Source organism: Prionailurus viverrinus, chromosome B3 (genome assembly GCF_022837055.1).
Source record: "Prionailurus viverrinus isolate Anna chromosome B3, UM_Priviv_1.0, whole genome shotgun sequence".
NCBI lineage: Eukaryota > Metazoa > Chordata > Mammalia > Carnivora > Felidae > Prionailurus > Prionailurus viverrinus.
The window spans coordinates 5,493,668-5,782,025 of record NC_062566.1 but is presented as its reverse complement, the minus strand read 5'-3'; the positions used below and the strand labels follow the sequence as shown (position 1 = coordinate 5,782,025).

The 288,358-nt window shown below is 43.4% G+C and overlaps 1 protein-coding gene and 1 pseudogene across 4 annotated transcripts; both read right to left on the bottom strand.

The window, feature by feature from the left end:
* Nucleotides 1-6,967: 6,967 nt before the first annotated feature.
* Nucleotides 6,968-57,518, bottom strand: LOC125167489 (S-formylglutathione hydrolase-like; annotated as a pseudogene).
* A 15,448-nt stretch (nucleotides 57,519-72,966) lies between these two features.
* Nucleotides 72,967-288,143, bottom strand: SV2B (synaptic vesicle glycoprotein 2B). Of its 4 annotated transcripts, none has more exons than XM_047864207.1 (13): nucleotides 287,986-288,143; nucleotides 153,213-154,055; nucleotides 123,033-123,213; nucleotides 122,543-122,694; nucleotides 116,519-116,652; nucleotides 114,117-114,206; nucleotides 108,545-108,655; nucleotides 107,643-107,731; nucleotides 105,157-105,321; nucleotides 87,143-87,276; nucleotides 83,165-83,365; nucleotides 78,581-78,740; nucleotides 72,967-75,958 (listed from the first exon to the last, which is right to left on the bottom strand). In XM_047864207.1, exons 2-13 carry the CDS (start codon nucleotides 153,661-153,663, stop codon nucleotides 75,775-75,777), a joined length of 2,052 nt encoding a protein of 683 aa, XP_047720163.1. In that variant the 5' UTR covers nucleotides 153,664-154,055; nucleotides 287,986-288,143; the 3' UTR covers nucleotides 72,967-75,774. The 4 variants fall into 4 exon arrangements, with proteins under 4 accessions (XP_047720163.1, XP_047720161.1, XP_047720162.1 ...); XM_047864205.1 differs by lacking the exon at nucleotides 287,986-288,143 and adding an exon at nucleotides 263,080-263,609; XM_047864206.1 differs by lacking the exon at nucleotides 287,986-288,143 and adding an exon at nucleotides 262,341-262,531.
* Between the last annotated feature and the right edge of the window lie 215 nt (nucleotides 288,144-288,358).

Below are 288,358 nucleotides of genomic sequence, written 5' to 3'. Positions count from 1 at the left end.
TTTGGTGCGCTTTAAGGTAACTAGAGGAGAAATAACCAACAGGGAGAGCTTAAGGATGACTTAGCTACATAGAAAACCGAAACAACTCAGAAAGCAATCATTAACTTCGGAGAAAGCAAGTATTACGCCAGAAAGGAAAATGCATCATAGTGTATATATGCTGTGAATAGCCTTTATTTCAAGTCATAAAAATGTAAATGCTGAATATCAATATCACCAAGATGATACAACTATTTGGGAGGATGGGGTGAAGGGGAGGAAAAGAAATGTGCCCATAGAAAGAAAAGTGAAAAGAGAAATTACAGCAGGCTCAAATCCCGCAGAATGGAAGAGTAACAGGATACACATATTATTTAGAGATATGAAAGCTACCAAAACAAGTAACTATAAGAATTGAAAGCGACTATCTCTGAAGAGCACAGAACAGCGGAGGCAGGAGGATGCGAGGATTTAGCATAAGCCTTATAGAACCACTTGACCCTTTAAACAATATCCATGTGAAAAGTTCTAAGTTCAAGTCAATATTTTAAAATCTCCAGATTTAGGATACATCCAACCCAGAAATAGCAAACTTCTACGTAAAGAAAAAGGAAGTAGTTTTTGTTGGAACCAAAAAGGATGAGAAGGCGTCAGGGGACAATGAGAGAGATCAACATCACAAATCAGAAGGAGACATCAAAGCATAATTTTCATCCTTCTAACACTGCCCAGGGCTCTCTTCTTCGGAAGAGCATATGAGGACTCTGTGTCACCTGCTCTTCCCTAGCCCCCACCATTAGCCACCAGACTAGCCTTTGCCAATCATTTGCATTACAAGTCATTTCAACACGTGTTGACACTAGATAGTTGATTAAGGATAGGGAGCAAGAAGCACAGTCTTGGCAATGGAAGGGAAAGGAAGAGACAGCTATTTACATGTCGCACAATTCATACCCGTGAGGAAATCCACAAAGACCAAGTGGCTGACTAGTGGTTGACAGGTGCGGATGTAATAACTGGGACTGAGCGACTGCTAGGGATAAAGAGATTGCCACCACCCAACCCCTCTCCCCCTCATCACATCAGCAGAGGGATGGCTTTGGAAGGGATGCGATACCCTTCTCGCATGCCCTTGTCTGGCAGAGAAGTATGTCCAGTAGAGATCTATTGGAGAATGTCCCCAGAGTTCCCTCAGAAGCTCCAGAAATGCCTTCTCTCAAAAAGAACTCCATACACTGTTTCTTTCTCACCTGAAGCAATCCTGTTACAAGAAGACAATCTTAATTCTTCTCAGGACACCTGGGTGGCTCAGTAAATTAGGCGACCAACTCTTGGTTTTGGCTCAAGTCATGATCTCATAGTTTGTAAGCTTGAGCCCCTGCACTGACAGCAGAGAGTCTACTTGGGATTCTCTGTCTCCCTCTCTCTCTGCCCCTCTCCCACTCGTGCTCAAGTTCTCTCTCTCTCTTTCTTTCTCTCTCTTTCTCTCAAAAGTAAATAAACATTTTTAAAAAAATCAGTTCTTCTCAGGGCACCTGGGTGGCTCAGTCAGTTAAAGCATCTGACTTCAGCTCAGGTCATGATCTGGCAGTTCGTGGATTTGAGCCCCGCATCAGGCTCTGTGCTGACAGCTCGGAGCCTGGAGCCTGCTTCAGATTCTGTCTCTGTCTCTCTCTGTCCCTGTGCTCTCACTCTCTGTCTCTCTCTGTCTCTCACTCTCTCAAAAATAAAAAAAAAACATTAGGGGCTCCTGGGTGTCTCAGTCTGTTAAGCATCCAACTTCGGCTCAGGTCATGATCTCACGGTCTGTGAGTTCAAGCCCCACGTCAGGTTCTGTGCTGACAGCTCTGAGCCTGGAGCCTGCTTCAGATTCTATGTCTCCTTCTCTCTCTGCCCCTCCCCTGTTCATGCTCTGTCTCTCTCTGTCTCAAAAATAAATAAACATTTAAAAAATTTTTAAATAATAAATAAACATTTAAAAAATGTATTAAAAAAAAAGAAAAAAATCAATCCTCACCAAAATTTAAAGTTTTGACACTGATATCTCTAACAAGATGTAGTGGCCTTCCCTGTGGCAGAGTGGTATAAACCAACAGACTAGGTTTTGTATTCATACTTTTTTCCAGAAAAAGAGATGTATTTATTTTCATTGTTCTGGGCTTGCCTGATAATATTTTTTAACTGAGATATAACTGACATAAAACATTGTGGAAGTTTAAGGCATACCACTTGTTCATTTGAGTATTTATATATTGCAAGATGATTACCACTGTAGCGTTAATTAACCATTCTACCGCATCATATAATTATCATTTATTTTTTGGGGTGAGAACACATAAGATCTAGTGGCTTAGCAACTTTGAAGTATAGAATATTGTTGACTACAATCACTATGCTGTACATTAGATCTCCAGAAAGTATTCAACTTCGAGTTGTAAGTTTGTGCCCTTTGACCAACATCTCTCTGACTCCCCGACCCCAATGCCAGGGTTGGGGTGCACCAGGAGAATTCTTCAATACCCTCTGAGTCTAATTCCTCTCTTTCCCACATTCCCATGTTCCGTTGCTGCCTGTGAATTCTCATCACATATTCCTTTGACAGAGGCATTTATATCACTGATTAGCTATAGTCAAGTGGCTCTTCCTGGGGTTACAGGAGGCAATCCATTGCTTTCCATTAAATGTCAATTTGATTACTTTAATATGAGATCAATGCTATAGTTTTTGTCTCTGGATTCCTGTGGGGAGTTCTCATGAATTCCTTAAAAGACTTGACCCCTCGGGGCGCCTGGGTGGCGCAGTCGGTTAAGCGTCCGACTTCAGCCAGGTCACGATCTCGCGGTCTGTGAGTTCGAGCCCCGCGTCGGGCTCTGGGCTGATGGCTCGGAGCCTGGAGCCTGCTTCCGATTCTGTGTCTCCCTCTCTCTCTGCCCCTCCCCCGTTCATGCTCTGTCTCTCTCTGTCCCAAAAATAAATAAACATTGAAAAAAAAAATTTTTTAAAAAAAAAAAGACTTGACCCCTCTACCTCTGACTTGTGTGACTCTTGGATAAGTACTTAACTCCTTTCTCATCTGTGAAAGGGAAATAGAGTTCCAAGGCTCTCATGAGTCTGAAGTGAAATCATGACCTGAAAATTCCTAGCCTAGAGTCCACACACAAGGAGTGCTGGAGAGAATAATCTAGTTTCTTTCCCTCTGAGGCCACACTAGACGGAGGACCCTAAGACAACCACAGCCCTGGTGAGCAAGATTAACACAAGGTTCAGACCAAAGCATTAAGGCCTTTGCTTAAATCGCTACTCGGCCTTCAGTCACTCCCTTACCACCTGACTCCACCAGCTCCCACCCCTGGAGAGCAAGTACCAGTTCTGCCCTGCCCTCCGGAAGAAAGGCCAGGAGCAAAGGGGCCCATCCTAAAATACAGACAATAAAAAGCATTCCAACATAGAAGGGAGGCACAGAGTTCATGGTCAGCCACAAACAGAGTTATTCAAAAGATAATCAGAGAAATTCCAAGGCTCCACTCCTCTACTTTATCTTCGGTCCTAGTTCAGAGCCCCAGGTCTCCTTTCAGCTGACTCACAAAGCCAAAAGACGCCCTTCGGGCCAGTTGTCTTTTCTAGGGGCAACAGCTTGAGCGATGCATAGTGCAGAGGGTTTCAGGTGGCCTGGGGGTCCCGCCAGGGCCGTTAGAGACGGTACTGTGCTCTCAGCCACTCACAGCCAAAGATGTGGAGCAGTGGAGCCCAGGCTCAGAAATGGGAAGAAAATTGCTGCCTTTAATTCTTATCTCCCTGGCAGAGGGAAACTATGAAAGCCGATTTCTGAGCAGTGAACCAGAAATTAGTTAATCTCTCCTGTTACCTAGTTGTGTTTCCCCAGGCAAAGCTTGATATCTCTGAGTTTCTTCTGTGAGGAAAAGAGGTGGGATTAGTTCTGTGAGACTCCTTTCCGCATTAGGGTCCTTTCCTGCAAACATCTGTACCTCATAAATATTCTCCTACACAGGAGACAGCGAAGGGAAACAGATGAGCTGTTGTTACAGGATAATGGAAACTTTCTATCTTCCCCAAGTTTTGCATTGGAGCCAAAGCTTAAGTACCAAACAACAGTTGTCAAGAACCCTCTGGTTTAAAGTCAGGTACTAGACCTTCTAGGCAAAACTTGCAAAGGGTAAAGTCAAGAGGCAGTTTTACAAGTGTAGACTATTATTCACTCCCAAGCTTTATTTAAAAAGACTAAAATGTCCCTGGGGGGCTAGATGGAGGACTTCTCTAAAAGGGGTATATGCTGTATGTGCCTTCTCCTCACACCGCTCCCATAGGCTGGGAAACGCTCTCCCCTCATTTTAAGGCAAGTGAGCTTGTGAAAAGGAACCTCACACACCCACTCAGAGACCGACAAGTGCTCCTGAAGTTGGAAGAACTCAGGGATTGCCATTCACATCTGAATCAAGTCCAAGGGCAAGAAGGTTGGACTGGAGGAAGGGGACAGAAAGAAGAAATAACTGAATTGGGAGGGGCCCATACTTCAAGTTAGGCTGGACAAAGGTGCGCGTGTGTTTTCCCAAGGCCAAATATGGACTCCACAATAGAGAACCAGCCAGAGAGATTAAAAGAGACTGCCCCCAAAACCTTCCTCCCGGGGGTGAGGCAATCTCTGTGGGAAGAGGCCACCAGAGATCGTAGATCGTAGGGGCGTTCGAAGTGGCCATCCAGACGATATTGCCTAAGTTAGCAAACTGCAGCCAGAGATTCCTACTAGAGAAATCTCTGTGGAACCCACAAACAGGTCCCCTGAGAAGAGGATGACAAGTGCAACTGACCTATTCAGTACGACCCTCTTGTTTCTCCTGTCTCCTCTCCTCTTAGTCAACCCTAGAAAAGCCTGAAGCCATTACTAAGAGGCTATATGAGGTGGACAGACAGACAGACACCAAACGCACTGCCTTCCTCCCCTTTCCCCACTGCAGATTTCTCAGGCTGAGGCTGTCACAAAGAGGGGGAGGGATGAAGAGGTTTGGGGCCTTTATTTTTTTATGAAAGTGTTCAGACACACAGCAAAGGTTGAAAAAAATGTTAGAGAACACCTGTATGCCCACCACCTAGATCCTTGCTGTATCACATATCTATCCATCTTTCTAGCCGTTCATTACTCCATATTGGTTTTTATGCATTTCAAAGTCAGTTGCAGACATCAATATACATGGCCTAAACAGCTCAGCATGCATTAACTGGAATTCAGTACAGTTTTTGATAAAAAGTTTACATATGATGAAATTACAAATCTTAAGTATGTATTCGCTGAGTTTTGACAAAGTATAATATGTATAACCTAAAATTCTTATCAAATACAGAACATTACCATAACCCCTAAAGTCCCTTTATGTCCTTCCTCAGGCAATTGCCACCCATATACTCTTAGATTTTTTTCAAGCCAAGGATAGATTGGGTTTGCCAAATTTTAGAAGTCCATGTAAATTAAATCATTTAGTTAAAAAATTATATAGTAATGACTCTTCATTTCAGCAAAATGTTTTTGATATTCAACCCTATTGCTGTACATGTCAAGAGTTCTTTTGCTTGTATTACTGGGTACTATTCCACAAATGAATTAATATATTTGCTTATGCATTCTCATGTTTATAGACATCAGAACTGTGTCCAGTCTTTGGCTGTATAAATAAAGCTATTATGTTCTCCTACCAGGTTTGTTTTTAAAAATTTTTTTAACATTTATTTATTTTTGAAAGGGACAGAGCATAAGCAGGAGATGAACAGAGAGAGAGAGAGAGAGAGAGAGAGAGAGAGAAAGAGAGAGACAGAATCTGAAGCAGTCTCCAGGCTCTGAGCTGTCAGTACAGAGCCTAATGTGGGGCTTGAACCCACGAGCCGTGAGATCATGACCTCGGCTGAAGTCGGACGCCCAACCGACTGAGCCGCCCAGGCACCCCTACCAAGTTTGTTTTTTTAAATATACATTTTCCTTAACCTTGAGTAAATACTTACCAGTGAAGTTACTGGATGTATAGAGTAAGTGTGTGTTTACTTTTATAAGGAAACTCCAGAAATTTTCCAAAGTCATTGTACTTTGTATTCCTACCAGCAATATGGGAGAGTTTTGGTCACTCCACATTCTTACCAACACTACTGCTTAATCTTCCCAAACACCCATTTTGGGTACCTTGTTGTGGTTTAATTTGTGTTTCCTTGATGAGTAATCATGCCGGGTACTTTTTCCCATCTGTGTATCATCCTTGTGAAGTGTATCCTGAAATCTTTCCTTCTCCCGGATGTTTGTTTTTGTTGCTGCTGTTCTTTAATCTTTTTATGGTCAGGTTGTAAAAAAATCTTTATATACCTTCAAATCTTGTCTTTGGTCAGAAAATGCATTTAGTTTTTATTTTTTTTTATTTTTTTTTAACATTTATTTATTTTTGAGACAGAGAGAGACAGAGCATGAACGGGGGAGGGTCAGAGAAAGAGGGAGACACAGAATCCGAAACAGGCTCCAGGCTCTGAGCCATCAGCACAGAGCCCGACGCGGGGCTTGAACCCACGGACCGAGAGATCATGACCTGAGCCAAAGTCGGCCGCCCAACCGACTGAGCCACCCAGGCGCCCCACAAAATGCATTTATAAATCTCCCAGTCTGTGGCTTGCATATTCACTGACTTAATGTATCTTTAGATTAGCAGAAGCTTTTACCAATTTTTCTGCTAGATCCTGTGTCACTTGTTATAAGCTGTATTTTCAAAAAAAAAAAAAGTGTTCATTTCATCCACACTGTTGAATTTGTCCCCTTAAAGTTGTTCATAATAGTCTCTTTTTTTTTCTCCTGGTTTTATATATTTACTCAGAAAGTGATTCAACTATGGAATGATGTATTTTTAGCACTCTGAAATCCAATGTCTTGAAATCCTCTTTCCCTGCAGTACTGTTTATTACAATTTTATAATCCTGAACAAATTCTCTTATCTGAAGTTTTTCATGCATTCAGGTATTTTGCATGATGTCTGATGTGATCAGTAATGAAGGTTGCAATGAAGTAGTAGCTGTAATCTACTCTACATAACCCTCTTGTAATCTAAAAACAGGGGAAATTCTTTTCTGTACTGGCAGCTATAAAGTTGCCAGGTAGTAACTGTCCACCTGAAAGGAACTGGTCATCTTTTCCTTGATCAATTAGTATGTCCAGCTGAGAACCCAGATAGGATTTCACAAGATGGGTAGCATCATAAACTTTCCATTTACTTTGATCTGTTCCCAAATATCCACTAAAGGGGTTTTGTTTTTTTTTTTTTTGCCCCAAGGACAGAGCACTGGGTTACAAATTGGAGCAAATGCTGATACAGATTTGTATTTTCCAGGATTCTTCAAAGCACAAATCAAAGCTCTGTGGCCTCCCATGGAGTGGCCAAAAATAGGCATCCTTTGGAGGTCCACCGGAAAATGGGCATTTATGAGTTGGAGAAGCTCTTCAGTTACATAAGAGTACATTCTGTAGTTAGTTTTCCAAGGATCTTTATGGCATCCACATAAAACCCTGCACCTGTGCCAAAGTCCCAGTTCTCATCTCCTCCTTTAATATTGCAGCCATGAGGGCTGGTATCTGGAGTGATTACAAGGCTATATTCTGAGGCAGCTTGATGAGAACCAGAGTTTGATATAACATTTTGTTCTGTGCCAGTGAAACCAGACAGCCAATACAGTGCAAGGCATTTTCCAGTTTCTGCCTTTGGTGGTAAGTAGATAGCAAATTTCATTTTGCAGTTCAGTTCAACACTGTCATGTTCAAAAACTTTCTGCAATCCTCCAAAGCACCTGTTGCTGGAAATCGGTTTATGAGCAGCAGCCAGAGTGGAAAGGCAGGGCCTCAACTTCTAAAGTTGTTCCTGATATTTTCTAATCTTCCTCATGTCTATAGGATCTGTAGTGATAATCCCTCTTTCGCTTCTGATATTGAGAACTAGTGTTTTCTCCTCTTTTTTTCATGATCAGAGTAGCTAGTGGTTTATTAATTACAATCTTCTCAAAGAGCCAGCTTTTGTTTTGTTAGTTTTCTCTCTTTTCTGTTTTCATTTATCCAATCTCTGCACTTTTATCTTTATAATTTCCTTTATACTATTTCCTTTGGGTTTTCTTTGCCTTTTTTTGTTTCCCCTATATTCTTCAGGCCATTGAGTTGAGATCCTTCCCTTTTCCTGATATTAGCATATAGAGCTATAACTTTCCCTCTAAGCACTCCTACAGCTGTATTCTACAAATATTGATATGTTTTATTTTTATTGCTATTCATATACAATGTTTTCTATTTTCTCCTGTGATTTTTCTCTTTGCTCTGTGGATTATGTCTAATCTCCAAATAGTCGAAACTTTCCTACATATCTTATTGCTGATTTCTATTTTAATTTTATTGTGGTCAGGGAACATACTGTGTGTGGTTTCAATTTGATTTAAACTGTTGAATTTTTTTTAATGACCCAGACTGTGATTTACCATATGCTGGTGAATACAATATACACTTGAAAAATATGTGTATTCTGTGGTTGTTGGGTATAGTCTTCTATAAATTAGCTTGGCTAAATTTTGTCTAGTTGATCTATCAATTGCTTGAGAGATGGGTATTCAAATTACCAATAAAAATTGTGGATTATCTATTACTACTTATTTTGCTTCATGTAGATTAAAGCTCTGTTATTAGGTACTTACATATTTTTTTAATGTTTGTGCTTCCTGGTGAATTGATTCTTTTATTATCAGGAAAGATCCTTCTTTTTCTTTTTGACTTATAACACATATTATCCAATATTAATATAGCTACTCCAGCTACTTCTATCATTTTGTTTACATAGTATATTTTTAAAGTATATTTATTTAAATCTATCTATAGTTTTATATTTGAAGTGAATCTCTTATAGACAGCCTATAATTGGGTCTTTGAGCTTTGTTGTTTTTTTTTAACCAAGTAGCAATCTTTACATATTAATTGGAGTATGTAGCTTATTAACATTTAATGTTATTAAATATTGACTTACTGGTGACTGAATGATGTGATTGGATTTAGGTCCATCATTTCATTATTTGCTTTGCAATTTTGTTGGTTTTCTGTTTGTCCTCTCAGCTTTTTGTCCCTGTTCCTTTTTTCTGACTTCTTTTGGAATATTTACATAGTTTTTATGATGCCACTTAAAATTATCCATTGAATTTTAGCATTTCTCATTGATTTTTCTAAACATTAAAATATGCAAGGAAGAATAGGTTTTAAATTGGATGAGATTTTAAAATTTTGAAATTAAATGGGATAGGATTCCTTAAACCCTAAAGTTCTTTAAAAAAATACATAGGATGCCAAATTCTTTATCTAAAGGATGGATAAGAATGAACCCCAGAGCAACTTTGAAGGATAAAGGGAAAAATTAACCATCTGTTTCCTCCTTACTAGAGTCAATGCATTCCAGAAATTCTGGAATTCTGGAATAACTGTTTTTGTTATTTTTTATAATTGTTACAATCATTACAATTATTCCCAGACAAGAGAATAAAAGCAGTGGGAAACTGATGGCAAGAAAGCAAGAATTATCAAGAGCTGCCTTTCTGCCTCACTTTACCATTTGAGAAATACAGTCCACATGATGGCTTTTCACAAAGATGACTGAAGAATTTTTCCCTCTATTACCCTTCTTTTTACATTCTGAATGGACAATATATCTTTCTTTCCATAGGAATCTGTTAGAGATATTGGAGAACAATTCCAGCTCTAGACCAAAATCTGATATGAGTGGAAATGTGTTTCATTTCCGTTTTTGATACTTCCTTTTTGCTGAGAACGAGGTGAAAAACAGACATTGATTGAACCTCTACTATGGTCCAAACTCTGTGTACAAACTTTATATACATTATCTCATTCAGTCCTCAAAACTACCTTATCATTGGGGCTCCTGGGTGGCTCAGTTGGTTAAGTGGGCAATTCTTGATTTTGGCTCAGGTCATGATTTCACTGTTTATGGCATCAAGCCCCAAGTTGGGCTCTGTGATGACAGTACACAGCCTGCTTGGGATTCTCTCTATCCCTTTCTCTCTCTCACTGCCTCTCCCCTGGTTGCATGTGCACATTCTCACTCTCTCTCTCTCTCTCAAAATAAATAAGTAAACTTAAAAAAAAAAAAAACAACTACCCTATCAGGCAGTTACTATTACTTCCACCATTTTACACAAAACATAAAGTTCACAGAATCGACGTACTACGTCCAAAACCTACCGAGAAGTCACCAATTTATCAGGAACTCAAAAAATTGGTATGTAAATAGCACTTCTAGAAATTTTCTCCTGAGGCAAATGTCCAAAGATGTCCAAAGACATTTGCAGGAATGTTTTCCCCAACATTGTTTACAAATGGAAAACTGGAAGCAGCCTAAATTTAGCCCATAATTAGCAGAATTTGGTTAGTTATGGTGCTTCCATACTATAGAATACTGCACAGATGGAGACAGATCATATTAAGTTAAAAAATTTTTATGAACCCAAGAGACATGTTCAATAACATTCATTGTATTGGTGCATAAACACAAATAGGAAGGAAAAAGCACAGGTTATCTACAAGTGGTTATTTATTGGATAAGGGGGACAAGATTGTAAGAGGATATGCACTTTCCATATGCTCTGGTATTGCATGTATATGCTCTGGTTTCATGTATAACATGTATAATTAATTTAAGTATATTTTATGGTCAGCATGATTAGTAGGTAAGAAGATGATGAGAGTTGCTTTAATAGAATCCTTCCTGTTACTGCAGCTGATTTCTATAGCCAGAACCTTCCCAGAGAGGAGAAGGGGAAGAAGGAGAACTCTAGAACCAGAAGACAGCAATACTGATGGCGGTGGAGGGCTGGAGAAGGTAGATCCGAGTGGCCAGGCTTGGCAGCAGCCCTGCTTAGCAACCTCAGAAAATCCTGAACTTGATGAGTACTCAATAAATGAGTTGAACTGAAAAGCAAATCCACACCAGTTGTGACTTACAAATAAAAGTCACATGTATCACCAATAATAAGGTATAGGCAACATACAATGAAAAAGAAGCCATTTTACGCTCTTAAGATTAGCAAACACTTTAAAGCTTAGCAATACCAAGTGAAGCCAAAAACAAAACGAGCTGTCCAACGTCGCTTATGGGAATACAAATTATTACGACCACTTTAAACAATTTGTCAATGTCTGGTAAAGTTGGACACAAGCCTGCCCCACATATTAGCAATGCCACACATGTTAAGAGATGCTTTTCAAGAGACCTACATGGGAACGCATATGGCAATAGTGTAGATATGTCCATTTGGTAGAATCTTAGTCAGCAGTGAAATTAAATAGACTAGAGTTTCACATTTCAATATGGATAAATCTTGAAAAGATAAAAATGAGCACAGGGAGCATCAGCTGTATCTGTAATGTTCCATTTTGCCAAAAAAAAGGGGGGGGGGGAAGAAGAGGGACACTGGATAACAAAAAATAAATAAATAAAAGAATCTGAACAATATGTAGAAAAATATTCATATTTTTGATACTTTGATGTTGGATACATGGGTGTCGGTTATCTTAGTCTCTGTCTTTTCTGTATTTTTGAAGAATTTAATGGGAAGAAAAAAGAGAAAAGGCCTAGAAAAGAATATTCTGAGAAAATACACCAAAATTTTAATGGTGATTATCTGGGAAGATTCTAAGTGACCTTAGTTTTCCTTTTTATGTTTTTTTATGTGTTCTATTTGTACATATGAAACATGTATTTCATTTATAATAATCAAATGTGTTATTTTAATGTAATATAGGGACACCTGGGTGGCTCAGTCAGTTAAGCATCTGACTTTGGCTTAGGTCATGATCTCATGGTTCATGCCATGATATGGCATCAGGCTCTCTGCTGTCAGCTCAGAGCCTGGAGCCAGCTTCCGACTCTGTGTCTCCCTCTCTCTCTGCCCTCCACAGCTTGCACTCTGTGTGTGTCTCTCTCTCTCAAAAATAAATGAACATTAAAAAAATTTTTTTATGTAATATATATACAATTTTTGTGACATGTGATGAAACTATATGAAATACAGGTGCAGCAAAAAGGACCAGAATTAGACTAAGAGATTAACAGTATTGTTTAATCTTTGGAGTTGGGGTAACAGATGGCTTTTTGTTCATACTTTGCTCTAAACACCAATTTTTCTAGAGTGGGAAAGTACAATATTTATGAACATTGGCTTATATAAAAGGCTACAGGTTTTAAATGAAAAGAAATTCAAATAGGTTTTTCCAGCACTGTAAAATGTTCACGGTCCTAATGATAAACTTAGTTATAAAAAAAAATTCTGTTCTTAAAGAAAAATTGAATTAGAGCAGATAATTGTTAAATGAAGTCTGGTATGATAGTGCAATTTATATTGATATTCCATGAATGCTAGCCCTGCTAATCAAAATATTGAGTTAAATAGCATGAGCTACTCCCTAAATAAATTCTATGAGTGGGGGTTATTGGCAAAGGGGAACATGAGGTCCTAAGTAGCCTACTGACCTGAGTTGTCTCCATGGAGAAGGACGCATCAGAGTCATTTAATCAATGCTGTTTCTTTTATAAATCGTCAGGGACTCTCCTAGGAAACCTTTAAGAGATTGATTCCTTATTACCACTGATATATGTTCCAATTAAATTTTTCACATTGCCCTCCTGGGACTGCCCAGCCTGAAGGGAAAGAAGATGTGATCCCAGTCTTCCATGCCCCGTCATTGACAAGATTCTTGCATGTTAGGGATGCCATGACCAGCCTGTTGCCTAAAATCTGTAATGGAAAACCATGGCACTGCCCAAAATCTTAAAGCGCTACTCTAGAATAAGCACAAAGCTCTGACAACCTTAGGATTTCCATATGCCTGTCCAGAGAGGTGTCTTCAAATACAAGTGCAATGTTTTCTTTCTGGAGAAAAAAAAAGAATCTATGAAAATCCTAACATCCCCTCCTCTGACACTGCTCTCCAGTCCACCCTGTTGGTACCAGGCAAACCCCAAGAAACAGTTGCCCTCAGCCATGGTGGGTGGTGAGTTTTCCAAAGCCCGTATGTAACCAATGATCTTAGATCTGAACAATATTATCTCAGATATGAAAATCCAGGATTATTTCCCCAAAGTGTATAAACTCAAAATATAGAGAATTGAAGCAACTTGCCCAGGTCACCCTTGTAGCTCATAAGCCAGGTGGCCATAGACAGGAAGAAGGAAAATGTAACTGTGATGACAAGAAAGCATCAGAAGCAGATAAGCAAATCAAACACTGAATTTTAAAAATTTACATTGTTTTTAGTCCTTTCTGTTTTGCACTTTTCTTGGGTTAATGAGACCCTATAAACATATTTCCATCCACAGTTTTAGAGACTTCTATCTGGCTATCCATAGGAGATACGGCTGACCACATCCCTAGGTGTTTAATGGCCTCAAGCTCTCCCTTTTTTCACTTTGCTGTCTCCACACCCATAGAAGACATACAAGGATTTTGCTGCCCCCGAGATTTTGCATCTTTCTGCTCAGCTAATTATCTCCAGCTGAAAAAATGACTGTCCCTCATACTTGGAGAAATATGGTAATCAAGCAACTAAATGCTCCTTTTGCTAATGACATGTTTTTTCAATATGTTCAAATGAGAGGCTCATTGGAAATTATTCACTTTCTTCTAAGTTGCAAAGGAAAATGAAAGGCAAATTATGGCTGTCTAAGCACGTGTTTGCATGGATCCTATCTCCCTGAATTAATTTGCCATCCGCAGAGCTATTGACAGCTAGTGCTTCCCTTCAGCCTTTGCACTTACCCGGTGGAAATGATTAAAGATTTCATTTCCGTGAGGGGTCATTTAGGTGGGCGATGACACCAAAAGACAACACAGAAGTCATAATGTCCGAAGGAGAGAGTGAGAGAACAATGGTTTCCTTAAGTATTTCAACAGTAGGAAGACAGAGAATGGAGTGTCCGATTTGAAAGGAACTCAGGCCTGCTTATTCACTCTGGTTTTTCAGATGAGGAAACTGAGGCCCAGAGAGGTTATAAGGGGATTGATCAAATTCCATTTGCTCATTTGTAGCAGAACTGAAACCAGGAGCTAAGTGTTGGCTCCTCTCTCCCTCTCCTCCATCCCGTAGCCATCAGTACCAGTAAATAAAAGTAAGTTCAAGATGATGTGGTTTCTGGGGCAGGGGGGTGGTGCTTAAGACAAAGTATGATGGCATACTTGGAAATTTTCTACCAATTCCTCAATTGCGCAACTTCATTGATTCAAAGAAACTGCTTCACTCATACATAAGCCAACACACACAATCCAACAGAGATCATTCATCATTATCTCACTGCACTCAGGGTAGGGAGCTCCACGTAGGATGCAGAAAAGGCAAGGGTCAAGGGCACTATAGAAGGAGCCACTCTCCTTCACCCTCCAGCCCCCACCCCCTCCCATCAGCCCAGGTTGATCCATTTTCATTACATTTCTCTTTGATGCAAAATCCCCAAACCTTGGGCAGGCAGCTCAGCTTATCAAATCTGTTCTTAATAATCCATTTTTATCAAACTTTATCTGATGGAACCAAAATATGTTTGATCTTAGTATAAAGTATACTTATCAGTCCTACTGCTAGAATGACACTGCCCTAAAGTGAATGGTATTAAGTGCAAAGTCTTTAGAGTCAGAAAGAAATGAGTTTAAATCCCCAGTCTGTCACTTCCTAGCTGCGATGCCTTGACCAAGTCACCCACAAACTCAGCAATATCTCCCTTAGCATGCTAGGCTCTAGGAACTCAGATACCAGCCCTGCCTTCCTGGCTTTACACTTTGGAGGCAGAGACAGACACCAGCATACCTGTTACCCAAGTTATAGCAACTGTTATAAGTGTTGGGAAGGAAGGTTCCCTGGAACTGTGAGGGCGTCCACCAGGAGGATGTGTCTTTCTTGCAAAGGTCAGAGAAAGCTTGCCTTAGGGGGAATGCTGGAGCAGAGATGAGAAGGATAAGAGGGCAAAATGAGGAAGAGCCAGCATCCCAGGCAAGGGCACAGTGCTGGGATGGACCATGTCCAGCCTGGGAGAGTGAGTGTGCACAGTACGAAGCAGAGAAGAGGGGCCCATGGAGAGGTCTGAACAATGGAGAGGCACCTGTGACCACGGTTAAGAGGTTTGCCCTCCTTCTGAGTGGCATGGGGCTGTAGGACATGATCAGTCCCAAGCGTGAACACATCAGAGGACAGCAAGGACACTGGTACCCAGGTAGAAGGCCAGTGCCGTGATTCATACAAGAGCTAGTGATGACATGAATAGAAAGAGTGAACAGAATCTAGGGGATACTTAAGAACTAAAATCATTTAGGTTGTCATGATACATTGGATCAGGGAAGTAAGAGAAAGGAGTACATCAATGCCAACTCAGAGCACTTTGGCTTGTGAAACCAGTTAAGTGGTGGTCCATATTCTGAGAACTAAGATTCAAAGGAGGCAGACGGATGACCTAAACATCTGAGCCTCAGTTTCCTCATCCATAAAACAAGAATGGTAATGCCGTCTTTTAGGTTTTCTTACCCAATCCAACATGGTGGAAAGGGAGGTGGGAGTTCCCACACATATAACCCCAAGCAATTCTCGGACACCAGCAGGGTATCCAAGGATTCACCTGAATTCTAACACCATCTACCCAGAGATAGCATCAGATCCCACAGGTCAAGGGTTCAGTCCTACAAGACTCCCCCCAACCCCACTTCAGACTCCCGTTGCAAGCCCCAGGTTTTACCTGGGCTTCTGACCTACCAGCTGCAGATTGGAGGTTCCAACAATCTCTTCCCCAGGTTCGACTCATATGCTAGAGTGGCTCACAGAACTCAGGGAAACACCATTTACCTAGGTTTGCAGTTTATTAAAGGATATGATAAAGAATATGAATCAACAGCCACATGAAAAGATGCACAGGGTGAGGTGTGAGGAAAGAGGGCGGAGCTCCCATGCCCTCTCCAGGACACCACTCTCTCCAAACCCCCCTCCTTCCATGTTCACCAACCTGGAAGCTCTCCTAACCTGGTCCTTCGGGTTTTCATGCGGGCTTCATTACATAGTCACGACTAAGTCATTGGTCATTGGCTGATTCAATCTCCAGTCCCTTTCCCATTCCCCACCCTCACCGCCCCATCTGGGGGTAAAACTGAAAGTTCCACCCCTCCAGTCACATCCTTGGTTCTCCTGGCAACCAGCCCCAACCCCCAACCTTTCCAAAAGTCACCTCATTAACATAAAAAAGGTAACTTTGTTGCCCTTATCACAGGAAATTTCAAGGGGTTTAGGAGCTATAAGCTAGAAACCCTGGACAAGAACCAAATACATAAGGAATATTATATTTTGATCATTTGAATGACCAAAAATATATTTCTTATAAATCACAATATTGCATACATAAATCACAACGTTGTCAGAAGGCTTAGAGAAGGTTCCTAGAAAGTGACTGGTATATGGCACACCCTGAAATAAATGGTAGCTCTTCTCAGAGGTTATTCTTTCTCGATCTGATTGCAAATTCAGGATCTCAGGCACTCATTTCTCTTCACTCTCCTCTCTGACCATTCCTTCAAACTGTCAGTTTGCAGATCTAATCATCCTAAATCGTCTCTATTATGCAATACTAGCAAAATAGGCAAGGTAGCAATTGCTCTTATAAACTTATTATTGTAAATGTCACAGCTACAGTTTAGCTCACAATGGCCCACTTTGCTGTTGAAGGGAAAACATGTATTGCAAAGGTAGTTCCCATTATTAGCCAAATGCTCGTGCACAAATGTGTTTATTAACCAAGGGCAAAGTGTTGGGTCATTTAAGGGGAGCTGAAAAGCACTGCTCTCAGATGGAAGGGAGGGGAAAAAAAATAACACCTACACAGCACTTAGAGTTCATAAAGCACCGTCACAATCACTGTATCAGCCAAACCTCACACTGTAGGTAGGGGGTGGGGAGGAAGGGCAGGTGTTTTCATGGTTATTTTTACATGTAAGATTAATTTAGAAAAAGTAACTTGCTCAAGCTTACAAAACAAGTGAGTAACAGAAATGATTTAAATACAAGTCTCTGGCTTCCCGTTCTGTATGTGTATCAGAATCCCCCCTTCGACCTCTGCCAATGTCAAACCACTCAATAGGGACCATAAAAATCGCACAGCCACCAAACAGAGGAGCGGGGGCAAAATCAAAACTCAGAGGAACTCTCATGCTGATACGTTATCAATTCATTACTACTTCACCATGATTGTGGTTGCCATTAACAGACAACATGAGCTGAATGATTAGTATATGCCAAGCTACGTGTTAAACATTCCGCAGGCATGATCTCATTGAACCTTTACAGCAACCTATAACATGGATGCTTTTATAAATTAGAATTATAAAAAATACAGATGAAAACGGAGGCTTAGAAAGTTTAAGTTGCTTGGCCAGTTCCTAAATCCTGGTCTCTTTCCACAGCCACCATACTAGACGGGCGTGCTTCTACGGGACGTATTAGATACATGGCAGCAACGTGACTTACCAATAAAGCTAGTAAAGTGAGTAATTTCAAGTTATCCTGATTTTTTTGGAAAATCACACCATACCTCCCATTATCCTACAAGAAAAGTATGTAATCTAGTTCCCCCATTCAGTGAGCAAATGGGTATGAGCCCTTGTCTGGGCCAGGTGCCACCACAGATTCTTGTAATGGTCCCTTTGGAGTACTGAGGTTCCTGTCTCAAATTTCAATCTTGGCTCTGCTCCTTACCTGCTAGAAAACCTTGGACAAGTTACTTAGCAGCTCAGACACTTAATTTAGTAATCTGTGAGACGGGGGTGATAATAGTTCCAACATCATAAGATAAGTGGGACCACATGCCTAAAACATTCAGCATGGTGCCTGGGACACGGTCGGTGCTCCACACATATTTGCTATGATGATTTTATATTTTGATGATCCTCCAGATAGCAGAACAGATGTTAGTTTCATTCTACAGAAAGGAAACTTGTTTCAAGACATAAAGTATTTTGCATAATCTCACACAGTTTGTAAATGGATAAGACAAAGATAAGAAATCTGGTCTTCTAAACACAACATAACAAATTTTTGTCATTAAAATCCCGCACAGCTCTCTACGGAGAATGGATCCCTGCATCTGGAAGATCTTGGAAGTAAAAGCAGGATGGAGACATATGGCTTGTCACACAGGGTTGAGAGGTTAAAAGACCTGGAAGATGATTCAGAAGTGGGAAGGAAGGACCAAGGATTAGAGGCACGGAGGGGAGCATCGGAGAAAGTAGGGGGAGGAGGTGACAAGAGAGAAGGGCTGGAAAAAGAGAGTATGTCCACAGGGATCTGAGAAATTGGCCCCAGGGTACATAATATACCTCCATCCTCCTTCTGTCTTCAGAATTGCCATGAAAATCTAGACTACTTATAAATATAGATGACCCCCACCTGAAACTGGATAAGGAGTGGCAAGAGATAGCATACAGGACAACACCCTGCGAGGCACTGTCACGGGAAAGCAGTGGGGCCCGTGCTTCATGTTTCATAAGGAGGATAAAAGGTGTGGAATTGGACTGTATGGACCAGGTGTGGCTGAAGACAGAAAGAGGGAGGTAGGGAGGAAATCACCCAATTCTGCACGTTCTGAGAAAACACAGCAAGCAGCTTTGGCTTCTAGGATACCATTCTTAGTCTAGCCATCTTATAGGGGGAGACCCAGGCCATTTGTTCAGAAAGCTATCCATCCTGTCACAAAGCCTAGAAGAGGATTCTTCATTGAAATGCTCGCTGACAGTCTTGGAAAGGACATGCCTGATTTAGATAGAAGCGTAAAACTGGATATTTTTCATGATTGCTCCTCATTTATTATTTCACCATGCTAGATAAAGGCCAACCAGGGAGTTCCGATAGCACACACTGAAATAAACGTGTTGTCCCCTTAGTTCTGTCCTTCCCTCTTTGATGAAAATATAATTGATGAAAAACAGAATCTGCATTGGCCACATGTGACTGAAGTTCAAATACTTAGGTTGTTGGGTTTTAAAATCAGATATGCTAAGATATCATTTGCTTTTATGTCCCTTAGCCTGGACGTAGTAATAATTGCTGGCAACTGCTGGCGGTGGGTAGCAAGAGGGATGGGGAAGAGAGACAAGGGTGGGGAGCAGGGTACTCAGGGAGGAAAAAATAGACCAAGAAAGCTGATCACTCTCCTTAGGAAACTGAACAAGTACATCCCTGCTATGTTTTGTTCAGAAGTCAGACTCGGGGCACCTAGGTGGCTCAGCCAGGTAAGCATCTGATTCTTGATTCAGCTCAGGTCATGATCCTAGGGTCATGGGACTGAGCCCCACCTCAGGCTCCATGCTGACAATGCCGAGCCTGCTTGGGATTCTCTCTCTCTCTCCCTCTCTCTCTGTCCCTCCTCTGGGCTCACTCTCTCTTTCTCTCTCTCAAAATAAATAAATAAATATTTAAAAAAGGAGAAGAAGGCAGAGTTGGGTGTTCCATTAGCCCTCCCTTCTCTCCTCATGCCCCCTTCAACTCCTTTCAAAACGTACCATATAAAGGATCAGGTAGGGTGGGTGAAAGATAATAGCATTTGGAGTCAAATGATCCGGGGGCGGGTCCCAACATCTACCATTGATTAGTTGAGCAATTCGAAATGGAACGTTGTATCCCTTTTGGTTTTGCTTCTTCTCACAGGAAACATGATTATGAGTATGATCAATGAGATAATGCAAGTACTATGTATATTTCCATGAATACTTATTAACATTAATGGACAAAAATATATCGGATCATGGATCTGAACATAAGACCCAAGAGTATAAAACTCCTAGAGGAACACATGGAGGAGAAGCTCCATGACCTTGGACTTGGCAATGGTTTCTCAGATTTGACACAGGAAATAAATGCACAAGAAATAAATCCCAAATTAGACAAGCAGGACTCCATAAAACTAAAAAGCTTCGACACAGCAGAAAGCAATCTATAGAGTGAAAAGGCAAACTACAGAAGGGAGAAAATATTTTCAAACATGAGAAGGAATTAGTATCCAAAATACATAAGGACATCCTACAACTCCATAGCATCAAAACAAATAAGCTGATTTAAAAGTGAGGCAAAGAGGGTGTCTGGGTGGTTCAGTGGGTTGAGCGTGCGACTCTTGATTTCAGCTCAGGTCATGATCCCAGAGTTGTGGGGTCAAGCCCTGTCTCAGGCTCTACACTGAGCTTGGAGCCTACTTAGATTCTGTCTCCCTTTGCCCCTCTCCTCCACTCACATGCTCTCTTTCTCTCTTAAAAAAAAAAAAAATAGGGCAAAGGACTTGAGTAGACATTTTCCAAAGCAAGACTGGACCTTACATTGCCGCACTAAATGTGCCAGATTGACATGTCTTCCCTTCACCCAGCTCTCCCATCACCGCCTAATTTGCAGGCATGTTTTTCTGTCTTCTGAGCCCAGCTATTCCATCCATTGGCCTGACTGCAGTCACCAGACCCCAGCCTGGGACAACCAGTGCAGAGGCACATGAAGAAAGTCTGAGTTAGAAATTCAAGGATTCCCCCAACCTGCCCACAGAATCTCAGCAACCTGTGGGGAAGATGGCCCCAACAGACATGCATCCTCCGCTCTCTTGTGCTTCAGTTCTACTATCTATGGGTGTGTTTCAACTCCAAATGTGACCTGGAGACGGAGGTTGCCCTGTGAAGTTTGCATTTACTATGACTGGCACGCCTGCATGTTCCAAGACCACACAGGTAAATATGGCAATGGAATTGCAATAGGCTACCATGAGTGGGCAAACTATGGCCTGTGGGTGAAATGCATTCCATTGCCCGCTTTTGGAAGGCCCAGGAACCAAGAATGGGTTCCACATTTTTACATAGTTGAAAAAATTCAAGAGAAGAATAATATGTCATGGCATGTGAAAATTCTATGAAATTATGGAAAATTATATAAAATTCAAATTTATCATCCATAAATAAAGTTTTATTGGACCACAGCCAAATGCAATCATTTACATATTGTCTATGGCTGCTTTCCCACAATTGCAGAGTCGAGTATTTGCCACAGAGACCGTATGGCCAGGAAAGTCTAAAATATTGGCCATCTAGCCCTTTATGTAAAAGGCTTCTTGACCCCTTTGAGCTACTGCTCAAAGGCTACAGATTCATTTATCCTTAAGTACAGATCAAGACAAAACTCTCTTTCATTCCAGTCTGACCCACTTCATCAACTATGAGCTTACTGCTTTCATTCTTGCCCTTTTTATAACACATTTTTCATAACTCTCTTCACGCCATCACCCTGTCCAAAAGCCTTCTCTGTACTTTTATAATCAAGAAAAGATCTTTTTTTAAATTTTATTTATTTATTGAGAGAGAGAGAGAGAGAGAGAGAGAGAGAGAGAGAGAGAGAGAGGACAAGCAGGGGAAGGGCAGAGAGAGAGGGAGGGAAGGAGGGAGAATCCCAAGCAGGTTCCAGGCTGTCAGTACAGAGCCTGACATGGGGCTGGATCTCACGAACTGTGAGATCATGACCTGAGCGGAAATCAAGAGTCGGACACTCAACTGACTCAGCCACCAAGGTGCCCCTGAGGAAAACATCTTTTAATATGCCAGTAGTTCTCCACCATGTATAGAACTAAACCCAAAATAGCTGTGATATGCCTTCAGGGCCATTCAAATCTAGCCCCAGTCCCCCCTCTCTTTTGAAACAAGCTGCTGCCAAGCTCCCCACTTTGCCACAATGCCTTTCACCTTCACTGACCTAGAAGCTCCCTCACTGCACTCAAAGTCCAGCCCAAAGCACCACTCCCCTTCTCTTCATATCCTTGAGCAGAAGACTATTTTGTCCACCAATGTTTCCACCAAGGCACATACTTTTAATGAACTTCTGCAAAGAGATGTATCCTACTACCTTGAAATGACTCACATGTACATCTAACCTGACTGTATCTGCCATGTCCACCAGGAAGTGAGCCGCAAACCATGGTTTCTTCCTCTTTATGACTCCAGCACTTGTCATGAAGAAAGACCATACTATGTGTTTATAAAATTTAATAATAATAGTTATGATTCCTTTTATTGCCTTTTTTCATCTCAGTAGTCGAGAAGAGGATTTTTTTTTTAAGAGAGAGAGTGGGGAGCCTGGATGGCTCAGTCAGTTAAACATCTAAATCTTGATTATAGCTCAGGTCATGATCTCACAGTTCGTGAGATTGACCCCTGTGCCGGGCTCCATGCCGACAATGAGGACCCTGCTTAGGATTCTCTCTCCTTCTCTCTCTGCCCCTGACCTACTTGCACATTTTCTCTCCCATTTTTCTCTCTCTCCCTCTCAAAATAAATAAATAAACATTTAAAGAGAGACAGAGAGAGAGCACAAGTAGGGGAGGGGCAAAGAGAGAGGGAGAGAGAGAATCTTAAGCAGGCTCTGTGCTCAGTATGGAGCCCAACACAGGGCTCAATCCCACAATCCTGAGATTATGACCTGAGCCAAAATCAAGAGTCTGACACTCAACTGATTGAGCCACACAAGCATTCTACGAACAGCATTCTTAAAAATAAAAGATAACCACAGATATAAGACATATCTCCACAGATTCATCCTAAGTAGCTCTGTGACCTTAGATAATCCACTTAGTTTTTCTGAGATGCACATTTCTCATGTGATAGAAAATAATGATGGGACCTAAGTGGCTGGCTTTGCCTATTTAAAGGGAGAGGATGATAATCAATCATAAAAGTAACAGCCAGCATGAATAGTAGACATTCACATGTCTAAATATTACTAGTTTCAAAAGAACTTTCATAAACAACTTATTTTACGTTGGCAACAACAACAACAACAACAACAACAACAACAACAACGAATGCCCAAATAACATACTGTCAGTAAAAGCTATTTATAAATTGTAAAATACACATATGAAATGATATGGCTTTTAGTTTGTATTATAATAACCACCTGACATAGTTCAAAAGCTTCCACCCTAGGCTGGCAGATAGAAGAGGCTGTTTGGAGGCTCATAATGCATTGCAGAGTAGTGTAATTTTATTCTGTATGGTAATGAAACTGCCGTCTGGCTTCCTATACTTCAGCTTGCCCATGAGGAAATAAAACACTACCTCACAAGTTCATAGACCTTAGATTTACAGGATATGTCCACATCCATTATCTGTTATAACCCTCAGGACTGTCCTCACTTGAGATCAGAAATCCATTCTTCAGAGCTGTAAGTGGCTTGCTTTAGACCTTCCAGCAAGGGAGAATGGACTGCAATTTGAACTGAGGTCCTCACTCTGTAAGTCCCTGGTTTTCCATCATTTCAAGAGCCTATAGCATCTTTAGAAATTAAGAAATTGAGACTAAGACATTACAAATCATCTAAGATCATATAATTCATGAGAAAGTTAGGAATCCAGGGAGAACACTTCCCCCTTGGTCCCTAAATAGTTATATTTTCTCTTCGGTGGTAACCAGCCTCAAAGATGGCCTCCAGTGATCCCTAGCTACTAGTATTTACACTATAGTATCATCTCCTCCCACACCGAAGAGGGAGGACTTGTAGAACTAATAGGATATTGAGGAAATAACAATGTGTATTTCTGATGCTAGGTCATAAAAGACATGGTGATTTGCATCTTGCTTCCATGAATCATTTTCTCTGAGGGAAGCCAGTCACCATGCTGTGAGGACACTCAGGAGCCCTTTGGAGAAGTCCACATGGCAAGGAGCAGAAACATTCTGCCAAGAGGCAGCACCAACTTCCCAGTCGTGTGACTAGACCTTTTTAGAAATGGATACTCCAGCCTCATTCAAGTCTTTAAATGACTGCAGCCCCTGCCAATATCTTAACTGTGATCTCATAAGAGACCCTGAGACAGAACCACCCAGCCCAATCGCTCCTGAATTCCTGACACACAGAGGTTGTGTGAGAAAATAAATGTTTGTTGCCATCTAAATCACTGAGCTTTGGGGGTGCCTGGGTGGCTCAGTTGGTTAAGCATCCGACTTCAGGTCATGATCTCACAGATTGTGAGTTCGAGCCCTGCATCGGACTCGGAGCCTGGAGCCTGCTTTGGACTCTATGTCTCCTTCTCTCTCTGCCCCTCCCCATCTTGTGCTCCGTCTCTCAAAAATAAATAAATGTAAGAAAAAACCTTTTAAATCACTTAGCTTTGAAGTAATTTGCTATGAAGCAATAAATAACTAACATACTTTTCATTGTGGGCAGTAGTTTCTCTGAGGTATGTGCACATTCTTCTTTCCTCTCCTGGATTCCAGGGTTTTCTTCCTAAAATGTAGTCACAAATCCATTTTTCAGCTGTTTCCCAAAGTCCTTCTCAGAGACATTAATCAAATGAAAGGTGTTGCTTCAGTAATCTGATTCTCCATGGCCTTCACCCAGCTAGATGCCCTAGAAGCTTTCCATCTTGTCCCCAAGCAATTTCCTCATGGTATACTCATGTCTAAAGCCCGAGATAAGGTTGAATAGAAAGTGTGGATGTCACATGCTCTATATCTGATGTGTCCTCTGAGGAACACATAATAAGATCTCAGTTACATCTGTTGGAAAATTGGATCCCGAAATGATAGGATCATGGTACTTAAATATATTCTTGTTTATTCAGTCCCAATCCTATGTTTCTCTCTTCTTTAAATACTTCTACCCTGCTCCTGTCCTTTATGATTTATCATCCTTATTACTGAGAAACCAAAACCATAGAAACTGGTTGTTAGCAGTAAATATGCTCATCCTTTTAAAAAATGTATTTATGAATCAGAGCCCCTTCTTTTTCCAAAGCAAATAAATTGTGAAGCTTCTAGTCCTCTAGAGACTGGATCATTTATACAACTCTCTTGAGAAATGGAAATAAAGGGTGAAAATCCCGAATTCATCCCCTCTATGCCCTATGAAAATCTAAGATGCTTGTCAAGAGAAAGGAAACAGGATGCTGGCCTATCAGCGTGTTGCCCCGTGGCCTAGCTACACTACCAGGAACAAATGTCACCAAGTCTTTGCAGTGGGGGTGAGAAAGAAGCAGAGCTGGCCACACCTTCCCGAAATACCCAGGATTATAATGAGAACCGAATGAGCTGATTACAAGCGCTTCTCAAACTTTCATGAGTGAGCAAATGATGTAGAGATTTTAGTAAAATGCAGACTCTGGAATATGGCCTGAGATTCTGTATTTCTAGCAAAGCTGCCAGGAGATGCTGGTCTGAGGACCGCATTCTGAGTAATGAGGATGTAAAAGAATCATAGCTGTTAGCAACGAGTCTTGCGTTGTTAACACGATCTCCATGGCAAGACACGCAATGCTGGCAAGTGGCAGCAGGAGGACTTAAATCCAAGATGACCTACCCTGGCCTTGCAGCCCCCATGCTGCCTCTGAAAAGGAGCAGGATGTGCTTGGAGCAGGTTTAGGCAACACTTCCAAAGAGTCATCCTGCCAATGGTTTACCACCAGCCCAGTGCCTTCCCTTGTGACAGTGCAGCCCTGATCTCTCAAAGGCTCCAGAAAATAATTCCAGCAGAGGAGTTATGGATTCATTATAGCTTCCATCACATTATCACATGCTGAGGACTTTCCGGGTTGCCCAGAAAACATCTGTCAGCAAAGACAGATTCAATCAAAAATAAAAATTGAGGCTTAATTCAGCCTGGGGAGGAAACCCATTAACCAGGACATGGGAGGTTAACCCCCTGGGCCACATCTCAGGGAGGAGCCGGGGCTGACGGTTCTGTGTTCATTAGAATCAATTAAGAACTGTCTGCCCCCAGGGATCACAGCGGGGTGAGGGGGGGGGTGGTTTCTCTTCCGGGACTGAATGGGCCCAGAGATGTGGGCTCAGGGCTTAACTCTATTGCTTCTCAGTGGAGGGCTGGGCCTGAATAAGCAGATATTTGGCTTTGCAGAGTATCTGATGAGGTTGCAAAGACAAGCCTGGCATTATTATTTTACACTTACAGCACTTTTGAAGCAAGAGTGCTTTGCCCTGTTTTATGAGTTTGTCTTAAATATGCCAGTAGTCATGGGGAAAAAGCAAAGACAAATTCTGAGAAAGAGAAAGGAGTGGGCAGTGCTTACATTCCAAAACCCTGGCGTCAGACCCTTTAGGAATCATGTTCGTGGAACCTGGGAGTTAGGGCAGGTGCATCAGCAGCTAGCCACAGAAAGTTGAGACCTAGCGAAGTACTTGAAATCACAACTAATTTAAAATTGGACTAGGAATAGCCTATACAGCCTTCAGCCAGACACTCTATTACATATTAGTACTCCAACGAGTTCTTTCCAAATATATGTGTATGTGCAATCTACATCTGTATCTGTAGATATATAATAAATATATAGAAATTACTTCTAACCTAAAAAAAAATAAAATAAAATTGGACTAGGAAGAGTTATAATTAATAATAGTTACTATCTCTTCTCTGGTGCTCTGTTGAGCACGATAAATGCATTTTCAGAGTAAATCTTTCCCTTAGTCTCACAGAGGATGAGACCCCTACTTTACCAAGAAGTGGAGTGATATTACTTGCCTATTTCCATAGGCAGAATCAATGCTATAAATGAATCTACCGTTTCATTTCAATTAAATCTTTGGTAGAAACAAGAGACACAGCACCAGTCAGAACACAGAATTTGAGAGAGCACACAAGAGAGAAGAAAATGGAAGGGTCTTATTGTTACTGACCAAAATATAATCACTATCACCTAGGGTTTGTTTTTTGGTTTTTGTTTTTCTTTGTTTGTTTGTTTTGTTGGTTTTTTTTTTTCAGTTACACATAAGCATTCAGTAGAATATTTGTAAGCTTTATTTGAGGGCAGCATGCTGGAGGTTCAGATTAATTCTAAATGTGGCTATAGTTTCTTACTAATGCTTCTTTCTTGCCTCCATTTAGAGCCACACCCATTGGAGGAGGGTGGGACTGATCTGATGGAATTCTCACTTGGCATCACGAAGCGTGAGTCTGCACCCAGGTCACTGATGGGCTCTGGCAACTCCAAGAAGACAAGTAACCTTTCTGATCCTGTGTCCTTATTTGTACAATGGAGCTAATCCTACTCACTCTAAAGGATTATTGAGACGCGCAGACATATACTTGTGAAAATCCTTGAGTGTGCTATACAAGTGTTAGGTACCATCCTTAGGGACAACTGGCTCTCCTCTCTTCCCCAGGGAACACACCCTGCCCCAAGTGTCTTTAGTTACTACTTCCCACAAAGGGGACTACAAGAGATACATAAATCATCAGAGCACACAGCACATCTTTGCTTTCTTCAGGGTCATCTTCCCTCTGTCATCTCTTTCTATTGGTCACATGGCCTTTGAGGACTGACAGTGACCTCAGTCGGGTGGCTTACTCCTTCATGCCCGACCAGAAGTCTCTTTAGGAAACTGAAACACGTCTCCAGCCAGCACCCACCCTGTAAGGGGCAAGTTGACATGAAGATAATCTAAAATCACGGGCAAACCAACCAAAGCAGTTATATCTGCACTGTCCTCAAAAATCTCAGAAGCAAACACAAGTACACACGCCTGCACACGTTCACGTAAGACATGCAACCTCAGTGTGACGAGAAACTCTCGCCCTATGGCATGCTCCCTGCCAGAGCAGGGGCTCCACCAACTGGCAGTAACATCCTAGAAGGACAAAAGCTCTCCACTGAAGTCAAGGTGGGGCCGTTTACTGATCGTCTTGGGTCAAAGCCTCGATGCCAAAGCAAGAACAAGGTTAGGAATGGGCTGAAGTTCTTCCCAGTCTGAGAGGGGATCTCCTCATCTCTGTGGCCATCCCCTAGTGCCAAAGTGGTCTAGCTTCTGGGAGTATTGACCTCGGCTTGTCGTGTTGACTGCCCCCAACCCCTCTTCCAGGCTACTACTGTGCACTGGCCGAGCCACCTCCAGCTGTCTAGAAGAATGCCCTATAGTGGGAAGTGGAAAGAGGCTTGGTGCACTTCAGCTGGGATGCAGTAGCCGCCCATACAAGCAGATGCACGCCTTTCTAATTCAGCCGCAGCAACGATTAGAGGTAGACCCACCAGGATGTGACAAGCAACAGCAAAAGGGTCTGCTACACACAGATACATATCATAACCCCTGTCTGCTCCTTTCACCATATGACTCTTGGGCAACTTCTATGGAGAGCAATTTAGCAATGTCTCCAAATGAAAAATGCACGTGCCGCTTGATCAGGAAGTTCAGATTCTAGAGATTTGCCGTATGAATGCTCTTGCTCATGTGTGAAATGTCCTATGTCCAGTATTTATTGAAGCAACATTTGTAATGGCAAGCAAATTGGGAGGAAAATAAGCGTCAATCAATATGGAACCCATCAAATAAGTAATGACATGTCCATGGAACAGAGGAATCATGGTGATAATTAACCGTGTTTAGCAAGCTACATGAATTGGTAGCTAACAAATAAGAATGGACACTCAGTAGATAAGAACAGAAGCCAGCTGGCACGCCCATGACTATGCACATGAGTCGAATGTCAGTCACTAATGGCAAACCACGTGGCAGTTAAGCCATGTGACCTCCCTGTGGTCACAGTTCTTGCTCTTGCTTTTAAAGTTGGGTTTAGATCATTGTTCAGTTAAGAAGTTCAGGCTGCAAGTTCAACCATCTTGCCCTCAATTCCCCTGGCTGAATTCTTCTGCCCTGGGAACAGCCCAGCCTTCCTACAAGCATGGAATGTCCATGCTTATTTAAAGGGTGAATGGAAGAACATATTCATTACACTAGGCTTATTATGTAGTTATTAGTAGAGGGTTTTTTTTTCCTGCTCTGCTCTTCATTTTATTCTAGATGTTTAGGCAGCTGATTGAATCATAAAGCCAAGAGTCCTGCATTTGAATGGCCAGACCTCACAGAGTTAAACTAATTTCACAGCAGGATCACTACATCAAGCAAACCGATAAATCATGCTCAGCAGGGTTTTTTCTTCTTCCTGATAGCTTTCCTCTCAGTTTTAATACGCAAACAAAATTGTACTAGCCGGAAAGAAAAGGAGTCCAGAACCTAGAATCCTCCTTGGTCTCCCCAGTGGGAGGTAAGAGGCTAGAGAGCTATGTCCAGCCCCATCTGACACAGATCCCCCCATCTGGCCTCCTGTATTCTCTCTTTAAAGGCAAAGAAAATTCACCAAATCACACCGTGCTTTTTAAATCTCAAAAGAGTCTCAGCCAGGATCCCATGCCTAGAATCATGCCTTATTTTCCAGGTGAAAAAGAAATTTCTGGTCCTGGGCTGGACCCTCCTGGAGAGTTAGTTAACCCCTGCAGGGTCCCTCCTGCACCCATTTATGCGGCCATCCCTCTTTCTGCTTCAACATGTGCTCAGCCATGGGCAGCATGTCAACAGAGTGGGATGCACCCAAAGCAAACATTAGCGTTTAGACTATCAGGGAAGCAAAAGCAGTCCCTATCTGGTGTCCTGTTTGGTATTCTGTCCCTTTTCCCAGTGGGAAGAAATCCCTGAAGAGAAGAGGAAAACTTCCCATAGCAGGGCTAATTCCAGGAGTGGTGCATATTCTGCAGTGTAGGAGAAAGTCTCTGTTCATTAAAAACAACTTTCTTTGACATTTCATGAAGGGCTGTGAACAATCCCATAAAGCATTTCCCCACCTCATCTCCCAACCACGGAGATAAGAGTTGGGATCCACAGCAGCTTATAACAAAGCACATGGTGAGAAGGCTCATTCATCACACTGACAAGGACTGCTGTAAAATTTCAAAGAATTGGACACCACTCAGCAATGTTCACGGGGACTGAATATGGTGATAAAACTTGTTGATTCCCTAGTCTTCAGGAGGGATCCTGGAGCCCAAGAAGCCATGGGGAGATTGGGGGCTGCAGAGGGGGACAAAGGGGCTGGTGGGGAAATGAGTGGGCAGAGCAGAGAGGAGAGGTGCGAGTGCTGGCATCTGGTTGGAGCCTCCGTCTCCAGACAGGCTTGTCCTATTTCCCTGTCTTGCCTCTGAATCCTGCTCAGGACTGAAACAGACACAGAGATGCTAAGCTCACATCATGAACTCGGAAAAGCCCAAAGTGTAGAAATGCAAGGTTAGGCATCTCTCCTCTAGATCTTGTAGCTAATGGAAGGTAAACAGGACACAAGGTTTTTTATTATTATTTTAAAATACTGTTTAAATTAGTGGAGGCAATGTCCCTTCCACTAGGACCTTTATTTTCCATTTGTCATTTGAAATATTTCAGATACATGAAACAGCCCTGTCCCTGCCCATTAGATTCTCTTCTCTCTCCACATCCCCCATGACACTTCAAGTTTAGTGCGTATTTTTCCCATAGGTTCATCTGTACTTTATTTATATACGTATATACAGTTGGCCCTTGAACTGAATGGATCCACTTATAGGTGGATTTTTTTTCTTTTTTAAGAAATGACAGCAAAAGGCACAAGGCATTTATTCACAGCTGCTCACCCAGTCTCCAAGGGACAGAATGGAAGGCTGTGTCTTTAAGCAGAGATTGTGCCTGCTGCCCTCTGAGCACCCTGGGGGGTGGGGTGGAGGGAGCCCCCCCGAACCCCCCTTCAAGGCCATCAGCAGCCCCGGGGCTGATACCAGAAAGAGTTACAGCCCCCCCCCCCCCACCATGTGCAGACAGGCTGGTGGGGTCAAGCATGGGGACTGGTGGGCAGGACGCTGGGCTGAAGCAGAGTATCCAGAGGGCAGGGGTGATGCTGTGCAGGGAGCCTCGAAGCCCCAGCGCTCCTGCCCTCCCTCCCCGTAGTGCTCCAGGCCAGGCTCAGGGGCACAGACCCTTCCTGGATCAGGCTTGTAACCCTCCTCCCTGCTACTGCACCCCAACCCCTCCATCTCCTGGAGCCCAGCACACTCACGATTGACCACAGCTGTCCATGGCCACAGGTAGATGGTGCACCTCTGGGTCCTGTTGCCGCTTGCCTGCGCACCCCTCCCCCTCCACCCAGGCTTCCTACTGGACCAGGGTCTCCACGCTCAGGAAACTCTCCATCCTGGGCCCCCTGCCATCCACCACCCCACTTTGTCCAGTGCATCCAGCTTGGCCTGCCCACAGGCAGATAATTTTTCAGTAAATATACACACAGTACTATAAATGTACTTTTCTCTTCCTTATGATGTTCTTAGTATTTTTTCTCTAGCTTAATTGTAATAATCCAATATATAAGACATGTAACACACAAAAATATATGCTACCATTAACATGTTCATGTTACCATTAGGGCTTCCAGTCAACAAGGGGCTACTAATTATGTTTTTAAGGGAGTCTTAAGTTATTCATGGGTTTTTGACTCTGGGGGCATCAATGCCCCTAACCCATGCATTGGGCAAGGGTCAACTGTACTACTAAATAATACGTAGTGTAATTTTGCATGCATTTAACTTCTAAAAGATACACATACTTCCTTCTGCATTTGCTATTCACCCATATCGATACAACCCCTCTAGTTTAATCTAGCTGCCATGTAATCATCCATTTTATGAATCCACCACAATTAGTTACCACGTCCCCTGCGGATGGGTATTTAACTTGTTTTCAACTTGTCACTAGTGTAGTAGTAAACACCAACACACATCCTCGTCCTTGTCTCCATGTGCACATGTGAAATGGTTGTGGTACATTTTTAACGATGTGGTACATCTTGGAGATATTTTCATGCCCGTATGTATGTTTAACTCATTTTAACAAGCTTAGGAAAACACTAAAATATATCTGATCCAGATTTATTGCCGGACCGTTCGATTGCCCCTTCCTTCCTTTGTGCGGTTAACAACCATGCTCACACATCTCCACGGACACGTGTGACAACTGCTCCTGAGTACTCACCTACAAAGGCAATCACTTGGTCAAAGGCTGCGTGTACTTTCAACATGACTACATATTGTCGAATCACTCTCCAAAGTCGTTTTACTCATTTGCAAAGCCACTAGCAGTGTGTGAGGATCTCCATTGTTTTGCCACCTCACCGTCTCTTAGTACTGATGATCTTACACTTTTTGGCAGGTGGATGGATCTGAATTGATGTTTTGTAATATTTATTTTCACTTACATGATTAAGATTGAGGATCTTCTTATGTGTTTATTGACCACTAGGTTTTAATCTTCCATTAATTTCATGCTCATATTCCTGGTTCCTTTTCCTTCTGGGTGAATCTTATAAAAGTCTGTTCTGAATAAGCTCTATATTCTATTTACTTTAGAGGAGGATAGTCCATGGAAATCTTGACTGAGAAAAATCTAATAAGTGAATGATAAATAAAATAAACCTAATTAGGTAAAGTAATTTAAAAATCCAATAAGTAAATAAAATTAATTCATGGCTGCTTCTCAGGGCTCTGGAAATTCAACAATGATGTCTGTACTATAGGTGAAAGATATCCTCCTTGAGGAATGTGGGTCTCTGCTTACAGTGTGAGCCAGACACTGCTTCCTGCTCCTTTGACTAAGGAAATAGGGAAGGAACAAACATCATTGAATATTGACTCTTCACTCAGTTTAACAGATATCACATCATCTAATCTTTGCAAAAGAAAGCTGTGAAAGAAGTATTATTTCTCTCCCTCAAGGATGAGGAAATGGAGTCTCAGAAAGAATAAATGTTTATCCTGAGGTCACAGACTTTGTATTCAGCAGAGCCAGAATTTGGACCCAGCTGTTTCTGCCTCTAAAGTACACGCACTTTCCATTATACAAAAGAATAATAATCTTTATGGATAATGTAGTTTGAAGAGACGGTTAGTATGTAGAGTGGTAGCCATTCTTTCAAAAATAACCATTTGAGGGGCGCCTGGGTGGCGCAGTCGGTTGAGCGTCCGACTTCAGCCAGGTCTCGATCTTGCGGTCCGTGAGTTCGAGCCCCGCGTCAGGCTCTGGGCTGATGGCTCAGAGCCCGGAGCCTGTTTCCGATTCTGAGTCTCCCTCTCTCTCTGCCCCTCCCCCATTCATGCTCTGTCTCTCTCTGTCCCAAAAATAAATAAACATTAAAAAAAAAAATTAAAAAAAAATAATAATAACCATTTGAGGAAGTGAATATTATGCCCAACCTTCTCTGAATCTAACCATTAGAGATTGTCAGAGTCACACTCTCCCCACCCCCAACACATCCCCAAGAGGAAACTGTGGCCATTGCATTATTTTTCAAATACTATGCATGCTGTGGGGAATTGATATGCATTCTCTTCTTCTCCTTCACTTAGACTACGTGTCCTCCTGCTAAGAAAAGAATGGTTAGTTTTTCAGGAAGCAATATCAGCTGCTTCCTCAGGGGGTTGATGATTTGACAAGGCATGCTAAGAGATGAGTCAGGCTTTGAGAGAATATGAAACAAGTTTTAGTTTCAAAAAATGCTAGAATTTATTCTGAAAAAAAATTAAATCACACACACACACTCAGTGAATATATTACACATTTTTTAAAACTAGTGGTTTGTTTCTCAACTATGATTGTTGGGTAGTTGCAGAAGGAAGCCAACTGAACCCTGATGGTGTGTAACTGTGGGAAAATTCAGGAATTTCTGAAGTGGTTTTCATAGCTCTTAAGATGTCTTGAATGCTGGCAAATTTCCCATGAGGTTTAGGGCAAAGCATTTTTTTTTTATCCCAATGGGTAGATAGATGGTCAAGGCCCTCTACATTGTACATAGTCACCTTGGATGTGATTTCAGCTGAAGCTCTGCTGGACAGTTCCCCCTGCACCCTCCCACCTCCCACAAACCTTTCTCCACTTTCTGCCTTAAGATTCTTCGGATGTCAAAGAAGTTGGCTCAGCCTCTTCTAAGTATAAAAAGTATAGCTGAACTTCCCTTTTTAACACAATATGTGTTACTTTACTCTTTATCCATATTCCTCACGAGCCTGTGAGCTTTCTGAAGATAGGGACTGCATACCATTGCATGCCTAGCCCCTAGCACATCTGGCACTCAATAAGTACCTGATGAATAAACAGAGACAGGTACTTGGCAGTATGTGCAGGTACTGGCCTCAATACTCGTTAGTCATGTACCAAGATTAACAATATTCATAGCACGCCTTTTGGTCAAAAGGATCCAGTGGACTGGAAGTGACAGATTTAAAAAAAAAAAAGATAAATTACCAACAACGTGTTTTGAACTTCAACTGAGACATGAAATAACCATTGCCTAAGCTCTACCTTGAAAAGCCATGAAAAAAAAGCTCTCAGAAAAGATACTTGAGCAAATACTTTAAGAAATCTAATGTATCTTAATAAAATGAGTAGGTAAAAACAATTAAAATAACTCACATTTGTTGGGCTCTTATTTCATGCCTGTGACTTGCACAAGGGGCTCTCCAGGCATTATCTCATCCAGCCTCTGTAGGTAGATATTGATCAATTCCATTTTCCAATTGAAGGTTGAGGCTCATGAGGTTAAGAATTTGTCTCTCTTTGCCCAGGCAGCAAAGATAAAACTAGGATTCTAGGTTATTTAATGCCCAGACTCTTAACCTAGAATTTATTATAACAAAACTTGCTAATGGAAAAAAAAAAGAGTCAGATCACGGGTTATTCCTCATATGCCATGAATTCGCACATGAAACAGGCTTCGCTTAGCAATGACAAAGAAAGCCTCAGGCAAAGAGATATGGTGTCATCTTTGAGGAATGACAAACATTACCGTGCATGCCCACATATGCCCAGCCACATGCTCACCCCACACCAAAGCTCACATTCATCCTTCTGTAACTGGAGAGTTTTAGGGTCTGCCCCCCTCTCTAATCTGAATGGGGTGCACTAGTCTCTTTCCAAAATCTCCCTAAAATGTGATTCTAATCAGAATCAGCTTGTAGTTCTTCAAGCACTTCTCAGTCATTTTAAATCAGTCTTCAGAACCTCCCCAGAGGTGCATCTTTCCACTCTTTCCACCCTACACACACACACACACACACACACACACACACACACACACGTACACATGCACACACATGCACAGAAAGATGCAACAAAGAAAGATCTCCAACAACCATCTGGGTTATCCATAGAAAGGATAATTCACTATTCACTAGTTAGGAGCTGATGCAAAATATTTTATTTTTTTAAAAAATTTTTTTTCAACGTTTATTTATTTTTGGGACAGAGAGAGACAGAGCATGAACGGGGGAGGGGCAGAGAGAGAGGGAGACACAGAATCGGAAACAGGCTCCAGGCTCTGAGCCATCAGCCCAGAGCCTGACGCGGGGCTCGAACTCACGGACCGCAAGATCATGACCTGGCTGAAGTTGGACGCTTAACCGACTGCGCCACCCAGGCGCCCCTTAAAGTGAAATTCTCAAATCCAGACTTCAAATTTCCTCTCAAAATCTGATCAACTCGACTGTAGAAACAGATTATTTTGGTTGTTTTCACTCTCAGGAGATTCAGAGCACTATTTTGGCAATTCCTCAGAGGTGAAATTATGCAGAACATAATCTATTATAGAAGTCACTGTATAAAAGTGAGAAAAAAGAGAGAGAGAAGGCAGGAGGAAAGGAAGGAGGGAGGAAGAGAGGGAAAAGAAGAAAAGAGGAAGATGCTTCTCTAAGAGGAATAAGTGTGGCTGGTGAATAAAAAATAAATAAATGGTAGGGAAACAAAATCCTTTTCCTAGGTTTCTTTTCCATGAAAACAAGAGAGGAAGCTTCTTACATTGCCTCTGTTCTGCAGGACACCAGACAGGAAGGAAAACTCCAGAGGAGGAAAAATATCTCTGCCCTTAATCGAAATGCAGTGTGGAGAGTTGAAGAAATTGTAGACCTTCTAATGGCCCAGAAACGGCAGAATTGATTAAGCAAGATCAGGATGAAATGAGTGACTTTCTTTTATATTCTTTAAAGGAGCTGGTCCAGGCTCCAAAGAAGGAGGAGAGGCCAGTCACGCAGGGGCAAGCTGTTATCAGCACCATATCGAAGGTTTGTTAATAGGATCTTGGAAAGAGAACAGGGTTGGGCGGGGAAGGGCTTCAAGCTGGTTTAGCTGAAGACAGTAAGAACCTCTTCCGGTAAGACTCTAATCCCCACAGGATCCTAGAGAGTGGCTGCACTGTGTAAAACATGACCACAATTTATGGCATGCTTTCTGGCGAAGATCTCAGGCAGCCCCTGAGGAATCTACAAAGCTGTGACTCCATGTTAATTGATGCAAAGGGTGCTGTTTTCCAGATGATGTCATGCCTAATTGAATGAGGCAGACACACTTAGCACACGTGATCATCTTTATTTCATGCATTATCATTATTTGGCATTTAGCATCATTTACCAGTAGCACATAATGGTTAACAGGAGTGGCTCTGTACCCTGACAGATCCAAGCCCTGTCAAAAAAAAAAAAAAGCTCTGGGCCATCTGTGCTGCTCAGTCAGTTGAGCATCTGACTCTTGATTTCAGCTCAGGTCATGATCCCAAGGTTGCGAGATCAAGCCTCGCGTCAGGATCTTCACTGAGGGTGGAGGTTTCTTAAGATTATTTCTCTCTCCCTCTGACCTTATCCCCTGCTTGCATGCCCTTTCTCTCTAAAAACAATAAAAATAAAATAAAATGATGGCAAAGCACAGCATCTACCTCAAAAGGTTGTTGTGAGTGAAGGAGCCTGATGATTGAAAAATATAATATTAGATATACACTAAACATTTGTAAGTAGTCCTATCATTTGCATTTTCTGAAAGCATTATGGATGGGTTTGTTAGCTATGCTTTGTTCCTTGGGCAAATTCAACCGGTATCTTTCAAGCATCTATTTTGTACACAATGCTAAATTCATTCATATTAGAGTTTTCCTCCTCATAATACTCCAGTGAGGTAGGCATGATGATTCCTACTTAAAAGCTAGGAAAATCAAAGCCCAGGTAGGACAAAATAATTTTCCCTTCATCACTTGGCTATAAGGTTGTAAACTGTTTGACTTGAGCTCCCATTTCTGACTCCATAGCATGGACACTTGCACTGCGTCATACAGCATTGAGCCTTTTATATACATGAAGTTTCATAACTCATGCAAATTGCATCCACCGGCATTCTGGTCAACCAACTCTCTAAAAAACAAGCCCTGATTTGTCACATTTGCCCCTTTCTGTGGTATAAATACTCTCACTGTGGCTAATTTAACCTACCACCAATCAGCTTGGAAAATTCTTCCGTACTTAACAATCTGCTCCCACTCACCATCATAAGGGGATGGTTAGGAGGCTGGCGAGGGAGACGCTGGTAAAAAGGTACAAGCTTTCAGTCAAAAAATGATTCAGGCCTGAGGATCTAATGAATAACATTAGGCTATAGTTGATAACACTGTATTGTATCATTGAAATTTACTAAAATTCCAACATTCTTACCAAAAAAAGAAAAGGGGGAGGGGTAAATATGTGAGGTAATGGAAGTATTAATTAACTCAGTGGGAGGAATCCTTTGACAATGTGTACATATATCAAATCATCACATTGTGCACTTAAATATCTTATAGTTTGTGGGCACCTGGGCGGTTCAGTCTGTTAAGTGTCTGACTTCGGCTCAGCTCATGATCTCACAGTGAGTGAGTCTGAACCCTGCATCGGGCTCTCTGCTGTCAGCACAGAGCCTGCTTCAGATCCTCTGTTCCCCCCATCTCTCTGCCCCTCCCCAGGCTCTCTTTTTCTGTCTCTCTCAAAAATAAATAAACATTTAAAAATCATAAACATTTAAATATAAATTATCAATTAAAAAAAATAAAAAGTATCCATTTAGCACTAAAATTCAAACTTCCAACCAGTAATTCTCAACCTTGACTGTATACTGCAGTCACCTGGCAAGCTTTCTGAAAATGTTTGTTGCCAAGATTGCACCCCCCACTAGTTATATCAGAATCTCTGAAGATGGAACTTGGTCACCCATATTTCAAAGTGCCCACAATCACAGCCGAAAGAGTTAAATAAAGCCTGATCCTATGCTTCTTTCTGCCTACTGCTGCCTGTGTTCTTTCTCTCTGCCTCCAGCACCCTGACCTTGGGGATGCAATGCTGGAGGCACCCTGGTGAGGTGCAAGTGTGTTGGTGAACCAGGAGAGAGCCAGCCTGCACATCAGGGCCAGACAGTAGCATCAGAGAGCAAGGCAGGTGACGGGAGACCAGTGACTCGGAAAGAAGACAAACACCTGAGAGAAAGGAAGGAATCCAACTCTAGACATGAGGAAAGGGCCGAAGAAGCTGAAGAGACACAGATGCTAAGTTATGGATGATCCAATGGGAACTGCCAAGGCTCAGGGTGGGAATCACACTGACTGGAGTTCAACCCCCTGCCCACCACTACTCATGGTGTATCTATGGACAGCTTACTTAAATTCTCTTTGCCTCAGTTTCCTCTCATCTAAATGAGAGCAATGTTGCCTTCATGTAGAAGATTTAATGATGTAAGACAACCTCTCATATAGTAGAATTCAATAATATTAGGTTTTTAAAATTGGTGTTATCCCTGCTAAGAAAGCCCACTCTGCCTCAACCAGGAGAGACTATCTTTTTATTTTACTTTATTCCATTTTTTAAGTTCAGGTACAGATTTGAAATGATCACCTTCTCAAACACATGGCACACTATGATCACCCATCCATGCATGGCTCTCTTTTTAGATTGTTTTTCACCTTATTTCCTGCCCCAATACCATTCTCTTTCCCTCACAGACACCTCCACTCCGGAATGTAATACACGTACTCCTGATCTGCACACGTGTTTAGTCAACTCCCTTTGTATCTGTGGAAAACACAATCATGGCTTGCGGGTGAACCCTTTACATTTAGATGAATACCACCATATGAGTTAGCTCGGGCTGCCATGACAAAACACCACAGATGGGGTAGCTTGACCAACAGAAGTTTTTCACAGTTTTAGAGGCTAGAGTCTAAGATCAAGATGTCAGCAGGGTTGATTTCTTCTCAGGCCTCCGCCTTTGGCTTACCAATGGCTGTCTCTCACTGCAGCCTCACGTTGTCTCTCCTCTGTGTGAGCACGAATGTGGTATCTCAATTTCCTCTTCTTGTAAGGACATCAGTCAGATAGTACTGGGGCCCAGGCTGAAAACTTCATTTTAACTTAATTACCTTTTTTAAGACTTTGTCTCTAAATATGGTTACATCCCAAGGTCCTGGTGTTAAGTCTTCAACATATGAATTTGTGGGGGAACACCATTCGGCCTACAACAATTAGTATTCTATTGTGGCAGATTGTTGCTGCTCTGGCATCCAGTGAACCACCCACCTCCTTGGATCCATGCTGTCATGTACCCTCTTCATTTGTGACCCCAGGTGTGGCACATAACTTGCACATGATCAAGCAAAGGCTTAATAACAGCTTGTCCTTTGGGGCCTGACCTCTCTTGCTCTGGCAACTCTCCTGCTACTATGTGAGAAAGCCCAGGCTAGCCCACAAGTTGTTGCAAACATGAGGCCCTCTGAGACAGAAGAAGCCAACATCAGTGCCAAGATGGGCAGGTAAAGCCATCTAAGACAACCTTGTAACAATTGTTCCAATTGCCAACCAACTACAGGAGAATGATGAGCCCAGAAGAGACCAGCAGAAATGCCCTGCACATCCCAACCCCAAATGTGGACGCATAGCCTCATGAGCTAATAAACAGTTGTTATAAGCCAATAAATTCGGGGTGGTTTGTTAGTAGCAACAGACCTCATTCTACGATCTCATTCTATTTCCTTTTTTTTTCATTTAACATTATGTGTTTGAGACATTGCTATTTGTAGATCCGTTTCATCCTTCTGGCTGCTATATGGCATTGTGTCATATACACACGTTGTATTTTACATACCCCTTCTTTTAGGGATAAACAGTGCCGCTGCCTCCAATTTTTCATTCTACGCATATTCTCATAGATTCTCATCATCCACCCATGGGCGAGGTTCTCTGGATACACTACTCACAAATGAAATTGTTGAGTTACGAGGCAAACAATTACTTAACTGCACTGAATATTGTTGGATTGGTCTTCAGAATAGCTGTAGCAATTTACACTCCTTCCAGAAGTACAGGAGGGTCAGCCAGGGGGCTTTTATGCTTCTTATTAGAGCAGGAATCATTCCTGGACAATGGCCAGCTTTCAGCATGCAAGAAAAAGTAAGTAGTGGTCCCTAGCTGGAGGAACAAGGAGTGGTCCAGGGATCAAAGCTCAGCTACGGTCACGGGCAGATCTTAACACTCTTTCCCTCTAACTCTCTTCTTCACTAGCCTTACCTGGAATTGACATATTATTGAGGTTTTCATTATTATTGTTATGCACCTGATATATTATCAAATTCAGTTCTCTGTTCTCTAGTGTTAGATCGAAATTTTATGATCTTCAATATTTTTATTTCTCCAGTATAAAAGATCTAAAAGGTAGTCAGAATTTACTGGTAATAAATTTCGCTGGAAAAATTTGTTTAAGTTCTTAATATGGTGGAAATCCTGTGAAGATTTTTTTTTAAGCAGTTTTTGGGACACCCAGGTGGCTCAGTCAGTTAAGCACCTAACTCTTGGTTTCAGCTTAGGTCTTGATCTCACAGGTCATGGGTTAGAGCTCCACATCAGGCTCTGCACTGACAGTGTGGAGTATGCTTAGGATTCTCTCTCTTTTCCCCTCTCTCTGCCCCTCCCAAGCTCTTTCTCCCTCTCTCAGAATAAACTTTTTTTTAAAGCAGCTTTTGATAACTCTAAAAAAGAATTACATTATTTTGTTAAAAGATAAATATCAGGTTGGATTATATGGAAAACATAATGTTAAGAGAAAAAATCAGGATGCAGAATATCACACAATGAATAATCACAAATATAATGAATGTAGCACTTGCTCTAAGGTTGTCAGTACCAACTTCTTACCCTCTGGTCCTAAGGCTTCGCAGAGCATGAGGGCAGAAGTTCAGGCCCAAGACCTGCCTGAGTTTGGGATTATTACAGGAGTTCTTTCCTTCTATAAACATGACCCTTAAGGGTAGGGGCAAACCAGATCAAAACCCATCTGCTAACCTCCCGTCCACAGACATGTATAGCCTAATGCAGGCCAGGAAACCTCAAGCTTCTAAGGCACTCTGGAGTAAGGCCCATTTATCTCTGACCTCAAGGAATCTGAACAAATATTTTTACAGTGCAATGACCAGGAGGCTGGCAAAGATAACCAGCTATACAAGGAAGCAAGGCAACATGAAAGAAAATGAACAAAAGGAATAGAATTGCACACTGATTATAAAATAACCATGACGTCTACAGAAATAAAAAGCAAGCTTGAAAATATTCAGTGGTAACAGAAAACTGTAAGAAATGATACAGTAGATTTGAAAAAAAAACCCAGAACTTCTGGATATAAAATATACAGTAGAAGGAACTAAGAGCTCCACAGTTGTATTGGACAGCAGATTAGACATAACTAAAAGGAGACCAGGAAAGAAGATGATGTTTTCCAGTGTCTAAGTCACTGGGGCTGTTTTAACAGAATACCACAGACTGGGCAGCTCATAAACAACTGGAATTTATTTCTCACAGTTCTGGAAGCTCGAAAGTCTAAGGTCACAGTACCAGCAGGTCCAGTACCTACTTCCTGGTTCATACACAGCATCTTTTTGTTGCGCCCTCACACACAGAAAGAGTGAGATAACTCTCTGGATTCTCATTAATAAGTGCACTGATCCCAATCATAAAGGTTTACCCTTATGACCCAATCACCTCTCAAAGACCCCACCTCCTCGTACCATCATTATGGGGTTAGGATTTCAGCATATGAATTTGGGGAGAACATAAGCATTCAGACAATAGCATCCACATACAGCCCAGAGACAGAAATACTGGTGACTATAAGTTTCAGAAGGAGAAGAAAGAAAATGGAACAGAGGCAATATTTGAAGAGATAATATGTGATAATTTTCCAGAATTGATGAATGAAATGAACCCACAAACTCAGGTTCAGAAAACCCAAGCAGGATAAATAAAAAAAGAAAATAATATCTATATGCATTATTGCCAAACTGTGACAAATGACAAAGTGACAGAAAGAAAGAAAGAAAGAAAGAAAGAAAGAGGGAGGGAGGAAGGAAGGAAGGAAAGAGAGAAAGAAGGAGGGAGGGAGGGGAGAAAGAAAGAAAGAAGAGAAAGAAAGAAAAGAAAGAATAAAAGGGAAATAAAGTAGATTACTCTCAAAGTTTAGCAATGGATAGATATATGACTTCAACATCAACCATGAAATCCCAATGTACTGAAAGAAAATTCATGTAAATTTAAAATCCTACACTGGGCAAAATTATCTTTTGAGAATGAGGGTGAAACAGTCTTCAAACACCAAAACCAAATTCATGATCAAACATCTCACTGACAAAGAATATAGTTCAAACAAAAGGAAAGTGACCCCAGATGGAAAGCTGAGATGTTGGAGCGAATGAAGAGCAAAGAAAGTGATAAGTATGTAGGTAAGTGGACACTTACCTTAATGTCTAGTCACATATACACACATAAATAATGTCACACATATATGCATATGCACAGCACAGAAAAGCACATCCCTAGAGAGTAAAATACCATATAACAATAAGATAAAGGGAGGGGTAACTGAAATTGAAGTATTCTAAGGTCTCTCAAGGAAGAGGGTAAAGAGTTTTATTAAACTTTAATTTTTAATAAGTTAGGTGTACATGTTGTAATTTCTGTGGTGACTACTAACACAGCCATGGAAAAATAATAGAAGGAAAATATAATATCTAGAGCAACAATTCTCATATTTCTATGCATATAAACAGAAATTGAACAATTAAGTAAGCGGGTGGTGGATACTAGAAACTGGTTTTCTCACTGTTGGAGTCCAACTTTACAGATAAGCAAGGGAAGAAGCTGGAATGATCCATGAGGTAACGAATGAAAGTTGGAGACATCGGTAAAAACTCATGCTCAGCTTAATACAGATACATTTGTTTACATAACAGCAATATTTATAAATATGTGTACACCAGCTAATGTATACGCACATATCTCTTTGCTCTGTCAGTGAAGCGGAAATAAAAGAAATGATACCCCATTAGCAACAAGCACATCCAGAGCCCAGATTTTCATTCTTAAAATCATTCTCCAATGAAAGGAACCAAGGCTCTTTGGAAATGTGATTGATTCTAAGATCAGCAAAGGAAATATATAAGATGAACCCAGAATATCTTGTACTGGCCAGAAGTAAGGAAGTGTTCACACACACACACACACACACACACACACACACACACACTGAAAAGAGTATGGCAGGAAGACACAGGACACAACTGACAGAGCTCCCAATGGCCAAAGATGCCATAATTTGAACAATAAAGTATGGATTATAGCCCAAAATGCAAAATAAATATCCATGAGTCAATACTGACATAAATACATAATTGAGTAAATTAATACATGGAAAATAAGAGACAATTCTGTGCAGAAGAATTCCAAATAATGTATGTAGCTACTCAGCTCTCCACTGCTTAGGTGTGAACCGCTCATAGTAAATTCCTTCCAAAGAGGACAGTATGGAAAGAAGGGGGAAAGAGTAACCTTGCAGTGGGACAATGAATACTGCCTTAGTTAGCCAGGTGACCAAGGTCAACATCAATAGTCACAAATCACCTTTTAGATGATTTGTATATATACCTTTTAGATGATGTGATGACTGTGCCACTGTGTCTCTGCAATCTTCCCTCCCAAAGCCCAAAACTCCAGTCTAATCATGAGAAAAAAATTTTTTTTTTAAATTCCAGGAGAGGATGCCCTACAAAATACCTGGCCAGTACTCCTCAAAACTGTTAAGGTCACCAAAAACAAGGAAGTCTAAACAACTGTCACAGCCAAGAGAAGCTTGAGGAAGCATGACAACGAAATGTATTGGGGTGTCACAGATGGGATCCTGGAACAGAAGAAGGGCAGTAGATGAAAACTAAGGAAATCTGAATAAACTATAGACTTTAGGGGTGCGTGGTGAGTGTCTTGACTCTTGATTTCAGCTCAGGTCATGATCCCAGAGTCATGGAATCGACCTCCGTGTCAGTGTGGAGCCTGCTTAAGATTTTCTCTCTTTCTGTCTCTCTTCCCCTCTCCTGCTCATGCTCTCTCTCTCTTTCTCCAATAAAAAACAAACAACAACAGCTATAGACTTTAGTTAATAATAATGGATTGATATTGGTTCATTCTTTGCAACAAGTGTTACAATTAATGTGTAGTGTAGGGACACCTGTATAGGTACTAAAACTATACAGAGAAGCTACAGAAATATAGTGATTATACAAAAAGAAGGTTGCAATCGCAAGAGCCATACATATTTTCTGGGGTGCTTAAAATGTATTTCCTGACCCGAATGACAGATAATAGGTGTTAAAATAAATTTTCAATTTAGTAATACTCATTAAATTTTATAACTATATGTCAAGGCATACACATATGTTTTATATACTTTTATCACCATAAAAATTTTTTAAAAAGGGAAAGAGTATGAAATGCATTGAAATAACAAAGGAGATTTTTTCTGAATGGTGAAATCATGGGTATTTTTTTTCTTTTTACTACATTTTAAAATATTTTCCAATTTTTCTGCAGTGATCCTGAATGCCATTTATTAGCTGAGAAGAAAAAATTGTACTTGTAAAGGAGACAAAATCAAACCATCAAGGAGTATCTGGCTAGGAATTGTCTTTTTCTTTCTATTTACAGCTTTTTGTTGTGCTAAGAGTTGACTGGAATATACCAGTTATGGTCATTTAATTGCATACCAAATGGAAATGTAAGGTAGAGTACAATGCCTGAAAAATCTAGAAATGCTGTATTATAGTTTGCCATAAGTCATTCTAATGCCTTAAGAGATCGTTTTCATAATTCCCAGTTTGGAAATAAGCTAACAAACAACAAAAATACAATGACTTTGGAGAAGACACAATGACCCACAGAAAAGATGGCAAAAAGTTGCTTATCATTTCACAGCCTCCATTTAGAAGCAGTTAAGCATCTGGCCTTGTGCTTTCGTGTGTAATGTCAAATACCAGAGGGGAAATTATATGTGAAATAGACAACAGCCTCAGCTTGATTTTGCGCAGGCATTTCAAGGGAGCTGCTCCACAAGATGTTTATCCTTAGAGAAGTCCAATATTGAAGATTTTTTTTTTGATTATATGTGACCTTCTTCAAGCCACAGAGGCCTCCCTGGGCTCTGTGTCCTCATCTGTAAAATGAGAGGCTTGAAGAAATGACCTCTAAGGACTCTCCTAGCATTAAAATCTCTGGCTGAAGCCACATACAAGAGGATAGATCTTATGCTAAAATCAATGATGAAGATAATAGCATTGAATATTCTGTAACATTTTAATCTATAACAATGCTTTTCAATTTGTGTTCACTTTATCCACAACAACTTCTATTTTGGGTAGGAAGAGAAATATCATTACACCTACCTTGAAATGAGAGAGCTGGAATGAAGTGGATATTGACATAATGCAATGGAAAGTAATACAATGCAACATTCCAGTGTATTCTGAAAACTAGGACCTGGCACTAAATAACTGTGGGCTCTTGAGGATTCTGGTTGTCAAGGTGTTGTGGGGTTTTTTTCAATTTTTTTCCCATCTGTAAAGTGAGCAGGTTGAACAAGGCTAGATGATCTCTATGATTATTCACATTCTAGTAAGTACATAGTAAGCATATGCAAAGTAAGCATAGTAAGCACCATACAAATATAGTTATGAATACAGTCTTCCCTAAAAAATGGTCACCTTATGGATAGCTCAGAAAACATTGATGTTCATGGAGGGGCGCCTGGGTGGCTCAGTCGGTTAAGTGTCTGACTCTTGGTTTCAGCTTAGGTCATGATCTCATGGTTCACGAGTGCGAGCCCCACAGGCGGCTCTGTGCTGACAGTGTGGAGCCTGCTTGGGATTCTCTCTCTCCCTTTCTCCTCTGCGCCCCTCCCACTCTCTCTTTCTCTCTCTCAAAATAAATAAATAAACTTAAAATAAAACAGATTTGCATGGCAATAAAAGCAAAGTAATGATACTGGTTCATGCCGTTCTTAAATCTCTCCAAATTCTAAGATATTTGCTTTAAAAACAGTCGTTATATCCTATCTGTGCTGCATTATTCTTTATTAATTTGAATATGTCCTCTCTCTCCAGTTTGAATACATAGGTTTCATTCCAAGCTCTACATTGAGAATAGATATATTTAAATAAATATAGAGGCATATACCTCATAGAGTTAAAAATCCACAACTGCTCACTTCCTAGGAAAATGGATTGACTTGACTTCGCAGAACTAATGAATTCAGTGTTTGCTCACAAATACATTGACAGGTTGCTGGTTTTCATGCTTATTTTTCATTTTCCCAACACCTTCGCCCTTCTTCTGACACCCACCTACCGCATCTGACAACTCCATCCAGATGGTTACCAGGAGACCCCTGTGAGTCAGGCACCTCTCCCGAGTTAAGCCAACCAGAGGGCTGGCGTGGGCGTCTTGGAACTAGAACCAAGGAAAAAGAAAGTCAGTCAGTCCTTGAATGGTTTACTGTAGGATAGGACGTGCATGCTGGGTTTATATTCTAGCTTCCTGTGATGGAAGTAAATAGAAGGACCACTTATACATAAAAAAGGGGAAGAATGAAAGGGATATGTAGAGAGAATCAGAGATAAAAGAAACAGAAATTGAATCCTGAGAGCATCTCTGTTTCTGATGGAAATAGAAATTGAACCCTGAGAGCATCTCTGTTTCTGATCCCAGGAACTGGTCATATTTGTGTTCCCAGATTCTGTGGGACATCCCAGTGTCCTTAAAATAAATCCCTCTTTTGTCTAATTCAGCTAGAGTGATTGTCTTCCACTTATACTTAAATGATCCTGATTAATGGTATGTCCGCCCAAGGCGACCAGTCTGAAGGTCACCATTAATTTAGTTATAATTGAAGCCATCCCCAGAATTCTCTAGTAACTTAGGTTTTAAAATGATACGTAAAAAAATATATGGCCATAAAAGTATTCATCTGAGATATAATATAATATATATATAATATTTATTTTGGGTAAAATTGAGGAAGGTCAAAGTCTAAATCTTACATGAGGTCTACAGTCAGTAAGAAGAATTAATGAAACAGGTGAGCCCAGGCACAACCAGTTTCATTCTCTGGTTCAGCTCTGAGATTTTGGCTTCAGGATAAAATGGTATCTCAGCCTTCAGTGAATGTAGCACATTCAAGGCCCACCCTCTCATGTGAGGGAGCCAGACCGTAATAGACAACCTTGATCTCAAAAAAAAAAAAAAAGAAAGTCTAAGACAAAGGAAAAAAAGATGAATAAAAAAGACCACGCTTTTTTTTGGCTCTTCTTGAGAAGTCTAAGCTACATTTCTGCAGTCCCAACCAACCAATCAGAAGACAAGCCTCCAGGGGGCTAAGTGGTAATGGAGGAGAAAGATCCATGGGCCAGGCTTGGAGATGCACCCAAAAGAGGCCATGGGCCATCGCTTTGCATACCTAAAGTGCTATTTTCTCCATTGTCCAGAATAGTGTTAGATGCTGCTTTAACAGGCACTTCCTAGAACAGACAAACTATAATCTGGCTTTAAGGGTTTCCTCATTATCTCCAAAGTAAATTTACAAAAAAAAAAAAAAAATCAGGGAGACTTGCCATGCAAGCCATGGCTACAGTGAATACTATGGCTGTTGGTAATACGGCTTTAGATTCCAATCCAAAGGGAAAACCCGCATCCCACCTCCTCTGGCTGATTTGTTCTATCTTGTTGTTCCATCCGATTGAAGACCTTAAAGTTAAACCAGCCTGCAGAGGGAATATTTCAAGAAAACACAGGAGGGGGTGCCTGGGTGGCTCAGTTGGTTGAGTGTCCCACACTTGGTTTCAACTTAGGTCATGATCCCAGAGCCATGTGATTGAGCCCCGTGTTGGGCTCCACACTCAGTGTGGAGCCTGCTTGAGATTCTCTCTCTTTCTCTCTCTACCCCCCTCCTCAACTTGCTACAAATAAATAAACCTCAAAAACAAAAAGCAAGAAAGAATGAATGCCTGCCTGAGAGAGCTGCTACATCCTAACCCATTCATTCTGTCAACCAGGATCTATGATTCAATCTGATAACTGCAATAAATGGGTTTCAATAAAATCCTATGGCACAAAGAAAGCAGCTTGGTTGATTCTGCCTGGAGGACTTGGGCAAGGTGCTCAGGGAAGGCAGACTGGAGCTTGGAAGGTCCATCAAGTCAGCCGCGACCAGGAATCATTGTGAGAAGAGGCAGGAAGTCACAAGAACCATGTGAGTTGAGAGATGACACGTGGGCTCCGTGGATGGAGCCTCCCGCAGGCAGCACTGTGCATATGGAGGCTGGAAAGGGAGGTTGGGCCCCGATCGGGCATGCTTGGAATCCAATGGGAAACTGCGTTGGGGAACATTTTCTAAACTGTAGAAGGAACGTGAACATCTGCTGTTATGATTATTTCTTTTCCTCTTTCCTTCCCTAGTCTTCCTTAAGTGCTGCTGGAAATGCCAAATTCTATCAGGGTTTCACAAAGAGAAGCTATGAAGCCTTCAAACCTGTACTTGAACCTTAGCTCCACATACTTGCCCTGGGAACCTCCATCTCCCCATCTTTAAGCTGGGGATGATACCACCTACTCTTCAAAAAACGTTAAGGGTAGTAAAGATCGCTTATACGAAATGCCTGGCACATTCTAGGTGGTCAATAAATGGTAGCTATTAGTATACTTTTATTAGTAATACTGTATCTGAAGTGCCAGGATCAATGCCTGGCACAGAGGAGATGTTAATAAATCCCCTGCATTTTCCTTGGAGGCGACAAGGACAGCTTCTGAATTAGCATTGTTTGAGAAGAGATCAGAATTCTAATTCCCCCGATGATTCTCCCCATCTGAAATTTTCACTCTCCTTCCATAGGTTGTGAGAAAATATTTCCAAAGTGTGTTTTTCAGGCACATGAGCTCTATGGTCTGAATGTGTATTAGAAATACACACACACACACACACACACACACACACACACAAAACCATGCAGCATTTCTCAAACTTATGTGACCTCAGGACACTTGCCTCTGTAGAGCCAAACTCAAATGGAGAAAAAGGCAGATTCAGTCTCTATCTGCAGGAGGCCCCTGTTAACATTGAGACATCTTACCTACAAGGAGATAAAACTCAAACATCTTGTAGTAATAGTGATAGTATCTACAATTCAATGCCTTTATATGCTTAGAACGTTAACTGGCTCTATCTCATTTAATTATCTCACTTAATTCATTAAGGTCTCAATAATGGCCACATTTAGGTAACACTTGATATAGTTATATAAACATCAGGTCATTTATCCATTAACTCGGGGATCCATTGCTGGGCATGTAAATTGAGGCACAAAAACAGAAGAAATGCTCCACAGGGAAATCGAAAGATGCTTACGGGAAATAGGATGAATACTCAGAGTACCCTGTGAAGTTCCTCGATGTAATCACCTCTAGAGAGCTGCTGCTTATGACATGGTGGGGTTCGGGACCCTCAGGGAGCCAGTCTCACCTCCACAAGGCAATTCACAAGAAAATGTTTATCAGACAACCCCAAACAAAATCCCTTTTCCTACATAAACGGAATCCCTAATTTGACATGGAGCCTCTGGAAGCTGGTAATGGACAAGCCCTAGCAACAGTGGCTTGTCACATGAGTCCCCTCAAAAGAGCAGTGACTTGCTGCCCAAACCTTCCCCAATTGTACTGAACCTGCCCAGGGAATGGGGTTCACCTGCCACTCGCCACACCTGTTTAGCCACTTGCTTATTAAACCAATTCTAGGTCCACTTCACTTACCGCTTTCAAATTTAACAAATGAGCCAATATGGCTCCTTCATTGGATTTACAAAACCACAGATCTAGCCCTACATCCGGCTAAAATATCTTAGACCACAAAATCAGCTCTGTGGGGCTGGAGCTGGGTGCTATGTGTCATTGTCATTGACAGCACCTGCAGATGGCTTTGTTTTTCCTCCCTCGGGCACAGTCACACTAATATAACATTGAGGACTTTATTACTTTTCCTGCATGCTTGCTTGTCTTCTCAGGGAAGAGAGGATTTATAGGAGCTCAAGAACCCCCATGCCCCAAGACCTTCCCTTCCATCACTCAGCAGGTACCAACACTCTGAAACCAAAAGGACACCAGCCCAGGTAATTGATGCTCAGGCTAGAGGCCTCAAAACCTCTCCATGAAATAGTTTGCCTCATATGGTCCAGCCAAATGATAAACTATCACAAAGCCTCAGAAAGAGATTATGAGGGAAAACAGTGTAAGAAGTATAAAACAATGTTTTGTTTTGTTTTGTTTAATGTTTATTTATTTCTGGGAGAGAGAGAGAGAGAAAGAGAGAGAGAGAGCATGCACACGTGAAAGTTGAGGAAGGGCAGAGAGAGAGGGAGATACAGAATCCAAAGCAGGCTCCAGGCTCCAAGCTGTCATCACAGAGCCTGATGCGGGGCTCAAACCCACAAACTGTGAGATCATGACCTGAGCCGAAGTCAGACACTTAACCAACTGAGCCCCTGTAACACAGTGTTTTGATGTGAGAAGATTTTAAATAGCAAAATTCAGAATGGCCCATATACTCAGGATGCAAATATGCAAAAGTATGTGTGCACAAGTATGTGTGCACGTGGTATTTAACACATAATGTGGAAGTCATTATTGTACTAGTGTGTGAGAAAAGCATTTTTTTAACTTATGGCCTGTGCTTTTCAAATTTTTTCAATTTGATCAACATGGTTTAAGATTTTGAACATAAAACCGTCATATATTCCAATGTAGCTGTTATAAAGCAAGGAAGTTAATAGCCATTGATTATGTACTACATGCCAAGGGATGTACCTACAATATTGCAACTAACGCTCAAAACAAAATTACAAAGGTGCATACTATTATCTCCTTCTTTCAGATAACACAAAGTAACTTGCTCACAAATGACTATAATAGACCGAGCGATGGTTCCAAATCTTTACTTCATCCCCAATAACAGGATCATGCGTCCCTTTGCGTCACCATGTACGTAAGCTTGCAGTGCTCTGGTGACTCTGGGTTCAGCTACGTGACTTGTTTGGCTGATGGGAGGTTAGCAGACAGGATGTAAGCAGAGGCTGCAAAAGTGCAGAAAGATTACCATAGTTGCGGGTATTCTCTTGCACCTCTGCCATCATCAGCCTAGTTTTCTTGCCAGACACATGAAGCAAGGCACCCCAACTGAGCCAAGGCTTGATCAGTCTATCCCCCGCACCCCCAACCTTCATTAGTCCTCACTGTTGTGCACTACTGGGATTTTGCAATTGGTCATTATCTAACATTATCATGGCCGTTGTCAACTGAAATGGTGACTAACTTGAATTCAAACTCAGCCACTCACTCCAAATCCGTAGCCTTTTTTTTCTGTGCCATACTAACACACAGTCTAAACTTCTACTAAAATCACACTTGATACATGGGAAATTGGGCTGAACCAAATGGAATACTGATCAAGTTCATCTTTGTCATCTTTTTCTTTTCCCACTGTGACCTCCCATGCGTAAGTATTCATAGGACAATGAATTCTACTGCAACTATTCTAGCACAGGTATTTCCCTGAACTTCTAAAATTGGGCTAGATGTGGTTGGGAATAAATTTTACATGGAGATGACTGCTATTAGATAAACAGAATCACAGTTTTTAAAGATCTAACAAGGCAATGGTTGAATAGGGAAATAGCTACATAAATCGTGATGCATCAAACAATGGAATATTATCCCTCTATATTATATATTAAAAAGCTAAATACGTAGGTTTGCTTATTTTTGCATGAGCATGTAAAAAAGTCTAGAAGGATACACACCAAGCAGTTGTACTGCCTGCCTGGGGGGGAGGGTCAGGAACACAGTTGTGAGTGAAAGATTGTCAGCATTTACTTTATACATCTTCATATTGCTTCACTTGCTACAGCAATCTTAAATAACTTGTAAGCCACTATTTCTTTGAATGTTTTCTCCTCTCTCTCTCTTTCCTCTCCTGTTCGCCCATTATGCATAAATTGGTACGATTGATGGTCTCCCACGTTTCTCTGAGATACTGTTCATTTTCATTCACTTTTTTTCTATTTCTCATCTTGCACATTCTTTTTTAATCTACAGGTTTGGGAATTCTTGGGTTTGCTGTTTCAAATCAACTGGTGAGCCCCTGTAGCAAATTTTTATGTCAGCTATGTATTTTTTCAACTCCGGAATTTCCACTCGGCTGTATGTTATAATTTTTATTTCTTTGTGAATATTCTCTATTTGATGTGACACTGCCTTCTGTTTCTTCTTTAATCATGGCTTCCTTCAATTCTGTGAACATATTTACAAAGACTACTTTGAAGCCTCTGGTTGTTAAATCTGACATCTGGTCATTCCCACAAGCAGTTTCTATTGTCTTCTTTGTTTCCCTCATGTGTAGGTTACACTTTCCCATTTCTTTATAGGCCTCATAATTTTTTGTTGGTAACCGAACATTGGAGATTAAATATTGTAGCAACTTTGGGTACTGGTATTTTGTCACTGGTATTTTGGGGTGCCTGACCAGATTTTAGTGAAGTCTATTCCAATCCACACCTCCCTCCCCGCCCCCAACACACACACACACACACACACACACACACACACACACACACACTCACGCACGCACGCACGCACACGCACACAGTGTTAAGCTTCTGGTGTTGCTCTTCAGAAGGTGCAGATTTGGGGATAATGAAGGTATTGGTTGGGTTCTCTTTGTCTCTTCCTCTGACTTAACCAGAGCTGTTAAACTCTACTCCTTGTCTACTGTTTTCAACAATTCTCCCGGGGACATAAATTGCTCTATACCGTAATCCAGATTGTGGCTCCTTTGAGGAACGGTTGCTGTGAATCTGTGTCTGATATTTGTTCTGAGCCCAGAAGAGCTCCTACCAGCTCCTACCAACTCCTTCCCCAGTTCTCTCCTGAAAACTAGCCTGCCTATAGCCTGGGCCGTATCTTCATTAAATTTATGAGTCCCTACCCAATTAATTACCTTTTACCACAACCTTCACTCTCCCTGAGATTTGAACTTCTCCACGCTGAATTGACGAGATTAGAAGCTCTCTGTCTTATGGTCTGCTAATCTCCTAGGCAAAATCTCTGAGTGATATCTCCGGAGCTGGAGGCTAGGGCAAGCTTTGCTGTGAGGAACACTCTGGTCTACTTCCTGAGCACTTTGTTGAGGGTTGAGAAGGAAATACAACCTAAAGTACTCTTGCTTTGCCTTTGCTGGTATGGAACCACCACCTCACAAGCCCTGCCAAAGGCAACAAGACCCCAACATTGACTGCACACGATGCCTAAGGTAGAACATTGTCCCTCACGTGGGGGCTGGGCAGAAGAAGGGAGTCCCCACCTCCCACGCCCACTAACCTGCATCTTTGCCTCAGCAGCAGATAATTTGGGGCAAGATAAGAGGGCTTTCCTGGGAAGAAATTCCTCCAACTGGAAGGAGGGACAAGGGAGCCCGGTGTTCTTGGCCACAGCAGCCTGGAGTGGAGTCTCCTCTTTGCTGAGCAGGAGTGGGTGATAAAGGAAGTGTCTTGATTCAGATTCTACAAGCTCCACCCTTTACCTAATTTGCATAGATTTTTTTGAATCCATGTTTTTTCACTTGTCATTTGCAAATGGGACCATTTCCAGAGGTTCTTTTTTTTAAATTTTTTTTAATGTTTATTTATCTTTGACAGAGAGAAAGAGAGAGAGACAGAGACAGAGCATGAGTGGGGGAGAGGCAGAGAGAGAGGGAGACACAGAATGCGAAGCAGGCTCCAGGCTCTGAGCTGTCAGCACAGAGCCCGATGCGGGGCTCGAACTCACAGACCGCAAGATCATGACCTGAGCCAAAGTCGGACGCTAACCGACTGAGCCACCCAGGCGCCCCATCCAGAGGTTCTTAATGGTTGGGTTTTTAAAGCATTTTCTCCAGTCTCACTGGTGAGTGGATCAAGAGAGGACCTCATGCTATCATTCCAGAACAGAAGTCTCTGTTCCACCCACTGACCTTACATTACATGTGTAAGCAATGAAAATGTAAAGTGAAAAGTAAAACATCTGGAAGACTTTTTACTCCAAACCTGATTATTTGTGGATGTAGAACCTGAGGCCCAAAGTCAGTGGTTCATCCTTACCCTCCTTCCTTATGTTCTCTCTCCCCAGTGCCATGGTGTGCTTGGGAGCCCAGGCAGCCCCACTAGAGATGTGGCAGGTGTAGATTAAGACAGGATGGTGAGAGGGATGCCCATGTGGCTCAGTTGGTTAAGCATCTGACTTCAGCTCAGGTCATGATCTCACGGTTTGTGGGTTCAAGTCCCATGTCGGGCTCTGTGCTGACAGCTCAGAGCCTAGAACCTGCTTTGGATTCTATGTCTCCCTCTTTCTCTGCTCACACTCTGTCTCTCTCTCAAAAATAAATTTAAAAAAATACTTAAAAATTTTTGAAGAAAAGATGACAAGAATTGTCATGTTGTCCACTTCACCCTCCCTAGTTCAACAAGGGTGCTTCCCTTGAGGGGATAGTTTATTTATGCGGCACAGAGACCCCCGACAATGCCGGTGAAATCAAGCAGCACTGTGGAGTCGATTCCCAGATTTCCTTAGAATTGTTACATTCAGTCACTGCTCCTTCAATGTTCTATTACTAAAGATAACTCTGCTTTGTTTGACAAAAATGCATCTGGAGTACAGAATCTTAAAAGAGAATGTGCCCAGATGGTAGTGATATTTAAGGAAATATAGTTTTCCAATTTGGGAATTTGTAACCCCCTCTGATTTCATTTGTATGATTTTTCAGACCCTCCTTTTGCCCATACACTGTTCAAGTTGCCAGGGGAGTTTCATGGTGTAGTCATGGTAACCACGAAGCCTCACTAGGATACCCACCCCCTACACACACGCACGCACGCACACACACACACACTTCACATGCTTTACCCACCAACCACAACTCCAACTCCAAAAGTCATTTATACCCTGAAAATGAGTTTAAAATAACAAATTCCAAAAGTTGTATGAGCCACATGTTGTGTTTTTGTCACTATGTCTAATTACTATTCACACTGAAGGTACAAAATATAAATGGAATTCAGTAGCAGATTGCTTGCTGTTGAGGATTTCCTTTTTAATAGGAGGAGGATGGGGAATGGTGCTCCCTCCTCTGCTAAGGAGGAAAGCTGAAATTGAAGGTGTCTTTATTGAAAGTGGCCTTCCTGATTGTTTTCACTTTCCTTGGAGTAATAATTATTCTTGGCTAATAATGTTGGTTTTTAAAGCAGGTAATTAGTGCTTCCAACACTGTAATTGAATTCTCTGAAAGCCAAGATCTGCATTCTACTATCTGGGTCCCAATTATGTGACCAAGAACTAAGTCTCAGTGACAAGAAGCAAGAATCCCCCTGCAATTGCTTTGGTCAGGTCACAGCTGGAGGGATGTCCAGGGTTCAGGAGACCAATTTGGGGGGAACGTTGATGACTAGGTCTGCATGCATGGGCCAGAGACCAAATCCGTGAGCAGATCTGGAAATCCTATCTTAAAACTAAGCTTTGTGGAAACTGAGAATCTTTGGTCTGGAGAAGTGTATGGGATTTTAAGTCTGAAACTATGTGTTTTCTGTGACATGATCTCTGAAGAGCAGAGGAACTGAAACAGGAGTGTCCTTAACCAGGGAGAAACCCGGCCCAAGCTGTACCCTCCAAAGCAAAGGAGTGGGAAGGTGTCCTCACTGTTTGCTCTGAAGCCCCTCCTACCCCTGCCCTGCAAGGTGATAGGTTATGTACAAGAAGCCTTCCCAGGGAGGCTTAGCTCCTTCTCACTCAGTCTATTATTTTCCTAGCCTGTGTCAGCCTGGAGTGGAGCCGGAAATAAAGGTTGATGTCAGAGGAGTTTATCTGGGAGGATGATTCCAGTGAGCAGGACAGAGGGACAGGGAAGGGAAAGGAGACTAAGGAAACCTATACAAAGAAGCATTTGCAGGCTCTAACTGGCCCTCATTCCTGGGCCACTTACTCACACACGATCACCTGAGAAGTCATGAAATGGGTCTCTGAACCATCTTCCCGGGCTTTTGGAAAGCATTTATCCTAGGGTCCTTTCCCATGATAGTCTAGGGCTATCTCCTACAGGGCATGGACTCCCCTCCATTTTCAGAGCTGAGCATTGGTGCGTACTGAGCAGTTCTTCAGCTGTGCCATGCTGTGGTGTCAGAAATGGAGGAAACTGTACGGATGGATTGCCACAGTAGCATCAGTTGAAAGAAGGGGCAAAGCCAAGGGGCACCATTCAAAATGGTGCCCCAGAGGCATCCACAACCAGGACAGAGAATAGGCAGACACTGTTCTGGAATCCTTGGGCACTCCTTGGGCATGTGCTACTAAAGACCTGACTGTCCATTTCTGACCCAGGGATGCAGCTTCCCAGTGCCTTCTTTAGAATCTTCTCCAACTACTGTACTGTGCTACATGTACATCCCGCTGAAACTGTCTGCATCCTTAAACATGAATCCCATCTCCCTCTGACCTATTGGAATGCACAGTGCTGACCGGAGCCTATAATCTTTGCTTCTCACCTTTTCAGGTTCCCCCCTGTTGGAGGAATCAGAATTTCCGAACACATTCTCCTTCTGTCTTCTTAGAATTTTTCAGATGACCTCTTTCTTGCTTCTGTGTGCACCACCTGCTGTCCCTTCTGACCTGGCCTCTTTCCATGTCCTGGCCTCCTCCTCGCCTTCTGTGCTCTTTCTGTGTCCATCACCTAATTCATTCTGTCTCTCTTCTTGATCCTCTTTCCTTTAGACTAGGTTTCTCCAGGGAAAATCCTATATGTAGTGTAAATTACATTGGAGAACTTCATGCAGAAGCAATATTGATTTTTTTTAAAGCAAGATTATGTAAATTGCAGAGAGTCTATTATTTTGCTTGCCAAAATTCCTTTAGCAAAATTATGAAGTCAAAGTTCTTTAATATGAGGCAGGCCAAAAAAGAAAAATATGTACGATCAAATCACGAAAACATGCAATTCAGATGCATTCCTGTTGGTGTCTCAGGCATTGCATTTGGACTCCATGAAACCCTAACACCAGAGTGTTTCTGCTAAACTCCACTCCATCTTCTTATACTTCTTTTCTATGTGAGAAACCTGAACTTCTCTCAGTCATTCTTCACAGGGTGCATGGCCTACGTGTCTAAGTTTCCCGTAAAGTGGGTCATGTTTACAGTAATCAGCTAGGTCTCTTAAGATTTCCTCTGGGCTGGTAACAAAGGATTTCCAATCCCATTTAAAAGTTTCACCTGGTTCTTTCTGGAAGTCCACAAGAGGTGCCACGCATTTGCATATAAGCGCTTTCCTCAAGTTCCTCTGCCAGCTTGGCTTCCCCACTTTGATATACGGTGCCCTCCACAAAGCCTTTCCCACTGGTACCATTGCTAGTATTGCTATTCATAGCCCCACAGCAGGCTCCCCGACAGGGCTCCCATTCAGGTTGGGGGAGTGGCTGGTGACTGATCTCTGAGATGACATTGTCTTCCCCACCCTTCTTTAACAGGCCTGATGCACATGACCATCTCTGTTCTTCTCCAGCTGAAAAGGATTCTGCTCTGCAAGCTTATGCCAGGAAGGTCCGTTTCATGATACACACCAGGACTCACACACACTCAGACACATTTCCAGATCCTTCCCCATCTGTCTTTTCTGGTCTCTTTTCTCTGTGTGCTCATCTTTAGCGGTGGAATGTTCTACAAACGGCATGGTTTCTTCAGGACAGATTTAGTGTACTGTGACTTTTCTATACATTTCCTGGTACTTTTTCTACCCATTTGGTTTCAGAGAGAATTATTTGTATTAAATAGATGAAACAGAAAGCGCTTTTTTTCCTCCTTAGAACTACAGATTCAAAGAAAAGCAAAAGGGAGAGGCAGCTCACATTTACAGACATTGGAGGAGAAAAAGAAGGCTCAGAGAGGTCTCTCACTTGCCCAAGCTTACCCATCTAGTAAATGACAGAACCAGGATATGAACCCTGGCACTTTCTAGCTGCAAATCTCTCTCTGTTTCTCTCTCTCTCCCTCCCTCCCTCTCCCTCTTTCTCTTTCTCTCTCAAGTTCTGGCCTCTTTGATTGCCTTCTTTTATAGCTTCTGTTGATGTGGCCAAATGAAGTTTCCTGTCGCTATTTTGTAAACATCTCAGTTAACATCTGAACATAAAACTAAGCTCCGTTTTCTTCATAGAATCTTCATTTTCCTTTTCTCTTTAAGTGAGTCCTAAGTCCAGATTTCAGATTTCCCTCCACATGACACTTACAGGTCACCTGCTGCTTCTTCCTTCAGCAGAAGCCACCGTGAGGAGCAAGCAAAGCACATCCCACGAAGTGTCTCAAAATGAAACATATCTAACAGTACATGCATTTTCTTCCTCACATCCTACCAAGAGTTACCCTCAGAAAATTCTATTTCTGTGCTTTGCTTTGTAAGCATTCCCTAGAGGACATTGTTCTCACTGTAAAGAGTCAAAACTTGGAAGGACGTTACAGTCATTTCGCCACCTCTTCCATTTTTTTTAAATTTTTAATGTTTATTTTTAAGAGAGAGAAAGAGAGCGGGGGGGGGGGGGTGGACAGAGGATCCGATGTGGGCTCTGGGCCGACAGCAGAGAGCCCAGTGTGGGGCTCCAACTCATGAACCTTGGGATCATGACCTGAGCCGAAGTCGGACGCTCAATTGACTGAGCCACCCAGGGGCCTCTCCACCTCTTCTATTTTAAAGATGAGGAGATTGGGATTAAGCACCCAGCCCAGAACCTCACAGCCTTTCCCTCCATCACATAAGTTAGGACTAGAACCAAGAACCTCTGGGCTCCCAAACTGAACTTCTCCTAGTGTATCTGACCACCTTTCCATGGATCAGTTGTGCTGGAAAGATGTGCTCCCACGAGCTCAGTTGGGGCAATGCCTATATGTGTTTAAATATGGGTTAATGTCGGGGCCACCTCCCATACACGGAAGAGTTCAATTTTTGAGTAGATACATTATGAATAGAGAAAGCACCACTCACTTCTGCATTCTCATTTATAACATTTACCTTCACAAATTCCCAGGCACACCCAGAGGTTTTGCCCATATAAAACCCCAGCAGCTGCAAATGGGGAAGGACCCCTGAAATAAGCACGGGTTAAATGCCAGCCATCTGCTAGGATGGTTCTAGGGGTTTCCACAGGAGCATTTAATAAATGTTAGCGGAATCTGATCTAGATAATTCCCCCACCAAGATTAAGAAAGTCCTTCTGTGTGAGGCTGGAGTATATTATACATGGTTGAAAAACACCCTGGGCTCTCGAGAAAATGTGTTCTGAAATCATGTCTACATTTGCATGCATCCTAAAGAACAGAGGGGAAATAAGCAATGTTTTGCAAAGGCTGTCTCATTCCACTTGACGGAGACTGGGAGGAAAGGCTAACCAACCCTGGAGTATAATGCATCTTCAAGGTAGTTACTGCCCTCTAGTGTTACAGGAATAGAGCAAAAAGTGTACCTGGCAGAACCTAAATCCAACTCCATAGTTTTTGAATTCATGGTAAGTCTCAGCAGCCTTAGGAGGTCCTTGGAAAACACCACTGGAAACGGATGCCTCACTGGGGTTGGCCAGTTGTGGCTCCCAGGGTGTGCACACAGCCAGTTCACACTAGTATTTCCATATTCCTGAAATACTAAAATGCATCTATACTAGTTGGCAAAAAGCCACTACCCTATGCCCCCTGGCCCCCCACCACCAGCCCAGAACCAGGACCCTCCCTTGTACCCCTCCCCTCAGAGCTCCCCACCACCCAACAACTGAAGCTTTAATGTTTGCCAAAGCAAGGGACCTCCAAGACCCTGATCCAGTGCTATGGGTGCAGTGTTAGGTCAGTGTTTGAATCGACCCAGTGATTAAATATTACAAATGTGACATTTAATTGCCTCTCACCATTCAACTATCATGTTTCTTCATCTGTCCATCCATAATTAAGTGAGGAGGGTCCTATTAAAAAATCACCATCCTGTGGAATTCTCAGAACTGAAGATGGCATTCAATTTGGTTACTATTGTCCTGGTGGCTTGGAAACACCTGTAGCCAATGACTAATCTACACCCCGGCTTCTTTGGGAGGAACTCAGGGGAATGATTACACTGTTCTATATGCCTGGTGACGAGGGGCCAGACCTTAGCCTCACCTCTGAATCACTCTTTGGACTTTGCTGAGTTACTTTGTCTTTCTACATTTCAGGCCCCCCATCTCTAAGGTGGGGGGGCGGGGACAATACCTATATCATTAGGTGATTATGATAATTAAAGGAGATAATCTGTATCACAGCCCTTGTCACACAGTAAGTTTTTAATTAGTGTTTGCTAATATGTGGATTGCAAAGTATTAAACGTTAAAATTTTAGTCACCAGTCACCAAACCAACTATTTCTACTACTTCAATATTTTAAAGAACCAAAAGACTTAGGTCATCAGGGCAATTCCACTTTCCAGGGACAGTCAGATGGAAAACAAGGAAGGACAGACGGGAAATTAAGGGGTGGAAAATAGGGAAACAACAATTGGTTCTGGTTAGTCCACACTCTCGGTGTGAGCTCGGTCACCAAGTGGGTGTGCTCACTGCACGTGACATTATTGACAGACGTAGCCAAACAGCTCTAGATGGACATATGGCAAGGGGTTGTTCAGCCATTTGTCAAGTTGTTGCAACCCAGGTAATGGGTCCCTCTGCACCTGCAGACTTCCTTTTCACAGTTCACAGCATGTGGGTCTGTCCACCTCGTGGCCATGGAACTGAGGAATGGTCAGTATGACACAGGACTATGAAACATAACTGACTTCTGGTCATCTCAACTTGCAGATGCTTGACAGAAAGATGGCGGGCTTCCAGAGAAACATCTCCTTCCTCCACTGGCTGTGTGTCAGCATACTTCATCAACAGTGATGGTATTACCAATACCTTCTATCCTACAAAGTATTCTTTACAAACCTGAGAGCACGCCACAGGACCCCATGAATACCTGGCGAGATGGCCTTTAGCTTTTTCCCAAACACCACTGTTCTAGGAGCAAGACTCTACACCTGACAGGCTAGAAAACATGTCCCATCCAGTCAAAGAACTGAGATAGCCACGTTTGTAACAGTGGCTATAAAACAATTCAACACTGCTGGCCAAACATTCAGGGACGACCAGGCCCGGTCACCCATATCTGGATACTTTTAACCTCTCCCCCAAAATGGCATGTCTCTTGACTCTCTTCCCAAAAGAGAATAAAAATTCTTAATCCCCCAGCATTGCTCTTGGGAACCTACAGTTTGGACTTCCCAAATTTTGAAATAGAAAAGAAAAATGATACATAGGCATAAATCGGTACGGAAAGATGGACCGGTAACTTTAAGAAGAGCTCTTCCTAACACCTCACATCTCACCTGTTGTATCTCCCTAACCTATCACATCAAGAACAGAGAAGGGAGAACAAAAGATACAGACACTCCCTTAATCTCTTAGGTTTGAGGACCTCCAGGATTCAAATGGACCAAAACGCTGAGGCCAAATCTCATGCAGAAAAGCAACCTTAAATTCTCCTCCATTTCTGAAACCGGAAATGCACAGATCAGCTCTTTTAACATCTGACCCCATTTGAAATGTAGCCTAATTGAGAAATCTGTGTTTAACTACTTAATGTTTCACATTTATAAATTTTGAAATATCTCTTAGATTTTAACCCTTATGTGAAAATAGCCCAAATCAAAACTGGCCAATCCGTGGCAGGTAGATTAATCAGTAAGAGTTTTCACATCTAGATGCTATGGGAGGTATTTTGTTTTGTTTTGTCTTCATATACCACAAATTCCTCCATCTTCCCCCAAATATAATTTTTTAAATGTTGAGCTCTTAAGGTGCCTGGGTGGCTCACTCAGTTGAACCTCTCACTCTTGATTTCAGCTCAGGCCATGATCTCACAGTTTGTGAGTTCAAGCCCTGCATCGGGCTCTGTGCTAAGACCATGGAACCGGCTTGGCCTTCTGTCCCCCCTTCTCTCTGCCCCTCCCCACTTGTGTTTCTCCTCCCATTCTCTCTCTCTTTCTCTCTGTCTCTCGTACAAAGACTGGCAAATCAGCTAACAGCAATCCACTCCAAACATCTGTTAAACGTGGGTTTCTTTGCCTCCAACTGGCCAATTCCAAATTGAAAAGAAACACATTTTACAAAACACATTTTAAAGTCTAATTTTATCTCTTTCAAATATTTTTGAGGTCGATAGTATTTGCTTTGTAATTTTCTGGGAGAAACATGTTAATAAACAAGAGTCACTTATAATATGTTCGTCTATTGATTACGTCTATTGCTTACTTGTTTTTCTAAGCATTTTTGAAACATTCTTTTGTGATATAGTCCAAAGTCTAATTTTCCTGCAAAGACATTGCTATGGGTCTTTTGTTCATGCCCTAATGAAATCACATAGGCTGACTTTGACAAATTGGAATCACTGAGATTATTTAATGTATATAAGAAGAGGAGGACAGGACAGTGGGTTTGAGTGACACTTACTGATTAAACAGACCTCCCTTCCCAGCAAAATTATCCAATGTGGTGACCACATTAACTTGGGTAGAGGATAGTCCCTTTCTGAAGGAATACATATTTATGGTCTCTGAAATTTTAAAATCATCTAAGCCAGCAGGCCCAGAGGTGTTTGGACAGAAAAGTATGTGTTTTAGGTGAAGTGACAAGGACTCTCTGTCCCCCGGCTCATGGCTCAAAGCTTCCAAACCTTCCAGAGGATGTATTATAGTCCCTGTAAGCAGAGTTCCTCTTCATTCTGTAATCAGCAATAATGCAACTTTTATTTCTCCACTTCACCTTTGTGGACAGCTCTAGCCTGTTTCATTTCATTCTTAATCTTCCTAGAATCTTTGTTTTTTTGTGTGTCTTGCATCCATGAATATAGCCAGACCAACCCTAGACCATCCTACACACCTAGAAAACTGATCGGAGGATTAATACAACAATCTACACAACCTGAACCACAGAATTCAGCAGGTTCGCGGCGCAAGAGGTGAACTTGGGGAGAGAGAAGCCGGTGGTGGGCAGGGAGCCGCTTTGGCAGGCGGAGAGAGAGGACGGAGACCGGGGTGGAGGGGCAGGGAATGCGGGAAAAGCACCCCCTCCCCAAAACCAGCTGGAGAGAAAGTGGAAAACTGGAAACATCAGCAGGCACTAAACTAAAAAGGGAGAAAGGAGAGGGTTTAAATTCCATTAAGACTGTAAACAAGGGGAACACAAAGGCTGCAACCCCGCAGCTAGGTACCTGGTGTTGCTCTGGTGGGAAGAGCGAATCCCCAGGAGCAGAGTGGGGTCCGGGAGGTTCTCGGGCCACACGGGGAAAAGCGGTTCCACTGCTGGAAGGACACTCAGTAGAGACTGTTGAAGCCACCCGGTCCCAGCAGACCCCAGAAAACGGCCACATTCGCTGCTGCTGGAACAAGGTCATTAAGGGGGGAGCCTGGTGCCAGATGTGTGTTGTGATTTTCCATAATCCCTGACACGGTGCTGCTACACTATCTCGAGAACTTTTTCTGGGGCAGCTGGCACCTGGCCGCAGTCTCGGGGCACCGGCAGCAGCAGGGTCCGGCAGGCGTTCCTGGGTGCAGCCGACATTCAGCCATTGCTCGGTGAGACCCTCCCGCAGAGGGGCTGAACGGCTCAAAGCCGCAGTCCTTCGGAAGTAAGGGGCCGGGGAAAACAGCCGTGTCTGAGACAAAACTCCAGAGAGAGGTACGGCCTGGGGCCTGGTCACGGAGAGGGAAAAAGCGGAGAGTGGACGAAAGGTGAAGACAGAGGACCAGTGCGTGATTGCTGACCTGGGAGAACAGACTGGTTAGCTGGGTGGAGGCATTTTCACCGCTCCAACGCATGCACGTAGGCACACGCACGCACGCGCACCTAAGGGCGCAGCAACAATCCACCCCAGTAGGCTAGCAGCGCCATCTAGTGGAGAGCGGAGCTGTTACACTGAGCCCCGCCCAACTGGGCGGACTTCGCTCTTGAAGAACACAAGTCTCACCGCCGGCTTAGTTTATGGACCATAAAGCACTACATACACTGACTTCTAGGGGAAAATGAAGCAATTTCAGTCCTACTTCAATCTGTTAGCAAGTTCATCTACTCAATTTTCTTTCTTTTTTTTTACTATTTTCTTTTTCTCTTTTACAATTCTTTTTCTTGAATACAGAAAGAGAAAAAATTCATTTCTATTTTTATTAAAAATATTTTTCTTTAATTTTTATTACTATATTTTTTAACTTTTGTGTAAATTTTTTCAAATTCTATTTTACTTCCATCATTTTATTTTAGTCTACTTCAGTGAATTCACCTTTTCAAATTTTCAATTTCCTTTTTTCTTTTTTTTCTCTTTTTCATTTCTTTTCTTTTTCTTGAATGCAGAAAGAGAAAAACTTCATTTTTACTTTCAATTTCTATTAAAAATATTTTTATTTAATTTTTATTACTATATTTTTTGCTTTTATGTAAATTTTTTCAAATTCTATTTTACTTCCATCATTTTATTTTAGTCTACTACAGTGTATTCACTTTTTTCAAATTTTCAAACAATTTCTTTTTTCTTTTTTCTTTTTTTATCTTTTTTCTCATTTTCATTTCTTTTCTTTTTTCTTAAATGCAGAAAAATAAAAAATTCATGTTTATTTTTAATTTTTATTAAAAATAGTTTTAATTTTTTTCTACTATAGTCTTTACTTTTGTGTAAATTTTTTCAAATTCTATTTTACCCTCATCATCTCATTTTAGTCTACTTCAGTGAATTCATTTTTTCAAATTCTCAAACGGTTTCCTTTTTTTTTCCTTCCCCCCTTTTTTTTCTCTACTCTGTCAAACAACTTTCAATACCCAGAACAAAACACACCTAGGATCTAGCATCATCTATTCGATTTGTGTGTGTGTGTGTGTGTGTGTGTTTAATTTTTAATTTTACTATTTTTTAAATTATAACTTTTTTTAGTTTCAATTTTTCTACCTCATTAATTCCTTTTCTCCCTTCAAAATGACAAAACAAAGGAACTAACCCCAAAAGAAAGAGCGCGAAGAAACGACAGCCAGGGACTTAACCAACACAGATACAGGCAAGATGTCTGAACCAGAATTTAGAATCACGGTAATAAGAATACTACCTGGAGTCAAAAATAGACTAGAATCCCTTTCTGTGGAGTTAAAAGAAGTCAAAACTAGTCCGGATGAAGTAAAAAAAAGCTATAATGTAGCTGCACTCACGATGGATGCCGCAGCGGCAAGGAAGGTTGAGGCAGAACAGAGAATCAGCAACACAGAGGACAAACTTATGGAGAATAACAAAGCAGAAAAAAGAGGGAGATGAAGGCAAAAGAGCACGATTTAAGAATTCAGGGACTCAGAGTCCCAGAGAAATCAGGGACTCATTAAAAAGGAACAACATCAGAATCATAGGGGTCCCAGAAGAGGAAGAGAGAGAGAAATAGGGGTAGAAGGGTTATGTGAGCAAATCATAGCAGAAAACTTTCCTAACCTGGGGAAAGACACAGACATCAAAATCCAGGAGGCACAGAGGACCCCCATTAGATTCAACAAAAACCAGCCATCAACAAGAAATATCATAGTCAAATTCACAAAATACTCAGGCAAGGAGAGAATCATGAAAGCAGCAAGGGGAAAAAAGTCCCTAACCTACAAGGGAAGACAGGTCAGGTTTGCAGCAGACCTATCCACAGAAACATGTCAGGCCAGAAAAGAGTGGTGGGATATATTCAGTGTGCTGAATCAGAAAAATATGTAGCCAAGAATTCTTTATCCAGCAAGGCTGTCATTCAAAATAGAAGGAGAGATAAAAAGTTTCCCAGACAAACAAAAATTAAAGGAGTTTGTGACCACTAAACCAGCCCTGCAAGAAATTTTAAGGAGGACTCTCTGAGGGGAGAAAAGATGAAAAAAAATTATATATATATTTATATATATATATACACACACACACACACACACACACACACACACACACACACATATATAGAAAGGACCAGAGAATACCACCTGAAACTCCAACACTACAAGCATCATGATGGCAATAAATTCATATCTTTCAGCACTCACTCTAAACATCAATGGACTCAATGCTCCAATAAAAAGACATAGGGTAACAGAGTGGATAAGAAAACAAGATCCATCTATATGCTGTTTACAAGAGACCCACTTGAGACCTAAAGACACCTTCAGATTGAAAATAAGGGGACGGAGAACCATCTATCATGCTAATGGTCAACAAAAGAAAGCCAGAGTAGCCATACTTATATCAGACAATCGAGACTTTAAAATAAAGACTTATCAAGAGATGCAGAAGGGCATTGTATCATAATCAAGGGGTATATTCACCAAGAAAACCTAACAGTTGTAAACATTTATGCAACAAATATGAGAGCACCCAAATATATAAACCAATTAATCACAAACATAAAGAAACTCATTGATAGTAATAACATAATAGTAAGAGACTTCAACACCCCACTGACAACAATGGACAGATCATCTAATCAAAAAATCAACAAGGAAACAAAGGCTTTGAATGACACACTGGACCAGATGGACTTAACAGATATATTCAGAACACTTCATCCTAAAGCAGCAGAATATACATTCTTCTCCAGTGCACATGGAACGTTCTCCAGAATAGACCATATACTGGGACACAAATCAGCCCTAAGTAAGTACAAAAAGATCAAGATCATACTGTGCATAGTTTCAGACCACAACGCTATGAAATTCTAAATCAACCACAATAAAAAATGTGGAAAGGTAACAAATACTTGGAGACTGAAGAACATCCTACTAAAGAATGAATGGGCTAACCAAGAAGTTAAAGAGGAAATTAAAAAGTATATGGAAGCCGATGAAAATGATAACACCACAACCCAAAACCTCTGGGACACAGCAAAGGCGGTCATAAGAGGAAAGTATATAGCAATCCAGGCCTTCCTAAAGAAGGAAGAAAGATCTCAGATACACAACCTAACCTTATGCCTTAAGGAACTGGAAAAGGTACAGCAAATAAAACCCAAAACCAGCAGAAGACAGGAAATAATAAAGATTAGAGCAGAAATTAATGCTATAGAAACAAACAAACAAAAAAAAAAACAAAACAGTAGAACAGATCAATAAAACCAGGAGTTGGTTCTTTGAAAGAATTAAACAAAATTGATAAACCACTGGCCAGTTTGATCAAAAAGAAAAAGGAAAGGACCCAAATAAATAAAATCAAGAATGAAAAAGGAGAGATCACAACCAACACAACAGAAATAAAAACAATAATAGGATAGTATGAGCAAGTATATGCCAATAAAATGGGTACCATCTGGAAGAAATGGACAAATTCCTAGAAACATATACACTATCAAAACTGAAACAGGAAGAAATAGAAAATTTGAACAGACCCATAACCATTAAGGAAATCAAATTAGTAATCAAAAATCTGCCAAAAAACAAGAGTCCAGGGCCAGATGGGTTTCCAGAGGAATTCTACCAAACATTTAAGGAAGAGTTAACACCTATTCTCTTGAAACTGTTCCAAAAAATAGAAATGGAAGGAAAACTTCCAAACTCCTTCTATGAAGCCAGCATTACCTTGATTCCAAAACCAGACAGAGACCCCACTAAAAAGGAGAACTATAGACCAATTTCCCTGATGAACATGGATGCAAAAATCCTTAACAAGATATTAGCCAACCGGATCCAATAATACATTTCAAAACTTATTCATCATAACCAAGTTGGATTTACACCTGGGATGCAGGGCTGGTTCAATATCCGCAAAACGATGAACGTGATTCATCATATCAATACAAGAAAGGACAAGAACTATATGATCCTCTCAATAGATTCAGAGAAAACATTTGACAAAATACAGCATCGTTTCTTGATAAAAACCCTCAAGAAAGTAGGGATAGAAGAAGCATACCTTGAGATCATAAAAGCCATATATGAATGACCCAATGCTAATATCATCCTCAATGGGGAAAAACTGAGAGCTTTCCCCCTAAGGTCAGGAACAAGACAGGGATGTCCACTCTCACCACTGTTATTCAACATATTATTGGAAGTCTTAGCCTCTGCAATCAGACAACACAAAGAAATAAAAGGCATCCAAATCGGCCAGGAGGAGGTCAAACTTTCACTCTTCGCAGATGACATGATAATCTATATGGAAACCCAAAAGATTCCACCAAAAAACTGCTAGAATTGATTCATGAATTCAGCAAAGTTGCAGGATATAAAATCTACACACAGAAATCGGTTGCATTCCTATACACCAACAATGCAGCGATAGAAAAAGGAATCAAGGAATCGATCCCATTTACAGTTGCACAAAAAAACTATAAAATACCTACGAATAATCTAACCAAAGAGGTGAAAAATCTATACACTGAAAACTATAGAAAACTTATGAAAGAAATTGAAGAAGTCACAAAAAATTGGAAAAATATTCCATGCTCCTGGATAGGAAGAACAAATATTGTTAAAATGTCAATACTACCCAAAGCAGTCTACATATTCAATGCAATCCCTATCAAAGTAACACCAGCATTCTTCACAGAACTAGAACAAATAATCCTAAAATTTGTATGGAACCAGAAGAGACCCCGAATAGCTAAAGCAATCTTGAAAAAGAAAACCAAAGCAGGAGGCATCACAATCCCAGACTTCAAGCTAAACTAAAAAGCTATAATCATCAAGACAGTATGGTACTGACACAAGAACACACACTCATATCAATGGAACAGAATAGAGAACCCAGAAATGGACCCACAAACGTATGGCCAACTAATCTTTGACAAAGCAGGAAAGAATATTCAGTGGAATAAAGACAGTCTTTTCAGCAAGTGCTGGGAAAACTGGACAGCGACATACAGAAGAATGAACCTGGACCACTTTCTTACACCATACACAAAAACAAACTCAAAATGGATGAAACACCTCAATGTAGGATGGGAAGCCATCAAAATCCTCCAGGAGAAAGCAGGCAAAAACCTCTTTGATCTTGGCCACAGCAACTTCTACTGAACACATCTCCGGAGGGACGGGGGAAGCAAAAATCAACTACTGGGACCTCTTCCAAATAAAAATTTCTGCACAGTGAAGTAAACAATAAGCAAAACTAAAAGGCAACCGACAGAATGGGAGAAGATATTTGCAAATGACATATCAGATAAAGGGTTAGTATCCAAAATCTATACAGAACTTACACCCAAAAAAACAAATAATCCAGTGAAGAAATCGGCAAAAGACATGAATAGACACTTCTCCAAGGAAGACATCCAGATGGCCAACCGACACATGAAAAAATGTTCAACATCATTCATCATCAGGGAAATACAAATCAAAACCACAATGAGATACCACCTTACACCTGTCAGAATGGCTCACATTAACAACTCAGGCAACAACAGATGTTGGCGAGGATGTGGAGAAAGAGGATCCCTTTTGCATTGTTGGTGGGAATGCAAGCTGGTGCAGCCACTCTGGAAAACAGTATGGAGGTTCCTCAAAAAACTAAAAAGAGAACTACCCTACGATCCAGCAATTGCACTACTAGGTATTTATCCAAGGGATATGGGCGTGCTGTTTCGAAGGGACACATGCACCCCCATGTTTACAGCAGCACTATCCACAATAGCCAAAGTATGGAAAGAGCCCAAATGTCCGTTGATGGATGAATGCATAAAGAAAATGTGATACACACACACACACACACACACACACACACACACACACAATGGAGTATTACTCGTCAACCAAAAAGAATGAAATCTTGCCATTTGCAACTATGTTGGTGGAACTGGAGGGTATTATGCTAAGTGAAATTAGGGAAAGACAAAAATCATATGACTTCACTCATATGAGGACTTTAAGAGACAAACAGATGAACATAAGGGAAGGGAAACAAAAATAATACAAAAACAGGGAGGAAAACAAAACAGAAGAGACTCTTAAATATGGAGAACAAACAAAGGGTTGCTGGAGGGTTGTGGAAGGGGGGATGGGCTAAATGGGTCAGGGGCATTAAGGAATCTACTCCTGAAATCATTGTTGCACTATATGCTGATTTGGATGTAAATTTTAAAAAATAAAATTAAAAAAAATCTTCTTAGAATCCGCATTGCTGCCACCAAAACCATGCATACAAATTTCCTCCCCACAAAAAATAAAAAAATAAAAATAAAAAATTCTCCGCCTTCCCCCATACTCTGCTAATTACTCAATATGTGCTATAAGCTTGCCTCATATGCAAAAGCTCTGTGGGATTTATTTCCAAACTGTTCCTATGGCTGCACCTGAACACAACATAGCTACCCACAAAAGCACAAAGCTTGGGATGGGGATGAGGGGTTGGGGGGACCACCTAAAGGTCGGGACCTGGTACACCACGGGACACACAAGAGCCATTCTGTAAATACATGTTGAATGAGCTCTAAGTGAAGGACTTTATCCCACTCTGCCTTTTTCTTATCTAAAGGAACAATCGCTTCACTTTTTCAAGAGACATTTCCAAACCAAGTTCAGGTTAGCTGTCAGCAGGTCAGGTTCACACCTAGGTACGTCTTTATTACTGCCTGTTCACCCCTACAGAGAAAAAAGCTTTTAGTATAGTAGAGTACCAATAGAAGGCCTAATGGATTAGAATGTGCTGCAAAATTTTTAAAAAGTTGTTTAAAAAGGGGGGCGCCTGGGTAGCTCAGTTGGTTAAGCATCTGACTTTCGCTCAGGTCATGATCTGAGGGTTTGTGGGTTCGAGCCCCGCGTCGGGCTCTGTGCTGACAGCTAGGAGCCTGGAGCCTGCTTCAGATTCTGTGTTTCCCTCTCTCTCTCTCTCTCTCTGCCCCTCCACCACTTGTTGTCTGTCTGTCTGTCTCTCTCTCTCTCTCTCTCAAAAATAAATAAACATTAAAAAAATTTAGAATGTGCCACAAATATATTTGTGTCTGTAAAAATCATTACCTTATGGAAAGAGTCCAAACAGAGCTCATCAACCCCAGGTGAAATGGTGTCCACCCTCTCCTGAGCCTAGAAAATAGAGGCCTACAAACAGACATGGGCTCACAAGTTCAAGGCCTGAGTGAAACCAAGCAGTTTCCAGGGAAGGGAATATTTTCACTGATGCTCTTCAATTACTGATACACTGCCACTTATGGACTGTCTCTGAACTTTAAGAAAGATGATGATCATTTTTCATGAGCTGCTAGTTTTTGTGAGTTTCTGGTTGGGCTGGATTTAAATTACCAGGGTAATAGAGCTTCCCCAACAAATGTAATGGGCAGGTTTTCAGCACTGCTCAAAATATGGCCAAGGGTGACACCATCCACATCACCTGGGAGCTGTTAAAAATGTATAGTCTCCGTTCCCACCCCAGCTGAGGGTGGAGCCCAGCAGTGTGAGGTTGAATGCCCCTCCAGGTGATTCTGATACACAGAAAAGTTCAAGAAGCATGAGCCACCCATCCTTTCTCCCCTCCTCCTTTAGTTTGGACAAAGTGTGGCAATGTTCCCAGGTAAATGGTAGATTTCCCAGCCTCCCCTACAATATTAAGGGAGGCCGATGAATATATATGTGGAAGCAACTGGAAGAAGCATCTAAGAGAATAGTTTCAAGGGACGCTGGCTTAGCTGGCAGGTGAGGTCCCTTTGCCCCTTGCCCTTTTGTCTGCTTCCTGCCTGAACTGTGGACATGAGCACCAGCCCTTCGACTGCCATCTTGGTCCCTGAGGCAGCCTCATGGAAAACTGCACTAAAAACTCAGAAGCCTAAAGGCAGGAGTCTTTTCCCAGTAACAAGATCACAAAGCAGCCATACCAGCCATGGCTTTCTTTCCTCCAGAATTCCGCAATCCAAGAGAGAAATAAAACTTTAACTTTTATAAATGTTTTCTACACCTGCTTGTGGTTTTTCACTTGTGTGTCATCAAAGGACCAACCATGGAAATGGAAACATGTTTCCAGGGACTACTGGGAGACTTGCCCATGAACCAATGTCCAGCTTGCATTCCTGGCCCCCATCCCTTCTTCCATGTACAACTATTTGTAAAGTCAATTAAGTAAAAACTGATTAAGCTCTGTAGAAAATGAGCAAGGGTGTTTGTTGTCTTTTCCCTTACCGGGTTTATAAAGATGAGAAAATAGCACACTCCTTGAAGAAAAGAGAAACAGGAAAAAACAAACAAACAATGGCATTCTGAAATCCACGGTTGACCGGTAAAAAAGTAAGAATCCTCTTACAAACAAAAGGTGTATTTTACCGATGATAAGATCATCGTGCTTTTTTTTTTATGGCCAACTGAATAACCATCTTGCCCACTTGTAAGCAGTAGGAGGCAGGAGGCAGGAACTATGACCAGAGTTTTCACGACTGGATTCCCAGGTGCCTGGCACAAGGTTTGGGCTCAGTAAGGATTTGTCGAATAAATGAAGAATGAGTGACTAGATGGATTAATAATACCAATCATTTCATACGTATACTGATCCTTCCACTTATCACATGAGTTTTCGGTGAATGGCCTCCAGGAATGGAGGGTAAATGTTTGTCACACTGTCCCATTCCTCAAAGATTCAATGACTGAGAGATAACTCCAGAACTATAGACAGAACATCGCCATAGGCCTGGTAGCCCACTCCCAGCACTACGTGTCACCTTGGTCACATCATTTGACCTTTGCGTTATACAAATTAAGAAAGCTGAAGGAAATGAGTCTCAGCATGCCAACCCCAGCTGATCCCATCAATTTAGGAATCCAGAAGAAACCTTAGTGTCTGGAAATAACCTCTAGTCTCACTTCTTAAAGGTTTGTTTACAATGATTTTTATTATTATTTTTAATGAGCTAATACAAGGTCACGGGGAATCCTGGGGATGTGGTTATTTATGACCTCGGGTGCATGTGCTACTTCACAAATAGGCACACCCCTTTCACTAATTATTTCCAATAAAACAGAAGGTCAAAAATCAGCATCAGGAGATAACACAACACAGTGGAGGCTGTTAAAAGTAACTACTCCCAAAATGAGCATCATAAAATACATCATGAACTGGGAACAGTTTCGCTCAACGAAGGAGAGCTTCATCCTTCTACTCTCCAAGGATGCCATCGGTAGTTTCTCCAGGTGGAATGCAAAATGCAAAAGAAGTGCCTGGCCAGATATGCTGTGCATGATCCCCGCCCCCCACCCCCAATGACCTGCCACAGAGACTATTTTTAAAGACCCATTTATCTCAGCAGTAATGACTGCACTTGAGAAGTGGCCGGGTACCAGTGCCAGGCAATTCTTCAAGAGGAAAGGCTGCAGGGCATGGCTGCACCCTTTACAAAGGCTTACGTGATGGATGAGACGGGAATTGCCCTTGGTTGGTTAGGTGGTCAGTTGAAGGAGCCATAAAGGTAATACAGAAGTGACCCCCAAATAATGGCAGCCACCTCAACACTCAAAAACGAATCAGATGTTAAATGTGCAAGATCCATTTTCACTAGAAATGCAGACGCTAACTGCTTTGTAAATTTCTTAACCGGCAGCTGCTCATTAAATTGTATCCCATTGAAGAATAATGTTACAAGGGATGTGACCACCTCCAGTTTACAGTGGAAAGTATATTACAGCTATGTTACATGGGGCTTCTCATTATCAACGTAGCATTTACGTTAGGTAGCTCTTGTAAAACACAGAGAAACGTTAATCCACAATAGTATGTTTATATATTTGGGGGAATCAGGGTATCAAATCAGCGTTAAGATGTCTTCCTTCCCTGGGCAGGAAAAAAAGAATAGTGAAGAAAGAGGTAGGGGACAAGAGAAGCAGAGTAAACATTTTAACCATTAAAACTGATCTCAGTTCCAGGGTAGAAAGGTTTCATAATATTTACTCTTTCCTTCAGTTGACCTGTTTGTTACTCCAGAGAATAACAGAAAGATGGCCTGAAGCTATCGTGGGGCCCAAGCGTTTCTCTAAATCTGACAAAACACTCCATGCGGTCATCATTATCCTGTTTAAATTTTTGGAGATTTCTGGTAGGGAACATATGACATTCGCAGCACTGAGAACACTGGAAATCAACTTAAACAACAAGTTCTTGCAAACTGATACTCTCCTGGCCTCGGCCAGTTCACCCCCAGGGGCATGAGCTCATAGCTCACCGTCCTTCCATGCTAGACAGTTCTGGTGTCCGAAACGTTCCTTTCCTGTGTTGTCAAGACTTCAGTCTATTGCTGATCTTTGTCCAAAGCAGTATTTTCCTAGGTTCCCCACCCCGGTTCATGCTCCAAACGGGTCTCAGGAAAGAGTTCTGTTGGAACACGGAAGGGAAACATCTTTGACATCCACTACATTCCCTAATTCCCATGCCAGTGACATCTGTTTCAAAAGTCCTGAACCGGGACACGTAGCACAGATTTCTCCTGCCATGATAACAAACACGGATCGTGTTTTACAGTTGAAAGAAACAGAAAGAATTTACGCTTTGGAGAACTGTGGCTACACTTCCCTCCCTCAATCGCCCCTGTTGTCCGCTGCATTTTATTCTCATCTCCAAAGGGAGGGCCAGAAACCCCTTCTCACACTGTTTCCGGGTGAGCAGCCACGTCAAATGCCGGGGCCCACGTTGGCGAACTTGAGTTTCACAAGTGATCTGTGTAAGAGAGAAAAGTATCTACTCCACCTACACGAAGACAGCGCCTGGGTTAAATGAACCGTACAACGTGAGTTTGCCGAGAGCATCCTCCTGACAGCGAGTTAAATGGCTATAAGATATTGTGCTTGCATTTCATTCAATCAGACCCAATTTCCTGGGACCTCAAACGCCAACTCCCCCCAAAATATGGCTAAAATTCTGGCAAATATCTGCAGATACCACTTCCACAAATTAAATCCGAATATAGTTATGTACAAAGTTAGTTTACAGGATACCTAAGTCTCTTTGAATAGATCGAAGCAGGAATAAATAGCATCCTTAAATTTACCATTTGATCATCATGGGAAACTTAGGACACCTGGTGGGAGGTGAGTAGATTTCTATAGATATTGCTCAAATATTTGGTTTTCTATATTAGAGTATCTTCAATGCTATTGTGCCAATTTTCAAATGGAACATATGACCGGTGACACTTTTCAGTGCAAAAATATAAGTATCCTGTTTTTCAAGCCCACTATTTATATGACTCTAATTTCCTGGCAAGTCAGTTTGCTAGGTCATTGGGCTCCAAGGAACTTTACGGAGGAGGAGCTTAAATGTTTCTCACCCTCAAATTCATTCTGAAATGCAAATAAGTCCTCGCACCTCCCCATTGGGGAACACACACTCCTTGGTCAGCGTGTGCACCCTCTGGAAGGTGTTATCCCTCTTCCCCTGCTCTGGGCTGGGGAGACCTGAAGCCAAGAACACAGCTCTGGGATTATAAAGGTGATTCAGGACACCCCCAAATCAGTCACCTGAGTTACAAGCATATTGACAGCTGAAATGGATCCTAAACTAGGAGTCCCAAAATCGACTTCTCCTCCTGAGTTCGCCAGACAGTGTCCTCTGGACAGTGACAGACAGGAAGCGTGGGCGCATCGAAGGTTCCTGGATAAGATTCTTCGAACATTTTCTTTCCCCAGAGGGTGTTCACATCAGGACCTGTTCTCGGGTCTCTGGCAGTCGAAGAGCGATCAGGCCACCCCCGACAAGAGAGGCAGCAGCCAGAAGGATGGGGACCACTATGGTTATCCCAACAAAAGAAGCAAAGATGGTGTTTCCCAGGATGGCTCCAAATTTGCATAATCCATTGAGGATGCCAAAGGCCGTGGCCCTGTAAAAGAAGAAGAAAGTAAGTCATCGTGAAAGTCAAACCAGACTTCCTTAGATGAGCGGGACCATGGGTCCTTTCTTTTCCTTGTTGTGAGAGAAGGTATAGTGAAGGTGTGGAAGGGAACTTTTTTCCTAAACAGGAAGCATTCTCATTTAAATCAAATGTGGAAATACAGAACAACATAAAGATGCAAACTTATATAACTCCACCACTAAAAGGCGATCACCACTATTCACATCCTGCAGTGTTTCCTTAAAACTTCTTTCTCTTTTCTAACGTTATCTCTTTTTGAAATTGTCACAGGTAGTACATGCAAACCGTGAAACACTGAAACAAATGGAGAGAATGAGGCGGAAAGGATCAGCGTTCCTCCTTAATAACACCCGGACCCTCTTGTGGCAGACACTGCTGGGTGTCCCTAAATAGCATTTCTCCAAATATAGACTACATTTCCCAGACTCCCTTGCTGCAGAGTCTGGCCATGTGACTAAGTTTTAGCCAATGGGATGTAGGTGCAAGTGGCAGCTCCCGAGAAATTTCCTTAAGAGGTGTCGTGAGTGGTACTTTTTGCTCTCTTCCCTTCCATTTCTCTTCCTTCCTCCCTTCCCACTTCCTGGAATGGAGATGGTCTTCTCTTGGACCCTGGCAGAGCTCATGAAAGGGATTAAGAGAGCCTGCAGTGCCTGTTCTGGACTTCTACAGGAGAGAAAAAGGAAATGTCTGTCTTCCTAAGGCTGCATTTTTTTGAGATTTCTGTCACCCATGGCAAAGCCTAATCCTAATTATTATCCCTCAGTCACACTTCTGAGGGGTAACTATTATATATTTAAGTTCATTTATTTATTCATTTATTTAGTAATCTCTACCCTCAACGTGGGGCTCAAACTCAAGACCCCATGATCAAGAGCTGTGGGTTCCACTGACAGAGTGGTAACTCTTAGGAACCATCTACCCTTTCTTGACTCCGTCTGTACACAGAGACTATATTTCCAGCACCGTCTTCCTTCACCTGAAGTAAAATAGTTCTTTTATTAATATATTTCATACCACAGGTTTATCAAGAAGGTGCCTACATTTTTGTACCTTAAATTCTTTTTATAATTTTTAATCATTTTGTGGATAACTAGCCCCTCAGTCCCAATCTTCTGGTTTTCAGAAGTTTCTTGGGTATTTTCACATGCATATTTTTCCAAATGAAATTTCCAAAGTTGTCCCAAGTTTCCAGAGGGAGGGGGAAAATAGCTCATTGAATTTTGAATGGACTCTTTGAAGTTAGAAGAAAACTAAAGAAGATTTGAAAGATTTGTAAGATTAAATCTACTTAGAATTTCATAAGGTATATCTTAACATATATGTAAGTCTCCTGTTCTATCTCTCAGTAAAGCTGTATGGTTTTTTCCACATACAGCCCAGGGAAGAACTGACCTCTGGTTGGTAGTGAAACCTAAGTGTTTCACTTTTCTTAACAAATTGATTCCTAGATATTTTATGATTTCTTCTATTATTAAATGGAATTCAATTTTGTTTTTGAATTTGGTGATATATTTGTAAATTCCATATGCAGCTAAGTTACTTTTATTATTGACCACTTTATCAAATTATTTTAGTTTTTAGCAGTCTCTTTAGTTAATTGTCTTGAGTTTCCTAGATGTAAAATCATATATTGTTGATATAATGATAATTTTTCCTCCTCTTATTTTTTGTAAAGCTTAGAAAGCTTTTTGGTTCAGGGGAGGGGGGCTCCAAATATGGGATGCTATCCATATTCCAACACTTCTGTCACCCATTTGGAGAATATCATTAAGACATTTTGCAGAATTTCATTCACCTGCCTTCCATATCACTTCACACTCCTTTTTTTTTTAATATGAAATTTATTGTCACATTGGTTTCTATCCAACACCCAGTGCTCATCCCCACAGGTGGCCTCCTCAATGCCCATCACCTACCCTCCCCTCCCTCCCACCCCCCATCAACCCTCAGTTTATTCTCAGTTTTTAAGAGTCTCTTATGGTTTGGCTCCCCCTCTTCACACTCCTTTGTGACCACAGGACCACTTACCTGCTACCCTTCAAACTCACAACTCCTTCTCCATAACGAGAAATAACTACTACGTAATGGCCTTGACCCTACGCCTTTAAACTAGGACTCTTCTCATATGGCTTGCACAAAATAAAAGTAAATGCTGGGCTTCCCTACCACGTTCTCTGCACATGCCCTAGACCATCATGCCTCATCCCTACCTTTATCTTCCCTTACTTCTCATCCACCTTTTGTTTATCTAGTTCCTCAACTTTGTCCCATATCTCCCAACAGAGGCCTATTCTCACCTCTCTTTGGATTGCATGACACATACGGTGTCACCCTCATTCCTCTCTCCTGAACATGGTTCGCACCTGTCCTTTGTATCTAGCCACCCACCCCACCCTATCAGGCTTTAGCCTGCTCATCTCCATGCCTCTGCTGGCCCCCCTACAGGAGAAACTCAACAGCTTAAGAGATGCTTTGCTCACAAAACACCCGGAAGACCAAGATGGCAGCAACGGAGGACCTTGGAACGGGTAGACCTCTGGCCACAGAAGTCCAAACAGCTCCCAGAGGGAAGCCCAGGGAAGAACTGACCTCTGGTTGGTAGGATATAGTTCCACCGTGATCACATCCAGAGCATTCCAGGCGGCAATGCTGGTCCCACAGAACAGGCACTGCCAGCCAATCATCTCAGACTCACTGTTGCCGAAAAACAGGAAGAAGCAGCAGACCGCGGAGATCAGCATGGAGCCACCTACAGGGGGAGGTCAAGGGCAGAAGAAAAAAATGAAGACAAGACTGTCACCCACCAGTCTTTCCCCTTCTCCCACCTTCACAGGTGCAGCCTGTGCAACAGGTCTATCTCTACACGGAGAAAGCACAGCTTGAGGCCCCAAACATGGTGCTCCGCTCATGGTTGCAGAGCCTTCTGCTTGGGTCATGTCACCAGAGTTAGCCCCCGAGAAGGATTTTGAAATCCTCATGCTGTGGTGCTGCCCAGCCCAGAATTACTGGGGATGAGCCAGAGGGGGCCCTAGTTGAAAATCTATGTCCCAGACATTGTTCTGGGTGCCTGAGATACATGAGTATCAAAACCACCTCATGTAGCTTACCTGCTATTGAGAGCATAACCATCAATGGGCTGCCGAAGAAAACCTGAAAGGCCGGCTGTTAATTCTTCATTTATTCCCATCTCCAGCCCAGATATCTGACCTGCCCTTCTCAGCCCTGCCCTGTGCCCTGAGAAGCTACCCCCAGAGACTGCATACCTTGTCAGCTGGGAGCGGAGAGGGGTTGGAGTATTTCTTCCCAATTCCCATCCCATTTATAAGCCCCATTTTGGTGATGGCTGCAGCCCCCACAGGACTATGGTTCCTTCCAGGAGCCTCCACCTCCATGGTTCCAGTTCTCACTGGGCTATTTTTTTCCCTGTAACCCTAGAGGCGGAAACTGCTGCCACTTCTGCTAGCATCCGGGTGCCTCATCTCCCTTATTTGTTCCCATAGCCCTGCCCACCCCTCTAAAAGTCACATCCCATCAATAAAGTCTCTTCACTAGAACTCTCTGGGATGGCTTCTTTTTCCCACCAGCACTCTGGCTGATCCAGCTAATGATAAAAGGTCCCACTGAAAGAAGGCTGTGTCAAACCATGCCCAAATCCAACCTGCCCAGCCCAGCCCAGAAGAGCTTGGGAAGTGTGGAGTAGACGCACAGCATAGACCAGGGGTCTGGCTGGAAATGCAGTGAGAATGGTTAGCAGAAAGAAAGAAAGCCGCTTGCAAATTACCAGCTGGGAAACAGGCCAAGGCGCCCCACCAGGCAACCGGGGGTGGGGGGGAGGTGGGGGTGGGGAAGACAGGTCCTCCAGTTGCCAAGAAGCCATGTTGGGGGCCTGGTCTCACCAACAAGTGCCTCCTGGGGGGCCTCTGCCTGGAATCTCACACTCAGACCTGGAGCTGCGAAGATTGAGGCCAAACCCTGCTGATGAGCGGGGACATGGTAAGCATCGCCTGGGTTCTGCTGATTCTGGGAAGGGGTAGGGCTGTGAGCAGGTCACCTTGTAATCTCTTTCCAAACAGCGAGGAAGGAGACAAACATCTACTTGAGAACCCTATCATCTAAACGCATGCCTCCCTCAAAGTGGCCAGCCATGGCACCTGGCTTACAATAAATGTTGACAGCTGTTTGTTGAATACAAAATATGACCGTCAAATGAATCAAGTGATAGTTGAGGAACTGGCCTCTCATCTATGTTAGGTAATCCTACCGTAGATCCCTGTGGCCCGCTATAGATCCTTGGTTAATTCTCATTTCACTTGTGATTGAGAGGCCTGGGTTCAAATCCCTGCTTCCCCTGCGTGACACTGAGCAAGTCTCATAACCTCTCTGTGCTGCCTCACTTTCCCCATCTGTAAAGTGTGGGCAAAAACAGTACCTACCTCACAGGTTTATTTCGAGTGTTAAATATGTTAATATTAACAAAATGCTTGGCACAAAGCCTGACCTATAATACGTGCTTCGTAAGTGTTCGTTAAATGAACTTTCTAGTTTCTGTCTCTCTCTCCCAATAGATCATTTGCTCTGTGAGCATAAGGACAGTGTCTGTCTCAATTACCGCCGTGTTCTCATTGTCTACTGCACAGCCTGGGAGAGAGTATGCGCCGCATAAATTATTGCTTATTGAATGAATACACGAGGACTAACGGTCTCATCAGGAAAACTTCTACCCTTGTTAACAAGACGCTAGTTCAGCCCAGGAAACAGCACAGCATCACAAACAGGACAAACTCTGCCCTCGCAGATTCTGCAGGGATTTTGAGGAAATAGCCATTTCCTTTCATGGAAAGGCTATTTCAAAACAGGTCACCCACACGCCATTGAGACATTTATTGAGCATCTACTGCTGTGCACTGATAATATCACAGTTGGTCCACGGCATGCCAGGCTTTCTACTAAAGATCAAAGAAAGAACGGTCTGAGCTCTCAACAGAACCAGAGAAACAAAATACAGATGCTAATAAGAGAGTAGAACATAGGGGAGCCTGGGTGGCTCGGTTGGTGAAGCACCTGACTTCCACCCAGGTCATGATCTCATGGTTCATGGGTTCAAGCCCTGCACCGGGCTCAGTGTTGACAGCTCAGAGCCTGGAGTCTGACTGGAATTCTGAGTCTCCCTTTTTCTCTCTGCCCCTCCCCTGTTTGCACCCTCTCTCTCTATCTCTCAAAAATAAATAAACTTTTAATAAAATTTTTTTTAAAATAAATAAATTTTTTTAAAAAAACGTGTAGAACATAAAGAATGAGAAATATTAGTTCCAGTTATCCAATTTGGGGAGCATGCCAGAAATCAGTTTTGATCTGGGGTACATTCACAGTGCTAAGGAGAGCTTCAGTAGCGGTGAAGGGGATGTCTGCTCTCTCGCTGTCCTGCCTTCTCCCCGGGGCCCAACCTTCCCGCTGTCTCCATTGGGGAACATGTGCCTGCTCTGGGCAGTAAGCCGCGCCCCTGCACATGGGCACCCACCCCATTCCTCACAGGCCCTGCCTTCCCGAAGACGTCCCGGGCTACCCCAGGCATCAACCTCAGGATTCACTATTCAGCCTGGGACTCAAGAGGCCAGCGGCAGAAGGGCAGAAATGTCACATGCCTATGCTCACGTGCCTTATCTCATTGGAGCAAACAGAGGTAGTACTTTAACAACTGTGTAATATAAGCTCGCAGAAGGAAAGGAAGGTGTGCAGACTCATAAAGAGAATGTTGGCCAAGATGGTCACCTGACTCCCAGCCACTGGTCTTATGCATGGTGTAGCCCCTTCCTCAGAAAAGCTTGGGCATTGTCAGAGTTAGCAAACATTGTCCTTCCCTCAGGGGACTCGGGTCTAACCAGTACACAGCAGACAGCTCAATCTTCCAGGCCTAGAGATGACCCTATCCTCACCACACACTTAAAAAGCTGAACTCATGCTGGGGCGCCTGGGGGGGCTCAGTCGGTCAAGCGTCTAACTCTCAGTTTCGGCTCAGGCCATGATCTCATGGTTCATGAGTTCAACTGACATCGGGCTCTGAGCTGACAGTGCAGAGCCTGCTTGGGATTCTCTCTCTCTCTCTGTCTCTCTCTGTCCCTCCCCAACTCCTGCTGTCTTTGTCTCTCTCAAAATAGATAAACTTAAAAAAGAAAAAGCTGAAATCACAGCCATGTCTTGTGCTTACCCTTCCAAATATCTATGCTCCTCTATAACAACAATATTCAATATGAGCCCAATGTCAGGAAAAGATTCCCTTGCCAAGATCTACCTGATTGATTTGTTCTTCTCTGACAAAACAACGTGACTTATTTTCTTTGCCTTTGAACTCCACTGCTAGGGAGCTGGTATTAATTTTCCTGATCAGCTGCAACCCTAGAGCAGACCCTTCACGACATGTGAATCCGTGTGTTGTTCTGGTCCCCACCCTGGGCTGACAATATATATATTCTAATGTATGTTTTTCTGGCCCTGGGTGTGTACTTTTTGGTTCTTGTTTCTGTAGCAAACTTCTGGGGATCCTGGTGCAGTGAAGCAAAGCACGTGAATGCTGCCACCATTTTTAAGGACCATCTGTGCACCAAGCACTGTGAGATCCTCTGGCTACACGATGTGCCAGCCTGGTACAGTTACCGATAAGGAAACTGAGGCCTGGAGAAATAAAGGAGCATTTCCAAAGTCAAATAAGCCTCAGGAGGACTCCAACACAATTCTGTCCATCTCCAAAGCCCAAGTGTTAACACTACTAAATAATAATAAGTAATGCAATTTATTTTAAAGCCTGCAAATGAATCGATGTTCATCTAAAAGCAATTTATATATTTTTCTGACAATAATCATACACAGTGGGTAGAGCGGATATATTTAATATCCTTACTGAAGTGCTAATACCATGACTGTCAAAGAATCGCTCAGTCAGGAAATTAAAGAGGACTCCCTGACCTGGACCGTGGGTCTCAAACTATCTCTGTGGAGTCCTGGGGTTTTGGAAACATGCCTGCCCCCTTGGCTCCTACACCAGCAGATGCCGTCTCATCTGTTTGGTTTCCGGTGGGAGATTTCTTCAAGAAAAAGAAAAAAACTCTGCTTCTTTATTACGCCTGAAAGCCACCGTCCTTACCTACTGGAGGAGAGGCGGCATGCCCGACTACTCACCGATCATCTTGAGTCTTCCAACTTTGTCCATGAGCAGAGCAGAAATGATGTTCCCAGGCAACACAGACAGACTGCCAAGGAAGCTGACGAGGTAAATCAGGAAGTCATTATCTTGCTCAAAGTCCATGTGGCAGCCTTCTTTCTGCTTCAGAAAGGTGCTGTTGATAAACCGGCAGTTGATGAACTTATGCTCGTAGAGGTCTGGGGAGAGAAGGAAACCTTTGGTTCGTGGCAAGTGGACGGGGGGCTGGGGAGAGATGGGGCAGAGGAAGGGATGAAGTCACGCCCCTTCCATGGGCAGACTGCCACAAGCCTCTGGCAATCAGACAGTCTCAAAGTCAAGGCGACATGTGGCCAGGTATGAATGAAGAGAGGAAACTCTAAAAATGTAAGGACGGCTTCAACTTCCTATAAGGAAAATGTAAGGAACACTCACTGAGAGACATGCCTGAATATGTCATCTCTCAGGCTACAGAACAGCCTGTTTCTATCAATGAGATGACACCAAGGTCCAAGGCTACCAGCTTATCGGAAGCAGAAGACAAGAGTATTCCGTCCAGGGACACCTGGGTGGCTCAGTTGGTTAAGTATCCGACTTTGGCTCAGGTCATGATCTCGTGGTCCGTGAGTTCAAGCCCCATGTCGGGCTCTGTGCTGACAGCTCAGAGCCTGGAGGCTCCTTCGGATTCTGTGCCTCCTTCTCTCTCTGCCCCTCCCCAGCTCGTCTTCTCTCTCTCAAAAATAAATAAACATTAAAAAAATTTTAAAAAAGAGAGAGAATTAGGTCCAGAGCCCACGCAGAAACCTGAACATTCTTCAAAAGAAAAACCATCTGCTCAGTGGTGTCCAGGATGGGAAGCAGGGGGTGGTGATTAAGGAGAGCACAGAGGATTTTTAGGGCAGTAAAAATACTCTATATGGCATGGTAATGATGAATATATGCCATCATCCATTTGTCCAAGCCCATAAAATGCTCAACACCAAGAGTGATCCCTACTGTCAACTCTGGACTTGAGATGATCCTGATATACCAGTACAGGTTCATCAATGGTAACAAATGCACCCCTCTCGTAGGGGGATGTTGATAATCTGGGAGGGGGGTGGGGCAGGAGTTACATGGAAATCTCTGTACCTTCTTTCCAATTTCATTGTAAACCTAAATCATGTCCAAAAACATAAAGTCTTTAAAAAGTATAAACCATTTGCTTTAAAACTAGTTCCCAAGTCTTCCGGCAGCTTCTACCACCAACTGTTCTTGCAGAAAGATCGCCTACGTGGGCTCTCAGGAAACCTGCCTTTCGGGAACCAGCTCTGCTGTTGACCCTCTTTAACCTTCCCAAACTCCCTCCTACAAAATTAGAAAATTACGGGGCGCCTGGGTGGCACAGTCGGTTAAGCGTCCGACTTCAGCCAGGTCACGATCTCGCGGTCCGTGAGTTCGAGCCCTGCGTCAGGCTCTGGGCTGATGGCTCGGAGCCTGGAGCCTGTTTCCGATTCTGTGTCTCCCTCTCTCTCTGCCCCTCCCCCATTCATGCTCTGTCTCTCTCTGTCCCAAAAATAAATTTAAAAAAAAAACGTGGAAAAAAAAATTAGAAAATTACACCTGATTATCTCCATCACTTCCCAGCCCACCAACATTTCATGACTACAGGTGTTCTCAGAAATCCCCATGTAAGAGGATGCAAACAAGGAGGCAACATTAAAGCTTGAAAGAAGAGGGGCGCATTGTGGTTCAGTTGATTAAGTGTCCAACTCTTGGTTTCAACTCAGGTCATGATCTCATGGTTCGTGAGCTTGAGCCCCGCATTGGGCGCTGTGCTGACAGGGCGGAGCCTGCTTGGGATTCTCTCTCTTTCCCTCTCTCTCTCTGCTGCTCCCCTGATTGTGCTCATGCTCTCTCTCTCTCCCTCTCTCTCTCTCTCTCTGTCTTTCTCTCAAAACAAATAAATAAACTTAAAAAAGTTTCTTCTTGAAAGAAGAAACTAAAAGATTCGTCAGGTTTTAATGACAATAGGAAATGTATAGCTCTCATTTTTTTTTAACTTCAGGCTAAAAAAAAAATAATTTAGGAAGGTAAATCTCATAATGGATTATTTAGAGACTGAGGGATATTTGGAGGCCAGACATTGAACCTTTTGAGGCTGACCTGATAGAAGAAAAAGATGTTCTTGCATAAACCCTGGTGCTGATGCCAGGGAGAACACACTGATATGGCATGATGCATGGAGTTCCGTGACAAGATGACAGACTTCAGAGCCAAACAACTAAGGAATAAATCCAAGCTCCCTGTGGCCTTGGGCAAGATGCGTAATCCTGGGTTTCCTCGGCTATAAGATGGGAATAATCGTGCATTTCTCACTGGAGACCATGTAGGTGGAGTCCCTGGTAAAACTCAGGTAGTTTACCTACATCCCAACTTGACCTGGTATGTTAACGTATGATGTAGTAAAAGTAACAAGGAGAGGTGGCCTGGTGGGATTTTATGAACTTTTTTGAATCACGGAAATCTGAAATGGTGCGATTTTAAAATATTCTTATCATCTCACTTCATGCACAAACCTTGAAAACATACAATTTTTCCTTTTCCTTCATTATTGTGAGAACATGACTCTTGAATTTTGCAAGATTCAAATTCTGCGAGGTCTTCAAGAGCACCCCGTGTACATAAAATGCAGCCTTCCTGGAACCCTGGGTTTTCATCTGTGCCTTATTTTTTAATGTTGTTTATTTATTTTTTTTAATTATTGTTTTGATGTATCTTGTTTTATTTAACAAAGCCTCTGTCAGTTAATATTAAAGACAATTCCAGATGTCCTTTACACATGTATAATTTCTCATATACGTAATTACAACTGTATTTGCTAGCACGGTTCAATAGTAATATGATGTGAACAACTTACATAAATTTAAATGTTCTAGTAGCCACATTAAAAAAAGTAAAAGAATCGAGTAAAATTACATTTTTTAAAATACTTCATTGTCAAGTTAGCTAACATAGGATATATATGGTATAGTCTTGGCTTTGGGAGTAGGTTCCTGTGATTCATCACTTACATACAACACCAATGCTCATCCTAACAAGTGCCCTCCTTAATGCCCAACACCCATTTTCCCCACCCCCCCCAAGCCTCCCGCCCCCATGAACCCTCAGTTTGTTCTCTGTATTTAAGAATTTCTTGTGGTTTGCCTCCCTCTCTGTTTTTATCTTATTTTTCCTTCCCTTTCCCTATGATCACCTGTTAAGTTTCTCAAATTCCACAAATGAGTGAAAATATACGATATCTGTCTTTTTCTGACTGACTTATTTCACTTAGCATAATACCTTCCAGTTCCATCCATGTTGTTGCAAATGGCAAGATTTCATTCTTTTTCATCACCGGGTAATATTCCATTGTGTGTGTGTGTGTGTGTGTGTGTGTGTGTGTGTGTGTGTGTGTCTGTACATATCACATCTTCTTTATCCATTCATTTTGAGAGAGAGAGAGAGAGAGAGCATGTGTGAGCAGGGGGAGGGGGCAGAGAGAGAGGGAGAGAGAGAATCCCAAGCAGGCTGTCAGAATGTAAAGGGCTTAATTTCATGACTGTGAGATCATGACCTGAGGCAAAATCAAGAGCAGGACACTCAACCGACTGAGCCATCCACGCACCCCTCATCTGTGTTATATTTTGTTCCTGCTGAGGACCTGTAGCACATATCATCAGTCTCCTCGAGACTAGAGCGCTCACCCAAACTTTTGTTTCTTGCTTCACGTGCAATAAAACATGCAGACAAAATAAATGCATCGGCAAAGACTGTGCAACTAATCCATGCCATACCTAGGGTGAGAACCCATTTTTCCAACCTGAGTGAGACTCAGTAGTCACATCTGTAAATACCTTGCTACCGACCCCTAAAGCTTATGACTGAGACTATCGTGTCTTAGATAAGACTAGTCCAAGACCCTTGACCCAGCGCGCCCACACCACCCATGTCCTTACCTGTGTTGTAGAAGGTGGTTGATTCAATGGTGCAGTTTTTGAAATAGGTATCAGTAGATGTAACATCTTGAAAATAGCACTCATCAAAGAATGTGTCCTCAAAGAGTACGTGTTTAAAGTACATCTTTGTGAACCTGTGGGAAAGACATTAGCCCCTGAGCGATTCAACCAGGCAGAAAGAAGACTTGAGACCAAAATCAAAAGCACAGAAAGGCAGAAAATGGAGAACTTCAAACCAAAGGTGCTGAAACATGGAGTGTTTTTCCATTTCTTTGTGTCTTCTTCAATTTATTTCATAAGCTTTCTGTACTTTTCAGCATTCGGATCTTATATGTAGGAGAATCACTGAGTTCTACTCCTGAAACCAAGACTACATTGTATGTTAACTAACTTGAATTTAAATAATAATAATTTTTTTTAAAGATCATTTGGGGCACCTGGGTGGCTCAGTAGGTTGAGTGTCAGTTAAGTGACCGACTTCAGCTCAGGTCATGATCCCACCATTCCTGAATTTGAGCCCCACATCGGGCTCTGTGCTGACAGCTAGGAGCCTGGAGCCTGCTTTAGATTCTGTGTCTCCCTCTGCCATTCCCCTGCTCGCATCTGTCTCTCTCAAAAATAAACATTAAATTTTTTTTTAATTTTTTTTTCAACGTTTATTTATTTTTGGGACAGAGAGAGACAGAGCATGAACGGGGGAGGGGCAGAGAGAGAGGGAGACACAGAATCGGAAACAGGCTCCAGGCTCTGAGCCATCAGCCCAGAGCCCGACGCGGGGCTCGAACTCCCGGACCGTGAGATCGTGACCTGGCTGAAGTCGGATGCTTAACCGACTGCGCCACTCAGGCGCCCCAACATTAAAATTTTTTTAATTAAATAAAATTAAAATTAAAAAAAAAAAAAAAGATCACTTGCTTCAGTGACTCTCAATCCTGCCCGTATATCAGAATCATTGGAAGGCTTGTTAACAATGGCTGGTTACATAATTTGTGGGGTCCAGAGTAAAATGAAAATGCTGGCCCTATGTTCAGAAAGTAAGAAAAAAATGCCTTTAAATGTACTAAAATAATATAAAGCTTTTCCTTTTTACTACGGTCTCTCCCTCTCCCTTCTCCTGATTTGTTCTGGTAGGTTTTTTTTTTACTTGACTAATGTTATTCTAAATAAAGAAACATTTAGAACTTTTTTAAAAAAGGACTAAAACATTATTTTTGACCTAGACTAGTCCCTGTTCCTTAGCTGGTGTTTATAAAGGCGGGAGGGCAGCAGGAGTGAGGAAGCTGGCGCCTACACCCGGTAGATACAGGATCTTCTACAGCTCCTGGTGATTCCCAATATGGTCACGGACCTTATGCATCAGACTCATTGACATGTGGGATGGTGTGAAATGAAAATATTGATAAAATGTCACTCTAAGCGGAGCTTTAAGAACATGCAGTTCCCTCAGCTGGTCTTGGTAGGTTTGGAAGCAATAGATTTGGGAGGAACTGAGCGTCTTCATTTTAAAGATTTCCCCAACCAAGATCTGGAGGGACAGGCACTCTCATTCACACGGTTGGTAGAATATAATTGGTGTAGCCTCCTTGGGGAGCAGTTTTGCAAAATTTTAAGTGTGTAATCGCTTTGACCTAGAAATCCCGCCTTGAAGAATTTATCCTATGCTTTGCCTCCCTCTCCGTTTGAAACTAGTTTTTCCCCTTCCCTTCCCTCAATGGTCCTCCATTAAGTTTCTCAAGTTCCACATATGGGTGAAAACATATGATATCTGTCTTTCCCTGACTGACTTATTTCACTTGGCATAATACCATAAGAGACTCTTGAATGCAGAGAACAAACTGAGGGTTGATGGGGGGGTGGGCAGGGGTGAGGGGAAAATGGGTGATGGGCATTGAGGAGGGCACTTGTTGGGATGAGCACTGGGTGTTGTATTTAGGTGATGAATCACTGGAATCTACCCCCAAAACCAAGAGCACACTGTATACACTATACGTTAACTAACTTGACAATAAATTAAAATGAGAGAAAGAAAGAAAGAAAGAGAAATAATTTATCCTACCTATACCTGCACATACATTCAAAGAGAAGCATTCACTGATGCTCATTGTAACATCTCTTTTTTTTTTCTTTTTGAGAGAGAGAGAGAGAGAGAGAGAGAGAAAACATGAGCATGAGTCGGGGGAGGGGCAGAGGGAGAGAGAAACTCTTAACCAGGCTGCATGCTCATTGTGGAGCCCAACTTGGGGCTCAATCTCACAACCATGAGATCATGACCTCAGCCAAAACCAACAGTCAGACGCTTAAGCGACTGAGCCACCCAGCCACCCTGCAACATTTCTTTTTTTAAAAAAAATTGTTTTTAACATTTATTTACTTTTGAGACACGGAGCATGAGCAGGGAAGGGGCAGAGAGGGAGACACAGAATCTGAAGCAGGCTCCAGGCTCTGAGCTGTCAGCACAGAGCTCAATGCGGGGCTCAAACCCACAAACTGTGAGATCATGACCTGAGCTGCAGTCAGACGCTTAACGGACTGAGCCACCCAGGAGCCCCATAACATTTCTTATAAGAATTGATTACTAGAAGGATGATGGGTACGTAGGTAGGTAGGTAGACAGATAAACAGATAGATACCACACAGTGGAATCACATGTGGCTGTTACAGTTATTAGGTAGATCTGTATGTCTTAATATGGAATAATCTTCAAGGTATATTGTTAACTGAAAAAAAAAATCAAGTGCAATATAGTGTCTCTAGCATGTGAGCGTTCCCGTAAGAAAAGATATGGTACACATCACCTCTGACGCATAGAATATATCCAAAAAGTTGCACAAGAAACTGGTAGGTGTGGTTGGCCCTAGGGAGGTGCAATGGGGGTCAGGAATGAGATAATGTCAATCCTTCCTTTATACCACACATATACACACTTGTCACTTAAAAACGAAACAACTAATAAGGGGGAAGCATCTACGTGACTCTGAGATGCAGCCACATTTGGAAGTATTGCTCTAGTCCAACTCCTTACTAGGAAAAAACAATCTTACATTCAAAAACGTGGACTGACATACATGAACTAACTTCTTCCTCTGCTGGGCCTTTCCCAAGCTCAGTCAAACATGTAAGCTAGAAGCCTTGGATGTGATTTGTGGAGAATTACAACCCATTCATTCATTTGTCTATTCATGTATTTATACACTCAGTCTCCAGCAAAACTTAACTTAGCATGGTATTAGGTGCTACGAATACAGAGAGGAAAGACATGGTCCCTGCCTTCAAGTCCAATTGGAGAACAAGCCAAGCAAACAGACAACACACAATACAGTGGGAATCACAGTGACAGAGGTAGCACAGGCTGCTGAGACTCATTGTTCCCCTTCAGGGCCCCCACATAATTCAGTCCATGACCACGTATGATGACCAGTTCCCCTTTTCCTTCACGCTATATTGTATTTTGCTAACAGCCCTAATCTCGATTCACCTGTCGCTAGCTTCTGCAAAACGACCCCCACCCAGTAAGAAGGCCTGAGCGTGTGCTTCTCAAAGAGAGGTCCCCGGACCTCTTGCAACAGAACACAACAGAAGACTGCTGTGAAAGATGCTGTCTCCTATATGCCTAGACCACTTGAACCAGAATCACCAGAGGCAGAGGCCAAATTACTTTGTACAATGTTTCATAGGGTCAGATGTGCTACAGACTTTTAAACAGGGGCCTCCAAAGGCTATCACTGAACTCTTCAGGTTTCCACGGAGAAATGAATCCATAAGCCTTTTGTTACAGGAAGATGCCTTTGATTTCAAAATTAATGTGATTCGTATGCTGGATATGTTTACTCAGGAAAGCTATTCCTGGAGCCTGTCTCAGGTCTTTGCCTTTCTTAATATATCCTTCTCTTTAATATAGTAATAAGCTGCTGATGTGGCCTTCAGATATATTTTAATGTTCTGGCGAGGGTGGGTGAGGGAGCAGAGCCATAATTCATAATGGGCCTGACGCAAGCAGACCTTAAAATGTATCTCCAAGTGAGTTATAAAAAGCCAAAGTTATAAAGAAAGAGATAAAAGGAGAAAGGGCCATGGCATATTTTATGAGTCTTTATATAAATCATCCCCTATCTCTAATTTATATACTGAACTGGTCCAAGATTCTTCATACAGGAGAGTTAAAAGGCTGAAAGTTTGCCCAAGTATCTTATGGAACTTGTCCTGTAAGAAAACAGGATCCGTTGGCAATCCAGAGTCCATGGCAGAATTATTACTACAAACACTTTATGTCAATGGTTAGTCTACCAAAGGATCTAAACTGTGCCCAAAACTGTATCAATTTAGTCACGTGTTTTACCTGATGGCATCCTCAAGAAACTCAGTCTAATTAAAGAGATAAACAAGGAAACTGATCATTAAAATTTAGTGTGATAATGATCAAGATAGAGGTATGTCATAAGATATTTCAAAGGGAGCACTTTTCAGGGAGAATATTTCAGGGAGAATATAAACAATGGGCACAGTTCTCCAAAGCTTCTGCACATATACCCTATTATATCATAAGCCTTCCAGGTACAGTAAAATGAAACAGAATGGTCAAGAAAGGAACTGGAATTCTAGTCTCTCACACATTGTCTCATGTCAGGTCCTAATCTGATGTAAAGCAGAGTGTAAACAAGGGAATCGTTGGCTTCAGAAAATATATGCTTGGACCTAGTTTGCTTAAAGAATGGAGGAAACTGAAAATGTTGCCTGAACTCCCTATGTAATTTCCCAAATTCCCCAAATGTAGTCATCAGGCTTTTTCCCCACCTCTGATACCATTCTCCAGAAAATGAAGAGTAGGGTCCCAACTTTCAGAGCTTAATCACCAAGAGGTCTCGGGCAAGTCTTTTCTCCTCTCTAAGCTTGCATTTAAAAATCTTTAAAACAGGGGTATGGAGGTGTTTCTTCCCAGCTCCATATGGTTCTATAAATGAGAAGGGCCTTAACTGTGTGTTGCCTGAGAGGAAATGAAAGATATGGCCTAGGATATGGTCATCTTACTTCTCCACATTATGAAAATATGCTTTCACGGAGAATAGGAAGATATTTATGGAAGGAAATACTGGTGCCAATGTCAACCAAATAGTCTCTAAAAACACATACTTATGCCTCAGTGAATCTGCCAGTAAACCCAATCTCCTTGCTTCCACTTCTTTCTACACTCAAGGCCAACCAAGTGCTGAAATCGCAAGAACTCATCCTGTCTCTTTTACAAAGATCCTAGCATGTGTATAGCATTTGGGAATAAAATCTTAAACGGAATGACAAAAGTAGAATATAGGGGGGCACCTGGGTGACTCCGTCGGTTCAGCTCCCAACTCTTGATCGTGGCTCAGGTCATGAGCTCACAGTTCATAAGACTGAGCCCCACGCTGGACTCTGTGCTGACAGCTGGAGCTTGCTTAGGATTCTCTCTCCCCCTCTCTCTCTGCCCCTCCCCCAATCACATGGTCTCTCTCTCTCTCTCTCTCTCTCTCTCTCCCCCCCCCCAAAATAAATAAATAAACTGTTAAAAAGTAGAATATAGGAGTGTTGCCTGGGTGGCTCAGTCAGTTATGTGTCTGACTCTTGATTTCAGCTCAGGTCATGATCTCACAGTTTGTGAGTTTGAGCCCCACATTGGGCTCTTCACTGACAGTGTGGAACCTGCTTGGGATTCTCTGTCTACGTATGTCTTGCCCCTCCCCTCCCTCTCAAAAGTAAATAAATAAACATTTTTTTTAAGTAGACTATAGAGTCACCTGGGTGGCTCAGTCAGTTAAGCAACTGACTTTGGCTCAGGTCATGATCTCACGGCTCATGAGTTCAAGCCCCATGTCAGACTCTGTTCTTACAGCTTGGAGCCTGGAGCCTGCTTTGGATTCTGTGTCCCCCTCTCTCTCTGCTCTTCCCCTACTCATTCTCTGTTTCTCAAAGATATTTTTTAAGTAAAAAGTAGAATATAGGGGAAAAAAAGAAATAACAAAGATAAAAGCAATTATTAATTTGCAAGAGACAAAAGTAGAACAACTTCATACACAAATAAAGTTATAAACATCCTAAATAAAATATTAATTTAAACACACTAAAATATGGAAAGGACTAAAATTCCTTCAACTGGTAAATGGATGAAAATGTAGTAACACATTCATACCATGGACTAGTACTCTGCCATAAAATAAACTGCTAAATGTGCAATGACATGGATAGAGCTCAAGTACATAATGCTAAGTGCAAAAAATAAATGAATTAAAAGCTTCGTATTACAAAATTCCATTTATGTGACAAAGAGATCATTGGCTGCCAGGGACTGGAGGTGGAGTAAGGATTGACTGCAAAGTGGCATGAGGAAATCTGGGGAGTAACGAATCTATTCTGTATTTGGATTGACTGTATGCACTTGGCAAGCTCACAGAACTGTACTGTAAAAAGGGCAAATTTTACTGTATATAAATTATACCCCAATAAAAAGGAAGTCAAAACAAATTTCTAAGGTAATAATAGCTACCCAAAAAACTGAAACCAAGCACAAATATTAGATCAACTCAACACTCCCATATCCCGTAAATGCTAGCAAAAGAGGAGATGTACCCATTTCTTTAAAAAGTCTCTACTGTCCTACATAAGATATCTGACTTTCAACCAAAAATTACAAGATACACAAAGAGGCAAGAACAAAACATTATGTCAAAACAAAGTAATATTACAAAAACAGAAATAAAGTGGTGCCTTAGGTGTTTGAGTTGGTTAAGTGACTCTTGATTTTGGCTCAGGTCATGGTATCACAGTGGGGAGAGGGAGCCCCACGTTGGGCTTCATTCTGGGCATGAAGCCTGCTTAAGATTCTCTTTCAGGGTGCCTGGATGGCTCAGTCAGTTAAGCATCCAACTCTTGGTTTCAGCTCAGGTCATGATCTCATGGTTCATGAGTTCGAGCCCCACATCAGCTCTGTGCTGACAGTGTGGAGCCTGCTTGGGATTCTCTCTCTCTCCCTCTCTCTCTGCCCCTCCCTACCCCCCTCTCTCTCTCTCAAAAAAAAATAAATAAACTTAAAAAAGAAGATTCTCTCCTCTCCTTCTGCCCCTCCGCCCTGCCCCCACTGTTTGCACATTCTCTGTCTGTCTCAAAATAAATAAACAAATAAAAACAAATATATTTTATATATATATATATATATATATATATATGTAATATCATTGCTGGAATTATCATTTAATTTAAAATAACCAGAATTAACATATTAAAGCCCTAACAGAAAAGGTGGATAACATGCATACATGATGGAGAATTCTATCACAAAGAGGTAAACTATTAGAAAGAATCAAATAGAAATGCTAGAAATTTTTTTAAAACAGTACAACAGATTAAGAGTACCCTTAATGGACTCATCAGGGACTCATCATATTCAAGGAAGGAATTACATAGCTTGTATATAACTCAAGGGAAATTACCAAAACTAAAACATAAAGAGAAAAATAAAGGGGAAACCCCAGAAAAGAGAATTCAGAGACTTGGGGAAACTATCAAACAATCTAACGTAAGTGCAATTGGAATTTCAGAAAGAAAAGAGAGAAAAAATTTGGCATAGGACCTATTTGAAGAGATAATGGCTAAAAATTTTCCTAAATTAATGAAACAGGCCAAACCACAACTCCAAGAAACTCATAGAACCTCAAGCAGAAACTCATAGAACCTCAAATATTATCAACTTACATTTGAAACTTGGATCTTCATAAAGAAATGAAGACCTCTAGAAATGGCTAAATTATAGGGATATATAAAAAACATCTTTTTTTCTTTTTTAAGTCACTATAAATGATAATTGAGTGTCTAATGTAAAAATAGGGGGTGCCTGGGTGGCTCTGTTGGTTAAGCATCTGACTCCTGATTTCAGCTCAGGTCATGATCTCACAGTTCGTGTTTTTGAGCCCTGCATCAGGCTTTGTGCTGAAAGCATGGAGCCTGCTTGGGATTCTCTCTCTCTCTCTCTCTCTCTCTCTCTCTCTCTCTCTGTCTCTCTCTCTCTCCCTCTCTCTCTCCCTCTCTCTCTCTCTCTCTCTCTCCCTCTCCCTGTATGCTCCCCAGTTCACATGTTCTCATTCTCTCCCTCCGTCTCTCTCTCCCTCTCTCTCACAAAATATTGTGCGCCCTAGCATATGTAAAAGTAAACTGCATGACAGTAGCATAAAACATGACAGAAAATGACAGTGTTCTATTGAAAAGCTCTCACATGACGTGTGAAGTTAATATATTATTTGAAGATAGTGATTAATGAAAGATATATATTGTAAGCTCAAGGCAACCACTCAATTTTTTTAAAAGAGGAATAAATAATAAGCTGGTAGTGAAGGTAAAACAGAATTATGAAAATAATATAAAACAGAGCAGGAAACAGTAAAAAAAAAGAGAATAGAGAAAACAGTAACAATATGATAGAAAAAGTGGGACTATATGCTATCTATAAGGAACCTACTTAACTCTAAAAACATAATGAAAGAAAAAAATGGAAACAGTAAATACCAATCAGAAGAATCCTGGAGATTCAGATAAAGTAAACTTAGAGCAAGGAATATTAACAGGGAATAAGGGGTATATTACATAATGATAAAGGCATCAATTCACCAATAAGACAAAACCAATACAAATGTGTATGCACCTCACAACAGAACTTTAAGAAAAGAAAGCCCTATAGTATACAGATTGCATTATCTGGCCAAAACATAAATATATATAAATTATATTTTGACACTTCTAAATAATTTTGAGATGAAGAGTAAATATTACGGGAAAATATAAAATAGATATAAGAAGTTGATGCTGCTGAAGCAAAATTGGAGTGAAATGTTCCTAATTAAATTCACTCACTTTTTAAAAAATATCAAGAAATACGAAAAAGAAACTAAGACATAAAGAAAGAAATATGAGAAAAAATATTATTATTTAAATACAAAATATGCAAAATTCCAGTAAGACTGATTGTAAAAAATGACTAAAAGTGCAAATGGGTAGTATTAGTAGTAAAAAGGAAGAATTTATTGTTACAAATCTAATAAAAACATATATATCATAAGACAATGTTGTGAAGAACTTTGTGACAATATAATTAAAGCTTAAAAGAAATAATTTTCCAAAAGAAAAATGAGCATATCTGAATATATTAATGCCATTTAAAAATGAATTGTTAATCAAAATCTGTTACCTCAATTAATGGCAAGCTGATATGGTTAGAGAGGCTATCTTTACCAAACCCTCAAGGAATCGACTACCACTACCTTACACAATTTGTTTTAGAAGAAAAAGTGTGTGTGGGGGGGGGGGGGGTGGGTAATAAACTTGATACCAAAGGCAAATGGAAAAGTATAAGGAAAATACATACCATCTTAGGAACAGGTGTAAAAATCCTAAATAGTACTTTAGCAAATCAAATTTGTCAATCTATTGCCATGAAACAAATTAACAATGAATCAGTAATACACATCCCAGGAATCAAGTATGGTTGAAAACCAGAAAAACTATTATTTTAACGTATCATATGAGTAGGTCCAAGGAGAAAACCTTATAATTATCATAGTAGATGCAGAAAAACATTTGACAGACTCAATATACTTTTTTGACAAAAAAGAAGCTCGGCATAATCAAAACAGCAGAGATTTTTCTTAACTTTCTAAAGGCTAAGATTCAAAACATACAGCAGATATCATATTTAAGGATGAGATACCAAAAGCACCCACTGATGTCAAGATACCCATTAGTCCTGCTCCTATCCATCACTGAGCACAACACAACGAAAAGAGAACATAATTATAGGGAGAAGAAAGGAAGAGATAAAATTATCATTAATTTTTGTCAATGTGTTTGCCACATACAAGAACCAAGCAAATCTACTAAGAAGTTATCAAAATGAATAGAGTTGTGTCAATGTGTTAGATCAAAAAAAAATCATGTATAAAGGAAAAAGGTGAAGAAGGGGCAAGAGAAGAGAAGGAGGAGAGAAGAGGGAGGAGGAGGAGAAAAAGAGAGGGTAAAGGTCCCACTCACAACAGCAGCAGGAACAATAAAGCACCAGTAATAAGCCTCACAAAATACATACGAGATTTTTTGTAATGTTTATTTATTTTTGAGAGCGAGACAGAGAGAGAGAGAGCAGGAGGAGCACAGAGAAAGGGAGACAGAGGATGCAAAGCAGGCTCTGCACTGACAGCAGAGAGCTCGATGCGGACTCGAATTCACAAACCACGAGATCATGACCTGAGCTGAAGTCCGCACTTAACCGACTGAGCCACCCACATGCCCCGTGAGATCTTTATAGAGAATATTTTAAACCAATATTGAAGGGCATAAAACAATGACTAAGTAAACAGAAATGCAGTATTCAATGATTGGAAGATTCTACTTTGTAAAGATGTCCCCCGATGAAATCTAGACCTTCTATGTCACTCCAATCAAAATCCCAACCAGCTGTTGTTAATGGAATTTTAGAACTTGATCCTAAAACTCATCTGGAACAGCACAGGGGCAAAATCAGCCAAGAAAAATGTTAAGAACGAGGTGGAAGAACCTGGAAACACAACAAAACAATGAAGTTCCGGCAATAACGTCAGCGTGGTAAAGAAGAGATAAATTAGAACCATGGACCCAAACGGAAAGTTGAGAAATACAGTTACATATATACGGAAAAGTCACTTAGGATAAAAGTGTTACTACATAGCAACAGGTGAGAGATGGGCAATTTCATAAATGTAGAAACAACTGGTTATTCCTATGGGAGAAAAATCAAATGATTTCTCTGATAGATGGAGACCACCTCCAGGCAAATTAAGGGCTGGAGTGTGAAAAGAAGCTTCCAAACTTAGAGAAACAAACAGAAAATGACTTTAGGACTTCCAACAGGAAGGATTTATTAAATTAGAGCCAAAAGGCACAAATCTTAAAGGTAAGTGGCAAGCCTGGTGTTAGAATACAAAATCTCTGCCCAAGAAAGGACTGTTTACGCAAAAGTTAAAAAGCAAATCGCAAAATGTCACAGCCAAGAGAAACCCAAGGAGGCATGACTGACCACTAACTGTGTAGTGTCCTGGATGGATCCTGGAGCAGACAGAGAACAGTGGGTAAAAGGAAATCCCAGGAAAGCATGGACTTTACTGATAACATACTGATATTGGTTTATTAATCGTAACCCGTGTGCCATGGTAATATATTATAACAGAACATACAAGGGGTTGGGTATATGGAAACTCTGCACTATCTTTGCAATTTTTCTGTGAAACTAAAACTGTTCGATAATAAATAAAATAGACTTATTTTTTTTAAAAACACAGAAAAATTTCAAACATATGGTTGACAATTGGTTTTTACAAATAAATGTAAAGAACTCATGAGCTGTAGACTGAGTGTGTGGGTCCCCCCAAAATCCGTATGTTGAAACCTAATCCTCAATGTGATGGTATTAAGAGGTAGGGCCTCTGGGAGGAATTAGGTCATGAGAGTCGTGAAGGGGATTAGTGCCTTTGTAAAAGGGGCCCCAGGAAGCTCCCTCCTGCGTTTCTCCTTATGAGCACACAGCAAGCAGACAGCCATCTAGGAACCAGGAAGAGGACCCTCACCAGACACAGAATCTGCCTGTGCCTTCCCCTTGAACTTCCAGCCTCCAGAACTGGAAGAAATAAATTTCTGTTGTTTATAAGCCACCCAGTCTGTGGTATTTTGCTATGGCAGCTTGAAGGGACTCAGATATCATGCAAATTAATATGAAAATGATTATCCAATGAATGAAATAAACGGAGCCCATGAACAGGTGCAGAAGAAGAAACCTGAAGAGCCAAGAAATACAGGAAAAGATACTCAAACTCATCAGGACTAGAAAATGCCAATTAAATGACAGAGAGAGACCACATCACCCTCCTCAATCCCACAAACTGAGAGTGAGCCCAGTTGTAGTGAAACAGGTGCACTCATCCTGCTCAGTGGGAAGTGTATTTTGTACAAGCCTCGTGGAGACCGGTGTGGCACTGAGGCTGAAGGTGTTCACATCCTTCCATCCAGCGATTCCACCTCTAGGTATATAAGCTAGAAACGTCTTCCACAAGAACACATATAGTCAAAAACTGCGAATGATTTAAATGTCCATCAAAAGAAGAAGAGACAAAGGGGTGCCTGGGTGGCTCAGTCAGTTGAGTGTCTGACTCTTGATTTTGGCTCAGGTCCTGATCCCAGGGTCATAGGATTGAGCCCTGTGTCCATGCTGGCTGTGGAACCTGCTTAAGATTCTCTCTCTCCGTCTGCTCCTCCCCTGCTCACATGTGCACATGTGTGAGTGCTCTTTCTCAAAAAAAGTAAATAAATAAGCAAATAAATAAAACACAACTACATTATGGAACGCTCACATAATGGGATTTAAATTAATGAAACTGAATTATGTAGCTATACTAACCAATTCAAAGAATCTTCAAAACCCTAATTTATACAAAAAAACAAGTTGTGAAATTTATAGTATAATTATACATTTACATTTATAACATAGTATGATATTTATCTAAACTTTAAACCACACAAAAGAATACTGTACAATGTTTGTAGATATATAAACACATGGGAAAAATATAAAAACACTCATGAATATAAAACACCAAATTTATTAACAATGGTGATCGTGGGGCACCTGGGTGGCTTAGTCAGTTGAGCATCCAACTTCAGGTCAGGTCATGATCTCGCAGTTTGTGGGTTTAAGCCTCTCATCGGGCTCTGTGCTGACAGCTCAGAGCCTGGAGCCTGCTTTGGATTCTGTGTCTCCCTCTCTCCCTGCCCCTCCCCTGCTTGTGCTCTCTCTCTCTCAGAAATAAATAAACATTTAAAAAATTTTTTTAAAAAGCAATGGTGATCATCATGTTTTGGGAGAGGGAAGGATTGCACCAAGTGACACAGAGTGAGTAATATTTAATCTATTTTAAAATCTGGAGTAAATATAGCCTAGTTTATGATTTTATAATGTTAGGTGCTCTGAATAGGGTTGTTGGCATTATTCTCCATTCTCCACATATTTGATGTATTTCACAATGGAATTAAAAAGAAAGGAGACAGAACAATTGTTATTTGCAAATGATGAGATCATATAACAATAGCAAAGGGAAACTGTTAGGACTAATAAAAGAGCTTAGTTAGATACCAGATAAACACCCCAGAATCAATAGGATCTCTATTTATTTGCAATAACCTGTGTAAATGTTTGACGGGGAGAAAGCAAACCCATTTTCAGAAGCCAATTAAGTTATAAAATATCCTGGAAGGGTCTCCACAAAGAACTAGGCAGGGCCTACATTAAATTACAAAATTTTACTGAGCAATTTTATCAACTCTGAACCATGATGTATGTTTTATATCTCAACATTACAGTGCTCAGATACGGAATTGGAGGCTTACACAGGTCAGAGAGGGTTTGGCTAGTCTCTGATGCGTATAGACTTGGAACCTAGTCCCTTAAGCTACTTCCTCAGACCCAGAAGCCAGAAGGTGCATTTACACATTTCCCAGCCTTTGGAGGTTCACGGACCTTCACTGCCCTGAAACAGACCCCTGCAGCTGAAGAAATTTCTTATGCATGCCTCACTACAAGGAGCTTTGAACAGTGTGGGTTACACCTCAGTGTGATGCATGAAACCAACCTTCTCTTTTCTGCTACACTAGCTGCCTTATTTCAGAGATCAACCCCCTGACCTTCCATTAGAATTCATTAGATGGTATCTCATTGTGGCTTTGATTTGTATTTCTCTGATGATGAGTGATGTTGAGCATCTTTTCATGTGTCTGTTAGCCATCTGGATGTCTTCTTTGGAAAAATGTCTGTTCGTGTCTTCCACCCATTTCTTCACTGGATTATTTGCTTTTTGGGTGTTGAGTCTGATAGCTTTTCTCCTATTTTTTCCCCTGGCTGATTGTCTTGTATAATCTCCTTCCCCGGTCCTAACCCTCCCAGAAAGGAGACCCGCCAAGCAGAAATTCCTTCCCAAGTGGAAAGGATAAGTTAATTAATTAATTACTTTACACATGCTCTGGGGCAAAACGCTATCCTCCTTTCAATTAACAGTACGAGAAGCCTGGCCTGACATTTTGGCTCAGGGTTTAGAATACAAACTTTTTCTCTTGCCTTTCTTGCACTTTCCAAAAACTCATGAGTTCTACAACAAAAGCGGTGTGAGAACTCAGAGCCCCCTGATCCCATTAGATGCACCAGGAGGCTGCAGATGGTGCTTGGGGGACCGGCCAAAACTGATCTGTGTATACTTTGGTTTCTTCTTGGTGCCAAAGATGGTCTTTCAGGAGGATGAAGTTCAGGTTTCAAGAGGTTCTCTTTTATTGACAAAGCCTGTGGGTTTCCCCCATGTGTGGCAGTCAATAAGATAAATAATTTCTATCTAAATTTTAAATTAGCAAAATGTGGATAAAATCAGCAAAGTGCGGATTGGAGAAGTGTCCCACCCAAGCTAAAGAGCAGCAGTTAACTCTCGGAAGAGGCTTGGGGTTTTCAAAGATGAGGGGTCTTCTACTGTATGACCGGCAGGTGGCAGCAAAATCCAAGAAAAGAAACCAGGTTCCTTCATTTCTTAGATCAGTTTCAACGTTCCTAATCTTCCAAGTTAAAAAAAACCCTTTATATTCAAACAATTTGCTGGGAGTAAAAAATATGGGCTTCACGTGATAGCGGGCTACTTTTAGGATCCACTGGTTAAAAAACATATAAATGTCAAGTTAAAATGAACTCACCACTACTTTTGAAGGAATTTATATTTTACTAATTACACAAAAATAGCCACGTGCTCTTGAAATGTAGAAATATGGCAGCATATCTGTGCATGTGGAATGTTTACATTCATTCTCAGACAATGCTTGGCATGCCTATGCATTCTCAGACCCTTGGCAATAACTGTATGGTACCCTAGGGTCCTGAGTCCATTGGAGATCACTGCTTTCATGAACCCTGGCTTCCTCCTCACTCCCACCCGGAAGCTTGACACAAGTTTCCAGAGGCTGAGAAAGTTTAAAAGAACTGAGTGGATCAGAAGTTCCCATTTTCTATGTACCTAAGTCTAAGAACTCTAAAACCAGCCTGTTGCAAACCATGAGGCTTCTGGCATTGCAATGAACTTTTCAATGCAGAAGATACCATGTGACACAGGGCCTCTGTGGGAATGGAGAGTTTCCCAGTGAGACACTATCTGAGTTAACCAAGGGTTTGGGATTGGAGTCCGACTGTTCTATTTACGTTGGATGCGTGATTTGGGCAAGCCAGTCAGCCTCTCTGAGCTTCTGTACCCCCAAGCATATTCCTTGCCTCCTGAAGGGTTCCATCATTTTTGTGAGGATTAAATGTAATAGTCTAGGGGCACCTGGGTGGCTCAGTCGGTTAAGTGTCTGACTTGGGCTCAGGTCATGATCTTGCGGTCCATGGGTTCAAGTCCTGCATCAGGCTCTGTGCTGACAGCTTAGAGCCTGGAGCCTGCTTGGGATTCTTTGTGTCTCCCTCTCTCTCTGCCCCTCCCCCGCTCATGCTCTCTCTCTCTCTCTCTCAAAAATAAACATTAAAAAATAATAATAAATAAACTATTAAATGCAATAGTCTATATAAAGCGCTTAAGGCAGCTGCCAGCACACAGAAATGCTTCATAATGTCAGCAGTCATGGTTATGCTTATAAGCCTCATTAGCCATGTCATAGTATGGTCACTACTACTAACATCACAATAGAATATCAATGAACATTGGAAACTTCATAAACGAGGTCTTTTTTACTGACTCAGTCTGTGCAGGGAATGGTGTCACATCATGGGTGACATCTGGCCATCCGTAATGTCCCTTAGTTTCCAACACTTACAAAGAGTTCTTATAAAGCAAGGGCAACATTTCTTCCTTGGCAACGTCAGCACAAAGTCGCCTGACTTAACAGCAAAGAGCCCTGAGAGTGAGAAATCCCGGGGTAACTGCCGTCCATCCCCACTAGCTGCCATCGCTGGAGTGACCACTCTCAGCAGATTTCAGTGGCTGAAGTGTCTGCACAGAGGCCGTGTGCATGTGTGGGCAGTAAGTGTGTAGATGTTTGTGACTGGACTTCTACATTTAAACAAACATCATCTATGGGGTGCCTGGGTGGCCATCAGGCTGAACAACCACCTCCTGATTTGGGCTCAGGCCACGATCCCAAGGTCATGAGATCAAGCCCCGTGGCGGGCTCTGAGCAGAGCATGGAGCCCGTTTGAGCTTTTCTTTTTTTTAAGGTTTTTTTTTTCTTTTTTAAGTTTATTTATTTTGAGAGAGACAGAGACAGAGTGGGGGAGGGACAGAGAGAAAGGCAGAGAGAGAACCCCAAGCAGGCTCCGCATTGCAGCACAGAGCCGGACGTGGGGTTCAAACTCACGAAACTGTGAGATTGTGACCTGAGCTGAAACCAAGAGTCGGACACCTAACCGACTGAGCCACCCAGGCGCACCAAGATTTTCTCTCTCTCTACCCCTCCCCTCTCTCTCCTTCTCTCTCTCTCTCGAAAAAAAATTAATAATTTTTTTTTTAAACACATCATCTGAAAGTCTGAATTCCTTGTCCACTCATGCTTGGTCCTAACATTCTTCCCCAAAGGTCTCATATTTGTAGAAATAATATTCCCCTTTTCATCTGACACTCTCTGTCTCATCCTAAAGAGCAGCGAATGTTTGCTAAGGGGCAGCCTATCAGAGCAATCCGGGCTAGCCTGCAGCAGACATCCTCCTACCCTCCCTGGACTGCACCCAGACACAGGCTCCTCTCCCAATGTGGCTGACTGACGGCCAGGGCCACTTCTCTCAGATGCTTAGCTGGGCACAGGGACCGTGGGACCCCATGCACCGCAGGGCAGAATTCTTGGTGTCAAACCTTGTACAGAGGTGGTAAATTATGGAGTTTACATCACTGACACTGAACTACCTCGGTATTTCTGGTGCCGCCATGCAGCTTGGCTTGATGAGCCTGCAAAGTGCAATTCAGGAAGGGAAACAGGAGTAAACGTTCAGCTGAGTAAATCATGTGGTCTGGGGTCAGCTTTAATGTACTGTCCTGACCCATCTGGGGGCCTGCAGAGACCGGCCTCAAAGAGGCATTCTTTTTTTTTTTTAATTTTTTTTTCCAACGTTTATTTATTTTTGGGACAGAGAGAGACAGAGCATGAACGGGGGAAGGGCAGAGAGAGAGGGAGACACAGAATCGGAAACAGGCTCCAGGCTCTGAGCCATCAGCCCAGAGCCTGACGCGGGGCTCGAACTCACGGACCGCAAGATCGTGACCTGGCTGAAGTCGGACGCTTAACCGACTGTGCCACCCAGGCGCCCCAAAGAGGCATTCTTAAAGCCCAGTGCGGGGGACGGTCCATGTCACTGGTCCCAGGAATGGGAAGAGAAGTAAAAGGGATTGATGAGACAGCCCCACAAAGATGTGGATTCTTGCAAGACAGCACTGCTTTTGCCCCTCTTTATGGCAGTGAGCCATGCAGACCCACCCTCGGAGGTAATATTAGATGAAAGAATCATATAAGATAGCATCATATCAGCGTCTGGAGTCGCTTCTAGAGAACTTCCAAACTCAAAGAAAAACCTCAAAAACCAGACATTGGTTTGGCATAGGGATCTCAACCCTCTGGGCGGCCCCCGTCTCTAGGCAGGCATGGGTCAGAGGCCACAGCCCTGTGGGCATCTCCATTAAAGGTGTGAGGTCTCAGGAAAAGTGGTCTGATTGCCTCTCCTCAGTCCAACGTCCCCATCCTTGGATGAATCAGCCTCTAGCCAGGAGATTAGGGATGACTGGAGGCCAGCACCACACAGAGCCCCAGGATGCCTCATTATATCTCTGGCAACAGAGTAAAGCCATGGTACTACAATAGCCTCGGAGCTCATCCTCCTGCCATATTGAATTCTCTTTCCAATGCCCCCCCCTGCCAAGAACAGTCCCCACAGACTATCACCTTGATCCGGGGAGAGTCTGTGGTCTCTCACTTACTTGTCGTTCACAAGTTTCCCGCGTCGGTGAATCTGATTCTCCATTGTGAAGTTGATGGTGGCATCGTATACGTGCTCACCAACAAACACCTTCATTTTGGACTTGTATTCTACGTCTTGAAAATACCGAATCATATCAGGGAACCAAACCGTCAGTCCATAGTAGCTGTAATAGAGAAGACAGCACATTCGAGCAGCAACATGCTTTGTGCTTTCATGATCAGAGTCCACATTCCTAGGCTGGGGTAAATCAAGCTCATTTTAAATGTATGAATATGGTTCATGATTAGAAACTTCAGTATTATCACTCATCACATGAACAGATCTAAGGAAAAAATCATAACCATCTCCATAGATGCTGAAAAGCCACGAGACTTTTTAAAAAATGTCATTCCTGATTTAAAGAAACACCAATAGATTGGGAACCGGCGGGCACTTCCTTAACACATAAGAAGATACACATCTCAGTTCAAAAAGGAAATGGTAAAGGCACTCTCACTAACATCAGAAACAAGACCAGGACACCTATTATCCCCACCACTGTTTAACACCACATCTTAGGTCTTGGCCAACTCCGTTAGGCAGGAGCAAAAACAGGAATCTAAAATTGTGAAGCAAGAGGTAAGACTATCTCCATTTACTGGGATGACAAATGTATCGAATATACTGTTGAATGCGAAAAGCAGATGTGGAATGTGTGTTCCTTTAAATAAGGAAATGAAGAAGAAATAAGAATGAGAAACTATGTCTATACCTCTCTGTTGTTTCAACATTTGAAATGCATTGCCTACTCAACAAAATTAAATCAGATGTAAGTAAATATAAATAAGACCTATTTTAGAACTATCAGAGAATTGAATCCTTGTGTTTACTATCTTTAGCTTCTGAAATGTTTCCTTCTCATTTAGACAGAGGAAGTGGGGGGGGGAATAGGGTCTGGTTTCCTTTCTAGCTTTACCTATTCGGGTCTCCATGAATAGATATGGAGAGAAAGTAGGTCTCGCCATGTTCCTCCATGAGTCAAAGAGCTAATAGACCCCCTTTAATTTCCTTTGGGTACAAGTGACGGTGAACAAAACAATTTCACAAACGGAAGTTTAAAATCTCATTGAAAGTTTCTCGCTGATAACAGCAATTTATTGAGCACTTATTAAGTGCCAGAAACTACTGCAAGCACTTTCTACCTACAGTAAATAGCCTCACAATGTGGTAAATGGCTGAAGTGGCATAAAGAGGGTCATTGTATTTGGAGGGGCATGAAATGACAGGGATGAGAACCTACCAGTTAAGAGAGGAGCCAGCTAATCACCAATCCTGTTACATTCGATTTTCCTTATTGGGGGGGACATTATTGCAACGTTTCACTGTTTTATCTATTTAAAATCACAGTGCAACTGATGGCCGCCTACTCAGGCCTTGTTCCCTGCTTGTTCCCCAAGAACAGAAGCTAGATTTTGTTTCAGCAGCAATGGTATCTTTAGCTCAGAGGCCAATCCTGACTAGTCTGAAATCCCTGGTAAATCACATCCCCTTTGCCAGTGATTAGTTAGGCGGTAGGTGTGTGACACATCTAGCTAATAAAACGGAGAGAAAGGCTGCTGGGGAGGGGGGGTGTGCTACTGAGAAAGCATTCCTTGCTGTTAAAAAGAGAAGCTCGGGGGGCGCGTGGGTGGCTCAGTCGGTTAAGCGACCGACTTCAGCTCAGGTCATGGTCTCACGGTTCGTGAGTTCAAGCCCCACGTTGGGCTCTGTGCTGACAGCTCGGAGCCTGGAGCCCGCTTCAGATTCTGTGTCTCTTTCTCTCTCTGCCCCTCCCCTGCTCACACTCTGTCTCTCTCTCTCTCTCTCTCTCTCTCTCTCTCTCTCTCTCTCTCAAAAATAAACAAACACTTAAAAAAATTGAAAATAAAAAGGAGGAGCTCAGAGAGAGGCAGCCTCTTCCTCCTTGGAACATTTTCCCATTGGTGTTTTTGTTTGTTTGCTTTGTTTTGTTTTAATTTTGTTAATGTTTATTTATTTTTGAGACAGAGAGATACAAAGCATGAGCAGGGGAGGGGTAGAGAGAATGGGAGACACAGAATCCAGAGCCGGCTCCAGGCTGAGCAGTCAGCACAGAGCCCGACGCAGGGCTCGGACTCACAAACCCCGAGGTCACAACCTGAGCCGAAGTTGGACGCTTAACCGACTGAGCCACCCAGGCGCCCCACCCCCATTGTTGATGGGATGCCAAGAAGAGGTCAGGCATCTGGCCATCACCAGGAGAACTATAGCCTGAGGCTGAAATGCCACCTAGAGTCTGCCTCTCTATGGAATTCTTGTTACAGAGGAGAAGACATGCCCTTGTTGTAGAAGCTACTAGAATGGGTTGCCTGTTACTTGCAGCCAAAAGCATCCAGACTCTATGTGTTAGAACTAATTGTAATCTTTGGTTTATAGATGAGGCACTTGCACAGGGAAATTAAGGAGGTTAAGTAAGACAGAATTTACCTTAAAGCCATGGTGAACCAGACCACGGCCAGAATCAGTGTGTTCATCCTGTAGGGTCCCATCACGCAGTACATAGCATTATCCCAGACCTGTAACCCAGAGAAAAGTTATTAAAGCAAGGGACTTGTGACCTGGAAGATCTCATTTCTAAGATGTTCTGATAAATTCACAAGGAACCCACGAGAGAATGGGGAAACACAGTCTCCTGGAGGCAGCAACGCAGTTCAAATAACAAAGAAAGCCTCTTCTCTTCTCACTGCCTAGCCTCAGCCTCCAACATAACAGTCTTAGAGCATCTTCCCTGGGAACATGATATTATTCCACACATGTCATCAAAAGCACGCTGAGTTGGGATTCTGAGACACTGAATAACCTTGAGTAGTAAGTTCTGCTCCCTGCCTGTGGGAATGGGTGATATTCCCAACATTTAACAGCCATTCAAAACGAAGGTCATTGGCTGCCTCAGTGCTCGACAGCGACTTGACTGAAGAAGTCACTTCTCCAGAGAAATGGCCTTGCTCTACACAAGAGACTTTCTCAGAAATCTCCAACACACTTCAAGGAATCTTCTACTTCATACACTCCTTTCTTCCTCTGAATTATGTAAAAAGAAGATGCTAGAGAGAAGGATGTTTACTAAGAGTAGACGTTGCATCTGCATTCAAAATCTCTTCTTTGGGGAGGAAGAGCAAAGAAAAGCACTAAGGTTTAGAGAGTTTGTGGTTCAAGTCACCCAGGGAGTGAGAAGCTGGCATGAGCTATGTCCCAAACATGCCCGTCCAAGGTACTTCCTCCCATCACACTGCCTTGGGTTGATGGGGGCATTCAGGGTCTTTATCCTTCATCCACCGAAGTTACAGCTTGCCTACTCCCTCTCATCTCCTGCATTTTCCCAGGCATACCTGCTTGAAAGTGGTCTTGAACCTGACCAGCCAGCGCTGGTACCAAGTTCCTGTTGAACTTTGGATCTCAATGAATTCATCCATTTGCTTGGGAGTTTTGATGTGGGACACCTGCAAAACAAAGATGATGGAGACAATCTTAACCCCACTTTGTGTCACACTTTTCAATGTTTCATTTAGTGTAACTGACTTTACATAAGTTATCAAGGGCTACGGGGAGCCTTTGATGACCCTCTAGTTCAGTGATCTTAACCAAAGATGGACATGGCCTCTCTTAGGGCTCTTTCCCAGACAGGTACGTCTTACCGCAGACAAGATGAACCCATCTTTTCATTAGATCATGCTTTTGAGAAATTTATATTCGTCAGACATACTATACTGAATTCCCATCTGTATCTGATTTGCCTACACTAGAGTTGACTCCACCTTGAAATCCGCAAATCAATCCTTAATAGGTATTAACTATTAACATCACAGAAGTCTAGGGCCCATGTAAGCAATGGTGTGTGTGTGTTGGGGAAGGTGTTGCTACTTAAGATATTTGTTTAATGTTTATTTATTTATTTTGAGACCGAGAGAGAGAGGAGAGGCAGAGAGAGAGAGAATCCTAGGCACTGTTAGTGCAGAGCCTAATACAGGGCTCAATCTCACGAACTGTGAGATCATGATCTGAGCCAAAATAAATAGTCAGATGCTTGGGGTACCTGGGTGGCCCAGGTCACAATCTCATGGTTTTGAGTTTGAGCCCGACATCAGGCTCTCTGCTGTCAGCACAGAGCCCCTTCAGATCCTCTCTTCCCCCCGCTCTCTGCCCCTTCCCTTCTAATGTGCTGTCTTTCTCAAAAATAAATTAAACAAGTTTTTTAATAAATAAAAAAATTTTTTAATTAAAAAAAAAAAGAGTCAGAGGCTTAACTGATTGAGCCATCCAGGTTCCCCACTACTGAAGATATTTTTTAAAACACAGCAGAATGGAAGAAATCATGTCCTCCTTGCTGTCTCTGGTTTTCCTGGTAGAAACCCAATAAATGCGGAGTAGGGATAAGGTTATATATCTCAGCGCTCCCCCTCAAGCACCCTGCAAAGTGTTGACTTGTCCAATGTCACCAGGTAGCCCCTGTGAGCAATCCTGACTCACCAACACAGTGTCTGTCTAGTTAACCCATGTTTAAAGCAACCACTGAATTCTACAACCAACCATCATGTCGGGGAGATTCCGAACCACACAAACTCTTTTTAGCCAAGGTTCATGCTTGCAGACATATTCAGGGGGAAAACAGAAGAACATTCAAAAAAAAAAATTTAGAGTTTCCATCACCCTCTCCAACAAACTTTTGTCTAGGGATAAAGGTTTTAGTCACAAGAGTGTCTCCATCGCTTTCTTCGGCCATCTGAGAACGTGAGGACACGTGAGGAGACAGGGCTGGAAGTCCACAGGGAAAAATCAGACCCTGGATATGGACAATGGACTCATTAACTCTGAGCACTAGGTCGAGGACAGCACAGCTATACTTTTCTAAACCCTAAAAGCAGTAATTCTTAAACTTGGGGGAGGGCCGGGCACCTCTCTGAGAATCTGGTAAAAGCATCTTCCTGAAATTGGAGGGACATGAGCACACTGAGAGCCTCCTGGGTGTGTCCAACCATCCACAGGTGCACGTCCATTGCAAATCTCTCTGCCTGGGGACACAGGAGGGTGAACGCACAGGTCCTGCAACAGAACTCTCGGCTGGAGCTGGGCTTCATGTTATCAGACACCTGCAGGGAAACCATGAGCCCTTGCTGCAGCCAAAAGAGGTCAGAGCGGAAGGCTGACACCAAAATCAGGAAGCAATCAAAAATCGGACTCCAAAGCATTAAGATGGACACTCAAATGCAATCTTTTCCCTTCGTTGCTCCTGGGGGAAAAAAAAAAATAACACCCTATTCCCCAGGGATTTAGGGATTGAGTGCATTGACAACTTCAAGCAAAATTACTCTAATTTACAATTAACTAGGATACTTGTCTTTGATTGGGTCTAAATCAGGACATGGCCTGTGTTCACCCCAGCCGTGCAGAACATTTCACTGGGGACACCTGCCAGGGGGCAGCTCCGAAACTTGGGAGGCAGTCAGTAAATGGGGTGGCTGAAATCTAGGGCTTTGTAGGGAAGCAGAAAGTTCTCCTCACCCCTCTTAGCATCCCAGGCTGGGTGTGAAAATTAAACTGACAAAGATAAATTAACAGGAGAAAAACCTACACATTCGATTGAATTTTAACATGTACAGGGAGCCTTCCAAAGAGAACCAAGAAGTGAGCAGAGCAGAAAGCTTTTATTCCTTTTAGATCAGGAACCAAGGAATTTGTAAAGAATTGACAAGACAAAGGGGTTTGGGCTAAGAGTAGTAGGTGAAGAAGTAACTGGGACCAAAGCGTTGATTTACAAACAAATGTTTGTTTACACAGCCTTCTCGTGATCCCTCCCCCCCCCCCCCATCTCTGGTGATAAGAATGTCTTCTTTCCTCCTGGTACAGGGACAGTAACTTCACACAGCAGATTAACGACCTGTTCCAGGGAAGAAGGGTGAGTGGGGAGAGGTCAGAGTGACCTTCCTGCCTCTGCCATTTTCCCAAACTCCTTCAGTTTAAGACACTCAATATGCCAAGGTGCCATGTTTTAGGGTAGCGTGTCCTGAATCCCGGCAGCTCAAAGGCGAAAGCGAGGACCCGAGGACCCGGCATCTGTCGCTCTCCTGCTCATGCCTTCATTAGCTGCGGGGAGCACTTGGGACCAAAGCAGTTAACCCCATCCGGCTGGAGTTCACTCCAGACTGCCACTGCTCTCTGACCTGTCAGCACTTTCTGCTTGTTCTTTCTTTTCTTTCCCTCTGGCCCATCCACTCACTCACTTCTACATAATTAAGAGGATTACAAAGTCAGCAGGGAATGCTGAGGCCACAACCTTTTTAATTCTCTTTCCTGTTAGAAGAAAACTGCTAAAAGCAGGGGTGATGCCTAAAGACTCGTGGACCAGCATGTGGGCTAGAGTAACAAAATGCCCACGGGTCACAGTACCCACCTCCCCACTCAGGGATCCCCGCCTGAACTCTTCCTCGAGATACACGTCCATCCCCAAGGTGAGGGGCTCTAGGGCGCGAGGGAAAGGCTGAGTTTTTGCCTTTGGAAACCAGAGGCTTCCGGTTTATTGATTTCCAGGCTGAGACCTCCTTCCTCAAAATTAGGCTGCTTAAGGTTGAACACGTTAAGAGAGAATGTGGGATTGCTTCCCTAAAAACCACTCCTGGTCTGGCAAGCCCACGCGGTTGATTTAGAAGCAGTCCTTCCAGAAGCAGCAGTCAGGGAAGCCACCGTGTGTCAGATACCGCAGGGCCACCTGGGTGAGACAGAGGCCAGGAAGAGTTTACAGCTACAGGGAAAGGCAGGGACAGGTGCACAAACGAGGCAGAGAGCAATCATCCATCAAGACACCTCTCAGGAGGGTTCTGGGTTTGCTTGGAGTAAATACACCAACAGACTGCTTGAGGGCCCAGGGAATGACAGAGACCAGTGACCTGTGGCGCATGCGCCAGAGGGAGGGCAGGGGAAAGAGAGAGAAGGCTAAAAGGCAGGAGGAAAAGTGGGGGAAGGGGAAGAAGGCTGTGTGCTCTGTGAGGAAGTTCCTCAAATTGTCAGGAAGGCTATTAAACTCACAAATGCCTGGTACAAACGACGTGTGTCTGTGTCTGTGTGTGTGTGCATGTGTCTTTGTGTCTGTGTGTGTGTTTGTACACATGTGTCTGTGTGTCTGAATGTGTGTGTGTGTCTATACATGTATGTCTTTGTGTCTGTCTCTAAGGAATAAGCAGGAGCTTGGAGAACAGTCTGTGGAATGGGGTGGGGGGGGGGGATGGGAGGGGGCAGGACGGAGCCAAGCACGCCCAGTGGGCAGGGAGTCCCACTAACATCTGGTGTCCACACCTGCAGGATTACAACCCATCGCAGACAGCGGTAGGGGTGGGGGTCCTGGGAGAACCATGTACGCCCTTAACATCTTTCATTTTGAGTGTTTCTGTTAGTCAGTCGTGCTTCTTAATAAATGTGTGTCATAAAAGCACTGGTCTCATATTTTAGATATTTTTAGGAGCATTGGAATCGACAGAAACAGGCCATTGAACAGCAGCCATTTATTGCTTGGTTTAGTTTATGAAAAATAACAGGTCATAACATTTTTGAATAATAATTAACACTTATGTAGCCCCTACTCCAAGGCAGATAGATACTGGCTTAGGTCATTTATTCAATCCTTACCATAACCATATTTACAGATATTATTATCGGGTTTTTTTCACAAGAAGGAAACTGAGGCAGAGAGAGTGCCTTGCCTAAGCCCACACAGCCAGAAAGTATCAAAACTGGGATTTGGACCCAGACTGTCTTGCTCTGGGTTGTGGATTCTTAGCCACCACATGGTCCTGCCTGAGCCTTGGGGCTTGCAAGCAACAGTTAACAAGGACAAGTGTTCTGTCCAGAATCGATGGCAGAGGCCAAAGAAGCGAAAGCAGGGAATCGGAGCTGGAGGCGGCTCCCCCGGGAAGGGCTTCCTTGTGGAAATGGATTTGAAGTCAGCCTGAAAGGAAGTTATGCAAACAGGTGCTCAGAAACCCTGAGAGAGCCATTCCTCCCTCACCGGCCACAGACCTTGGCCAGGGGAGCAGAGACCGTGGTAACTAACACGACATCTTCATCTTGGAAACTGACGCTCACAAGTTCTTCACTTATTAAACCAGCAAGAAACAAAATTCAGCCTAAGAGAAACGGCTCTGGCTCTCCTGTTGCTTCAACACTTAGATTGGCACAATCTGACTGAAATGTAATTTGGCAAGATAACTCAAGAGCTATAAAAATCCTAGTGCTTTTTGAGCCAGTCATTTTGTTTCTAGGAGTCTAGTTGGAAAACCAACCCCAGAACTGGAAGGGGAAGCAACCACAAGGGTGAGAAGGTTCACTGCAACAATGTTAACAGGAACAAAGTAACAAAACAGGGTAAATAAATTCCTAGTATTCCCGGACATGTCCAGAGAAACTGTGTTAATGTTCCCAACATTAATGTTTATTAAAAGGATAATTCTGTGGGGTGCCTGGGTGGCTCAGTAGGTTAAGCATCTGACTTCAGCTCAGGTCATGATCTCGTGGTTCGTGGGTTCGAGCCGCATGTTGAACTTTGTGCTGACAGCTCAGAGCCTGGAGTCTGCTTTGGATTCTGTGTCTCCCTCTCTCTCTGCCCCTCCCCTGCTCATGCTCGCTCTCTCTCTCTCTCTCTCTCTCTCTCTCTCTCTATCTGTCTCTCAAAAACAAACATGTTTTAAAAAGGATAATTCTGAGACAACAGACAGAATGCTTATGAGTACTCTTAAAAATATGTCGATGTAAATATATGTACATATGCTTATCCCCATAGAAGGTCAGGGGTTTTATTGTATACTTCCTTTGTCCAATTAATATAATAATAGAATAAAATTAATTTTTAGCAAGACAAAATAGTGAAAAAGGACAGTCCCCCCCCCTTTGTGGGCATAGATGCCACACACTCACCGTGAACACCTTCTCGGGGGCCCCCTTCGCCCTCATGTTGGTGTCATGCACTTGCTTGAGGATCATCCAGGCTTCGTCGTGTTTGCCCATCTGGTTAAAGCAAGCATAGAGGAATGAGAAACCTGTGGCTGAGTAGGGGTGGAAACCCTATGCATCTGAGTGTGTGGTGATTAGGGACTCGCGGCCATCCAGGGCTCGTGAAGGACTACGACTAATGTCCGCCCCCAGCCCATCTTGGAAGGATAACAGGGTAGCGCCTTCCAGGTGCAAATGGGAGGCACTACTCGGGGCGCCTGGGTGGCTCAGTTGGTTAAGTGTCCAAGTTCGGCTCAGGTCATGATCTCACGGTAGTTCGTGGGTTCGAAGCCCGTGTCGGGCTCTGTGCTGACAGCTCAAGCCTGGAGCCTGCTTCATATTCTGTGTCTCCCTCTCTCTCTCTCTCTGCCCCTCCCTCGCTCATGCTCCGTCTCTCTCAAAAATAAATAAACACTTTTTTAAAATTGTAAAAAATGTGAGACATTACTCCATTATACACTATTCCCATCACACAGTACAACACTCCTAGTTGTAAAGTTGAATGGACTGCTGGGGCGTCCAGGTGGCTCAGTCGGTTGTGTGTCCAAGTTCAGTTTAGGTCATGATCTCATGGTTTGTGAGTTTGAGCCCTGAGTTGGGGTTGCTGCTGACAGTGTGGAGCTCACTTCAAATCCTCTGTCTCCCTCTCTCTCTGCTCCTCCCCCTCTGGTGCTCTCGATCTCAAAAATAAACATTTAAAAAAAATTTTTTTTTTAACGTTTATTTATTTTTGAGACAGAGAGAGACAGAGCATGAACAGGGGAGGGGCAGAGAGAGAGGGAGACACAGAATCTGAAACAGGCTCCAGGCTCTGAGCTGTCAGCACAGAGCCCGACGCGGGGCTTGAACTCACGGACCGTGAGATCATGACCTGAGCCGAAGTCGGACGCTTAACTGACCAAGCCTCCCAGGCGCCCCAACAAACATTTTTTAAAAATTGCACGGACCACTAAGTGGGAGCCACGTTCCTCTCTGACTAGGGAGAGCAAAGCAGCAATATGTTACAATTGAATTGTGTTCCTCCCACCCCAGGACCTTGGAACATGACCCTATTTGGAAAGGGGGTTGCTGTAGATGTAATTAAGACGAGGTCCTGGGGCGCCTGGGTGGCGCAGTCGGTTAAGCGTCCGACTTCAGCCAGGTCACGATCTCACGGTCCGTGACTTCGAGCCCCACGTCAGGCTCTGGGCTGATGGCTCAGAGCCTGGACCCTGTTTCCGATTCTGTGTCTCCCTCTCTCTCTGCCCCTCCCCCGTTCATGCTCTGTTTCTCTCTGTCCCAAAAATAAATAAACATTGAAAAAAAAAATTAAAAAAAAAAAAGACGAGGTCCTACTGGAGCAGCGTGGGCCCCTGATCTGGTTCGACTGGAGTCTTTATAAAAAGCCAGCCATAGGAATATAGACACACACCCGGAGACGACCTGGGATGACTCAGGCAGGAAGTGGAGTGAGGCAGCCGTGAGCCAAGCGACTGCCAGCAAAGCACCAGAAGCTGGAAGACGCAAGGAAGGACTCCCCTACAGACTTCAGAGGGAACGTGGCCCAGCTGACACCTTGATGTTGGACTTCCAGCCTCCAGAACTGTGAGACAATTTCTGTTACTTTAAGCCACTCAGTTTGTAACAGAGTCCTTTGAAACTACTACACAACAAAGGGAGTATTTTGAGATATCCCTGGTTAAAACAAAACGAAAACAAACAACAACAACAACAAAAAAACGCTTGCTGTGTCTGCCCCTGATCAATGGGACAAAAGGGAATTTGACAAGGTGATCACTCTGTAGAAAGATCTAGAAGGAGACACATTAAGTGGACTCAGAATTGGGGGTGGAAGAGATTTCTCCTCTGCCAGCCCCACCCTGTCTGACCACCACAAGCCCAAGTGCCCCGCCCCACCCCAGCTGGAAGGATTCTTCTCTCAAGACACCAGCAGAAACTCTCAGATGGTCCGGATGGTCAAGAGTCCTCATGGACTTGGGAACCACACAAGTATTGCCACAGATCTTGCTGCAGCAACTTGAAACAACACCCCACCGCTTTCAAGAGCCTCTGGAGAGAGTGGGGGCTGGAGGCAGCGTCGGGAAGCCCCCTCCACCACCCAGCCTGGGGGAGCCCTGTCCCACTCTGCACTCGGGGAGCCCCTGCGCCCCTCCGCCCCTGACAGTCTGCGATCCAGGGTGCGCGGCCACCGCGGATGGCAGTGAAGCCAGACATAATGATGGGCCAGGTCGGCCAACAGAGGGGGTGGTTTGCAACCTGCAGGCAGGAGGGGACGCGGGGCTAAAGGGCTCTCACATGGGGTGGGGGGGGTGGGGGTGCTGACTCACCTCCAGCAGGAACCGTGGGCTCTCTGGCATGAACCTCAGGGCCACCATGGACACGGTGCAGGGCAGAGCGCAGATGATGACAAACACCCGCCAGCTGTGGAAGTGGTAATTGGTGCCCATGCTGAAGCCCCAGCCTGTGAAGAAGCAGCCAGAGCACTTTGGACATGATCTCAGAGTCACCTTCCAGCCCTGGCTCTCAGCTTAGGGCATGAGAGCATCGCCTGGGGAGCAGGTTAAAGTGCAGGCCCCCGCCTGTCTCCCCAGCTTCTGACGCAGAAGTCTGGAATGGGCTCTGGGAATGTGCATCCCAACAGCCCCCCAGGGTGGGCCAGGCCCGTTCTCTCGTTCTCTCGGCCAAGAGTACAAAGGAAGGCAGCATCCCATATTTCGATATAGTCATTAAAATTTAACGCCACTGACAGCGCGGACCCTGCTGGGGATCCTCTCTTTCCACCCCGCCTCTCTCCCTGCCCCTCCCCCGCTCATTTTTTCTCTCTCTTTCTCAAAATAAATCAATGAACTTCTAAAAAACTTAAGTTAAACAAACTGTTAAATAACAGATGTTCTATTCCCTGGCCTTGACAAATAAGGTGCCCTGACCTACCCTTGCAGGATTCCTTTCCTTTCCTTCTCCTAGCCCCTCCCACAGAGTGAGGGGCCTTGCGTTGACCCATGTGAACAAATCTCGCTCCGCCACAATGAGAATGAGTGCCCTTGTCATGATTCCTTGAGTTTAGTGGGAATTCCTGGGTTCTGAGCACCAGAGCATGATCTGGTAGGAGGACGATCACTCTTCAGGGACCCCTTGCCTTATAGGAAGGGGTATGGCTGAAGGAGAGCCAGATCAGGGCCTTACATGACCCTGGGGATCCCTCTTACCCAGGTCAAAGGGCAATATCAGCTCCGGGTGATTCTAATGCAAAGGGTTTCAGGACCCACACTTTGAAAAACACCGTCAGTCATAATACGGGCACACCCTGTTGTATCGTGCTCCACAGATACTGCGGTTTTTGCAAATTGCAGGTTTGTGGCAACCCCGTGTTGAGCAAATCTACTGACACCATTTTCCCATCAGCATCCACTCGCTTTGTGTGTCTGTGTCAGGCCTTGGTAATTCTAGAAATATTTCAAACGTTCCATTATTACCATATTTGTAACGGGGATCTGTGATCTGTGATGATTTGCCATAAGCTCGGGAGATGGTGAGCATGTTTTCAGCAGTAAAGTATTTTTTTAATTAGGATGTGTACGTTTTTTAGACATAATGCTACTGTACCCTTAATAGAGTATAATTTGGTATAAACATGACTGCCGTATGCACTGGAAGCCAAATAATTCACTTGACTCACTTTACTGTGATATTTGCTTTATTGCAGCAGTCTGAAACTGAACTCCTAATATCTCCAAGGTATGCCTATATCACATTTTTTTTTAATTTTAAAGAGATGGGGCTTCTAAATTCAAATGAATTCTATCATCACTGAAATGGAGAGACTAGCTCCTACTCAGCATTGGTTATTGAAAGCACTCTAAAATTCATTTTTAGAAATTGCTTCGGGATCTACGAAACATTATTTCAAATATGCCCATGGGTCGCAAAAGTCCCTCTTTTGAGGAATGGTAGCACAGAGGAAAGAGCCTAGACATTTGTAGTCACATAGATCAGAGTATAAATCCTGGCTTTCTCACATCATTACTGTGTTGGTGGGTTTTCATAGCTGCAGAATGCAGGTAACACTATCACCACAGATTTGCTGGGTACAAAAGCTTCTGACAACCAATAATCATTCATCTGCTTTGAGGGTAGATTTGATTTGTTTGGAAATAGCTACATGATACTTAGTGCCGAAGTTGTTGACTGAAATAGATGAATATCAGCAAAAGAATTGCTTAAAAAAAAAAAAATCCAAGGTTAGGGGCACCTGGGTGGCTCAGTCAGTTAGGCATCCGACTTCGTCTCAGGTCATGATCTTGCTGCCTGTCGGTTTGAGCCCCGTGTCGGGCTCTGTGCTGACAGCTTGGAGCCTGGAGCCTGCTTGGGATTCAGTTTCTCTCCCCGCACTCCCCCCCCCCCCACCTCATGCTCTGTCTCTCTCTCAAAAATAAACATTAAAAAAAATTTTTTTTAATCCAACGTTATAAAATAGATTGGTTTTCTCATGCCACTCAGAGCAGCTTTGAAGACACTCCAACAGCATATTTTTAAGACAGAACTGTATAAATGAATATATTGATTTCTCAAGTTCGGAGGGTAATCATTACTGGGACACAAAGTATCTACTCCATTTACTATCTGTGAAGCACAATAAAATGCAGTGCAATAAAATGAGGTATGTTTATACTTCAAAATACACCATATGGCCAACTCCGTGGTGGGCAGTGAATGTCTTCAATGCTCTATTCCTCTCACTGTGCTTCAACTCGGTCTACGCACTGCTGTTTCTGCTGATTCTTCCTACTTGGAGCAATTAAAGGACGAGCCAGAGGGAATCCCAGGTTGGGGGGAAAGAGGGACTGAAACCACCGTGACACATTTGGTCACACAATACACACTTCATCCAACTTTCTCAACGGGAACCAAATCTCTGTTTTGCACAGCATGCTGTCCCTGGGGTTTGTTTGCTTTAATTTTAATTAAAAAGCCTTTCCTTCCTCCTGAGAGCAACACTAGAAAGGGGAAGATAAAACCACAGTCATATTTACACATTTGCAGCTCATGTCCAAAAGCTACTCTGGAGTAATTAGAAGTCAAGTTGATCAAAACTACACAGCGGTGAAACTCAGGTGGACAGTGAGGGAAAGAGAGCAGAAGCAGGTGTGTTTCTAAAGCATTCTGCCCAAGACAAACTCTTTTCTTTATGATAATATGTGTAAATTATCTAAAATCCATGATTCCCTTGTGCCTCTATGGTTTTTATGGCGGCTTTACTAATCTGCATTTATCACGTTCATTAGGCAGATCTTTGGGACCTTAAATTAAATAAAATTAAACAGTGAACTGCTTCCAAATATATGTAGCAACTATTAATTTGGAGACAGGGATTGTTCTGGTTACTGATCTTTTAGCTTGCCCTCCGTCATGATTTCACAAACAGCTGGTGGTGCTGACTACAATGGGAATTCATCTTCCATAATATATTCTTTTTTTTTTTTTCTGGGCTGTGCCCATGAATTCCCAGGAAAACATTCTGAGTTTTGTAATTTTCTTTCTCAATGACTCAGTCGCCCGAATTCCTGGTGCCAAGACCTCCCATCACTTCATTCCTGCAAAAGCAATTAAGTGGGTTGCACCAGCCGAGCACAAACATGAGTCTCCTTTCTTTAGTTCCCCTGGCGTGTGTCCCTGCTCAGGGGAGGGGTGTGAGAGGATTAATGTCTTAGGCGCATTGAGAAATATCATCAAATGTCTGGTTCACTGTGGACAGGACATCTGGTCCCGGTAAAATGAGGCTTAAGGTAAATAATCACTCCTGTGATAAGGTCATTCTAGTCTCCCGTGTTCCTAGGGTGGGCTCCCCGCCCCAGCTAATGCTTGTTTCAATGAAGCATAATCATCCCAGAGGCTTGTATGTTAAAAAGGGACTATAAAAGTCACAGATTTCATACCAGCCTGCAAATAGGAAACACATCCTGTCCGTTTGGGGTAAAATATTTCACCAGGAGCCCTGATGTCAGCCAGCAGCTATGTGGCCCCTCCGCCATGGGCATCCCATTCAGACTTGGTCAACACGCTCCCAACTCGAATCCTAGTACTGCTTCCTTAGCAGCCAGACCCCCAGACATCAGTGTGTGCTTGTACGCGTAAAGCAAAGTGAAAAAGTGATGCACCGTGCAGGGACCATTGTGGGTAGTCCCTCTCACAACACCCCACAAGCTGTGGGCTCGGTCATAATAATGCAGACACGTGGTCTGGGGGACACTGACTCCGCCCCCCATGCCGGAGAGGAGGGAAAAGTATCCGGAAACCAATCAGGACCCAGCATCCCTGGGGTGTCGTGATTGGCTGAGGTGGGCTCATGACCTAAGCTGAACCAATCAGAAGCTCCCTGGTCAGGTGTGCGGGGGAACTTCCTTGGTGGAACAAGCAGTGTGCAAATGGGAGGGTGACCTTGTTGGTGCTGCTGGGATGGAAGCTAGCTCGAGGACGAGAAGCATTTTAAACATATTCTCAGCACTGCCCTTTGCATCCTAGTTATTACTGAATGAGAGGCACGGATCTCTATGGCTCTTACTTCCTTCCCTCTCCGCCTTCTAGGTGAAGGAACCACGGCTGGACGAGATGAAGTGACTTGGCTGCAACCACACAGCATCACTACCTTGGCTCAGCTTTTATGCAGGTTTTATTTGTCCCTACATGCCTCTCCTCCATTAAAAAAAAAAAAAAGATTGTTTACTTAATTTAAATGTGACAATAGTTTCTTAGAGCTCACACATGGGGATGAGTTAACAGTGCTAATGATACTATAGCAAGAATTGGTGGGGAGGGGAGGCAATTCCTCTGACCCATGTAACCAACACTATAGTATATGGGTCATTAAAGTATGTGTTTGCGTGAAAGGCAGAGTGCAGAAATGCTATTAGGAGTAATATGATTTTGTATCTGAAATGATGGAGAACTGCTTCTGGTGACAGAATTCTCTGGAAAACCCTTCATCCCTTGGTTTCATTATTCCTGTTTCTATTTCTTTTCTGTTTCTTATACGAAAATCCAGTGGGTTCTCAAAGACGAGACATGGCAAAGATTCCACGTTCACAAACCCATTTCTTCTACTTGCTGGGCACACGGCACGATTGCATCGCCAAGTGTCCTTTGCAGTATTGGTGATCACGTTACAGATTTGGGGCCAATGGGATGGAAGCAGAGAGGGCTGTTGGCCCTTCAAAACCACGCACGTACAATTGCCCATACTCTTTCCCCAAGCAGACTTTAAGCCACGTGTTACAGACGGTGCAGTCACACGCTGGGAAGAGTCTGAGCCCCAATATTGCTGATGGAACAGAGCCACCTGCACATCAGGAATATCAGCCCTATTTTACAAGAGGGAGAAACTTCTGTTATGTTAAAACAATGAGATTTTAGGATTTATCAGATTACCAGGGTAATGAATCCAGCATCATCCAGGGTAGGCAGTGTCTATACCAGAACTTCTTAAAAAGATATACAAGAGCTTCCATCACCTCAGAACACACAAAGAGGATGAGATTTCAAGGAGGTGAATGGCTAGGGAAGTGTTGGTTAGCTTCGGGCAGTTCTCTGCTACCCCTATAGTTCTGCAGGATTCTAAATGATAGCACAGTCTCACCCATCATCAGGGGTTTACCGAAAACAATTTTAAGGACGCTGATGGTATTTATTGCCCAGGATGCTTAAAAGACATAATCGAAATCAAAACTGCTGCGTTCTTCCTACTTTACTCTTAACAAAACCAATTGTGAAAGTAATCACTGCCAGGTCTCTGTCCAGATAATCTGGTTTTTGCAATTATCCAGGATAATAAAATTGTCCCAGCTGAATCGAAGACCTTGTCTGTAAGGGCTGCCCCACTTCTGCAGCCAAACAAGAGTGACAGCAGGCACTAGAATGGAGAGTATACAAGAGTACCGCATGGGAGCAGGGGGCAGGCAGAGCACCAGGATTCAAGGTCATGCCAGGACGTGACCTTGGCTAAGTCACCAACTTCTCTTGCTTTTGTTATGGAATCTATAAAATGGGGTTATCAAAGCCTAACTTGCTAGGGGGAGGAGGGCTGGGGAGATAAAGGTTGAAATTCTTTCAAATAGAACGAAGAAAAGAAGGAAAGAGAGGGAGGGAGGCAGGAAGGACAGATTGTATTCTATCCAGAAAGCTGTGTGTACTGAAATTAGTGATGTGTCTTCCAGTGTTGGAAGTTCTATAGAGAGATCAAGGTCACACACAGGAACTGTGTGTGAGCTTGGGGAATAAGGTTGAGGACGGCAAATGTTGTTGGATGCAGGTGCCATAGTGACAAGGATCCCTGGGCTTTTTGAAGGCAGTGCACTCACCATAGTGTGGAATGATGCTCCAGGCCATGGCAGATGCATAAATGCCCCCCGTCATCCAGAAGATGCCCAGCCAACTGAGGTGTTCTCCTCGCTTCTCCCGAGACAAGAATTCAGAAAAATAGGCAAAAACAATGGGCAGAGCACCCCCAATCCTGCAAAAAGAAAATGCCAAAAAGAAAGAATCGAGTCATACACTAAAAATGGGCTTAGCAGAAACCTAGTCACCTTACACCCCACCCGTAGTTCTGTGGTAAAGTAACCCAGTGAATTTGAAAGACTGGCTAAGGTGAAGCCAGTATCGGGTTATTTTGACCTTATACACTGACTTTACAACCTAACCCCTTTCTATGGTTCAGCTTTAATGTACTATCTTGGAAGTCAAACACAAAACCCAGTCCAAGGTTTTCCAGAAGTACCACTCGGAGCTATAGTGCCAGGATGGATGGAACACTGGTCTATGAGGGTCCAGCAAAGCCCTGCGTTTGCGTACCCTATGCCTGAGAGGAGTCGGCAGAAGAGGAAGGCTCCATATCCCTGCACGAAGGAGGAGAGAGAGGCGAAGGAGGCGTTGAGGGCCAGAGACATGCTGAGGACTCTCTTCCTCCCCAGCTTATCGGCCAGGCCCCCCAGCACGAAGGCCCCCGCCATCATTCCTAGGTAGACTATCACCCCTGCAAGGTGGGGGGAAAGAGAAGACAGGGTGGAGAGAAAAGACAAGACATTAGAAACCATGCAATGTTCTAGAAAATCCAATGCCCCTTTTTATGTGTTCTAGACAGTCTGCGTCACAGACATAAAAGGTGGACTATAACAGATGTTCATGGCAAATTAGAAGTGCTGTATGAATTCAAATTCTTAGGAATGCCATTCGAAAACTAGCCTCACAGGTTGCCACATATGTGCACATACTAAAATAGATCAACCATAGCTGGGTCTGATGTACCCTTCTTGAAGATGACTCTTTTAGAGGCATAATCCGCAGAAGGTAGTGCTGTCATTTTATTTTTAAGCAAGCAAGCAAGCAAGAAAGAAAGAAAGAGAAAGAAAGAAGGAAAGAAAGAAAGAAAGAAAAAAGAAAAAGAAAGAAAGAGAAAGGAAGGAAGGAAGGAAGGAAGGAAGGAAGGAAGGAAGAAGGGACTGTGTGATAAAAATCCTTACCTGCAGGGTTATGTTTAAAGAGAGAATTTCAAGGGGAAAGTGTGACCAAAAGGTTATAAGGAACATGGGAAGGAAGAAAAGGGTGTGAGTGAAAAATGCCAACTACCCATAAGACTGGCTATGTTATTATTCCCCCCAAAAAAGACCATCTCCAAGCTACAACCAATGTTCAGATTTCTTAGGGTAATAAGAGCCCAGCAATGAGCATCCTTTCTTTATCACATGTAACTTTACTTCCCTTCTAATAATAAGATCGGTTAATTTAAGATATCCTATAAATATATTGCTATTGACATGTTTATGGTATTGCAATGAAAGTCAGCATCTTCACGGTCATGGCACATCCCCAGAAGCATGTGGACAATGTCTTCCTACTAAATATTGAGGGCTTACTAATTATCAATGCCTGTGCTAAGTCCTGATGTGATTTACCACACCTGTGAAGGAAACTTTGCAGACCATCCTTCACAAAGTCAAAAATATGGAATACAGATTACATAAGTATCCTTTCACCCGGCCTTGACTGGAAACCAAATGGTGAACACAAACTGTCTTTCACAGAAAGGAAGCTTCTGGATCTGCAGATGCTTTATTTCTGCAGGTGTGTGCCAGGAAGGGCCGACAGAAAGCAAAGAGCTTCAATTAGCTGATTAACTTGAAGGCTGGTCCCCAAAAGGAGAGATTTAACTACGCTCTGTCTTATCTTCCCCATGACAGAGTTCTTTCTTTTATCATTTTATTCCATGAGATGAAAAGAAATGATAGCTTTGGTGTTGTCAATGGTGTTCATTAAGATTTTTTTCACTCACCTGTATTGTCACTTTCAGCCTTTACACACCTCAAAGCCATGGAAGATGCTATTTCCTTTTACGTTTCTGTATATGCTGTTACTTCGTGAAATATGCCTATGAGTCTACAGTATATATTAAATGCCTATTATTAGGTAAGCATTCTTTTAGTTACTGGGCATACAGTGAGGTACAAACACCTGAAAATCTTGGCCTTCATAGAGCTTACGTTCCAATTGGGGAAAAGAAATAATAAATGAGTAAAATATACAGTTGGTAGGTGGCTGATAAGAGTCATAGAGAAAAATAATGGGAAGGAAGGGAACCAGGAGAGCCAGGGTGGGAGGTGGAGATTTTAAATAAGATGGTTCAGGAAGCTCTCACTGAGACGGGACATTTAGGCAAAGACCTAAAGGAAATCAACCATGGGGATGTCTAGGGTAAATTGCCAAGCCTGTGTTCAAATCTTCCATTTCTCTGTACACTCGGAGGATCCACAGACAAGTAATAGAATCAGGATAACTCCTCCTCCCTATTTCACCAGTTCCCAGCCCAAAGCCCAGAAAATGTAGCGAGCAATTTCCCACTAATATTAAGTCACCCACACTTGTGTTTCAGAAAATGAGTCAAGACTGCAAACCCAACTCACAGTATATGTCATGCCGTATGGAAATGATGTGTCGGTCAGTATGCTCTGCTAGACTATGAGTGTATCTGTTCCCCAGACCTGAGCAACTAAGGATCTCCATCATCTGGTTCCCTGTAGACTTAATCTTGCTCAGTTCTTAGCCATTGTGAGCTATGTCCAACAGAACTGCCTTACTCACCATGAGGGTATCTTAAAACCATCTTCTGTGGCTATGACCCCAGAATCCCACTACACAAGCCCAAGTGAGGGTCAGCCTGCAGCCTCCCTGATACTTTCATCTGGTCTTTCCAGTCCACATAACTTCCTTGTGCCTGGTCCTGAGATCCTGGCCCCCATGCTAATTTCCAATTAGCATCCAATACCTTAACCAATTGGAAAAGACCCAAACTCCATCCATGCCCAACCAGGTTCTCGCCAGGAAAGAACTGGGTTTTACTTCCTCTGACTTAGGTAACCCACCTAACATAATTGCCACGTTCAGGAGCCCCACACCTGAGATGCCCCGCCCTTCCCCCCACCTTCCAGGTAGACTGCTGGGCTATCACCACCGGCCCAACTTAGAGTGGGGTTTTACACAAGCCCTTGTACTTGGTAATTTAGGACTTCCAGATAAGAGCAGAGAGGGAACATCTGTTTCCAAGTTAGGTCTGTTCAGCTTCCAAACTGTGTTGGCCTCAGCACAACTTCTTGTCAAGAATTTCCAATATCTCATTCAGCCAACAAATGCCTTGTGGTTCTCTCATGATACCTGGTCAATAAATGTTTTGGAATAAAGAGCAGATGTTGTTAAGGAAGGAAGGAAGGGAGGGAGGGAGGAGGAGAGTCCTGCCCAAATTGCAAAGGAAATGCTATGGGTGCTTTAAGCCCGCGGGTTATAGAGCAATAGGTCATAAGAGCTTAACATATCACATCATAGTACCCAGCTGGCAAACACAAGAGTGAGCGCTCACCACCAGCCAGGCTTCATGCAAAGCATTTTACTGGCATAGTTGATCCCCTTTAATGTTCACAACAACCCCACAGATACCATTACTGTTTTATAGGGAAGAAAACTGATTTACAGAGAGCTAAAGTAGTTCCGGAAGGTCAGACAACTAGCAGAAGTACCAAGATTTTGATCTGGGAATCCCAACCTCAGAGTCGATGTTTAACCACTACGCTTTATTGTTCTTTACAGATAAGCATCGGTCAGACTTACTAGCTCTGTATTAGTTTCTTCCTTCCTTGTTTGCTCCTCCTCAGAACTGCTTGCTAAGTGGGGCAAGGTTCCTTCCTTTCAAGGAGATAAACCATAAATTATACGATTATCTCCTAGTGAGAAAGAATGTTCCATGAAAGGTGTGTGTTGGGTACTATACAAACGCACAGAATGAGCACAGCCTGAATACACCTTACTCAACGTGGGAAGGCTTCTAAGAGCCAGACATTGAGCTGATGGTCAGGTTTCCATCTTGGTCGTTGGGCGTGTGAATCACAGGCAGTGGCAGGCAGCATGCGCACAAGACTGAGGAGGCGAAGGGGGCACCTGATATGTTCGGGCAACTGTGTCCAAGTAGATCAGTGTGAGTAGAGCACAGTGCACAGCGGGGAACGAGGTGAGGGATTCGGGCCGGGCGGGGGAGAACAGAGGCCACATGATAATGGCTCATGAGTGAGTGTGTGTGTGTGGGAGAGAGAGAGAGAGAGAGAGGAGAGAGGGAGAGAGAAGGCATATCATGTAGGCATGCATGCACATGTGGTTATATGTGTGCATGTAGCTGTTTGCATCGTGTGTGGGGGCCTGTAAATCGGGAGGAAGGGAGGAGGGAAATCAGAATAATTGTCAGGAGACTTGCTGAGAACCAACCTGTACACTTCATACTCTGGCCCTACCCCAAAGGAAAACAGTAACATCCAATTAATGTTTGCTTCTCTTTGTTCTATAAAGCTATCTTCGGCATGTCTCAGATGCTACTGTGCACACGGAAAGCATGACGGGATCGCAGTAAAATCAGTTACTGACCCAGGGGCACCTGGGCAGCTCAGTGAGTTAAGCATCTGACCTCAGCTCAGGTCATGATTTCACAGTTCATGGGTTCAAGCCCCGCATAGGGCTCTGTGCTGACAGCTCAGAGCCTGGAGCCTGCTTTGGATTCTGTGTCTCCCTCTGTCTCTGCCCCTCCCCTGCTCACACTCTGTCTCTGTCTCTCTCTGTCTCTGTCTTTCCCTCTCTCTCTCTCAAAAATAAACATTAAAAAAAATTTTTTTAATTAAAAAAAATCAGGTATGATTCAGTAAGTCTGGGGCAGGGCCTGACATTGTGCATTTCTGACAAGACTAGTGTTGCTGATCCAAGGACCACACTTTGAGGAAGTAGCAGACCAGAGCTCACCCATCCTCCTGGGAGCACACTGACGGGCAGGGATGAGAATCCTGGCCTTAGAACCACAAAATCTCATTCACTGGTTGTGAGATTTGGGAGAATATTCTCACACCCTCTAAGGGCCCTACCACCACATGTGTAAACTGATCACTGGTTTCCAAACTGCCTTCCTATTCATTTTTTTTTTTAATATAAATCATGAACAATGAAAGTGTGTGGATTTCCCAGGAAGAACATATTCAGATTTAAAAAATAAACCCAGATAGGGGTGCCTGGGTGGCTCAATCGGTTAAGTGTCCAACTCTTGATTTCAGCTCAGGCCGTGATCTCACGGTTCGTGAGTTCAAGCCCCACATCGGGCTTTGTATTGACAGTGAAGAGCCTCCTTGGGATTCTCTCTCCTTGTTTCTCTGCCCCTCACCTGCTCTGCCCCTCCCCTGCTCATCCTCTCTCTCTCTCTCTCTCTCTCTCAAAATAAATAAGTAAACATTAAAAAAATTTTTTTAAATAAGCCCAGACACAAATGTTTAGGTCAACTATTGTGAATGCCACACAAAACATGTCTACAGACCAGACTTTGGCCAGTGGTCAAAAGTAGCTTCTAGACTAGCAGTGCGCAATCTCAGCGATGAACATTGTGCCACTTATTAAGCTATTGTCACTCAGCCCCGAAGCCACCCTTCCAGCTCCTACTTTGTCCACAAACACCTATGCTCTGCCAGACAGTCCCTGCTGGGCCTCTGCCAATAGGGGGCACTAGAGAGAGAGGCTGAAAGGCTGGAGCAAGAAGAAGGGACCCGAGGTTTCTGCTCCTGTAAATTCCACCCCTGCATCCATCAGCAGGAAGCAGCAATGCCTTTCCACAGGAGCCACTGAATGCAATTAGCAGAACCAGCCACATCCTGCCCTTTCCTCCCCTCCCACACCAACACCGGCCAGGCAGGGTCCCGTCTCCAGAGATCTGAGGTATGGCTCCTCGGGTTTCCTCCTCTGAGCTCTGCAGTTACAACAATGCGGATCTCTTTACTTTACTCCCCCAGTCCCACGGTGGTACCTGCTCCCTGCATTCACTATCTCGGTACATTTTATAAACACATTTCACTCACCCAGCTAATAATTCTTTATATTAAATTCTCCCTGTTCCAATAACTGCTACGATGTCTGTCTGCTGACCACGCCCTGACCGATCCAGACACATCGGCAAATTGATGCATCTCAGAGATTGGATATTGACTCCAGCAACTCAGCTTTAGTAGATGAGGACTCCAAGCCCCAGATAAGGTCAGTGACTCTTCTGGAAGTCCCCTGCTGGCCCAGAACCTGCTGGCACCACACCTCTGGTCTCCTGGCTCCGAGCCTGGTGCTTTTGCTACCCACTGTCCGCGGCAAAAGGAGGAACTAGAAAGAATAAGAAACGCTTCTCAAAATGCTGTGGTAGCGGTCAAGATATGCTGCCCCCAAAATATGCCACTTTGGTTGAAGGGTTATTTTGAGCTGAAGACAGCTGAGAAACAGCAGACTCCAAAAGAGAGCTCTGTGCCCTCCCTCACATTTGCCTAAAAAACGGGCTTGGGATGGTAATCACCACAGACTCTTACCAGCTCAGGGACAGCACCAAGAGGCATCAACATAACAAACCTTACTGCAACAACCTTATCTTCCCTTAGTTTGCACCATTTGCCAGCCCTGGAAGGCTTTCTTGCCTTCCCCTGGGACTTGTTCCTTCTCTACAAATGTATTGTCCTTTGGGAAAATGCTAAGGCGAAGTCCTAACCATCCCTTTGGGGTGCTTCTGTGTGTGTGCATGTATTGCACATGCTAATAAGCTGCTTTCCTCTTGTTAATCTGTCTTTTGTCACTTGAATTCACAGGGCTTCCAGCCAGGGAGGGCAGAGGGAAGATTTTCCTCCCCTGCACTTTTTTGGGAGGCTATGACGGGGAAGAAATGGACGGAAGAAGGGCTGATCCACAGAGAAGAGAAATAGAAAATTAACGATGCCTCTGAAATGGCTGTGCTATTAAACCCATTTAAAATCTGTCTTTAGCAGAGGAAATTAAGACAATAAATTTGGAAAATTGAAATGCAATGGAGTTATCAAAAATTACTTTAGCACGCAGCAGATAAGGGACTAGCTAGAAGGCTAGAGAGTATCGCCCTCCAGTTCCACTCAACAAGCTCAGTGGCATATTAAGAAAATCTGCCGCCCAATACACTGAGGTTTTAAGGAAATTAAAAACCACGATGGCTACTTGCAGAGTCGGGGGAATGGGGGCAAAAGGAGGGGAATGTGGTAGAGCGAGAAGGGCTCTTAATAGTGAGAACACCACACAGGAAACGAATTAGGCCTCCATGGAAGAAGGAGGGGCCCGCACCGACAGGTGCCATAAGAGAAAGAGCCCCGTCTTGAAAGTGAGGTGAGCCAGCTCTTAGCCCTGGCTTCATGAATTACCCGCAGCATGACCACGGGCGACCCATTCGGCTTCTCTGATCGTTGCTCCTTCTTTGTAAAAGTCAGATAATGTGCTCATCCTGTGGAGTTGTTAGGATTGCATGGCACAGCAGATGGAGAGTACCTAGCAGGACGCCTAGCACAGAAAAGTAAATGCACAATTAATACAAGTTGCGATTGTCGTTCGGAGTGGTGCAGTGTGGAACTGGCTGTGACCTAAGAAAGCCACGGGATTAGAAACATGAAAATAAGTTGGCGGTATTTTAAAGTCAAACCCACCATATACTGAAGGCATCTGAGGTAAAAGGACATAGACTGGCAGAAGAAACTTATTTATAGTAGCATGCCCTTTAAATGTACCTCCCTCCTTACCTGCAGAAGGAGCCAGATTCCCAATAAAAAAGCTTTTTTTAACTAAAACATTTTCCGAGTTTCCTCTAATTAAGACTTTGTTGGGAATTTTTTTTTCCTTTTTGCTAACTCGTGGGTAAGTGCCCAGATTTATTGCCATCTCCTTAGAAAGGCCTCCTGATGTTCCAAAGTAGGACTCAGCAAACTTTTTCTGTCAAGGGGCAGAGAAAAAAACATTTCTCTTGTAAAAATAGTTTACTTTGCAGATGTCCTATAGCTCTTTAACATCTTCTTCTTCTTCCTATTTTTCTTTACAGTCCTTTAAAAACGTAAAAACAGGGGCACCTGGGTGGCTCAGTTGGTTGAGCGTTGGGCTCTTGATCTTGGCTAAGGTCATGATTTCTCGGTTCCTGAGTTCGAGCCCTGTGTCGGGCTCTGTGCTGACAGTACAGAGCCTGCTTGGGATTCTCTCTCTCCCTCTGTCTCTGCCACTCCCCTGCTCATGCTCTCTTGCTCTCTCTCTCTCTCTCTCAAAATAAATAAAACGTTTTAAAAAATATGTAAAAACAAAAACAGGTTATAGTTCCCTAGCCCCTGCTCCAAATGCAATTCTGTCCTCTCTGCTGGTATTTCTGCAATATATTCTTCCTTCTTCCCTATCACATATGTCTGTTTGCTCTCACACATGTATTTGTTCAACATCTGTCAACTCCTGGAGGAAGGGATTGTGTCGGTTTTGTTTGAGTGAAATTCTCTACGTCTCTAGCACCCAGCTCAGAGTTTGGCACATAGGAAGCACTCCATTAATATTTGTTCCAGAAATAAATAATTCATAATCACAATAGAAAAATATGAAAAATACAAATACACACACACACACACACACACACACACACACACCCAAAACTGTATAAAAGTGGAGGCAAAAACCCTCCATCACGCCACCCACCCAAACCTGTTGTTAGCATGTTTCTGTCTTTGTATTTCTATTTGTACACATACAACTACACACTGCATTTATATGGTTGAGATCATTCTGTATTGGAAGTCTCATAACCTACTTTTCCATTTGATAAATATCCCTACAGAGAACATGTTTGTACATATGTCTCTGTCTGTGTTGCTGGTCATTTGCTCAGAATTGATTCCAAGAAACGAAACTATGAGGTCAAACAGACTCGATGAGTTTGTGGCCAAATCTCCTTCCAGAGAGCTGGTACATATCACACTTTTGCCATCTCTAGAGATGCTTTTCATGTAAACAGAATATACTCTCTGAGCATCCGAGGCAGCAGGGTGAAGTGTACAATGAACCAAGGACTAAGAAGCCATTTTGAACTCTTTTTTTTTTTGCTTGAATACATAGAAATTAAATGCATTAATTATCCTGGGAGGCTTCTGAGCTCCCTTTCTGTACAACTTATTTGTTGGACTGTACACGTATACTTTGCAGTGATCAAAAGGAGCACCTCCCAAATGAACGATTTCCTTTCCATTTCTTTATTATTCAACCAAATATACCTCCTTGAAGGCAATATTGTCTTAGACTAGGGTCTGGGAGGTAAATTTGATAAAGATTTAACATATGCAGGAACCCCCTAGTGAAGTCTCACTTTGGTATTAAGTCACAGAAGGACATCAGGGTATCTGTTTGCACACCTCCATGAAATCAGATGTGTTAGGTTAAGTCAGCCAAGCACTGTGTGTATATGACATCTGGATGCTTGGAAACTTCTGGGATGAGTAAATGCTTTCTTTTGGATCCAGGTACTTGGCACCAAAAAGGTTTGGCTTGAACAACTTGTCAAGTGGAAAACAATCTGGCAATTACTGTGTTGGACTTTTCTAGTACTTTATGTGTCCAATAAACTCAAGTGAATGAATCTTTGGAGGTAGGTTCACTTTCCTAATCTATTGGAAGCTGGGACTCTTTCCTAACTGTCACACAAGAAATAATTTAGAAATAAATGGGCAGAGGAAAAAGGAAGGGGCAAAGGAACTGGTATCTGTTTAGCTCCTACTGTGTCCTAAGTACTATACAAGGTGACATATGTAATAATTTCAGTTTGTCATTCCAACCGTGTGAGGGAATTATTAATATCTTTACTTAACAGATGAAGAGGGGCACCTGGGTGGCTCAGCCGGTTAAGCATCCAACTCTTGATTTTGGCTCAGTTCTTGGGTTCAAGCCCCACATCTGGCTCTGTGCTGACAGTGCAGGGCCTGTTTGGGATTCTCTCTCTCCCTCTCTCTCTGCCCCCCTCTCTCTCTCTCTCTTTCTCTCTCTCTCTCAAACATAAATAAACATTAAAAAAAATTAACAGATGAACAGATGAAGAAACTGAAGTTAAGAGTTTTCCTCTCTGACCACAATTTAAAAATAGCTAATAAAGTTTTCTGATATCTGATGGAAGAAATCCGGGCTTACAGTTGAGTGACCGGCTCATCAATGTATGGAGAAATCCCCAAGAAAAGACACACCAGTACCATTCAAGGACACCTGGGTTGGATAAGGCCTTTGTCACTCTGCCTGAGGATTCAACACACCCCCTCAGGTCTGGCCCCTCAGCTCAGGAGAAGCCCCAACCCTATGGAAGAGTAGAATTACCACTTCTGGAAGTTCTAGGTTCTGTGTGTGCCTAACAGGTCCAGAGATGGAAGTCTGCAGACAGACTGGGGGGTCTGAGGGACAGAAGTCCCTTGCTTCAGCAACATAGCATAAGGGTAGCACCTTAAATCAGGGAAGGGTTCTCTCTCCAACCATACTTATGGGAAATAAAGATGCTGCAAGGCAGCCTGGAGACTTCACCCTCCCAGCAGTGTGTGATCAAGCTTAAGCTACACGCAATATTCTGGGTCAAGCCATGAACTTGTGAGCAGACGAGGCCATGTCTTTGGTGAGTAGAAGACAGGCCCACAGCCATGGTGGGAGCAACTGTAACAGAAAGGAATCAGGTCACTGGTGAGGTTTCTGTCCACTAGCCCTGGGGCAGTGGTACTTGTCACTTCCCTTAATCTTCTCTCACACTGGACACAAGAGGCCTCAAAAAGTATTTCCTGCGAGGGGTGCCCAGGTGGCTCAGTTGGGTAGGCATCTGACTCTTGGTTCTGGCTCACGTTATGGTCTCACAGTTCAGGAGTTTGAGCCCCAAGTCAGGCTCTGCACTGGCAGCGCAGAGCCTGCTTGGGATTCTCTCTCTCTCCCTCTCTCTCTCTGCCCCTCCTCTGCTTGCTCTCTATCTCTCTCTCAAAAAAAAAGAAAAAATTCCTGAGAATACTGTGAGAATCTTGAAATTGCCTTGTTCACATATGACCACACTAGAAATCTCTTAGAAAAGCAAAGCTTCCCTCTGGACACCTCCCACAGCAGGTGAGAGGAGGTGAGGCAGGTGACAGAGGGTGTCACCTGGGCCAAAGCCAGTGAAGGGAGGTATGTACTGTGGGCATCTCAGATGTGTTCATTACCCAGTGAGACTGGGTGATTTCTCGGCCATTCCACTAAAGAAAAAGTTGGGACTGCCATTGTGGTGGTTTCTAGAGGGTGGACCCGTTCAGGGGAACCACAATAAGGCCAGTCATGGACAGTACAGCCAAGAGCCAGAGTCTGAGATGGGAATGGTTGATAAAAGAGCAGGAGAGGAAACCAAAGTCTTCACAAGGAAATTTGCTAAGCCCCATTCTCCGCATGTCAGTGAACCCGGAAGAGCTGCATAAAGATAAGTAAGTCCTTGCCCTGTGCTTTCAAAAAACTCAGTCTATCAGAAATAAAGAGGTAGAAATAAAGGAGAAGGGGTGGATCAGGGCAAGGGCCAGAGAGGAGACACGGCAAGAACTCTGGCAAGCCGGTAAGTGGAAAGAGGCTGATAGCTGTACTTGGCTGTCTTACAACAAGCAGATGGCCAGTGGGGCGGGAGCGGGGCTGAGCTTCACCCCAAGGGACCAGAAGGTGATGCAGCTGGTTACTGGCAGAAGTCAAACCCATGATCTTCCAGAACTCAGCTGCCTTTTTGGTACAATGTCTCTATACCAAAGTGGGCTACCTTGTCTTCAAAGCACATTATCTTCTTTATTAGGATAGACTTGATTTGCAGCCAGACTGGAAAAGATCTATGTTTATCTTTAGAGACACCTGGATATTGGCTCTGACTTCTGGGCAAGATAAGGGCAATGGTATTTATGAGGTGCTGTTTAAAGTCTGAAACTCCCCTGGCAACCCTGGGGCCAGTTTGTTTACTAATGATTTTCGGTGGTATCACTGGTCGGTCAGGGCTTGATCGTAAGACCAAAGGGACATGAAAGTCCCTGTGGGAACGTCTATCTTGAGCTCTCCCAGAATGAAGATTTCTTGCACAGACCTTGGTGGTTCAATCTAGAGATAGGTCTATATGGGAATAAGAAGGACCCTGGAGAGACTGTGCCTGGATGTCTCTTGAATCCCCAATGCTTACCTGTATGATCTTCCATTGCTCCACCGTGGCCTTTGCCTTTAAATAAAAGCCTTATTTGACCATACTCAGTGGAGTCTTATGAATCCTTCTCAATATCCAAAATGATAAAATCTTTTCACCTCCTGGCCTCAGGGTTGCACCTACAAGGGCCAGGCAGGGAAAGGAGTGAAGCTACCCAGACATACCTTGTAAGGAATGGCAGAGACTCGGAAATACATGCCCACCTAAAGGGAGCAGCCATACCCAACTTTAGCCAATTCCTGTGTTGTAGAATATAGATGCTATTTCTATAATTTCGAAAAGCATCAGAAATCTGGATTTCTAAATAAAATTCTTTGCTTTTTAAAACACATTACTGGCAAAGCAATTATTTTCATCCACTGTTTGAGAACTCCATGTGACAGAGAGCAGTGCAGGTTTTAGTAGTATATTAGGAATGCGAGTATTCACATCTTTATTAAAATGTTTCCCATGGTTCAGATCTCTTAATTTTTCTATTCCTTTGACAATCTGTCCTTAGTTGCTATTTGCCTTTTTATCACGCATCCATTACCCCCTGGGTAGTGATGATCTGTGTTCTTTCTCACCCCAGAATCTTCACACTGTTTGCTTTTTGTCCTACTTAGTATATTCTTTGTTCATATCTTTGCATGGGTGGCTCCTTCTTATACTCCAGCCCTAGGCTCTGAGAGCCCTTCCCTGACCACCCAGTCACAGTGACTCTCCTTCCAAAGGTGGAATCATTTAGGCCAGTTAGAAGACCATTACATATATTCCAAGTGAGTGATGCCAATGGGGTGGGCCAGGGTGGTGGGGAGCAGTGGAAATGGTAGGGAGTGGCTGGATTCTGGATATGTTTTCAAGGTAGGGTCAAGCGAATAGATGGCATTTAAAGCAGAGACAAAGAGATCCCCAAAGGAAGGGCAAGAGAGAAGAGATTCCAGGACTGAGCACTGAAATGTTCCAATGGTTAAGGGTCAAAAACATGATAAGAAGCCAGCAATGGAGACTGGGAAGGACCAGCAGGGGACAGACAGCAGGAAAGTTAGAAGACTGTGGTAGCTACAGGTCCAATAAAGAAAGTGTATCAAGGGGCACCTGGGTGGCGCAGTCGGTTAAGCGTCCGACTTCAGCCAGGTCACGATCTCGCGGTCCGGGAGTTCGAGCCCCGCGTCAGGCTCTGGGCTGATGGCTCAGAGCCTGGAGCCTGTTTCCGATTCTGTGTCTCCCTCTCTCTCTGCCCCTCCCCTGTTCATGCTCTGTCTCGCTCTGTCCCAAAAATAAATAAAAAACGTTGAAAAAAAAATTAAAAAAAAAAAAGTGTATCAAGAAGGAGGAAGGGGTAGACTGTTACAGGTTCTGCTGACAAGTCAAGAAAGCTGAGGACCGAGATTGGGCCACTGGATTGGCCAAGTGGGCCACTAGTGATCTAGACAAGCACAGTTTTATGAAATGGCAGGGACTGAATCTCACTCCCAGATGTTCCAGTGAGAATGAGAAATGAGGAATTGGATTCAGCGAATTTTACCAAAAAGGGAATAGAAAAGATACACATAGGGTCAAGATGAGAGAAATTATATGTTTGTGCGCTGATGGGAGGGTTCCATACAGGTAGAAAAAGAGATCAGGAGGAGAAGGTGATAATTATGAAAGAAGTGTCCTGGGGAGGTGAGGAGGGATGGGCATCTGGTGTGAGAAGGGACAGGTCACACTAAGGCTCCTCCACGGCAACTGGAATAAGATAAAAACAGAGGCAATTAGCAGGGTAGGCGTGGTGGTCAGAGCCGTGGGACTTCTTTTCTGGTTTCTGTTTCCGCGGCGAAAGAGGAATGAGTTCTTTGCACTAAGGGTGAGGATGGGGAGGAGATTCTGGGAATTGGAAGCAATGGATAAGGAACAGAATAGTCATCAAGGGGCAGGGGAAAGTAAGCAGTTCACGGAAATGGAGGATGACAGCTGGCAGCACAAATGGCCCCTCGAGGTTGCTGATCATGAATTTAAAGTGAGATCAGTGGACAGCACTGTGTCCATCTCATCAGCCATGTTCAGTTCCAGGGTCTGGGGACTGGCTGATGATGAGTTTGAGGTGACCAGATTTGGGTAACACAGCAAAGTAAAAGATGTACATGGAAGTTGATGGTGTACACAGGGAATGGGGATGATTCTGGTCCACAGAGTTTAAGCTCAGTCAAAAATGTGGTGAGGACGAGAGGGTGGTGACAGACAGACCAATGGCTGAAGGTGTCCCTGAGGCTGAACAGCTGGGAGGAGTGGGGAGGGAGAACTAGGCAGAGTGAGCTGAAGACAGAAGAAGGGGTGCTTGACATTAGGGGTTGTGAAGGGGTTGGAGTTACCAGTCATGATAAGACCTGGGTAAGACCGGGAGGGTAAGTACTTGAGGTGGGGGGGTGTCGCTGGAGAGGGTCTCGACAAATGACAAACCGGGATATTGGAAAGCACTTACTGAAATTACCAAGAATTATAACGGAAATAGTTTTGGAGTGTGACAGTGGACCTCGGACTAAGATCCTCCAGGAATGAGGGGATGAAATAGAGATCACTAGATGACTATGAGAATAAGCAGGAGGCAATGCACCCCAATGACAGATTAAACATGGGATGTGTAGGGAGGAGGAAGGGAGAATGGTCTGGAAATTTCAGGGAGAAGTATGGAAGAGCAATGGTACGAGGGGTCTGGAGTGTGAGAGAGAAAACAGCTGCCATCTAAGACTTCAGGAGGATGCATTTCAGCTACAGCAAGAAGGTGGATGACATTGAGAGAAGAGGGGAGGAAAGGGATGGGCAATGTTGTATGGGGCTGCAAATCCAGGTGATAAGAAAGGCTTGGGAGATATGGACCGCCTCATAGTGACCAACACATAGAGTGATAAAAGGGCATAACAGAATTAGTTCTGATGGTTTTGAGACCAATTTTGTTGGCAAGGCTGGTAGTGTCGGGAGAGAAAGAAGTATCAGAGGGCGTACCAAGAGCACAATGAGCTCTGGAGCCCCCTTTGTTCCTGCCAGTGGAGGAGTGGAGATCAGCAGAACCACCTTATTTATTGTCTCCTTCCCCTAAAATGTTAGCTCCATGAGAAAAAGACCTGTATGTCATTCAGCGATGAGTCAGCCAACAAACAATTGATTCCTTAGAGTTATTAAATAAAATAAAGAATATACAAAGCAAGTTCATATTTATTGGGTCCTTGTGGGGCACTGTGATAAGTCTTTACTTATTGCATTATCTTATTTAATCCTCACAGTGGTTCTGTAAGGTAAGTACTAATAATATTGTAATCTTATAGATAAAGAAGCCAAGGTTCAGGGAGGTTAAGTGACTTGTCTGCAGTGATAGAGGCAGTTAATGGTGTAGCCAAGATGTATAACCGCACCATCTGCCTTTAAAGCACTTACGCACACGGTAGAGTCTGTTGGCCACATTCCCCACAAAACTTTTTCCTTCTCCTTCCCTATTAAGGAAACCTTGGTTTTTGTTTCGGTATTAAAATAGTCTCAGAGCAATTGTCCCTCTACATACATACTCAACCCTAGAGGGTGGATCATAGCTAACTTAAGATGGTCATCTCCAGGGGCGCCTGGGTGGCGCAGTCGGTTAAGCGTCCGACTTCAGCCAGGTCACGATCTTGCGGTCGGGGAGTTCGAGCCCCGCGTCGGGCTCTGGGCTGATGGCTCAGAGCCTGGAGCCTGTTTCCGATTCTGTGTCTCCCTCTCTCTCTGCCCCTCCCCCGTTCATGCTCTGTCTCTCTCTGTCCCAAAAATAAATAAAAACGTTGAAAAGAAAAAAAAAATAAAAAAAAAAAAGATGGTCATCTCCATCCAATTCCTCTTGCCAGGGATTTATTCAAGGAGTTATCAGAGGTTTCTGGGCAATATTTTTGCGCCGAATAAAAGCAGAAGAAGCACTTCCTTGCCACCATCCTTCTTACTTTCTGCTGGGAAAGCCATTACGGGAGGATATAGAGCTTAGAGCTACAGTGATCACCTTGTGACCATGAGGAAAAGGAAAGGAGGATGACAGAGATGCCCGACCTTACGCCCTGACATCAGTGAAGCACTAACCCATGCTGGGACCACCTAGTCAGGGAATTCTTGATAAGTAAACAATAAACATCTCTATGACTCAAAGTCATTGCTATCGGCAACTGAGTGTATCCTAAACATATACTGTCTCCTAAAAAAGAAGTCATACAGAGAAAAGATCATCTGATTGATTTGTATAGTCTTCCTTAAGACCAAAAGGCTAGATTACTTGGTGCAGAGGCAAGAGCTCTGTGCCAGTAGGCAGGGGTCCCAGGTCCCAATCTCAGAGTATATGACCTCGACCAACTCACTTCCTCTTGGGGCTTGGTTTCCTCCAGTTGGAAACCAAGGGCATACTAGGAGCCATCCTTCATCCCTTTCCCTTCTAGTATTAGATGACTCTACACTGTTGTAATTAATGGCTCATGCCTTATAATTTGTTATCACATCTCCTTTCAAGGACAACACTTCCCTTCCGGGGGCCCAAGAGAGGTGAGGCAGAGAGGCCAAGGAAAGGATGAAACTTCACTGGGTCATTTCCTGCACATCCATAGCAGAGATTGATGCCCATCTCTGAGTCAGCAAAAATTCCAGCAGTGAAACAAAAAAATGTTCACTCTGCACATGTGAGCAGCCCCAGCTGGCCCCCACTGGAGGGGAAGGTGTTCACATTCAGTCTGTTCAGTGGGTCCCGTGGGGCATGTCAACGGCTGTTACATTCCCGGGACTATCTATCTGACCCTCCCTTCCCTCCTCCCTGCCCTGCTACTATCTGAGACTTTTTCTGGAAACAAAACTGATCTTTTGCAAAGTGAAAATCAGTTCAGCTGGGCTTGGCTGCACGAGACTTATAAAGAGGGAATTTTACATCCCCTGGCCTACCAAGGACCATTTTAGCTGAGCAGTTATGAGCTCCACCTCTGACATGATTCTTGGCCGTGGGGATGTGCGGAGTCCTTTTAGCTTCTGCTGCTCTGGTCCATATAGGGTGATGGATCATTCCTTGGGACCCCTTACATGGCCTGATACAGGAGGAGGGCGGTATTGCTCTTCAATCTCTGGACAGCCTATTCTCGGCCAACAGTCTCTGCCTCCGGAACTGCTGTGGATCCCAGTAAAATCATCACCCCTGCCTTTCTGGTCCAGCTGCCTGGGACATGGACTACATCCTTCTCTCACCCACAGAGATGGGCTGCACCCTACCCGGCACTCCAGTGAGGGCCCAGTTGCCTTGCAACTGCCTCTTATTGGAGCGATACGTTTCACATAAAAGGTTGTTTGAGGTTAATGGGCACCTAGGGGCGCCTGGGTGGCTCAGTCAGTTAAGTGTCTGACTCTCGATTTCAGCTCAGGTCATGATCTCATGATCAGATCATGATCTCATGATCTCTGACCAGCTCAGGTCAGGTTTCGTGGGTTTGAACCCCACACCGGGCTCTACACTGAAAGTGTGGAGCTTGCTCGGGATTCTCTCTCTCTCTCTCTCCCTCTCTCTACCCTTCCCCCACTCACTCTGTCTCTCTCAAAATAAATAAATAAACTTTAAAAAAAAAAAGGTTAATGGGCACCTAGAAACAACTTTCATGGATGCGGCAGCCAAGTGAGAGGAGAAACCTTTGAAGTTAAGCCTTTGGAGTCAGACGTAATTGGTTTCAAATCCTAGATGTATCTCTAACTACTTTTGACAAGTTACTTTAACCTCTGTGAGCCTAACTTTTCCCATCTGTAAAATGGGAGAAAATAAAGCTTCCCTTGCAGGCTGTTACAATATTGAGGAAGATCAAATAAAAAAATGCCTAATACAGAATGGTTGCAAGGGAAGAGCTTATCAGATTATAGCCCTTGGTGGTGATAGTGGAATTATTGTAATTGACTTTTAAATGAGAAGGAAGGTAACAGAGGTTGTAGCAGGCACTGGGAAATCACGATTCTCCTTTGGGTTTCTATGAATAAATCTGTCCATGAGAAAATAACCTCTCAGCCTCATCACTATAAAGTAGCCCACGGTGAGCACCGGTGGCAGTGAGTGTCGACACGGGACAAGAGAACAACATTAGGAACTAAACCGCAGGCCAGCATGCAATCACTTAAGGTCTCTGACAACATCTCCCTCATCGTGCAAACTGGGGATTATCACTCTGACCATCTCACAGGGTCATTTAAAATTCAGAGTATCCATGAAAACCACTGAAAATCTGTAAAGCACTGTGCAAAAGTAAATCTGATTTTTGGACACAACCCCGTTTTTTTCATGCTGGTCAAGGTGTGTGCAAATGTCCCAGCCATCGTCACCAACATGAGAAGGAAGCCTTTGGGGGACAGTTCCTACACTGCATAGTAAGCAAAACCCCTGACATCTCAGCAGCTCTTACTGGGTCTCTGTAGAATACCTAGTTCTCGAACCCGGCTACACCACAGAATCACAAGGGAGCCGTGAACAAATGCCTATGCCCACACCACACCCAGAGATACTCTGACTTAGTTATTCTAGAGCAGGGCCTATTTTTTTTGTTTTTGTTTTTGGTTTCGTTTTTTTAACAGCTCCTTGGATGATGTCATGGGCAGCCAGGGCTGAGAATGCTCATCTAGAAGTGGTTCTCCACTAAGGCTGATTTCCACCCTCCCCCTCCACCCCAGGGAACATCTGGCACCATCTGGAGACATTTTTGGTGGTCATAACTGGGAGCTGGGTGCTTCTGGCATCTGGTGGGGTGGAGGCCTGGGATGCTGCTCAATAGCTTTGAATGCCCAGGACAGAGCCCCAGAGCAAAGAATTATCTAGAGCAAAATGGCAATAATGCATGCCATTAAGAAGGGCCACCCAGAGGACCAGTTCCAAATAAGATCGGTCGCTGATTGTATTGCACAAAATGGCTAAAGCAATATTTCTGGTCCCATTGCACCCCTCTGTTCAGAACCCTGTCACTTCTGAATCAGGAGATAGAGACTATTTCCCCTCCCTGTTGAAATGGGAAAGGTCTTTATGATGGCCTCAACAAATAGAATGTAGAGAAAGTAAGACTGCCTGCCTTCTCAGACTTTGTCACAAAAAACAATATGGCTTTGTATATGTGTATCTATGTATTTCCTTTATCCATTCATCCATCAATGGACACTTGGGCTGTGTCCATAATTAGGCTCTTGGAGACAGTGCTGCAATATACATTGGGGTACATATATCCCTTTGAATCAGTGGTATATACATACAATGGAATACAACTACTCAGCCATAAAAAGAGTGAAATCTCGTCATTTGCAATGATGCGGATGGAGCTAGAGAGTATCATGCTAAGCGAAATGAGTCAGTCAGAGAAAGACATATACCACACGATTTCACCCATATGTGGAATTTAAGAAACAAATGAGGAAGCAGGGGCGGGGAGGGGGCGGGGAGAGAAGAGAGAAGCAAACCAAGATACAGATTCTTAACTACAGAGAACAAACTGCTGGTTACCAGCATGCAGGTGGGTGGGGAGGTGGGTGAAATAGGTGACGGGGTACTAAGGAGTGCACTTGTCCTGAGGAGCCACCAGCGGATGTATGAAGTATTGAATCACCATATTGTATGCCTGAAGCTAGTATTACATTGTATGTTAATCGACTGAAATTTAAATAAAAATTTAGGAAGAAAAAAAAACAATATGGCTTTTGCTTATCTTTCTCTTCCAGGAAATGCATGTTGGCCACCCTGAGCCAGCAAGTATGAAATCTAGCTGCTTTGAAGGTTGCCTTGTTGGCACAGAGAGATCGTATAACATAAGCAGCCCCCAGATGTTTGTGTCTTCCCAGCCTTGGCACCAGAAGTGTGTGAGTGAACCTTCGGATGATTCTAGTTCCACCCTCCAGTTGCCCCAGGTAATGCCAAGTGGAGCAGAGGCCAGATGTCTGCCAAGACTGCAGGTTCATTAGCAAAGAAAATGGTGTGAAGGTTTTGGTGTGTTTGTTTGGTATTCAGCAATACAGAGCCAGAACAAAGCCCATTAAGATGCTGTGAGAGATCCATTCCAGGCTCCCCTTGATTGGGCCACTCATATCAAAGGCTTCATATCCTTTTACAGGGAATGGACTACTTACCTATGTAGCCTATGCCCAACCCTGAAACTTCTCCTCCATTCCCAGTAAATACACCAGTCTACTTAGAAATTGCCCTCATTCATTCCTGTTGTATTTTCCATGGTCTGGGGATCATATTTTCAAATATGTGGATTAACAGCCTTATGAGCTTTTTTAAATTTGCTTAAGTTTTCCATGATGGGGGCAAATATAAACATAAATACAGGTAGGTCAATATAAATAAATAACCACAACATTTTTATTCTGATAATCAATAAGGCGATAGTTACCAAACATCTTTTATTTACAAGGTCTCAAGGAGTGTGCATATAACTGTAGTGGCAAAAAAAAATCCTTCAAGTCTTTGAAGGTCTCATTGCCGAAGGAGATGTTCTGCAAGGACAGTAGAAAGAATTGGCTGAGATATCCTTGCCCTAACCAAGGTTAAAACAAGTCAGAAGCTAAAACATCGGTTTTGCAGATGGATCCGAGGAGCAAGGTGAATACTGACCAAGCACCTACTGTGTGCCTCTCCTGAGTTGCATGGTTAGCATGAGTGATTCCATTTAATTCCCCCAGCAACCCCAGGGGGTAAATGCCATCCTCTGTTGCCCTCTCCTTCCTCTGTCTCTGTCTCTCTTTCTATCTCCCTCTCTCCAGACAATGCCATTTATTCCAAGTAAAACTAAAAACTACACAAGCGTAAACCCCAAATACCTTTGATTCAATCTAGATTAAAATCAGAATAAAGCCCAGGATCCATAAGTTTGAATCAGCAGTTAATAATTTGAAGTCATTGACACAAGTGCTTTGAGATCGAGGTAGGTACTATCCTCTGATGTAGGAGTAAGTGGAAAAACACAAAAACGGACACAGCTGTAGACAAGTGGAAAAGCGTCCCACTCAAAGCTAAATCCATACTTAATCTGGATCCCACATCATGAAAGTGAGGGTTTTCTTTGCAAGAAGTTCTCCTTGTAAGATTTTTTTTTCTTAACCCCAGTGGTTAATTGTGGGGAAAAAAAACACCTTAATCTTGAGAACATGATGCCGGTTTTTTGGATGGTTGTTTGGCTGGTGGGTTGGTTGGTTATATAGGAAATTCTTTTTATTCATTGTATATTTATTACCAAAAAATTGCATTTACTTGTCAGCTTTGTAATAGCCAACACTTTGCTATGAATTCAATTATCTTACAATAAATACAACCAGCTGTGGAAAGGTGTAAATCTCTTAAAGAGGGGTTGTCTTCTTTGCCTGGGCCCTCTGTTTCCTTCCTTGCATAAATTACACAAAAAAATGGTGCTTATAGCAGAAATACTTTAAAGCTCTATATAAAAATCTCAATTTTTCAAAACACTCAAATGCTATCTACTATTTCCTTCCCATACTAGCCCAGGGACCACACACTTCTCCCGTGGGCTATTCCGGGACCTTCTGTCGGCTCTCCTACATCTAGTCTCCCTGACAATCCATTCTTCATCAATGTAGGGGTTTTGCCAGTTGCTGAGTAGGTCTACCCCAATTGCGCATTCCAGAACTGGGGTAATAACCAAAGGAGGGTTTGGGGACCCACTGAGCCTACTGTGAGAGGGGCCTGAGCTAAATCTCCACAGATCGCCTGACCTCCATGAGCCCCCACTCTTTCTGGTGAACCACAGGAATGTTTGGGTCTCCTGGGATTAGAGCCATTTCAGAGCCATTTCAACCCTCAAGAGGTCGTATTTCCTTTTTCCCAGTGCACAATTACTCTGGTAAAAAGACCATAGGTCCCTTGGGAAGACTGGGGGGAAGTATGTTTTCAGTATATACTGGTACCCTTCCTCACGGGGACTCAGCCTCCCTCTTCATGAAAGGAGTTCTGGATCTGTAAACTGGATCAAGTCTGGAAATTGACGTGATGCTATTTTTATGACACAAGTTGGAGCTTTGTTCACTTTACCTAGAATTTTTCTGCTTATACAGAACAAGTGACAATTTAGCAGGCTTCCTACCTATTTCGCTTTTGGAAACACTACAGTCTTCCAGAATCAGACTATTCAGATTGCTGCTCTGACTCCACCAAGCTCATTATACTCGTTAGTTAGACAAAAAATTCCAAGGGATTATGCACATGGTCACCTTGCCTCTTCAAAATGTTTAATCAGGAGTATCCAAGGATGATATTTTCTGTGTCTCTGTTGCCACATCACACCATTGGCGAAGTCCATCGTGTCTAAACCTAATCAGACTAGAAAGCCAATTCCAGAAGCTCCAGAACCAATTCAGAATCCCATCCTTAAAATCATAAGATCATTAATTCATCCTTAAGAATGACTCCCGGTACCAAAGCCACTCTGGCAGAGTGATCCTCCTAAACCCCAGGTCCCACCTCGTCACTCCCTTTCTCAAAGGCAATCAATAGCTCCTCGTTAAATAGCTCTCCAATGCCTGTGGAATCAAGCCCACACTCCTAAATATGGCGGTCAGTGTGAACTCTATTAAGGGAACCCTTATCTTTTCTTCTAAAGAATCCCATGATCTAAAGAAATAAATAAGAACAGCTCATATAAATCACACACACACACACACACACAAAACATATGTATATATGGAAATTCCTACTGGTGGATTTTGCCATAAAGAGTATTTATTTTCATGGTGGTAAGTACTCAACTGAACGCCTATTTTGTGCCAGGCCCTGGGACATAGAGTGGCCCTTCTTTTCAGGAACCGACACTCTGAATTCAGGGCTAAAGGAAAAGTGGTTCAGAAATCAAATGCTCTTCTCTGATGTTCACCAGGAATTCACACACAAAACAATTAAACGATAATTTTTCATGACACCCAAGTAATACATCCATATCAGAGCAGCTGTGGAAATGCAGCTCAAAATGTATTCTTGTGAATCCACCCCATGTGACATCACTCCATGCCCTCACGGGGTCCTCTCTTAGGCTCTAAATTACTGTCTAAAGGTAATTTGGGTCTCCCTGAGCTGTCCCACAGCAGATGGCAAGAAAAAACTAAGAGCCAATAAAATACATACCGAGCGAGCATCTAGACCCTTCCAGGAAATCAAAATTCTGAAGGCAAAAATGGAACTCTTGCCTGAAAATGGGACACTCTTGCTTTTGGTCAGCATGAAGGTGGGAAGAGACCACAATTGGGGTGTTTTTGCAATTATGGGGAGACTTTGGTATCAATTTACCCACTGCAGGCAGAGGAGGATGCCATTGGTATGTCCTCTGTGTCACCAATATTAAACGCCATCCCAGCTGCAAGGAAACAAGGCATTGAGATGCAAACAACTCCGTTGAAAACACCAAACACAGGAGCCCCTGGGTGGCTCAGGCAGTTAAGCCTTGGACATCGGCTCAGGACATGATCTCACGGTTTGTGAGTTCGAGCCCCCACGTCGGGCTCTGTGCTCACAGCTCAGAGCCTGGAGCCTGTTTCGGATTCTGTGCCTTCCTCTCTCTCTGCCCCTCCCCTGCTCACGTTCTGTCTCTCTCTTTCAAAAATAAAATAAACATTAAAAAAAATGTTAAAAAGAAAGCACCAAACACAGTCCCATCTCTTTGCGTGGAAAATACATCAATATTACATGAAAAGGGATTAAAAAGAAATGTGGATTCTTCCGCCAACCACCTAAGATCACAGGATCCCAGAGGAAGACTTCTGGACGGCCCGAGCTCGGACTCCATCCCTTAAACGGCCTTTCTTCCCTTCATATCTGGGCAACAGGGGTAACATTAAATGCGGCACTGCGAGTCTTGTCACGCTATTTCATATTTTCTATTTCTTGTGTGAGCTCTAGTTCTGCCTTTAGAATGAAACTCGTTGATTTGTGTCAACTACACTCACACTAAAAAAAAAAAGCAAAACATAAAACTGCAAAAAAATAAATGTAATTAAACCCATAGTACAGATGGACATTAGGTATTGGATATCCACCCCCCCCACCCATTTTTAACTTTTTGAAAGTGACCTTTAAATAAATAAAAGCATTTTTCTCTGTTTTGCAGTGTGCAGACAGGCCCTGCCAGAGTCCTCTATTCTTGAGATGTTCTGAACCACACTCTGGAAGCAAGCAGTTACTGAAAGCAGTAGACCTGCCTTGATTTCCTTTGATGCACTGCGTGCAAGGAAGTCATGGTTTTGAAAACAAAGTAGTATTATTGCACAAAAAAATTGTTCTTAGGTCAGAAAAGTAGTATGCAGAGTGCTCCTTCTTGTTTTGTGATAAACTACCAAAAAACTGTTCTAGGAATAATGTTACTAAGTTAGCACACGCACACATATATGGAGAAAAATAAAACCCACCGAGTGCCTTGACTTGCCCTCTTGGTGTTGCCACCGAATAGAGGACATATCAGGCATGTGGTAATATCCAGCAGTTTTGTTTGTTATTTTTTTTAATGTTTATTTTTGAGAGAGAGACAAAGACAGAGTGGGAGTGGGGGGAGGGGCAGAGAGAGAGGGAGACACAGAATCAGAAGCAGGCTCCAGGCTCTGAGCTGTCAGCACAGAGCCCGATGTGGGGCTCGAACTCACGAACCGTGAGATCATGACCTGAGCTGAAATTGGACACTTAACCAACTGAGCCACCCAGGTGCCCCAGTAGTTTTAAAAGTAATAATGAATGAACATTTAAAAAAATTTTTTAGATGTTTATTTAATGTTAATTTAGATGTTTAGATGTTATTTTGGGGAGAGAAAGAGAGCGTGAGTGGGGGAGGGGCACAGAGAGAGGGAGACACAGAATCTGAAACAGGCTCCAGGCTCTGAGCTGTGAGCACAGAGCCCGACGCGGGGCTCAAACTCACGGACCGTGAGATCGTGACCTGAGCCAAAGTCAGATGCTTAACAGACTGAGCCACCTAGGGGCAACTGAATGAACATTTTAATTAATAGGAGACCATCTGCTTGAGAGTTAGCAGGATAGGGCCTTCGTCACTGACAATGTTCTCCTAGACTTTTTCTTCCTGAAGAAAGACAGTTCTGGATAAGTGACCCCCTAAACCTCCACACTTGAATAAGCTCACCTTTCTTCTTTCTAAAAGCTCAGGAAAGAGGCACAGGGACACCCAGATATTTTTGTTACCTGGCCTAAGGATACTTCTCTTATTTTCTGAACTGATTCATTTGATTCCAGGAAGAAAATAACAAAATACTCTACGACTTGAGGTCTGAATTTTGGGGTAAAGAATGTTCTCTTACTGAATTCTCTTCCTGGAACATCAAGGAGGAGTCAAGTCTAGGGGCATCACTTTCTTTCTGTTTCTTTATAAAAGAAGCAGAGTCCAAAGGAGAAGATAGGTCACAGACTAGGAGAAAATATTTGCAAAACACACATCCTGAAAAAGGACCGTTAGCCAAAATGTACAAAGAACTCTTCAAACTCAACAATCAGGAAGCACCTCATTTAAAAATGGCCAAACAAGGGGCGCCTGGGTGGTGCAGTCGGTTAAGCGTCCGACTTCAGCCAGGTCACGATCTCGCGGTCCGGGAGTTCGAGCCCCGCGTCAGGCTCTGGGCTGATGGCTCAGAGCCTGGAGCCTGTTTCCGATTCTGTGTCTCCCTCTCTCTCTGCCCCTCCCCCGTTCATGCTCTGTCTCTCTCTGTCCCAAAAATAAATAAACGTTGAAAAAAAAAATTAAAAATATATATATATATATAAATGGCCAAACACCTTTACAGACACTCACAAAAGAAGATATATATTTGCTAAATAAACATAGGAAAAGATGCTCTGCATGGTACGTCATCAGGGAAATGCTGGTGAAAACATCAAGGAGATACACGTGTAAGAGCGGTCAAAACCCAAGACACCAACGACACCAAACCCAGGTGAGGACGCAGAGTGGCAGGACCTCTCATTCACTGCTGATGGGAATGCAAACTGGTACCGCCTCTTTGGACGACTGGCAATTTCTTACGAAACCAAACGTATTCTTACTATGTGATCCAGCAATCACACTCCTTGGTGTTTATCCACAGGAGCTGAAACCTTATGTCCACATAAAAATCTGCACGCAGATGTTTATAGCAGCTTTATCGTAGCTGCCAAAACTTGGAATCAACCAGGATGTCCTTCAGTAGGTGAACGGATAAACTGTGGTGCATCCAGACAATGGAATATTATTCAGCACTAAAAAGACATGAGCCATCAATCCATGAAAAGACTTGCAAGAAACGTAAATGCAAATTACTAAGTGAAAGGAGGCAGTGTGAAAAGGCTACATAAATACTGTATGACCCAACTATTATAACATTCTGGAAAAGGCAAAACCTTACAAAAACAGAAAAAAAAAATCAGTGGTTTCCAGGGGTCAGAGTCAGGGAAAGGCTGAATGCGCAGAGCACAGAGGATTTTTTAGGGTAGTGAAACTACCTGTGTATGATACTATTATAATAGATACATGTCATTGCATTGAATGTGTAACACCAAGAGTCAGCCCAATTAAAAGTAAAGTACAATTTTAATTTACCAATCAAAAGTAAAGTACAAATTTTGGGTAACAGCAATGTGTCAATGTAGGTTATACAATTATAAAAAATGTATCAGTCTGGTGGGGTGATATTGGTAATGGAAGGAGACCAGGCACATGTAGGGGCAGAGACATGCTGGAAATCTCTGTACCTTCCTCTCTGTTTGGCTGTGAAGCCAAAACTGCTTTTAAAAAATTAAGTGTTAAACACATACAAACACACGTGTGTATGCACGCACACACACGCACACACACGCACACACATGCACACACACACATACACACACAGACGAAAGAGAAAGAGAGCTAGAACTGGGTTAGCATTGAACGAGGAGGCATTGTCACCAGCCAAGGGAGGGCAGCTTGATCTTAAAAGCCTGCAATAAATAATTTAGGCTGAAAAAAAAATATGCAATGTCATCACCTGAGAAGATGTAGCCCTGAATTTGGGTGGTTCATCATTATCAAGCCATCAGTTTAGTAAGAATAACAACTGTATAACAACAACAACAACAACAACTGAGATATCTTGAGCACCTATTATGTGCAAGCACTGTTTCAGGCAAGTTAAATACATCGAACTCACTGAATCGCCACAAAACCCTATAAAGTAGATCCTATTGTCAATCTCCACTTTGCAGACAAGGAAACCAAGGCTCGGAGAAGTGAGGCAACTTTCCCCAAATCATCCTACCAAGACTCAAACCCAGGCCACCTGACTCCAGAGTGCATGCTGCTCCTGTATCACTGCGACTGTCATTTGCGGCCAGTGCTGGGAAGGAGAATGTCAGGATACACAGTAACGACAACGAACAGTGGTTCAGGACTTACGGAGAGCTGGTTGCTTTACCAGCTTTATGTCACTTAGTCCTCACATACACACACACCAAGTATTATCACCCTCATCCACATACGGGAAACTCGGAGAATTTACGACCTGCCCAAGGTCACTAGCTGATAAATGACATACCAGTGGCCAAACCCTCGTGGCCAGACGCCAGCGCCCACCCCATCATTTCTCACACCATGCTGCCTCTCTGTGGGAAGCAGTCTATGGTACTCTAAGCAACCTACCAGGTGCCTGAAGACATGGAAAGCAGACCCACCCCATGGCGTAACCTCTTTTCCCAAGACCGTGTATGAGAGAAAGGCAGTATGGTGTAGCAGAACGAGTGTAGACTTTGAAACCAGACAGACCTGGGTTGGAATCCCAGCTCCAGCAATGATTACTGTGTAACCTAGGATATGGCTCTCCAAGCCTGTTTCCTGATGCGTACGAACAGGATGAAACTGCTCTCTAACCACCATGGTGACCACGAAGGTCAGAAGAAACAGCATGTGGAAATGCTGGTCCCTGGAGACCTTCCCATCATTCACCTCCCCGGATCCATTTCCTTGCCCGCAAAGGGGGCCCCCTGAGTGCATGGGAAGTCTTTCCTGCCCTTCTTGGGCTGAGTCATAGCACCTTCTTGGCAAACACTGAAAGCAAAATTGCACAAACACGAACTCTCCAGATTAGGACCACGTTCCCTCGACTCCCAGCATTTTCCCAGGGAGCTGTCAGGAGCCGTGACAGCTCTGTTACGAGACTGCCAGGCACCAAGGTGGCAGAGAGACCAAGGGGACATGAAATTATTACTGACATTGCCAATTTGGCCTGACAGGGACCCAGGTTTTCTGTTGAGAATACCACAAAACAAATCAATGCCGTGGGTATGTTTACATCAACTGGGGACTGTATGGTTTGGTTGGAGGCTTGGGGTCTGTTTTGGTTTTTGCCCTTATTAAAAAAAAAGAAAGAAATTTTAAAAAGCAACTAAACTGGGGCGCCTGGGTGGCTCCGTCAGTGAAGCGTCTGACTTCAGCTCAGGTCATGATCTCACAGTCCGTGGGTTCGAGCCCCACCTCGGGCTCTGTGCTGATAGCTCCGAGCCTGGAGCCTGCTTCAGATTCTGTGTCTCCCTCTCTCTCTGCCCCTCCCCCACTCACACTCTGTCTCATTCAAAAATAAATACAACATTAAAAAAAAAATTTTTTTTAATAAAAAATTAAAAAAAGCAACTAAACTTCTGTTGGTGTTTAAAAACTTTGGGTAGGGGCGCCTGGGTGGTTCAGTCGGTTGAGCGTCCAACTTCAGCTCAGGTCATGATCTTGCAGTCTGTGAGTTCGAGCCCTGCATTGGGATCTGTGCTGACAGCTCAGAGCCTGGAGCCTGTTTCAGATTCTGTGTCTCCCTCTCTCTCTGACCCTCCCCCATTCATGCTGTCTCTCTCTGTCTCAAGAATAAATAAAACGTTAAAAAAAAAATTTTTTTAAATACATAAAAATAAAAACTTTGGGAAATATTCTTGTTCCTCAAGTTACTCTTTCTGCTTGTACATACACAGCCTCTTTGGGTTCCCTAACAATCACACCTGACGCAATTTAATTATTTTCAGTGTCCCCTTAGTTACGCAGAAATGGAGAAAACAAACTTGAAAAGCTTCCAGAAATGAGTCTTTATTGCAGATATTTTCTTTATTTTAATGTCCCAATCTTATTAATAGTGGCTTTGAATCAGGGCCGGCAAACCACACAGCCCAGAGGCTACATCTGGCCCTTTGCCTTTTTTTGCAAATAAAGTTTTATTGGGACACAGTTATGTCCATGTGTTTGTGTGTTGTCTATGGCTGCTTTTGTGCTGCCAAGGCAGGGTTGAGTAGTGGTCACAGAGACTATCTGTACCTGCAAAGTTTAAAATATTTGCTCTCTGGATCTTTATAGAACATGTCTGCCAACCCTTACTTTAAAGCTAGTACCGGGGAAGAGAACCACACGAGGCATTTCATAGCACTCGTCTCTACAGTAATTACATAACCCTCTGTGTTTGTCTGTCAACGCATCATTAACACAATGCCTGTTTGTCCTGCTGTGTGTAAGTTCTTTGAGAGGCAGAGACTATGTCTGTCTGGTTCAATATTTTCTCCCCAAGGGCTGAGCACAGAGAGTGGCACACAGTATATGCAAAATAAATATTTGTTCAATGAATGAGCTAAGTTGCTAGATAGATTTTTAGTTCTTGAGGGTTAAGAACATGACTCAGAGCAAGTTCACAATAACTGTATGTTCGTTAAATAATCAATCATACGGACTTCAAGTTTAGAGAATGGATATGTTTTGCAAGACATTTAATGATCGAGGCAAATCCTTGTCTGTATTATGATCAGTCTCTTCTACGCCACGCCATTCGTGCCAACCTCTCTCTACACAAAATCCTCTGTCTCAGGCTCTGACATCTGATGCTTGGTTCTGATGTTGCTAGTCTCATTACTGATTTGCAAGGCTGGTCTTGCCTCCTGTACAATTCATCTGTGCTTCACAGTGTGATTCCCAGTGGCCTGCAGGGGCTCTGGGGGGTGTGCTCAGCCCAGCGTACATCCCCAAGGCACACGGGCAGTCAGCCCACTAACACTTACATACAAGAGAAACCAGGAGCAGGTGCCATTGGATTCTAGAAGGACACAGAGAGGACAGAGAGGAAGAGGCCTCTGGCCTACCACTCGCAAAATGTATTTGTCATTTGAATGTAGAAGATGGTGGTTTTAATACGAAGATGAGAGAAATGTGACTCTCAAAAAGGCAATGAGATTTGGAAAAAGAACCAAGAAGTTGAGATTCAGGAAGACCTAAGCAGGGATCCAAGCTCCAATACTTACTAGCTGGGTAAACTTGAGCCAATTAATTTTCTCTGAGACAAAAATATCTTAAAGGCAAAATGGATGTAAAGTGATAGCATCACAAGGGAATTGTCATAGATTTAAGGTGTCTAATAGTAACAGGTGCTATACAAGTTTTACTGCTCTTTCCCCTTCATAATTTAATGCCACAGAGAGAATGATCTTTGGAAATTTTACTTACCGAGCATTCCTTTTTTGGAACTGGACAGACACATGTCCTTCTCTGCACTGGGCAGGACAAAACTCACCACGAACACCTCCACTCCATCGGCCATCAGAGCCAAACCCAAGACGAAAAAGAGGATCCACTGGAAACGCCCGTGGCCACACTCCTCGATGATGTTCTCGTACTGGTGGGCCAACTGCTCCTCGTCTTCCAACCTCTCAGCCATCAGGTCAGCTTGGCCCCGAAGGCCATCGGCTCTGGAGGGTGCCATCTTGGCCTGCTTGGCCTTGACATCATCTGGGTGAGGGATGCCCTGGTACTCCCCCTCATAGATCTCATCCTCTTCATCGTGGCCCTCTGTAACATCACTCTGTGCATCCTCCTCTGGGTTGGACTCGTTGCCACGGTAATAGCCATCACTGGGGGCATGGCCTTCATAGTTGTCCTGGTACTTGTAGTCATCCATTGCTTAGTCCTGGGACTGCCTGGTCACCTCTCAAGCTATATCTCTCACTCCTTGGTAGAGGTTTGGACTGTTTCAATAACCATCACCCATTATATATGTAGAGGTCTAAATGTAGAATCTGTTCGTGTGACTCCTTGGGTGATTCTCCTTCTCGTCTCCCAAATAGAGCAGATGCGGGCAAAGACAAAGTAAGTATCCTTTTGCACTCAATGTCTATTGCGAGTCTTTGGAAAGTTTCAAATTCTAGTCTAGTCTCCTTCAGTGACCCAGCAGTGTTTTTGTGGGGGAGATGTTGATTAGAAATGGGGCCAGCTGTTTTCCTTGACAAGGAGCCCACAGGACTTGGCAGCGTGCTGGCTGGCCTGATTTGTTCTGCTACTGAAGGTTATGCCCTGGGAGTGCAGAGAAGGGAGAGAGCAGTGTTACAAAATGCAGAAATTCTCACAAAATACTCTCAGAATTAAACAAATATATTTACTAATGCCAGTGCTTCAGGGGTTAGGTGGAGGAAATCTTGATTAGACGTTCAGATTGGTATCGAATGAATAAGGACTGAATCAGTGAGACAAAGAGTAAGGGGAGAAAAAGCAGAGGGTCAGAGAGGCCCTTTGAAGGGTTGATGAACCTGTGAAGGGCGTCAACTCAACACAAGGGCTAAATAGAAAGCAGGCAAGGGATTCTCAATACAAGGCGATTTTGTACTACAGATTTTCTGTTAGAATTTACCAAGCCTTTGGCAACAGGGTAGGTTTCTTACATACCAGCTTCTGTTAGGAAAATGCCAGCTTTTCTAACTTTGCTATGAAGCGGCCGTATGATTTTACATCTAGAAAGGTGAGGCAAATATCCAGGACCATTTCTCCAAAGACTCAGCACTGTGGTTTGAAGGCCACTCTGACCTTGGACTTGACTTAACTAGGCAGGAAAAGCTGCTGAAGACCCAGAGCCAGAGGGCTTGAGTCTGCCACGTAAGGACTGTGTGACCATGCTCACGTCCTTCTGAGCCTCAGGTTTCTCATCTGTAAATGGGGATAATGAGAGTACCTAACTCATAAGGTTGTTCATAAAATGCTTAGCACAGTATCAGACCTGCATGGTAAACATTATTGAGGCCCTGACATTATTGTTGCTCTTTTTTTTTTTTGGTAGCCCCAATTCTAGAAACCGGGACACTGTATTGTCAGAGCCGAGTCAAATCCCTGGGGCCACCTGTTGATTCTTATGCCCCATGACTACCACACCCTGCACCAATTAAATTCTTGAATCTCAGTTCTCACAAGGTTTGGAGTCACCACTTAATGAAGCCTACTGTGTGCCAGAAACTGTGCTTAAATGTGTCACATCCCTGGGGCACCTGGGTGGCTCAGTCGGTTAAACGGCCGACTTCAGCTCAAGTCATGATCTCGCAGTTGATGAGTTCGAGCCCCGTGTCAGGCTCTGTGTTGACAGCTCAGAGCCTGGAGCCTGCTACCGATTCTGTGTCTCCCTCTCTCTCTCTCTCTGCCTGTCCCCCGCTCATGCCGTGTCTCTCTCCATCTCAAAAATAAAGATAAACATTAAAAAAAATTTTTTTTAATGTGTCACATCCCTTAGCCCTAACTCTCACAACAATCAAAACAAGAAGAAAGTATTTGTACTTTCGTTTTACAGATAAAGAAACTATGGCTCAGATGGAGTCAGGTCAAGGTCAAATAGCTAGGACCCAACGCCAGGCCCACTGACTCCCAAGGTCAGTTCTTTCCATGGTCCCTGTGCCTTCCAAATGCTATTCAGAGGGAGTGTCACATTAGATCACCCGGAGGGCTTTAGAATGCAGATTCCCAGAGCACACAGAGGGGCTGGTTCAAGTTCAGGAATCTTAATCTGCACACAGCTCCCCGGGGTGGGGGGGGCTCCCCAGCTTCTCATTGAGCAGCCCCCAGGGGTGGAGGCAAGGCCCCTCCCGCACACAGGACCCCACTTCAACTCTCCCTGGCTGCCAGACTCCTTCACTGGGGCCACCAGAAACCCACTCCCCAGCTCAACCCACCTGCTGTCATGTATATGTGCCTTCAACCTTTACAACCTTCCCTGTCCCATCTGAAATCCACATGGACCTTTCTCACCAAGCTCAGCAGATGCTACCCCACCACGGACTGCACACACTCATCCTCACCATGCTGACGGCACATCCCTGGGTGCCCCGCCCCACACCTGCCTGCCCAGCTCTTCTCACCTTCAGCCCTGGACAGACTCCAGTTCTGGAACTCATCTGACTCAAAAACAAAACATATGTCTTCTGGACGAAGCCGGAGACCAGGGGTTCTCAAACAAAGGGTGAGCCAGAATGACAGGGGCTTGAGGGACTTACTAGAAATGCAAATCCCAGGACCCCTCCTCCAAAGACTCTGAACCTGCGAAGTGGGGGGTGGTACCTGAAAATCTGCATTTTCCACAAACACCCCAAGGACTCCACCAGTGGACTGCCTTCTCAGAAAGGATCATGAGAGTTAGCAAGAAAGATTTACTAAGGACTGATTCTCACTTTATCTTTCCAGATTTTTCACCCACCCCAGTAAATAAATTTGTATTAGACCATGCTGGCCTGAACCATGTCAGAATAATATTCTAAATCTGTTTTTATTATATCCATTTAGGAACCACAGAAGGACTATAAATCGCATGTTTACAGCATGAGAGTTTTGCAAAGTGCTATAAAAAAAAAAACAGAGAAAGGATGCCAACTGCCTGAGATCTTGTGTGTTATTTCCATCCTGGGGGCTCTGCAAAAATGTCATGAACCAGAAACGATAGATTTGCAATTCTAAAAGTACACGTGGGAACTGTCTCGAGGGGCACAGGTCCTGGACTCGTGTTTTGCAGAAAGACGCAGATCTTCCTCAAAGCTGATTCCACTCATCTGATCCAGGGAAATGAGCTGCTGTGAGTGACTAGTGCAGAAGAGTAGGGAGGAATCCCTGTCAGGTGTTGTGGGTTGTTTTCTCTTCCATTGAGAAATGCCAAGTTATTTTTCCAGCAAAGCATTTTCTAGAGAATACAACCATCAATCACTTTCAGTGCGATGGGCGGAAACGTGATCCCCCAAGAAGGTGCACCAAAGCCATAAACCCCAGTACTTCAGAATGTGACCTTATTTGGAAATATGGTCTTTATAGAAGTAATTGGGTCAAGATGAGGTCATTAGGGTGGGCTCTAATCCAGTATGACTGGTGTGACCTTATAAAGAAGGGAAATGTGGACTCAGAGACCCATCTGAAGAGAGAGATGAGGTCAAGACACAGGGAGCGTGCCATCCATAAGCCAAGGAATGCCTGAGGCTAACAGAGAAGCCTGGAACAGTCTCCCTCACTGGCTTTGGAAGGAACCAACCCTGATTGTGGATTTCTAGCCTTCAGACCCATGAGACAGTGAATTTCTTTAAGCCACCCAAGTTGTTGAACTTGGTTATGGCAGCTCCAGTAAACTAAGACATTCAACACCATTGACAAGCCAAGCGTTTATCAACTGAAGAACAATAATAAAATAACCACAAGAGCAACCATTCACTGAAAAGCAATACCTCATTTATTCTCACAGCCAACAGTGAAGCAAGATTATTCTCTCCATTTCATGTAGGATGAAAGCCAAGTCTTCAAGGAAATTAAAGAATGTGTCCAAATAAACACAGAGAACCAGCATCAAGAATTGGATTTGAAGTTCACAAAGAGCCTTAAGGATGATGTACAAGGTGGAAGACACTGGACTCCAAAGATACAAGTTCAAGGTCACACGCTGAGTTGCCTGCAGAGCTAAGAGTGACATCAAGCTTCTGACTCACAGGTTGGGCTTCAGGTGCCTATCCCCCACAAACATCCCCAGGATCTTTGGTGCTTGAGGCATTGTGATAGATACCGACCTGACCTGAGCCCCATTCTCAAGAGGTCTGCTCCTCATGAAAGAGTCAGATAAAACAACACAAAGCATCATACAGTAATAAAAATGACAATCTTAATTATTAACAATATTATCTTTTATTTATTGAATACTTGCCTCGTGGCTTTGTGCCCAGGTGCTATGCTAAGTGTATCATGTGCTTTAGGACTTTTAACCAGGACAACAACCCAATGAGGCAAGGATTATTATTATACTCATTTCAAGACTGATGCTAAAAACATCATGATTGTAGGCTCTCCCAAGGAGTTCAGAAGAGGGACGGGTCCTCGTGGGCTGGAAGTGCTGAAATAGCATCCTGGGGACTTCCAAGGGCAGGAAAGGGCTCAAAGAAGCCAGCAATTGAGAGGAAGGCACTTCAGGCTGGGAAATAAGGATCAGCAAAGTCATGGAGAACAACTTGGCTTAGCTTGTCTGGGCAGCAAAGAAGCATGTGCCCACAGCAGATGATGCATGAAGGAAAACTTACAGGAGACACAGTGGGGAAGAAAAGAGCTGTCGATCTGAATGCCCTGCTCAGGGACTGGGAATTTTCCATTGAGCGAAGGGAGCCATGACAGTTGCTGAAGTGACCACAGCAGCATATCACACAAAGCAGGGATCTAGAATGATCTCCCTGGTGGGGATATGCGGCCTAGTTTTTAAGATAAAACCTAGGGATGACAAAACTAAGTAGAAGTGTGTGTGTGTGTGTGTGTGTGTGTGTGTGTGTGTGTGTGTATGGTTGGTAATAATCCAAAGGTGAGATTAAGCCCAGAAAAAGATGGTAGCCATGGGACTGGAAGAGAAGGAAGGACACAAGGAGACTCCCACAGGAGAACACGTGTACATTTCCTGTCAGCTGAGAAGGAGAAAGCGAGGTGACCAGGACAGTGGTGACTCCAGGGGGGCAAACTCTGGACTGGAAATCTTTCCAGAATCCTCCGGTTGCTGTATAATTAAAACAACAACAACAAAAATCTTTTGACTTCTTTCAAACTGCCTTTGCCGGGGGGAGGTGAAAGGGGGGTATATGCAACAGGGTGGTTCAAGAGCACAAACTCGGAGTCATAAGGCGCCAGGTTCAAGTCCTGACTCCGCCATTTCCTCTGACCTGAGCGCAAGCTATTAACCATCTGTGTCTCAATTTTTTTATCTGTAAAATGGTTGTGATAAAAAATACCCACATGAGAAAATCCATGAAGAAGGCTTAGCATGCTGCCTGGCACAGATGTGACTGATACAAATCTGATCTGATTTTCATTGTCGTTGTTGTCATTATGATCATTATCTGACTGCGCCTTGACAATTAACATGGAGCCAGGATCTCAGCTTGAGCCCAGCCTAGCTCTGCTTGAGATGTGGGGTCCATCTGGGCCAGGCTGGGGAATCAAGTGCAGATAAAAACAAAGTGACATTTAGTTTCTCAAGAAAACCACTGCCTCTCAAGAACATGCCAACTCCAACATTGTCAGCCTCTCCCCTCACCTCTCACATTCTACAAACCTCTGAGTCTGTGCTGTTTGATTCAGCATCACTGTGTGGTAAACACTTGTTCATAATTAAATATCACAGAGAACAAAGCTAAAAATAATATTATAATAAAGTGATGTAATGCTTCCCAAAATGTGTGCTGTAGAAAGTTAGGCATTTAATACACTCATTTCAGAGGGGAAAAAAAAGAGAATTCTAAGAGCAAATAAGTTTAGGAAACATGGCATTCTGTTCTGGAGATTCAAACTGCATATTTCTATATTAAGTGCTGTGAAAGACCTGAATAAAAACCTATCTAACACCGCAATGAGATTTACCACACACCCAACAGAACAGCTCCCATCAACAGATAGACAATAGCAAGGGTTGGCAGGGATGTGGTGAACTGGAACCCTCATATGTTGCTGCAAGGAATGAAAAATGGTTCAGCTCCTTTGGAAAACAGTTTAGCAGTTTCTTAAAATGTTAAGCATGCTCTTACAAAATAACCCAGTGATTCCACCCTAAGAATCTACCCGAGAGAAAAACAACAACAACAACATATGCCCACCCCTGGAAAGCTGGGAACACTTATTGGCCCCCTTGGCAGGAATCAGCAGCAGCTGTATCTTCTGTTACAAATGGCCTTGATGGGAAATTCTCCCCAGTGAGTCAGGACTGAAGAAAATGGCGGATAATCTGGACCAGAAGGACCAGTACCCCAATACATGAGCTAGACTAGGGTACTCCTGAAACTATTTGGCTTAAATGTAAGGGGAAATGAGGCACATAAATGTATAACTTGAGTAAATGTTATTTGAGAACCTTACTGTAATTCTATTTTACATGAACAAGACATAGGGAAGTCAACAGACTCAGATGGATACTAATGAGATGTCCAATGTGTTAGTTAGCTTTGCAAACACCTCTTCCTTAAATTCCTATCCTAACTGTGTAGGTCATGCCAATAATGAGTACTAAGAGAGGGCAGGGGGACTCAGCACAAAATACTATCAGCTGTGTAAGAGAAAGACCACTGGACCACTAGACATCGGACCTGAATTATAGTCCTATCTCTACCATCAAGTCATTGTGGGACTTTGGATGAGTCATTCACTCTCTGAGGTCCCTAAAATGAGGGGCTGTGCTAGGTGACTTGTTAAAGTCCTTTCCAGTCTCAGACTCAACATTTTCTTCTGTATCTGTGACAGTGCTTTGAACTATCAACATAATATTTAAAACATGATTGTTATTATTTTAATATCTAGGATAGTGTCTGTTTTAAGAGCAACAATCTTTAGCAGCCAAAATATAAACCATTTTTTGGCAATTGGATGGCTCTTTATTCTTAAACATTTAGAATTATTCCAAGAGGTCCCATGGCATCATGCACATATCTCTCTTATCCTATTTTATCATAATTGTTTATATGTCTCCCTGCCAAGGGATTGTAAGCAATTCTAGGATAGATAACACCCTGGGTTTTACTGATTTTTGCACCTACAACACCAAACACAGAGCCTCTAACCACAGAAGGTCTTTGAAAATATTTGCTCATGAAAGAAGGTTAATAGCTATTTAGTGCTGGGCTGGAAGCAAGTCTAAAATGGCCCATGGGCCAGAGTGCCCTTGCACTTGCTGTAACTAGACCAAATGGTTTACCTTTGTTAAAAAAAAAAAAAAAAAGTCAGATCAACTGACATCCTGAAGATGCCACCTTTCACAAGAAGTCATTCATTCACTCTTTCACCTCCCTCGCGAGCTTTCTATTAACGCCATGTTCCCAGCTGAGATGGCTGGGGTGCTTGGGGTTCCAAGGACTGCCTGAGTTATTATCAACTTCCTGACCATACGATAGGTTTGAGCCACCTGCAATGCTTTTTGAAATACACTGCTTGATGTTGCTGGGGTAGCTGACACCAACCAGTGGGCTGAAAAGACCAAAGCTTATCTGGCTGGTTTGGGGAGACGGTGTTCTCTGAGGCACCCCGCAATCACTGTCCTTGTCCCACTTACAACACCGTTGGCTCATTAGCGTGACACGAAAGCACTTCTCTCCTTTCTTAGCTGAATCACCCAGCTATTTCTACTGTGTTAAAACAGGAAGCTAGTCTCCAAGGAGTGAGAAACGATTGATTATTAAACAAGAACCAAACCACCTGATTTTTCGGTGGGAGGAAAACAGCAAGTATTTCAAAGCCACACTAAATCCTTGAGAGTAATAGGAATGTTCAGAATGCTTCTTCATTTTATACATTTTTTAATTTTATTTTATGGAGGGGGAGAGGGGGAGAGGGGGAGAGGCACAGGGAGAAAGAGAATCTCAAGCAGGCTCAGTGCGGAGCCCGATGCAGGTCTCAATCCCACAACCCTGCGATCATGACCTGAGCTGAAACCAGGAGTTGGACACTCAACCGACTGAGCCACCCGGGCACCCCAGAATGCTTCTTCATTTTAAAATACAGAAGCAAGATGGGGCGCCTGGGTGGCGCAGTCGGTTAAGCGTCCGACTTCAGCCAGGTCACGATCTCGTGGTCCGTGGGTTCGAGCCCCGCGTCGGGCTCTGGGCTGATGGCTCGGAGCCTGGAGCCTGTTTCCGATGCTGTGTCTCCCTCTCTCTCTGCCCCTCCCCCATTCATGCTCTGTCTCTCTCTGTCCCAAAAATAAGTAAAAATGTTGAAAAAAAAATTAAAATAAATAAATAAATAAAATAAAATACAGAAGCAAGATGGGGCGCCTGGGTGGCTCAGTCGGTTGAGTGTCCGACTTCGGCTCAGGTCATGATCTCACGGTTCATGGGTTTGAGCCCTGTGTCAGGGCTGAACCCTCTCTGTGCTGAGAGCCTTGAGGCTGCTTCAGATTCTGTGTCTCCTTCTCTCTCTGCCCCTCCCCTGCTCGTGCTCTGTCTCACTCTGTCTCTCAAAAATAAATAAATGTAAAAGAAAAATTTTATATACAAAAACAAGAGCACAATTTATGGAGAAGTATGCTAATCAACATATTTTTTACAACATCAAACTTGGAAAACAAACGTATTACACAACAGGAAACAGGTAAATAAAGGTGAGTATATTTATACAGCTAAATATTATGGTGTTATAAAATTTTGTCTTTTGAAGGACTTATTAAGAAAGAAGAGGGGCGCCTGGGTGGCTCAGTCGGTTAAGCGGCCGACTTCAGCTCGGGTCATGAGCTCGCGGTCCGTGAGTTCGAGCCCCGCGTCGGGCTCTGGGCTGATGGCTCAGAGCCTGGAGCCTGTTTCCGATTCTGTGTCTCCCTCTCTCTCTGCCCCTCCCCCGTTCATGTTCTGTCTCTGTCCCAAAAATAAAAATAAACGTTGAAAAAAAAATTAAAAAAAAAAAAGAAAGAAGAAAATGATCACACTATAAAGTAGGTGGAAATGCTAGGTAAATAGTATATTTATATCATTATACCAATAGTTTCCATAATATTATATATTGCTAATATGTATTTACATTATGTAAATAGGCAGGATGACTTATTAAGAATGTTAATGTTTGCCTAGTATTCCCTGAAGTGCTCATTTTCTCTCTCTGCTCCTCGGTGTGCTAAAGATGGGTCAGTGTTTTCCATGGTGTGGTTCTCAAACCACCTGCAAGAGAGAGGAGAATCATTTCGTGCCAGTTAAAAACAGAATCCTAGACCCCATTCCTAATCTTATGAAACAGAAAGGGGACAGAAGTCTGTTTTATTAGCAAGGTCTCCAGGTAATTTTGTGCTTGCTCAAGGTCAAGAACCTCTGGCTTAGGTTTTTCTTTCTGCAGGAAGCAGGTTACATTTCTGTGTGTGTGTGTGTGTGTGTGTGTGTGTGTGTGTGTGCGTGTGCGCGCGCGCGCGCGCGCGCGCGCGCGCGCGCGCTGATTCCAGGGCGAAGCCAAAGAAGGCTTCAACCAAGTCTTCAGACAATTAGACCCTTCAGGCACTAAGCTAGAAGGGAAGAGGAAGAGAAGCTGGTGTTTTGACGTGTAGATGAGGTGCCCAAGCCCTGAGAGAGGGGAACTCTTCGAAATAGGAAGTGAGTCTACGGCCATACCACCGTGAACGCGCCCGATCTTGTCTGATCTCGGAAGTTAAGCAGGGTCGGGCCTGGTTAGTACTTGGATGGGAGACCGAAATAGGAAGTGAGTTCCCTGAAAGGAGATGGAACCCAGTCCCTCTTGAAGGTAGCACTCTGGATGAGGGATAGCTGGGGAGTATCTACATAGGCTGTTAACCCTGCAGCTCTGGGATCAGCAACAAGGGTTGCACCCAGTCATACAATCTGTAAACAGAATCAAGAACTGTTGAGTGGTGTCAATGTTTTCAACCAAACTGGAACTGCCTAGCGGATGGCAAAAAGCTTGCTCCTTTGGGCAGCCCTGAGTAGCAGCTAGAACAAGGCTACATGCCATGGACTAAGAGCCAGGTACCCCCAATGTTTGGGGGACCACTTAAGTGGTCCAATGGAGTGGTGAAGGAAGCCCCAACCAAGACTGATAATGGCCATCTTATCAACACTACTGTAATTTGATTAAGAAAAACATTTTTAATGCTGTTTCTTGCCTTGGGTGATGTCACAAAGAAAATTCTTGCCTGCCATGAACATTTACAGTTACCAGCTCTGACGCTTACAAGCTCAGAGAATCAGGGAGAGCTATTTAGCTTTTAAGCTTCAGCTTCTTCATGTGTGAAATGAAGGGAATATGGGTTTTTATTCATTGGGATGTTACGAGATTTAAATGAGTTAATATGTTCAAAAACCTCAGCACAGTGCCTATCACCAAGACAGAGCTTGCTAAAAACAGCTATTATTATATAAATGCCCAACACACAGACATGCATTTCTACACAGTCACTAACCCCTGCAGCAACGCATTGAGAGCCAAAAGGACAATAAAAGCCTTAACCTCACCCCACAAGCGGAAAATCTGCAGCCTTGGAGGGGAGACCCTCTGGATTTTCAGCACTCTAGTCTGCTGCAGCCCTGCCCTGAATCCCCTCCCCATCCCAGGCCAGGGTCTTGACCACTGCTCCCCACCACCCCACGCCAGCTCCCTTCTCTGGAGATCCTGACCCTGACCCATGTGCCTGCAGTCATGGGCTAATATTTTGCTCCCAAATGATTGATGCCCTAGGCCAGTGTTCCCAAAGTGGAAGAGGCTATCTTTTGTGGGACCCGACCTAGTTCGCAAAGGGTGTTCAAATGTAGCATTAAATAACACAGAATCACATACAGAAAGGGCGAATGTATTTTCATGGTCCTTTCAATCCCTTTGATTGTCAAGGAAATCAAAATCTTCCTGGGGGAACCAGCACAGCTCTAACACCTACCTGCCAACTAGCGACTTACCCTTCTTCAACAAAGTGAAAAGAAGCGTTACATTCACAGTCTTTAGCAGAGAACAGTACCTAGCTGAATATCAGTAACATAATAACACTGTATTGTTTTCATTGTGTTTGTTTTTATAGTTACCCTATGGTTAGAGGAGCGATACAGTTTCCTTTCTTAATAAATGCTTTCTGGTAATAGGAATGAGTTCATTTTTTTAATTAAACGGAAGCACAGGTGATGTATGATATTTGCCAAGGATATGGTAAAAATCACAGGAATCTCTGGATGATTGGATGGAGAGCTGGCGAATTCCACCCAGATGGAAAACACTGCCTTCTAGGTAGAAGGAAAGCAACATTTTCTCACTGGAGTACCAAAAATGTATCATCTCATTTAACTTAACAACACTACAAGACAGATATCCTCATTTCCCTATTCCATAGAAAACAGAAACTCAGAGAGGTCAAGTCACTTGCCAAGGTCACACAGCTAGTAAGTTTGATCCCCAATACCCATATTTCCTCTCCTGCTTCCAGATAGGTATCTCCTGGAAACCAGTGCTATCTCAAAGAAACCTTAAATGTGCATAGGAATCTGTTGGTTACCACTGGGAGGGCCTGCCTGCCAGACAACTCAGAGCCCTCAACCCAGGTCCTTGGGATCCTGGATTCCTCTATTCTATACCAGAACATTCCTCTACAATTCCACTTTACCTTACAATCAAATACATTCAACAAAGGGTATATACTGTATCCCAATAACTGAACACATCCCTATATGTTCACTTAGGAACATATGTGCCCTAAGTAAATGCTCAGAATGACAAAATTATACAGCAAATCTTATAAATTTGGGGAATACAATGGTTGGAAAAATTTTCCATTCCTGCCTTCTTGGTTCCTTGGCTGGCCTAATAATTGACATAAGACCGACTAACAGAAGAAAAACGAATTTAATTTTGTATGCACGGGAATGCCATAAGTGACCAAGACAGGCAGCTTTTATACCTTTTAGACAAAGAAACAATACATTTTTAAAGAACTGACAAGTTTAAAGAACTGGGTGGCTCAGTCAATTAAGGCTCTTAATTTCGGCTCAGGTCATGATCTCATGGTTTGTGGGTTCAAGCCCTGCGTCGGGCTCCATGCTGACAACACAGAACCTGTTTGAGATTCTCTCTCTCTGTCTCTCAAAATAAATAAAGAAATATTTTTTAAAAACATAGATTTAAAAATTAATTTTTTATTTAAAATTAATTAAGATTAAAAAAAGATAATTGACAAGAGGAAGGAGTTTGGGCTCGGGGCAGTAAACTAGTTAAGGGACAAGGTTTCTTCAGGCAACCCTCTTGGCCCTAAATTCTCTATTTCTGGTGATAAGGATGCTTTCTACCCTCCTGGTATAAGGAACACACCTTTCACAAAGGGGATTTATTTCCTGCTTTCAGAGGAACAAAGGAGGATCAGAGGAGTCTTCCGGCACCAACTGTTTCTTAAGTAAGCTTAATTCAAAATAATCAATTTGCCAACTTTGGCATCTTTTCAGGTGGCCTCTTCTGCTCTCCTTCAGATATGCCAAAGTCTAATGATGCACCTACAGCAGAGCTGATGAGTCAAGAGGGAGCGTGGGGGAAATTTGGGGGGATGGCTGGAGATAAAAGTGGACGAGAGGGTGGAGCCAGACTGGGAAGGTCCTTGAGAGACAACAAAAAGGTGTTCAACTAATCGACACCTTGAAGCTCAAGGAGTCTGGCACAGACCCATTTTAGGCTAGGCTGGAGGAAGGGAAAGTTTTTTTGTTTTTTTGTTTTTTAATGGTTGTTTTCTTGGGTTTTGTTTTTCCAGAAGCAATAGTTCCTTTGGAAAGAAAAGAGCTGTTAAAACAGATCCCCTCTGCTACCAAGATCCACTGGAGGCTCAGAGAACACAACAGTGGGGGGTCTCTAAGGGGGCATTTGTAGGTAGGTCATGTTGGTGGTGGACTTCAATTTCCCAGAGCAAGAAGAGCCATTAGAACCTGCTGGGCCTTTCATACACATTTTCTTCCTTCCCCAAATAGATCTGATTCAAAAACAATTCTCCTGGTTGAAAGCCCGGCTTAAAGAGAAGGAACAAATAGTTTAGACGAGGACGCCAATAAAAGCATTCGCTTTGAAGACACCCGTGGCCGTCATCAAAGGAAACCAAAGATCCCCTTCTTGTGTGGCCTGCAGATTTTTTCCAGCTGACCCTCTTTGCTTTTAACTTTTGACATTATGCCAAACAAACGAGGTCTGGAGACGTGCCCCACGTCTCTGGCACTGTCTTAGTGTATCTCTCAACTGCATTCCCACAAGGCTGTTAGCCCCCCTGCGCATGGCCAGACTAAAATCTCTCAGTGGCTTCTCAAGCCCCTCAAAAGACTGTCCTTAGTTTGGCCTTGAAGGACCCTCAATAAATACCCACTCTACCTCCCCAGCTTTGTTTGCTCCCTTTCTGGTAACCCCTCCCTAGGGGATCAACCATACCAAACTACCATCATGACAGTCATTCACCATTTCATAAAAACTTTTGGGGGCTCCTATTATGTGGTAGGTGGTAGGTCCCAGCTGCTAGGAACCCCCAAGGAGAACATAACAAGCCTCTGCCCTCATGGCCCGCGTATTCTAGTTGATAGCAATTTTACTGAATCTCAAAGCAACTGGCTTTCTGCAAGCAAATGGTCCTCTCTTCACACATAGGATAGTCTCCATCTTTTGGTTTGTTAGCACCTTTGGGAGTATATCCCAAAAAGTAAAAATACAGAACTGGCATGAGACAAATAATGTGCTGCTCCCGGAGGGGACCCTGGTAGAAAATCGGGGTCTTCAAAAACTTTGTAGAAACACATCTGTGAGGAACACAAAGACTATCAGGTGCACAAACTGATGTCGATGGTATCAGGGAGGATCCAAGAACGTCCTGGCTTGCCCCAAAGGCAAGTTGGAGCACCATGGCAGGATGGGTGAGCACTTCATCCTGTCCTGGCATCCTGATTCACCTGTGTTCCCCTCTCAGGGGCCGTGCATGTCTTTTCTTGAAATTAACCAGTTTTTTGCTTCATTCTAGCCTTGTAATAATTACCCCACTCCGGAAATGCCCCCTCCTCGAGTACTGCCTGCAGCTCAGGTCCATGGACTTACCCCACGCTGCTTGGCTAGGGTCACCTGGTCCCCACCGTCCAGTTACGGCTTCACCCTGTACTCCATCAGCCTGCAGCTCTCCCAGCCCCAGAAACCTCCCCCACACTTCTCACTTTGGGGAAACCAGGAGAGGCTCATAGCTCATCTTGCTCTCATCGGTCCCATGTATTTCCCTGAAGTAGTAATTTTTTTAATTACCTCGGTGTGTCCGAATTCCTGTCTGCATCTCCTAATTATTGCGGAATTACTCAGCCTCTGGGTGTGATGGGCCCTGTGGCTCTCCTCCTCTCCCCTCCCCCCACTGCAGCATGTTAGTCTCTATAATTAGCCCGCCCCTTCTCTCCATCCTCACCCCTAATTCAGCTTTGGCAGAGTATAAACTTTGTAATTAGAAAGGGCTAAAATGTTGCCAGGATTGCAAACATATTTAGTGCGGGAGCCTAGCGTTTTGTACAGTTCTGGGCTCTGCTCCAAATCCTAGAGTAACAGGGAAAGGACAGGGGAGAGGAAGAAACCCTTTAATGAGCTTGTAGTATATGCTGGGAGCTTTCTCACTCAATCTCATATAATCCTCACAAAGACCTGGGAGGTGGGTTTGGGAAACAGAAGCTCAGAGAGGCCAAGAGCATTGCCCAAGGTCGCATGCCCAGAGGGAGGCAGAACAACGGTCTTTGGGGCTTGCCCACTTTATCACAGAATATCACACGTTATCTCGGTCTGGCATCTCTGGCCAATCAGGTGATGCAATTCCTTGGGGTGCCCTTTCCGCTGTTTGGCTTTCCTGTTGAAATTACTCCTTTGTATGTGGCAAGGAAAATTTTCAAAGGGTGTCAACACTTTAAAACACTTTGCTTAAGCCCCGGAAAGCCGGACTGCCACCATGGCTCACTCTTGAGGCTGACAGCCTAGACTGTAAGCGCCTTGAGGGCAGGATCCATCTCGTATTCATCTTTGTTTCCTAGGCAGCAGGTGGCGGGACTTTTGCATTGATAGGCTCTCAATGAATATGATATTGCAAAGGAGAAATAAAGCCGAGATTGGGCCCCTGCCCAACTGAAGCCCAGGGCAGTGGAAACCTGTCTCAGTGGAAACCTGAGTAACACATCACAGCATCCTTTATACTGCCCTTGAGATGAAAATGAACTCTGAGAGAGCCAGGTCCTGGCCTCCTGAGCAGGACCGAAGGGAGGGGCAGGTAGGAGAGAATCTGGGTGACAGGAAGATCATCTTTTTTTTTTTTCCAACGTTTATTCATTTCTGCGACAGAGAGAGACAGAGCATGAACGGGGGAGGGGCAGAGAGAGAGGGAGACACAGAATCAGAAACAGGCTCCAGGCTCTGAGCCATCAGCCCAGAGCCCGACGCGGGGCTCGAACTCACGGACCGCGAGATCGTGACCTGGCTGAAGTCGGACGCCCAACCGACTGCGCCACCCAGGCGCCCCAAGATCATCTTTTTTAAAAGATGTGTTTTCACTGTCCTCCTATTCCTAAATTGCCTTATTATATAGAGGGCTGTCATACACAAGGAGGGAAAAAGATGAATTTGGAGAAAACCTAGCAGGGATATTTTCATGGGCTCCTCAACAGCTCCTGGAATCATCCTAGAAACAGATGGCACATCAGTGTGATATGCCACATGAAGGACAGCTCCCCCCTAGGCCTCGTCCGGGGTCCACCCCCAGAGCAGCCTGCTGTTGTCATCAGAAGCCTGGGAACCAAATACACGATGTGGCTCTGTGTTCCCTGAATACGTGAGTGTCATTCGCAAAATGATCTTTGGAAACCTTCACCTCTGAAACCAACGAATCCAGCGTTGTTTTCCTTTCAAAGGGGAAAATGACACTTTCTTCTTCATCATAAACCACCCGGTAATGATTCCCCCTAGAGATCTAAGGAAAAAGAGGCAGCCTGCAAGCTGTTGTGCATAGAAAGAGAAGTACAGACACACACCTTTTTGCAAAATGGGAGTGGTCTCTGGTGGAGAAGTTGAAGCCAGCAGCTCAGACACCGGTCGGGTTTCTACTGCATCAGAGTTTCTACTGCATCAGAAAAGCTACAGCTGCTTTCTCTGGGCTCAGAGCCCCTGGCTCAGCTGTTGATATCAAGTTGACCAAACAGCCTTGATAGACACGCTCCTAAAAATTGGCCCTTTGTTTGCATGAACCAGACAAATCACCCCCCTGGTGGGCGTCACACAGGCCATTTTCAGATACAAAGATGACAAAGGTGCCCTACTGAGGCCACTGTTTGCTCTGGACACAGGATGCTCTCCACAGAGGTGTTCTTCAACCCCACCTTTTAAATTTGCAGCAGGAGAATGATTTAAAAGTAACTGCTTAAGATTCCATTTCACATCTTTTACAGAGTGGTCTCAACCCAAGTGCCCCTTTGTCACTCTCCTGGGCCTCTCTGGTAGACACACGTCCCCATGGGTCACAATCTTCTTTCCTATTTGGGGTGATGTAGCAAAACAAGGGATCCTCACATCAGCACATCAGCCTTTCAAACTTCTAGATTGATCAGAGGACCCATTTTCCTTTAAACTTGCTCTCTGTACAGTAGAACCAAGTCAAGAGGAAAGATAACAGGCACTAATTAGGTCTAACATTTACAACTTCATGAGCACATCGGTTGACAAACCAGACGACAACTCCATTATCCTCTTAAGGAGTCATGGAACCCCTGAACCCCACTCCCTTTCACTCAAAGCAATTGTACAACTGTGAGCTTCCCAGCAGGCGTTGGGCACAGTGTCCCCGGATGGACAGCCCTTCTGAAGTCCCCCAGCAAAGGGAAAGTTTTCAATCCAATTATAATGCAAAGAAAATAAAGCCTTCTAGAAGAAGAGGATACAAAGGAGGGAGAAGAGAAGCAACAAGGTTGAACTCTTTTCTAAAGCACAGTGAGTTGGTAAGCTTTTAGTAAATGCTTACTCACAAACACATACTGGGGCCCCTACTTCAGCATTAGATCAACGTGGGTCCAAGTTCTGACTGAGCCTCTCAACATCAATTTGCCTCTTTATTAAAAACAGGCTCATAAGGGGGGCTGCCTGGCTTGCTCAGTTGGTAGAGCAGGCAACCTTTGATTGTGGGGTCATGAGTTCAAGCCCCATGTGTGGAGTACAGTTTACTTAAAATTTAAAGAACTTTAAAATAAAAACAAGCTCAGAGGGTGGTGGTGAAGGTTAGAATAAAGTGAGTGGATGGATATATAAGCACCAGTGTGTGTGTGTGTGTGTGTGTGTGTGTGTGTGTCTGTGTGTGTGTCTGTGTGTGTGTCTGTGTGTGTGTCTATGTGTGTAAATCCCAATAAGTATCATCCACCATCATCAACTCTCAACACATCACAAATGTGGATTAGTTTTCCTTGTAAACAAATACCCCTACTCAAAACTAAAAAATGTTAGAAATTTACAAGAAATGAGGGAATTATCTTCATGCACTTGTCCAGTAGAACTTTCTGCCCCGTCCATTACAGCAGCCACTAGTCACAACCGGTCATCGAGAACTTGAAGGTGGTTCGTGGGACTGAGATACTGAAATAAATTTAAATTTAAGTGTAAATAGCCACAACAGAGCTAGTGTTGGACAACATAGACCTAGACAGAGCCCCTTTCACCAAGGGGACAATGAACTTCAGAGACAGTAAGGAACTTGGCATTTGGTAGAAGCTCTCCACCTTCCAGAACACATCTCACCCTAGACTCCACCTCTCTGGCTCCAAGCCCTGGTTCTACTGTCCCCCAACTCCCCTCAAGGAAAATGCCCAGGGCCCCTGGGTGGCTCAGTCAGTTAAGGTCCAACTTCCGCACAGGTCATGATCTTGAATTCTATGGCTTCAAGCCCTGCCTTGGGCTCTGTGCTGAGAGCACAGAGCCTGGAGCCTGTTTCGAATCCTCTGTCTCCCTCTCTCTTCCTGTTGCCTGTTGGCACTCTGTCTCTCTCTCTCTCTCTCAAATATATATACACGTGTATATATATATAACAAAAATATATTTTAAAAAAACAACTTACAAATAAAAAGAAAAAGAAAAAAAAGAAAATGTCCAAGTGAAGGAATCCGGATTGTTTTCACTAAAAGCAAATGAAATTCAAGCTAAACCAGAACAAGATCACTGCGTTTTGAGTAATTTAAAATGGAATACACAATAACGTTTTTGAATAAAGATACAAAAGTACTTCATCACAAAGGCTTAAGCCTTTAACTTTTACGGTTATTTGCATTTGAACAGGACACTCTTGATGCTTTTTTAAATGCTTCCATACATAATGGAACCCTAATGGTAGAATTCCAGGCAGGAGGGGGATGTCCTTTAAATGGCACCACGCACCAGCCTGCTGACCTAGACTACTGGAAAGGCTTGCCCTGTTTTGTTCTAAATCACCCCGATGACAGGAAATGAGGTAGAACCCGCTGACATCTCAGCCATGTCCTAAGTAATTGGGCGTCTGGGCAAGGCCCCCACTTGACGAAGTCTACAGGGAGAAAGGTTTATAAATCAAATCCAATCTTAAATCTTTGCAGAGAGGTTGAGACTCTCAAAGGATGGCATTTGCCCCACGTTCCATGGGCCCAGGCATAACTGCAGGCTCTTAGCAGGGAAGTGATTACTAGGCTAGGGCAGTGCGGTGAGAAGGTGTGATCTCGGGCATTTACTGGAGTTGCCTGGAGTGGGTACCGGCATGCTGCACGCAGACCTTCACACACACCTGAGACCGTACCCTCATTCTCCAGCTGCTGGGAGTGTGGGGGTCTTCAATCCACCCTAGAGAAGGGCTTTGCCCAAGACCATGCCGCCTCCCAGAGAAGCCTGAAGCCAATGACTTAGTGACGTGGGGATACAAAGGTCAGGCCCACTTGCCCCAGTACAAGCCAACTCTACTGGGTCTCTCCAGCTCCTACACTCCCCGGAGTAATGAGACTGTAGCCACCTCTTTCTTCCTCTGGCCACTCTGGCTTTGTTCACTGCCTCTGGTCTCACTCCCAAGCACACAGATCCTACTTGCTAACCCCCCTCTGCTTCTCAGGGAACCCACCTGGGACAGGGACTGTGTGCCAAGCCCTGTTCTCAGGATTTACGTGTCCTCACTCTTAGAAGCAAGTGCTATTATTGTGCTCATTTCAGGGATAAAGAAACTGAGGCTAAACAGAGGTAGCCAAATGTTCCAGAGTCATCCAGGGGGCCTCAGAGAGCTTATGAAGATCAAAAGAGCTGATGTATATAAACACACTTCTAATAGTGACTAGCACGCAAAGTAGTCACCTCATTCATTAATGGGTTTTGTTCACACTATAAATATTGATTGAGCCTCTAGTGTATGCTAAGCCCTCTTAGCACTGCAGGCACAGCACTGAGCAAAAGAGTCAAAGCCTCTGCTCTCATAGAGCTAACATTCCAGCGAGAGGAGCAAGGCCCACTTGCCCCAGTGCAAGCCAAATTTGCAAAGTTGCAAAGTATGCAAGTATGCAAATCAACAAGTGAAGGTAAGTGTCCTATGAGCACTGTGCATAAGGATAAATCAGGGTAAGGGGGACAGGAAGGCAGCAGTGAGGATGGGGCTATGTTATGTAGGCAGGTGAGGGAAGACCTCATTGGCAAGTTGACTTTGGGTAGAAATCAGAAGTGAGAAGGGAGACAGCCAGGCAGATATTTAAAGAAAGAGTATTTCAAGTAAAGGGGGCAAGTACAAAGTCACGAACAAATACAAAAGACACTGAACAGAGGTATGACATGATCTGACAGATTTCAAAAGGGATCACTCTGGCTGCTGCTGTGCTGGGAATGGGTCCGGGGTGGGGGACAAGAAAGGAAGCAGGAAGCCTACAGGAAGCGTATCTTGCCATCATCCAGGCCACCAACAGCAGCGGGTTAGCCCAGGACAGTCACAATGGAAAGGGTAGGAACTTCCAGATGGGGCTCCTTGCTGAAAGTAAAGCTCTCCGGATTTGCAGATGAATCCGATGTGGGTGTGACAGCAAGGGAAGAGTCAAGGAGTCGAGGATTTGGGGGCTGAGCAGTTCTGAGGATGCAGTGGCCACGAATAGAGATGGAAAAACCCATGGGAGGGGGCACCTGGGTGGCTCAGTCAGTTAAGTGTCTGACTCTTGATTTCAGCTCAGGTCATGGGTTCCAGCCCCGGGTCAGGCTCTGTACTGTCAGTCATATTGCATAGACAGACTACCCAGAGCTGAATCTCAGCTCTACTACTATGAGCCGTGTGACCTCGGGCAGGATACTACACCTCTCTGGGCTACACTATTCTCATCTGTAAAATAGGTTGAATATTTGCACTCCCCTCATGTGGCCACTATGAGACTTAAATGAATAAATATACATAAAAGCGCTTAGAATAGGGGTTGTCAGGCAATAAGCACAATATAAGTATTTAAAAACTAAAAACTAGCCCTTCAAATAGTGTCAAACTTGAGGATTCATATGCAGTCTATAGGGGGAGAACTAGTTTTCCTCAACCCTCCTAGGGCCCTGGGCTGGGTCTGAAAATTAAACTGACATTAACAGGAAGAGTTATTTAATGTCAGTTTTATGTGACATGGGATCTTTCGTAAAGAAATGAAGACCCAAAGAAACAGTTATAGCTGAGTATATTTATGCTAGCTTTGATGAAGAGTGGGCAGTTGGGTAGAAAAATGATAGGATAAAGAACCTGGGGTAAGTGTAGTAAACTGGACAAACTTAGCAAGACCTATTCGTTGGGATTCTTCTTGGGGTTCATTTGGATTCAAAGATAAGGATATTCCTTTCTTCTGGATATAGGGAGGGCACCTCTCACATGCAGGTTTTATGACTCATTTCAAGGAAGAAGGGCAAAGGGGAGCAGATAAGAGTGACCTTCCTGCTCCTGCCATTTTCTCAAACTCCTTCAGCTTAAAATATTCAACGTGCCAAGGTGCCATTTTGGGGGTAGCATGCCCTGAACCCAATGAGGTACAAGATGGTGCCCAGGAAAGGAGATTCACTGAATCTGAAGACTTGCTTCCCAGAGATGAAACCTGACCTTGACTCTGAAAGATGAATAAAGGGTAGTCAGATGGACACAGGGTGTGGGGTATGGGGAGCATTCAAAATGGAGGGGTCAGGGGGCACCTGGGTGGCTCAGTCACTTAAGCATCCGACTTTGGCTCAGGGCATGATCTCATGGTCCATGAGTTTGAGCCCCGCATCGGGCTCTGTGCTGACAGCTCAGAACCTGGAGCCTGTTTCAGATTCTGTGTCTCCCTCTCTCTCTGCCCCTCCCCTGTTCATGCTCTGTTTCTCTCTGTCTCAAAAATAAATAAATGTTTTAAAAAAATGGAGGGGCCAGCATGTCCATTTCCCCAAAACTATAGCCAACATAAAATAGTTATCTTATGACACTTGTATCAATCCTTCTCCCTGATACTGGAAATGGCAATACGTCTAAAGAGAATGAGAATGGCTTCCAGTTTATTTACGGAAAATAAATCACCTCTGGTACAGTCCATCTGACCTTCTCACGCATCTGTCTTTAAGAGTTGGGCCAGGACTGCCACCACTGACCATGTGAAAGCCCCTGTTGACACACTGGAGTTTCCAGCAGCTGCTAAAGGTCACTGCCAACACCTCTGAAGTTTCCTCCCTTAGCCCCCAGGGCAAGTGTGTTCAAAAAGTAATCAATAGTAGCTGGTATTTGCCTTTCTTCTAACTGTAGTTATCCCTCACTTTTTGAAACTTCACCTTATACCACTTTGCTTTTAAGAAAGACCTATTTTCTTTTTTTTTTTTTTTTATCTTTTTTAATACTTATTCATTTTTGAGAGACAGAGCACAAGCGGGGGAGGGGCACAGAGAGACAGGGAGACAGAATCCAAGCAGGCTCCAGGCTCTGAGCTGTTAGCACAGAGCTCGGTGTGGGTCTGGAACCCACACACTGTGAGATCATAACCTGAACTGAAATTGGACGCATAACCAACTGAGCCACACCAACACCTACCTATTTTTGCTAACTGAAATAAATCCAGAGAGGATTTTTGCTGTCGTGAAAAATATGAAAATAGCATTCAGTGACTGTTTTGCAGTGAGCCGTTACAGAGGCAGCATGCACCCCAAGCAGCAAGAGTGGCCCCCCAACATCCTTCCCCCAGAACCACACTCACCACCACCAAGCTCCATAGCTTTGAACTGTCTATGAGCATCTATGCTTTACCTCCATTTATTTTGTGCATCTGTTAGCAAGATGTGTCCTCAGGCATCAGAAAAGCCTAAGAGAGGTTATTTTGGGGTCTAAAAATGCTCAAAAATTTTTCCATATAAATTAATGGTAATTGCTTTTTTGCTTTTACATCATTTTGGCCTATGAAGGATTTCATGGGAACGCTCTATTTTCAAATAGTGGCGAGCACCTGTGTATTTGAACAGGTTTCAAGGCCATGTGGCTCAATAAAAATCCCTAAACTCTCTGGATCTCACCATTGTTATCAGTTCTAGAAATAGCATTTCAAAGGTCAAAAGCTTGATTCTGACAGACCAATTCTGCCTGAATCTCAGTGAATTGGGCCACAAAGACCAGACACAAATATAAAGCATCTGATTCCCTCAGCAGAAACCTTACCTCTATGTAAGTTATCAAATATCAGAACATAAACAATAGGAGAGGGCTGAACTTGTGTAGGATCAAGGCAGTTGCTGGACTTTTGAATGCACCTTAGATACCTAAAGATGGAAAGTCCTAACCAGTGGTACGAGTTCAGAAGAAAGCGAGACTCAGCTGTCAGAGCTTGCCTCCCTCTCTAGCTGGGCCACACATCTGAAGCCCCTCAGCACTCAGGCCCTGCGCCATTTGGTCCCCAGTTAGAGAGCGGCACACCTAACCACCCAGGTACCACAATATGTCCTAAAGGGTGGCAGGCTATGCCACCCCCAAATATACCACAATGGCGTATTCATTGTTTTGAGCTGAAGACAGTTGAGAAGAAACAGATACAAGGAAAGCTCTCTGGTTTCTCCCATTTGCCTAAAAGAAGGACTTAAATTTGTAAAGGTGTCTCTTCTTTCCTCTCTATCAGAAAGGACAGAATTTAATCACCAGAGATAATTCTAAGACCCTTATCAGCCTGAGGTGGTGCAGGAGGAGTTTACATAACAAATCTTACTAACCAACTCTCACTTTCCATTCTTTTCCCCCATATTCACTTTCCCACAATTTGCCACCCTAGAAGCTTGAAGCCTTTCTCTTTTATCTTGTCACTTCTCTCAAAATGTAGTGTTCTCTTGCTAAGATGCTATATAAGCCCAAGTTCTAACCACCTCTTTGAGTTCCTCATCGCTACACACGTCTGTGTGTCTGCACACTGCACTTGGCCCTAAGCTTCAGTTAGTTTCTCTGGTTAAACTGTCTTTGGTCAGTTTAATTGACAGGGCCCCAGCCAACAAACCTAAGATGGATAGAGAAAAAGAATAATTTTCCTCCTCAGTAATTTAAAGCTGCTTCCTCATCAGCAAGTTGATGGCCTGAAGTTAATAGCCCTCAGCCCAGAATAACCCACCAAGCCCTCATCCTTACTATGCAAGCCCAAAAACTTCCATTAGGCCTCTGCTCTACTACCTGGCTTGCCCATCACCTTACCTGGGCCCTGAAACCTGAATCCCTCGATGGTTCCTCTCAGCCCATACGGCCCACGGTCCTAATTCAACAGGGACAGGTTTGGAAACAAACAAGGAACACCACTGCCTGTCACTGCAGTTCTCAAAGCATTTGCTCTGCCATGAAACATCTGAGGGCCTACCCTGAAACATCTGAGGGCCTAACATCCCCCAGAGGCAACTTGATTTATGACAGCAGCATTTGACAAACAGAACCACGACCCAATCACCCCAACTCCAGGTGGGGGGATCTCAGTGAGGAAGACCACACTTTGCTTGTCAACCCCTCTCCCCAACTCCCTCACCATCACCACCAAGATTCTGGTTCCCTGAGCATGCTCCCTGCTCTTCTGACAAATTTCATGGCCATTCGTTCCCAAATCCTCATTCTCCCCCACTCACTCCCACAAGGAAGCAATGGCTTCAGTTAAGAGTCAGATTATTTCCTGAAAATTCTTCCCCCAAGATTTGTTGAGTTTAACTTTCTGTAGTTTACATGGAAAAAAATATTCACAATAGAAAATATATTTAATGATAGGCTGTTTCCAACTTTAAATACACATGGATATTGTGACAGTCCCAGAAGGCATCTCCACATAGTTAGAATCCCTGGCTTTTGTTTCTCCCCCCACCAGCTCAGGCCACATGCACACTAGCCTGGGTCCAGGCCCAAGTTGGCCACAAAGCTTTGAAAATCATAATTAAGATCTCCAGCCACTCCCCTGGGGCAAGATCACCCCAGCCAGGTTCTTGCTTTCCCACTCTAGAACATGCTTACCCCTTCAGTGCCCCTCATCTTTTGTGGCCTTGGCCCAGCTGCCCAGAACACAAGCCCTTTTCTCATTAAGATAACATATTCTGGGGGTGCCTGGGTGGCTCAGTTGGTTAAGCGTCTGACTTCAGCTCAGGTCATGATCTTACTGTTTGTGAGTTTGAGCCCCCCATCGGGCTCTGTGCTGACAGTTCAGAGTCTGAAGCCTGCTTCAGATTCTGTGTCTCCCTCTCTCTGTCCCTCCCCTGCTCGTGCTCTGTCTCTCTCTGTCAAAAATAAGTAAACATACAAAAAAAAAAAAGATAGCATGTTCTGCATTTCTTTTTTTTAATGTTTTTTAATTCATTTTGAGAGAGCACAAGCACATGTGCACACAAGCAGGAGAGGGGCAGAGAGATGGAGAGAGAGAATCCCAAGTAGGCTCTGTCAGGGCTCAGATCCCATGAACCGCGAGATCATGACCTGGGCCAAAATCAAGAGGTGGATGCATAACTGACTAAGCCACCCAGGTGCCCCTCTTCTGGATTTCTTTTAAAGAAATATGTTTTGGGGCACCTGGGTGGCTCAGTCGGTTAAGCATTCGACTTTGGCTCAGGTCATGATCTCACGGTCCGTGGGTTCGAGCCCCGCATCGGGCTCTGTGCTGACAGCTCAGAGCCTGGAGCCCATTTCAGATTCTGTGTCTCCCTCTCTTTCTGCCCCTCCCCTGTTCATGCTCTGTCTCTCTCTGTCTCAAAAATAAATAAATGTTAAAAAAATTAAAAAAAAAAAAAAAGAAAATATGCTTTTAGGTCTCTGATACGAACATAATAATCCACTTTGATAAATGTGCTAACTTCCACTAACAGACCCCCCAAATACACACCTATACACCCACATGTATAATGGATAAAAACCAAAAGCTGCCACTGGGAAGAAAAAGCAATTCAAATACTCATTCAGTCTCAAAAGCAGCGTCTTTGTTTGAGTAGGCCTTGGTACCCTGATGAAAACATTTCCTTTTAAAATTTTACCATATTACGAAATTTCTCTTTCTATTTCTTAATAATATAATGAACTCATTGCACAGCTTTATCTAATCTTAACATTTACTTTATTGGCTTTGTTTCCAAAATAAAGGAAGCACTACAGGTAAAATTGACACCCCCCCCCCCCCATAGACCTTTCTGTCTTGTCCCTCTCTCTTCCTGCCAGAGATTCAGCAGTTTTTACATCTTCCTACATATTAATACATAATTAATGTATGTGTCCAATATGCTTTGTGTGTGTTTTAAGTAGTATCATATTTGTAAGTATGTTTGCTTTTCAGCCCAACATATTTCAGAGATTTATATTACATTTATTTAGCATATATGTAGTTCTAATCAATTTATTTTAACTCCTATGTCATATTCCCCTGTACACCTCTCTTTAATGACCCATTCTTTTCTCTATGGTGATGTTTTTTTGCTATTAAAACTAGGATGAGAACATTCTTTTATGTCAACTGATATTGACTCTGGGAAGAAGTGAGATATCTTGATAAGGCCAGCCTCACTCCTGTATCTATCAGGAGCAGGGCATACAGACCTTCCTCATTTGCTTCCATCTAAGACCAGCATGTATGGACTATAGGCTGAACAGGAGAGGGGCAAGATCCCACAGCCCCGGGATTAGATCTCAGCTGCCCCATGCAATGGGGCCAAGTGTCATAGCCGGGCATGATACTGGTGCTATGTGAAAAATAGTCATCATTCTTATTACCTATCCAACCCTGTGCTTAGCTAGAATCCCAGGGTTCCCTTCCTCCTTCTCTCCTTTAGACTCACCCCACAGTGACACTTTTACTCATTAATAGTTCCAAATGGCATAGCCCTTACTTTAGTACAATGTCATCTTGACAAACCTAACTAGGCACACCTTGTTCAGCAGGCAAAAAAGGAAGGAAGGAAGGAAGGAAGGAAGGAAGGAAGGAAGGAAGGAAGGAAAGAAAACAAAAACACAAAACTTTGCTTGACATATAAATGGAAAATAATTCATCACTTTGCTGATTTTCCATCCTCTCTGTCTCTGGTGTTTCTCCAAGGCACAGGTGCCAAATGCATATGGCTCTACAACATCCCTCCTTCAGCAGCAAAATCAAATCCAAATTCCCTAACTTGGCATCAAGGACCTCACAACCAACCTCAGCTACTTGCTTCATCTGTATCCAGGCCTCTCTCCATCCCACAGGGTCCCACATATCCAGGGAGGATCCAGTTAGTATGTAAAACCTAATTCAAATGTCACTTCCTCACCAAGGCTTTGGCCAGGACCCACCTAGACATAACATGTCACTCCCAGCTTGTCTGTGTAATTCTGTGATGCAACAACACTTAGAGAATCTTATTTTAATTCTTTAATTCTTTATATAGAACTATATACATCCTCTAGATGGAGCACCTTAGTACACAGGCTCTGCTTTCTGCATCATTTTATCCCCATACCTTGCCTGGGACATAGGAGAGTAAACACAGGTTTCACAAATATGTCAAAAGTGATTTTTCTTTCCATGACTAATTTCAGCAAAAAGAAGAGAATTTTAGTATCTTGGCCTATGTGTGAACTATTGATTTATTTTTGAAAGAAGATACTTTTAGTAGCAGATCTCTAATAAATTACTATGAACATGAAGTCGAAAGCACTTAAACAGTTTCCTTTGTACAGATATTTTCCCTGCCTGCAGAATTTTTTAAAAAGAGATGGGCATATTTTGTTCTAGCTTCAATAGACTAGAACTAACTGCAGAACCCCAGCCCTCCCCGGGACCCTCCGATCCTGAGGCTGACAGAAAATGTACCTAGGTAACAATGTCAACATCCATAACTCAATGAAGGCAGCTATAGCAGGTAACCATCGAGTGTCAGCCACTCTGCTACGCCTTATCTGTACTTTTGCATTTAACCTGAACACCACCCTAGAAGGTAGTGAAAGTTCATTTTACATGTCAACTGGAATGGTCCATGGGGTGCCCAGGTTAAATATTATTTCTGGGTGCATCCGTGAGGGTGTTTCCAGATGAGACTATTCTCAATCACCCCAAACTGGAAGTAACCTAGCTGCCCAAAGGCATTATCCCCACTTTATTGAGACAGGAGCTGAAGTGCATGAGCAGGCTGGCCCAGGGACACCCTGGTACAAGGCAGAGCCGAAGTGGGGAGGCCAAGCCTTCTGGTGCCATGTGCATTGCTCTGTTCATCATCCTTCTGACAAGTCACCAAGCCAGAGCTCCCTGCTTCTCCATCTTCCCATTTCTGCTTCACTGGAACATCGTCTTCTCTCTCCAGAACTTCTCTCTGTACTAGTTCCCTTGTGCAAGACACTAATCAAAGCTGCCCTCAACTGATCTCAGCTGACTCTGCTTAAAATTCCATTCTCTCCTACAATGGCCATCCATTTCAGCATCCCAGTGCCTTGGCCAGTTCCTATAAGAAAGCCAGCTCTCTGACTCATCTATACCCTGTTGATTAGTTAGCTAACACAAACATGGGTCTGCAATTCCTGCATTTACACTATAAAAGGAGGGCGGAAACTTGGGGTTCCTCAAGGTTATAATCTAGGTTTGATATACCTAAACACGCCACAATGTGGAGGAAAACAAAATGTTTTTCTGGCCTGCTGTCTGTGAGCTGATAAGCACATTCATACCACTTAAATCTACTCCAGTGATCTCTTTGGGGGTCATTTTACAAGCATTTCACTTGAGGATTAGTCCTCATGTTAATATAGATGGACAGCTATGAAAAGCCAAGTGCTTTCCAGAACCTGGACGTGATGCAACTTGAGAGGCTGAACGCTGCTTTCATTCTGTGTTGGCAAAGTGTCTTTGTGCTTTTCTCGTGTATTTGGATGTCTTCGAAGACCTTAAAATTTTTAAACGTGCACGGTGTGGGTCCACTCTTCGATCTGCCTCTTCTTGCTCAGATCTGGCCCACAGAGCTACCATCTGCTATGCTCCAAGGGAGAGAAGGAAGCACAGGCAGTCTGGGTCTTCCTGAGGGGGTTCCCTGGCTCCAAGGCTGCTTTTGTTCTTGGTCTTTTTAATATCCAGTTTTGAAGACGTCAAGGCAAAGCAAAGCTGGCCCTACTTCATTGGAAATGAGAGGCTAACCATACATATCAGGTGAACAAGGAACACCAATTGTTGAGGTGCTACTGTGCGGTGGGGACATCAGGCTGGCGTGGCAAAATCTCCCAGTATTGGTTCCCTTCCCACAAACTTGCAGGCCCTCCTTCCCAGCTGCTGCCTTCTCCCCGACTCACTCCCTTCCAAGAGCGGAACAGGGCACACTGTTGAGCAGACACAGATGCCTAAGAAACCAATGCCTCACTGAGCCAAAGTGACCACTATGTGCTAACAGACAGAAAACAAATCAGTGACCAGGTTAACATTTTTTCACCTCGAAAAGGAAAAAAAAATGGGCCAAATAGTCACGTATGGTATGAAAGCAGCCACAAGCCTGAAAACGACAGGTTTGAACGGCTGCAGTGGGAAGAGTGTCCATCCTGCCCTGCCTCAGGAGCCTGTACAGCAAGGTGCTTGACAAACAGCATGGCTTGGTCTGAAGCTAGGAATTACAGGCCAGTCCCCAAGGCCCACTTCATAAAAAGAAGCTGCTAAAAGTCATTCACCTGTCCACAGAGAGAAAAATTTTCTACAGTTTTTACTTTTTTTTTTACTTCATTTTTTTTAAGTAGGCTCCATGCCCAACATAAGTCTTAAAGTCACAACCCTGAGATCAAGAGTCACATGCTCCACCAACTGAACCAACCAGGTGCCACCATTGTCTTTAAAAGTGGGAAAAATCACAGAGAATTCCCTGGCCTTGTGAAACAGAAGAAAATGTCACCTGCTCTCCCTTTTTCTTCCTATCCTTTTGTAAAAGGAAGAATTTTATCAAAAATTTTACAGACGGGGCACCTGGGTGGCTCAGTCAATTAAGCCTCTGACTTAGGCTCAGGTCATGATCTTGCACTCTGTGAGTTTGAGCCCCACTTCAGGCTCTGTGCTGACCGCTCAGAAGCTGGAACCTGTTTCAGATTCTATGTCTCCCTCTCCCTCTCTCTGCCCCTCCGCCTCTCATGCTCTCTGTCTCTCTCGCTCTCTCTCAAAAATAAATAAACATTAAAAATTTTTTTAACTTTACAGACATAGTGGAGGTAATTCAGTGACTACTCTCTTATCTGTAAGCACATCATATGTCTCATCCACTATTTCATTAATTTCTTATCACATCCACTGTAAAATACGTACTGATACTCATCTCATTTTGCAGATGAGGAATTTGAAGTCCAGTGAGGCCAAAGGTCACTTCCAAGACTGCCCTCAGACCTTATAATAGAAACACTAAATTCAAGAAGTCATTTTACAAAGACTAGCAGGCCAAGGTCAAGGTGTAGTCAAGGAGAGGGTAAAAAGGAGTCTGACAGAAGTTTGGTCAAGGAGAGAGTCTTTGTCAGTTGAAAATAAAGGAATGAGACAATATGAGTCAAAAGAAATTCACAATAACAACTCTAATATCAGACTAGGGAAAGTTTAAAGTAAAAATTATAAGGATAAAAACATTACAAGGATAAAAACATTTGATATATACTGGTAGAAGGAGCACTAGATCAAGGAATTATAATAGGCATGACCATAATGCTCTAAATAATTCAGTATCAAAGTATATGAAGCAGGGGCACCTGGGTGTCTCAGTCGGTTGAGCATCCAACTCTTGATTCCGGCTCAGATCATGACCCCAGGATCATGGCGTCGAGCCCTGTTTTGGGCTCCACGCTGGACACAGAGTCTCCCTAAGATCCTCCCTCTGCCTCTCCCTCTGCCTCTCTCCCCCGCTCGCACTCTCTCTCTCTCAAAAAGCCTCATAAATAAATAAATGTAATTATATATATATATATATATATGTGTGTATATATATATATATATATATATACACACACACACACACACACACACACACATATATATATGAAGCAACACTGATAAAACTATAGAGAGAAGTAGATAAATCAACCATTGTAGCTGGAGATTTCAATACTTCCTTCTCAGAAAAAGATAAGGCAAACACAAAGTCATTTCACAGAAGAACTAAAAAAGTTTCTGTGTATGAGTGTGTTGATACATATGAAATATTTGAAAACATTTGCAATGTACCCGGCCACAACAGAAACTTCACGCATATTAGCTTCTGACCTTGAAGCAATAAAATTAGAAATCAACATCGTTTGTCTGAAAAATAAGAAACGTTCTGTGTCTGGGAGGAAGCTAAAATGAAAATGGAAAACTGAAGATTCTTGGAGCTTAATGAAAAAGAAGGCACTCTAAGTAAGTATTTATTACTATAGATAAAACATATTAACGAGAAAATTTTATACGCATCCTCTTTAAAATCAAGAAAATAATACAGACGTTTATCACAACTGTACAACATAGAATTGGAGGTCTTCACCAAAGCAATTAGGGAAGAAAATGAAACAAGGAAAAAACAGAAAACATTGGAAGCAAAAGGCATAATAAGCATTACTGATGAATGATGTGATCAATCACATAGATTATTCATATAGATGTAATAATCCAAGGTTGATAGATAAAATATCAACATACTAAAATAAGATTTCTCTTTATCAGCAGTAACTAACAAGAAAACATAGTATAAAATAAGATAATATACAGACTAGCAATAAAATATAACAAGTATCAAGGAGTTATTCTAAACATAAGTGGACAAGACCTTTATGGAGATTATCTAAAACCCTGCCAAATAACACTTTTATTATATTATATATTATATGGAGAGATTTACCATATTCATAAATGAAATTACAACATTACAATAAAGGAGGATTTTCTTATAATTAGATTATATTGGTAAGTTAATTTGGAGAAAATTGACTTCTTCATAAAATCAGAAGCACTGAAATACATATAAACATGTATGTGTATACACATTAGCACATATATATTAGCTTGGGTAGATCTTTAAAAAAATAGCACCGAGCTGGGGTGCCTGGGTGTCTCAGTCAGTTGGACTTCCAACTTCAGCTCGGGTCATGATCTCACAGTTCATGAGTTCAAACCCTGCATCAGAGCCTCAGGCTCTGTGTTGACAGCTCAGAGCCTGGAGCCTGCCTCAGATTCTGTGTCTCCCTTTCTCTCTGCCCTCCTCTGCTCACGCTCTGTCTCTCTCTCTGTCTCTCTCTCTGTCTCTCTCTCTCTCTCTCTCTCTCTCTCTCTCTCTCAAAAAGAAACATTAAAAAGTTAAAAAAAAAAATAGCACCGAGTGAAAAAGGAAGAAACAGAACAAAACTATGGTGCGGTGCCATCTATGTATATAAAACACATAAAAATAAAATGATGAATGTATTTTAAGAATATATGTAGGTGTACTCATCAAACATGTTGGAGTGAATGCGTAGGAGAGGAGGTAAGTGGGATGGAGGTAAGGCAAGAAGACAATGGCTAACCTACAGAACACAGGACATCTTTCCAAGGACCAATTATGAGAGTGCGTCATGAATTAAATGTGATCCACAAAAGGAATAGAGGTGGGGGAGGGGGGATTTGGAGAAAAACACTAAGGTAAGAAGGAATATGCAGATAAACTAAGGCTTAGTATTAAAAGGTAGGTCATGAGAACAATCTTAATGAAACCTGTCTTGGCATCTGTAGAAGGCAGGTGGTAGAACTGTGCATATCTCACTTAATCTCTGTATAATTATTCTTTAAAAAAAATGAAGTATAATTGGCATAACAAGCTTATATTAGTTTCAGATGCACAACATTGTGATTTAGCAATTCCATACATTACGCTGTGCTCACCATGATTAAGTGCAGCTACCATCAGTCACCATAGAAAATTATTACAATACTGTTGACTATATTCCCTATGCTGTACTTTTTACCCCCATAACTTATTTAGTTTGTAACTATAAGTTTGTATCTCTTAATCCCCTTTACCTACTTCACCCATGTCCCCATCATCCTCCTCTCTGGCAACCACCAGTTTGCTCTCTGTAGTTATGATTCTATAATGATTCCTTTTAGACTAAGGTGAGTAAAGGAAAACTTATTGGTAAAATAAAATGACTAAATAAAAGCTAATATATAGTTTTAAACAACATGGTAAGCTTTCAGCCCCAAATTTCTCAGTAATTCATATTTGGATATTTTATGAATATAAGCTAACTTCATTATTATCATTTTATTTTGTGGTTTTAAATTAAATCCAAATATAGTGAATTAAATCCAGTTTAACTTCCAGTTATGTGGTTCATTTTTTCTTCAAAAGCTCTAGGCATCAAATACCAGCCTTAAAAGATATATAGTCTGAGTTTTGTGAAGAAGAAAGCCCACAAATCCCAAATGCTGCTTCCTAATAAATGAATATACAAAATAATTATATTAGTTATAATTAACACTCAATAAAAATTATACAAATCCACTGACTTTGCAGCAGGTGAAAATTTTATTTATTGCCATAATAAAAAACATAAAGTCAACTAATTTCAGGGTTATCACAATTCTTCTAGGTAACAAACCAGTATTTGACAGATGTTATCCTACAAGCCACAAAAATTACTTTAAATACTGAAGAGGGTTTTTAATTTTGGGATTTTATATTAGAAAGAGGTGTCTTCCAGAAAACAAAGCCAGGGGCACTTATTTCAAAAGCAGTAGCAGCTTTCAGCACATTGGACAGTGACCTTTACCTACTGTTTTCTGATGCTGGTGAGCAAGCTGGTTGCGGTGCTCTCCTACTCTGCTGTCAAGTAGAAAATCATTGATTAAATCTGATCTGAGACTCGGAAATCCATCTCTTACTGAGAAACATTTAAGAGCATTACAGAATTCATTTTACCTATGCAATATATCTATTGAGAAATGAGAAAGAAGAATCCGCTTGCCAATATGGAGAAATACTTCCTCAAGCAGCCACACCAGATAAATTATTTACCTCCAACAACATGCCACAAAATGTAACGCCAGTAGATTTTTTTAATGCAGTATTCACGCACCAGGGATGGATGTCTGTGAAATGTTAATGCGTGTCAGTTTTTCTTAAAAGTATGCCTTGTGTGTGACTCAGGACTTCTCCTGCACTCATTATAAGAATAGAGCATGATCAAACAATCCTCTCTTTCTGGTACAAAAATAATATGTACTTTAAAAAAGGTAAAGACGTCCAAACAAATTTCTTTTGTGTATTAGATTGATACATCATGCTTCCCAGTTAATTGCCTCAGAAAGACTAGTCTTATTTTTTTTTTAAGTCCATTAAGCCCATAAATCTTTCCACATTTCTACAGCTTGTTCAATAACTCTGCTGGTAGATGAGCTTACCTCCTCTAAAAGTTAGAAAACTAAGTCTCCGAGAGGTCAGGTGACTTACTAAAGGACACACAGCAAGTTAAGTTGCGGAGCTGAGCTTTGGAACTAGCTTTAGCCAACTCCATGCTTAATGATTTTTGTATTTATCGTGACGTTGCTCCTCTACAGTATGTTTTACCAATAGTTTTTGCTCAGTGGTTTATCTCACTTCTAGACAAGCATAAAGAAATTTAAACTATATCATTAGTTCTACTTACATAAAGGAAAACATGTCTATGACAGTGAGCTGTCAAGTAGGTGTTCTGAAGACTTGTAGTTACCACCTTTGGGTATAAAGGAAACCAGTCTCAGTCCTTCATTCCACGTCTTGCTAAGAAATATCCAGACTGGACAGGGCATATTTTGTTAGGAGAAAGGAAGCAGGGAATTTCCTGCCAACACCCACACTTGTTCTGAGAATAAAAATACCATAATGTAATAATCCCTTATTTATAAATTATATAAATGATTAAGATGGGAGAGAAAAAAAGCAGAGGTTCAGAGAGAGCCTCAGATATACAGGAGTCTATCTTCAGAAGGGTCTGGCCATACTCCATTAGGTTATCAAGATACATTAATGACAAGACACTGGCTGACCTCATCGAGTGGTAACCAGTACAGGTTTTGGAGTCAGGCCACAGCAACATGACCTTGGGCAAGTTACTTTACCCCCCTGGGTTTTAAGTTCCTTTAGCTGAGAAAAGGAGGTAATGAGATCTACCTTACAGAGTACTTGAGAGTTCAATGACTTACTGAGGGCAGGGTAAGTGTTGAACAAAAATGTTAGCCATTATTATCGCCCTAATCACCATTATATCACTTTTCCAGTTCAGCAATTTGACCTTTGAAAATGTACTCTTTTTCCCAGGAAACCTCAAAGGACACTGAACTTGGGTATGAAGGGCAGAATGATATCCATTCCATTTCATTCATTCGTGTATGCTTTGCTGGGGAAAAAACAAAATATCTTCTGACAGAGCTGTGACCTCTGGACTCACAAGACTAGGACATGCTCAGTGTTTGGGAGACAGCTGTGTATCTTACAGGCCAAGCAGTGCCCATCGACTATTTAAATGGAAGGAAGGAAAATGTCAACTGTATCATGTCAAAAGAACTACACACAAAAAGCCAAATAGATGCAAACAAATGTGCTGCAGATCTTTGTGAATTAAAATCAAAATAAATTTGAGGGTTTTTTTTCCCTTAAGTGTCTTTTAGTTGATATTCAACTAGATGGATAGAATATCTGCTTCAGAAGTTTCTTCTAATATCATACCTCTTTTAAAAAGGAAAGAAAATTTTATAAATATTTATCTTAATTGAAATACATGTTTAATAATGTTATATTACTAGCATTAATATACGTTTCGTCTACATTTATGCAAAATAGCCTGAGAAATCCTAAGACACAATGGTGATATTTTGACTCAGAGTTTCCGAGCAAACATTTGAGGAGATGAAGGGCAATTGATTCTGACTGCTTGAATCCTGAATAAAGTAGTGAAGGTCAGATAGATAAGTCGGATGCCAATGATAAAATAAAACATACAGCTTTGAAGTAGCAGATAAGTCATGAGTAAGCACTTTCCAAGCTCACAAAGCAAGAAGCAGCTGACCAGCCACGGAAAAAAACAAGCTAAAGAAGAAAGAAATGGGGGGATAGAGTTCTGGGGTGATGAATCAGAAGGAAGGGTAGATTCTAATAGTAGAACCTTGGGGAAGATTCCAAGGGACATTTTAGAGAGCATTACCAAGGCCAAAATATCCCCCCAAGAAATACCTGGCAACTATTTGTCAAATCTCACAACACCTATCACCTGCTCATGATATCCAAGTAAGAGATGAATAGGTCACTTTACTGAAAAGTGACTATGTGCCATATATTTTTAAAGCATTCTTTACAAGCATTTTCTCACCTTTCAGGTGGGAGCCACTATAATCTCCATTTTTCAGATGAAAAAACTAAGGCTCTGAGAAATTAAATAACTTGCCTAAGGATGTGTAGCAAATCCATGGTGGTGTCCAGGTATGAAGCAGGAAAATGTGATACAGAGCCTATGGTCCTAACTACATAACTGCACTTTTGTATACATCATGGGACAAATTGCTTGAAAGTTAAAAAAAATTAATAGAGCTTAACCTAATGAAATGAAGAAGAGAGCATTCCATGCAGCCCTTCTTCCTTCAACAGTAAAATCTCATTAGATACCTATTCATATTCTCACCACATCATACTTTTTTTTAGAACAGGCAGTATAGGAGAGTTCCAGACCCATGGGGATAAGACTTCCATACATCAGGGACTTTCTTAAGCTAGGTAGTGCTTTCTCCCTTTCCTTTTTATACACAAAAAGCCACTGCTTTTTACCACCCTAAAGCTTCTTTAAAAAATATTATTTCATCTCATTGTCTTTAAATAATGACTCGCCCAATTAACCAATTAGATAAACAAATGGAATAATCAGTTTGGCAGCCAAAACGAGGTTGTCACTTCTCTGAGTAAAGGGGTTTGTCACACGTCACTTCTCATATGTGGGAGTCGTGGTTGAAGCTGTATTAGTTTATTTGTAAAATAATGTAAGAAACTTCATGGCATCTGGTCTAGAATGAGAAAGACTTTAGTTCAAGCTGGATTGCATGTCTCTGTAATTAATATCTAGAGATAGATGATAGATATATAGATAGATATGTATATGTATATTTACATTACAGGCATTTTTTTAAGAGTTTCACTCTAAAAGACAAGGAGAATAGACCTTTGGGATTTTGCACTTTCTTCTTTCATTTTGAAATACACATCTCAAATAAGATTGTCTAGAACCACATTATCACTAGCCTTCTGATTAAAAATGCATCCAAATAGAAAACATAGTGACACTTCAAAAGAAATTCAAGTAGGAGAAACATAGCTTGTACAAAACAGAAGAGGAATGTTTTTCCTATGATTAATTTAAAGCAAGGATCAGTTCAAGCAGGGAGTGCTTTCCTCTGTAGAAACCTCTCAAGGTATGATGTGGGACCATCCATCTAACCGTCATTGTGATTGAGCACCTGCTTTGCTTCAGCGCCTTGCACTGTGGCTGACAAACAGCAAGTGCTCAATTAATATTTGTTGAATGCATGCATACATATTAATAACCCAATAAACCTATCTCAAAAAGCTCAAAGTCTGCAAGTTCTTATTTCAAGAGTCTGAAATATTGTGGACCTGAATACAGTCCAATGATGATGATAGTACCAATGACACTCTTCAGGCAATGTTCTTGAGCTTGATTCCATGAGAGGCCAGTGAGCTTTGGTGACTCTGAGCCAGAGGCTCAATGGGCCATCTCTCAAATGCATGCCACTTACCACAAGGGCATCTCAGATGAATCAGCATTAAACCACAGCCGGATGAAACAATTCCAAGTGCTTGTTCCATGGCGGAGGTCAGGAACACCTCTTTGCGTCCTTCATCTTAAGGACTTTATTTTCTTATCCCTATAACCTTTAAAAATGCCACTTGTGAATGGGAAAAGTCCAAAGTTCCATCAGATATTAGTTCATCACAAGCCACATTCAAAAGCACATAGGACTTTCAAGTTTGGAAATGGTTACAGAGAACTGTCATTTATCCATATATCCAAAGTCTGCATTAGCTGTTCATCTTGACTCATTCAACAGCCTCTTTTGAGCACTTACTATGTGCCAATCACCTCCTGTGACAAGGTAGGAGAGACCTGCCCTTATGGAGTACATCAAAAGAGATAGACATTGCAAGTATATAATTCTATAAAAGGAAAGGACTAACACAAGGACTTAGGTAGTCTAGGATCAAGAAAGAAGGTAGTCTGAGGATGAGGTCTGAAGGATGAAAATTTGCTTGAAATATAGCCACGGTCAACATGTGATCCTAATTACATACAAATTAGGATTAAACTAGATAAGTATGGGGAAAGTTGGACTTCACTTTAATTAAACAGATACTGCAATTTGATTTTCTGTTGTAAACTACCGAAATGCCAAGTGGAGAATCAAAGCAATTGACCAGAAAATATGTTTGCTGTTATTATACAGACACTTGATGAAAAGAAGTTAGACAGGAACTATACAGACAGCTGCTTGGATTCTCCACATCACTTATACACTTGTATCTGGTTCAAGATTGAGGACTTGAACCAGGTCAAAACTTTGAGGCACATGTCTCAAAAACTCTTCACATCTCTGATGGTAGATGACATCGTATATTATTTCCTTGACTGTACATTATTTCCTAGACTAAGCTCTACTGTGGAATCCATTTTCTTGGACTTCACAGTCATTTTGCTATGTGACTGCCCAGGCATTCATCAAGATGACAAAGGAAATGAAAACCCCAGTCCCAAAGCTGTGTGAATGCCAATGAGCAAACAGATAAAAGAAGTAAATAAGCCAGATCTACATTCACTTGTGATTAATAAGAAAACAGAGGGGGAGGAAACTGACTATTTTCCAAGGACAGGATGGAACACAAATTGAATTTTCCTCCTGGCCTTTGAAAATGTTGACATTTTCATCTGCTCATCATTTCTACATGTCTTACTTTCACAACTTGTCCAACACCCTAAATAATTGCCTGGGGCCAAAAATATATATATAACTTAATTTCTGGTCTTGTTAAGAAGAAACTGTAGCCACTTTCATCTTTTACAAAGTGTTTAGAACACAAAATTCACAACATTGTGAACTCATAAAGCATGAGGGAGACTTGAAGAATATATGTCTCACTTAATCTAGCACAGACCTGTCACGAAGTCCCATTAAATAGAACCCCCTAAACCCTTGAGCATAAAGACAACTTGGCCATCATCAGTAGGAAAGGTAATACGGTGAGTGGAAATTGGTGGTCTTAGGAATCAGAAATACGAGATTTTGAATCCTGACCTCTATTTATTAGTCACATGACCCAGGGTCAATGGCTTAAACATTCTACACCATAGATTCCTTATCTATCAAGAACAGGTATGTAGCACCTACATCACAGGGATAAGGCGAGAAGCAAACCAGATCATGCCTGTAAAATGTCAGCACTTACTAGGAAATAAGGAAATGCTTGTTCTCTTTCCTTTATTTAAAACACCCAGTAGATCAGCTTGGGACACGTCAGTGGTATGGAATTTTTATTTTTCTTTTACCAGTGGAGGAAAGATGGGGGAGGAGGCCATGTTGCATTCAATATGACAAATACATCATTGGAAAGTTACTCTTCAACAGACTTGCTTCATTCATGCCAGCACGGCGCACTATATGATCATGTGTCTGAAACGTGCTCTCCTGTGGTGGTGTAGCTACAGGGCTGATAGAGAAGACTTCCCACCATGTTCTTAGAGACATTAACTCCATCATCATGCTCACTGTCTCTGAAGCAATAAACACAAAGAACTTCAAGGCCATCTACTTCCTCTTTCATCTCTACTGTGAGCTACAGGATGGGCAATGACTCCCCCACCTCCAGATCGAGATGGCTGGGTACCAGCTTACCTTCACTCCACTCAGTGTCTACACCTCAAGCTGAATCCTTCACTGGGGGTGCCAGTAGGCTCAGAAGGTTCAATGCAAAAAGACTGGCCCATCCAGGAGTGGGCTACACAGAAATGAGCTACACAGAAACGTCACAAATTTGGAGAGCTATTTTAGAGAAAGCTTTCCTTCCATTATCACCACAGTAAGATTCCATTTGCCCCCTGAGTTAAAATTCCCTGCATGGGCTGCTCCCTGAAATATAAACTGTCTGAGCTAGCCAGCAGCTTTATACACACTGGTTCCCATTAACGAAGATGATTATTGGGGTGCCTGGCTGGCTCAGTCCATGCGTGGAACAGGGGACTCTTGATCTTGGGCTTGTACATTCAAGCCCCACGTTGGGTGTAGAGATTACCTAAAAACAAAACATTTTTAAAAAAAATATTGAATGGAGGGCAAAGGAGGGTAGAATGGGATAGTTCAGGGGGCTTAAACTAATGGGAGAATGTGACCTTCGGTTTTAAGTCAAAGGCCACTAAACTAAGTGATAACATGGCCTTCAACATTCAATTTCCAGCCAGGAACAGAACATATAGAGTACCTACTATGCACTTTCAGACAGTTTACAGAATTATTGCACACAGAGGTACTACATTGGTAATGGCAAAGTTTAATGATTTACCCCAATGAAGCACAAAAAATTTAAGTAACTTGCTTGAAGCCACAAAAATACTCAGTGAAACTGAGATTCAAAGACAGGTTTCTCTGTCATTTAAGTCAAACTTCCTTAGCCACAGACCCTTCTATTTTTCAGGCTCTAGCATACTTCATTTGCTGTTTTTTCAAATCAGAATTGGCGTTGCTGAAGGCTATATCTCCACATTGATCCACTGGCTCTGTAGGAATCTGTTTAGCGTCAGCCTGTTGGACAAGTGATCGGAAGATTCATGCAGTCAGGACACTAAACTGCTCAATGATTATGGGAGATAATGACTGAGCATATTTTCTCACGTGAATACTGGCTGGCTTGATTTGAGGACCATGGCAGTGGCTCTCAACATACACCAAAGCCAAGATCCCAAGGACGGGATGGAAATCCTCAGATAGGTAAGATAAAGGCAAACCCACGTCACAATGCCGAGAAGGTGTCCAGAGGAAGAGACTTCCACATCAGAGGCACGGTCAGATCTGAGAAAGCCACAGGGACTGGTCTTTTGACTCAACATTTGCATCAGCTGGTTTGCATGATGCTAATTCTGTGGCCGGGAATATTCACCCATGCACACCTGCCCTTCCTCAGTGGGCCTTTCCGTTAAAGAACTTTGGAAGAGATGGGGAACATTTCTCCCAGGCTGGAGCCGGACGGTCACTTAGGAAGGTCATGGGGGTGTGGACACAGACTAGGTAAGTTTGAATGGGCTGGGGGACAAAGAGGCAGGATGAGAGAGCAGGGCAGGCCTGGGCGGGCCACTCTACCACAGGAAACGGCATCATGACAACACCACGGGAGAACCCTTTCGGGGAACAACAACCCAAAAGCCAGTGTTCCTGATTTGGCTTTAACTGGAGACTGAAGGTATTAAATGTTCTGACGGGAGAAGACCTGCTTAAGGCTCTCCAGTGGCTTCCAACATAGTTAAAATCAAATTCAGACTTCTGGTCACAGCTGGCACATGTTTGCGTGACCAAGCTCCCGCCGGCCCCATGACCCCGTCTCCCAGCCTCCGTGCGCTCCAGTTGAAATAGCTCCTTTCTGTTCTTCAAACACGCAACACTCATGCCTCCACAGGGCTTTTTCCCTTACAGTTCTCTCTTCCTGGACTACCCTTTGCATGCCTGGCTCCTTGTCAGCACTCAGGCTGAGTATACCCTCTTCGCAGAGGTCCCACCACACCAGCCAGAAAGTTCTCCTTTCCTCCAAAACTAAGTACTCCAGAGCACATTACCCTCTCTGCTCCTTTCAGGGCAACTATCACGATGTGGTATCACCTTGGCTTGTTCATTTGACTGTCTGAACTTCACCAGGAAAAAAAAATGCTCCTTCAAGGTGGGGCAATATTTGGTGGGCAATTGTAATACTAGCAATCCTTACATGACCTTTGTTATGAGCAAGATACTGTCTATAGTACTGTACAAACGAGCGGGGGAGGGGCAGAGAGAGGGGGAAAGAGAGAATCCCAAGCAGTCTCCGCACTGTCAGCACAGAGCCCGATGCAGGGCTGGAACCCACGAGCTGCAAGATCATGTCCTGAGCCAAAATCAAGAGTAGGATGCTTAACCGACTGAACCATCCAGGTGCCCCAGGACTTTATACATATGAATCCACTTAATCCTCTGGGCTGAGAAACTATTATTGTCCTCATGATCTTACAGATATAAAATCAAGGTACAGAGAGGGTAAGTAAGATGCCTCAAGTCACACAGCTGGACAAGAGGCTGGAAACCTCAACAGACTGGCTTCAAGAGTCCAAACTCTTAACCACTCTGCTCTCCTGCTTCTTTTGTTGTTGTTGTTTGTTTATTTACTATTTTTCAGAGAGAGACAGAGACAGAGAGAGACAGAGAGCAGGTGGGGGGGGGGGGCAGAGAGAGAGGGAGAATGAGGATCCAAAGCAGGCTCCGTGCTGACAGCAGACAGCCAGACATGGGGCTTGCACTCACGAACCGTGAGATCATGACCTGAGCCAAATCAGACATTTAACTGACTGAGCCACCCAGGCACCCCTGCTCTCCTGCTTCTGTTTGTTGGAAGGAGGACAGGAGATTTCTTGGAAGAAGCAGCAATAGAGAAGCTTTGGGAATCTTATTTACATCAGCCTGTGTGTATCCTGGCCGTCCTATCTGCTCCTGCCTCCCTCCTTTCCCTCTTTTCTAAAGTTCCCATGTTCCAGAAGAAGAAAAAGAAAAGACTCAATGGGCACAGAAAGGCCCTATGAGGGGAGATAGTAGACTTGTTCAGTGTGATCCAGAGAGCCTGACACACAGGAGATCTTGAAAGGCAGGGAGGGCAGGAAGGACAGAGAAGAGTTTTTCTGGAAGAAGAAACAGCACGTGCAAATGTTTGGGCTTGTGCATGGCTATGACAGATGCAAGGAAAGGTGCCCGGCTATAGTGCAGGGGTCAGGGAAGCAGCATGGCAAGAAAGGAGGCTATAAAGATGCTGTGGTCAGGCAGAAGAGCACTCTGGATGAGCACTGAGGCAGTTTGGGCTTTTCTCTGCTCCTGGTTACTTTTATTGTATTGAAGCATAATTTACATATGGTACGCGGCACAAATGTTAATGATGCGATGGTAATGGAGTTTGATGAGTCTTGATCGATAATCACCACTACAATCATGACTATCTATCAATATTTCGATCATCCCAAAAGCATCCCTCACCACTGAAGATTTTTTTAAGCAGAACAATGACACAGTCAGGTTGGTGTTCCAGAAAGATGATTCTGCAGCTGGCATGTGGAGGGAGAGGACCAAGGAGGCAATAATAATCTTCAGTCATCTCAGTGCTTGAGCCACGGAGAAAGATAGATTCATAAACAGCCAACCACTTCAAAACACTCCCTGGAACATTGTTAATTCGCAGACTTTGTCAAAATGCCAAAAGAAAGAAAGCACAAAACAGCGGAACGGGTCTCTGTGGGGTAAGCACAGGGCTTTTCGTGAGAACAAGAGATTGCTGCCTGATCAATAAAGCTGCAGCAATCCATACGCATCACGAGGAAAGATGATGACCGTTCTAGCCGGGTCTGTGTGTTTTAGGACTATAGGCACATTCTCGGAGTCTCATTCCAGCCAACCGCTCTGGGAAAATGAGCTGCCAGTGTGATACACGACCCAAACCAGCACACCAGGCAAGTGTGAAGTGTCTGACACCAACTGCAGTCGACTGCACGGGGCTAGGCTGTTGCCAGAGTTACTGCAGCAGCAGAAAGGCAGCCTCGCCCAGATGATCAAGACCATATAAACCACCAGCCTGGCACTTTGCCCCAGCTCAAAAGAATACGCTAAAGCTATTACCCGCTAATACCCAGTCTCTGTGCTCAGAAATAATGCTAGAAAGTGACTCTTGTGAACTCACCATTCATTTTACATAAAAATGTATTTAATTATCTTAACAACCCTATTAGGTGAGCATGAGTTTATCTCCATTTTAGAGGGGATAAAACAGAGGCACAGAGATGTCCAGCCTCTTGTCCAAGGTCACACAGCAGAGCTGTGATTCCAACCCCAACCAGCCCAGCTCCAGAGACTTTGAGACCTTGAGACCATGATCCCCATGCTTTCCTGCCTTTGTGCAACACAATAGCTGGGAGCACATTTTTCAGAGTCAGACTTACTGAGATACAAATTCAGGGTCTGACAACCAACCAGCCACACGACCTTGAACTTGACCTCTTTCGGCCACAGTTTTCTCACCTGCAAAATGGGCAGAGTTATGAGGATTTAAATGTGTAAAAGCGCCTGGCATAGAGTGAGTCTTCAATGAACAGTGGATGGGACAGTATTTATTTGGGAGCTCACAAACCTCTAATTCCAAGGTGGATATTATTCAAACTTCACCATCAAATAGCCACTAAAAAAACCCGAATACTAATAAACTTTCATTGGTTTTAATAAAAGCTTTATTATTCTGTTAGATGGGAAAGCATGCATTCAGTTGACAGATATCAAGTACTTACTCAGTGCCAAGCACTATTCTGATTTCAGAAAATACAATGGTAAACCTAAGAGGAGAACCTTTGACCTCATGGCGGGGACAGTTAGATTTTTTTCTAATGTATTTTTAATCAAGTTGGTATAATGTTCCTCTTCATTTTAAAAAAGCTCTAACAAACCAATATCTTTACCTATAGTCAGGCAACACAAGTAATCTAGAAAGAAAGAAAGGAAGGAAGGAAGGAAGGAAGGAAGGAAGAAAGAAAGAAAGAAAGAAAGAAAGAAAGAAAGAAAGAAAGAAAGAAAGTCAGTCAAGGGTCCATCTTTTGACCGGAACTGTGTGCCACTCTTGATCTCAGGGGTCATGAGTTCAAGCCCCACGTTAGGTACAGAGATTCTTAAAATAAATGTCGACTGGAACTGCAATCCTGTGAGAAACCTACTTAACTAATTAAGGTTTTCTGGAAGGTTCTCTGGCTTTTTGTTGCTGTTGCCATTGTTTGTTTTCTTTTGTTTTTGGTGGTCAAACTCTGAAAACAGAGACTTGGGGAGACAAATTAAATAATAGTAATTTTTTAATTAACCTTTGATGATTAGATAAAAACCTCACCGAGCTAACACAAGTCATTGGATGGTCTCCAAGGCTCCTTCAACAATATGACAGTAACTTGATTCCCTGCGGTCAAATTTAACCGTTTCTCCTTCAGTCTTCCATATGGTATGAAATTTCCCAGTAAAAACAATAGCATTTTAAGCAAGAGGAAAATTCCAGGTTGGTGTGAGACCCTGCAGATGAATCCTTTCTCGCGACTCAGTTCACACGTGACCTCCTCAGAGAATCTCCCCAACCACCCTAACTCAAGTAGCCCCACATCCCTAGGGTCTGTCCATTACCCTATTTTATTTCTTCATATCACTTACCACCATCTGAAATTATCTCATTTGTGTATCATACTTGTTTCTTGCCTGTCTTTCACACACTGGAATGTAACTTCCATGGGGCTGGGGTCCCAACTGCCTTTCCCTACTGTATCTCCAGCAGCCAGAATGCTTGCTGCCTGATGCATATTTGTTGAGTTAACAGATGAACAGCAAAACCGAGGTACTCCTTTGAACGGGTCTTTCCCCTCATCTGCAGCAAGGAAAGAGAAGCATATACAAATCCCTAAATTCTCCTCAAAATGCCTACAAAGCAGTGTGTGGGTCAAGGGTGGTCCCGCATCCATCCATTCACTGGGCAGATTATTTACTGAGCAACCATTATGGACCAGGTGCTGGACTACATGCTGGGTATGTGCAAGAGAATAAAACAGATGTACTCCGGGTTCCTAAAGGAGCCATTATTGCACAAGCCCAAGCCTGGAACATCCAAGCCTGGAAGCATCCACAGAAGGGGCTACTTCAAAGATCTACAATATATACAAAGCCCTTAGCATGAGCCCTGGAGCACAGGAAGCACTCAGGAACCAATGAGAAGGAAGAAAATATTCAGGACGACAATAAGATGATGACTAATTTATATGCAGAAAGATAAAGTAACCTCCGATAGACATCAAATGAGCAATAAATATTTACTGGGGTTATTTTAAAAAGTATCAATATCTACCCTTGGAATAACTAGGAGAATTCAATATAAGTTCTTTGTGCAGATAAGATGAATCACCATGGCCAAGACTGGTGATGTATTTCACTTTCTTATCTAAAGCCACAGCCATGTCGTCATTTATATTATTAATAATCTGGTAGGGACTTCCAGTCCTTGGGAAGATGATATGAGTACACTTTGCTCTATCACTCCCACTGGTTGCAGCTAAAATCTGTGGACAAGCTAGATAGAACAGCTATATGAGAATTCTAAAAGGAAAATAATAGCAAACATGCTGGGGAGGAAAATCAAAAGTCAAAGAACAACCAATATAGCAGTGAGTCTCCTGGTTTAATTTTTTTTAACTCAACTCTCCAGCTTAGACCCCAGAGCAACCCAAATCCCAGAACAACACAGCAAGCACAGGCAGGAAAAAAAAAAAAATCCCCAAGAGAAACTTTCTTTTTGTTTTTTTTTTAATGTTCATTTATTTTTGAGAGAGAGAGAGCATGCACATGCAAATGGGAAGAGGCAGAGAGAGATGGAGAGAGGGAATCCCAAGCAGGCCCCATGCTTGTCAGCACAGAGCCCGATGCGGGGCTTGGACTCACGAACTGTGACATCATGACCTGAACCAAAACCAAGAGCCACTTGTTTAACCAACTGAGCCACCCAGGCTCCTCAAGAAACTTTCTTTTTTTGGAGGGGGTGGGGGCTAGAAAACTAGAAAAGGGGACCCCAATGAGACAGCGGATGTGGTGGTATCCCCGTATTTTTTCTTCTTTTTACCTCTCCTGGTTCTGTCCCAAGCAAGCCTCAGTCATGAACCTGCACTTGTATAGTAGTTCCAACAGTGTCAGCCACAAAGGCACCAAAAACTCTAAGAAAGATCCTGCTCTTTGACCGGAAGAATGAGCTTCTCTGGTGCAAAGCGTGTGGGAGAAATCCCATTGTTTTTCTCTCCCTCTTGTCCCACTGTTTCACCCGAAGGTGGACCCATTAAGGTGGACCCATTCACATTACGTGTGGAACTGGTCAGAGAGACTGAAACCCCAGACTTTTAGCCAGAGAATCAAGAGAGTAAGGAAGCAATCACAAATTGGAACAGGCTGGCAAAAGCTATCCTCTGTATATAAGTATGAAATCCTAGCCTCACTCTCAAACTGCCCATGTGTAGAATTTCCCAAAGCAGCATAGCAAAACCTGGGAACTGAACTATAGCACGGACCATCGCACAGAGCCCAGGCTGGCCCCTGAGTGGGCAGACCCAAAAGCAATACAGACACTTCAAAAATAAAACTGGCATTGGAACCAGAACCTACCAAATGCAAGACTTGCAATATAAACCTTACTGAATTGCTTTTTAAAAAAAAAAATAATAATAACATCAATAAAAATCCCACATTCTCCAGAAGATTTTACAGAACCCAGGGTCTCATAAACACAATATTTACTATGTACAGAATGCAATCTGTGGTTGGCTGAATAATGTCCCACCAAAAGAGCTCCATGCCCTAATCCTCAGAACCTATGAATACGTTAAAAGGGATTTCATAAATGTGAGGAAGTTAAGGATCTTGAAATGGAGACGATTATCCTGGATTGTCTGGTTGGGTTCAATGCAGTCACAAGAGTCCTTATATGAGAGGAGCAGGAAGATTGGGACCAGACAAATAAGAGATGTGAGGATAAAACCAGAAGTCTAAGTGATATATTTTGAAGATGGAGAAAGGAGCCACAAGCCAAGGAATACAGAAACCCCTACAAGGTGGGAGAGCTAAGGAATGTCTTCTCCTTTCAAGCCTCCAGAAGGAACGCAGCCATGGCAAGTCCTTAATGTTAGACTTCTAATCTCCAGGACTATAAGAGAATAAATTTATGTTGTTTTAAACCATGAAATGTGTGGTAATTTGTTATATCAGCAATAGGAAACTGACACACAATTTAAAATTACTCAACAAAGGAGAAGAAGAGGGGGGAAATGAGATAAAATCACTCCATAAAACACTCAGAAAGTCTTAGCCACTCTCAAGGAAAAGTCAACAGATGCCAACACGAGGTGACCCAGGTGTTGACCTTATCAGACAAAGGCTTTAGAATAGCTACTATAGGGGCGCCTGGGTGGCTCAGTCGGTTGGGCGTCCGACTTCAGCTCAGGTCATGATCTCACAGTCCGTGAGCTCGAGCCCCGCGTGGGGCTCTGTGCTGACAGCTCGGAGCCTGGAGCCTGCTTCCCAGTCTGTGTCTCCCTCTATCTCTGCTCCTCCCCTTCTCATGCTCTGTCTCTCTCTGTCTCAAAAATAAATAAAAACATTAAAAAAAAAAAAAGAATAGCTACTATAGGGGGCACCTGGCTGGCTCAGTGGGTTAAACGTGCGACTTTGGCTCAGCCCATGATCTCCCAGCTCATGGGTTCAAGCCCCGTATCAGGCTCTGTGGTGACAGTGCAGAGCCTGGAGCCGGCTTTGGGCTCTGTGTCTCCCTCTCTCTCTGCCCCTCCCCTGTTCACTCTCTATCTCTCTCTCAAAAAATGAATAAACAATAAAAAATTTTTACCAAAAAATAAAAAAGCTATTGTAACCATGTTCCATGAAGTAAAGGCAAACTTTAGAGAAATGAAAAGAGAGAGATTTTCAGCAAAGATGTAGAAACTACAAAAAAATAGAAATTTTTGAACTGAAAAATATAACTCAAATTAAAAATTCCCTAGATGGGTTCAACAGAAGACAAATAAGAAAGAGCCCATGAACTTGAGATTGATCAACAAAAATGTCTAATGTGAACAAAAGCAGAACAAAAATTGGAAAAAAAATAACAGTTCAGGAACCTATGGAGCATATTAAAAGGTCTAAAATCTATGTCACTGGAGTCTCAAAAAGATAGGAGAAAGAGACTAATGCAGGAAAGAAATATTTGAACAAATGTCTCAATACTTCCCAAATATGCAAGACATAATTACAGATTCAAGACATTCAGTGAACCTCAATTAAGATAAGCTCAAAAAATAAAAACAAAAAACTATGACCAGATACATTGTAATCAAACTGCTGAAAACCAAAGTCAGAGAGATGGATGGTTGGAAGGATGGATGGATAGATGGATGGATAGATAGAGAAATACAGAGATACAGAGATACAAGACAGATGGAGGAATGAGGGATGATGCATGGATGGATAGACAGATATAGAGATGATAGATGATAGATGATTGATAGATAGATAGATAGATACAGAAAAAAGAAAGAAAAAAGGAAGGAAGGAAGGAAGGAAGGAAGGAAGGAAGGAAGGAAGGAAGAGAAAGAAAAAGTAAGGAGGGAAGAAGAAAGGGAGGGAGGGAGGAAGTAATTTTTTTTTTAGATTATATATAGGGCATGACAGTGGTTCTCAACAAGGGTGGCTTTGCCTCCCAGGAGACATTTGGCAATGTCTGGAGATATTTTTGTTTGTGACTGTCATCTAGTAGGCCAAGGATGCTGCTAAACATCCTACAGTACACAGGACAGCCCCACAACAAAGAATCATTCAGCCCCAAATGTCGATAGTTTTGAAGTTTTGACCCTGAAATAAGGAAACAATTCAAATTACTGGAGAGTTCTCATCAGAAAGCATGGTGGCCAGTAGACAGTTAAACAACACTGTTAAAGTGCCAAAAGAGCTGTCTACCTAAAATTCTATATCCAGTGAAAATATCCTTCAGGGATGAAGGCACAATAAAGATATCTTCGGATGAATAAAAATAAAAAAGAATTTTTTGCCAGCAGAGTTGATGTAAAAGAAACACGGCAAGAAACTCATCAGGTGGAAAGGAAGTAATACCAGAAAGAAATTGGAAATGTTAAAAATCTAGATAAATGTAATCGGCAATTTTTCTCCTGTTAAATTCTTTAAGATACGTATGACTGTTGAGAAAAAATTATAACCTTGTCTGATGAGACTTTCAACGTATGAAGATGTAAAATACAGGAAAAGTACAACCTATATAATTGTAATTAAAGACTCTAAATTTCTCTTCAAGTGGTAAAAAAATTTTTCAGAAGTTAAATACAGGCACACTTTGTTTTATTGTGCTTTGCTTTATTGCATTTTGCAGATACTGCACTTTTTACAAATGGAAAAAAGTTGTTTGTGGCAACCCACATCAAGTAAGTCTATCAGAGCAATTTTTCCAACAGCATTTGTTCACTTCATATCTATGGGTCACATATTGGTAATTCTCACGATATTTTGAGTTTTCCATCATTTTTATATTTGTTATGGTGATCTGTGACCAGTTTACTACTCACCAAAAGCTCAAATGGATAATAGCAATTTTTAGCAATAAGGTATTATTTAATTAAGGTATATACATTGCTTTTTTAGATGTAATGCTATTGCATACTTAATAGACTACAGTATAATGTAAACATAACTTTTATAGGCACTGGGAAACAAAAAATTTATTTGACTCCCTTTACTGCAATATTCACCTTATTGTGGCCACCTAGAACCAAACCCACAATATCTCTGAAGTATGCCTTGTATGTACATTGTAATTTATAAAAATTTTTACGTTGTAATTCTTTGCAACAAGAGAGAGAGGGAGGGAGGGAGGGAGGGAGAGAGACTCTTCAATGAAATATAATTTTTTAAAGCCAACAAATAATAAAACATTTAAAAAATTCAAATCCAAAAAGAGAGCAGGAGAGACAGAACAAAGACAAACAGAAAACAATAATAGTAAAATTAATTCCACCATATCAATAATTACATTAATGGTCTAAATCAATCTATGAAAAGACAGATTGTAAATTGGGTTTAAAAAAGACCCAACTATTGGGCCGCCTGGGTGGCTCAGTGGGTTAAGCATCTGACGTCAGGTCAGGTCATGATCTTGTGCTCTGTGAGGTCAAGCCCCATGTCAGGCTCTGTGCTGATGGCTTGGAGCCTGGAGCCTGCTTTGGATTCTCTCTCTCCTCCCCCCCCTCTCTCTCTCTCTCAAAAACAAAAATAAAATCAAATATATGCTGTCTTCAGTAACCCACCTGACCACATAGCCAAACTACTTTGTTGGGTGAGAGATAGCAGTACTAGATGATAAAGAAACCCTGAATTGCCAGAACTTTACAGATAGTCTTGTACATTCATCCTGTCATCAGAAGCTCTCAGTGGCTCTCCACTGTCAGCCCCAGCCTATACCAGTCTAAGTGTCTGATTTTTTCACAGTCGCTTATTTCTTTATCCAAATCTTACCTAGAACCATTGGTCAAGGCCTCGTATGTTCTAGCCCCTTTCTTATCATTTTCTTTGTCATAGAATCTTTGTTCACAGCAGAACCTATGCACTGGTGTTAACTTGTAAGCATCCTTCGTCCTGCATCCCTCAGTAACCATTAGTAGGAAACAGGGTCTCTCACTATCTTTCCACACACGGAAAAGCCTTGTCTTGTGGGTCCATTCTGAGTGTGGAGACCTTCGCAACCTACTTGTTTGTATGAATCTTTCCTACTTCATCATCCCCTACATTTGCATTTAAGTACATCCTTTGCTAATTATGTGCTCCCTAAATGCATAAATTCTGTCCACAGCCATGGGACAGAATCCTTTCCCTTAGGAGCCTTCCCTCCCCCCCATCCCACCCCCCCCCAAATTTGTCTAATTTTACCTTTGGAGGGAGCGGCATCATGGCTTGGGCTATGAGCAGAAAAAACTGAGAGACAGTGTGACCCACAGATGGACCACTTTCCTTCTCAGATGCGTCTACAAAGGCCTTAAGTGTTCATATGAATCATTAGGGTGTGCACTCTTTTCAAAAAAAAAACCCCACTAAAAATCATAAGATAAACATCCATAATTTCATAATTTAAAACATTTAAAAACATAAAAAGTAAAAGTCCCCTCTGCCCCATCTAATCCCACTCCCAGAAACAGTCACTGTGAACAGTGTGCCCTTGAATGTTCTTGAGTGGCACTCCACTGCCCAGCTCCATAATAATCTCTGTGTGTACATGTGTAAACATATCCATCTATGTGTCTAGCCATATAGAAACAAACATTTTTAGTGGATTCATGCTCAACCTTTTGATCTAGGAATAGCTTTTTCATCATGGTAGAATTCTAAGATGACCCCACTATTCTGGGACCCTAATGTACACGTGTACACATACCTTCTCCCACTATTCAATCAAACACGGATCGAAGCATTCCTGTGAAGAGGTTTTGCAGATGTAATGAATGCCCCCAAATCAGTTCACCTTAAGATAGGGAGATTATCCAGGTGAAAATGACATAATCACATGAACACTTTAAATCTGGGTCTAGAGGTCAGAGACAGAGGAAGTCAGAGGTTGAAATCTTGAAGATCTGACGTGCTACTCTGGTTTAAAGATGGAAGGGGACACATGACAAGGACCACAAGTGGTCTCTAGGAGCTGAGAGCAGTCCCTAATTGACAACCAGCAAGGAAATGGGGACCTCAGTCCTACAGCCACAAGAACTGAATTTATCCAACAATAAGTATCAAGTTGGGAGGCTGACTTTCCCCCAGAGCTTCTGGATGAGAACTCATTCCAGCTGACTCTTCAATTTCAGCCTTGGGATACCCTGAGCCCAGAACCCAGCCATACCAAACTTCTGAGTAGGTGTTATTTTAAGTTCCTAAATTTGTGGCAATTTGTTACACAGCAAGAGAAAACTATTACAACAATATACAGCTTTCCAAGTCAATATAGATAAATGTTTCTACTTATTTTAAGAGTCATATAATATATTGTTTTGATATTATTTCGATATAGCAAAACATATCCAAACACATCCCTACTTATAGACATGCACCTGTTCCTATTTCTTGTTATTTTCAAACAACCAACCAACAAACATCCTAATGCACCTGTCTTGAAATAGCTGTGATATTTTTTTCTGGAAGACAAATTACAAAAAGAGGAGTTATTTTACTAACAGCATGCACATTTTTTAATAGCCATCATTCAGTTAATCTCCAAAATTGAACTGATTTACCCTCCCCCAAAAATAGACTGCCCAATTCCACACACCCTTATAGATAATACCAAGTATTATTCAATTTTATAGATTTTCTACAGTCAGTAAGTTTTAAGTTTTCATGTTCGTGACTACCTAAGCAAATTTACTCATTTTATTGTCCATTCGTACTGTCATCTGTGAATATCTTTTACTAATTTGAGATTAAATTGTTTGCCTCTTCTCATTTTTATGAGGTTTTATATAACAGAAGTGGTCATTCTTTGTTTTTTACAAATGAGGGCAAATATTTTCTCCAAATCTATCATTTGCACTTTCACAGTTTACACGTCTTTCACCATGATTTTTAATTTTTTTATGTTATCAAACGTACATTTTTCTCAATGGCTTTTGTTTTTTTAATTTTTAAAAAAAATTTTAATGTTTTTATTTATTTTTGAGACAGAGAGAGACAGAGCATGATCAGGGGAGGGGCAAAGAGAGAGGGAGACAGAATCCAAAGCAGGCTCCAGGCTCCGAGCTGTCAGCACAGAGTCCAACATGGGGCTCGAACTCACAAACCGCGAGATCATGACTTGAGCTGTAATCAGATGCTCAACCGACCGAGCCACCCAGGTGTCCCAAATGGCTTTTGTTTTTTATGAATTATTTAAGAAATCCTTCCTCATCATATGGTTATACACCATATCTTGCAATATGCTCCTCCAATATTTTATACTTTTTCTTTTCTACCCATAACATTTTTAATAGCTTTATTGAGGACAATTTACCCCCCCCCCCCAAAAAAAATCGCCCATTTCAATTCTGCAGCTTGATAACATGGAAAAACTCATGCAAGTTGTGCAACCATCTCTACAATCTAGTGTGAAAGCACATCAAACATCCTAGAAATGTCCCTGTGCTTGTTTTCAGACAATCCTTGCTTCCATTCCAGCCCCTAGGAAACCACTGATTTCATGGAGTTTGCCTTTTCTAGAAACTGCATATAATAGAATCATACAAGATGTAGTCTTTTGTGTTTGGCTTCTTTTACTGAGCATGATGTATTTGAACTTAATCCAGGTTGTATGTAGTTCAGTCCTTTATGTGGCTGAGTAGTTAGTATTCCACTGTCCCAATAAGACACCTTTTGTTTATCCAGTTACCACTGAATGCCACTTAGATTGTTTCCCGTTTAGAGCTACTCTTAGATGATTACTCCATATGAAATTTATTTTTAATGTAAGGTTTTATGTAGAGATCCATTCTATTCTAAATTGGTAACAATCCTTCCCCCACTATTTAATGAATAATACTAACCCCACTGGTTTGAATTACTACATTTATCACACATTAACTTCCAATTTATCCTTGGGTCTACTTCTAGACTTCCTTTTTCTTTTTTTTTTAAGATTTTTTTTTTCAGGAATCTCTACCCCCAATGTGGGGCTTGAACTCACAACCCCGAGATTAAGAGTTGCATGCTCCACAAACTGAGCCAGCCAGGTGTTCCTAGACTTCCTCTTTCTTTCCACTGTTTGTCCATAGCTTTATGCTATTTTAATATCTAGTAGGGTAGTTATTTTTCTTTGTCAAAGATTTCTTAGCCATTCCCACACATTTAGTATTTTTTTAAGTTTATTTATTTATTTTGAGAGAGAGAGAGAGAGAGAGAGAGGATGTCAAGCAGGCTCTGTGCTTTCAGCATTAGCCCAACACAGGGCTCAAACTCATGAACCCTGAGATCATGACCTGAGCCTAAATCAAGAGTTGGATGCTTAACCAAGGTTAAGCTACCCAAATCCCCCCATTTAGTATTTGGTATGAAACTTAGAATACATTTTTTCAGTTCCCCACCTCTCCAAAAAGATAAATTATCAGAACTGCATTGAATATTTATGTTGGTTTTAGAAGGATTTTTATCTTTAGGGTGTTAATCTTCTATCCAAGAACATAGCACATGCTTTCATTTATTCCTTTGGTAAAATTTATGCCCTTCCATAAAAGCTTAGCATTTTCTTCACATTGCTATTATATTCCTTATTTAATTTATCATTAGGTATTTGATAGCTTTTGCACTCGTTTTTATTCCATTTTATTTTCTAAACCATTTTTGACAGTGGAAAATTTAAAATTAATTTTTGCTTATTCATCTTATTTCTAGCTAAATGCCCTTACTAGTTATAACAGTTTTTCATTTGGGCTCATAGCTTTCGTACATATAAAGTGATTATCAGAAGCATGTAGTAATAATTTCAATCATTCTCTTTCAAAATTTAAGTCATGTATCTTTATTGTTGTGTTCCATCAATTAGACCTTAAAATTTTTGTTGACTGCTAGCAGTGTTAACAAGTATCCCTGCTTTATACAAAACTTGAATGGCAAGTCTTATACAGTTTTGCTATAATGCTTGCTGTTGATTTTTAATAAATTTCCTTATCCCTTCTATGAAGTTTTCTTCTACTCTTTTTGTAATTTTCTTTATTTATTTTGAGAGAGAGAGAACCCGTGCACCAGCAGGGTAGGGGCAGAGAAAGAGAGGGAGAATCCCAAGCAGACTCCACTCTGTTACCACAGAGCCCAACACGGGACTTGATCCCACAAATCCTGAAATTATGACCTGAGCCAAAATCAAGAGTCAGATGCTTCACCGATGGAGCCACACAGGTGCCCCAAGTTTTCTTCTATCCTTACTTCCCTATATTTTATCAGAAATAGTTGCTGAAATGGTGATCTACTGATTTGGCCATATTTTGTCCAATTTATTAATGCAATTATTTGGCTAGGTGATTTCCCAATGTTAAATCACTATGACATGCTTAAAAATAACCCCGTTTTCAGGAGGGCAGAACTTCGTTGTATAGGCTGATCTAAATATCTAGAAATTTTATTTTCTACCATACATCCAACTACCCAGTAAATCATTAGGATTTCCTTGGGCAGTTAGGACTTCCTAGCAAGGCCCCACTGCTGTTCCCTGAACCTCCTCCAACATGCCAGGCTCTCCTCAAAAATGCTTTGTCTCAGATGGATAACCCTTATTTATCGCTTGGGCCTCAACTCTGGTGTCATTTCCCCAGGAAGCTTTCTCTGAAGCTCCCAGGTGGGGAGGTATCTCCCCCTTGCATGTTCCCAAAGGTCTTAGCACTTCCTGCTATCCCGTGTCATTCTGCATTTTGGGGGAGCCCAGGGACTTGGAAAGTCCTGGCATTTCCATGAGGCAGGATTAGAGAGTTAGATTTCAATGAAGAGAGCTAAGTAACTTGCCCAAGATCATACAGCAAGAAAAGGGAAGAACAGGTGCTCACAGCCACGTCTTTGACTGCAAGTCCATGCTTTTAACCACAAGGGAATCATTATCTACTCCAAAAGGTACATGGTTAAGTTCTTTTCATGTTTTTAAGCTGTATTGGACAGGATACAGGAAATGTCCATGAAACCATAAGGGACTTCTTAAGGGTAGTGGTCCAAGTTAAGGCTCCCAACACATGTGTTAGGAAAAGCCAACATGTTTCACTGACCACAACCATCTGGACCAGGGATCAACAGTGCCCATGCCATAGGCCAGCATGTCTCAGATGCACATGATAGGTCGACTGCCTCTGAGGAAGTTTGGTGTAAAGCTCTGTGCATTGAGGTCTTCTATATGGGAGGAAGACAAACTAACCAAATCGGAGCCTCTCTTGGGAAACATTAAGCTGGTTGCATGCACAGAAACTGGAGCAGGATATAAGGCCCAAACTAGGCCCAGAATAAAGGACTCATCCATGCACATCCATCTAGACCATCTCACTGTGATGGGAGAGCATCATAGAATCCCAGTATGTCCAAACTGGAGAGAGCAGGGAGACCATGCAGTCCAACTTCCACCTTCCAAGGGCGAGGAAACAGAATGATGGAAGGAAGCTGGCCCACCCAAGGGCTCACAGAGGTCAGTAGCAGAATGAGATTCAACCAAAACCTCTGAATCCTAGGCCAGTCCTTCCACATGCACTCCCAGAACTGGACATGCCTAGAAGATCAGAGAGGACACTCCAGGTGGAGATAAGAAAGCACACAGAGTACTTGCAGGCATAGACAGGGTACACAACAGATGGGGTCCAGGTGGTGGAAGACTCTGACTGCCAGTCCAGTGAACTTGTTCTTAATTCTACAGGCAGAGCTGGTAACAGTATGGACCCTCGATCCAGATCCCAGGCTCAGATCCTGCCTCTGCCACTTATCAGCTGTGACTCGGTACAAGTAAATTAAGCCCTGTACATCTTAGTTCTTGCCTCTTGAAAATGAAGATGGTGATAGCATCGACATCACAGTGTTGTTGTGAGGAGTAAATGAGCTGCAATGTGCGAAGGGCTCAGAACACCCCCTCCCAGCATATTGTAAGCATCAAAAAGTGTCTGCTTTATTACTATTTTTGATCAAGAGAGTCATTAAGAAAGCCATGTTTTCAGATGGTTACTCTGGCCAAAATTATCCCAGAGCCAGGGAGAGATGAGAGAAGTGTTAACATCACCTCGTGTGTGGGATGGGAAGGGAGAGAAGGGAAAAAGAAGCAGAATGGCTGGGTCTCCCATGGTCGATCTAGAACACCTCTTCTGATTTCATGCCTCTTTCTTGTTGCTTTGTGGAGATGAACTAACTCAAAGACCATTTCTTCTCTGTACAGCCAATGATTTCACACCCAGTTCCTTTCAGAATGAGGATGGAAATGGGGAAAAGGAGAAAGTCCTTCCTGAATCTTGCTCAGCTGTCTCTAACCTCTCCAAACTTCCCCATCCCTAACTTGTCCTTGTGACTTCAGTATTTAATATGCACAGGGCATTAACCACACCCTTACCGTGACCTGACTGACCCTGCAGCTGGGGCCAAGGACAGTGACAGAGAGCCCCAGGCAGCAGGAGATGGGCTTGTGCCTGTACCTGTTTATCTGAGGATTTAGTTTCCAAATAAAGCATCTGTCCTGGTGCTTTATGTAAATGCAAAAATGGCAATTAGCGGCCCACATAAAGGAGCTAAGGAGTTCTGCATCCATGTGGCTCATACACCAGGCGGGTGTTCATGCCCAAGAACAATGGACTGAAGGGATCATACACCTGGAGGTTTTCCAGGCAGTGTTACAAGCAGGTGACATTGACCTCCTTAGGGGATTTTGGTTTTCACTCTGGCTTAATGATGAGCCTCCATCTATCTGACTTTGCCTTCAATTAGAGATTCTCAAGAAGAAAAGAGTGCATGTCCCTGTATGTGGAAGCCAGGCCAATGGTCGTCAAGGATGAACAGTCCAGAGCCATTAGCACCAGTCTCCCCTGTACATTTTCATGTCAGTAACCTACTCCCATTCTGCTGTGATTTCTCACATCACCTTGCATTCATTCAGCTTTAGCTTCTCATTCCCACTCTAATCCAGCCATTTTGTTTAGGGTTTGGCTTTGATATATCTGATGCTTACACACTTCTGCCCACCTCCAACTCCAAAGTTCACTTAGCTTTGGTGTCTTGTGTAGTGTCCTCTGCCATAATTGTATTCCAGGGAATTAAAAGCCCATAGGGCCCCACTCTGACTCCTAAGAAGGATCATCAAGAAAAGGAAGGCTATGCCTGTGGCCCTGGTGGCCAACTGAGGTACACATCTCTTACACTGGAAGTCCTGAGTCTCACATCAGCCTTTCCAAAATGCGCACATTCATCAAATGACCTCACACAAAAGAATCCACCTCCAAGAAATCCCAAGTGGTCACATTTGGCCTCTCATTCCACTCCAGGGAAGAAAGGATAGCTATCTGTATGCTTGCCCTAAAATCTGGCGAAAAGAATACAAGCTTACTGGGACTTCTCCTTTCGTATGTCCCTTGGGCATTGCAGCTAAGTTCCCCTGAGACATTTTTCCCCAACCTCCAGACTAAAGTGACCTGAAGGCTCTATTACATGAACATAAAGCATTACTCCATTCCTTGCTTTCTGCCTGATCTTCCTGCTCCTCTCTAACCAACTCCTGTGTTTGAAATTCATGTCTATATGATCTCAGCTGAATAACAGTATCTGGGTCTATCAGTTCTTGGAAAGAGGGAAGATAGCACTCAGAGTTGAGGTAATATGAATTTGGAGTGGTCACATGGGCTTAGGGAACTGCTTAAAATGCACAAGATTCCAATAAGTCTAGATGGCAGTTTTAACTGTCTATAACAATGACTACCACACAATATCAAAATGTCTAGAATGATGACCACCACACAATATCAAAATGTCAAGAACGATGACCACCACACAATATCAAAATGTCTAGAACAATGACCACCACACAATATCAAAAAAACAAAATTGTGATCCAATCCTTCCAGTTTTCTCAAATGGCACAGATTATTTTAACTCTCTTCTTTACATTGAATGCAATTCAACAGATGAGTACTTCTTTCTTTTCATAAAGACCACCATGAGGGAGAAGAAGTCCATTATGAAGACCCTACTAAATGGGTCTCCGTCCCAGGTACTGGGGCTTAGGACATGAACATATCTTTTCAGGAGAAAGTTCAACCCACAACAGGACAGAAGAACTCCTGGAACAGGCAGTGGAGGGAGCAGTTTCCTAGAGCTGCCATAACAAATAACCACAAACTGGGTGACTTAACACAATAGAAATTTATGCTCCCACAGTTCTGGAGGCCAGAAGTTCAAATTCAAGGTGTCTGCAGGGCTGTGTTCCCTCTGAAGCCTGTAAGGGAGCCCTTCTTTGCCTCTTCCAGCTTTCAGTGGTTTCTGGAATTTCTTGGTGATCTGTGGCCTGCAGCTATAGTGCTCCAGTCTCTGCCTGTGTCCTCACATGGCCATCTTCCTTCTGTATGTGTCTCTGTGTTCAAACTCCCTCTACTTATAAGGACACGAGTCATTGGACTAGTGTCTACTCTGATCCAGTATGACTTCATCTTAACTTGATTATGAATACCCTACTTCCACATAAGGTCTCCTTCTCAGGTACTGGGGCTTAGGGCATGAACATTTCTTTTCAGGACAAAATTCAACACACAACAGGGGAGTAAGGACAGGCACTAACCTGACTCTACAAGCCAAGTGGGGCTGGGTCTGTCTTGCATCCTGCCTGCTCCTTCCAGAATAGGTTCCCTCTCTAGCACTCAGCCTCTGCCCTTTGATCCCAGTATCTCCAGGACCCCACACTCTGAGCCATCCTGACCAACCATGCTTCTGTCCTACCCTGCCTAGTGCCTAGCACTGTATCCAGCACATAGCAGGCATACAAAAGATTATGGATGCATGACATCCAACTGGTCTTGTTTTGGAGACAAGACCGAAGACCCTAGACATAATTATCTCGGAGGAACTGAGGATACCGAAGCTGTCTCCCTTAATCAGGACCACCCACCCACGGAGGGGAACTGAGGGCCAGCAAATCTTCAGGCACATCTCAGAACTGCCTGCCTGTGTTCTGGGAGTCCTCTTTCTTGTTCCTACCATGTTCTTGACAGATGTTCTATTGTTGTTCCCTTCCCTGGGGTTATCTATTTTGTTTTGACCCTTGTCTCCAGCCCTGCTTTTATGATCTTGATGCAACAGGAAGTGACCTCAGCACTCAGCTTGCCCTTCCCCTTCCCCTATCAGTTTGGATGGGCATTCCCTGTTACCCAGATCTGACCTCTAGGACCCACCCAGCCACTAGCTATTTGCAAGATGCAGAGCACAAGCTTGTCCCAGCATCCTAGCTCCTGTGTATGGAAACTGTAGTCTATGCCAGACATGGTGTTAATGGTTTCCCATGGATCAGTTCATTAGATCCTCAGAGAAACCCCAAGAGGTCAGACGAATTACTATACCCATTGTACAGATGAGGAAGCTGAGCCTTGGAGAGGTTGAATACCTGTCCCAAGGCCACACACCTAAGAAGTGGTGGCCTTGAATCCTTCCTGGGCCTCCAACTGTGCAGCCAATGGTCTCAGAGCACAATGCCAGTTTCCCTGAGTATGGGAACACTCTCCTGTTGGGACCACCATGATCTGGGGTGGTGCACAAACACAGTCAAATTGACTCCTTACATTAGGTTTAATCCTCTCCCATCTCTCTGGTTGTATAATGGAAAAGTCTTGCTCTGGAGCTGAATGCGATCTGATTTAGCACCTTTCTGACATTTGCTATTATCCTCTCCGCCATCCCCACCCCCACCACCATCCCTGGTTTTTATTTTTTTAAAGGCAAGTCAATCCTCCAGTTCAGGCAATTTGACAGGCAACCATCTAGGGAAGAAAATGCTACTGGTCATCATCTTATTTATTTTTCATGGTTACTTTGAATTCATGCAAGTGATACTGTTTTTCCTTTCATGGTAGCAATTAAAGGCTTCATTTTGTAATGTATTTGCTTAAGTACACGGGAATCCGCTTCTTAAAAATTAATAGTGCATGTGATACACCCAATATGGAACACTCAAAAGGTGGAGCACAGGAGACTCCAGTGTGGAACAGTAAGGGCCCTGTGTGTTACCACCTCCCAGGACTGGGGGATCCCAGCTACCATACCAGCTGAGCTGGTGTCTCCCACCTAGATGCTCTTCAAATACCTTCGTGGTGTGTAGTCATTTAGAAAAGCTACAATTTTTCACAAGTTTCGGAAACATCAAAGAGCACTGACCCATTAACCACCACATTCTCCTCCAAAAAACCTCAAAGTTTGGAGAAAGTAATGATTCGCTCAGACTGAAGAAGTAAAAAATCTGCCCTGCCATTCATCAAGCTGAGATAACACACACAGATGAAGCCAGGAGCAATGGAATTGAAAACAATATTTCTCCCAAGGACACTGCACATTATAACCTTCTTTAACTATGGCTTTCTCACATCCTGAAAATCCTTGATCTCTAAAATCAGGGACCACGAGAAACTCGGCTTAGGAAATCATACGGGTAAAAATGAAACATTTCCCTCTTGCTTGGTGGAGGATCTAAGTCACTTTGACACAGAGATGCAGCCCCAATTTCCAGCCCAGGTGCAGAGCTTCAGAGAAGGGGGTTTCGAAGACATTTATCTTAACTCTGTTGTTTCCAAGGAAACAAGAGCCTGGCCCAATTTACAGTCCAGAACTGACACTAACACGCTGATATCCATCTCTGCTTTGTTTCGAACCTTTATTTCCATTTTTACCCTAAATGTTACCCTTCCCGAAAACCCTGTAACAATTCTACCTCCTCCTATGTTGGGTGAGATGCCCCGTGGTGAGCAGCCTCCCCCATCACAATGAGCCAACACCTCTTCATTAGGCCACAGATGGTGGTCTTAGGCTGATCTCGCATATTCCCACCTCTGTTTGTTTCTGTTTACCTTTTCAAATAACCAAACAAACAAATCACAATTTGTCCCCTAGGGCTATCAGAGCAAAATTATGAAAACTGTAATTGAGCTCTTCTATAGAAACCACCTGATAATTTGACTCAACCTCTCTAGGCAACCATTAATGTTATGGTTCTTTTTTTTTTTTTTAACATTTATTTATTATTCAGAGACAGAGAGATGCTGAGCATGAGCAGGGAAGGGGCGGAGAGAGGGGGAGACACAGAATCCAAAGCAGGCTCCAGGCTCTGAGCTGTCAGCACAGAGCCCGATGCGGGGCTTGAACTCACAAACTGCGAGGTCATGACCTGAGCTGAAGTTGGCCACTTAACCGACTGAGCCACCCAGGCACGCCATCTTTTTTTTGATGATTGTGGTTTTGTTTTGTTTCAGTCAGGAGTTCTGGCCTTGATCAATGTTGCGAGTAAACACACAGGCTTCAATTTCCACAAGGCTGCTTAGCTGTCCGCGCTCCGCGTCTGCACGGGCAAAGTTCCATGCCCATCATGAGGCAGCATCTGTGGTCAAAGCCCACAGGCTCTTACACAAATTGTGTTGACTGGAGGTCATCTGGATGAAGAGAAGACCACGCCGCCCCCCAGCTACATGTGGGGTTCTTGAGTCATGTGGCTCTTTTAGACAAGTCTAGCCTGGGATGGGATGGGGTGCAGGGTCCAAACTCCTTCCACACTGAGCCATCTGTTCTCTCGCCTCTGCTTCCTGGCAAGCATCTGTCTGCTCCCTGCTCACTCAGAGCTCCTCGGCTCTCCCCTAGCTGAGGCTCACACTTGATTTTGCAGCACGGCTGGCCACAGCGTGACTATGTCAGTCACTCACAGCCACAGGACTAAATCCCCAGGGCAGAAAATGTGATCAGATCAGTATCGCCTCACGCACAGGGCTGCCCTGTGCTTCTGAAAGCAGACACAAACACGGGCACCTAGTCCTCCCTTGGGTGACAGAAGGAGATCCAAAGAGGGAAAGGGCTTTATACATCCGTTCTGTATTAACCTTAATAACAGAAGGGTCGAAGACAGCCAAACTTCTTTTGCAACTTATGTTTGTCTAACTCAGGTATCACAATTATCTGCCTACTGATACCTCAGGAGAAAGTCTCAGTAGGTCAAGGGTAGGGTGAGCCCAGCATTAGATGCCTTGATTGGCTCAGGAACATGACATACTACCAACATCTGTATGCACCTGATGAAAGAGAGACAAGAAGAGGAGAGAAGGGGATAGGAGGAGAGGGGAGGGGATGGGTAGGAAGAGGGAGGAGAAAGAAGAGAGGAGAAGAGACAGGAGGTCAGAGGGATAGTGCAACTTATTACTCCATCAGAAAAACAACTTCCTGCCACTCAGGAAGAAGTCAGTGAGTCAGTACAAGAAGAAGTGTAGAAGTGTATAATTATAGCATTATTAATTCATGCTGTGCTTTTGAAAGGTCATTTTCCTGGGGGAACAGCCGAGTATCATGGAAAGGGCATCAGTTCTATCGTCAGGTGGCCCCAGACTCCACTGTGTGACTTTCCCAGATGTGTGACCTGGACAAATTCCTCCCCTTCCCTGACCTCAGTTTTCTCTCTTGGGAACAATAGGGAGCACTACCTTGCCCAAGGATGAATCTGAAGGTTACGTAAGATAATGTGATTCACCCTCCCCTTGGGCTCCAAACCAGATCGAAGATGGAGTGACTAAGGTCTCGGCTGCCATGGTTCAGGCTGCAATCAACATCATCAACAGCCCCATCCCTTAAGCTTCTGTGTACAGGATCCTTGTTTTGTCTTCAGTAGTTTGTTCCCAGAGAAAACATCACAAGAGCACAAGTTTCTCTTCTGAGATAAAGTCCTAGAGGTCAAAACATCCGAGCCTTCGAATGAATCTCCAGCTTTAAAATGTCTTAGTGATGAAAAAAAAAAAAAAAAACACTTGATGAACTTCTACGGGCTTCACCACATCCTATGTATGGGACATAGGGGATGTAGGGGACACTGTCAGTGCCCACCCTGTGCACCAATGGGAAAGGGCAGGGAGAGAGGGGGAGAGAGAGAGAGAGAGAGAGAGAGAGAGAGAGAGAATCCCAAGCAGGCTCTGTGCTGTCAGCACAGAGCCTGACACGGGGCTTGAACTCACAAACCATGAGATCATAACCTAAGCAGAAGTCAAGAGTCAGACACTTAACTGACTGAGCCACCCAAGCGCCTCCATCTCTCCTCATCTCACTACTTTAGATCACCCTCCAGACATCCAATGGCCACACCTGCACCACTTTGCCTGAAGGCATTCTCTGGCCAAAGCCTGTTTGCCAGCTCACGGGCAGGACGGAAGTGTCAGGGACTAAAACTCCCCAGGCAGCCCTCAACCAGCGGCCAGTGCCAGGGTGATAACCCTCAAGGGTATATTTTACTCCGGCTCTCAAAGTTACACCAACAGAACTGGGCTCCAGCTGCCCTCAGCAGCAGCCACCTTTCCTGGAGTGATGGTTAACTTTATGTGTCAACTTGGCTGGGCCACGGGACGCCCAGAAATTTGGTCAAACATTCTGGATGTGTCTGTGAGGGGGTTTCTGAATGAAATTAGCATTTGAATGGGTAGACTGAGTAAAGCAGACCGCCTCCTCCTGGTGGGCCTCATCCAATCCACCAAAGGCCCAAATAGAACAAAAGTCTGACTGGAAAGAACTCTTCCTCTCTGCTTGACTGTCTTTGAGTTAGGACACCATCTTCGGCCTTCAGACTCAGACTGGGAATTATGCCTTCAGCTCTCCTGCTTCTCCCACTAGCTGACTGCCAATCTTGGACAGATTCTCAGTCTCTATCATCTGAGACAATTCCTTATGGTAAGTGTGTATGTGTGTGTGTGTGTGTGTGTGTGTGTGTGTGTGTGTGTAATCATATATATATATATATATATATATATATATATACACACACACACAATGTGCATGTATAAATATACATGTAAGTTATTGGTTCTGTTCCTCTGGAGAGCTCTTACTAACACAGGAGACTTCTTTGCCTCACTTCTCCACTTCTCTACTAGGGATTACTCTACCAACCAACCAACCAAGCTACTAACATTCAAATCCTTGAGTCAGAATCTGCTTCTGAGGGCACTCAGACTAATACAGACCAGCTGCATTCCTGACCCCCTCTGCCTTGCCGTCTCTGACACGGTGAGGCTGGAAACCCAGCCATTGCTTTCCTAGCTTCCTGTGTAGTTACAGGTGGCCATGGGACCCAGTCTCGGCCAATGAGATATAAGAGTTAATCTACTGGGGCTTCTGAAATGCTATTTTACTTCTTGTTAAAATGGCAACGTAGGGGTACCTGGGTGGCGCAGTCGGTTAAGCGTCCGACCTCAGCCAGGTCACGATCTCGCGGTCCATGAGTTCGAGCCCCGCGTTGGGCTCTGGGCTGATGGCTCAGAGCCTGGAGCCTGTTTCCGATTCTGTGTCTCCCTCTCTCTCTGCCCCTCCCCCGTTCATGCTGTCTCTCTCTGTCCCCAAAAAAAATAAACGTTGAAAAAAAAAATGGCAACGTATGGAAAGAAAACCTGTCTCTTCTGTTCTTCCTGCCTTTAAATGCTAACATGGTACCTAGAGTTTTATCACCATCTTACAACCCTAATGAATCCAGAGTCCCGAAAGGCCTGTAACATTTGCCATGTCTAATAAGACAAATCTCCAGAATCTAATTATTTTCTCCTGGACACTGTGTATATAGTATTTTAAGATATTGACTCTCCCTTCCCCCATTCAAGCAAGTTGGGAGTTCTGCATATTGGCACCCAGGAGAGGTTTATGGCAGAGCAGAAAATAAATCTCCTGAAAGTGTTTCCGGCTCATATGTTCCAAAGACCTAAGGCCTTTAGGAAAGAGGATTCTGGCCATGGGATTGAGTGTCTTAAAAAAGAGAGAGTTGATCTCACACAGGCAAAAAAGAAATTCCCCTGGGGTTGGAGAAGAAGGGCAGAAGCAGGGATTACAGAGAGGCCTCTGATGCAGAGGAGACGTAGGCCCCACTATGTGTCACACTCTGTTTGTCTACAGCACTGTCACTGGCCAATGACAAGACTCAAGACAGGAAGAGTTGCATGGTGCATCTGGGCTGTCTGGGCCAGACCACTGGCATCTCTGCGAAGCTCCAGGGAGCTACAGAAGACTCCCAGAAGGACTGTGTAGGAAGGACAGGTCAATTCTCAGTGCAGTCTTTGGGGACTGGCAAAGCCCAGTACTCTGAGGTTGAGTGATGGGTCCAAACTCCTTTATGGACAGAGACATATTACAAGTTTAGGGATCAAAAGTTGGCCCACACCAGCAATAACCACTGCACTGTTGTGAAGGTTACAAACCAAATGAGACCAATTCATCTTTCATTCTTTAAAAAATGAGTTCCTACATTTAATGAGCATTGGAGACAAAAATGAAATAGGACACAGAGCGTGTTTCCAAGGAGCTTGTAGTGTGATAGGATAAATGCTTATGGCCAACTTGTAGGCTCATGGGTTGAGTTACACATCTCAGAAGCTTCCCAAATGTTGCCTGAACTAATTCTACCGAAAAGGCTTGTTCTGTGCCCCATCGATGGAATGAGCAAACATGACTCCAATTGGCTAAGCAGCTTACCAAAGATCACACAGTCACTGTGGGGTGGCACGGAGACTCAGACTCAGGGGGCACCTCAGTCGGTTAAGTGGACAGCTCTTGATTTCAGCTCAGGTCACGGTCTCATGTTCATGAGTTCGAGCCCCACGTTGGGCTTCGAGCTGACAGTGCAGAGCCTGCTTGGAATTCTCTCTCACTCCTCTCTCTCTCTCTCTCTCTCTCTCTCTCTCTGCCCTTCCCTGCTCTCTCTGAAAATAAATAAATAAACTTAAAAAAAAAAGACTCAGATTCAGGTCTGACTGATTTCAATGGATGGGTTTCTTTCACTTGCTCATCATTCTCCAATACCTACAGAGAGAACCGAGAGGAGTCTGAGGACCACTCTCCATACCCTAGACTGTATCAAGCAGAATTAGTTGTGTCTTGCTCTCCAGCGTGAATGTTTCCCAAAGCCAAATGCTACATCTGCTAAAGCTCTAGGTGACTTCCACGAAAACCAGTTCTATTCATCACACCTTACAGGAAAACAGCAACCTCCTGTATACACACATTAATTAACACAGCCGAAATAGGCTCAAGTTAATTATAGAGTCTTCCTAGTTTAAAAAAAAACAATGAGGAACAGACCAGCTGCCAGAGAAGACTCCACACCACGGAATGAAGTGAGAAAAGTAGAGGAAGACATCCCCTCACTACACTGTGTCTTTGCCTGAGAGATGACCCTCTGTTGAGAAGGAAAAGGTTTAGTGGTCAACGCCTCCAAGACTACGGAGATGGCTACAGACTCAGAAGGTCTCTCGCAGCTTTGTCCACATTATACCTCCCTTTCAGGAAAGGCCCTGTGCCACTAGAAAAGATGTGTACATCAATTATTCAGAACGGCTTATATCAAAGAGGAAGGAAAAATTTCGCGTCACTTTCCTAGCATTCGATATTTTTCATTATTTATTACTAGCATCCATATACTTGGGGAAGCATGAGCCAATGCTTTTTAAAAATCCATGAAAGATCCAACTCAAGAACTAGAGAGATATTGAGCAGTGTCTTCTCCGAGACCCAGAAAATAGACATTTACCACTGAATCTCCTGAATTCACGTTTTCTTTTGCTCCTCCAAGCAAGCCAAGAAAAAGTGTAGTAAGCATCCTACGTTGCTCAAACCATCTCAGTCCTATGTTTACCTTTCTGGGGTTTTTTTAAAGTTAATTTATTTATTTTGAGAGAGAGGGAGGGAGGAAGAGAGAGAGAGAGAGACAGAGCACATCAGCAGGGGAGGGGCAGAGAGAGAGGGAGAGAAGGAGAAAGAGAGAATCCCAAGCAGTTTCTGTGCTGTCAGTGCACAGCCCGACATGGAGCTCGATCTCACAAACCATGAGATTATGACCTGAGCTGAAACCAAGAGTCAGATGCTTAACCGGCTGAGCCACCCACGCCCTGTTTTTTAAAATAAATTTGATACCAACCAAGAATCTCATCTCATCTTGATCTCTCTAGCCAATGCCTGCAGGTGTATAAATATTATCCGGCTTCTTCAAAGTAAAGTGTGTGTGGTCTGCTGGCATCATCAACAAGTACCACTGAAGCAAATAACATTTTCCATCACAAACAGAATGAGCAACCAAGATATTTTAAAAGCAGCTCAGTATCATATCTTCCCCCAAGAAAGAAATAGAAATAATGTTTTACCAGCTGTCACTGCCCACATGAACAGAAGATTGTGCTTTAAAGACTACAAGGGGCACCTGAGTGGCTCAGTCCATTAAGCGTCTGACTCTTGACCTCAGCTTAGGTCGTGATCTCGCAGTTTGTGAATTCGAGCCCCGTGTCAAGATCTGCGCTGACAGTAAAGATTCTGCTTGGGATTCTGTCTCCCCTCTCTCTCTCTGTCCCTTCCCCATTCATGCTCTCTCTCTCTCTCTCTCTCTCTCAAAAATAAACATAACAACAACAACAACAATAACAATAAAGAATACAAGATAGGGAAGACCGTGATTCTCCCTCTCTTGACAGAAGACAAAATTCATAGAATCTTGACATACAGGGAAATTTAATGGCAATCATTTCCAACAGTCCTCAAAGCTGGGTGTGTAATCAGTCTAACTAGGGTTTTGGGGGGATTACATGAGCTAGATACTGGCTTTCAGTTAAATGTTGGTTCCTTCCTTCCCTTTCCTTTGGTTTTTCTTCTATGCTCGATTTGTTGTGGGATCTTATTTCCAAGTATCTCCTGGATCCAGTCTGTCTTTTCCATTACTAACACAGCCTCCACCACTCACATGATCATGCCTATATTTGTTCAGCATCATGTTGCTTAAATATTTAGGTTTGGATGGGGGATAAGAAATAAATTATCATTTTAAGAGAAAGCTTCAAACTCCCTTTCAGGGAGTTATTCTCCGCTCAGGAAAATATCTTGCAGTGCGTGTTGGGCAGCAGAAACCCTGGGAGCACGGGTGAGCAAGAGAAAACATAGCAAAAGAGGTAATGAAATTGTTCTGCATTTGAAATGAACAGGATGAGCTAAACAAGAAAGAGGGAGGAAAGTGACAGCACAGTGAGATTGGGGGCAGCAAGGAAGAGAGGTCTTATGACAGGTTTAATATTTGAGTGTAAGTTGTTGCCCTGCTGTGCTATCAACTCATGCCCATTTCTCCAAACTTAGGTAAAATGTGCTACACATGAAAAAGAGTTTTTGAGGCAACAAGGAAAGGAGCTGCACAAGCCAGAGTAAAAGAACAGAAGTCGGAGGGAAGGAAGTCAAAGTCGACCTTGGCATGAAAGCCCCCAAGAACTGCAAGAAATTCTGGGCTTTGCCACGGGATCAGCCAACCTTACCTAACTCTGAAGAGTCAGAGCGTTTTCTGCTAACATCTAGGCTGCACTGAGATTCCTGCCAAGGCCACCTGCTCTCAGGGCACCTGGGTGGCTAAGGTGGGTAAGTATCTGGCTCTTGATTTCGGCTCAGGTCATGATATCATGGTTCGTGGGATCGAGCTCCGCATCGGGCAGTGCAGTGTCTGCTTGGGATTCTCTCCCTCTCTCTGTCTACCCCTCCCCTGATGGTGCTCTCACTCTCCCTCTCTCTCAAAAGAAATAAATGAACTTAAAGAAGAAAAAAGCCACCTACTGTCTTATATCTCTACTCTCTTTTCGTGCCACTCGGCCAGCTGCTTGAGACCTTGCACCACCATTGGTAGGACCGGGTGTTCTTTACTGGCAGTTTCCATCAGAAAGTCCAGTCTTTTAAACACATACTCTTCCAGTTACAGCATTCACTCTCAGAATGAAACTTTCTATAATCTCTCTTAGCAGAAAAGTGTTACCAAAATGTGGTCTCTGTTCAGAAAAAAAAAAAAAATCAACTATGTGGCAACTCTTCAGGCTTGAACCTTCAAGAAAAAAAAAACTATTGAGTTTCCACTAGGTGCCAGGCTGTTGGCTAAGTATTTTACGTATATTTTCTCATTTAATCCTCATAAGAGCCCTCTCAGGTAGATATTATTCTCACCATCGTTCAGATAAGCAAAATGAGGCTCACAGGAGCTTGATAATCTGCCCAACGTGGTGAGGAGCAGAGCCAGGTTTACCTCGTCTGTGCTGGCGCCTCTCTGTGCCCCTGGCCAGGCCACCCTGATGGACTTGCCCTTCACTGGACTGGGACGAGGTTAGAATAGCAAACTCCAAAGCTGCTCCCGAAAACACCAAGTCTTCCTGGAGAAGAGCGGGTCCCAGCTCTGCAACAGATCTTAGACACCAGCAAAGGACCTGGGAAAACTTCCAGCCTTTGCCAGAACAGCTCTGAGCCCACCCCAGCAGTTTCCAAACTCAAGCTGTATGTCAGAATCCCCTAAAACACCTTCCAACCTTGGGAGTTTCTCAGGTCTCAATGCAGACCTGCTAATCGAAATTCTTTTGAGATGGGGTACAAAAGAGACTATATCTTTCAACAGGTCCCCAAAGAGTGTAGCCAGTTCCAGAAGTGGGTTGTTTTTTTTTTTAATTTTTTTTTTCAACGTTTATTTATTTTTGGGAAAGAGAGAGACAGAGCATGAACGGGGGAGGGGCAGAGAGAGAGGGAGACACAGAATCGGAAACAGGCTCAGGCTCTGAGCCATCAGCCCAGAGCCCGACGCGGGGCTCGAACTCACGGACCGCGAGATCGTGACCTGGCTGAAGTCGGACGCTTAACCGACTGCGCCACCCAGGCGCCCCCAGAAGTGGGGTTTAAGAAAGACTGTGATTCTAGGACTCTGAGTATAATCCTTACCAGCCTGGTGAAAGTGGTGCCCCTAGCTTCCATCACAATAACTGCTCTATTTTTAAGAGAAGCTGGGGGAAGTGTTGGGAATCTTAGCATTAACATATGTTCATCTGACGCTCTATGGGTTTCTGTTTGGTGCCTGTGACCACAAGAAAGCAGGGAGACTTCTACCTCTCCATCTGTTTATTAACTTCTAGCAAGGCTGTAATTAATGAGGGGCCCATCTTATTATGCTTAATACAGAAGTGATAAACAGCCACTGAGGCATGCCAAAAACTCGTTCAGGACAAGCACAAGCATGCTCTTAGCAGAAGATGGTCGTTTAAGCCACAAAAATATCTGGTACATGCCCTCCAAACCCAGTCTGGTTAGTTCAGGAAGTCCAGTGGGGACAGAGACTGAACATCAGCCATATTCTCCAATTTTTGTTGAAAATAGATCAAAGAAAAGAGACAGGAATGGTTGCTGCTCAGATCCCAGGTTAAGTGAGACCAGACCTAAATGAGCTAGTGCTAATTAAAGACAGTTCCAGACAGAAGTGTTTGAGATGCCAACTCCTTGGAGGAAGGTTCCATGGAGAGGCATACAGCTAATTAAAGCCCCCTTTGAGAAGGTAATATTTTTGTCCGTCTCTGGGACAGTCACCATACCTTTGGGATACTAAATATGTACACAAAATGCTAAAAAATACATTTTTATTATTTTTAAAAACTTCTTAATGGATAATTGTCAAATGACTTTTATTAGCCTTTATTTATAGAATTACCTAGGGCCATCAAAATGTTTATTATTGGCGGCGCCTGGGTAGCTCAGTCGGTTAAGCGTCTGACTCTTGATTTTGGCTCAGGTCACGGTCTCACAGTTTGTGGGTTCGAGCCCTGCATAGGGCTCTGGGCTGACACCTCAGAGCCTGGAGCCTGCTTCAGATTCTGTGTCTCATTCTCTCTCTGACCCTCCCTCACTTGTGCTCAGTCTCTCTCTGTCTCTCAAAAATAAATAGATGTAAAAAAAAAATACTAAAAATGTTTACTATTGGGAAACTGTTAACTTTTTTTCCTATCTGCTGAAAAATATCACTGGCCTGGTGATGTTCATGAAATGTTTCCTAATAGCTAATGAACATCAGTTTTAAAACGTTTACCTAGACCAGAGGCTCTCACACTTGGTGCATCAGAATCACCTGGAGGGGTTGTTCCAAAGCAGGTGGCTGGGCCCCGCCACCTGATTTATTAGGTCTAGGGTAGGGCCCAAGAATCTGCATTTCTAACAAGTTCCCAGGGGATGCTGTGCTACTGGTCCCAGGACCACACACTAAGAACCACTCTCCAGGACAATCCTACTTTATGTTTTTGCAGTAATTTATACCTTTTAGTTATTTGGGCACACTCTCTCACCCTCCAAAGTCCCCCACTTTAGATGATAGTTTCCACATGCACCCTACTCTTGGTTCATATCTGCTTGACCTTAACCCATGGAAATCCCACATACCAAAAATGGAGGATGTTTTCCTGCAAAGAGAATGTGCTTTTGCTTTCTCTGAGAGCCAGGGATGCTGTAGTTCTGGGCTCACGTGAGCTGGTGTTGCAGCTTGCTGGAGAAGTCTTAGTTCCAGTTCTTCAACACTGCCCTTGGCCCTGGGCTTACTCTCCTTATCGCCGTGTTGATAGCGGTGTTTGCCCTCAGGGGACCCTGTCTTTCCCTTGGGGTACACTCCATACACCCTCACTGTCCCTGGCTCCCAGCTCTGAAATCAGCTCAAGGGTGAAGTTCTTGTTGCTGCTGTTACGGCTGTTGTTTGTTGGGGTTGGAGGGGTTCCTTGGAAGCTCCCCATACTTATTTCTGCTTTTCACATTTTATTGTGAAAATTTTCAAACACATTCAAACATAAAGAGAATGATAGAATGAACTCCTATATACCCACCAATCCACTTTAATAATTACCAACCCATTCCAATCTTGTTACATCTACACCCCACCCGGTTTTCCCTTTCACACACCCCAGACATCACATGATTTCATCCATAAATATATCAGTAGTGTCTCTTTGAAAATAGGACTCCTTTAGGGACGCCTGGGTGGCTCAGTCGGTTAAGCGTCTGACTCTTGATTTTGGCTCAGGTCATGATCTCACAGTTTGTAAGGTGGAGCCCTGAGTTGGGCTCTGTGCTGATAGCTCAAGGATTCTCTCTCTCTCTCTCTCTCTCTCTCTGCCCCTCCTCTGCTTGCACATGCATGCTCTCTCTCTCAAAATAAAGAAATAAACATTTATAAATAAATAAAAACAGGACTCCTTTAAAAATTAGAACTCCTGGGGCGCCTGGGTGGCGCAGTCGGTTAAGCGTCCGACTTCAGCCAGGTCACGATCTCGCGGTCTGTGAGTTCGAGCCCCGCGTCGGGCTCTGGGCTGATGGCTCAGAGCCTGGAGCCTGTTTCCGATTCTGTGTCTCCCTCTCTCTCTGCCCCTCCCCCGTTCATGTTCTGCCTCTCTCTCTGTCCCAAAAATGAATAAACTTTGAAAAAAAAAATTAAAAAAAAAAAAATAAATAAAAAAAAAAATAAAATAAAATAAAAATTAGAACTCCTTTTAAAAATAATCAGTATAGCATTATAACACCTAAAACAATAATATTTTTGTAATATCATTTCATAATCTTTATAGAAAATTTATTCAAATCATGATTTAGATAAGCCCCATACCTTATTATTGGTTGATATCACTTGTCCTTAATAATTTATATGTTCCCACACACACACTATTTCTTTTTTATTCATTTTATGTTATTTGTTGATGAGACCAGATAGTTTGTCCTATAAAGTTTCCTATAGAGTGTGTTTTGCTGTTTGCATTCTTATGGTGTCATTTAACATGTTTTTCTGTCCCCTGTGTCTCCCTCAGTTCATGGGTTAAGTCTAGAGCCAGGCTGCCGAATGGAGCAGCTTTTAGCCACACATAGCTATTTAAATTAAAATTAAAATTCAATAAATTTTAATAATTCAGTTCCTCAGCCACACTACTCTATTTCAAGGTCTCAATACCTACCTATGGCTAGTAGCTACTATGTTGGACTGTGCAGACAGAATTTCTCTATCATAGAAAGTTCTACTGGATAGCTGTTCTTTTATATTCAGGTTAGCCTTGTGGGGAGGGGAGCAAGGCTACTTCATAGGCAGTGTTGTGGTACTTCTATCAAAGGCACATAAAACCTTGCTCTCCTTCTCCTCATGGTATTAACAGACACCAGGGATCATTGCCTGGACTCAGGATTACAAAATCCTAGTTATAAAGTCATTTCTTCAATTACTGGCTGGGATACTTCTATAAAGAGAAACTTTCCGGTATCCACTATTTGGTTGTCCTGAGATACAGTTTATAAAGGAAAATCAAAGTAAACATCTAATTCTTTGCCCTCATCTATCTACCAGTTTTCAAAACAATAAGTTGGCTCCCTAGCATCATCCAAAATGACCAGTGAGATGTTCTGTTCTGAGTTCCATTATGAACCTATAAGTTTTTAACCTATTGGATGTGTTTAGATCAACTGTAGTCTTAGCCACAACTAACAGCATTGAGTGCATAGTTTTCATATTTCCATGGCTGTACTTTTGTAACTAAATCTTAGAAGTAAGATTTCTGAGTCTAAAGGTAAGTGTACATGTAATGTGTTCACTGTCTCATGCTTGGCGTATGGCTACTCATGCATTATTTGTGGACTCTTTACCCACAGTAAATCGAATAATAACTTAGCAATAAGTAATAGTGCTAAGTAAATGCTGGGATGCCACTCTCATCTTCAGCTGCTGGATTCTGATATGAACATGGCTTCATTAGTTGGGGTGAATAATAATTAGAGTCTGGAGGAGAGCCCCAATAGCAGATTCAAGTTTTCAATAAAACCACTTATTTTAATTTGAGAAAGAGAGAGAGTGGGGGAGAGGGGCAGAGGGATAGAAAGAGAGAATTCCAAGCAGGCTCCACACTCAGCATGGAGCCCAACACAGGGCTTGATCCCACAATCTTGAGGTTATGACCTGAGCTGAAATCAAGAGTCAGATGCTCAACCGACTGAGCCACCCAGGCACCCTCCCCACAACAAAACCATTTTAAAGTAGTATAGAAAACAGTAAATGGTGTGTAGAAGTTATCTGACCCACCCCTCTCATCTTTTACCTGGGGAAACTGAGGCTTGGCATTTTCCTGATGCCTGATTTCCCCCAAGTCATCCCAACAACTGACTTACGGTTGGGACTTCCGTTCCCTGCAAATCAGACACGGGTACTTTTGATTTGCCTATAGACTATCTTTTGCACAGGACCTGATTTTTCATTTAGGACCAGATATCTCTCCCTCAATCTGCCATAACCCTAGTCAGGTGAGCAGCCTGTGTCCAGGAGGGCAGGAATGAGCAACCACCTCAGAGGCATCTTGCTTCTCCGGCCAAAGCTGCAGCTCTGTGTTTCATCACTGCCAGCTCTAGATCCCCGGGAACCAGCCTCCAGATGCCTCTCAGCACAGCAGGAGAGCCAGCCAACCCTGGCTGTCACCACCCCCGCCTTCCCCGGGGAAGGAGGCAGCCATTCCCACTCCTGGAAAGACAGACATGATGACTAAAAAAGCAGTCCACCTACGGGACCCTAAACTCTTCCTCCAGGGTGTGGAAGCCAGGGTTGATCCTGCCTGGCTGTCAGGTCAGGGCTCAGCGAATCAGGCCAATGAGAAAATGAAAGACGTAAGGGGCTTGCTGACAGCTTCTCCCAAGATCCCTCATTCCACTGCCTGGTTCTCTGCCTGAGGCAAAGCACCAGAGGGGACTGGGTCCTCCCCCCTCGATGCTTCACTGGCTGGGATCAGCACATGTAGATGAAGACTGTCTCCCCAAAGACATACGAAAGGGCCCTAGAGAGGAACCCCCCAGAAACTGACTCCTTCTGTTCTGGAGTTGTCAGTTGCATTAACCCTGCATCGAACCTCCCAGCAACCTGCTCAAGTAAGGCCACTCTCTCCTCCTCCAGACCTGAGGTTCACCTCTAAACCACACCATCCTCCCATGACTGCCTGAATGCCATCCTGCTATATTATCTCCAAAGAGCACAGGTCACTCTTTGCCACATCAGGGACCAGTGATTTCAGCTGGGATTCCCAGATCCTCATAGTTTGTGACAGTAGTGATATTTACAAAGTTTTCAAAACAGTATAATTTATATTTCTCGTTCTATCTAACTGTGCCCCCAAAAAACTGAGTGTGTGTGTTGGGAAGGGGAGTTGAAGCACATAAAATACTGGCCGTGGGAGAAAGCTACAACTTTGGGGGGGGGGGTGGTTTCTCTCACCCTCCTGCAAGGTAGGGGCTCAGAGCACTTCCTCTAGGGAGTCTCTTTCCTCATGGTCAGAGAGAGGGGTTTTAGGAGCAAGCAGACCTGGGTTATAATCCAGCCTTCATGAATGCTGGCCGTGTGTGAGCTGTAACAAAATAATCGGTGCGAACCCATTTTTCATCTCCAAAACTGGGGAACACCCGCCTCACAGAGCAGAGGAGACAATTACATGAGATAACGTGGATAAAGCCCCTAAGAGAGCCCCAGGCACATAGTAGGAGCTCAGGTAATGCTGGTTTCCTTCTACCATCACCTTCTCCCTGGCCAGGGTGTCAGAGAGGTTTCAACTTTCCTATCTGACAGACACAGTTTTAAATTCTCTTTCTGTCACTCAACAGTCATTTCAGCCATGGGTGACATTCCCTCTCTGAGCCTAAGCTTTCTCATCCATGAAAAAAAATTTTTTTTTTCTTTTGCAGGATTGCTGTGAGGGTTAGTGATAAAGTGCCTTGAGGCGTTTGCTCAACCAAAGGTAGCTCTTACTGGTTTTCATGGCTTTTCCCCTCCCCACCACATGGGCTCCAGCTGAGAAGCACCACGTTCTGGGCATGGGCAAATCTATCATGGGTAGATAGTGCGTAGATCAAAGACGACCATGCTGTATGCCAGGAATTCTCAAAGGGGGACCTTGCCCCCCTCCCAGGGTGTGAAAACCACTTCTTACAGGGAGCACCTGGGTGGCTCAGTGTGTTAAACGTCTGACTCTTGATTTCAGCTCAAGTCACGATCTCACAGTTTATGAGATGGAGCCCTGCATCGGGCTGCACGATGACAGTGCAGAGCCTGCTTGGGATTCTCTTTCACTCTCTCTCTGCCCCACCCCTGCTCGTGCTCTCTCTCTCTCTCTCTCTCTCTCTCTCTCTCAAAATAAATAAACTTTAAAAAAGAAAAAGAAAATCACTTCTAGGAGGGAGCAAAAATTGGTTCTACGGGGTGAGAAGAAGGCATCACAATGGTCTGGGCTCCTCAAAGGGCCACCATACGTGAACAGATACATGGTGTACCTGTGGTATTAAAATTTCATGGTGGGGAAGAAAGGGTTAGCAATTAGGAGGAAAAAATATCTAAAAAGCCTCCTTAGGGCTAATAATGAAAAAAGAAAAAAAGTTGAGAAACACCACTATATATAGAGACCAGAAACATCTGAGAAAAAAGGAAATGGCTGACTGAAAACTCAACACCCCAGTCTGGGTTAGCAAGAGCGCTGAGGGGGGTGTGGGGCTGGGGTGGGGGGAGGTAGGAGAAAACAGGTGTTCAATCCCACCTGCTGGGAGCCTACAGATGATTCTGGTGCCACTGCTTTATTTTTTTTTAACTGAGTTTTTTTTAACTAAGAAGAAGAAAGAGCTAATATATATTGAACGCTTACATGCTAGGCATAGTGCCTGGCCTATTAGCTATATCACTTCCACGTGATCATGAAAAGTAGGCTTCAGTTTAACAGATGAGAAAACTGAGGTCCCTTGAAGTTAAACATACAGTTCGTTCTGGAGCCTGTGTTCCTTCGAGAACATCGTGCTAAATTATGCCTGGTGTTCTGGAACCACTATGAAAGAGAGCCCCCCCTTTTCACTCTGGTGGGTGTCCTGGTTTGGGTAATAAATAATCTTCCCATGTCACCGCTACATGGTTGTGCCATCCAGCCCTCCAGGGGCTTGGACATAAACAGGGCTGGAATGAGAGCTATTCAATCCTGAAGAGCCTCTTGCACCAACATCCTCATCAGAGGAGGCACAAAGGTTCCTGGAGGAGATGAGGCTGAGTAGAGAACCAAGAAAAGTGGACAGTTATAAGAGGACTCCCATGTTCAGAAATCACAACCCACCTCACTTTTGGAAAGATCCTGCACAAAGCCCCAGTGGACACGTGTGGACCTTTGGGAGCTCAGAGAAAAGCAAACACCACGTGTGTGGTGACCCCACATCGGCTGGCTGGAAGCATCGGTTCCAGCATCTGGTGGATTGCGTAACTTACTAGCACACCTACACACAAGCAAAGAAGCTCCAGCCAGGGTCTGGTCGCCAGGGCGCCAGTCCTGCCCAGGGACCCCACAGCCTGGGACTGGAAACGGCAAGGGTTTAGAGTTGCGGATGCAAGCCCTGCCACCTGCCCACCCAAGGTATCGTCTGCAGACCCTCACTGGGCTCTGCAAACTGATCTGCAAGTTCAAGCAGGAAGTCAAGGCTGCTGGAGACATTCTATTTGAGCCTGCATCTGAATAATTTAACACTCCCTCCAAAATAGACTATCATTAGAATTTGTCAATTCCTGTGCATTTGAGCAGTCTCCAAAAAAGAAAAGAGAGAGAGAGAGAAAAAAGGGACGGAAAAGTTCCCATACATACTGCCTGAGAGCAGTGCTATGGGAAGGTGGCAGTTCAATGTTGGTTTCTTTTCTAGAGTCAAAGCCCTGTGCTTACAGGTGCCTCTGACCCAACAGACAAACGCAGCTCCTTCCACGTCTATTTCACTCTAAAACCAAGTCTGAACTGTGCACACAGGAAGTCAGAGAAAATGCCTGTTTCTCACATGGTCACAGATGTCCACTGCCACCTTCACCACTTATTCTGTGTGTGACCGTATTCAACTCCCTTAACTTCTCTGGTCCTCAGTTTCTCCATCTGCAAGATATGAGTGATAGCATAGCCTTCCTCCTGGGGTTTTTATAGCATTAACTGAGCCATCAGGGGTGATGGGAGAGGTCTCCCATGCTCTGGCATGTAACAGATCCCAATAGTCTTTAGTCTCCCTGTCCTTATTATGCACCAACTGTATGTAAAATGCTGCTGGTTCCATGTTCCACAGACAGGCACCCTTTCCAGCAGAAACTCATTTTCTTTTTTTCCCATTGCTTATGCTGCTGAACACTCATTCTAAAAGCAAACCACCAACAGTGGAACAAAAAAACAAACAAAATACATGTATACATATACACACACACTACACATATATGTAGACACACACACACACACACACTCAACTTCCAAGGCAGGTGCTCACATCAGCTGAGCCCCCATCCTGGTTGTCAGTGACTGGAGAGCCCCCAGTAAGTACCTAGTTTTATTCCCTTGGGGAATGTTCCAAACCTTTCTCATGAATCCCGTTCCACTTCCTAAACCTTCCCTCCTGCTTCCCGATCACATTCCCAACTCAGTGAGCCCTGTCACCTTGGCTCACAGTGACTCCCACCTCCGTCCACCCCAAACTCTCCCCCATCCCCTGTGCTCTGCCTCCCCAGCACCACTACTGACTTCTAAGGCTCACCTCCTCCCTGGGCTCAGCCCCGCCTGCCCCCATTTGTTCCTGAACTTGGTTCCATCCACCGCCTCTTCCCTCTGAATCTCTAAGCTTGGTCTCCTCACACTATTCCTTTTTTACCCTATAAAGATGCTCAAACATCACACCATCCGGAAACATTTCTCTCAGCAACCTTTCCCGCCGCCTTGAGCTGAAGGGGCTCCATTTTAGAAAGTCTCGTCTCTGCAGTTTTTCTACTAAGGCTCTATTTCCAAAGCAGCCGAAGAAGCCTGAAGTTCCCGCTTCAAGGGGAAAGCAAGAAAATTAAGCATCCTCGGCCCGAAACACCTGATCACAACCTAAGAAGAGCCAGATCCCATGGGGCACCTGGGTGGCTCAGTCGGTTGAGCATCCGACTTTGGCTCAGGTCATGGTCTCGTGGTCTGTGAGTTCGAGCCTTGCATGAGGCTCTGTGCTGACAGCTCAGAGCCTGGACCTGCTTCGGATTCTGTGTCTCCCTCTCCCTCTGACCCTCCCCAGCTCACACTCAAAAATAAATAAACATTAAAAAAAAAAATTAAGAAAAAAAAAAGAGGCAGATCCCAAACCTGTTCCAGGACATTAGCTTCAAACAAACCTCGGCCAATGTCAGCACTTTGGGTAATTTATGGAATAACACCTATTGGTCACCTGGCACTCGCCTTTGATTGGACCCTTCCCTGGATTCCTGGAGCAACATGTCCCCTAGACCCTTTTCTGATATAAGTGCCCACCCTGGGCCACAACGAGACTCCTTCTCCCCTTTCCAAATCTCCCAGATACTCTGTCTTCTCTTCTCTGTCACTCATGCTATTCAACAAATTCTGTTTTTTCTCCGGCACACTGTGGGACCCTCCTCTGGGTTCCTGGACCCAGCCAGCCTGTATCACTTTCACCAGCAAATACCTTAAGGAATGTGTGGATTCACTGGACCCCCATCCTCCTGAACCCCCTTCTTGGTCAGTCCTCTTCTCTTTGGGATCCATGCACCCTGCTCTCTCCTGGATCTCCTCCTTCCTCCCTGAATGCCTCTTCTCTCTCCCATTCCCTGCTCCTCATCCTCCAACTCCAGTTTAAATAGAAATGTTTTCTATGACTCTGTGCATAGCACACCTCTCTTCTGCCTCCACCCTGTCTCCCTGGAAGATCGCAGTCACTCCTCCCACATCACCACAACACTTGACTCTGGTCTTGCCCCTGAATTTGCAATTAGCTCATGAACCTGCCCACTCGGATGTCCACCAGCACCTGCTGAGCCATGCCAAATGCCAGCCACTGAACAAACGCTCTCCCAGGCTGGCACACTGAACTCTCTCGAGCCCCCTTCACGCGTGTCATTCCTGCCTCCATTTTACAGGAAACGAAGCAGAGGCCGAGGAAAATCGTGCTCATGGGCACATATGTAGTAAGGGGCAGGGCTCGGATTCTAACCAGGGGACACACCAAAACCCACAAAGTCATAGTGCCTCCAACCACAGACCAGAGCAGATTGAAAAACATCCCCTCCGAAGAAGCCATGGCTCCCTACTGCCTAACAACTTCCCCCACATAGGCCCTCCCGGGGGTTCTCGCCCACGCCAGGCTCATCGTGCTGGATGCCTATGTGGTAGCTCCACCTGGGTTCCGTCCACCTTTGCAGCCACATCTGTGCCCCCGGACCACATTCCCATCCTGGGCTGTTCCCAAACATACTACACCTTTGCTGGCTTTGGCTCCTTGCCTGGCTCAGCCACAGTGCCGCATTGCCTCTACTCATTCAACCCCGGGCGACTGACCTCTCCTTCAGCACATCCATCACTGTGATTCTTTTACCCCTGTCTAGAAAGCTGCAGGACAAGGGACTTGCACATGGAGACACAGGCACCTCATATTCAACCAGGTGGCGGGGAGGTGGGGGGTGTGGGGGGGATTCTGGACCCTGGGTCGCTATCTGCTTCACTCACTTGTTCTGACGCGTGCAGAAAAATCATTGCTTCCAAGCTGCAAAGTTCATTGTCGAGGAAAAGGACAGAACAGCTTTTGCGTGCTGACACCTCCCCCAGTTCTCCCGTCCCACTTCCTCGGAGAGCGGGCTCGGAGGCTGGCTCACAGTGGGAGGGGGTGAGCACAGCTCCCCGGAGGGGCTGACAACCTCTGTGAGACACTGCATGGGGCTGGTGACGCGATGTGACCCCGGAGGGGGGAAGTGCAGTTTCTGTACAGTCTCGAGTTTGGTGTGAGCCCTTGGGATGAACATGAGAAGGACAGCAGGGCTCACAGGTGTGCTGCCTTCCTTTTCTCTATGGAATCCGCTCAGATACCTGGGGGATGATTTTCTGTGCAGGGCCCCAAATATTATTTGCTACCTCCGCCCGAGTCTCCTTAGAGTCCATAAAATACATGTCACGTCAAGGCTTATAATGAGAAAAAGAAACGAAAAGCTCAGAGAACTACTCCTGAATCTGCTTAGCTGGGCAGAGCTAATGCAGAAATCCTGATGAACCCCTGGGACTATTTATTTCTACACCCCCAGGATGCAGGGGTGAAAACTTGAACTCCATCTGTAAAGGCATCGGGCTAGACTCAGCAGAACACTTAGCTCCTCCCTCCCACCTCCCCCCTCTCCACCTCCTCACTGCCATCTCAGCTCCTTATGCACCCAAACCCCCTCTGGGCTGTTCCCGGGCCCATTCTGGGTCTGTTATGCCTCTGGAGTATTTCTTTCCTTTTTCATCCCAGAAGCTATTCATTCCATAGAAAGAGCTTTTCTTTCCCAAAATCAGGACAGGTGGACAACCTGCTTTCTAAGCCCCTACTGAGCCTCTCCGCCAGAGGATGCAAGAAAAGCTGGCTGGACAGGGCTTTCAGTGTAAGGTTAGACACTACAGAATGCCTTCCCGGCAACCTCAAACAGGGGGGCATGGCATAACAAGCTTGTTCTAGAACAGCCACACAAAGGGTGCAGCTGATCTGTTTCCAGGCTGGCCTTTGCCCGTTAATTAGTTTATTATATCCCAGAATGTTGAAATTCATCGCCCACGCTCCCCACCACACTCATCCATCCTTTTTCTCTTTTTTCTAAAGGTAAATCTAAGCCCCAAGGGGCAGGACAGTGCGAGAACATCTCATAAGCATTCTGCCACGAGCCCAACTTAGAGCTGAAAGCTTGACATTCATTCAGTCCTCACGAGGACCCTCCAAAGGTAGCTACAGTTATTACCCCATTGTATAGAAAGAAAAAACGAGGCAAGCTCAGAGAAGTTAAGCAACCGGCCCGGGATCACACACTAGGGATGGATGGAGCTAGCATTTGAGTCCATGGTTTCCGATTCCAAAACCTCTGCTGTGTGGCCGGCAAGACAGATGACCAGATTGAACTGCTCAGCTGTAGACTCCTTTAAAATTTTTTTCAACATTTATTTACTTTTGAGAGACAGAGAGAGAGAATGAGTGGGGGAAGGGCAGGCAGAGAGAGAGAGAGAGAGGCACAGAATCCCAAGCTGGCTCCAGGCTCTGCTCCAGGCACAGAACCCGATGTAGGGCTTGAACCCACGAAATGTTCATCATGACCTGAGCCAAAGTCTGACACTTAACCAGATGAGCTACCCAGGTGCCCCAGATGTAGACTCCTTTAGAACAAAAGCCATACCTTAAACACCTCTGTATTCCCCAAAGCACTCACCAAAGGAAAAGACCTCTATGAGTGATAAAAGAATGAATGAATGAATGAATGAATGAGTGAATGAATGAACAATTAAATGAAATAAGAAATAAAATAAAAGATTTTCCTGCTTCCTTCTGAAGGTGGTTTGTAACCTGATTTGCTGGTTTAGTTTTACAATAAAGCTAAACACAGAATGACACCAGCAACCGAGAAATGTTAGCTTTTGAGGCAGACAGGGCAATTCCCGGCACACCTCATGAAGGTCTACACCCGTAGATTCCTACATTCCCACCACCTGGTTGGGAAACTGTATTCCTTCTCCTGGTTCTCCACTTACCTATCTAACAGAAATAAGTCTCCGCGTCCCTATCTGTTAAATGGATCAGAAAGGAAGCATGGTGTAATGAAAAGGACAGAGCTGCTGGCCAGAATAGGTTCCAACCCCAGGGAACTACTCAGCTTCTGTGAAACTCAGTTTCCTTGATGTCCACATGAAGTACTAACACCCTCCCCCTTGCCTCCTCGGGAAGGGAGGACGACCTCAAAAATTAGAGAATTTGGGGTAACTAAGGTGACAGCTGACCATCATTCAAGAGTCTTCCCAAATCTGAGTTATCTCAGGATAACTGTGGATAATTGTGGAAGGCAGAGGAATGACCCCCCCCCCCTCCCCCGCAAAAGCCATCCATGTCCTAATCCCTGGAGCCTGTGTAGGTGTTATTTTACATGGCAAAAGGGACTTGCAGATAAGATTCAGTTAAGGATCATAAGAGCGAGAGACTATCCTGGGTTATCTGAGTGAACCCACTGTAGGATCGCAAGGGTCCTCATAACTAACGGAGGAAGGCAGGCGGGTGTCAGAGTCAGAGAGAAGTTTGAAAATGCTAAGCTGCTGGTTTTGAACATAAAGAAAGGGGCCATAAGTCTAACAATGCACTAGGCCTCCAGACACTGGAAAAAGTAAAGGAACAGAAGGAAATGTTAGCCCAGTGGCACCCATTTCAACCTCTGATCTCCAGAACTGTAAGACGACAAACGTGTGTTGTTTTAAGCCACTAAGTTCACGGTCGTTGGCTCCAGCAGCCATGGAAAACAGACTATCCTTGCCTGAGGTCTGGCTCCCACCCTAAATCAGGTTGCACCAACCCTACACCGGCCCCTCTAAATTGATCACGCATTCTGGACAGAGATATCAACCAGAATGCCACATGGCTTATTGCCAAGGAGAGATCTACCTGTCAGACAGGATGCTCAGCTTGGTGTGACTGGCATCCCCTCCTCCCCTTAGGCAGACCAGCGTGGGAAGGATATCTGGAAGGAGGCTGAAGAACACAGAATTGCAGCAAGCAGAGGCAGATGAGTCACCCGGCTCCAACTCAGAGACCCCATACCCATGCCCACAGCAGCAGCAGCCTCGCCAAGGGACCCCTCCTACCTGAGTCTCTCGGGGACAGCGCCCTCTCTCTTACACGGACTTGGAAGTCACTTGCTGACACCACCTTCTAAGGAGCTCCCCTTTCCCCGCATACTTGGCTGACCAACACCTCTGAAAAGTGTTAGATGTGCTTTCTTTAGAATTCTGACAATTAAATAGCTAATACATTTAAAGCACTTAGAACACAGGAAGCACTCAGCAAATATCAGGTATTATCATTATTAGTATATTCGATCCAGTGATGTTCAAGTACAGTGGCGCTGGGGGCCCTTTGCTCTCTTCAAAGTGAGTTCATTTTCCGACTCTGCTCCTCATGCCCTGATGTTAACTTTCCAGGTTCTCGAGGGAAGCCTCATCCCTTGTACCAACTGCACAGGGGTGATGATGAAGAGGTCACCTGGGATCACTGTCAGGTGAGCTGGGGGATCCTCTTTAATAAACGAGAAAAGGTAGGGGCACCTGGGTGGCTCAGTCAGTTAAGCGTCTGACTTCAGCTCAGGTCATGACCTCACAGTTTGTGAGTTCGAGCCCATGTAGCGCTCTGTGCTGACAGCTCAGAGCCTGAAGCCTGCTTTGGATTCTCTGTCCCCCTCTCTCTCTGCCCCTCCCTAACTCAGGTTCTGTCTCTGTCTCTCAAAAATAAACATTAAAAAAAATTTGTTTAAATAAATGCGAAAAGGTAGGTGAAGCTGTGAGTACAGCACCTGGCACAGAATAGAAACTCGGGTGTTTACCTCATCACTCATTCACTCTCTGTCAGGGGCTGAATTGTGCCCCTCAGAATTCGTATGCTGAAGTCCTAGCCCCCAGCACGTCGGAATGTGACTGTGTCAAGATAGGACCTTTAATTTAATTTTTTTTAATGTTTATTTATTTTTGAGACAGAGAGAGACAGAGCATGAACGGGGGAGGGTCAGAGAGAGAGGGAGACACAAAATCTGAAACAGGCTCCAGGCTCTGAGCAGTCAGCACAGAGCCCGACGCGGGGCTCGAACTCACGGACTGTGAAATCATGACCTGAGCCGAAGTTGGACGCATAAATGACTGAGCCACCCAGGCACCCCAAAGTAGGACCTTTAAAGAGGTGTAAACACGAGGCCCTTAGGGTGGTCCTTGACCCCATCTGACTGGTGTTCTTAGAAGAAGAGATTGGAGGGGGGATGGGTATCTTGGTGGCTCAGTCGGTTGAGCATCTGACTTTCTCTCTGCCCCTCCCCTGCTTGTACTCTCTCTCTCTCAAAAATAAACATTAAAAAAAGAAGAAGAAGAAGAGACTGGGACACACAAGGCGACACCAGGGATGTGCTCACGCAGAAGGACGCCCGTGTGGAGAGTGGGTGGATCATCAGGGTGGCATCCTCAAGCCACGGAGAGAAGCTTCAGAGGAAACCAACCTGCTGGTACCTCGAAGTCAAATTTCTAGCCTCCAGAACCACGTGAGAAAAGAAATGTCTGCTGTTTAAGTCGCCCAGTCGTGGTGTTTTGTTACGGCAGCCCAAGCCAACTAATGCACTCCCCTTTCGAGAACAAATACTTTTTAAAAAAATGTTTCTTCACTTTTGAGAGACAGCGTGTGAGCAGGCAAGGGGCAGAGGCAGGGAGGGGGACAGAGGATCCAGAGCGGGTTCTGCACTGACAGCAGGGAGCCCGATGTGGGGCTTGAACCCACGAAACGGGAGGTCATGACCTGAGCTGAAACCAAGAGTCAGACGCTCAACAGACTGAGCCGCCCAGCAGCCCCGAGAACAAATACTTTTGCGTTTCTGGACAGCAGAACGTTGTCGTATGACTTCGCAGCAGACTCCCATCTCTCTGTGGGCTGAAAACGTCTGCTTTGTACACGAAGGGTGTACGTGCTCCCACAAGCGCAGGGCTGCTGGGCACGCGTGACAGCGTTTCTCGCTCCCTGAGGAAGAGGGTGCCACTAGCTTCCCGATCCCCCCAAGGGTCCTGCTTGGAGAGTCACGCATCGTCGCCTGCAGAGGAAACGCCACGGGCACTGCGGATACGCAAAGCTGTAGAATCGCAAATGACAGATTCGTGAGGTCCCTGAGAGAATAAATAGCGAGAACAGATGGAGAGATGAGGCTGGGAGGTTTCATTTAAATCTTAATAACATTTTGATAATTGAATGAATGTAGTGAGAAAAGCATAGCAGACCAGTACTGGCGAGCCAAAACCGCTGCCTACCCAAGCTGCCTTTCCCATAATGAGGGGCCAAGGTTTCGCGGACAAATGGCGTCCTAAGGGAGATTAAGCATCCTCTCTGAACTGGCAAAGCCAGGTGTCTTGTGATGGGGTGACATTCAGGGCAACACAGTGCACCCCACTTTCCCTATACACCTCTCCAGGGCACATCTCTGGACCACAGTCCTCCACACAGTCCCACGTGATTTCCAGGTAAAGGGGTGACTTACAGACATGCAGACAACACAGACAAGTGTGTTCACCGCTCAGGTCTGTCTCCCCTGGAGATGGCTTAACCACAAATCCAGCCTGTTCCCAAGTAGTCTCTGGAGACCTTCAGTGAAGACAGGCCCAGTATAGAGAAAAAAAGCACTAGGCAAGGAGTCCACAGGCCTGGATCACCACTCTATTGTGCACCCCTTATAAGACTTGGAATGTGTGATTTAGCTCCCCTGTAAAATGTAAAATCTAGCTCCCCTGTAAAATTCCTACCTCACAGAAATTTGTTGCAAAGCGTAAGCGAGGTCTGCTCTTCAGAAAATGGTAAGCAATTAATTACCTGACATTCAACAAACTCAAATTCCCCCACCACCCTCATTTCTGTCCCACAAATGGCACCATGTACACAGGGACCCATGAGCGTTTGCCCCATGGATCTTGACTTTTGAGGTTATTCCTGGATAAGCACATGCTGACTCTATGGTTTTATGGCCCACCCACACCCGCTTTCCTCAAGCTCTAAATAGACATCTTGGGTCTATTTGCACCTGGGTGGCTCAGTCGGTTGAGCCTCCGACTTCGGCTCAGGTCATGATCTTGCTGTTGATGAGTTAGAGCCCCACGTCGGGCTCTGTGCTGACAGCTAAAAGCCTGGAGCCTACTTTGGATTCTGTGTCTCCCTCTCTCTCTCTGCCCCTCCCCTGCTCATGCTCTGTCTCTCTCTGTCTCAAAAATAAATATAAAACATTAAAAAAAAATTTTTTTAAACAGACATCTTGGAACATGTAGGCCTGAAGACAGGCAAAAGGTTGGGGCAGATGAGCCCCAGATGCAAAATATCTTAACTGGGACATCCAGGTTTGTTAAATTGCTCAGAGAGCTGAAACAAGCAACTAGAAGCAGCAGAGGGGATGGAGAAGGAGCCAGAACTGGGGAGTACCAGCTCTACAGCAAGTGTGCTGGCAGAGAACAAGCAGGGGACTGGTGTCCAAATGGCTCACAGCACAAAAGGCTGGGGCAGAGTCAACCCAGCAGGAGAAAGCTTAGTGATTAAAGATGATTCACACAGAGAAACCAACCTCAGGCACTCCTGCTTTCCTAACTGAATCCTCAGGGAGGATGTCTGGGGACCCCATTGGCGAGCAGTGTTGATGGAGCGGAGGGAGGGCGCCTATGATAAACACACACTCTGAATCAGGCTCTGTGCACACCTGACCTGCATCCACAGCATCCCTGGCCTAATGAGATATATATCCATAAGGTAATATGTTCATAGTGCTTGGCATATTGGGAGTTTTACCAAACAGGGACCAGTTAGCACATATTGGAAATGCAGTCTTTGTAGTAAGACTCCTGGAGTCAATGGGTAAGATCACACTAAAAATATTGATACAGGGGCACCTGGGTGGCTCAGTCGGTGAAGCGCCCGACTTTGGCTTAGGTCATGATTCTGCGGTTTGTGAATTTGAGCCCCACGTCGGGCTCTGTGCTGACAGCTCAGAGCCTGGAGCCTGCTTCAGATTCTGTGTCTCCCTCTCTTTCTGCCCCTCCCCCATTTGCGCTTGCTCACGCGCTCTCTCTCTCTCCCAAAAATAAATAAACCTTTAAAAAATATTACTGATACAAAGCAATGCTTTCTTAAGGTGGGTGTGGAAGGGAAGGAAATGGAAAAAAGGAAACAATTCCCTGCTTAGGAGGAGGACCCACCACAGTTCAAGAGAAAGAATGTTCTGATCGCATTTGCTACGATTTGTAACGCCAACTCCTCCCTCTTCCGTTCTAGCTAGGGAGTGCCCTGTCTGGTTTGCCTGGCTATGGAGTCCATCTTCAGAAGAAAAAGAAAAAGTATAAAAAGGTACAAATGATGAGAGAATATAATAGGCATGAAAGACAAAGAAACAAAATTCTACCCAAGAATTATAGGTGACTCCAGCAAGAAAATAAAAACAGTAGAAACCAAAATAATAATTGAAGATATACTCTATCACTGGGTCCTTTGGCTGCATATTGGGGTCATTGGGCAGTTTATTTTAAAAAGTCGATTTCCCAGCCCCATCCCTACAGTTTGGGGCGTTCCTAACTGTCTCAGGACAGTTAGGAAGTGAATTTTTTAAAAATAAATTCCTCAGCTGATTCTGATGTACAGTCAGGTTTGAAAACCATAGCACTAGATGAAAACCTGCCTAAGGAGGTCTTTGGGGGGTTCAGTCAGTTAAGTGTCCAACTTCAGCTCAGGTCATGATCTCATAGTTCGTGAGTTCAGGCCCTGCATCAGGCTCTGTGTTCCTGGAAACTGCTTCAGATTCTGTGTCTCCTTCTCTCTCTGCCCCTTCCCTGCTTGCACTCTCTTTCTCTCTTTCAAAAAAAAAAAAAATGATAAACATTTTTAAAAAATAAAAAAAAACCTGCCTAAGGTGACAGAACAAAAATTTGTAGGTTCATAGACATTAGTCCCCACCACTCAAACTGCATGATTTTTAAGTATTTATTTATTTATTTATTTATTTTGAGAGAGAGAGAGAGAAAGATAGTGTGATCACAGGGCAGGGGGCAGAGATAGGGAGAGAGAATCCCAGACAGCCCCCATGATCAGCGAGGAGCCCTATTCAGGGCTCAGTCCCACAACCAACCATGAGATCATGACCTGAGCCAAAATCAAGAGCCAGACACATTAACTGAGACACCCAGGTGCTGCTCAGTTTGCTGGAATCTTAAAGAAAGGAATATATTGTAGAAGTTAACAGCTCAAGCTTCAGAATCAGAAAGCTCTGAGTGGGTGCCATGGCACTGCCATTCGCTATCTGTATCATCTGGGGTAAGTTGGGAGGATTAAGTGAGATACTAAATTTAAAGAACCCAAAGCCTCACACATATTAAGTTGTCAATAAGTATAAGTTTCTATTATTTTATTATGATTTTTAAATGCAAAGTTTTATAGGGAGACTGAAAACAAACATTGAGTAAATAAAGAAATTTACCATGTTACGGAACGCCAGTTCTCACCAAATGGTTTGCAAGGTTACTACGTAAGTACAAATGTAATTTGTAATAAAATTGAACTGTAATTTCTATCCAAGTTCCTCCACCAGGATTTTTTTTTTAACTTGGCAACATGATTCAGCAATTTATCTGGAAGAATAAATGGGTGAAAAGAGCCAAGGAACATTTTAAAAGAATGAAGAGGGACTTGTACTGCTAGATATTAAAACATAACATAAAACTAAAACAATTACATTAGTTTGGGCACAAAGAGGCAGAAAGATCAAATGGAACAAAATATAAGGTGGATTTTCAATTCACTGGGGAAAGAAGGAATATTCATTAAGTACCTATGAAAGAACTGATTAACAGATAAGTGGACTAAAATAGAGACAGATCCCTACCTCACACTATATGCCATAATAAAGTCCAAGCGATTAACATTACATCACATATAAAATAAAAATAATAAAAATAGTTAAGACATCCAGATGAGTACTTTTCTGATTTTAGGGTAAAAAAGGACTTCCTAAGCATGAAATGAAAGAGATTTTAACTGAAAATACTGGTAATATGAGTATATAAAACTAGATTTCTACATGGCTAGAAGACCACATAAATACAAAATTAAAGGCAAATAGACTGGAGAAATGTTGACAATAATTATAAGTCACTGATTTAATATCCTCAATATACACAGAGCTCTTACTAACAATATACACAGAGCTTTAATGACAAATACAGAAAACACCAACACTCAATTTGAAATGGCATAGAGCATGAAAAGACAGTGCTTGTAAGAGGAAACACAATTAGTAAGTAAAAGTGCTGAATCATGTTAGCAATCAAATAAATGAAAAGTAAAAGAAGATATTTTCTCATTTAACAAATTGACCATGTTTGATTTTTCTCTTAAAGATAATACTTCAAGCAAGGATACATTGAGGGGGCACGCAGACATTGCTGCTTGTAGGGTAAATTAGAACAAACTGTGGCTAGCAAACTGGAAGCAGAAATAAAGAGCTTTATAGTGCGTCTTACTATTTTCCAAATCTTATTTAATAGCAAGCACCACTTTTCTAATCAGAAAAAAATTAATAAGCATCAAAAAACCAACTATTTGCATGGCAAACTTGAACGCTCACTGATTTCACCAACAGATTTAGATAATTTCAAACTTCCTTGCAAACACAAGGTTTGGAACAAGTCGCCCGTTTGTGTGACATTAGTTTACAACACCCAGAGCCCGAAGTGGGATTTGTCACTTACTAAATTCACGCGGGTCACCCAGCAGCCCAAACCCAAGCACGAGAACAAAAGAACTGCTAACCATAGCTTTGTATTTGTATCTCAAATGACAGAGAACCTTCAGCACAGCTTACCTTTCCTCATCCACTTTAGTCACTAATCTCTCCCTGAATGCTAAAAGATTAACAAATTAGGAGATTTATCTTTAAAAAGACAGTTCTTATCTTTGGAAAAAGCTTGTTCCCCCAGAAATGCCAACCCTTTGCTCCTTGCAAAGATAGGTTTTCTACCAGGATTTTGTTTATGTATTTTGGACCCTGCCTTATTCTCAAAAGTGAAGCAACTTGGCCGAGCCTCCTGCAGAGAATTCCATCTGCTGCCGGCCAGACAGAAGCTGGAGATTAGGAGTAAAAGCCAGGAACCCCAAGCGGATCAGCCAGCATGCCCACACCCCCAGACCCTACCTCCATGCAGAGAGAGCTCATTAGCCCATGCATAAAATATGTAAGGCTCCAAACCGAGCTGAAGGAGCTATAAAGAGAGGCCAGAAGTGGAGAAAGGAAGTAAACCAATTTTGTTCATTCAACCCAGAATGGGAGTGAAGCATAAAAGCAGTAACAATGGTGGTGGTGGTGGTGGTGGTGATGATGATGATGATGATGATAGGGAGATGTCTTTCCCTGGCATTACTCTGGTTTGCACTGGCCTCTCTCATGCCGATGGCTGCTCCATATGCAGATTTCTTGAGGCAAAGTGTTCAGTCTCACTTTGGTCCCCATCGCACTGAGGAGCCGCTCAGAGAGGGGCAGCCAAATCCCACCTCAAAGCCACCAGCTGTCCTCACATCCGGCCATTCTTTAGGTAGATTTCCCACTGGTGCAGGATTCAGCATCATGATTCAGCTACTATTTAGACAGCCCCAGGGCTTCTGCTCCTCCCCTGAGTTTTATGCCCCTCCCATGGAGACTTTTGCACCTTCCTGAGCCCTTAATGAATGCACTGGAAAAATGATCTTTTTTCCCTTGGCACTATACTACCATCCATCCTTCCCTGCTAGCATGGGCTATTCCGTGAAGCCACCCATTTGCCAAAATTTCCAGACTACAAGTAGGCATCAGGTTTTATGCGTTCATTGCCCCAGCCAGAATCAGCAGGTGCATCAAGTCCTCAAAGGAACTCTGTTGTACAGCCACTTGAGTCCATTAGTACCCCAAGGGGTTGGAGGGTGGCTGACTCACAGGTCAACAAACACTCAGCCAGGGTGTATGGTGCCCCGTCTCTGCCCCCCCCTCCCCCCGTCAAGATCCCATCTCCACAAAGGAGTCTCTCCAAGCCCCTTCACTTGACTTTGTGGAGAATGAGAAGCCTTTCACTTTCAAGCAAGTACTTCCTATAGGCCAAGGTTCCAAAGATTTTACGTTCCTTTTCCATCTCTATGCTTACATAGACCCTGGGCTTAGACTTGAGGGCTCTGAGGCCAGTTTTGATACGTCCTGGGAAGTCACAAGGGACCCCAGTTATCTGTGGCTCAAGTTAAAAAGCGGAGTGCCTGCTTAAGTGTCCAACTCTTGATATAGGCTCAGGTCATGAGATCAAGCCCCATGTCAGGCTCCATGCTGATAGCACAGAGCTTGCTTGGGATTCTCTCTCTCCCTGTCCCCCTGCCCCTCCCCTTCTCTCTGTCTCTCTCGAAATAAATAAGTAAACTTTTTAAAAAAGCAGAATGCCCAAGACTTTTTATTTTATAGGTTTGCACTCTGAGTGCCATTCTGGGACAATAGAAAAGTCCCATCAACATCCTGTTACAGAGCTAACTCGCGTTGGTACACAAATCATCATTCCTGATGCTTCTCCTCCATGTAATCATGATCCACGTTCTTAGCCATGTAACAATACAGTATTTTCCACTGTAAGAGGAGAAGTGTACTCTCCCACCTCATTGATGTTGGGCTTGGCCATGTGATATACTTTGGCCAATGAAATGTTAGCAAACATGATGTGCACAGAGGCTTTAAATGTGCATCTAATGTCCTTTTACCATTTGCCATGAGAACATGTCCCTAGTAGCTAATGGTAGCATCCTGATAGCTGGATTGAACCTGACCTGCAGGCGTGGAGAGCCACCCCAGCTGACAAGCCAGCTCATAAGTGAGATAGATAATGTTTGTTGTGTGAACCACTGAGATATCTGGGGATGTCTGTTATGCAGCATTATCATTATGCAGTAATAGCTGACTAATACACTTGCTCTACACCCAACATCATGCTGAGCACTGTATTATCTCATTTAATTCTCTTAACAACTGTATGAGATAGAGCACTATTAATATTGCCCGTGTCTTACAAATAAGGAAAGTGAGGTACAGAGCAGTTAAGCACACTTTATAAGTAAAGGAGATGAGCTTCAAACCTAGTAATCTGAGTCCAGAGCCTACACTCTACCTGCCACGGAACAGAAAACAGAAAGAGAGAAACGTAGCTCTGTGCACTTTCAAGTCTGTACTCTGGTGCTGACCTTGGGCTCTAAGCCACAATGGCTCCTTGTGAGCTCCCTATCAGCACAGGTCTGACCAGATCCCCAGGGCCAAGGCACTTTTTCTAGTTCTGTCAGTGCGTGCAAAGAGAATGAGACTGGCTTCCCTGCCAGAATGCATGACCCTTTCCTGAACTTTGAGGAGGGGAAGTCCCACAGGGAATTCTAACCAAGGAACAATCCTGCCTTTGTGAAGTGCAGCCATCCCACGTTCTGCACGGGATTGAGCGACACGCCTCCTCATTCTCTGCCTGTTTTCATTCTCTCTCTAAGCAAACATCTTCGGGCTTTTTTCCTTTGAAAATTATTACACAACTACCAGCTGCCGGGATTATACAAATAGCCTGATAATAGCCAGGCGATAGGCTGTCCGGTGTTCAAACGCCAGCACCCAACAACAAAGAAGCCCAGGGTGCCAGCTCTCATTCACAGCCTGCAGACAGCAGCAGCAGAAAGCAGGCCACCCACTCTCTCCCAGCTTCGGAGCAGCAGGCAGTTTGGTTGGGTCCCAAGACAGATTGTTTTTTACTCATCATCTTCCAAGATTTTCTATGCACAAAAGAATGCAAAGTCACATTCTTTGACAGAACAACTCGTCATCAGAGTGACTCAACAGGCACTTTCTTTAAGCAAACTCAGTACCCCCAACGGGCAGCAATGGTGCTTATGGGTCTTCAAGTAATAGATGAGCTAGCAGCTCAGAGGGCAAGGCTCATGTCTTGCTTGCCCATCACTAACCCCAGTGCCTAGCTCAGTGGGCAGTCAGTAAATGTTTGCTGGAGAAATCAATGTAAATGGGATTTAAGGGGGAGAGGGAATCCATCTTTGAGTTTTGCTTGTTTTAATTCTTATAATGCAAGGTTGGGGCAAGCAAGGACATGGTTATGGAAACTGGAAACCATTTGAAAAGGAAGGAAAGACGGAAATACAGCCAAAGTCTTTGACACTCGCCAACAAAGCTAATACTTAGGATTCCTTATTGCAGCAAGAGAAGCCAGCCCAGGGTGTGTGGTGGCCAACTGTGGGGTCTGCCTGTCCAGCAGCCATGTCCCCTTTAGTGATAGTCCTCAGTTTTCCTCTGAGAACCACCCTCCCACCCGATATGCAACTTATAGTGAGGGTACCCTTGGGTGTGGACCAGGCAGATATCTTTCAGAATGGGAATCTTGGGCAGAGCACCCAAAGCCAGACAATGGTTGGGGAACCCAGCCCCACGGAGGTGTTTCTAAATAGTCCACCTATCAATAAGGAAGCAGGCTGGACTTGCCACAGACAGACGGGAGACTTCCCCAGAACAATATGGAATTTACATCAGCACCAGACAGAGCTCTCCCACTGATCCACAGTTTGACTCTTTCAGCTAAGCTCCTTTTCCTGAACCCTTCACTGGAGACAAGCACAGAACTGAGGCGAGAACTTCAAGCTGGAAATTGGGGCTGTGACCACACATTTACTACAGGAAATAATAAGTTACTTCCCCTGTCAGGGCCTCAGTCTCTCCCTCCATAGCATTAAGGGGCTGGGATCAAATAACCACAAAGGACCCTTGTGTGCTGGGTCAACAGAAATTGACCCCTCGAAGCCCTAGCTCTTGGCAACATAAAGCTCCCATTGTCTGGGCCAGTGAGGCTTGGAGTTTAAAGCAGTTAATCCCCCAGCTGGATGACTCGGACAAAGAGGATTAACCCTCAAACGAGAGAGTCATCATCCAAATATAGAGCAATCCCAAGTGCATATGCCAGAAATGGGAAGAACAAATTCTTGTTCTCGAACCTTTTGTGGAAGCTGATAGATTAACCCCCCTGCACCCCACGGTCAAGGTGTTATACCTTCTCCACCTTCCTCTCATACCTTTCTTAATTCTGCAAGCCAGGGTCACAGCAATTCCCCTTCGACATATGCAGTTTTCTTTAAGGTGCTCTGAGCTTGGTAAGTAAGTTTGAGCACCTGCTGTGTGCCAGGGGCAGTGTTAAACACCAGAGCTATGGTGATAGAGAAGATGACACGGTCCCAGCTCTCAAGAAGTCTCCTGTCAAGTGGGGAAGCACCTACTGAGTACCATGTATTCTGCTAAGCACCATCATCTCCTTGATAAATGCCTCTCCATAACACCAGAAAGTAGATCTTATTGTCACCATTTCACAGATGATGACACTGAGGCTCTGAAAAGTTAAACAACCTACCCCAAATTATACAACCTTTAAGTATCAGAGCAAGCCTCTTGGCTTAAAAATTATATGCGACAGGGGCACCTGGGTGGCTCAGTCAGTTAAGCGTCTGACTCCTGATTTCGGCTCAGGACGCGAACTTGCGGTTTGTGGGATTGAGCCCCAGTCAGGTTCTGCACTGACAGCCTGGAGCCTGCTTGGGATTCTCTCTCTTCCCCTCCCTGCTCGTGCATGCACGTGCTCACTCTCTCTCTCAAAAATAAAAATAAATTAATAAACATGTATTAAATTATACAGGACATAAAATGTACCACACCAAGAATGAATCTTTAGATAAACTACGGGTTTCAGGGGATTATGATGTGTGAATGCAGGCTCATCAGTTAGTTATAACACGTGCACCACTGGGGGAGGGGCGGGGTTGGGGGAGGCTGAGAACCATGGATGCTCTGCATGGATAGAGGCAGAAGACCATGGAAATTCCCTGTCACTTCCACTCAACTTTGCTGTGAACCTAAAACTCCTCTATAAAAATAAACTTTTTAAAAAATTGATTTTGGGCACCTGGGTGGCTCAGTCAGTTAAGTGTCCTACTTCAGCTCAGGTCATGATCTCATGGCTCATGGTTTCCAGCCCTGTGTCAGCTCTGTGCTGACAGCTCAGAAGCTGGAGCCTGCTTTGGAGTCTGTGTCTCCCTCTCTCTCTGCCCCTTCCTCCCTCCCTCTCTCTAAAAAATAAACATTTTTTTTAAAAATGGATTCTAGGGGAGCCTGGGTGGCTCAGTCAGTTAAGCATCCAACTTCAGCTCAGGTCATGATTTCACTGTTCATGAGTTCGAGCCCCACATCAGGCTTTGTGCTGACAGTGCAAAGCCTGCTTGGGATTCTCTCTCCCCCTCTCTCAAAGTGAATAAACAAGCTTAAAAAAAAATGTTTTTTAATGGATTCTACAAGATAGCCCCATCAGTATTGTACAAGTCAGAAACAATGAGAGAAGGAAGGGGAAAATATTGAACTTTAGACTTTTCAGAGTGTATACGCTCCTGGAATAGTCACCAGAGGGAAGGCTGATGTTTAACCCCACACCCTCCTCTGCACTGAAGGAGCTCCTTAAAAACAGGCAACCCAACGGTCAACCCAGGGCCAACTTGTTAATTTCCATGTTGCCAAGAAACACTCTTCTTGACTGTTGACAATGTGTTCCCATAAGCTTCTGAAAAAAAGGCTAATTACAATTTTAGGCTCTGTATTGGTGAAGGTAGGGTGTCAGTCGGTATTTTAATATAGACAAGGTTTATTTCTTGCACATGAGACAGCCCCAAACAGGACCAGCCAGCGGATGGGAAAAGGACCTGGAGGAGCACATGGCGGTTCAGCCGCCAGGGACTGGTCACATGGCCACACCCACTCGCAAAGGAGGCTGGGAGATGTAGTCCACATGCACCGGAAGAGGAGGAAATGGGTTTTTTGGTGGGGTTTTTTTTGTTTTTGTTTTTTTGTTTTTGTTTTTGTTTTTGTTTTTGTTTTGATGAAGAGCTTGCCAGTCTCTGCCACAGGCTCCAAAAACTGTATACAACTCAACATACTCACTTAGATGATGGGATTATAGGTGGCTTTCCCTTTTCCCAGTTTTCCAGTTATGTGGTTCTAATACATCCAAAATGGTGGCCGGAAGGGGAAAGGAGGGGAAACCCCCTAATTAGTAACTCTTGGAGCAGTTATGGGTTGGAATCATGTAATCCAGGCAACGGCCTGAGACATAGTGGCTCAGGCTCTGTCAAATACAGGACACAGAACTTTCTGCTCCATTTGTTCTGGGCAACTACGGTCTAAGGACTTTTTTGTACTTCTTAAATGTTATCCATGGTCTCTTAGGTCTTTCTGCACCTGAAAGCATCTCACAGACATCAATTTCCAAAGCTGTCGTTTCTCTAATTGGATGGATGTGTATGATGGAGGCCATATCGTACTTCTGATCCGCTTAATTCACACACAGCCAGGCCTTGTGGCTGCAGCACAGAACAGCAAGCAGTTATCTCCTTATTTACAGGACCATTTCAAGGAGCCAAGACAATCAGCTCCTCTATGCATCTCAGTGGTTCCTGAGCTTTTTTCTCCTTTGGCACACCTGATGATAACCTTTAGCCACCCCCCCCCCCAAGAGATTCCACTAAGTGTTCGCACCACTTTCCAACAAATTTCTCTTCCCCATCCCCCTCTCCTCGACTTTCACCCCTGACCAAAACCACCTCACACCCCACACCCCGGCCACACCTACCATTGCCCAAATCAGCTGAACATTTGCAGATCTATATGCTACTCTCCAAGCTATGTTTGCTATCAGGAATCCCCTTCTCCTCCCCACCACCCACCTGGAAAACTCCTACCCATCCTTCAGGGCCCAATGAAGCAATACCCCATCACCCAATCCAATAGCTTTTCCTGGCCCCCAGTCTTCTTTCCTCAGACAGTAACAGCAACTTCTTAGAGTTTGTGATACTACAAGCATTCACTCAGGATATATCTCTGTGATATCACCTTCTTACGTTGTGCTCTAGTTATTAATTAATGAGCTCCCCGATGGTAGAGCCCAGGCACTGCAGCCCTTGTAGGACCAGGACAAGAGAGGCAGCTCGGCCCCGGCCAAGTCATGGCCCTGCTTCCCTGAGGAGCCAGAAGCAGGGGGCGAAGTGTATGTGACCACGTGAGCTCTGAAGTAGGGGGAAGAAACGGTATGGAGATGTTTTGAGCCGTGCAGAAAAATCACCTGGGGATCTTGTCAAAATGCAGGTTCTCATTCAGCAGGTCTGGGGTGGGGCCTGAAATTCTACATTTCTAACAAGCTCCAAGAGATGCTGATGCTAACAGTTCAGGGCCCATACTTTGAGTGGCAAGGCCCTGGGGTTTATTTGCATAGGCACCCGGTGCACCTCAGGCAAACCTCAAAGACCCCTGCTTCCAGAGGGGAAAGATTCTAAAGAGAAAAGACACGAACTCTTCCAGTAAGAGAAAAATGTAAGAGACAAAGCCTGGAACATAGCAGTGGCTGAATAGAGATCTGCGGAAGACCGTGGTTTGGGTGTGGGTCCAAACCCAACCCTACGGTCCAGAATAAATGAAGTCAGATTATGCAGAGGAGCATAAGCAGAGTTCTCTCAAAGCATCTTTGGGGAAAACAGGAAGTTGGTCTTAAAGTTATAGAAGAAACTCAGTTATGAGCTACGGAGCACTGAGTTAGGGACCATTATCCCTCAAGGACCCTTGAAGTCTGACCCTTTTAGAAGTTAAACATCTCCAGCCACAGGTGAGTACTGACCCTGAGAACAAGCCTACAGGTAGGGCAGATGGACATCAGTATAGGAAACCAGCTCCAGAGGCAGGGAAGCCGATTGGATCCAATGCCTGGTTTAAGCCCACGTGGCACTAGCCGGATGTTTGCAAATCCCCTTTAGAAGATGGGGGGGGGGGGTTGTAGCAGGAAAAGCAGGGGAGGCTAAGTCAAGGTGGTGGGTAGAGGCCCAGAGCCACACCTAACAAGCCTTCCTGGACCACAGCACAGTGCAGAGAACATTATTCTAGAGCAGGAAGCAGCTTTGCATTAGAATCCACTCTGCCCTTTAGCAGATGCTACACTTTGGCCAAATTATTTAACTTGTCTGAACCTCAGTTTGAACAGGTGTCTGAACCTCCACCATGAAATGGAGACAATAAGCCCCCACTTCATAGAGATCATGAAAATCCAATGAGATCAAGGCTGCGTGATAATAATCATTAGTGTTACATGATCGGACTGCTCGAGGAAGCTCCCAGAGAAAGAGCATCTAATGCATACGTGTTCCCGGCACCTCATATGAAATTGTTTGCTACACTTCTCTGTTGTTTGCATTTCTTTATCTATAAAATGAGAATACAACAGATTTATAAGCAAGCCCTAAGCACTCCCTTGTCTCTCCACGATGAGAGCAGAGGGGACAGAACCCTGAGCATGCTCCCTCGAATGTGGGATGACAGACTCAGACTGGAATGGCAGCTGCCATAAAGGGACTTCAGCCAGTCCTTGGATTCAGGATGTGGCATTTATACTATCTGCCCCCAGTGAATGTTTCCCTAGGAGGCAGGTGCTATTCTGAGCTCCTGGTGCAAGTCAACTCATGTCTTCTTCCCCATAACTCTACAGAGCAGGAAACACTATCATCATTCCCATTTTACTGATTTGGAGACTGAGGCACAGAGCTGTTAAATGACCTGTCCAAGTTCCCACATTCATAAGATGCAGAGCCAGGCTGGGGACCCAGGCACACTGGCTCTGGGGTTCTTTGCCTTCTATAGTCTCAAAGGAGCTCAAGAATTGAGGAACCGATGAGAAGATCAAGTCGACCAGAAGAGGCTGTCCTTGTCTCCAGGAGATGGGCTGAAACCATGCTGCGTGGTGCCCCCAGGTCCCACACCCTGAGCCTCTGTGGAAACAGGAGGCCACCAATCTAGTGATGTGAGGGCTGGATCCCATCACAGCTTCTGTGCCAGAGACTGGCCAGCACAACCCAAGGAAGGAAAAATAAGTCCTCCGTTGTGGGCAGCAAGAAGACTTGGCTCAGCCTCACCCCCTGCTTCCATATTGCTTCTGACAATTCCACCGGAGCTCATCTTTCATCTTTAACATTCCTCTCCTATGGCTTTCCTTTCCTTAATGATTAATTGTTATGTTTTGCTTCAAAAAAAAAATGCAAGTGACTGTATTTAACCCATGGGCATTTAAGCAAGCATGGGTGGGAGATGTTCATTATTCATCGTGACGGTAGGAGTGGAACTGAGTCCCTGGAGCCCTCCTGGGCCAAGGTCAGGAGCTCCAGTCTTTGCCGTGAGCTCTCCAGCCCAGTCCCGGGGCCCAGCACTCTCTGCCTGGAGCAGGCCACCCCACAAGGCTGTTTCCTCTCTCTCAGAGCCACCCACATGCCAGCTGAGCTCCATTCCTCTCTCTGTGCCATCTGCTGCACCCCAGATCAGATCAGAGGCCACGGTCACATTCTGCATACGGCAACAGAGCAGGGGCCACAGGCAAGGCGAGAGCAAGGCCTGGGCTTTGGAGCCTGGCAGGAGAAATCCCCAAGGACTTCTCAGAGGAAAGCACTGAGGGGTCTAACCAGGCTCTTTCCTGGCCAGGAAAACTAGTCATGCTGATTCAGAGGATTTCTAAGCATAACAATGAAGGGAACCCAGGCCCCATTTTTCCAGTCCCTCTCAGTCCCTATCCTCAGGTTAACTTTTGTTGCTACAAGCCTGATTGGCCTCTGATCCTCTTGCCATTGGTGACTTACTACAGGACCTTAGATAAGTCATTTCCTTCTCCAGACTCAGCTCCCCCTTTCCTAGGAGGAAGACTTCCTCTCCTACCCCTACAACGAGCAATGAGTACATCCCAAGGAGTTGAGATTCCTGCATTCTGAGGTCCCTTCAGCTCTGCAATGCTAGGACCCGGTAGTTCAAGTGAATCCTTCCACTGACTTGGAATTGCTCCGGACCTAAAAGGAAAATGTCCATCAAATATTCATTGCAACAAAGCCTGTGCACTTGAGAGTAATGATGGCCCATTTATCCACAGACAGGTATTCATTTGCATGTTTCTGTCTTGAAAACTGACACCTATTGCCTGCTTAGGTGAGTTTTAGGAGCCCGGAGCTCCTGAAAATAGATGTGTCATCTGGGGCTGGCATGGAAGCAGATAATGGCACCGCACCCCCAGCTTAAGCAGCCACCTTCCAGACTCTGACGTCTGTGGTTCAAAAAGGCTCTGCAGGTCTGGCAAAATGACCTTCTGTTGCATCTACGCAGAGCTGGATGAGAAGGAAAGGAGGTTGGTCCTCCACGTCTCCAAGGGTACTTTTCTCTGTGATTTCTTTTCGCTGGGCCTCAGGTGTCCCATCTATAAAATGGAACAGGGAGAAAGGCTGTGGCCTACATGATCGAAATCCTAAAAGTAGTGCAGCTCAATTCTATTTCTGAAGGGTTCTGCAGTCACCAGCTAGGGAAGAATTTTTAGCTGCCTTTTGGGAGAAAAAAAGTTAAAGCTACTCTCTCCCCTGCCACCCAAGACAGAAGCAAGCTCTGAAGACTGAAGGGAACAGGAAATGAATGGAGCAGGAATTTTTACAGAAAACAGGAAGATCTGATAGGACTTCTTTCTGTGTGGAGGGAATCATGATGTGGATCTTCCCTCCTGGAGCAGGGGACACTGTTGGGTGAGCGGTAATCAACAGTCAGGACAGCAGAGGAGCTTTGACCTTTGCTGCTGATGTATCCGACAGTTCCAAGGGAAAGTTGAGTGTATGATCTTTGATCTAGAAGAGGCCAGAATAGCAGCAAAGGCACAGAGGTTGGGGAAGAGACACCATTAGCTGCTGAGTACCTACTAGGTGCCGAAAACTTAGCTCATTACTGTCACATATGCTCTCATTTCTTGCCTAGGCCAGTGAAGAATCACCAGGAAGAAATTCAACTAATAGAACAACCACAACAGTATTTACTCACTCACGTATCAAATAAATATCTAGTACAAGTCTACTATGGGCCTGGAGCAGAGATAACAGCAGATTTTTCCAGCAGAAGACACCACAGGGTAGATTTTGTGAGAGCAATGCCCGGAGGCATATGATAGGAAAGTTTCTGCATCTACATAATCCAAGGGACTCAGAAATTTGCATCATAGAATTCCAACAAACTCTGGGATATTGCCAAGCTGAGCTAGTGGGATTGGTGTACTGCAGAGAATAGAAGGTTGGTTTCCTTCTGAGGCACTTGGAAATCTCCAGCCCATAAGGCTGATTATTATCCACTTGTCTTATTTTTAACATCATGAACGCCATGCAAATCATTTTCTCAATAGCACTGGCAACAGTAAATGACAGATTCTCAATTCTCTCTTCACACAGAATCCTTAAGTCCTTCAGAAACTTAAAGGTATGGTGATCACATAATCAGCATTTTAACCAACATCATTCCAAGTCCAGGAGCATGAAAGGAACTGCAGAGCACTTCGATGTTATTACCATCACTGTCACCATCATTATCATCACCACCACCACCACCATCATCACCACCATCATGACCACCATCACCATCAACTTCATCACCACCATCAACATCAACGCCATCACCACCATCACCACCATCACCATCATCATCATCAAAATCATCACCACCATCAATACCATCACCATCATCAACATCATCAACATCATCACCACCATCATCATCATCATCATCATCTTACACCTGAGAAAGTCAAGGCTCAGAGAAATTAAATAACTTGCTCAAGTTTACACAGAAAGTAAGGGAACTTGAGTTCAAACCAACTTCTGTCTGATTCCAAACCCCACTGCTCTATCCTATGCCCCACGTGGTCAGGCTTATTGCCCACACATCAAAATGGAGGCCAATTTACTACCTTTCTCTTATGTCCTGCTGGGTTTCAATTCCTTTTCTCACACTAGTATTGCCTCTCTCTCTCTCTCTCTCTCTCTCTCTCTCTCTCTCTCTCTCTCCCTATCTATCTCTCATACACACACAAACACACACAGAAGAAACCACTTTCAATTATAGTACCCCCTTTTTTTTTCATTCCCTCCCTCTCAATATCATGGTGAACAAAACCCACTCTCACACATATCCAGCCACACCATGGAGAGGAACTGGATAGCACTCAGAATTTGAGAATTTTAGCACCCTCCCCCCTTTCCAATAAAACCATTGCCTATTTTTCTCCTTTTATAAACAGGAACACATTATGCAAGATGCTGTAGATGTGGGATTTTTCAAGTGAGCTGGTGACACTCTTTCACTTGGCATAAAGTTGATTTAAATAAATCGCTCCCTTTTTCAAGATTCTTCCCTGCTCCTGCTTAATCTTAAATTAAGAGCAGTACAATAATAACCAAAGAACATCACACCCCTGAATTTCAGCCACCTCTCTCTGGAAGATCTTGTCTCCTTTTTTGAAAGAATGAGCTATTTTTTGGCTTCCATTTGTTTCTTTTTCTTACTTGTCACCACACACTGCTTTCTGTAAGATATAAGCAATTGGAGCCTTTGTATTTAAAGTCTGTTTTTAGTCCACGAGATCCACAATAACGCTCCCACGAGACTTTGGAAAGAAAGGGAATAACTTCAGGGAGTTACACTTCAAGATCCACTGAAACAAGGATGTGCAGTCACCTCCAGTGATTAAATGGTTCCATTCATTCATTCAGTAAATATTCATTGAGCACATAATATGTGCCAGGCAATATTCTGGGCACTGGTGATACAGCAATGAATTGGCTTGCTGAGGGGACAAATAAATAACATGGTAACAACACTCAAATCTGCATCTCCTTCTCGAACCCCTTCCTTCAACTCTAAACTCACATATACAAATGTCTACTTAAAATCTCCCATTGGACAACCAGTTGACCACATAACTGTTCCTTCTCCATTTCAGTAAAGGGCCTCTTACAGTTGCTGAAGTCAAAATATGTGGTCCGGTGGCTGGGTGGCTCAGTCGGTTAAGCATCTGACTCTTGATCTCCACTCAGGTCATGATCTCACAGTTCATGAGTTTGAGCCCCATATCAGGCTCTGCACTGACGGCAAGGAGCCTATTTGGAATGCGCTCTCTCTCTCTCTCTCTCTCTCTCTCTCTCTCTCTCTCTCCTCCCCTGCTCTTTCTCTCTCTCTCAAAATAAATAAACTTCAAAAAATATGTGGAGTCATCCTTGACTCCTTTCTTTCCCTCATACCCTAAATCTACCAATCAGCAAGCCCTGTCATCTCCATCATCAAATATATCCAAAATTTGACCGCTTCTCACAGTCACCACTCTCCACCTTGGTCCAAACCACCACCTTCTCTCGCCTGAAGAACCACAGTAGCCTCCTGGATGCTCTCTCTGTTTTCATTCTTGAACCCCTAGAGTCACTTATAAGGTTAAATCTCAAGGGATCATTGTAAAACATAAATCAGATCATGGAAACCAGTGCTCAAAATTCTCCAGTGATTCCCCATTTGCTCAGAGAAAAAGCCAAAGTCCACACAAGGCCCTATAAGACTTTGTATTACTAGCTCCCTGCTACTTCTCTGACCTCAGCTTTTACCATGGTCACCCTCTCAGTTCCTTCTACATGAGTCTCCTTGCTCTTCCCAGAACACGCCAGCACCTTGTTGCCTCAGGGCCTTTGCACTTATTGCTTCCTCTGCCTAAAAGAGTCTTTCCCCAGATATCCATCTGGCTCACTCTTTCACTTCCTTCATGTCACCTTGACCACTTTGTATAAAATGCCCACCACCTACTCAACCCTGTCCCCAACTCCCACTCAACCTGACGCTTCCCATCCTCCCTTCCCCGCTTGATGTCCTGCATTACACATTTACTTATTTACTTCCACATTATTTGTCTCCCCCAGCTAGAGTAAATGCTTCACGAGGATGGACGTTGTATTTTTATTGCTGTATACCCTGCCTGTAACACGCCTGACACATAGAGAACACTCAACAAACGGCTGGCCAATGAATGACTATCTAAAGGTATATATGTCTAAAGTTGGTCAGCCACAGAAACACAGACAAAAAGAAAAAGAGGAAGTTGCAGGCATTGCCCTTTCAAGCAGAGTTCAGGAGAAAAGGAGCCTTAGCCAGGGGACTCTAAATATTAAGGTCCCTGTACCAGTAGATCGATGGCAAAAATATCCCTAATTCTTCCCTTCCCTGTATCCACACTCTCTGCAATGTGACTATGTAGCGCCTCTCACCAAGAAGTGGAGTCTATTCCCTGCTCCCTCACTCTGCACTGGCCTTATGACATCCTGCCAATAGAAAAGGAGGAAATGATAGTGTGCTAGCTATAAGATTAGGCCTCCAGAGATCATGCCAGTTTCCACTCTCTCTTGGATTCCTGTCACCACTGTGTGAACATGCCAAGTCACCCCGGCTGAGGCCATCCCAAAGCAGCCAGCCCTCGGCCACTCCATCAGTAGACCAAAATCACATGAGCAAACCCACCAAACCAGGCATAAGCCCGATCTGCAAACTTCCCAGCCAACCAACAGACGTGGGAGAAAAATACTATCTGGTTGTTTTGGGGCAGGTTTCTTCTGGAGTCCCATTAGCAGTATCAGCCCTAAAACGTGTGATCTTACTAGGGTAGGCATCTAAGCTGCTCTGCTCTGCGTGCATGCTCATTGGGATACTTCCTCCTTATGGTTTAGACATCAGGAGGGGGCTGGCCATGCCACACAGTATCTCAGCCGTTTCAAATCAGTAGACTGGCATGCCATTGGGCAAGGTCACTGTGATGTGGCCCAGAGAGACAGATGAGGTTTGCAAGGCAGCAAAACTAAAAGCCGGACCTCAGAGGGGAGAAATGCACCCAGGTAAATGTCACCTTCTGAGGTATCGTGGGAGACACCCTGCCAGTCACTCTTACGGGGACCCAGCCACATCATATCCTATTTCACAGAGACTTTGACAAGATTCTCAGACATCTCTCCACGGGACACCTTGCAGTAGCCCCACTGTACCAAGACCAGTGGTTGGAGCTCTCAAATCTGCAGAGGAACTAAGTCTCAAGGGGACAGAGCAGCAAACTGTGGTCTTCATACTAACCATACAAGATAAAAGCTTCGAATAAATGCATCGAATGATACTAGGTAAGTCATTCCATGATCCTCTGCAGGTGAGTCTACTTCCAATCAATTCTAACACCTTCCATAACCACAGAAACTATATTGTCCTCAAAGAAAACAAATAATAACTAGCAAGAGCAACATAAGCAGGGCTGTTTAGTAAAGGTGACACTTTCTTTTACAATTGGGGGGGGGGGTGGAGAGGAAGAAACAAACATAACATTAAGGTTCCAAAAGAAACTCAAATACTCTATCTGGAGGAAAGATATCTGAACACTGTTTTGCCCTCCTCCCTCATTCCTGTGCCCCTGGTTGCCTTGCAAAGATTTGTACCTCTGCTTGCTGCATCGGCTTATGTTCTGAGTGACCACAGGAACCTATACCTTCTAAACATAGAGTGTAGGATCTCAGCCGGTTCCTTAAACAAGAGCTGGGGACATGAAGCTTAGTGACAAATATAAATCATGAGAGGCAATACCCCAGTGACCTTGCGGCGTCTGCCCCCTCAAGTCCCACTGCTGATCCCCTCACTCACTCAACCACAGCCTCCTTGGCCTCCTTTCTGATTTTCCTATGAACACATCTCTCTCCTATTTCAGGGTTTTTGCAGGTGCTGTTGCTCTGCCCGGAATGCTTGGTCTCTGCATCTGGCTGGCTCGCTCCCTCACTTTCCCCAGGGGTCTGATCAAATGTCATTTATCAGCAAAGCCTTCCCTGACCTGGCTGCATAAAAAAAAAATAACCATCCTTACCCCACCCTCTGGCAGAACTCCTCATTCCTCTTACCCTGCTTTATTCCTCTCCATTAGAACGCATCACTGGCTGATTCACTTTCTAGTTACTTAGTTATTTGTTGTCTCACACACACACACACACACACACATACACACACACACACACACACACACACACACACTAAGCTCTTTCAGGATAGGGGCTTCATCTAGTTCAGTTCTGCATTCCCCACACATAAAGCAGTCTCTGGACACCTAGTAGGTACTCAATAAATGAACTGCAATTTCTTGACCATTTACTTAGTGCCAAGCAATTTATGTCTGAAAATTATTCAACAAGGAACAAATATTCTTTAAGCATCCACTATGCAGCTATTGTAACAACTCTTGTTATCCCCACGTTACAGATCAGAAAATCAAAGCTCAAAGAGAGGCTATGTAACTTGCCCAAGACTGTCTGCCCATCAAAGCCCAGGTGCCTTGCAGAGGCCAGCCTGCTTTCCAAACACCTTAATGACGGTTCGGATTTCCAAACGCATGTGATACGCATCTCTGCCAAGCACGCATCACACAAAAGCTCTCATTTCTCATCACCCACCGCAGCTTCTGTGCAGGAAGAAACATCCATTAGATTGGATTTTCCTCTCCCAGAGAGCAGGCTGGTAATAACACCTTCCTTTTTCCTTTCCTTTCCACCCATTGAGACATAATCAAGGTCAGACCTTTCCTTTTGAACTGGGCTGGCACAAGTACAGACAGGTCAGGGACACAAGGGGGGAGAAGACAGAAGTTCATGTGCTCTGAGAATCCCCCAGAAATTTCCAGAATCCTTGCCTTTGAGAAGTACTGCTTCAAACCCTTGTTGGTCCTGGAATTTAGGAAAACAATCAATTTAAAAAAAAAAAAAGAAGAAGAAGAACCTGACGGGCATTGTGCACACTTCTGTGTTTTGTGTCTGCTGGGTCTGGGCATACACCACAAGCACCCGCCCAGAAGTGACTTGCAGAACTCTTGCCCATCCAGTTGCCCACCCAGTAGCTAGGATGTTGATGGGGTGGGAGAGCGATGTGGGTCGCTCACAGACCAAGGGACCAAACAGAGGGACACAATCCCTGCGGAAATCCTTCCGTGGCATGCCTCATCTGTGAGCGCTTCGTTTTAAAAACAATCGACTGGCACAATTTATTCCTCCCTCCTTCCTGCGCCCAACACTCTTTTCTCCCACCTACATGACTGAACTCATCACACTTCATTATTACAGGTGTTTCTCCCTGACTAGGTGTGAGCTTCTGGGGAGCGTGGACTTTGTTTTCTTCACCGCTGCATCCCCAAGGGCTAATCCAGCCTCTGACACATCCTAGGTGCTGGATGAGTATTTGCTGACTCAAGAAAGATGCAGAATGAGCCTGTACTGGACCTGCTGCATTGAGTGGAGCCCGCAGGACAAGCCACCACCTCTTTTGGAAAGGGCAGGAGGCAGAAACATAGAAGAGGTCCAGTACAGCAGAACGACCCCGGAGCTGGCCGCAATGCCCAGTTCTCCCCGCGACACACACCTCTCGCGCCCCTCAATCGCCACTCCTCGAACCTCAAAGCCACCCACGTTGACCTCCCAAACCGGCTTTAAGAAAACAAGCAGGGACCCCCTTGCACCCCACCCCACCCGGCTGCTCTTAGCAGAGCCCAAGACAACGACGTTAAGTTACCTTGAAACGGAGCTAGATTGCATCTGCAATTGGTTCAAGGGTCGGGTCTCAGCAGTCCTGCTGGACCCTGGACAGCAGACACAGCTAACACCCGTCTGCGGAAGAAACGGCTGTGCCTCGCTCCTCCCTGGCTAAACGCGTTTGCTCACCCGTCCCTGCAGAACAAATGATGTTCTTTTCCTTGCGCTAAAATCCATCTCTAAACAAATCCTCTCTGCCTCCCTAAGAAACGGCTCCCACGCCCGCGGAGGGCGCCCTCCACATACAGAGACACACACTCGCCGACTGACCCCAACCCAAGCCACCAGGTGTAAGCAGGTTTTTCTTCCGTTCTTTACGAACAGACCGCCCCCCACCCCCAGGCAAAACCCATCTGCTTGGAAGAGAACTCAAACGAAACGCCCTGGCTGGGAAGCCTATGCAAACGGAGTTAGCAAATGTCAGTAGCCTAAGTTGCAGAACTGCGTGGCGCTAACAGTTCAAACCGCGTTTAAAAAACAGCCCTTGGGGATGCCACCTTCAATGAAGCGCGCAGCCGCAGGCAGCCGGCAGTCCTCGCCGCTCTGCGCCTGCTTTCCAAGACTCTCCCCTGGCTTTGGTGCCATTTACTATCAACAACATTCACAGGGAGCAAGCGGGTACGTTGCGGCCCCGCAGGCGAGCGGGGGAGGCCCCTGCAGCGCGGGGTCGGCGCCCGGCCGGGTCTGCAAGCACCCGAGCGAGAAACGGCGTCGCCTACCTGGGTGGGAAATCCGCGGGCCGGAGGGATGCGGGCGCGGGTGCGAGTGCGCGCGGAGCGGCGTCCGCGCTGGCGGCTCGGCCCCGCAGCTCCGGCCACCGCGGCGCTGGGGCGATCCCGGCGGAGGCAGGAGTCCGCGGCTGTCACACCTGCATCACGGCGCCCACGCCGCCGCCGCCGCCGCCGCTGCCGCCTGCCCAGGCGCGGCACGCAGCGCGCCCCCGCCACTCCGAGAACCGAGGGCGGGCGGCTCCCCGGCTCCTCGGTGCGGCGGGATCAGATCCTAACCCGCTTTCTCCCCGGTCTGGGCATTAGCGGCATCCGCTGCAGGAGCTCCCTGCTTCTAAATCCCTCCTGATTCCAGGCGGAGTGAATGGGAAAGCTGGCTGGGAAGGGGGCCGGCGGGGCCCCAGGCTGTCTGGATTTGCAGACCGATAGATGTCAAACTTCTTATTCCTCGAGTTCCGAGTTTGGTAGCCAACCGATTCCGGGAGTCACCTCGCTTCGCTCTCTCCACCCCGCCTGGAGCGAGGGGGCGCTGTGTACTCTGGATGCCCTCTCACCAACTCCGAACTAGGACGCATCAGAGGACCGGACTCAAATTCCTGGCAAGGGGAATCCTCTGCTAATTTCATCGCCCAACTATCTTAGATAATGGATGCAATTAAACCGCTCTGTCTTGTTACCTCATCGAGGAACCGAGAAGAACCTATTTGGCGAGTGGGAAGAAGGAGCAAGACGCGGGGGGGCTTGCTGCATCGAACAGGCCCCCTCCGCCTGTCTCCCTCCTTCCAACCCCTCTCCCCCCCCCCCCCCCCCGCATCCATGCACAGAAGACTTCACCCTGCAGTGAAAGGCTCTTTTCAGGAGCAAAGCTCCTTATAGAAGGAAGGGAGAGGCAACCAAATGACACTGGAAATTCGGAGGTGAAATCAAACAACGTATCGCCCAGGGGGCCTGTGGCCCCCTGGGTCTGGAACTGCTTTCCTTTCCTACTAGTGCTGAAATGCTGGCAGGTCCGGAAAGACTTCCTCTTCCCCACCCAGCACAAGACACCATCACGAGGTCCTCGGTCCCCCCACCCCCCCGCCCCCGCCGTTGTCACTAGCTCTACAGTCAGTGCGCAGCTGGCCAGCTCCTATGTCCCCGCCCTGCTCCAGCCCCCCCCCCCCCGCCCGCCCCAGCATCCCTCACTGGGATCACCCCGGGAGCTCCCACTGCTCAGCCTCCTAAACTCACTTCTTAAAATGTAAATGTGATCTTGGCTCTTTCTTACCTACAACCAGGCACTGGTTTCCTAGGGGCCTTAGAAAAGCTGAAACTCTTCTAACGCATCTCATTCAGTCACCAAAGGGCAAGGCCACTGGCAGCCCAGCCACCCCGCCCCCACCCCACCCCCATCCTTTCCCCCTACTCCAGTGATACCAAATTTTCATGCCTCCATTTGGTGTCACCCCCAGGCCTTTGCACATGCTGTTCTGGCTTGCCTGGAATGTTCTGTCTCCCACTCTCCTGTCCCTAATGCCTAATGGTTCTCAACTGAACAATCTGTCCTTTGGGGAATTCTTCCCTCATCCCTGCAATAACCCAGCCACCGACTACTTCCTCCACCACAGCACCCAACACATTACTAAAGTCAGCTGCCTAATGTCTGTCCTCCTCACTGGAACATAAGCTATAGGAAAGCATGATCTCTTGTTTGCTGCTGTTGCAAAGGCCACCGGGCATGTAGTGTCTGCTCAGCCCCCATCCAGATTAAGATATTGAACAGTTCTGGCATCCAGAGCTTTCTTTGTGCTCCTTCCCAAGCAATAACCACTCATCACCCAGATGTAACTCGCTATTCTCACCTCTTTCCACACCAAGTAGTATTGCCTGTTCTTGAACTACATGGGGATGGAATCATTCAGTGGGTATTTTTTGTGTATGGCTTCTTTTACTCCAACATAATGTCCGAGATTCATCCATATTGTTATATATATTCATAGGACATTCTTTTTTATTGCCGTCTCGTGCTCCACTGCCTGAGTATAACACAAGTTATGTATCCCTTCTGTGGAGGGTGGACATTTGGGTTGCTTCCAGTTTTTAGCTGTTATGAATAAAGCCACCACCAAATAAAGTGTGTGACAGGTGTGTGCACTTTTCTGTTGGGTGTGTAACCAGGAGTAGAATTGCTAGGTCACAGGATAAGTCCATGCTTTGCTTTAGTAGACACTACCATACAGCTTTGCAAAGACGTTGTGCCAATACAGTCCCACCTGCAGTATGAGAATGCCAGACATTCCACTTCTTTGTCATAACGTGGCATCGTGTTTTTAATTTTAACCATTCTCCCTGGTGTGTAGTGATACTTCAGTGTAGTTTTAATTTGCCTTTCCTTGTTGACTAATGATGTTGACCTTTTTAATGGCTTATTGTGGAGCACCTGGGTGGCTCAGTCGGTTAAGCCTCTGACTTCAGGTCAGGTCATGATCCCACTGTACATGGGTTCAAGCCCTGTGTCAGGCTCTGTGCTGACAACTCAGAGCCTGGAGCCTGCGTTGGATCCTGTGTCTCCCTCTCTCTCTGTCCTGCCCCTCCTTGTGCTCTCTCTCTCCCTCTCTCAGAAATGAATAAAAATTTTTAAAATGGCTCATTGGCCATTTGAATATCTTTTTGTGAAGTGCCATTTCAAGCCCTTTGACCAATATATTGGTTTGTCTTTTCTTATTGATCTGTAGTCATTCTATTTACTTAATATGAGTCTTTGGTTAGACATATGTAGTTTTAACATCTCCCAACTTGGGGCTTATGTTTTTATTTTCTTTATTTTGATGAAGTACAATGTATCAGTTGTTTCTTTTATGATTAAAATATTAATCACATAATTTTGGAGGTCCTGTTTAAGAAATCCAATCTACCTGAGGGTCAGGCAACTATTATCTCTATGTTTTCTTGTCAAATGACTTTTTGTTTTACCCTTCCTATTTTGGTCTCTGTTCTATTCATGTATGGAATGAAGTAGGTCAAAGTTTATTTTGTCTCCATAAAGACCCAGATGTTCCAGAAACATTATGGGAAAGACCACTTTTACCCTTTGGCTTATAAGTTTGGGGAAAGTCAAATAGTTGAAAATCCATGTATCACTTTTGACTTTCCCAAAACTTAACCACCAATAATGTACTGTTTACAAGAAGCCTTACCAATAACATAAACAGTTGATTGATACACATTTTGTATGTCCTATGTATTATATACCATATTCTTACAATAAAGTAAGCTGGAGGGTGACTAAAAAATCGTGAGGGTAAAATACATTTACAATACTGTTTTGTATTTATCAAAAGAACTGCATACAAGTAGACCCATGTGCCCTTCAAAACCAACTGGATACGAAAACCCAAAACATATTGTTCTCATTACTCTTTTAAAAAGTCGATATTTTTATATGTATATGACCACATAGTTTCCAGTGCTACTGGTTTTCATTCCTTCCTGGAGTTGTGCATCTATTGGAGATCTTTTTACTTCAGTCTGAACAACTCTTTTTAGTATTTCTTGTAGTGAAGTTCTGCTAGAGACCAACTGTCTCAGTTTTTCTTGGCATAAAATGTCTTTATTTTACCTTTATTTTTGAACATTATTTTTCACTATGTACTGATTTTGTAGATGAAAGTCTCTTTTCGTTTAATCATTTTAAAGATATCATTCATTGTCTTCCTGCTGTCACACTTTCAATTGAAAAGTCTGCTGTTAGTCTTGTTATCACTTCTTTGAAAGTAATCTCTTTTCACTGTCTTTAATATTTTCTTTTATAAGTTTAATTATGATGTTCCTATGGATTTTTTCTTTATATTTATCCTGATTGTAGTTCTCTGAACATCTCCGAACAAATTCTCAGCCTTTTCAAATGTTGTTTCTGCCCTATTAACTCTCCTATGCTCTTACATCAAGACACATACATATGAGCACATACATATGTTCCACATAATTAAACCATTTCGATATCTTCCTACATTTCTATTACATTCTATTTTTTCTATTCCCTTTTTACCTTCTCTGTTCTTTAGCTTGAATATTTTCTATTGGCTTTTCTTTGAGTTCACTAAACTTGTTTTCTGCTGTGACCAATTTGCTGTTAAACACATCCAATGAGTTCTAACTCAAGTCTAAATATTACATTTTTTAATGTCCGCTTGATTACTTTGCATAGGCTTTTTTGAAGTTTTATTTTTGTCCATTTTGTTCATCCTTTCCTCTATTTTCTTTGATGTATTTGTAATAATCTCTACTAACTTCAACATGTGGATAATTTAGTCTCCTTAATTATCTTTTCCTTTATATAAATTATTACTAACAATTTTCTTGCCTCTTTGCATGTATCCTGATTTTTTCATTGTATGTGAAGAAACCATTGAAAACTGAACTTGTTATTTTCCTCCAGAAATGGCTCACCATGCCTCTCTTAGGTAGACAAGATGAGGTGTTGATCACCTTGATCTATTCAGGAATTAAGTTTCCAAAGAGCTGGATAGTAGCTTTACTTAGACTAATTTCACCCATTTTTATATGTCTCAAAGATGAAATCTGTCTTATGTTTGTTGTAGGACATCACTTCCAACGGAAATTTTTCTCAGAAGCACTGTGAGACTGCAAAATATTTCATCTGCCTCTCCAGTCCAGGACTGGCTTCATATACCCCCAACTCAGTACTCAGCAAATATCTGACATTTGAGCATTCTCTAGATTTCAAACCAGCATATCAAGCCATATAGTAGTCTAAATCTCTGCTGGTATAGTCTCTCTGCCTATTTCTCAGCCCATGATCAGACTCAGCAAGTCTGCCTAAGGAAGAAAAAAGTAAACTCAGCTCACCTAGAAAGAGCACCTCTGTCTCTGGAAGTTCGTTTAGTCCTTTTTGCTTCCACCCTCCTCAGATATCTTTTAAAATATGATTTCTAATTTCTTTTCTAGTTGGTCAAAAGATTAATGGCTTACCATTACTTATTAAATCTCACTGGAAGTAGGAACTGATTTGCTAACTCTTTAATCCTCCTGACATTTTTATGAGATAGTTACCATGTTCATTTTCAGCTGTGTAACTTGCCAAGGATCACATAATAGCAAATAAGGAAACCAGGAGATGGGCCTAAGCTCTCTCATTCCCAAACTAGGGCTGATGCTAGCCATGATGGTATATTGCCTCCAATGGATGGGAATATCCTTTTCTAATAGGTGAAGAAATGCACATTCTGATTTCTGACTGAAAATCTGAAGAGAAGACCATTTTTTAAGCCTTCCTTTGGGATTTGTTTTGAGTCAGATATGTAAATTAATTACTTTAAATGCAAGGCACATCTCTTACCAAAAGTTTTCTATAGAAACGAAATTACCTTTTTCTATCACTCAAGACCCAAGAGATAAATTTCACTTAATCAAAAGCCTTTTTTGTCCCTGTTTTCTTTAGGAAACATAAGGGACAACTGTCAAGTTTTCCCTGTCCTCCTCCCACAGAATACTACTGTTAATTGTGACAATTCCCTTCAATAATACAAATACATCATAGAGAACACCTTCATTTTATATTTTTCATGTTTGGAATGTAAGTGACCTCCTAAACAGCTGGATTGGAACAACAAAGGTTAAGATTAATTAGAGCAAAAACTGGAAATCCACAATCAATTTGTATTTTGAAAAGAACCAAAGAATAACAGATGAAAGCCTAGAGGCCATCAGGCAGTTATTGGTTCATGGCTACAAAGGATAAGTCACAACATACGTTACGATGTGGAAACAAGCACATTCTCAAACAGTGTTCATTGACTCTTTGTGGGCCTTTGCCTAAGAATAATGTGATAATGATAAACTCCTTCTAGCTACAGTTTTAACCAGAGAAAGGTTTAAGATGCAAAGAATCAGAATCTCTTCCACTCCCTGTCCTGGCAGGAAGGAACTTCAGATTTGACCATAATAAAATCCAGTTCATCAACTTACTAAACAGACTTAGGGTTGTTGGTTTTTAGGAAGGAGAGTCACGTGAGAGTGAAGAAAAATAATAATAATAATAATAATAATAATAATAATATAATCATTATTATTATTATTACATAAAGAAAGCAATGGTCTGCTTGAAAGCAGAATCATAAACCCAAATCTCGAAGAGGAAAAAAGAAACCCACAAAATCCCATGACAGGATTTTAAATATTCCTATTATCTTTTGCTGCTTGCCAATCAACCAAAGAAGGCCGTGATTTCCTTGCATTGGGATGTCTGCTAGACTCATCGGTTCATTTCCTGGATTATCACTCTATAAATTTTGATGCTTCAATTATGCTACCATCAAATGATGTTAAAATTCCACTCTTTGTGTATTCACAAAAGGCCTTTAACTCTACCTGCCAGTGTAACAATCAACTTAACAGCTGGTCTTTACATGTGTTTACCACTTAAAAGGTATTGAATGAAAATTTTTGCTCATCTTCATAAACAGACTGCAAGTTATGCACATTATTTTTATTTTATAGATAAAAAACAAGCTTAGAGTGGTGAGGTGGTTTGCCTAAAGCCACACAAACAGGAAATGGTGGGGCTAAGAGTTAAATCATGAGATAGTTCAAAGCCTGGGCTGGTTCCATAAAATTGCCCTTCTTCCCTTGGAAGTCTTGGCTCCTCTTCACTTTGGTTCCATTCCAGCTGTCCTGTCTTATCCCTTGTCACTTCCAACCCCCCACCCCCATTCTACCCAAATTGGTCCATCCCTTCAAATATTTGGTACTTACTTTCTCTTCTGCATCCTTGCACACATAAATTCCTCATAACAATTTTCAGTCCTCAGCCCTATAAAAAGCCAATTTCTCTTTCAAGTTCCTGCTGAGATTCTATCTCCTCCAATAAATCTGACGAAACCACCCTATTACCTCTGCCAGCTCTCCACAGCAATCTCTCCTTCCCAGATATGTCTATGACATGTATTCTGTACTATTTGTTCATTCATTCATTCAAGAGAAGTATATTAACTTCAAACAATGGAGACACAGAGACAACTAGAAGTGAAATCCCGTAACAGATATACAAAGGTAAGATATGTTTCAAAATGCATGAACAGGGGTAGCTGGGTGGCTCAGTGGGTTGGTGTCTGAACCTTGATATCCACTCAGGTTGTGATCTGGTCGTGGGAATGAGCCCTGAGCCAGGATCTGCACTGGGCATGAAACCTGCTTGGGATTGTCTCTCTCTTTCTCTGCCCCTCCCCCACTCACACTTTCTCTCTCTCTCTTTCTCTCTCTCTCTCAAAAATAAACATTAAAAAATGTATTAACATATACACCTATATGTACAACCATATTAATAATAGCTGACATTATTGAGTACTTACTATTTACCAGGCACTATGCTAGGCCACGTACATGTTCTAACTCAATCTTCAGAGCAACTCTCTGAAGTACTTTTTTATTTGTGAGATTACCGATACACAGTTCAAACAAGTTTTCCAAGGTCATAGAGCTAGGAGATTAAACGAATTAGCTTCAGAACCTGTGCTTTCAAAACCACTACCATATTTATGTTCAGATACATCACAGAGGAAACAAGCCTGCCTCATGGAAGACTTCACAAAAGAGGTGATGTTTTAACAGTCTTGAAGAAGGATGAGTTGATCAAGGGACCAGAAGATTGACACTGTAGCTGGTTCCCTAGCACCCAATCCAGTCTTCTTAAGCAACTGTGAAGTTTGGAAAAGTATGGAGAAGATGGAACCCCATGAGTGGCCCATGACTGGTTAGTGAGGTCAGTAATTCCAGTATTTCCAGTGCTCTGGTCCATGACTCACTCAGAAACTCAAGCCTAATAGCATTTCTTTGCAACAGAAATTGGTTCAAGAAAGTCCACGAGATCACACTGAAGAGAAAACTACTCTTTCTCTTCTCCTGGACATGAAAAACGAAATAAGTAGCCCTGCTTGCTACTGGCAGTCATTTCACAACCATGAAGAGGACCAGCATTAACCTGATGGTCACGGTTTTCATCTGAGTTGCCCACTCCTCAGCCAGTATTTCACCTTCCACCTGCTTTTCACCTAACTCTCCACCATAGGAAGTCATCAGTTGTAATGGTAGTTCAGGCCGGGGCTTTGAACCACCCTCCTTTCCACCAACAATGGGGTCCTCGCCACCATCTGACTAGTGAGTGATCCAGTCACAGAATCCATCCTGAGTGAGCCTGAGGCAGGGGTTCGTAAGCACCTAGTCTACCCAAAGTGACCCCCGGGAACGAGACTGGGGAGACTCTGAGGAGCAAAACAAGGAGAAAAGGAAACTAAATACAAGGGCACATTACCAAACTAGTCACTACTGTTGATAGATGGACGCTTCTGCTACTGGGAAACTCTGAGGAATTCTATAGACTGTAACTCAGAAATGTCACCACTGGATATCTGGAAGAGTGAACCATTTTTCTGCCAGTTTTCATCTCCCATTGGTCAAATGTTGCCCATAAAGTGTTAACTTCTTCATACTTGCAGATTTGCATGTGCACCAGCGTCCAGCTGGCCCTTTCGTTCGTTCCCACGAGAGCCGGGAAACGGGTATCGGAAAAGGCCTGGGGCAGAAAGTGAAAAACATGGCGTACGCAGCTGAAGCAAGGTGCTGATACAGCTGTGCAGAGCTTACCCTTGCACAAATGGCTAGATTGGAGGTAGAATGAAGTATCTACACAATAGTACCAGATGTCATAGAGAAATAAAAAGCACTTGCAAGCCCAAGGTCATTATCCAGCTGCTAGAATTTGGCTACCTCTGTAGCTCCAGTTATGTGAGGACAATAACTTCCTTATTGTCGAAGCCACCTCATTCCTTTTAACCCTCTCCCCTTTCTTAAAAGGAGACTACTAGGGGAAATGTATACATATATCATGTGTGAACTGTGACACGGGATGTAGCTGGAGGAAGGCACCCAGAAATATAGAATTTGTTTTCCTTGAGACAGAAGATTTGTTTTCCTTGTTGGTTGCAAAGCCTTAATGGTACTGTGTTGTCCATGTTCAAAATTGGTATTTTTTATAAAAACTAAAGCATGTTGTCTTTTCTGTAATCTGAAGCTAAAATCCTGCCAACTTTTACAGAGGGCATTCCATACAGAAGAAATAATACGGACAAAAGAAGCAAAAAAAGTCATTAATCAGCTCAGTTTTTCAGTCAATAAATTTAGGGTGCCTCTCATGTTCCAGTTATTGTCACTGACGATACAACAGGGAAACACACAGACAAAATTCCCCACTATCAAGGTGCTTACAGTCTGGTAAGGGAAACAGACAGTAAATGAATAAATACTCAGGAAGGGGGGAAGGTAAGACGGACAGTTTTTTTAAAAATTTTTTAATGTTTTATTTTATTTTTGAGAGAGAGAGACAGAGCATGAGTGGTGGAGGGACAGAGAGAGAGAGACACACACACACACACAGAATCCGAAGCAGGCTCCAGGCTCTGAGCTGTCAGCACAGAGCCCGACGCAGGGCTCGAACTCACAAAATGCAAGATCATGACCTGAACCGAAGTCAGATGCCTAACCAACTGAACCACCCAGGCACCCCAAGACTGACATAGTTTTAAAGGCTCATTTGGGGGCGCCTGGTTAAGCGTCCGACTTCAGCCAGGTCATGATCTCGCGGTCCGGGAGTTCGAGCCCCGCGTCAGGCTCTGGGCTGATGGCTCAGAGCCTGGAGCCTGTTTCCGATTCTGTGTCTCCCTCTCTCTCTGCCCCTCACCCATTCATGCTCTGTCTCTCTCTGTCCCAAAAATAAATAAACGTTGAAAAAAAATGAAAAAAAAATAAATAAAGGCTCATTTGGCTTCTGTATTAAGGACAGACTGTAAGGGACAGGAGTGGAAGCAAGGAAACCAGTTTAGATGTCAAGGCAGTAATTTGGGCTAGGAATGATGGTGGCCGGACAAGAGTGGTGAGAGGTATCCATTCCCATCCCCTTTATTGGGCATGTCAGTAAAATCTTTGAGGAGGCAGATGGCTGAGAAGGAAAAATGAACTCCAGAAGGACAGAGAAAGAAATAACATAGAAAAGGGCACTGGCTGAGTGTTAGAGAGGACATTTGATTGGGGGTGGGGATGGGGGGGCAAGTATATGAAAGAGGCAGAGATTTAAAGAAATGTGGGTTATGAACTGAATCCACTTTAATGTTAAACAATAGGCATATGATTGATAATATTGGAATTACTTTTAACTACTTTAAGTCACTGGGTTGTGTTTCTTTAAATATAACACCTTGCAAAGGCTGGACCCTGTGGGACCCAAAATATATCGGGTTGCACTGAATGAAATTTGTCCTGTTTAACACATTTTGAAAGTGATTTTAAAATATGTCTACTCCTTAGTTTATTAAACCTTTCCCTCTGGAATACATTAAATACCGACTCCTGCAAAGAAAACTAGAAAGAAGGCATTTAGATATGAATCAAACTAGAACCAGGATCAAAGGGAGTCTTGTTAGATAGAATGTAGTTCAGAAATGAAGTTAACTAGGGCGCCTGGCTGGCTCAGTCGGTTAGGCATCCAACTTCAGCTCAGGTCATGATCTCATGGTTCGTGGGTTCAAGCCTCACGTCAGGCTCTGTGCTGACAGCTCAGAGCCTGGAGCCTGCTTTGGATTCTGTGTCTCCCTCTCTGTCTGCCCCTCTCAGGTCATTCTCTCTCTCTCTCTCTCAAAAATAAATACACATTAAAAAAAATTTTAGTGAAGTTTACTAAGTCCAGACTCCTCACATTAATCGTTTCATCATTTATATTTCCAAATATTTACACTTTCTTAAACAAGCCCCTTTTCTTTCCCTGAGAGAGATGCTTGGTTCTTAAGGAGCCCCAGGGTTTAGTAAAGGACAAGTGTATGAAGTAAAGTATGAATCATATTTGACTGTGAGGCCACATCTTTGTGATTTGGTCTCCTTTCCACACTTAGTGGAACAGTAGAGGAGCAGCCAGACGACCAGTTGAGCAGAGAGCACTGTATGGCCTCCTGGTTTAAAACATTGGAGGGGCACCTGGGTGGCTCAGCCAATTGAGCCTCCAACTCACAGCTGAGCCTCACAGTCATGAGACTGAGCCAGGCAGCGGACTCCATGCTGGGCGTGGAGTCTGTCTAAGGTTCTCTCTTTCCCTCTGCCTCTTGTTCTCTCTCTCCAAAAAGAAAAAAAAAAGGGACAACAAATTCTTCCTTTAAATATTTTTTTTAGTTTACTCATTTATTTTGAGAGACAGAGAGTGAGCAGGGGAGGGGCAGAGAGAGAGGGAAAGAGAAAGAATCCCAAGCAGGCTCCATACTGGCAGTACAGAGCCCAATGTGGGGCTCAAACTCACAAACCGTGAGATCATGACCCGAGCTAAAACCAAGAGTTGGATGCTTAGCCAAATGAGCCACCCAGGTGCCCCAACAATTTCTTCCTTTAAAATGCAAGTATAGGGGCATCTGGGTGGCTCAGTCAGTTGAGCACCTGACTCCTAGTTTTAGCTCAGGTCATGATCTCACAGTTCATGGGTTCCAGCCCCACTTCAGGTTCTACACTGGTAACTTGGAGCCTGCTTGGGATTCTCTGTCTCCCTCTCTCTCTCCCCCTCCCCTGATCACACACTTTGTTTCTCTATCAAAATAAATAAATAAACTTAATAAAATGAAATGAAAAGTATACAATGGAATATTGCTCAGCAATCAAAAAGAATTAAATCTTGCAATTTGCAACAACGTGGATGGAACTAGAGTATATTATGCTAACAGAAATAAATCAGTCAGAGAAAGACAAATATATGATTTCATTCAAATGTGAAATTAAAGAAATACAATGGATAAACATAGGGGAAAGGAAGGAAAAACAAGATAAAAACATAGAGGGAGGCAAACCATGAGAGACTCTTAAATTTTTTTTTCAATGGTTATTTATTTTTGAGAGAGAGACAGATAGAGTGTAAGTGGGGGAAGAAGAGAGAGGGAGGGAGACACAGAATCGGAAGCAGGCTGCAGGCTCTGAGCTGTCAGCACAGAGCCCGACTCAGGGTACAAACACAACCACGAATGAGATCATGATCTGGGCTGTAGTCAGACGCTTAACCTACTGAGCCACCCAGGCACCATGAAGAGACTCTTAAATACAGAGAAGAAACTGAGGGTTGCTGAAGGGGAGGTGGGTGGGGGGATGAGCTAAATGGAGATAGGTATTAAGGAGGGCACTCAGTGGGATGAGCACTGGGTGTTATACGTAAGTGATGAATCACTGGGTTCTACTCCTGAAACCAATACTATATTGTATGTTAACTAACTTGAATTTAAGTAAGTAAATAAATAAATAAAATTCAAGTATACTCTGAGAGTATCTATAACACCTCTAGGCACTTATAACAATGCCCCAATTATCGAGGATGGTAGGCAATGGGGCACTGACAAAGACTATCAGGAAGAATCCTAAAAACTAAGGAAATCAGGGAACCGAAGCTCTGGTCCATCTCTGCCTAGTATCTAGATTTATAGCTTTATGAAAGGCATATCGCTTCAACAAATGGCATTGGGAAAACTGGACAGCCACATGAAAAAGAATGAAGAGCAACTTTATACCATATTCAAAAATTAATTCAAAATAGAACAACGACCTAAATATTAGAGCTGAAATATAAAACTCTTAGAAGAACACGTAAGAGGAAATCTGCATGACATTGGATTTGGCATTGCTTTTTTATACGACACCAAAAGGACAGGAAACAAAAACAAAAATAGATAAATTGGACTCCATCAAAATTACAAGCTTTCGTGCATCAAAGAACATAATCAATGGAGTAAAAAGCAACCCACAGAATGGGAGAAAATATTTGCAAGTCCTATATTACAGAAGGGGTAATATCAAAAATATATATATAGAACTCCTACAACTCAGCAACAAAAACCAGCAACCTAATTTTAAAAATGGACAAAGAACTTGAATAGATCCTTCCCCAAAGAAAATATGCAAATGCCAATAAGCACATAAAAAGATGCTCAACATCACTCATCACTAAAGAAATGCAAATAAATACCACAATGAGATGCCACCTCACATTCATTATGATGGGGAAGGAAGGAAGGAAGGAAGGAAGGAAGGAAGGAAGGAAGGAAAAGGGGGAGGGAGGTGAGGGAAAAAAGAAAAGAAAAGAAAGGACAGAAAGGAAAGGAAAACAAGAGACAAGAAGTGTTGACAAAGATGTAGAAAAATTAGAACCCTTACACCCTGTTGGTAGAAATGTAAAATGGTGCTGCTTCTCTCGAAAACAGTTGTTCTTCAAAAAATAAAAAATAAGCCACCACTTGGGTGGCTCAGTCATTCGAGCATCAGACTCTTCATTTCGGCTCAGGTCATGATACCAGGGTTGTGGGATACAGCCTTGTGTCGGGCTCTGCACTGAGCATGGACCCTGCTTGAGATTCTATCTCTCTCTCTCCCTCTGCCCCTCTCCTCCACTCTCATGATCTCTCTCTGAAATGAAATGAAATGAAATAAATTAAGATAAAAAAAGAAACAGCATTAACATTTGATCCAGCAATTTGACCTATGGGCATATGCCCAAAAAGAAATGGAAGGAGGGACTTGAAGATGTATTTTTAGACCCAAGTTATACCGGCATTATTTACAATAGCCAAGCAGTGAAAGCAGCCCAGTGTCCATCAATGGATGAGTGGATAAACAGAAGGTGGTTTACACATACAATGGACTATCAGTCAGTCTTTAAAAAGAAGGAAATGCTCTGTAGAGGCCAAGATGGCAGAAGAGCCTGGAAGTTGTTTTTGCATCTCTCATCCCTGAAATGCAGCCAGATCAACACTAAACCATCCTGCACACCTAGAAACCTGATTTGAGGATTAACACAACAATCTGCACAACCTGAACCACAGAACTTGGCGGGTATGTGTTGCAGAGAGGTGAACTGGGGGAGAGAGAAGCTGTGGAGGGCAGGGAGCTGTTTTTGCTTGTGGAGAGAGGATGGAGATGGCAGGTGGGGGTGGAAATACGGGAAAGCATCCCTCCCCTCAAGGCGGCTGGAGAGAAAAGAAAGAGTATGCAAGGGACTGAACAAAAAAATGGAGAAAGGAGAAAGGAGAGAGTTTAAATTCCATTAAGACTCTATGAACAGGGGGAGCGCAGAGTCTGAAACTCCACAGCTCATTAACTGGCAGGGCTCTAGTGGGAAGGGTGAATCCCCAGGAACGGAGAGCGAGGTCCTCAGGGTCCTTAGGCCACAAAGGGAGAGGAGGTCCCCCTGCTGGGAGGACCTTGGTAGAGGCTGTGTGACCATCCCACAGGCAACGGTCCCAGCAGACCCGTTGTGTTGTGGAGAACAACCACATTCACTGGTGCTGGAACAAGGACATAAAATGGGAAACCTGGCACCACATGTGTGTTGTGATTTTCCATAATCCCTGAAAACGCTGCTGCTACACGATTGCATGAACTTTTTCTGGTGCGGGCTAGCACCCAGCCAGTTTCTGGGCATGGGCAGCAGCACGGTCCCATGAATGTTCCTGAGTGCGGCCGGCACCAGGCCAGTGCTCGGTGAGACCCTCCCGCAGAGAGGCGGAGCAGGTCAAAGCCACGGTCCCTCAGAAGTGAGGGGTCGGGAAACACAGCCGCATCCGAGAGAAACTCAGGAGGGAGGCGCCGCCAGGCAACCTGATGGCTTGGTCACAGACAGTGTCAAAGCAGGCAGTGGCAGAAGCTGGAGACAGGACAGGTGTACGACTGCTGGTGGGGAGAACGGAGTTGTGATATTAGAGTCTGGTAGCTGGGTGACCCCTTTTTCACCACTCCCGCGCATGCTCATTAGCACCTACAAGCACCACAACAATTCACCCCAGTAAGCTAAGCAGCGCCATCTAGTGGAGAATGGAGCTGTTACACTAGGCCCCGCCCAACTGGGCCAACCTCTTCAGGAACACAAGTCTCTCTCTGCCTGCTTAGTTTCTGGACTCTAAAGGGCTTCATAGTTTGGCTTCTAGGGGAAATCGATGTAATTTGAATCGTATTTCAGTCTGTTCACTGGTCCATCTATTCCATTTTTTTCTTTTCCTTTTCTTTTCTTATTCTTAAATTTTTTTTTCAACATTTATTTATTTTGGGGACAGAGAGAGACAGAGCATGAACGGGGGAGGGGCAGAGAGAGAGGGAGACACAGAATCGGAAACAGGCTCCAGGCTCTGAGCCATCCACCCAGAGCCTGACGCGGGGCTTGAACTCACGGACCGCGAGATCGTGACCTGGCTGAAGTCGGACGCTTAACCGACTGCGCCACCCAGGTGCCCCGCTTTTCTTATTCTTGAATACAGAAAGCGAAAAAATTATTTTTATTTTCCATTTTTATTAAAAATATTTTTAATTTTTTTATCTACAATATTTTTTATTTTTGTAAATTTTTAAAATTTTACTTCCATCATTCCAATTTATTCCATCTCACTATATTCATTTTTTCAAATTTTTAAAGGTTTTCCTTTTTTTTTTCTTTTCTTATCTTTCCCTTTTTTCTCTAATCTATCGAGCTCCTTTCCACAATTAGACCAAAACACACCTAGGATCTAGCATCATTTACTTAATTTTTTGTGTTGTTTTTACTTTTTAATTTTAATTTTTTTACCTTATTAATTGCTTTTCTTCCCTCAAAATGATGGAACAAAGGAATTCACCCCAAAAGAAAGAACTGGAAGAAATGACAGCCAGGGACTTAATCAACACAAGATACAAGCAAGATGTCTGAACCAGAATTTAGAATCAAAATAATAAGAATACTAGCTGGGATAGAAAATAGATTAGAATCCCTTTCTCTGGAGATAAAAGAAGAAAAAGCTAGTCAGGATGAAATAAAAAAATGCTATAATAAGCTGCAATCTTGAATGTATGCCATGGTGGCAAGGATGGATGAGGCAGAAAAATGAATCAGCAATATAGAAGACAAACTTATGGAGAATAATGGAGAAAAAAAAAGGGAGACTAAGGCGAAAGAGCACGATTAAAGAATTAGAAATCAGTGACTCATTAGAAAGCAACAACATCAGAATCATAGGGGTCCCAGAAGAGGAAGAGAGAGAAAAAGGGGTAGAAGGGTTATGTGAGCATATCATAGCAGAATTCTAACCCGGGGAAAGACACAGACATCAAAATCCAGGAAGCACAGAGGACTCTCATTAGATTAAAAAAAAAACCCACCATCAATAAGGCATATCACAGTCAAATTCACAAAATACTCAGGCAAGGAAAGAATCATGAAAGCAGCAAGGGAAAAAAAGTCCCTAACCTACAAGGGAAGACAGACCAGGTTTGCAGCAGACTTATCCACAGAAATTTGGCAGGCCAGAAAGGAGTGGCAGGATATATTCAATGTGCTGAATCAGAAAAATATGTAGCCAAGAATTCTTTATCCAGCAAGGTTATCATTCAAAAATAGAAGGAGAGATAAAATGTTTTCCAGACAAACAAAAGTTAAAGGAGTTTGTGACCACTAAACCAGCCCTGCAAGAAATTTTATGGGGGACTCTCTGAGGGGAGAAAACAACAACAACAACAACAACAACAACAACAACAACAACAAAAACCTAAAGCAAGAAAGACTAGAAAGGACCAGAGAACACCAGAAACTCCAACTCTACAAGCAACATGATGGCAATAAATTCCTATCTTTCAGTACTCACTCTAAACTTCAGTGAACTAAACGCTCCAAACAAAAGTCATAGGATAACAGAATGGATAAGAAAACAAGATCCATCTATGGGCTATTTACAAGAGACACACTTGAGACCTAAAGACACCTTCAGATTGAAAGTAAGGGGATGGAGAACCATCTATCATGCTAAAGGTCGCCAAAAAAAAGCCAGAATAACCATATTTATATCAGACAATCTAGACTTCAAAATAAAGAGTGTAACAAGAGATGAAGAAGGGCATTATATCATAATTAAGGGGTCTTTCCACCAAGAAGACCTAACAGTTGTAAACATTTATGCTCCAAATGTGAGAGTACCCAAATATATAAATCAATTAATTACAAACATAAAGAAATTCATTGATAATAATACCATATTAGTAGGGGACTTCAAAACCCCACTTACAACAATGGACAGATCATCTAAACAGAAAATCAACAAGGAAACAATGGCTTTAAATGACACACTGGACCAGATGGACTTAAAAGATATATTCAGAACATTTCATCTGAAAGCAGCAAATACACATTCTTCTCCAGTGCACATGGAACATTCTCCAGAATAGATCACATACTGGGACACAAATCAGCCTTCAACAGGTACAAAAAGATTGAGATCATACCGTGCATATTTTCAGACCACAATACTATGAAACTCGAAATCAACCACAAGAAAAAAATGTGGAAAGATAAGAAATACTTGGAGACTAAAGACCATCCTACTAAAGAATGAATGGGCTAATCAAGAAGTTAAAGAGGAAATTAAAAAGTACATGGAAGCCAATGGAAATGATAACACCATAGTCCAAAACCTCTGGGATGCAACAAAGGTGGTCATAAGAGGAAAGTATATAGCATTCCAGGCCTTCCTAAAGAAGGAAGAAAGGTCTCAGATGCATAACCTAACCTTACACCTTAAAGAGCTGGAAAAAGAACAGCAAATAACACCCAAAACCAGCAGAAGACAGGAAATAATAAAGATTAGAGCAGAAATCAATGCTATCGACAACAAAAAAACAAAACAAAACAAAAACAGTAGAACAGATCAATGAAACCAGGAGCTGGTTCTTTGAAAGAATTAACAAAATTGATAAACCACTAGCCAGTTTGATCAAACAGAAAAAGAAAAGGACCCAAATAAATAATATCGAGAATGAAAGAGGAGAGATCACAACCAACACAACAGAAATACAAACAATATAAGACAATATTATCAGCAATTATATGCCAATAAAATGGGCAATCTGGAAGAAATGGACAAATTCCTAGAAACAGATACACTACCAAAACTGAAACAGGAAGAAATAGAAAATTTGAACACACCCATAACCAGTAAAGAAACCTAATTAGTAAAAAAAAAATCTGCCACAAAAAAAAAAAAAATACAAGAGTTCAGGGCCAGACAGCTTTCCAGGGGAATTCTATCAAATACTTAACGAAGGGTTAACACATATTCTCTTGAATCTTGAAGCTGTTCCAGAAAACAGAAATAGAAGGAAAACTTCCAAACTCTTTCTATGAAGCCAGCATTACCTTGATTCCAAAACCAGACAAACACCCCAGTAAAAAGGAAACCTATAGACCAATTTCCCTGATGAACATGAATGCAAAAATCCTCAACAAGATATTAGCCAACCGGATCCAATAATACATTAAAAAAATTATTGACCACGACCAAGTTGGATTTATACCTGGGATGCAGGGCTGGTTTAATATCCACAAAACAATCAATTTGATACATCACATAAATAAAAGAAAGGATAAGAACCACATGATCCTTTCAATAGATACAGAGAAAGCATTTGACAAAATACAGCATCCTTTCTTGATAAAAAACCCTCAAGAAAGTAGGGATAGAAGGAGCATACCTTGAGATCATAAAAGCCATACATGAAACACCCAATGCTAATATCATCCTCAGTGGAGAAAACCTGAGAGCTTTCCCCTAAGGTCAGGAACAAGACAGGGATGTCCACTCTCATCACTGTTATTCAGCATAGTATTGGAAGTCTTAGCCTCAGAAATTAGATAATACAAAGAAGAAAAGGCATCCAAATCGGCCAGGAGGAGGTCAAACTTTCACTCTTCGCAGATGACATGGTAACCTATATGGAAAACCCAAAATATTCCACCAAGAAACTGCTAGAACTGATTCATGAATTCAGCAAAGTTGCAGGATATAAAATCAATGCATAGAAATTGGTTGCATTCCTATATACCAACAATGAAGCAACAGAAAGAGAAACCAAGGAATCGATCCCATTTACAATTGCATCAAAAACCATAAAATACCTAGGAATAAATCTCACCAAAGAGGTGAAAAATCTGCACACTGAAAACTATAGAAAGCTTATGAAAGAAATTGAAGACACAAAAAAATGGAAAAATATTCCATGCTCCTGAATAGGAAGAACAAATATTGTTAAAATGTCGATACTACCCAAAGCAATCTACATATCAAAATAACACCATCATTCTTCACAGAGCTAGAACAAATAATCCTAAAATTTGTATGGAAACAGTGAAGACCCTGAATAGCCAAAGCAATCTTGAAAAAGAAAACCAAAGCTGGAGGCATCACAATCCCAGACTTTAAGCTATATTACAAAGCTGTAATCATCAAGACAGTATGGTACTGGCACAAGAACAGACACTCAGATCAATGGAACAGAATAGAGAACCCAGAAATGGACCCACAAACATATGGCCAACTAATCTTTGACAAAGCAGGAAAGAATATCCAATCGAATAAAGACAGTCTCTTCAGCAAGTGGTGCTGGGAAAACCAGACAGCGACATGCAGAAGAATGAACCTGGACCACTGTATTATACCATACACAAAAATAAACTCAAAATGGATGAAAGACCTAAATGTAAGACTGGAAACCATCAAAACCCTTGAGGAGAAAGCAGGCAAAAACTTCTTTGACCTTGGCCTCAGCAACTTCTTACTCAACACGTCTCCGGAAGCAAGGGAAACAAAAGCAAAAACGAACTATCGGGACCTCATCAAAATAAAAAGCTTCTGCACAGCAAAGGAAACAATCAGCAAAACTAAAAGGCAAACCGACAGAATGGGAGAAGATATTTGCAAATGATATATCAGATAAAGGGTTAGTATCCAAATCTACAAAGAACTTATCAAACTCCACACCCAAAAAACAAATAATCCAGGGAAGAAATGGGCAAAGACATGAATAGACACTTCTCCAAAGAAGACATCCAGATGGCCAACCAACACATGAAAGAATGCTCAACATGACTCATCATCAGGGAAATACAAATCAAAACCACAACAAGCTATCACCTCACACCTGTCAGGATGGCTAACATTAACAACTCAGGCAACAACAGATGTTGGGGAGGGTGTGGAGAAAAAGGATCTCTTTTGCACTGCTGGTGGGAATGCAAACTGGTGCAGCCACTGTGGAAAACAGTATGGAGGTTCCTCAGAAAATTAAAAATAGAACTACCCTACGACCCAGCGATTGCACTACTAGGTATTTATCCAAGGGATACAGGTGTGGTGTTTCAAAGGGGCACATGCACCCCAATGTTTATAGCAGCACTATCAATAATAACTAACGTATGGAACGAGCCCAAATTTCCATCGATGGATAAATGGATAAAGAAGAAGTGGTATATATATATATACAATGGAATATTACTCAGCAATCAAAAAGAATGAAATCTTGCCATTTGCAACTACATGATGGAACTAGAGGGTATTATGTTAAGTGAAATTAGAGAAAGACAAAAATTATATGACTTCACTCATATGAGGACTTTAAGAGACAAAACAGATGAACATAAGGGAAAAAAAATAATATAAAAACAGGGAGGGAGATAAAACATAAGAGACTCTTAAATATGGAGAACAAACAGAGGGTTGCTGGAGGGGTTGTGGGAAGAGGGATGGGCTACACGGGTAAGAGGCACTAAGGAATCTACTCCTGAAATCACTGTGGCCCTATATGCTAACTAACTTCAATGTAAACTAAAAAATATATATAAATTATTTTTAAAAAAAGAAGGAAATGCTGAATCATGCTACAACATGGATGAACCTGAGGACATTACATTAAGTGAAATAAGCCAGTCCCCAAGGGACAAAGAGTATATGATTCTACTTATAGGAGGTACCTAGAGCAGTCAAATTTGTAGAGACAGAAAGTAGGATGGTGGCTGCCAAGGGCTGGGGGAGGAGGATGGGAGTTGTCTAGTGAGTAGAATTTTGGTTTTGCAAAATATAGGGAGTTCTGGGGATGGATGGTAGAGATAGTCACCCAACAACAGGAATGTACCAAATGGCACTGAACTATACACTTAAAAATGGTTTAGATGGTAAGGGTGCCAGGTGGCTCAGTCGGTTGAGCGTCTGACTCTGGATTTCGACTCAGGTCATGACCTCATGGCTTGTGGGATGGAGCCCCACATCAGGCTCTGCACTGACAGCAAGGAGCCTGCTTGGGATTCTCTCTCTCTCTCTCTCTCTCTCTCTCTCTCTCTCTCTCTCTCTCTCCCTCTCTGCTCCTTCCCCTCCCCCAACACACACACAAATAAATAAAAAGCATTCTTTAAATCTTTTTTAAAAAGTGGTCAAAATGGTAAATTTTATATACATAAAATATAGTTTACGACAATTTAAAAAATGTTTAAGATAATGAATAGAAAATGCTTTCACAGGGGCGCCTGGGTTGCTCAATCAGTTTAGCGTCTGCCTTCGACTCAGGTCATGATCTCCTGGCTCATGAGTTCAAGCCCCGTGTGGGGCTCTGTGCTGACAGCTCAGAGCCTGGAGCCCGCTTCAGATCCCGCGTCTCCCTCTCTGTCTGCCCCTCCCCCATTCTCTCTCTCTCTCTCAAATATAAATAAACATTAAAAAAAAAAAAAGAAAATGCTTTCACAGTGTGGCATGTACAGAATGTACTCCAACCATAATAAACTGCATACCTGTCATCATATCACTACGTTTTCTTGAGTGGAAGCCCAAGACAGTGCCAACATGTCCCAAGTTCCTTTCTGGGAAAAAGCACTGTAGTGGGATGATATCATCAGAAATGTTAGAAATGCCTGAGAAATCATTTAGTCCCATTCCCCGAAAGAAGACAAGTTACAATGCCTTGACAATTCTTAGAGTTCTTATTTCTAAAATGAGAGGTTTAGACAATTTAATTAAACTGTCTGCAAGTCCTTTCCTCTGTCACAGTTCTCTGTTCTGAGTCAATAGTGTGTCAATGTATTCAGGTCCTCCAGGAGGAAGGCAGGCTAAGGGGTTTTGCTCTGGATGTTTCAGTACATATATACACACACACACCTTGCTTCAAGCAGAGACGCTCACTTTTCATACGCTGCAGTTATGTTCAATATTTACTTTCTTGAAAACATTTTTCCAATTTAAAAAAAATCAAAAGCTACATTTTTCAGGAAGCCAGCTATGCGTCCTAAGTAGAGGTCAGCCTATGAGAAGCTGGGGTGTGGAACCAGGCACGGCATTGGATGGCTAATAAAAATTCAAGGTGCACTGACGTAGGAAAAAGTAAGAACTGGATTGGTAGGAGGTACCAAGCTCCTCCTTAGTTATTATGCTCATTTTGGTCTCAAAGTCTTGTGTTCTTCTTGAAAAGAGAACAGAAAATTCACAGGTATAATTTCTATGTAGAGCAGAACCCACCATGTGTCAATCACTGGGGAAGCCACATCTGACCGATCTGACTATGGTCAAAGAATCCTATCTTAGAAGGAATGGGACAAAGGTTAGCTTGTATAGGAGGCTCAGTTGGTTAAGCGTCCAACTTTGCTCAGCCAACGATCCCATGGTTCATGGGTTCTAGTCCCGCATCAGGCTTGTGCTGTCAGCTGGGAGCCTGGAGCCTGCTTGATTCTGTGTCTCCCTTGCTCTCTGCCCCTCCCCGACTCACAGTCTATCTCTGTCTCTCTCAAAAATAAATAAACATTACAAAAAATTTTAAAAAAAAAGTTTTGTGACTTAAAAGAGGTAAGTAAATTTCACTTATTTAAAAAATTCACTTACCTGGCTTCCTCAGCCTACTATTCACCTGGGTAAATTCTTGTCATTGTTAAAAACTCAGCTCATTTGTGGAGCGCCTGGGTGACTCAGTCGGTTGAGTGGCTGACTTCAGTTCAGGTCACGATCTTGCAGTCGGTGGGTTCAAGCCCCAAGTCTGGCTCTGTGCTGACAGCTCAGGGCCTGGAGCCTGTTTCGGATTCTGTGTCTCCCTCTCTCTGCCCCTCCCCCATTCATGCTCTGTCTCTCTCTGTCTCAAAAATAAATAAACGTTAAAAAAATTTAAAAAAAAAAAAAAAAGAAAGAAAAGAAAAACGAAGCATACTGAGAAATCCTTCTTGGATCCATCCAGGAAGTGAGGTCACGGGGCAAGCAAACCGCTACTCCCAAAGCTGGAGAGACCATCAGACAGATACAGAGACTCACAACTTACAGGAGCAGAAACCCGCAAGGGAAAACCTCTGCAGAAACCAGCGTCCAGGCAAGAAACCCTGAACTGGGATTGATGAATTTGCTGGAGGTTTAGCATGGAAAAGTCTACAAGATAAAAACTCCAGGGGACCCAGTCACGGGGTGGGGGAGATCCCGTCCCTGTTGTGAGTTTTCCCTCCTGAGGCTGGACCACGTTCCCACAGTGAAGATGGAGAAGTCCCCTCATGGCTCTGGCAACGGGAGGGAGAAACGGGGCCATTCTGAAATATGCCAGACCATTCTGTTCTTCACTAGACCCGTCCTCAAGAGAAACTATTTTGCCAGAGCCAGAGCCTCAGTGACCCTGAGGAAGGGAAATACCTAACTTCAGTCATCCTGCCCCACCTAAGCAAGGAAGAGGGAGACGGAGGGTCCCCTGTGAAGTTCACAGCCCATGGGTGCAGGCTTGCTAACAGACTGAGGCTGCACGTAACCTGTACCTGACCACCACATTACGAAACACCTCCTTACTGCTGTTCTTTTACCCAGCACAGCACGTCCAGCTTTCGACAAATAATTATCAGGCATACTGAAAGGCAAAGAGACATAGCAAACCTCAAAAACACACTCACACATTGCAGGGAGGCTGGTACAAACAACGATGATTCATATGCAAAGGGCGCTACAGGAAAAAGCAGGCAACACGCAAGAACAGGTGGATAATGTGAGCAGAGAGATGGAAATCCTGAGAAAGAATCGAAAAATGCTAGAAGTCAAAGAAAACCGCCCTAGAAATGAAGAATGTCTTTGATGGGCTCATTTCTATACTGGACATGGCTGAGCAAAGAATCTCCAAGCTTGGGGACATGCCAATAGAAACTGAAAACTGAAAAACAAAGGGAACAAAACTTTGCAAAAGCATAACGAAATATCCAAGAACTGGGGCACAACCACAAAAGGTGTAATATGCAACCTGAAACTAATGCAACAATTGTGTATCAACTATGCTTCAATTTAAAAAAATTTATCAGGCAGTTGAGGCAAGAATTCAAAAAAAAAAAAAAAAAAAAAAAAAAAAAAATATATATATATATATATATATATATATATATATATATATATAATGTACAAACAACGTGGATACCAAGGGGAGAAGAGAGAAAAGGACAGAAAAAATATTTGAAGCAATAAAGACTGAGAATTTCCCTAAATTAATATCAGACACCACACTGCAGATCTGGAGAACAGTCAGCGTAAATGGGGGAAAAATTATACTTAGGCATATCATATTCAAACTGCAGAAAATCAAAGAAAAAAAATCTTGAAAGAAGCCAGAGATGGAAAATAAAAAAAAAAAAAAAAAAAAAAAAAAAAGACTTCATCTACTGGGCACCAAGGTAACCATTGCATCAACCTTCTCCTCCAGAACCGTGCAAGCAAGAGGTGAAATATTTGGAAGGTCGAGAGGGAAAAAAAAAAAAAAAAAAAAAGGCAAGCACCAACCTGGAATTCTGTATTGAGACATTATCGTTCAAAAGTGAAGAAAAATGCTTTCTCAGACACACAAAAATTGAGGGAATTTGTCACCAGTAGACTTGCCTTACAAGATCTAGATGAGGAGACGTTTTTCAGGCAGAAGGTGCTGGATGGAGACCTCAGGGCGTCCCAGGTGAAATGGAAGGCTCCCCCATACACTCGGCGGAAGTACAGACCCGAGAACGAAGCCGCCACTTCAGGCTGCAAGGTGGCAGGTTTAACGCACAAGGGGACTCACCTACGAGGCTTGTCTTGGGTGGCCACAGGACCAGTGCATCTCTGCGCCCGTCCTGAGCGTCACCAAATCTCTGCCATCTGCATTCAGCGCGCCGTCCAGACGGTCGCAACAGCACCTTTCCCGAGACTCCGTCCTTGAACGGCTCCCACAGCGGAACGGCAAGTGGGCCGGATGTTCCACGAACAGGGAGGAGCCTCGGATACCCCGGGTCAGGTCAAGGGGCAACCAGAGGTCACGTCCGTGACGACTTCCTCCTGCAGAAGGAAATTGATATAGGTCAGAAACTCAGATCTACATAAAGAAAGGCCATTAGAAAAGGTGCAAATGAAGGTAAGTAACTTTTATTTTTCTTACTCTTAATTGACCAGATAAC

Bases quoted from the DNA above. Each gene is read 5' to 3' on its own strand.
- SV2B (XM_047864207.1), bottom strand. From the start codon at position 153,663: ATGGATGACTACAAGTACCAGGACAACTATGAAGGCCATGCCCCCAGT. The intron at 107,732-108,544 runs GTATGCCTGGGA...TCTGGGTTACAG, and splicing joins TCAAGACCACTTTCAAGCAG to GTCTGGGATAATGCTATGTA. The intron at 75,959-78,580 runs GTCAGTTCTTCC...CTTCTTTTACAG, and splicing joins CTATATCCTACCAACCAGAG to GGCCACGGCCTTTGGCATCC.